Raw genomic sequence first — 209,835 nt, forward strand, 5'->3', positions numbered from 1 at the left:
TAATCAAAACAATGGACCATATACCAGTGGCAAAGAAACAAAGGTAATATTGCAGGAGAGGGCATAAATACTTGCACTGCTTGCAGTGTCAGGGATCCCAAAAGGCTCTGAAGACTCAGAGCCGTGACTTTAAAGGCTAGATTTGTTGTTGAGCTGCTATGGGCCGAGCTGAAAAGATAGAATGGTTTCATTTGGGTCAGGTCATTCGTGCAGTTTGAGCCCTAGAGTACGTTAGCAAAGGCTGAAATAACGCTCGTAGACAGGGCAAGGAGCTGAGTTGAGTGCCATTGTTGCCCTGCAGTGCTTTTATCATGCCCTGTGGATCCTTTGGGTTCATTAAGCAGTTTGGGGTTTGTGTCAGCAGCCTCTCCACAACCTGCTATGACATGGGGAAAATGCCCTTGACTGGGAAAAAAAAAGCAAGCGCTACAGGTAATGCCAGTGGGGCAGCCTCAAAGGCACTTTCTCTAAAAGCCATTTCCAGAGTGAAAAGGTAGCAATCTGAGGGTAGAGGATGAAGAGCTCATACACGGTATGTGACTTCCATGTCAAAATTATATACATATATATGGTATTTTATAATTGTAGCAATTAGTAAAACTTTTTGTAAAATAAAAACTAAATAATGTGAAGCTCAAGTACGATCAAACTTATATTTCATCTTCAAGTGATCTTACACACATCTTAAATAGTGGATATTCTGGTTTGGAACAAATTCTTCATATTTTAAAATCCCAGACTGTTGCTTTTGAGGGCCTGTCTGTGCCAGTGATCAGAGAGAATGTGATTTAAGTTGATGATATGCAGAGGTGCCATCCTTGTCTGGCAGACGTCTGCTGGAGTGCGGTATGAAAGTGTTCCCTTCGGCAGGGAGCGTGCTTGCTAGCTGCCTCCAAATTAGAATTCACCAGAGATAGACAAGGTCCATTGGCACTTACGCCAGAACCTCACAGCTTCAGGTATTTATATTTGTTCAATTGCTGGTATATATACGGTAAGATCAAATGAAAGTTTTCTTGAAGTTTGAAGACAGTAAATGAGGATTGTAAATAGTAATAATATGCTCATTCATTGTATGCATTCTCCATTAAAAGATACCAATCTGCTTGAAGTTTATTTAGGTCAGATACTGAATTGCTGTTTCTTTCCTGATGATGGCTGGTGGATCAATAAATCCAAGACTTTATTGTTCTTCCACTGACAACTGTCTGATATGTTGCTACTATCATAGCTTTGAACGTTATCGATGAATGTTAAAACCCTAAAAGTATACAAATGAACACCACACTTGGGAAGGTTTGTTTTTCTTGAACTATTTGGAGACAATACGCAAATAGCACTGCAGACTGCATGTTTGCATGTTTGCAAGCATTACCATTCATGTAGAGAGAAGCAGTGAAATGTACCAGTCTCTCAATTCAATGCAAGACTAACTCAATTCTCTTTTTTGGATTATTTATTTAAACTATAAAAGAGGATCTCACTTAATAAACTAACTGCTCAGTTAGATGTCACACACCAGAAAGAACCAGGTTCCAAACCAAGGTTGCAGATAAAATGCCAAATTTGAATTAATCACAAAGCCGCAAAAGCACAAAGGCTACAATGATTTAAGTAGCAAAGCTTTAGGACAAGATACTGAACCTTCTTCAGAGGTTCTCATTGGCAACTCTCCTATCACATGAATATAAATGTAGATATGCAGTTCATAGTCCTTATCTCATCCTGTTTTTACTTTGGAGGTTTGTAAGGTCATAGATAAGTAGAGGAGTGTTAGTTCACTGTGTCTTATCTAACCGTGCCTCTTACATGGGGTCTGGGGATTTGTGGGAGAATATTACTGGTTGTGTTTTAAGCTGACGGGTTTTATGCCAATCTCTGTGCATCTCCTTGTTTTCAATAATACTATACAGTTTCACTTCTACTCTCTATCAGTTGGGATAAAATTGATTCTCGCTAAGTTGCTGAGCTGTATCCACAGTTATTCAACAGATAATTCATGACAGCTAGATGACCCAAAGTTAAAGTTATACAATAATCATGTAGTGACAAATTACTCCGGGGGGCACAGCCAATATTTTGGGGCTACCAGTGTAGACAGTGGATATCCAGGCCAAGACTCGTTCTTCTTTTTGTTGTACATTGTTTACAGTCCGACTGCAGTCTCTTATCAAACGAGTTGAAACGTTTCTCAACACCAATCCCAAACAGCAATGCTTATTGTGAGGGTTTTAGGCTAATCTCTATAAACAGCTGTCTGAATATGAATGGAGATAAATTAAACCGGAGATAACCGATGCATTTTGGTCAATGTGTTCTGTCTCCTCTGCTCTCCACACAGACTGTTTACCTGCGGGCAACCAAAGCCTGCTCAAACGTGATTGGTCAAACAAGAAGCAGCCTGAAAATCTTGTCCCTCGTGTACAGCTTCTGAAAATTCACATTGAGAATCTCATTATAGAGATTAGTAATACAGTAGCACGTGTCACTTTTCTGTGCAGAATTTGTTCCATATTTACATTTTACTGGAGCATCCAAAAATAATAGATGTAGCCACCATCGAAAGCACCTGGCTGAATTTAGGGATGTCCCAGTTAGATTTGTGATACAACCTGAAATCAATATTTAATGTTCATTTTCACCCTGTCTCCTCCTAAACTATATAGAAAATTGGTTGCGGGGTGCCAGACACAACCCAGCAGATGCTAGAGTCAAATATATGACTGCCGGACAAGTAAAGTCGCAACTCATCACTTTGCACTTCTCTGGAAGAGACAGGTCATCTTGTGGTCCTGACACAAACATGAATCCTCCTAACCCAAATACAGCCATCCCAGAGCACATCACCTAGTCAGCAGGCAGGTGCTCTCCAACAGAAGCTCAGAGCCACGGAGGCCGTTTGTTTCCCTCTCCGACAAAAAGAGGTTACAGAAAAATATCTGCAGCTAAAACAAAACAACACTTCACAGAAAACACAGTTCATCACACACAGTAAAGCCAGTTAACTTTGCCTTTACACAGTCTTTATCTTTAAACATTACTTCGAACCATGCGTTTAAACAAATGATAGTGCAAGGGCAAAGGATGCCACACCTTGTTAAAGCCCTAAGAGACAAATTGTGATTTGTGAATATGGGCTATACAAATACAATTTTATTGATTTATAGTCATAGATATAAACAGAGTGTGAGGGGTCCGATAGTTTGATCCAGCCTTCAAGACTATTTATAAATACAAAAACAAAGAAACTCTGTTTTTAGGAAATAACATAATAGATGAACTTTCTTTCTGGTCAGATCAGCGTGAACACAGCACACAGGAAGCCATTACTGAGACTTTACCATTGAGAAAAAGTTGACATGGAATTTTCCACTTTCCAATAGAGATGGTCAAATGAGGATTTTTTTGTATGCCAGCTGAAATCTGTTTGGCCTCTTAATGCCCCTATCAAAATTTATGCAATGGTGTGTGGCTTGGACCAAAGCTATGAAGCAAACAGTGAAGACGGAATGGCTTAAATGCGTCCCTTACTGAATCAGGGATTTTTCACAGATGTTGGACACATATTCGGCCTCTCTGTATAAATTGTGGCCCCTTTATGGCCCCAGACCTAGAAAACCTGTAGATCCGCCCCTGCTCTCTGCGTCCCAGGTGGGGTCTTTTGCCACTTAAACAGAGGCTGTGATAATTAGTCTCTGTGAGCCCTGCCTTTTGTAATCAAATATATTTGCTCTGTGCGTACACATAGGAAACCTGAAGACTAATTAGAGTGCATTTATTGAGCAAATGCAGACGTCACTGTGCAGATGTCTGACAGAGACAATGTTGTGTAGGCAGGTTTAGCTAATCTGCTGAAGAAGTTGAACCCTCCTGGATTGCTGCTGTGATACTTTAACTTGGGGCCAGGTGTACAAACATTCAGATTGAGCGTTCATTAAATGAGGAGTAAAACAAACAAACGTATTTGCAAGGCTGTTTATTTTGAAACCAAGCGATGCACCTGAAGACTTTCCCAAGTATATGTTGTGTTCGTCCTGAGGAGACACGCACTTAGGACTCTTTGTCAAAGCACAAGGACTACGCTCCACTCAAGAAGGACTGACCTAAACCTGGAAATCCAGACATGAGTTGTATGGGTGTGAACCTCGAGGCACCTCTCGATTCAAAACCATTCAAAGGGCTACAGTTTAGTAATAAAATGATTATAGATGCATCAAAGAATTTTATTTCTATACATGATTGTTTTTTGTAATCACTGTGTGACTACTAGAGCTGTTTGTCTTCACTAGCCTCTCAATTTGTGGTTTAAAAAAGCAATTTTAAGCAAAGGTTTGACATTCATTCATTTTAGATCTCCCCCCCCCCCACCACCACCACCACCACCCCCCCGGAAGCATCAAGGTCAACAAGAGATTATCTTTTTTCTAATCTCTCACACTTAGAACTGATCTTTATAAAAACCTGCTGAATTCATATTTATTTTCCTGGATAAACTGTGTTGTGTGATAATCAGCAGGAAGCACTTCTTTCCTTTTCTGCAGCCTGTGTGTATGTGTGTGTCTGCCCGTCTCTGTCGCTCACAAAAACGGATAACCACATGTATTTGGTTACTAATCGATTGTGTCAGGTCATGAATCCGGATTGTTCCGGTCTTTAACCCTAATGTCCTGCCTGAGCAGGTCTCGTGCTGTGCGTAGCAGATGAACTATGCAGTACGGTGACCACATGTTTAAATACATGCCTCATAAACTCCAAAGTGAATCAACAAACACAAAGTTAACATCATTACTGTTCAGGTTCTAATAACTTGTGATTAGTGCTGGACTGCTGGTGTTTATTATTAAAGTGTAAAGTGAGCGCAGGTAAGAGGAGGATTGGAGGTAGGACACTCAAGCCCAATCTTATTCTGCGTCGAAGCTCCACTGTAGCATACGTGTAGCAGGTACCCTACGCCGAGCCCTAGGCCCTAGGTAGTTACATTTCCCAAAAATGTAACTACACGGTTGAGGCAACACAGACCTGTGATTGGTCAGCTTGGCACCATCGCATCTCCTGCAGACTCACTGCCATTTTTTAATTGAGTTTAAGGAACGAACAACGGACGATCTTCAATATCTATTAGCTCCAACTCCATCACAATCCGCTAGTAACACATTGTTCTGAAGTAAACAGAGACGCCAGAGAATTTGTTAATTTCACCAACATCGCATAAAAAATGTGTGTAGCAGAGAACATGATTGATTAAGTTCCGACAGCCTATCGATGCAGATTTGTTCACGTCTGAGTCGGGATGCATCAGAAAAAAATGTTAATTTGCATCATCTCCATCCCTTCCATGTGACCTCAGACGCCTCGACAAAGAGAACCAGCTCCAGACATCGCATTTTCAAAGCTAGTGTGATATATGTCTTTAATAATTCAGTATGTCCTTCAAAATAATTATATGAAAATGTAAATGCTCCTCGATAACTAAAAGATTTTCCCAACTCCTGGCCTATGTTTTACCCGTACACGTCTTCATGTTGGGACCTTGTGCTTTCTCTCCACACCCTGATACTGGAGTGCTCAACCGGGGGATGGGCTGCCCACACAGCGCCTTGCCTCTCAATTGATCAGGGCCTGACTCCAGCTTAGTGCACCCTCGCTCGAAATCTCAAATGAGGTGCAGCACAAATGCATTCATCTTCATCAGAAGAGCACGGGATAAAGTATCAGGGAGTTATTGTGCTGCAGAGATGGTTTCAGGAAAAGCACTGGAACCATGTTTTTTATTTTTGCCTCTATTTGTTGCCTCGAGTGTACCATCACTCCCTCATCATGTCTCTGCTGGGATATCTAATTATGTGGTGTCAGATCAGTCTTTGAGTTTACAATTGCATCTTTCAAAACCGTATGAAAAACTTTATGCTCAAAAAGGTTCAGGTCTGCTGTTTTGATGAATCACCGCTCTACCAGACACTCCAGTGACTGGGGTGAAAACAGAGTCTGCTTTGAGGCTCCGACTTGCAAGGAAAAGGGAGACGGTTTGTATTCAGTGTTCCAGTCAATACCGGAGACGAAAACAACCCACTGAGATGGAGAATCCTGGATTTATTCTGGCCAGAGTAATTCATTAAACTGTTGCTCATGCCCGTTTATCATAATCAATCAAAGGGCAGCTGGGCCAAAAGAGCAATTTAGAGCACTGCAGAGTTATGCAGTGGCTGAGTCTGTAATAAGTTTGAGGAAGATTATATAAGGCATTATTGGACCTTGGAGTACAGTTTGTGTCAGAATTGAATGAATCATTCATTAAGCTGCTTGATATCTCGCCTATAGGCTACAAATCCGTCCACAGGTTAACGCAGAGAATAGAGTAAAAAATGAAAGTGAATTAACTGTGAACATACAAATACTTTTAAAGTAACCGAGATGGAGTGGACCAGGTGGTGAGAGCATATGGAGGTTTAAGGCTGATTGTTTAGCAAGGGAAAACAAGGTTTTGTTTATTTTAAATTGCACAGAACCTTCTGTTGCAAGTTTTCGGTCCAGCTCAGACAAAACAGACATACTTTTATCATGAAGGAAACAATATTCTGCAGACCCTATATAATTGGCAACTGCTTGCTCTGGGCAGACTTTGGAACCCAACAGTATTGATTGTGAGTAACACCAGATGCCAGGGTTGGATGAGCAATGAGCAGTGAGAGGGATAGAACTGATGAGTGTGCCACGAGGGGGTTGTTTGTCTTTTGGCCAGGGAAATGTGTCAAGACTCGCAACCTTCAAAATCCATCAGGATCCAGCTGTCAAACACACTACATGTTCATTAATGTGCGTGAGGCATGTCCAGGAAAATCCCCCCGTATCCACTTTAAGAGTTTGCCTCGAGCAAAGGCGTCAAAACCTAGAAATCAACATCTCATCGATCGCTCGCCTATAGTAACTAATCACCTCTCACTAATTTCCTCCTATATGTTGATAACAGGATGCAATGTATTTCTTTAATGAACAGCATCGAGATGATGCATTATGTGAGAATACAGGAAGGATTTGTGAGATATTTGTTCGAAAGCATTACTTTGTAAATGGTGCGGAATAAAGCAATATAGCCGACAGATTATTCACTGTAACTGATGCCAAATGAGCAGCTCTGATCATTTTCAGCGTTTTCCCTCATCAGGTTCGCTGATACCACACGCGGTGAGTGAACGGCCCACAGTCCCAGCAGACACACGCTGCAGCTGCTGTGCTGCTGCCTCTTAGATCTTCAGGACTTGGGCTATGTTTTGCCCCACTTACATGCAGCAGCTTTGTGAATTAACAAGGCTGCACAATAAAGCCTGCTTGTGCTGCAGTGGTTACCAAAGCCTTCCTGTGGGTCTGAATTAGTGTTCTTGGACTTGTACCCAGAGTCCCTGCAGCCAAAGGAAGCTGACAAGAGAAAAAGGAAAAAAAAAAAAAAAAGAAGCTCTTTGCTGCCTAACACCAGCAGAGGGGGGTGTGCTCAAGTCAGGATGAGCCGGCTGAAGCATCCTATTGTTTCTTAGCAGCCACACCCTGAGAAAAAAAAATTCACTGACAAAGCTGAGTTGTTATCTTGTATTTGTTTGACGATACAATGATACACCCTGGCACACTTCACAGATCTGTTAATCAGAGTCACATTCAGGATTCAACATATTCAACTCTAAAGAAGACATGTATCCTTCACGGGTGTATGGAACACAAAAGAATACAATACAGTGAATAAAAAGACACAATACATCACCTAGGAGTAAAGATTCATATATAAAAAAATACTACATAGTAACAGGAGCCATCACATACATAAAATCAATAGATAAATAGATCAAGATAAAATACTATGCTTCTTTTAAATATAATAGAATGAAACAATGGCACTCAGATATTGAAAAGCTTTGACAGACTCCAATAGCTGATATTTATAACCAGTTAATAGAGTTGAGCACACCCGGCAGTTTGAGATATGAATTACTTACTCATCATTTCTGTACTATACTTTCCAAAGTGTTCTAAAAATAGGTTTTTAATTGTTCTGGCTGTTACTCAGGAAACAAACCTGAAAAACAAACAGTAGATTCAAGTTAACCGCATCTCTCCTGTGGGGTGCTAATAGTAAGAGTTTTTTGTTTTTTTAAACTGGGAGGAAAAAGGCAAAGAAAAAACTGGTTAAAGAAAGCCTTTCTGTGGGGCTTTGTGAAATAGTCTGAGATGAATTATGCACATCCACTGGCTTTTGATATCCACCCCAGAGGGCATTTTTTTCTCTTTTCATTAAAACTGTATTTTCTCCAACTATGCATCCTTTTGTAGAGAAAATGACGGCGCAAAATCCCTTAATTCAAATCAGTGCAAGATTCAATTTGTAGCTTAATGTGTGTGCTTTTTCTGCGGCCTATGGCTGGTCACTGGCTGAAGGCTGTAATGTTTTACATTAAAGCTTAATTTGATAAGGCGGACCTGTTGTAGTGGCAGTTTCATGCTATCACAATGAAACAGAATGAGAGTACCTGAAATCAATACAAGCACAATCGCACTGAAATCAGTTGTGCAGTGTGCACGTGTGGAGCAGTTGTCGGAGGTATTAAACATGAAGCAGGTACGCTCTCACATGTGGGCTGTAGCCTTGTCTGTCTGCTGCTGGAACAGTAGAAGCGGAAAGGTTGAACAAAATGCAATGTGACTTAAGGGACTCAACATGTTGTAAGCGGTATAACATTTTTTAAGCTAGGTATATATTTCAGATCATAAAACATTCATTCACACGTTTGTGGAGTTGGTGTTTTGGACACATTAAGCACTTCATGTCTCTTTAGTCCAACTTTAGACCAGAACTTCCAAATGAGCCAACTAAGCGGCTGCTTAGGGCCCCATTGCCACCAGGCCCCCCCCAAAAAGCATGCACTGTTTGCTGATGTATTTGGTGACGGTCTTGCTTTATAGCATGATGAGCAGGGGTCCTCGCATTTGTTTGATCCAATACTGGCAACAGTGGCACACAGACTTGATGCAGGCTGTGGCTTGGAGCCCCCCAGTGAGTGAACTACTTTTGATGTGGAATGTGAAAGTGTGAAAAAGAGTAAAAGTAAAAATAATTTCAGAAAAAAACCCAGAGAAAAGATCATGTGTACCTTATTGTATTAAGAATGTAATGTGTGATCTAATCACAATACTTAAGATTATCATTTGCACTAATAGACGTTAAATTAGCCTATATAAAATAACTGATTCTATAAATATTTCACTGTCTGTAACAGCAAGGCAGGACCATCTGATCATGCTGTAGGGCCAGCAGATGTACAGTCCAACTCTAAACCTAACCTAAACCTCGTTAAAGCACTTTGACCTTATTTTACTTTATGGTAAATCCATAAATTCCAGCTGTAGACTGGAAGTCGGTCTGATGAGGGCTTTGCAGAAACCCCTACTGGCGAGAAGCTGTAACTACAAAGTTAGACAAAATTATAAAAAATGCAATTGTTGTTCTTGTGTTTTTTATACAAAATTTGATTCCATTTTTTAAATCAGTGCATATGTGCAGCCTATCTGACCTTGAAATGTAGAACATATACTGGACGACCAAAACTCCTCCTGCTGACCGTCCACATCAGCTGCTGTGCTGTCTTCACACACAGCAGGTTGGTGTTCAGGTTTACAATCTGTTGTAAAATCCTCTAAAACCAGTATAAAAGGTTGTTGGCAATTTAAATGGAAACTAAAACAATGAGTGTTGCCTTTATGCACTGTGTTTAAAGCCTTGCCACTACATACACTTTCTCTCAGCACCCCCAATTCTGACTGACTTCCAGCATCTATACGTCCACAGACATCCCAACATGCACCGTGGCAGTGCTTTCTAAAACCAAAATTCATGTAACCAACAAAAACAATAAGAACTTTATAATGGATGACTTCATTGGCTGGATAGATGCATGTGTCTCTCATGTGTGATGGAGGGGGATGCATGTAGTTTAAACTCTGTGCCGGATCACACGCATAATGCACAGCGCATCGAATAGAGATGCGCATCGCAGGCAAAAAGAAACAACCCGGGTTGCGTTGAAGGGAAAGACACGGAGCTCATCCATATTAGAAGAGTCTTTAATGAACTCCGACCGCCAGAGACACTCCTCCTCCTCCTCCTGCTCCGCGCCCGTAGCCAGTGGATGCGCGGGATGAGCTCCACAGCTCCGTCCCTATCAGCAGCATCAGCAGCAGCAGCAGCAGAAGCGGATCCGCCTTGGAGACAAAGGGAAGCACCAGGAATCAAAGTGTGCGGGAGAAGCCAGCTTTTTTCCCCCCAGTGCAGCCGTGCTCGCCCGGAGGAGGCAGACAGACGCGCGCCCTGTCCCTGGAGACTCCTCTGGACTGCGCAAAGATGTGAGAGTAAAAGCGCAAGCGGCATCGTGATTGGCCACACTCTCTCTCTCCCTCTCTCTCTCTCTCTCTCTCTGAAAGCACCGGGCAACCGAGTCATGCTTCCTCCAGCCACAGCATCCTCCTGTGCGAGGCGGCATCAAACTTGAAGGAGCCGCGTTCGCAGTGTGCACGGTGGATGCGTACCACCACCGCGGCGACCGTAAACTTGCATCATTCATCCTCTCCTCCTCCTCCCTCCTCCTCTTCCTCAAAGAGGCGGCGGTGCTGACACGCAGGGACTTGGCTGATCAACTAGTGAAGAGGAAGGAAGACGCTCTCACTTCTCACCCCTGCTCCACAGCTCCATGGTATAGGAGAGCTCCACCTACAAGGTAAGTCCAGAACTGGAGGCACATGCATGCAAACTGCAGAGAAGCTGGTTTCCTCTCAGGTCTTTGAGGTTTTGTTGGCTGGCACATCCTCAGAAGCTTCTGTTGTGTTGCTGGTGTCAATGTTTCTCAGATGAGAGTGTAGCTGCACAAAGTATGCTACAAAGTGACAGCTGGATTAACTCACATGTAGGAAAGTATTGACCCACAGATCGCCTGTTGATTCCATTGATCATGCTCACCAGAAGTGTTTAATATTTCAATTTAGAGACATTTCAGCTGTTTTCTGCAAAACTTGCTCACTGAAGAAGACATTTCTTGGACCAACTTAATAAAATACATTATTTATCATAAGTAAAGTAAGCAAATTGAGTTACTATAACTTTTTAACTTCAAGTTGAACAAACAATTGATTGGTAGTTAAAGTAATTTCGTCAGGACGGTTCTTTTTTCAGTGCTTTGTTCCATGGAAGTTTGACCCTATTTTGTTAAATTCTGCTCAGAGGTTGCGGTACATGAATTGAGAGTTTATTTGATTGGAATCGAATAAACTGTTGAGTAATTTGTTAGTTTTTGCTGTGCTCTTTCATATTTTCACACATGGCAAGGTAGGACTTGTGTGTAACAGGTCTTCTTTTCATGCATTGTTGGAGCAACAATGAGGAAGTGATTCATCCCACAGTGCCCAATGAATTTTATTATTTCTTCTCTCGGGTCAAACCTGTGGAAGGAGCGGAATCAGAGTGTTGAGGAGATCAGGACAGAGCTTTGTGTTCGCTGTTTGTTTTGGTGTCGCATTGGATCTCTGTGTTTACTAGACTTTAAAAATAGCCACTGAGCGCTAACTGGCCCGGGGCTTGTGTTTTTTGGATTATGCCACTTTTGCGGCATTAAAATGATTTTGCTCCAGCATCTTGAACACAACTTTGAGCTTTGTGGTGACTGTAACACCGGAGATGCTCCGGGAGTGCAGTCCAAAGAAATCAGAATAAAAGCTGCCTGTACCAAATCTAGACAAAGAAAAACACAAACAAGCAAAACAACAACAACACAGGAAGCAACTAACACAACATTTCCCAGCTTGATTTCCTTTGGTTTCTTAAATTCATTATTCAGCGTCTGTGGTCAGTTAAGAAAGGCTAAAGTCTGAAAGATCTTAAACAGGCTTTGTAATTGAAAGTGCTGTGACTTGCTCGCTTTAATCAATTACTCCGTTGAGCTGAGAGGGAGCGTGGGAGTCATCAAAGCAGAACAAGCTCCTTTTGCGGTGTGAGACCTGTGGCTGGGTGACTGGAGTTGCATTTAATTTCAGTGCATGATAAGGCTATATGCACATTCATATCAGTCTATAGTATTGAGATATATTTGGTTTTTCAATCATTCATATAATTCACTTTGAACTGAGGTTTGCACAATGATGATTGCATTTTGTTTATAGTTAGGTATATAATACTTTGACCAGCAGAATACCAGAGTAAAAAAGCGTTGAGTCAGATGATCTAACATAGTATTAAACAGGTTCTGCTGCTTTGGTTCTACTGCTGTTTGAGAGATCGTTTCCACTTAGGTGTCGATTCACCACTTAAACCATGGACAGATGAGCATTTCTGCTTAGAGTCCGTGCCTGATTTAATTTGTCCTGCATGTCTTCATCAGAGGAAATAGGATTTTTCCTCCCTAATCCAACCACATGTCATAATTTAGGCTGTAGACAGGTGCTCTTTTTTTTTTTAGCCAGGAAATCTTGTTATGGTACTTGACCTTAGTGTCAGCTTTTAGATTCCCTCCTCATGTAAAGACAAACCCTCCGCGAGATCATAAACAGAGCTGTAATTGCTAGTGAGGTCGCTCGGCAGGCTTTAATCAATTACGGCGCCGTCCTCCATCCAGAGAGACGGGCGAGCGCAGGTGTCATCAAAGCAGAATGAGGCTCCTTTGAGGTGGGGAAATGTGAGCCTCAATGACTTCACTCAGCTGGGTCACTGGACACACAGCAGAGCTTTGACGCGTACAAATTGTGCTTGAAGATGCTGTGTTCATCCTGGGAGGCTCAGCGGCTGGCCGGGGACCAGCGGAGCGGGGACATTGCACTCCAGATGGCCCAGCGAGGCCAGAGGAAGAGAGCGGTCCAAGCCCAGCTGGGAGCGAGGGAAGCTGGACTGCCGGTGGTGTGTGTGTGTGTGTGTGTGAGTGTTAAGTGATTGTGGGAAGGAGACGGGATGAGAGAAACAGTAAAAGACTGAGAGAAAGAGGTACGTACGAGGGTGTGTGTGTGTGTGCTGAAGGAGTGATTGGGAGAGAAAGGGAGGGTGAGAGAGGAAATGAGAGGGAATGAAACAAGCGCCTCAGTGTGTGTTCGTGTGTGCGTGTGTATGTGCATGGAGGTAGTGATAGGAAAAGTGTGGGAGGAAGACGAAATAAAAGAGAAGATGAAGGAGCTTGTATGTCTGTGCGGCCGTGTATTTGTATGCGTGTGTTTGTGTGTGTGTGTGTGTTTATTGAAGGAGTGACAGGGATGCAGAAAGGGTTGGAGATGCAGAAAATGAAAGAGAGAAAGAAACAGGCGCATGAGTGTGTGTGTCTGTGTGTGGGAGGAGAGAGAAAATGAAACTAGGAAAAAGCGGGCATGTGTGTTAGTGTGCGATTGGAGAGAAAGCATTACTGGGAGAGAATCGAAAACTAAAAAAGAGGAAGAAAAAAAAAGGGAATGTGTGTCCCTGGGAAACAAAATGCATGAAAGAAAAATGAAAAATAAGAAACTGGTATGGAGAGATGCTTGTGTTTGTGTGTGTGCAGGGATGGGTGCATGTGTGGTCTTAATAATAAGAGGCTACCGGTGTTCTCTGATGATAGTTATTTACATTTACACATAGAAATCAAGTCCAACGTATTTCATGTCAGCTCTGACCTCTGACTCTGCAAGCTCCTTTATTCACATGCTCCTACAGGAGCCATGTGACGCAGAGCGCTCGTCATGTATGTGCTTTATGGCAAACGGCTGCAGGCGCCCACGACTTCCCGCTGTGAGCTCAGAATCTGATATCATCTCCTCGCTCTGATGAGAGGATTTGCTGCGTGTGGGAGGATATTTTTCCCCTCTAATTTAGAATCATCTTCAAAGGTTGGCACCCCTTCGAACATTAAGTCACATGAGAACCTGGGCAGTTGCACACGACAACAAAAGCACACGGCGGCAGCGCGGAGAGAACTTTGCCTCACTGTTTCCATTTGGAGGAGCCGCCAGAGAGCAGCCGGGAGAGAGTGCACGCTCTCTTCATTCCGCCACATCTGCTCTGTGATGGAACGAAGCATGATCTGCACTTTGATCACGATGAATTATTCCTATCCCTGACTATAAATACGGCCTCTCTCTATCTCGCCTTAAACTAGGAATCTGTGCTCGCGTCAGTGTGGCTTTCTCCCGAGTGTGTCACTGCGGTCCCACTGCTGCTCTGGTTTCCTTTCTCGCTCGCTGAAGGAGTCTGTCGTCATACCTCAGTGCAGAGCTATTCTGGACTTTTTTGTGTCTGGTCCAGAACATTTTACAGACTGAGTGCAAAACAGTAATAGCAGTATTTAAAAGTTAAACAAGAAGAGACCTACAAAGAGAATCAATAAATCTGTCCCAGAGGATGTTCACTCTCTGGCACCACTTTAAAGAATGTATTATTCTACATAGAGACTTTAACTACACAACATAACAACCTTGTTCAATATATGTTTGTCTCCATCAGAAATGTTTATTGCCATTCCATTTTGACTTACAGTTCAACGCTTCTTCTTATGTCCTTCATACACACGTTGTGTATTTGCCGCTGATCCAGTTACTCTCAGTTACAGTTTCACAAATACACAAAATGGATAAAGTGATTGATTTCTGCTAATTCAATCCCAGCAATAAAGCCATCCAAATCCTCCCTGTCTGTCCGTCCTTCGATTTTCTCCTCCACCGTTCATCAAATCACTTCCTTTGTCTTCCCGTTGTTACAGAAAAGCCTCTTGAGACTTAAGAGCATCTCTGCCGACAGTTTGAGCTGCTGTAACAAACTGTTTCCAATTAATACAACACTGAAGTGTCATAATAAATAACTGTTCTATGCTGCTGGAGGAAATAAGCAACTGTTCAGCTAATAGGTTCAACAGACAGTACACAAACAACAGCATATCTTTGAGAAGAAGACGTGTCTTTTTAAAATCATGGCATCAGGTTTCACGTTCACCAGATGCGATGACTGCTGCTGTTTTGTATAATCACTTAATATATTGTTACTTTAGTGGAATAGATTTTTTTCTGAATATTACAACATCAGCCTGATCTTTTCCCACTGACATTATGCTTTTGCATTTTCCTACATTGAATTGCCTGCTAGCTTGCTAAATTGTTAGCTTCTGTGGCTTCAGTAACATTAGCATTCTTGTTGCGGTTGCCTAGCAGCAGTATTCTGATGACTTCAACATTTGAACGCCAACACATGCCTACGCAATCTGTCTCGTCCTAACACACCATCAGTAATGAGTGATGCATGGACAACATGCAGGACTCCATTAGACCAAGTAGCTGGCCCAGCCCTTAAGTAGGGTTGTGCAAAATAACCTAAATCTCTTTCATTTTTCACTATTTCATATCCGGATACATATGGCTGGTTCCTTCTTCTCTTCTGTGTCGTGATCTTCTGCATGTTTGTGTTGACTGCATGCAAAGTCCCTGTCTTCACCTGAACACAAAGCACCATCCAAATAATGAAAAGAAAGATTGATTTAAAGAAGGATTTGTGGCTCAACAAATAAAATGATAAAGCGTGATAGGGTATATTATATTAAATTTAATATGAAATAGACGTTTCTATCCTCACACAACATGTCTTGTCATATTGCACAGTGCTACCATACCCAGGTTGTTTTAATCACTTTTCGCATGAAAGATGCATTGCACAGTCCCTCACCTACTTATGGCATCCTGTCGCTTTAAGCACATCCATCAATCAATCAATCTCCAAGGAAGAGCTGTCATGCGTGCTTTGAAATACAGTCAATCTTTATGTATACTCTGTCTCAGATGCCCAGTGCACAGCACAAGTTTTACATTTTGAATGTGCTATATACATTTGGTGATGTCCAGGGTTCTGTGATTCATTACCTCATTGAAATACAAGTCTCCGAAATAGACCATAATTCATTGGAACACAGGCAAACTGGACCTAGGCGGCTGAGCTGGGATTGACTTTGTGTTAATACATCATTCCTGATTCACGGAGCTGACTACAGGCTCTTGACTGGCATACTCAAAACCCCTCTGATGGATGAGGAACAAACTACAGTACGATTCATATGAGAATGGTTTCAGGCTGTGCTTTAGCAACAATCAACGGAGACTGCATCTACATCTTTGTATACCAATGAATCCCACAGGGACGTGCTGTGTCTTTTCTTAGCACCAATGCTTGAGCTTGAGAGTTTTAAATAGAGAAAATCCCTCATTCTTACAACACAACACCTTCACATTGTAAAACAGCCTCACCCACAAAGAATGGCACCGTCAACCTATCACCTCTAATGGGAACAAAAGGTCAGGCCTTAATTATTCATTCGGGATGTCAAACAATGCGTGCCCGCTGTTATTTAGGGTGGGGGAGACCCACTGAATAATTCACAGGGCGGATTCTATTTCCTTCAAGGGGCAGCTCGCTGGTTCCGATGTTTGTGAGAGTCTTATCTCCGCACAGGAGCCCTCTGTCATTCCTTGGCTGACCTTGGCTGTCACTGCCGTGGCAACATAGATGGCACAGAAGGTGGCAGAGACTTGTGTTCTTCCCCTATCTGCAGGCCTCCTCCACAGTGAGTGAGAACGAGTAGGAAGGACTACAGGGAGCTGGCTGTTCCTCGTCTAAGTTCCCTCAGTGTCTGTTTACAGTACACCATATGCCACGCTGTGCCGGATGGGTGCTAACGTACAAAAAAACAGCAGATTACTCTTTTACAATGAGTTATTCAGCTTTTCACCCACGGTTCATTTCTGTCTTGGTACACTAGCCATGTCAATTGCGCTTAAGCGGCTTTCTTAAGATGTGAGGGGTGTTTATTGCGGCTGAAGAGTCAAAAGCAGATATTAATGCTATTAAAGTGCATTTAACTGAAGAATGCTGTAATGTGAGTCACTTCCATGGCAGGATTAGAGGGAGGCGGCATGGGAAAGATATCTGAGTGAGGAGAGAAAATGAAAACGTTGATATGTGAGAGGCAGGAGGGAGAGACGAGGACAGATGAGACAGAGAGCGTGTGAGAAGAAGTGTGTCTGTGTGAGTGAGAGAAAGAGAGAGCGAGAGAGAGAATCCTTGTGTCAACGCTACCATCTCTGAACAATCAAATGCAGAGACACATACACAAATAGAGTATACATCTATCATGCAGCGGATGGAGAGCAGCCTAGAGGAAATCAAATGAGCAACTTCTTTGTCATTGTGAATGTAATCAGCAGAATGACCCCATCTTCCTGCGGCCACTATCTCACTGCTGTGTGTATTGAGGCACTCTGCGGCTGAAGGAGATCATAAGGACTGACTGCTCTGCCACTATGGATAAAATACAGTGATCAATAACTATGGATAGAGGCACTTAAGTTATCAGATTTGTTACAGGATACTGGATCTGAAGAGGGTTTGTGCAACTGTCATCAGAGCAAGGAGGTCTTTCTAAAGTCTGGTATTATTGGTTAGACAGACATTTGGACAGGCTGGTAGAATTACATTATGTTACTTTACACATGGTTATATATGTATTAGGAGTATATATGGTCGTTTCACTCTCTAGAATAATTCGGACAAATTTAGTATACTTTTGAGGGCGCTTTCACACGTACCTTGTTTGGTCGGGATCTTTGGACCGTTCAGTTTTATCCAAACCAAAATAACAGCTGTGAAAGGTGCCTTGGACCACAGTCTAAACCAATGGTCCAAACCAACAGACCAAAGTGTAGTCTCGGTCCAGCTCAAGCTTAACTTGAGGGCTAAAAACAGGAAATAAAGAAAGTATTAAACAATAGCAGATGGAAAAAGTGACTTGCAGGATTACGTTAAATCTTTGCCTCGGACAATATACATTTTGAACGATGAGGATGTTCACCGGGCGCATTCAAACTAGTGTCAAGTACTGCGCCTGAAATTAGTGTTGCTGGTAGTGAAATCATAATAATGTTATTAAGATCAAATATTAGACAACAAACCATTATCAGATGCACACCTGTCTACAAACAAATCAATGTCAACTATAGGTAGACGCAGTGCAAAATGGGTGACGACGACAATACTCACTAATGTCATTCAATATTCAGTTTTATTCAATTTCAATTACAATTCAATATAGCATGCTCCCTAACTTGCAATGTGAAACCAAAACTAGCCCGATTAATTTGAAACAATGCAACAAAGACATAAACCTTGGTTGTGAACTTGTGTTGGTTTGAAAACGCCATAAGAAACCAATGTCCACAGCATCTTTCTCTTTATCCCACTGTTACTGGCTTGGCACTTTGATATAAAGGTTCCCTCCCACTTGGCCCTGACCATATGTACTTGTCTGATGTGTTGCTTGATGCTCAGCATGCCTCTCTTCTTCCTCTGCTCTGGAACATCAGGGCTGTGCCTCCTCTTAAATCAAATTATTAAACTTGGAATTAAATAGAGTATATATTGTATCCAGGCTATATTGTCCACAAAATGTTCCAATCAAAGTTGCTTGGTCATGGTAGAGCTAGTATTTAAGATAACAAGTACCTTATATGCAGTTTCCCGGTTCAACAATTCCAATGATTTAAATTTTGAACGTCTGACTGAATAAACAGCTTTTATCTCTCACTGCAGAGAAAAATGCACTAAGACAACTGAGTGAAGTAAGTATAGACAACTGTAGCTTGACTCAATGAGTTCTGCTAGAGCTCCAGATTATGCAGTGGAAGGATATTCATTGTAGAATATAGAACGATTACAAACTATCCTCAAAGATTTCTTTAACCATTAGAAGTGTTTTACCTAAACAACATACTTCTCAGCACTGGAGCCCCTTATAGGTACTAATGAAACACAATGTTACCATTTCGACATTGGCATAATTAGAAATAAGAAGAGAATACAAGCTTATTTCACACTAAATTATTTATACATGATTTTGTTGCTTTTGCGTTTCTATAACACTGCTTCACATGCTGGTCGAATCTAGCTCTAAATTGTGCTCAGTTGAAGTGTCCTCCTGCAGCCAAAACAGCAAATATAAATAAATATGTGTTTATAAGAGTGCACAACGGCTACTGCTCAGCCTTGTGCATGTCCTTGGTTAGATCCTGGTGTAAAGATTAAATGAATAAAGAGTTATACCATTGCTTGGCTTGATAATAAGCAGCCACTGCGAACTTACACAGTATGTGTTTAAATTGACATACTACCAGTCGGTCCCTGACATTTACTGTGGTTGTTGGTGTAGTATTTTTGTATATGTGAATAGATATATACAGTGTTTGTGCCATGTGCCAAGTGCACACATTAAAAGTAGCCTAATAGTTAATGCTTTCCTGTCATCTTATGTTCTGCTCCGGATCTGATGAATTGGGGAATAAAAACTGAATTTTATTTAGAGACACTGATGCTCAGAGGTTGGTTTGTAATGGCAGTATTTCTTTCAGAGCTACTGACCTTATTGCCACCTTCACTGTGTGCAGAGCAGTGACAATGCTTGTTTATCCTGGAGCTGAAAAAAGGCCTGAAGAGAAGCAGGTTTTCCTCTGTGTCTTTTTAGAACTGGGGAGGATGTTGATTGCCCCAGAGAAGCTGCAGGCTGAGAAGCAGCCTTTTCTTCCAGGCTGACAAGGTGACTGGTTCAGATGCTGGGCCAGGTGCTCTCTAAGTTTGAAAACAGCAGGGTGCCTGGAAAACCAAAGACCAAGGACATGGACGTGCTCGCTGCCAACTTATGGCTGCACTGCAGGGCTCTTAAAACATTAACTCTCCTGGAACCACACATGCCCAGGTGCCAGGGTGATGCTGACCAAGTTAATTACACTAATTTATCTTGCCTACAGTAAGCTTGTCAGTAAAGCCTTGGCAACACTTTTCGGTCTTTTGGATGCAGCAGCAGAAAGGTCTGGAGGTGGGCCCAAATGCACTGATCTGTTCCTTGCAGAGCAGTCAGGGAGTAGCGCTGCACCTATCCATCATTTTTTATTGATCAGTTAATCTAATTTTTTTTAACATTTACTAGATTATTATGATAATGAATTTATCAAAAATAAAATGCTAAAACTTGTGTCATTTATATTTATTTATCTTCTCTTAAATACAAACATATATGACGAAGAAAAACTAAGTATGCACTGCAAGGCATTATTGCACAACATAAAATAGCCCAGTCTGAACTGCCAATCAGCCTTATACGATCCCTTACAGATTCTCTACAAAAGAAAATTTGTGCAAGAGCTTGTTCCATTCAAGTAAAATTACTCTATCAATTCGCATTAAACTGTCCATCAACAAAATAAATAAAAGTGGTCTCTGACTACAAACTCCCACACTTTAGATGAGGGGTATTCAATTAAAATTCAAAGAGGTTCAGTTTGAGAGAATTTCCTCAAGCAAAGGTGTGAAACATCATAATGTGAAACATGCGTCATGATTCAGTGACATATTTTGAAGTAGCCTATTAGTTGTATGAACGTCTGTATGAAGTAAAAAACTGAGAAAGTACAATTCAATAGTATTTAACAATGTATGTTATTTATTTTCACATTGAACTGGAGGGAAATCTAATAATAAAATAATAATAATATAAAAAAATGTGGAATATGGCCAAAATGGCCACTAAATGCAAAATAGCAGGCTTCCTGTTGTGTTTTTCCAATTGCACCAAGAGACTTTTATGTTTGTCTGGTCATGATACACCTGTATATCGATTTTTGTGAAGATAGGTCAATGGGAACACCTTCCGGGGGTCTCGGGCTGTCTCGGGGGGCACCGTTGAGCCATTTTGCGACGCCCATTGAAAATTCCTTCAGAATATGTAAATTTTCACCACTTTCTAACTTTCTGCAAATTTTGGTAAGAAGTTGAGCATGTTAAAGCCCTCAAAAAGCCAATTCATTTGCCTGAATAATAATAATAATAATAATAATAATAATGAAAATTCCTTCAGAATACGTACATTTTCACCACTTTCTAACTTTCTGCAAATTTTGGTAAGAAGTTGAGCATGTTAAAGCCCTCAAAAAGCCAATTCATTTGCCTGAATAATAATAATAATAACTAGGGCTACGTTGTAGCACTTGCGGGCCCGAGCACCTGCACGTTGAAGCCTGTTGCGGTCGGGGGAGAGAGCGGTCGATGACCAAGCGCACGTCTCCGCGTTGGATGCGTTTTCTTCTCTGTGGCAAGGATAAAAGCTTCACTTCCTGTAGCCACCAGGGGGCGCTGTGATTTAAAGTCATGATTTCTGTGTAGATGTCATCAGGCTGGGACTCTAGTCCAACATGTCTAGTTTGGACTCAATTGGACAATAAACGCTTCACTTCCTGTAGCCACCAGGGGGCGCTGTGATTTAAAGTCATGATTTCTGTGTAGATGTCATCAGGCAGGGACTCTAGTCTTACATGTCTAGTTTGGACTCAATTGGACAATAAATGCTTCACTTCCTGTAGCCACCAGGCGGCGCTGTGATTTAAAGCCATGATTTCTGTGTAGATGTCATCAGGCCGGGACTCTAGTCTTACATGTCTAGTTTGGACTCAATTGGACAATAAACGCTTCACTTCCTGTAGCCACCAGGGGGCGCTGTGATTTAAAGTCATTATTTCTGTGTAGATGTCATCAGGCTGGGACTCTAGTCTTACATGTCTAGTTTGGACTCAATTGGACAATAAACGCTTCACTTCCTGTATCCACCAGGGGGCGCTGTGATTTAAAGTCATGATTTCTGTGTAGATGTCATCAGGCCGGGACTCTAGTCTTACATGTGTAGTTTGGACTAGATTGGACAATATATGTCAGAGATACAGAACCTCGTGTTTTGATGGCGTGTAATCAAACTTCGACGCCACGGTCACACGGACTTGAAACCATATGAATATCTTCAGGGGGGGGGCTGTTGATACACACATGTAGTTTGAGTGAGATAGAACCATGAACACTGAAGTAACAACATTTCGTGTTTCACGGCGAGTTGATGAACTTTGACGCCACGCCACGGTCACACGGTGTGACGAAAAAACAATCCCTAAATCATTTTTTATCTCCATCTTGTTGTGATGACACTCATCTGAATTTAAAGTTGAACTGATAAAAGCCCTGGGACAAGTACATCAAAGTAAAAATGGTGAATATGGTCAAAATGGCCACTAAATTAAAAATGGCGGGCTTCCTGTTTGGTCTAACATATCGATCCAAGAGACTTATTTGTTTGTTATGAAAAGACACATGTCCCCATAGATTTTTGTACATGTCGGCCAATCGTAGTGCCGGGGCTGCCCTTTAGGGGGCGCTAGTCCGTTTTTTTGCCACGCCCATTTCTTAAAACCATATGAATATCTTCAGGGGGGGGATGTTAATACACACATGTAGTTTGAGTGAGATGGAACCATGAACACGGAAGTTACAGCAATTTTGTGTTTCACGGCGAGCTGATGAACTTTGATGCCACGCCATTAATACTGTGTTTGACGAAAAGTCACAGTAATCTTACATCTTCATTATCAATGTCTTGAGACCCATTTGATAGAGTTTGACATGGTCGAGGTCAGTGGATGAGGAGAAATACATCCAAGTGTAAGACATGCAAAAAAAAAGACATTTCCTGTTGCCACCAGGGGGCGCTGTGATATTAAGTCATGATTTCAGTGCAGATGTCATCAGGCCGGGTCTCTTGTCTTATGTGTCTAGTTTGGACTCGATTGGATCGTGTTTGTCCGAGATACAGAACCTCGTGTTTTGATGGCGTTTAATCAAACTTTGATGCCACGCCAAGGTCACACGGTGTGGAGAAAAGTTGATTTTTTAAGTCAACTTTTTTCTCCATCTTGTTGTGATGACACTCATCTGAATTTGAAGTTGATCTGATGAAAGCCCTGGGACAAGTACATTAAAGTAAAAATGGCCAAAATGGCCACTAAATCCAAAATGGCGGGCTTCCTGTTGCGTTTTTCATAATGCCCTTTGTGACTTTTTTTCATGATTTGTCACGATACACCTCTTGCCCGATTTTGGTGAAAATCGGTTATTTTTGAAACCTAGGGGCTGGGTTCCAGGGGGCGCTGTTGAGCCATTTTGCCACGCCCATTTCCAAATACACCAGAATACGTAAATTTTCACCACTCTCAAATTTTCTGCAAAGTTTGGTAAGAAGTTCAGCATGTTAAAGCCCTCAAAAAGCCAATTCACTTTAGTCACAATAATAATAATAATAATAATAACTAGGGCTACGTTGTAGCACTAACGGGCCCGAGCACACGCGCGTTCCAAGTCTGTTGCGGTCGGGGAAGAGAGAACGTTGGATGAGCAAGCGCTCGTCTCCGCGTTGCATGCGTTCGGCACTGCGGCAAGGATAAACGCTTCACTTCCTGTAGCCACCAGGGGGCGCTGTGATTTTAAGTCACGATTTCTGTGTAGATGTCTTCAGGTCGGGAATCTTGTCTTATGTGTCTAGTTTGGATTTGATCAGACCAAATATGTCTGAGATACAGAAACTCGTGTGTTGATGGCGTTTCATCAAACTTTGACGCCACGCCATGGTCAGAGGCTCTGACGAAAAAATAAAATTTTGATAAGTTTGAATCTCCATCTTGTTGTGATTAGACTCATATAAATTTTAAGTTGATCTGAGGAAACCTCTACGACAAGTATATCAAAGTAAATATGCAGAATATGGCCAAAATGGCCACCAAATCCAAAATGGCGGGCTTCCTGTTTACTCTAGCATATCTATCCAAGAGACTTATTTCTTTGTCATGATAAGACACATGTCCCCGTCGATTTTCGTAGCTGTAGGCCAATCACAGTGCCGGAACTGGCCTTTAGGGGGCGCTAGTCAGTTATTTTGCCACGCCCATTCCTTAAACCCTTCCGACAGATTTCAGGGGGGGGCTGTTGATACACACATGTAGTTTGAGGGAGATTGAACCTTGAACTCCGAAGTTATAGCAATTTCGTATGTCATGGCGAGTTGATGAACTTTGATGCCACGCCATTAATATGGCGTTTGACGAAAAGTTACAGTAATCTTATATCTTCATTATCAATGCCTTGAGACCCATTCGCCACAGTTTGACATGGTTGCTCAAAGTGGATGAGGAGAAATTCTTCCAAGTGTGAGACGTACCAAAAACAAGACATTTCCTGCTGCCACCAGGGGGCGCTGTAATTTTAGGTCACTATTTCTATGTTGTTGTATTCGGGTCGTGACTCTTGTCTTATGTGTTTAGTTTGGACTTGATTGGACCAAATATGTCCGAGATACAGACGCCCGTGTTTTGATGGCGTTTCATCAAACTTTGACGCAACGCCACGGTCACACGCTCTGACGAAAAGTTGATTTTTTTGATAACTTTAATACTCCATATTGTTGTGATGACACTCGTCTTAATTTTAAGGTGATCCGATGAAAGCCCTACGACAAGTACATCAAGGTAAAAACGTGGAATATGGTCAAAATGGCCACTAAATCCAAAATGGCGGACTTCCTGTTGCTTTTTTCATAATGCTCCTTGAGACTTTTTTGTATGATTAGTCACGATACACCTTTCCCCCGATTTTGGTGAAGATCGGCCATGGGGAAACCTAGGGGCTGCGTTCCAGGTGGCGCTGTTGAGCCATTGTGCCACGCCCATTTCCAAATACTCCAGAATACGTAAATTTCCACCATATTCTAATTTACTGCAAAGTTTTAAACATTTTTGAGCATGGGAAAGCCCTCAAAAAGCCCATTCATTTGGATGAATAAGAATAATAATAATAATCATTTCAATTTCAATAGGGCCTCCCACCGGAGGTGCTCGGGCCCTAATAAGAATAATCCTTACAATTTCAATAGGGCCTCTCACCATTCGGTGCTCGGGCCCTAATAATAATAAAAAGTAAAAATGTGGAATATGGCCAAAATGGCCACAAAATGCAAAATAGCAGGCTTCCTGTTGTGTTTTCCAATTGCACCTAAATACATTTTTTGTTTGTCTGGTCATGATACACCTGTGTGTCGAGTTTTGTGAAGATCGGTCAATGTGAACACGTTCCAGGGGTCTCGGGGGCACCGTTGAGCCATTTTGCGATGCCCATTGAAAATTCCTTCAGAATATGTAAATTTTCACTACTTTCTAACTTTCTGCAAATTTTGGTAAGAAGTTCAGCATGTTAAAGCCCTCAAAAAGCCAATTCATTTGCCTGAATAATAATAATAATAATAACTAAAATTTTTAGGGCTGCAAAGCATCACTGGGTGGGCCCGAGCACATCCATTTTGAAGCGTTGCATGCTTTTTGTCTGAAAAAACAAAAATAACCAGTTCTGAGAGAGAAAGAGACGTGACCTTTGCAAGACATAAAGTTTCCTTTGATCTAGGAAGACTGAAATCAAAGGATTCATGGTCCACGTATGTCCGCGTTACAGAACATCGTGTTTTAATGGCGTGTAATCAAATTTTGACGCCACGCCACGGTCACACCGTGTGATTAAAAAAAAATCCGTCAGTCAGTTTTTATCTCCATCTTGTTGTGATGACACTCATCTCAATTTGAAGTTGATCCGATGAAAACCCTGGTACAAGTGTATCAAAGAAAAAATGTGGAATATGGCCAAAATGGCCACTAAATACAAAATATCAGGCTTCCTGTTTTGTTTTTACAATTGCACCCAGATACTTTTTTGTTTGTTTGGTCATGATACACCTGTATATCGATTTTTGTGAAGATAGGTCAATGGGAACACCTTCCGGGGGTCTCGGGGGGTCTCGGGGGGCACCGTTGAGCCATTTTGCGACGCCCATTGAAAATTCCTTCAGAATACGTAAATTTTCACCACTTTCTGACTTTCTGCAAATTTTGGTAAGAAGTTGAGCATGTTAAAGCCCTCAAAAAGCCAATTCATTTGCCTGAATAATAATAATAATAATAATAATGTTAAAAAATGCATAAGTATAATAAATTGATATTTTAAAGTTACCTGTGCAAAAATAAATTCTGGAGGCATCAAGGTAACTTGAGGCAAATGTGAGTGAGGGGAAATTGGATTCGTTCTCTTGGGAACCAGGGAATGAGTATGCCATCATGTTTCGGACAACCGTTGAATTGGATGGTGTGCTTTCTACTCCTGTGCTCTAGTTTTTGCGCTGCCATTTTGATTATGTGCTCCATTTTCAACTTATCAATTCCATTATCGCAAAGTTAAAATTTGGAGCAAGGTGAAGAATAAAACATGTAGCTTTGTAAGGTCATGAAAGGACACCACTTATGAATTAAAACTTAAGAGAGAGAGGGAGACCAGTTTGCCATCACATATGACCTCTGGCAGACTGGTTGTTATAATGAAAGTAATAATAATAATAAATACACCTGTATATCGATTTTTGTGAAGATAGGTCAATGGGAACACCTTCCGGGGGTCTCGGGGGGTCTCGGGGGGTACCGTTGAGCCATTTTGCGACGCCCATTGAAAATTCCTTCAGAATACGTAAATTTTCACCACTTTCTAACTTTCTGCAAATTTTGGTAAGAAGTTGAGCATGTTAAAGCCCTCAAAAAGCCAATTCATTTGCCTGAATAATAATAATAATAATAATAATAATAATAACTAAAATTTTTAGGGCTGCAAAGCAGCACTGGGTGGGCCCGAGCACATCCATTTTGAAGCGTTGCATGCTTTTTGTCTGAAAAAACAAAAATAACCAGTTCTGAGAGAGAAAGAGACGTGACCTTTGCAAGACATAAAGTTTCCTTTGATCTAGGAAGACTGAAATCAAAGGATTCATGGTCCATGTATGTCCGCGTTACAGAACATCGTGTTTTAATGGCGTGTAATCAAATTTTGACGCCACGCCACGGTCACACCGTGTAATTAAAAAAAAATCCGTCAGTCAGTTTTTATCTCCATCTTGTTGTAATGACACTCATCTCAATTTGAAGTTGATTCGATGAAAACCCTGGTACAAGTGTATCAAAGAAAAAATGTGGAATATGGCCAAAATGGCCACTAAATACAAAATATCAGGCTTCCTGATTTGTTTTTACAATTGCACCCAGAGACTTTTTTGTTTGTTTGGTCATGATACACCTGTATATCGATTTTTGTGAAGATAGGTCAATGGGAACACCTTCCGGGGGTCTCGGGGGTCTCGGGGGGCACCGTTGAGCCATTTTGCGACGCCCATTGAAAATTCCTTCAGAATACGTACATTTTCACCACTTTCTAACTTTCTGCAAATTTTGGTAAGAAGTTGAGCATGTTAAAGCCCTCAAAAAGCCAATTCATTTGCCTGAATAATAATAATAATAATCCTTACAATTTCAATAGGGTCTCACCAGACACCTTTGATGTCTGTGCTCGGGCCCTAATAATAATTAAAGCCCTCAAAAAGCCAATTCATTTGCCTGAATAATAATAATAATAATAATAATAATAATTAAAGCCCTCAAAAAGCCAATTCATTTGCCTGAATAATAATAATAATAATGAAAATATAACATTTTTAGGGCTGCAAAGCAGCACTGGGTGGGCCCGAGCACATCCATTTTGAAGCGTTGCATGCTTTTTGTCTGAAAAAAACAAAAATAACCAGTTCTGAGAGAGAGAGAGACGTAACCTTTGCAAGACATAAAGTTTCCTTTGATCTAGAAAGACTGAAATCAAAGGATTCATGGTCCATGTATGTACGCGTTACAGAACATCATGTTTTAATGGCGTGTAATCAAACTTTGACGCCACGCCACGGTCACACTGTGTGATTAAAAAAAAATCCGTCAGTCAGTTTTTATCTCCATCTTGTCGTGATGACACTCATCTCAATTTGAAGTTGATCCGATGAAAACCCTGGTACAAGTGTATCAAAGAAAAAATGTGGAATATGGCCAAAATGGCCACTAAATGCAATATAGCAGGCTTCCTGTTGTGTTTTTCCAATTGCACCCAGAGACTTTTTTGTTTGTCTGGTCATGATACACCTGTATATCGATTTTTGTGAAGATAGGTCAATGGGAACACCTTCCGGGGGTCTCGGGATGTCTCGGGGGGCACCGTTGAGCCATTTTGCGACGCCCATTGAAAATTCCTTCAGAATACGTAAATTTTCACCACTTTCTAACTTTCTGCAAATTTTGGTAAGAAGTTGAGCATGTTAAAGCCCTCAAAAAGCCAATTCATTTGCCTGAATAATAATAATAATAATAATAATAATAATAATAATAATAATAATAATAATAATAAATAATAATAATAATGAAAATATAACATTTTTAGGGCTGCAAAGCAGCACTGGGTGGGCCCGAGCACATCCATTTTGAAGCGTTGCATGCTTTTTGTCTGAAAAAAACAAAAATAACCAGTTCTGAGAGAGAGAGGACGTAACCTTTGCAAGACATAAAGTTTTCTTTGATCTAGGAAGACTGAAATCAAAGGATTCATGGTCCATGTATGTACGCGTTACAGAACATCATGTTTTAATGGCGTGTAATCAAACTTTGACGCCACGCCACGGTCACACTGTGTGATTAAAAAAAAATCCGTCAGTCAGTTTTTATCTCCATCTTGTCGTGATGACACTCATCTCAATTTGAAGTTGATCCGATGAAAACCCTGGTACAAGTGTATCAAAGAAAAAATGTGGAATATGGCCAAAATGGCCACTAAATGCAATATAGCAGGCTTCCTGTTGTGTTTTTCCAATTGCACCCAGAGACTTTTTTGTTTGTCTGGTCATGATACACCTGTATATCGATTTTTGTGAAGATAGGTCAATGGGAACACCTTCCGGGGGTCTCGGGATGTCTCGGGGGGCACCGTTGAGCCATTTTGCGACGCCCATTGAAAATTCCTTCAGAATACGTAAATTTTCACCACTTTCTAACTTTCTGCAAATTTTGGTAAGAAGTTGAGCATGTTAAAGCCCTCAAAAAGCCAATTCATTTGCCTGAATAATAATAATAATAATAATAATAATAATAATCCTTACAATTTCAATAGGGTCTCACCAGACACCTTTGATGTCTGTGCTCGGGCCCTAATAATAATAATAATAATAATAATAATAATAATCCTTACAATTTCAATAGGGTCTCACCAGACACCTTTGATGTCTGTGCTCGGGCCCTAATAATAATAATCCTTACAATTTCAATAGGGTCTCACCAGACACCTTTGATGTCTGTGCTCGGGCCCTAATAATAATAATAATAATAATCCTTACAATTTCAATAGGGTCTCACCAGACACCTTTGAACAAACTTCCTGAATAACAAAGTTGCAAAGATCACCTTTAAATAATGATAATAATAAATGGGAAGAGATGTCTGATCACGTCAATGTTAATTATTTGTCAATACAATGTCAATCACAATAATTATTAACAATGATTTCCTCAACAATGATGGTAGTAAACAGATATATTAAAACATGCAACAATTATTTTTGTTAATCTGTTTCAACTTTGCTTAAATTCAACTTAATTTAAGTACTTTTGGTGACATTTATCACTACATTCCTCCATTAGTCTGTACTTTTTCAAAAATAGAGAAAAAGTCAATTAAATTATAATCACTTTGTTACAACAATGATAACGCTAAACCAAAAAGAACACATGCATGTGACTGGGGTGTAAAAGGGTTTTCTTAATTTGTTGGGTCTCATGCTGTCAGCTGCCCGAGTTTTCAGACCTAAAATACACACTAGTCTCTCCCCATGTCAGGGCCCGACTTGTTATGCCTCTGCGCCCAACCAGTGTAATAATCACTGGCATACAGTGAGATGGAGGTTTTACCTTTATTTTTATTTTTTATTTCAAATTTAAATTTTTTTTTTTTCCTTAATTTAAAAAAAAAAAAATTAGAGCATGCCTTGCATCCGGCGGGCCGAGCTGGACCCCCTGGCAGGCCGTATGTTTTACACCCCTGCTTCAGATAATAGTGGGCGATTATTTAGCTTTAGCTTGCTCTTCGGGTGATTCCAAGCTTTGAGGCAGCGCAGCCATCTTCCTTACGACACGCTGAGGCACGTTACACAAGTCGGTGTATATACAACTCGTTGCCCCAGCCCTATCAGGGACAAACACTAATTAGAGAATTTAGGTGTAAACGTTTTAAAGGGTCTGCCCAATTCAGTTTTGTGTTGAGTTTGAATTTAAAGCATATCTATATGAATTGTACATAAACAGATTTCTGCTGGTTTTCCAGAAAACATACAGTGAAAGTTTAAGGTTATGACAAGCCCTTTCGCTCCACAGAGGTTCACCTGGCCACCTAATGCAAGAGGCTGCAGTCAGAGAGGGCCAATATCGTAATGTCATACAGCATTACATCTGTGTGCTGTAGTTAGCATCCGCATAGGGATATTACTCCCGCTTACATTTGACCCCAAGATGGCTTTTCCCGATGTGTCCAAGTCAAGGAATTGTTGAAAAGTTTTTTGGTTGTGAGCGTGGCTTCCTTTGTAGAGAGCTTTATTGACGATCCTTAAGAGTCTTAGAGCAGTGCACAAATGGCTTTTGAGGATTGTTGAGCACTATGAAGTTGAGATTCCAGAAAAGGAGAGTGTGAAAAAATAGCTTGTCTGACACTGGAGTTTTGTGCAGGTACAGGGATGTTAACTCCGTGTCGCAGAAGGAGTTGCTGATGTTGCATATAAAGCAGTAACTTGTGAAAATGAGATAGAACTTGAAACAAGTTGTTGTCCCTGTTGACCTTTACAGTAACTAACCCAGGTGACATATGGAAATGTGATAAGTCATTGTTGGTGTCTGATCATATCAGCAACATTTCTTCTGGCCACACTCATAGCTAGATACCGTTCTCCTCACAAACACGTCTCCGACATGTCAACTCACTGGCAATTCTGATCAGGGTGGTTCTTTCTCTGGTGTTAATTCATGCAATTGAATGTCATCTAAATGTTTGTTTGACTCTGTTGTTCCCTTAGCATCTGCATATCCATGTTGCTCTATCAAAGCCAAGGCAGTTACCAGAGCATGGTCTCAGTTCATCTAAATATTTGGCCTCCCTAAACTACTACTGTCTGACAGAGGTTCAACTTCTCATCCCATCTGTTTGCTCAGGTGCTTTTACAGCATCACTTTGCAAATCAGTGGCAGACCATGCACCAAGTCAGGGCACACCTGGACACTCACCAAATGCAGAAAACATTGCTGCTTATTTACCTTTCTGAGCCGACAGGTCAGTGGGTGGAGGGGCTGTCGTTGAACTGCAAATACTTACAAAATAACCACAGACAGAAATAGCTTGCAAATGCTCACAACAAAACCAAATGCAGAAACGGGTGTGTTGTCAATTTGATGATGTTTTTCTTAATTTGTTTTCTATTTCCATGTGTTTCATTAAGTTGCAGTACGTTGCTTTCTCAAGGTCACTTTCGTCTTATGGATATAAATTGACTGCCTGTATGTTGTATAAAATATATCCCATTTATTCTCTGCATAGTCAAACAAACCAAGTTTAGTTCAGCGCACAATGTTTCAATGCCAATCATTTACATTGATGACTAGGGCTTGACAAATAAACTGAGAAATATATCTATGGTCTCTGTCAAGACCTTCAGATTTATCAGTCAGATAAAACCTTTTGAAAAATGACTTTTTTTCGTTCAATCCACCCCATCACAAGGTGAGAAAAGTCACGGATTTCTATTCGACACACAACAATTACATGTTAGGTTGTAAATAAGACAAACGTATGACATTGTGTTTTACACAAATTGGCTGTCACCTGTTGCTTTAATTAAAAACATTAGATGGCTTATTAGACACTTATTCCCTATTGAACAAATGCATTCACACATTCATTGTTCTTTGTCATTAATCACGTATGTATTTGATCACGATTTAATTTGCCTTTAAACCGTTGTTTCCTGTTTCCTCTTTAATTGAGTCAATACAATCACATCTACCTTGATTGTTATTTAATGTTGATTGAAATGTGATCAATTTGTGTGGCGCCATAATTACAACAACCCTCCTCGCCTCCCCCTGAAAGAAAATGAATCCCATTTTTTTCATCTGCTTCTCTGGAATTAAACAAGAATCAGAAGCAGTGGGTTGCTCATTCAATAAGCGTTTAATTTACCACATTTAATTACCCACAATATCTGCCCTCTTTGACCCGGCAGGAAGCCTCCTATGACTAATGAGAGCACTTACCTGATTTCCCTGTGTAAGAAATCACATCCGTGTCTTTTCTCCATGATGCGCTCACACGAAGGCAAGTGCGTACGGTGACTCAAGATTGAAGGATTTTTTTTGTTGGTGGGGGGGATGAGTATGTTTCGACCAGGGCAGAGGTTTCAAGTCCGTATTGAAAGCCCCTGTGATGAATCCAGCCGGCGACCTCACTCCAGCCTGACACTGGATTTGGAACTGGACTGGAATTGTTCACCTTACAGTGTGGACATGGTGTGTTGCAGTTTTGCGCCTTGGTTTCATCCTTAATAAGCCATTTTACAGACTGTCTGTATATTTTGGACCATATGATATTCTCCCTTGTTTGGATGGAAGATGCCATACTGCTGTCGTTTGTTACCGCTGGTTTACAGGCAAGTCACAGTTATAGATAAACTGCAAGTTTCTCAATTTTGCTTCATTGAATTTTTTTTAAATCCCACTCACTACTGGTGTGCAAAAGAGAGAGACAAGTAGAAGCCAACTTGCTGCTGCATTATTCTTACAAAAGAATAGAATGCAAACTGGATGCGGTGTAATGCAGGACAGGAGAGAATCGAAGGGGCCGTGCAGCAGTAAAGAAGGCAATTAACTCGGCCCCCAAGCTGAGAGGGGTCCCTGCTTATGTTTGTCCACAGCAATTATTATTAATAATTGTTATTATAAATTATTAATTAATAGATGGCTATGTACAGGAGAGTGCAAGGTCTCTGTGGTGGGAAACCCTCCAATGAGGCCCATGCAACTAACATTCTGCCACTTTCATGATTTCAAAGGTTTGATTGAAGACTAGAATGTTTCCATGTGTGTGTATGATGAACCTGGGACGGTGGTTGAGGTTTGACCTTTCTTTAGAATTTCACTTGAAACGCTGCTGATAATAGGTGTCAGTGAACCTCCCCACCCAGGAAACACCAATCTTTTTTTTTGAAAAATGTAAAAACTGCACAATGGTGACCTTGCATGATTTCAACAACAGGAGATGACACTACCAATTACATACAGTAGGTATAATGAACAAGGAGAATCATATCAGCCCAAAACTTAACCCATAGCTGTTAAATTGGACATAATTTGCATGTTCTTTCAAACCATTTAATTTGCTGTATGTGCAACACATTTTCAGATTAGGTGTGGGCTTTGTGTGAATACAGTCTGTAGTAGAAATGAGTCCCTTGAATGTCAAGATTGTAACCTAGAAGCTTTCATCAGCTGAATACTTTAAGTGCTTTAACAAAAAGCTTTAACTGAAGGACAAACACAGAGCTCATTAGCGTGACTGTCTGAAGAGTTGTAGCAATGTGGGTGAGAATGATTTAGATTTGTGAAGTGGTTTAAGGGAGTTGCTATAACAAACTGAACTGCAGGTTGTGCTCATTCCTGTAATTCATATTCAAATAATGACCACTTATTCGAGTCACGCAGATATAACCATATCACATTTTAAACCTTATGGTCTTGGAATGAACATCTGAAGAAATAATGTAAGACATACTACTAAATAAGTGTCTAATATAGGTGACTTGACAAAAGCTCATTGGACATTGTAGAAAAAAATGGGTCAACTGTAGACAAAATTTGCTGCAGCTGCACCCCCTAAATTTATAACATTAAATAAAGAAAGACAAAAAAAGAAGGATAGCGTTCCCTGGTTAAAGAGCTGTGCCTATCACTTTGGTAGAAAACTTAATTAAACTTTAATATGAGCCATTTGCTTTCAGCCGTGTTGGTTCTCAGAGAAGCCAGTGGAATTAATTTCTTGCATCTTGTTATGCTATACACCTGCTGTTAAGCAGTGGAGTATTATTTCCCCAATGTAAGTGCTGTGCATTCAATTTTAATGAAGGAAACCTATTAATATTTAAGATGAATTTAAGTATTAGTGTGTGAGCTCTGTTTTGATGTCTTAATCTGGTCTGTGGTGTTTGATAGGTATAATGATACATTTATGCAGCCATTAGAAATTTATATTGTATGAAGAATAGAATTATTTGTCACCTTACTTTTATATAGTAGGTTGGTCTCAGAACTTTACCTATTTATCATATGACCGGCGGATACGTCTTTGCTCATGTGAATTAGAATATATCATATGATGGGCGGTCAAGTCTTTATTCATATGAATAGAAAACAGAACTAGAGAGATCAAAGTCAAAAACTCAAGGAGGAAAATCTCCAAAGCAGCGTCAACAAGAAATAGTCCAACCAAAGAAGGATGAAAAGCATACATTTTTTGTATCAACTTCTTATATTAAGCTCTTTTATATCCTTATCATTATAGAAGTATCCAAGTACGATGGAAACTGAAAGTGTGTTTTCTTTTATTCTTATTCTTGTGTTCAGATAATATAAGAGTGCATGATCATTGCCTATCTAGATAAAGTATTAGCTAATTTATTAATCTGTCATTTAATCAGTTTTAATCAATCATTTATTACATTTAATCACTTAATCATTTAATTTATATCTTGAGTATGTCTGGCGATCTTATTTATCATTTTATTATGATTGTTTTGATTTTCATTTATTGATTGATTTATCAAAGTTGTTATGATTTAATTTATTCATTGGGATTGTGATATTGTTTATTGTTGTCAGAAGGGTGTCAAAGGGTCTCACTGAAAAGTCCCTCACAGAGATACTTAAGGCAAAAACCGTAAAAAGACTACGGCAGTCTGCCACAGACTGACACGGATGCCTTATTCGATATTCATTACCTCAGCTCTCGAGCCACGAGGACTTAGAAAAACATCACGCTCCTGCGACGCGCTCATGGGTTGTTGCTAACTATAAGCGATTCGCCATAAATAGATGGCTTCCCGCTTTAACGGCATCAAACCAGAGCACGGCAGTGAACGTGAGAGATAGAATCAGGAGACACTTGACACCCTTTGACTTTTGATGTAAACCTCTTTTTATTTTTTACGTGCTCAGTAGTTTTACATTTCATTTATTTTCGTAAATAGGAAAACCCCTGTAATCCGCTTCATAAGGTTTAATTAAAAGCGCCGTTTGATAGCATCATCTGTAGTTGAGTTTTTTGTGGCAAAATCCCGAGCACCAACACAGTTTTTTCTTCAAAGAGAGGACACCGCTACGTCTACATCTCAGGGTAGAACAGTGCTGTAGGGACCGCTCCCCAGGCCGAACCAGGTGGTTTGGGCCTGGTGAGTAAAAGCTTTTTTATAGCTGTTGAGAAGTTTTTTTTAGTCGAGGGTTTTTCTGTACAATCTTCTTCTAGTCGGAGATAACCAGTGACAGGCTGTGAGTCAGACGTCCGGACGTCCCTGCACCCGAGACAGCCCTGTGAAGTGTAGTCACGGTGGGACTCCTTAGGGGGGCTGAGTCGGCTTGCAGAGGCCTGTGGAAAGTATCACATAAGTGGGCCGTCTCCGCCCCTCTCCCCTTCCTGTGTCCGTACGCCTCATTGCACATACGTACGTCGCCTCAGGTCGAGGACGAGTCCAGTGGGCGAGGACGGGTGCACAGGGGTCCACGGTAGCAACCGGACAGGGCAGAGAAAAGTTTGCCCGGCCGAGAGGTAGACTTTCTCCTCTCCTCTAATAATAAACCATAGTCCAAGAAGTCCGTGAGTGCCGAAGGCGGCAGATTAATGAACGTGCCGTCGCCGGCGGGAAGGCCTCAGCTCTGAGGGCAGCCCGTCCTGTTAGATCCCTGAAGAGCGATACCACTCACGACAACATAAACATTGAATTACTGTCAATCATCTCAGTCTATTGTGCTTTGGCAAATTTAATCTTGGAATTAAAGCAGGTTTTACAAAGGGCAGGTTCACATGCAGGAAAGATACATTTTATTATGCACATTCAGAATTACTTCAAAGTCCACATTACCATTTCACCTTAAGTATATTATCAATAACATATTTCGATCCAAACCTCATCTCAGAGAAATACTGTGAAGCTGTGTTTGTACTCTTTAGTAACACGGTGACCGGAGACACAAGGTTCATATTGTGTGGTTAGGTTTTGGCAGCAAAAGCAGTTTTAGGTAGATTTAGTTAAAGGTCGATGAAGAAAATGTATTGTCTCATTTTAGACCACATCTTTTCCTAACCTTGACTGAGGGCTCTAATCATTCTTTAGCTGCATACATCTGCTAAGTGAAATACATCACCTCAGTAAATAAATATCAAGGACAGATAAATTAATTAGTAATTATTCATTGTTATGTTGATGAAAACTGTATTTGTAAAAAACTGTCATGATCTGCCTGCTGTGTGGCTCCCTGTTCCATCTCCTGTTTTATTTTTTAATAAATAAATAATTTTTTTCAGGTTTTTGACAACCTGTGGGTTAATGACATTCTTTTTTGTTATAAAGGTATATTCATTTTGCCTGCCTGCCTTTGTGTGTCTGAATATGGATTTGTTTTTGCATGTTTCTAGTATTCAAATGTAAACCCTAGGAGACAAGGTTGTGATATTGAATGAAGGCTTTGCTTTATAATACTTAGTTCAGGTATTCAGCACTGCACAATAGATATTCCTACGTGGGAGCGGGCTAGCCACTGGAGGCTTGTGAACAGCTTCTGAGGCTTAGACAGCATTGCTCATTCCCTTTCTCTGGCCAGACTTTTCCCAGCTGCTTCTGGAAATCAAGCCAGCACCTTCTTGTTCACAAACCTGTTTTTATTACCTGCCTGGTGGTTTCATATACTCTGTGATCCTAGTCGTGTTTGAACCTCTGACTTCATCAAATGCAGGTGTAGTTCGTACTAATGACCTTAGATGTTAAATTGTGTTTAATTGTTTCAGTTGTTGACAGAAATGCAAAAAACGCTCCTCTGAATAGCAGATATACTCTGGCATTCACTGTCTATGAGTTCATTCTAAGTTCAACTTCTGAGACTGAAAAGCTGCGTTTTGTTAACAGCCTTGATCTTGGTCACTCTTGGCAGGTTACTTCTTCTTGTCCGCTCTCTGATTTCCTATAATGTTGTGAGATGCAAATAGGTAGACCTAGGGTTAGGGTTAGAATATTAGAAAATTAGAATATTGTGATAAAGTTCTTTATTTTCTGTAATGCAATTAAAAAAACAAAAATGTCATGCATTCTGGATTCATTACAAATCAACTGAAATATTGCAAGCCTTTTATTCTTTTAATATTGCTGATTATGGCTTACAGCTTAAGAAAACTCAAATATCCTATCTCTAAATATTAGAATATCATGAAAAAGTATACTAGTAGGGTATTCAACTAATCACTTGAATCGTCTAATTAACTCGAAACACCTGCAAGGGTTTCCTGAGCCTTGAAAAACACTCAGCTTGGTTCAGTAAACTAAATCACAAGTATGGGGAAGACTGCTGATCTGACTGTTGTCCAGAGGACCATCATTGACACCCTCCATCAGGAGGGTAAGACACAAAAAGAAATTTCTCAAAGAGCAAGCTGTTCACAGAGTGCAGTTTCAAAGCACATCCACAAAAAGTCTGTTGGAAGGGGGAAATGTGGCAGGAAACGCTGCACAACCAAGAGAGATGACCGCAGCCTTAACCGCATTGTGGGTCGCTTCCAGAATTTGGGGGAGCTTCAAAGACAGTGGACTGAAGCTGGAGTCCAGGTATCAAAAGCCACTGTTCACAGACGTGTCCGGGAAATGGGCTACAATAGCCGTATTCCCATGGTCAAGCCACTTCTGAACTCAAGACAACGGAAGAAGCGTCTGACTTGGGCTATGGAAAAGAAGCACTGGGCAGTTGCAGAGTGGTCCAAAGTCCTCTTTTCAGACGAAAGCAAGTGTTGTATTTCATTTGGAAGTCAAGGCGCCAGAGTCTGGAGAAAGGCTGGAGAGGAGCAAAATCCAAGTTGCTTGAAATCCAGTGTGAAGTTCCCACAGTCAGTGATGGTTTGGGGAGCCATGTCAGCTGCTGGTGTTGGTCCACTGTGTTTCATCAAGTCCAGAGTAAATGCAGCTGTGTACCAAGAGATTTTAGAGCACTACATGCTTCCGTCTGCTGAAAAGCTCTATGGAGATGAGGATTTCATTTTCCAGCATGATCTGGCACCTGCCCACAGTGCCAAAACCACCAGTAACTGGTGTACTGACCATGGCATTACTGTCCTCGATTGGCCTGCCAATTCCCCTGACCTGAACCCCATAGAGAATTTGTGGGGTATTATGAAGAAGAAGCTGAAAGACACCAGACCCAACAATGCAAATGAGCTAAAGGCCGCTGTTGAAGCATCCTGGGCATCCATAAACCCTAAGCAATGCCACAGGCTGATTGCCTCCATGCCCCGCCGCATTGATGCAGTAATCCGTGCAAAAGGATTCCCAACCAAGTACTGAGTGCATTAATGGACATTTTCAAATGTTTGATTTTGTTTTGCTGTTATAAATCTTTTTTTTACTTGGTCTGAGGAAATATTCAAATTTTTTGAGATAGGATTTTTGAGTTTTCTTAAGCTGTAAGCCATAATCAGCAATATTAAAAGAATAAAAGGCTTGCTATATTTAAGTTGATTTGTAATGAATCCAGAATGCATGACATTTTTGTTTTTTTAATTGCATTACAGAAAATAAAGAACTTTATCACAATATTCTAATTTTCTGAGACAGTCCTGTATGTTTATATATATTTCCCCAATGGAAGGACAATATGTAATGATTTTAAAGACAGGTTTTTAGTTTGATGTAGAAATAGATCAGGGAATTTAAATATGTTATTTGTGGGATAGCGGGTCTGATGTTTAATTATCGCATCTTTAAAGTAGATGCTCATATCTGCAATAAACTGTAGTTACTGATACAATATACTGTTTTTTTCTAAAACAAAGCTGCTGTGTGTGTTATTTGCAAGAGATTAATTTCTGAGTAACACAAATATTCTACAACACTACAACATTTATTTGTGAAAATCCGATTTAAAAATGAAAAATAAAACAAAAACAGCAACACCTTCTACCATTAGTTCATTTTAAATACATGATGCAATTCAGGAAACAAAGGCAATGTACTACTGGATCATAACACTATATATTTATAGCTGCAGTCTCACAGAAGCAGCCGTGCTATCCTGTGAAGTCTCCCTCTGAAATCACATCCCCCATTTGTTATACTGTGCTTGCACAGTAAACAATCCATTCTTGTTTATTGATAAAAAAAAATCCTACTTTGATTTGAACACTAACATGAACACTGTGACGACAGAGCATTCATGTCCCCATGTAACAGAGACTGTGGAGAGGAAAAATATGCTTGCAGCAAGGCTAGTAAACGTTGGTCAATGTTAGGGTCACCACTTTGGTCCACGATGAAATATCTCAGCTACGACTGAATGTATTGTTATGACATTTTGCACAGACTTTCACTTTATCGAACTGACTGTGGTGATCTCCTGACTTGTTTTCTTGCACCACCATGATGTTGACATTTCACATTTTTCAGACACTGATACCCATGGTCACCAGAGGATGATCCTGATGATGGTTATCTTCAGATTTGTTATATGTACCAAGACTAATTGGTTGATATTTTCACGACACTTGATTTATAGATTGGCACATTCTATAAAAATCTTGTGGAATGTGAAATATTAAACTATTGGTTTAGTTTGCCATGATAATTCACGATATTGCATGAATTGTAACAACTTTGATGATCCCAATGATCTTTTCATCTATGGCCACCAACTACTCACGTTTTTATTTGTTTTATGACCAACTACCTGAAAAGTGAACAATTTAGGTTAGAATGCTAATATTTTAAACTGAAGTTGTGAATATTGTGAACACTAAACCTTCTTAGCACCAGCAACTTGGCCTTATCATTTTGAGTATATCAGAATTGTAATGTTGGTGTGTATCTCCAGCACTAAGCCCAACGAGAGCCTCCTAGAGCTTCTAACTTGACAGTACACTCTTAGTTGTGTTTAAACATACAGTGAACAAAGTCCCTCACCAGTGATTGAAGTTATCGATGCACACTGCTAAAAATTGGGGTGGTTTGCACGGTTTACTCACACCAAGAATGGTCTGGCTCAAGTCCCAGCTTTGGGTGTGTGTGAAGTTTGCCTGCTCTCACTGTGTTTTTATGCATTTTCTCCCAGTACTTCAGGGAATGTAAGCACTACATCAGGTGAATATACCAAGTATCTACTTTTGTAACAGTAATAGTTACAAGCACCTCAAGACATTCTAAAAGTCACTCAAGTCTGTAGCCTGGAGGCTTGTACATTTACAAAAATTACTTCCTGTATATGTCCCAGACTTTCTTTTGGCAAATTACGCAAATGAGCAGCCCTCTCTCTGTTGGAGCAACACTTAACCAATTTCTATTTCAAAACAACCCCATTGTGTAATTTACAGTATAATATGGGACCTGTTCACAGAGGTATAATCAGGCTGATTTATCTCTTTCCACTGAGCATATTAATGTTCATTAATCAAGCCAAACATAATCCCAGCTGGCTTAGAGTTCTTAATGTCAACTGGGTTCCTCTATTATAGCCTGTGGAGAAGTGGGGGAATTCTAATTATTCTTCAAGTTAACGGGCTCACCTTGAGGATTTCAATTTGGTCGGCGGAACCTCTTTTCGGATTGAGGTCAACTCTGAGCCTATTTCTTCTTTAACACTGGACGGCTGATTAAGTATTTCCAGGTTTAATCAATCTTTGTACAACTTCTTTTGTGAAAAGGTTTCAGTCATTTCCTGCAAAAACTACTTTTTTGCTGAGTCATGTTCAGTGTCAATGAGTGAATCATGTCTTGCAGCTTAGATCTAACATGGCAGGTTCTTTTCTGTGATCTTACAGCTGACTTTGCTGACTCTGGTCAGTGTTGTTCTGATTTGAACTTGACCATTAGCTCTTTGTCCTCCGTCAGTAGGAGTTGGTACAGTGAGTTGGACAGATGTCGGCAGGGTGTGTGATGCCCATGCCTTAGGCCTCCAGCTCCCTTCAAAACAGACTCTCTGGTTAAATGGAATTGTCAATGATGGCTTTCTCAGATGCATTTTGAGCCTTGATGTTTTTTAAGCTATAGCTCCATAGTTCAGGCAATGACCTTCTGCTCTATAGAGCCACCTTTGGTTCAGTTACTGGATTTACTTTGTATGAACATGAATAGTTCTCACAGGATGAATCATACTGACATTGAAAACCCTCTTGAAGGTATAGTTCACAGAAAAATGAAAGTTCACTCTTTATCTACTCACTTACCCCTGAACTCCATAAGTGTTTTGGGGACTCAAGTGTTGAGTAGATCTTGATTTTTCGGTGAACTATCCCCTTTGCATTACCAAAACCTTTGTGTTTTAGTAATTAGTAATTTTACTCCAGCCAGTATCCCAGTGCACCACCCTGCCCAGAGACTAAAGTTATACGTTGATTTCGATCTGTTCCAATTCAGAATGGTGATGATCAGATCACAGTAAATTAAATATGATTGCACGGTTAAAGACGTCAGGACAAAATACTGAGATATGTACACCTCGTTTCTCTGTGAATTCAGTGAGGTATCAGTTTGAAGTGCTGTAGTGAAGGCTAATTGAGATACATTAACCCAGTGTCAGGGTTGGGCAGTGTCAATTTATAAGCTTGTTAATGTTGAATAGACTGTATAGAAAGATGGACGGCATGACAGCTCCCCAAAAGTGAAGCCAAAGCACCTGGTGGCTGGCTGCAGTACAGGTTATAAATCCCGCCTCCTCTATATCAAAATGGCTAGGACATGGACTAAAAATAATCACAAACATTTATATCAAAGATGTTTTCTCTCTGGAGATGTTGTTTTTCTCTGGTTAGTTAGGTTTTTATTTTGTTATTTGATACTATAAATTTTTTTTAAAAGATCCTCGCTACCACGCCTCCATCCCCTGATCACTACTGCACACCCTCGGCTCCAACTGTTAGAGATGACGGTGTTCCTATATGGGATATTTTTGCCAAATTTTGTGGATAGTGGGGGGATGTGGAGACCACCACCACCATCTTTTCTGCCTTTTCTAAATCCCTGTACGTACCTAGTCTCATTCAGAACTGATTATGGCTTAGTGACATTTTTCGTTTAAGGCATCTACAGAGTGTGAGTCACTGTTACAGTATTAACACAGTGAGTATAGCTGTAATTTGGCAAAGGTAATTGTTTTTGACATTTCAAGACAGGCTTACAATGCAAGATTGACACTCAATATAGAGCAACACATCAGCAGGCCAGTATGACACAATGACACTGATTATACACACAGTACAAGGTAATTAATCGTTGCGGTGCGGCAGACATATAAAATGATATTTCTGTAGCAGTGTATTAGTCAGGGTCACGAGTACAAGCTGTTTCAACAGAGCAGAACCCGAGGAAGCTGCTGAGCATAGCGCAAAACAAAGTGACAAGACTGTGCTGGTGTCACAGATGTGCACTTGTACCTGCAATTGGGGGCTTTCAGCTTGTGGAAGCTAAAAATGGCGGCGTGTGTTTCGCTGTAACTGTGCTGTCGACGAGCTTGCTGGTGTCAAGTCTGACCTCTGAGCGCAGAGAGAGCAGAGGCCAGAGATTGCACTCGTCGCCCTGGCTGTCCAGTGCGAAGCTGGGCTCTCACTAATTTTTTTAGCTAATACCAAAGTGCTCGCTGTGTAGCCTGATAACCCAGCTCCAGCACCATCAAAGCAAACACCAGTTGCTGCCACCACTTTGTAGTGCTCAAGCCCACTTAATGAGGCCTGTCAGGAGAATTCTGTAACGGCAACGACCCATCAGCTGTTAGCTTGTTTTATGTCTTAAGTGGAGCAGTGAATCAGTGCTGGCTGCTCGGAGCAAGGAAGTAAACCCCAAAAGCCTGAATTGTTGCAACATTTCTAAATCCAAGATAGGATAATAGAAAATTGATTGATTTTCCCTCAGCGGTTTATTCAGCATTATTCAGCGTTTATTTCATTTCTACAGGGAACAGGTGTCAATACTGGAACTCCTATCAAATTCCATTGTTATCTTTATTTTGTCATCTCCTCGTATGGTTGTTATAATGTAACATATACTTTAAATCACACTTTCACTCTCTTGCTCCGTGGTGTCTTTAGATCTCAACTTTGGTTTTGCTACAGCACATTCAGATGGAAAGCCTGCAGAGCTCAGCAAATAACCTTAATCTTGTCAAACGTCTTTTCGTCACCACATCTTGAGATGTAATTAAAAAGGGTCCGGACTTTCCTGGGACAGATTGTCTTTGCTCAAAGGTTGCACAAAGACCAGCCTCTTGATTCAAACTGGGGAAATGAAAACTCAATTACAGCCGACTTCACAGCCACGGACCCACAGTGAGGAGCGTGGCAGTGGAAAACCAAAATCCAACAAACAGAAAGGTCCCTTGTTTGAGCAGCAACAGCTACTTTACATCCATCAACAGTCATGTGTTCTGTCAAAATGTCTTCTTCCTAACAGTGCACACTGAGTGCTAGATTAACATTACCAAACATCCATCGCATATCAGAACATGTTTTGGCACCAAGCCCCTGTTTATTGTCATATTTCGGCATATAAAAACACAGGAAGAGTTGACTGAGCACAACTGTGGACAAAGTTGCTTAGTTGCAGACACAAGCAGACTGAGACTAAGAACATTTAATAGTTATAAGCAAAGCCCATATGTGACAGTTTAGACCACTGTCCCTGTTTGGCTGCCTGTCGGCGGCGCGCATTGATTGATGGTGTGAGCGGCAAGGCCCTCAAGCATACATTCTCTTTGTTCAAACACTCACAAACAATCTTACCCGCTCACCACGGCTCTGTACTGCAGACTAAAAGAGTCAGGGTGGGACTGAGGGCCCTGATTGGACTGATTGGCCATGTTTGGGCCAAACCATTTTCCCTTGTGTCAAAGGGGGACACTGGACATTGACATTGGACATTAATGAGTGACAATTTTAAATGTACTAGTGAAAATCACTAATCTGCTAAATGAAAGTAACATTAACATGCATGCTGTATTTTTTGATGAGTGTATTCATGGTTGGTTGGCAAAATGCTCAGTATTATAATCCCCCTGTTGATTGGGCCTGTCTAGTGGGAGGGGCCATGGGGTATATAAGGGGTGAGCTGCTGTCCTTCTGACAGTCTGCTGCATGCTGTTGCCGGAGGAGGTTGTCGGTGTTGTGCAGGGTGCTCAGCTCTCCACGGAATATCTACTGAGGTGATTATTCTATTATGTTGTAATTGAGTTTAATTTGCATTTATTTTGCTAATGGATTATTTGATTTATTGACATTGATTATTTGAAGTACCGGTATTTGATTTGAATATGCTTTGATTTATTATAGAGAATATTTGATTATTGATTATTTGAATTGATTGAATTATTTGATTGTGGAATTGGTTTTGAATATGTTTTTATTTGACTATTTGCAGATGTTTGGGTTTTGGCCTCCTATGTATGTTGTGCACTTATTTTGACACGTTGGGAGTATAAATGTTGTTATAAACCAATTTGCAACTGTGTGCCTTGCCATCTTTGGGTTTGAAAGTCCAGTCTTTTTAAGGTTACATTACCTTCACCCGAGGCGGGGTGTGACACCATATTACATTCCTTGCTCTGTGTTACAGGCTGGTAAGTGGAAGCTGCTTCTACAACAGTGGCTTTGTAAGAATTCAGATCTGGCCATTTTTACACTGATGTCTCCATCACATGCAAGAACCTGACAACATGTTTTTAGTATTTTTTGCTAAATTATGAAAAAATGATAGGTTTAAATGATTTACTAAAAGAAAATGATTATGGATAAATTATTTGTCTGGCCCAATAGGGAAATGGTTTGCAACAATCTCAGGGCATTTACCACCCATCAATATAACAAAGAATATTGAACAGACATAACCAACACTTACACTCATACCTCTTTAACACAACAGGTTTTTAAATGTGAGTAAACCTGCTAAAAAAATGCCATTTGACTCTCAGTTTTTTTCCACAAATGCGTCAAGTTCAACGTCACAAACACTGGAACCTGAGGTGTTTCCTTACCTTACTGTCTTACCAAATTGGCACAATCCCCCAGGTTTCACATTTCCACCTTTATATTTGGCCTGAATTATCCCTCCCTGTTCTGTCCAGCTTCCCTGTCCCTTTCACGAACAACTCCCCGCCCCAACACACACACCTTATAACACAATGCTGATACTGCCATGTTTCCCGGTTACCGACGGTGTTAGCCAGGTTATGAAAAGAGCCTTTGTTTGCCACTCATTGCATTTGGAGTTCTGCCCAGAAATTGCTTTTTCCCTCATCAGACCAGACAATCTTTTCCTCATGCTCCCAGAGTCGTTTGAATACTGTTTGACAAACTCCGAGTGTGCTGTCATATGCCTTTAACTCAAAGTGACTTTCATCTAGCCACTCTACCATGAAGCCCTGATTGATGGAGTGCTGCTGAGATGGTCAGACTGGTTTCATAGCCTTGCCTTGATCTCTGCCTCGCCAAAGTTTTATTGCAGAGGTCCACTGACAGTTGCTTGGTTTGTTTTGGTCCGACATGCAGTCACAATTGCTCAAGCTTATGTACACAGGTGTGTGCCTTTCAAAATTATTTCAGTTTGTCAAAGCTCTGGACACATTTGTAGGACAGGATGCACCTGGGAGTAATGGAGTGAGTCAAAGCAACGGGTCAGAATACTACAGAGCCCTTGAGTCCCAAACGTGATATTTCATCTTGTGTGTGCAAGAGTGTTAGATAATTTACCCAAATCTTGTTTGGGTAAATAGGTAAATAGTCTTTTTACCCAAAAGACTGCAGAACTCAACTAACCAACTAAGCTTTATTTTCACCTTGAAATGTAATTTATTGAAATTGTTGTTGCTTTGAAAAGCTAGAACTTACCCTTGCATTCTTAAAAAAACACTAAAAAACATTTAATTTAAGTTTTAAACTTTTAACATATTCAGAAAGAAAAGTGAAAAATGTCTATTTCATGCATTTAAAATTCAATCTACATCACAGTTAAGTCCCCGACTGAAGCCACTGAATGACATGTGCTCTGCTCAGTGCTTTTAGACAGAATGTACAACGTTTTTTACCAGCCAGAGACCTATTCCACAATCTGACCTATCTGACAAATTAATCACAGAAAATAGTCTTCCATTTCAGTCTCGGCTAGAGAGGGGAACTCAGAGAAATGAGAATGTGTTTCCCAATGGCAATAAAATTGGCTACAGTCGAGTGATTTTTTTTTAAAATGCTGAGTTCCCCTTCCCTAAACCTTGGGCCCCTGTTCATCTGAATCAAATTTGATAGCAATTCTGAGTATACTCTATACTGTCAAATTTATTCATTTTACATTGGATTGTCTCCACCCTGGTGGGGATGAATATGAATATATGCTACAAAATGTGATTATTTTAGGATGGTTCCCATGGTTTTAATTTTTAATGCCTACCTAACCAAGAGGGATAGAGGAAATTGTTTATTTATTCATTTAAGTGGTTAAGGTTAGCGACAATATCTTAATGTATGCACATAATTCATATTTTCCTGGCATCTGTCCTCGCTTCAGCTGTGCATGCCTGTGGGAAAAGGGCGACTTGTTCCTGACCGAGAGAGCTTCTTATTCAAATTTCTGCAGTGTAGAAAACCACTGTCTGTTTCAATCCAGAGCTGTAATTGACATGCATCATCTTTGCTTATCAAATGCACTGTTGCAGTTACATAACATTTTATATAAGTCATCACAATTTAATAAAGTAGTGAAAGTTTTCAGTATATCAGTAAGACTTACAAGGTTAGATAACAATAAAGAGGTACATAATAGACCAAACATTTCTGTCTTAAAGATTGCGTTAGTGATTCTGAGGAACGACCGTTGTTACTTGAAAATTAATTCACCTACACTGATAAAATATTGCCTTTGTACTGGTGTGTGCGATTGGCTGCTGCCCGCTATGTGGACCTTACAAACTGGTGTGTGGTCTCCCTGGCTGGTATCCCAGTCTGGAAGCAACTCCAGGTGGTTTCTCCTCCATTGAAATGGTTTGCCGATGTGCGCAAGGATATTATTTCATTATCTCCTTGGGATTTGCTGTAGTTTGTGTTGCCTCAGCACTTTGTTAGCATTTCCAGTGGTATATGTTATCTGAGGCCAGGTTTTTCAGGTCGTCCTCCCATCCCTCGATAGTAGAGGGCTGAGGGATGATACATTATCTTGTTTCAGATGTAAGAGGTGATGTTTTTAAAAAAAGGTTAATTATTGACTGGAACAATGAGTTTTTCTTCTAGCGCAAACACAGAACCTACTGTTGGCTGACTGTAAGGAGATATGGGAAGAGTTACACAAAAGCTGCATAGAATTATTAGCGCTTACCACCTTACCAACTTTAAGCAAAACCACAATGTTAACATCTAATAAGAAGGTAATTGCAAAGTGGAACTGAGCTTCATCGAAGACAAAGAGGGAAGATGTTCTATTATGTCCCCTCGGTTCATTGGCTCAGGCGTGTGCAAAGTCATTGTTCCCTTTTCAGTGAAACATCAGCCTGGAACCTTTGTCGCATTCCTCTCCCATCTCTTCATCATCTTCCTCAATGTGAGCCTACGGATAAAAAAAAAAAGTTACATTAAATAATCTTTTGATGATGTTGCCCTGGGAACGACTCTTTAAAATCTGCTTTTAAACATCAGGCTCTGTATGTTATGAGGGGGTGACATAAACTTTCATGTGACAGAAATGTAATATGCTTGGATTTCAGATTCACCGTGCTATGCAAAATATTAACGTAGAAATGTGAAAGGATCAAATGCAGCCTGAAACTCTTTAATAAATCAAGCAGGACTTAACAAAAATAGTTCAATCAGAAGAGAGATTAATTGAAAAAATGAACAAAACTTATTGCGCAGCACAAAGTGATGTGATGTAAATGAGAGTCCAATTGGGGCTTAGACTCCTTGTGATGTCTTATGCAGTAAAGGAAAAAACCTGTGGTCTAGACACTGGTGGTGGTTGATGGGATCTAGAGAATCATAAGGATCTAAATGATGAGTGACTCAGCCGTACTGGACCAGGACACTGGATATGAAAACAGGAGAGTCGCAGCGAATCAGTTTGGCAGCAATTACGTAATTGTTTGATTGAGATTATGGTCAAATCGGATTGGATTACTGTAAACACCCAACACTCAGTGGGTTGGAAAAGGTGGGGAGAGTAAGAGAGAATTATGAACCCTAACCCATTGAGGAGGTCCTCCTGACTAAACTCCTGTTACGCTTCATTTCTACTTTAAAATGTTGATAGAATGAGTTACAATCAATCTGTGTTGCTTTTTTACATTTTGTCTTTTTCACTGCACATTTCCCACGTCATTGATATATTCATGTTAATCTTCAGAGGTGGAGGAGGTAGTTAAACATCTGACTTGAGTAAAAGTACAAATAAAAAGACCAAAATCTTCTAAAGCGAAAGGGCCACATTAACTTCTCTACTTAAGAAAAGGAAAGTAAATATTGGATTTGTAAATACATTTTAAGTATTAAAATAATAGTACTTGTCGAGTGTAGCAACAGTTTACTACATCATTATGGCAGTCTCAGCCTCCATGAATCCATGTCAGGGTGATTCTTCATCAATGATGCGGCTGGAGGAGGCGGGGTCTAATGTTACCTGCCCACTCTAATTGGATCAGTCGATTAATTCCCCTCTCGTTATTGACTACTTTTAGAAATATTAACTTAACATTAAATATGTTCCGCAGTTGAAGAACAGATATTTGCAGATATATGTTGCATAGTAAAAGTGAAAAGATAAGAAATCTACCTATGTAAAGAACAAATGCATACAAATTTAGAGGGATTTAAATTTTGTATGTTTTTTTTGTGGGATTTTTTACATCCCACTACCGCACAGTTTGTATAAGAAGACAAGTTTTTTGTGATATTTTGGGGTATATGCTCAGTGATGAGCCATACGCTCTGTTTGAAGGTAAAGGAATACCAGACCTTAGTAACCTATAAACACCAATATGGCAGTGAAAGTGTCCTGTGCATTTCTTGCCTGTTTGTAGTGTAGCTCATTAAATGATCAGTGTGTGAAACTCTGTTTGAAGCTTTGGTATTTAAGGCAGAAAACGGCATCTGCACACAGATTTGAGCATAGATACACGTAGGAGCTCGCTGTATCCTGGCAACAGTTTTTTAAGAGGCATCCTAAGACAAAAAATAATCACAACTAATAAGCATATCAGTAAGCAGCTAGCCAAGCTGCATTTTAGTTTGTTATTTCAATTTAGTTTTTAATTAAATCCCTGACAAAAGATGAAGTGCCCTGACAGAGGATCCATTGTAGGCGTCTTGGTTTTCTCAGCTGTATTTTTACGATTAAAAAAGATACTTATTCATTAAAACCTGTAGGGATTGACAGACAGTTTTTATAAGACTATTTTCTAACAGCAGTCATGTATATTTCACCATCCTTTATGTATGGAAGTGATGGATGTGGCAGCAAACATTAATCACGTCTCTTTTATAAGGGGTCCAGTGTTCACACATGGAGTCGGAATGACAGAAGAAGAAATGTAAAGGTTTCTTAGATCAAAAATACTGACATTTAGTATTGGGTGGCACGGTGGTGCAGTGGACAGCAATATCGATTCACAGCATGAAGGTTCCCAATTTGGATCCGAGATCAGCTGGGCATTTCAATGTGGAGTTTGCATGTTCTCCCCGTGTTTGCGTGGGTTCCCTACAGGTTCTCCTTCTTCCTCCCTCGGTCCAAAGACATGCAGATTAGAGTTCAGTTAAATGGAGATGGAAAGTGTAAGCATGAGAGTGAATGGTGCTTTGTCTCTGTATTTCAGCCCTGTGATATGCTGTCAAGGGATGAAGATAATGCATGGATGGACATTTAACACAGAGAAACAGACACAAATTTGAATCATCTCCAAATGGTTTGCAGTCACATTATTCACAGGAATTAAAGATAAAATGACCATCATGTATGCAAATGGAGATAAGGTTTTTTTTTTCCTCATTCCAAAGTTTACCGCAGTATTGATTACATTACATGTATGTCACTGGTGACACCGATAGACATGAATGCTCCGTGTACTGTCTGAGTAAATGTGAAGAAAGGTCACTGTCTGATTATCTACACTGGATGTCAGAAAGCTGGATGCATAGATCCAGGGGACATTTCAGTTTGAGTGCATTGCACATCTACATGAGAACGGCTGCATCATGTAAAGGATGTCATATCATATACATACAAATAAGTAACAATAAATAGATATAGATATATCTCCACTACAGAGAAGAATTCACATTTGAAACTATTAAATTGTGTTTTTCCTAGATACAACCATAGCTCAGATACAGGTCAATATCCATAATTGGTGAAATACGTTATGTTAAGTTTTTAGAGGCTCTCAGTGCTGCAGAGCGACACAGACACTCATCCTTTTTTTCTTCATTCTTGCATCTTTTATAACAACACATTCTCATTCTCAACTCGTCACATACACTCTCTTAGTCAATACCTCACTTTTGAATCCACTGAATATCCCCTTTTGTACCATTTTCATTGTTCAGAGGTAAAAAAAATAAATAAAAAAAGAAGGTCTACATTTCTTGACTACATTAGACTGATACCAGAATCGGAAATGCAGAAAATGCCAGGTTGGGCATCTGCAAGATTACAAATCAACGTACCGATGTGATACCATATCTTGTAAGTACAGTTGTGCTGTATTGGCACTTGGAGAGACATTTTTTTATCTTACCTTATATTAACTTATCTCATTGCTTTGTTACTCTGTATTGGCTGATTCGCAAAGTCCAGGTATCGGAATCTGGAAGGAAAAATTATATTTGAACCGAAAAATCCATTCCATCTTTTTTTTTTCACAACCTGTGTCCAGTGAAACATTGGATTGAAGAACATGGTCGCGCGAGGATAATACATTGCTTCATTCTTGCAGAGTGCCCGCTAAGCCCTGGCTCCCTCGGGACTTGAGCATGTGTGATGTGGTGTGCACTCTGAGTGATATTGACGTACATTGTCAACATACACCTTTCACATTGTGCAAAGGGCACAGAGCTTTTCTCAGCCTGTGGGTCTCGATAGGAAGCCGATCGTTCTCTGCTGGCACTGAAAGCAGGAGCCCATAAAACGTCCTAACAGCTATTTGAATTTCAGGAATTATGGGAGCAGTATTTTCACATTGGTTCCAATTTAGGTACAGCCATAATAAAATTACTCTATCAATGACTGGCATCCAACCAAGCCTAATCAACAACCTAAGTGCAATCATGAAGTATATTTATCTTGCATTTGTATCAGATGCAACTTTCATTTCATTCTGAAGCCATTAAACTCCATTAGATGAGACAGTAGTGCCTTTTAAATCTAATGTTAATATCACTGGGAAGATGACCAGTGTGGTCCTTTAAAACTTCAGTCTCAGAAACAATGTTCAGGTGTATTGTACAAAAAACTGGCCCCTTGTTGCACATTTTACAAAGAATACGTACAAAGAAAATTACAAAAAACAATAGTTAAAAACTGAACAAAACTCAATTCATAATAAAGCAAACAAAAGGAACATCACATGCACATGTCTAAACTCTGACATCCTTTGCCCCTTAAAGTCAACTGCAGGCCCTTCCATCAGCAGAGGCGGATGCAGACTACACCATCCTTACTAGATTGAGGATGATGAAACCCAATATATACCAAAGAAAAATGAGTTGTTCTCACCCACTTTGTCACAGTCTCAACAAAGTAGTTCCCATTACAACATCAGAAGAAAAGACTGGTGCAGTGGCCGTTGCTCCACTCCACTGTAACCACAGTACATTGATTGTCCAACCATCCCTAAGTCTATACAGAAGAACACCATGAATATAACATTTCAGTCGCAGGGGGATTAGTGGACATGTTCACTGAAAATAATGTAAATTTAATTTGCATCACAGAGAAAAACATGCTAGGTTACTAGTCACTGACCTCATGAATTATTGGTGAGAAGCATTTTAAAACCACTCTTAATGCACCTTTAAACCGGCCAACCCACTGTGGACCTCTGGGTTTCTGTCTGTCTCTGTAATGCTTATTGACTGGCGCTAAACCTCACGTGCCCTGCATAGGGCCCCTTTGCAAAGTCGTACCAGAAATATGCTGCTCTACTCAGTTTGATTGTGATATATTGTAGCTGTCAACTCTGATCACCAGGAAGATGTGTGCAGTGCAGGAGTTCTTGAAATGCACCATGCGTTATACAGTCATTTCACAGCAGGAGGAAATGCAATTTTTACAACCTGGCTTGTAACTGAAATCTATGGACTGTGGTTAACGCTTTTAATATCTTTGTCTTACTTGATCTGAATGAAAAATAAAAATTTGGAAAACGTCACATGTTGCATGCTAAATAAACTATCCAGTATCTTAATAGTAAATTGAACTGATCTTTTGCTGATAGAAAACATTAGCTGGTAAGTTATGTGTTAAGTAATCAAATCATCCAGGTGTTTTATCTTATGCAGGTCTCCTTAGAGTTAGGCCAAAAAGAGTGATTTTAAACAGAGGATAAAGTTTTATATTTTATCCTCTCAAATTCCTACCATCAAGTCAGCCCATATTCACAAATCACAATCTGCCTCATAGGGCGTTTAACAATCTATACAAGATGCATCATCCTCTGTCCTTAACCCTTAAATAGAGTGATGAAATACAAAAAACATACCTATTAACAGGGGACACCCCATAAACCTCGGAGTCAGAAGTGAGGAGTCCCTCACCCAGGACAGACAGAAGTGCAAAAGATGTCACGTGTAACAGAACTCATCAACATAAAAAACTTATTGTAAATATTAATGTGAAAAGACAGTGTCTAACATACGTTAAAAGGTATATCATTGTTTGAAGCATTTAAAGCATGTTATGGCTGAAATTTTGGAAAATAACACCATTTACTTGTTATACATGAAAAAGGTACTCTAAAACACTAATATTGGACACATATTAGATCAGGCAACAATCTACTGCCATGGAAGTGGTAAAATTCATTTAATTTAAAAGCAAACATTTAGTTTGGAATACAATGAAGAATTGGATTTTAATTATGCACTGATGACAAATTACAGAACAAAGTTGAGCCCAGCGCCTGAAACTTCTTTCTCTCTCGACACAGAATGCATGTGTGAGCTATTTTCATTATTTTGTCATGTTATTATTATAATTCTTGTTTTTTAAAATATTTTTCTTACTGAATTCTCATCAGTAATGCTTGCATGCCTCTTTTATTAATTTTGGAACATCTTGAGAGCCGGGCTTTTTGTGCCTAATTCAGCTCTAATAATTTGTTGTCACTGCTGGTCCAAACTCTTTGGACATTTAAGGGTTTCTGACAGAATTGTGTTATTTTCAGTTGCTTTCATTATCTCGGTGGAGCAGCCCACGCTCTACGGCAGTAATGTGTTGGATGCTGCTGTCATTTTTAAAGACGTGGAAATGTTGAACACGTTATTGTGTGCCCGAATTGGAGAGAAAAGTTGTGCAGAAGACTAAAAGAATAACAATTTATCGCTAAATTGGCCAGTGAGCTGGACTATTTTAAGAAAATAAACCCTCACATACAGTACCTGGCCGACTATTTGCCTCAAGCTAAGATAACCTCACCATGTTATGGAAATATGGTGAGGTTATCTTAGGTCATTTTTTAATTTCCACATATTGCATTACCAGTTTTGATTTTAGTTTTAGAGATCCACAGCAACGTTCTGGGAATAGTTTCAATCACAATTCAGTGTCTTTTTTAAATTTAGGTCAGTGCATCTCTCCAAACAAAACCCAAATACTTCATCTTATGCAACCACTAAAAAGACCAATTGTGTTACAACATCAACAGAGAAAAAAAGGTGTCTCAGAGGACTGTGGTTTTGGTCTTGCTTGTATATTAGTTATGGACGATGCCACCTACATGTTTAAACACAACACTAACTCTATTTGAACTCTCAAGGTCCCACTGTGCTCAAACCAATAGCAGCATGAAAATAACCGAAATGAGAGAATTTCCCTCTATACTTACATTTGTTACTGTTAATCACATGTTGCTTGGAAGCATCTGCGAGAGGAAAGGGTCTTTCAATTGTAATGTAATAAGCATGATTGTGTTCAGAGGTTCAGTCATTTCATGGAGAGCTGTGAGCCTGATTTCACTCAGGGCCAGAACCCAAGGGGGCAGAGCTTTGTAGATACCTCAGGATTAACAGGGTACAGTACATGGACTGAGTGCTCTTTCCCTAATAATGGTGGCGTTCTCTAATTACATTTCTTTTAATCGCTATTTTCCACAAACAGGATTTAGACACTTCATGTGTGATCCTGTCTCTCTGGCCAGACAAATGAATTCAGACTTTTTTAAAAAGGTAAATATGGGAATAGCTTTGCCTTCAAGAATCACAAGAGATCTAAGAATCCAATGATTTTACCATCAGATGTTCTTTTGTACTGCACTGAAATAAAAAGGGAGTCAAATAAAAATATAACAGCAAGGTTTCATATAGTTAACAAAGCAGAAAATCATCTACTACATGTGAAGAATATGGTCTGACCTCCCCCATGGCAATCCGCAGAACCCTTTGACAATTAAAAAATAGCTGAGAAAAAATGAGTGGGATCAGCACAGATTCAGCTCTATTGATTTGTACAGTCTGTGTGTTTACCCATGTGGAGGACTTGAGTGTGAACACGGTCAGAGCTCGAGGCATAAATCCTGAGCAGGTCAAGGTTGAGCTGATGCCTGAATGAGCCGAAGGAACTTTTTTCCAGAAGACAGAGGGTTCATGAGTTCTTCGGTGCATCCAGTGAACACGTTGGAGAAATTAGGCGACCATGACAAGAAAAGACTTTAAGGGAAATTTGAGGCCACATCACAATTCTATGGCCACATTTTATGCCTTCAATTGCAGATTAAGAATCAGTTTCATCAGCCAGCCTTACATTTCTGTAGGCATACAGCTAATGCGGCCAATCCACATTCCTAGATTAATATGATTTATTGCTGGGCCACTTTTACGCATTGAATCAATGCCAATGTCAGGGACTAAGCAGCAGGAAACAGGAGATTTGGTTGAAAAAATGTGTTTTTTTTTGTAATCATAAAATGAGAATAATTTTACTAAACAACAAAAGTATGTTAAAGCATAAAAGCTGCTTATCATCTCCCTTCTATATGTCCTTTTTTCAAAATGTAGGTGCATTTCATAGTAGAATTGAGCAGAGCATATTATAGATTTGGGTTTCTCAGGTGACCTTCCTCCACATTTAGCTTTTAATTAGAGCTGTGCGTTGCTGGTTAGATCCAGTGGACCATTATGAAAAAGTGCCCATTCTGTGTAATTATATGAGTTTAAAATGCTAATGAAAGCATACACAATACAGCCTCACTGTTTGCAAGATGAGCCATTTTTCTGATGTTTCGAGGTCAGGTATGTCCCTTGCAAATGAAATGAACTGCAGCTTTTTAGAGCCATAGGAACAGAAACTAAAATGCATAAATAAAAATCCCGTCTGGGGAACAGGTAGAAGCAGCTGGATTTGTTTTTACACCTGCCGTAGTGGGCGTATTACAATTGGTGGTGTCCATCTGTCTTACTGTCACAACCATAAATCAGGCAGTTTTCATCCAATTTAGATTAAACTTTGCCAGCTGATTGGGGAAGGGTCAGGGTTATATTATTATTAAACCTCACATATGACTGATTTGGTTCATAAAGATATCTGAATTATTTCTGGGAAAATGGGGAAAATATGAATAAAACAGGGGAAAAAACCCTTGACCTGCCCCCTGAAGCAAGTATATCTTCATAAATTTCTTGTCTGAGCAAATCATAACTCTTTTTTCCAATCTTCTTAAATCTTAGCTCATGTCTTCAGGAGTTGGGAATAGGACTATTAAAACATTTCCAGCCTAACCCAATAGGGGGCAACACAAATAAACAAAGTGCACGAACCCAACACTTAAAATTTCCCAAAGTTAGGTGGGTATGCTCTGGATGGAAGTATTAACCAAAATCTGAAGCGCCATATTGATTGGTGCAAGTGTTTGGTGCCTGTCACATCGTAATCATAAGCCAAGATGCCTTTGAGCAAGCGAGTTAGAACCTGTGTAAAGGTGCTTTGGGTTATAATATAACATGTTGTACTATAGCATTGATATCGCTAGCTGCTCACAAAATAAATTATAGATCAGATCTTCTGATCTCATTTTACTGTGGCATTATCAGTGTGTGTCAATTATGCTGGCCTGCGTCTCTTATAATTGTCGAGTTATAATTTCATCATTTTCTCAATCGATAACATTCAATTGTGATTTGAAGTCGCTGTTTGATATCTTAACCTGGTAATGATGTGGATTTTACACTTAATGCATTTCTAGTCCCACTGGGATTTTAAGGTTTGATTCTTTTTCTTGTTCCATCAAATAGACTTGCATGTAATGTATCTACTCTCTCCTCTGCTGGTCACTGCGCTGCTGAAAGGCCCTTCATATAAATAGAAACTAATCCGTAACCTCATCTGAGAGCTGCGGAGCGAAGCACAGCAGTGCCCTGTGGCAGGTATGGGCTGACATGAAATGGCGAGGATGTGTTGTAGTTGAGCATGTCTGATTGTGTTGGAGCTGTCATCACCTGCCCTGCTTAGCTGGTAGCTGTCCTGAGGCCAACGTGCCAGGTCACCGTCACACAGCTTTTTCATTTGAGAGCGAGTTAGGAGATGTTTTTTTTGGTGCGGCTGCACTTTTGCAGCCATCACTGTAGGTAGGTATGGTCCCATTTGATTTGTGGTTATTTATTCATTAGGTTTCTCTACTAACAGTATTGGGAATGGAGCCAAAGGACCAGATGTGGTTCGGTCAACCCCCCCTTCAGAAAAAAGAGGGATGCATCACCAACAAAGATTATAATTATTATGATAACATTTACAAACTGAAAACCAGATGCTGGATCAGGTTATCACTTTATCCCTCTGATTATTTCCAGATGAACATTTCAAATAAAAAGGTGTTATCAAAAGTAGGATTATGTTGATCTCTTCATGTGAAGGATACATTTTGTGCATAAATGCTGCACAGCTCTGTGGTTTGTTTCAACATTAATGCATTAATGATTCTGATGCAATCGTTTGGGTGTAGGTACTGGTGACTTTGTTTGTTGTCGCCTTGCATTTACATAAAGAATGGAGTCACCAGGGTATTGTTTGAATGTACATCATCTTCTCTTTTCTGGGGACCCTTTATATGTGATCGTAAGACCTTTTCTATCAGTACTCAGCAGTGTAATGAAACTGACAGGGTTGATGGCTGATATATATTAATTTCAAAGGCTTTTCACTGCAATGTGGTGAATTCATTTCTCCAAGAGATCACGTCTTGTCATAAATACAGACAATTAGCACAGCTTTTTGAACACGATCCTTCACCAGCTCCTATTCTACTCTGATCACATTCCCTTTCATATCATTTCATATTGCTTTTCGTTTGATTATTCAGGCAAATTGGATATGGTTGTGGCAAAGTGACTCAACAGCGACTGCAGCAAGTCCGTCTGGTTTAACCGATCTTTTACAAAAAATTCAGTACACACGTCTATCATGACCAGACGAAGAAATAAGTCCTGGCACCAATTTGATTGATGTGACAGGAAGTTGGCCACTTTGGATTTTGTGACCATTATGGCTGTTTAACACGTTGTGTATCTGAACAGACTCCTCTTAGAGCTTTCATCAGATAATCTTCAAATTCAATGAGTGTCATCTTAACAGGATGGAGATTAAAAATAACTCAAATTGTGAGTTTTCGTCACACGCTGTGAACTTGGCGTGACGTCATATTTTGATGGTTCACCATCAAAACACAAGGTTGTTGCATCTCGGACGTTCATGGTCCATTTGACTCCAAACTGGACATGTATGACAAGAGTCCCGGCCTGATGACATCTACACAGAAGTCAAAATCACAGCGCCTCCTTTGTATTTTACCCGGAGCTGTTTCATCAGCCCCTGACAGCCCTCCCCGCGGCTGCATCACTTATCAAGTTCACAAGTGCTCGGGCCCCGACAGTGCTGCTTCGCAGCCCTGCTTTATTTTGAATCAGTCAAAAATTTAGTGATTTGTTTTTTGCTAGCTTTAGTCGATGGAAAGCTATTTTGCATGTTGTCTAAACATGTTAAGGCTGCAGCCGTTGCCTTATTTGTTGTACACAGTTACCATGGTTACAGGTGTCCTCATCTGTTGTGAGGTTAGGGGAATACAATCTGTTGAATAGACGCACTTGAGTGTCCATGTCACCCCAGCCCTGCAGTAACATCACAGACTGAGTATTCAGATTGCTTTCTCCCCATCGTGACTGCTCATCTACAGCTGTGCTCTCCACTACAGAGCAGGGGACTATTCTAAGGCTGGCCTACCTCAGTTGTTCACTTATATAATGTTCAGTGTAGGGAGGAGAAGCTTAAATGTGATGTATCTGTAACAATTAGCAAAAAACTGTATATCTCGGGCAAACACTTAGATGTGGTTGAAAGGCTTTAACTTATTCATTCCCTCTGAATGCAACAACAATACAGCCGAGTGAAAGTAATGCCATTATGTTACATCAACACTGGCAACATCCCATAATGAGAAATTAACTTATAACACACTTTGATATGCTCCTATGCCGACAACAGCCAGTGGCCTGCACAGGCTTTATGTTTTCAGGTTGTCCATCCAACTCAAGGATGAGCCGTTAAGAAATGAAAGGTCAAAGGGCAATTTATTTCCCATTGAACACCTCAAGAGAACCCTTGAACATTTTTCACAAACAATAATTTAGACTCACAGATTAACTGAATAGATGTGGGTTGTCATTGGCCTCACAAAACATGTTTTTGACCTTGAATATGATGTATCAAATATATCAAAGTCTTTCAGGAATTTCTACAAATATGGACTAATTTGACTGTCACCATGACCCCATATTAGTGCAAAAAAAAGTATGTTGACTGGAACTGTAGCAGTTTGTGAGGGCATTCAACCCTATCTAGTATAATAATATACAATAATATCTAGTTAACCCTAACCCTAACCCTTTTTTTGGGGCAATCACCCAAATTAACTTGTGAACATGAGAGATTTTTGTTCTTTGAAGGAAATGGTTCAAATTAGTGTCTTATTCCAAAGATGCATGATGGCAGCTGAATGACTTTTACAACAGTAACTACTTTCAATGGCTGTCTTTTACATTTTCATTTAGTTTTCATATTTTCTTGTAATGTAATGCATTTCTTCATAGTTCTCACTTTCGAGTTCCACTTTCTTAGTTTTAGTTTTATTTTCTATAGTGAAAACTTGGGGATAAATTGATAATTTATTTTTCATTCCAACAATTTCATAATAGAAAAAACTGTATGTTTCAAATGGGCCAAACCATTTTTATTTGAGTGGTTTCATGTTTATTTATTGAAGTCAAAAATAACAATTCTTTGATGTTTATTATATATGAACATCAAAGCGAGAAGCTGTTTCGTTACACTGACACAGAAGAAATTTAATATAAATGGAAAAAATGTTGTGATTTCTTGGCACAAACATCTGTTTGGAAGTGAAGCACAAAGGCATTGCTTTAAAATGAAGTGTTGTTTGATCATAACAAGATGTTGGTGTCACATTGTGACAGTTGCAGAGATATATACGTATTTTAAGCCTTTTTATTAATTCAGATGTTACATTGTGGAAGTTTGAGCATTTTCAAGCTTTGCCCATTTGTCGTATGAAAACATATTAGTTACACGTCAAAATATCTTGAAAGTATGCACTGCATGGCTGAATGTTATAATCGTCAATATATTTAGATATATTTACACTTTTGAGGTTTGAAAATTCAAATTTATGATCTATTTTAGGCTTTGGATCACATCCTTTTTTAGAGAAACAGATTTATGTTTTAATATTTTCCATTTGCCCAATCGAAACAACCACATACGTCTTTCAATACAACCCCAGGAGACACACCAGCTCCAGGCATAGGCCTACAGCGTATTTGTTGTTATAGTAACCATAAAGGAATGGGCCAGTGGTGGGTGCACTGTACCGTCACTGTCATGGCAGCAATAATCAACACACAGACATTCTCAGTCTGTGCCTCACCTGACTCCCTCCTCCTGCTGCTGTCATTATAACTAATATTATGACTAATCGCTAACGAGCATGAATCAGGAAAAATAGCGAAATCCAAAACCAAGAAAAAACATCTCAGTTTCAATCATGTAGTACTGACTGACAGCTGACATTAAAGATTTCATGGTGCTTCTAAAAACTTTTTTTTTTCAATAAATCTTATAACCTGTTGAGTTGCTTTGTACAGTATCAAGAAATCCTGCACTAAATTGTCCGTAGGTTTTTGCTTTATTTCATATATTATACATTTCTATTCCATTCTTTTTCAACATTCTTAAATCCCGCTGTTTCATTCTCACCATACAATCCTGCTATGTAACCCAGGATACGGTAATAAGTATAATCAAATGCACTTAACTTGTGGTAATAGTGGGAAGAAACCAAGGGCAGGACTGTCCACAGATTTCTCACAGCGAGGAGGTTCGTGTGGCACAGTTTCAGGTTAACAATATAAAAGGAGCTGCTGAAACCAGCCACTTGCTTTAGGCTCAGAAAACAAGGACGCTCTTCTCAAATCACCAAAATCAACACTGACATGTATGCATGCTTTTCACACTTTGCTGACTAACCCTAACCCGTACACCATTGCCTTCCCTTGCACTGAACCCAAAGGGGTATAAATCCTAACATTATTTTATGCTTCCAAAACTATCTCTTATATCCAGAAACAACTCATTGACGTTTACCTGGACCCAATATCTTGTAAAACACTGAGGTGAAAAATGGAAATTGTCAAACCTGATCTAATTCTGTAAAGCAAAACAAAAGGATAATATCTGATATTTTTCAGCTGCCTCTCTTGCAAACAATCCTTTCATGACTCTGAATGTGCAGGATGGAAACTGAGCCAACTGCAAAGCACAAAATGGATTTCAGCACAGCAGCTGAAACATGATTTTCTTAGCATTCAGCATCCACTCAATACCTCTAATAAAGGATTTAATTGTTTATAGACAAACCAATGTAGTGCCATACTGAAGCAGGAGAAAACAGCAGAGGTGTCATACGTGTCTGGGATTAAGGAACAAGATGGTGATACCACAGGTACGGGCTTTGTACCAGCTCAACGGCCAAAGTCCCAGTAATCCCAGTAAAGAACACCCTCATGAGTCGTGTGGCTTTAATACAGTGGATAGTGGTCCATGTGTGCTGATTAACAATGGTTGTGAAGTTTACACATAGGAATAAAAATGGCATCCGGCGATGACAGCCACCTGGTTAGCACCTGAGTTGGCATGGCAACAGTGCAGGCGGCAAAAGAGGGGGATGTAATGGTAGATTAATAAAGTTGAATTGTAAGAGGGAGGTTTTTACATAATATCATGTAGAATTTCTTTTTCTTTTTCCATATTTCCTCCAATTTTTAGAGGAACAGCTCCTCACCCCGTATAAAACTCAGCGCTAAATCTGAACGCCTTCACATTCTCATGTAGCAACAGTGAGCATGTGAACAAGGATCACTTCCTCCATCAGATGGAAATGTTTTATCTATAACATATACATCAAGGGCTTGATCTACTAAGATCCCAAATAAAGAGTGCTAAATTGCATGTGCATTATAACAGATTGACAGTTTGGTGGGGGGCCGTTTTGTGGGTGATTTACTAAAAATAACTAAGTCAATAATAACAAGGTCAAACATGGTAGAGGCAGGAGTATTTAAATGAATGTTTTACGTGCGTTACTGGTTTCCACATGGAGCATAAAGGAGAGCAGAGAGATCGCAAGCGCAAAGCTCAATTTAATGCCCTGGGATTGGAGGTGTTAGTGGAAGAGGCAAACACACATGTTGTTGAGCTACAGCCAAGAAATATTAATTTGACTCAAAGAAACGGGATATGGGCGAGTATCTGCGAGAAGATAAATGCTGCTATAAAACCAAAAGAACAACTGATGAAATCAAGAGAAGATGGCAGGACATGAGAAGAAGAACAAAAGACAAAATAGCGCATAATAAAACCTTGGCAAATAAAACAGGTGGGGGGGCCGGTGGAAGAGATGCCTCTGACCAATATTGAGCAGCAGGTGCAGTTCACTTTCTGAAGAAACCCGTTCTCTCCTTGCTTCTTCTGCCGTCTCCTCCTCACCACAGTAACTGCAGCCATCTGTGCGTAACGCTGTCTCGATTAGCACCAACCTTTCAAAAGTACTGAATATAGACGCAGTCACAACCACCGCAATTATTTTCAGGCTTTTTCAATCACTTTGCGTGTGCCAAATTAAAGTATTTGCATCTACTCCTCTCAATGTGCACTCGGGTAGAAACGCCCGATATTGCGTCCGATATCGCCCAATAAGGCAACCATACTAAATGGACAGAGCGTTTTATAGTGCACGCGATCCTTCGGGCGCACCGTAAGTAAATCAGTGGCAAGTGCAATCAAGTTAGCCCATGTTTTAACATGCGCAATCCTTTAGCAGATCAGGCCCTATGTATATAATATGTATATATTAATCTTTGCTTTACTTTCATTCTGCAGAGGTTTTAATGAATATTATGATTGAAATCCTAAAATGGGCAGCACAGCAACCGACAGCATGAAACTAACTCATATTTATAAAACGGATAGTTCCAGCTCTGTAACGTGATTGGCTGAGACGAGTTGACTGCAGTTGCAGGCTATAAACACACACCTGTGACCACGCTACACAAGTATTACTGCATCAGTGACAGGACATTCCTCTTGTATCATTCTGATTGTAGTTTTTGTTGAATATGTCATCAGGGTATACGCATAATTCCTCCTCTTAATATCCAGTGCTTGTGGCTTTTAGAAGTTTGTATGTGTGGTACAGAATTTGGAGAGGGAATATAAATTGCACCTTGAGTTTTTTGTAGTCCTTAAAAAACTTGGAAATATTGCCGTCAAATGGGATTCAAGCACGAATGAGAAGCATTACCAGAGAAACGACACTCATTCATTTTGGTTTGCGAAAGCGCACACGATAGTATAGACTGAAATTCTTCTGCATATTAATTTGAAGGCAGATGCCACTTCTTCATTTTGTTGTATGAACAGAGCCTAGAATCGGTCTTCTGTCTAGTCGGTCCAACTGCTCTACTGTTTAAAGTGCTCTATCCTTAGAAACACAACCCAGATTTCTCTATTTGGAGGAATTAGGTAGTAGACAATCGTGTTTTTATGTTGGCATTCTGAACAGACTTCATGGGTTCAATGGATTTCCAGTATATACTGAGGTGTTTGGGTTTTGTAAATAATATATAGAGATGATTCTATTCTTTCAAGTGGTTATTTAAAAGATACTTGTCCAAGGATGTAGAAGAGGATTCAAATCTGTCTGCTGACTAGAGGCACACTGCCTACTGGCTATTACGTTTATGTTTAGTCAATATTTATCATTATTTAATGTATTATGTCTAAATCACACCAAATTGTGTACTGCACTTCCTCTGGAAATTTACAATACACACACCAAGTCTGAAGCTGATAAGACAAACAGATAGACAGACGTCTGTGGAATTAGATGTAGTTACGCAAAAGTAACAGTGTAATGTTGCATTTGAAAAAAAACTCAAATACCAGTAATTTGGATTTTTACTGAACTACGGTACTTTGTTACGTTGTTACATACCATCGTTACCATACAGCTTGAAATCTGCCTTGTGCAACATTGATACAGAAAGATGAAAACCTCTGAACACAGTCTGCCTCTTTTGCTCACTCTTCTTTTTCCATCTCTTTCTTCCCGCCCTCTCCCCATTTACAGCTCTCCTTGATTTTCTCCAGAACTTATTACATTAGCGTCCGACTGTGCCGCATCATGCTGTGGATGAAGTGGAAGATGGTGGTGGACTCCCTGCGTGGACGGAGAAGGAGACTGCCCTGTTTCCTCTGGTTCCTCCTGCTGTTCGCGGTTGGAGGTCTGGTTCTCTTCATCCACCAGCAGGATCTGTCGGACATGGTCCAGCAACAAGTCCCAGGTTAGTCTTAATGGTTCAATGGCTCTTTGATGGATGTTACAAATCGCACAAATGGTTTGCCAGGCTGTGAACCCTCTTGTTAACTTATACAATTTAATACATATAAAGAAAACACGCTCTAAAAAAGTGGGTTAACACTTAATTATTGTACAACTCAATATAATATGTAGAGGAAATGCTTAGCTGCAAAAGTTAAAAAGGGATATGCTTTCCTTTTTCTCCCAACCTTTGGACTTAGATAAATCTACAGCTATAGGGATGGGCTCTGATCGGCGGTTTCATTTTTGTTTTTGTTCCAATTTGTTAAAATACCTGGATTTGTTAAGAACCAACACATGAAAAGTCACTGAAACAACTGCAAACTGGAATATTTACAGGAGGAATTACAAGTTCTTGGTTCAAATGTCTACTCATACTCACAACATGTTTAAGTAAAAATGTATGGTATTTATAATTTGAAACAGGTGAGTGCTCTGCCTCAGCCTACCGCTGGTGTTATTCTGTGTCATGTGACTTGTTGCTCTCTGTGAGGGACAGTGCAACAATGAGTTTTACTTTAGTTACCATTTAGTGCATTGAAGGCAGTATCAATTTATTTAATTCATATTCACTAAATGATAAAGTAGAAATAATGTGATTTTCACTATGTTCTTACTTTCTTTTTTATGGAGTCTATGTGGTGGCACAGCACTATTGAGTATTTAGGCCATACTGAAAAAAAAAAACAGATTTCAAGAATAATGTTGTAATATAACAAGAAGAAAATCATAATTGAGGAGAAAGTCTTAATATTATAAGAATAAAGCTGTAAACATTTGTTATAAAGGTATTCTATTGTGCTTTAGAAGAGGCAGAAACACCTGATAACAATAAAATACACAACTGAAGACATGCCCCCAACATTCAATAACATCTACTGGTAGTTGTGCAGAAGACTTTCAAAGGTAAATGGGATATTCTACATATAATCTAGTTTTATTTTCGATAATGAAAAAGAACTCCTTAGTGTTTATGTTGTTTTTTCGACATAGACACTAAGGAGAACCCAAGCTCGCCATAATTTTATTCAAAGTCTTAAAAAAAACAATCTCACTGATTCTTGAAAAAGTACAGAAACCATTGACAGGATGATCTTCAGACATTGCAAATCTCAGATGATTGTTCTCCTTAAATTGCCCAAATACACAGTTTTAGCACAGCCCTGTAGTGATGAGCAGCAGGAGTAAAAATGAGTCCGGACGGTGTTAATTAATGTCACATGCAGGACAATGATAAAGTATGTGCTGAATGCCCAACATCCCTTCAGCACAGCAGCTTCAGTGGCTTTGGTTCAATAATCACACCGTTTGTGTCAGTCATGCTTATTCCATCATTCTTTACTACATTTCAATCAAAGTTAATATATTGTTTATATAGTGATTAGAGGAAGAATTAACGCGTTAACTTGAATATAACAAACCTAACCTAAAATACCCTTAAATGGTTCAATGGTTTATGACAGGACTTGTTCTTTCGTCCTCACAAGAAAGACAAGTCCCTTTAATATGACTGTGTAAACAGATTACCGTGTATGTGTTTGTGTTAATTCAGGTTTAACCAAAGAACATGGTGAAGATTTTAAACATTTTCCCAATTATACCCATTTCCATTCCAGCTCAGGGGCCCCGTGGTCAGAGTTTCCACTGTGAAAGTGAAAGGCCAGACATTCAATTTCCAAATGAGTCAAACCTTTGTCCTCATACAGCGACCTGGTGTGCCTCTGCTTGGCACACAGCATTAAGGAGATTGGGGTTTAAGCAGCCGTGATGGACGAGTGTCCTGAGCATGTCAAACAAGAGATCAGCTGCTTGCTTATGGGCCTCTTTGGCTTGAAATACATTTCCACCTAAATGAGTACAGCCTTATTTTCACGTCACTACAGTTGATGAAGCAGCCCCTGACTTTGACTTCTTTTTTATCGAGCCTTTTAAATAAACTCCTAACCATAATGCAGTGTTTGCAATATTTCGTGATTTTTTTACCTGTGACGAATCTGTGAGCGGAGAACCCAGTTGATGTGTCTGTGATGATCAAAGAATGAGCTGGTGAACTGGTCCGGCATGCTCTCTGGAGATAAAAACCCTCATCAGCAGAGTCAGAGAAGCTGCAATCCACTAAGTACCACCACCACAGTGTGTCAACAGCACCGTGAATCATTATGAATATCAGAGCAGTGTCACACTCCACCGCAGTAAGAGCCACTTAGTCAGAGTGGAATCCCTCCAACCCTCTAATATTCCCTTGATTGTCAGATGCTTTCAGGCCCGGTGTCGGCAACATTCTCAATGAGGCAACTTTGCAGGACACTCACAGAGGCGCATACACACATAATGAATAAATGTATAAAGTAGTTGGTTAATGCGTTCGAGAATGACATCAAATTGACAATTTCATCCGTATCATTTTCATGTGTGACAAAAACCAGATGCTGTGAAAGTCCTGTCTGCCACATGTACAGGGGGCACAGCAATTTTCAACAGCAGCACCGATCACTGTCAGCACGGCTAGGTGTGACATTTGAATTTGACTTGGAATCTGCTGTGTGTGTGTGTGTGTGTGTGTGTGTACCTCTGTTTTTGTGAACATTTTTAGATGTTCAGGAAGTAAGATCATTTTGGCGCCTGCTTTCATGACTTCAAAGAATGGACGTGAATGTAAACATGGTCTCAATATTAGGATTTAAATGTCTGGTATATTGCAAAAGTACTGATAGTGATATGATAACAAAGTAAAGAGAGAATGCTCAATAACTACTCTGTACACTGGTTCACTTTGCATGAGGTACTGCATTACCTACTGATTTTGTGCACCAACTGTATGATGCATCATTGATAGTGATAGTGAGTAATAATAATAAACTGTATTTGTGTGGCACCGTTCATGCAAGAAATGCAGCTCCAAGTGCTTTAAATACAATATAGATACAACTTGTTTAAATGTAATTCATATTAGAGAACAGATTTTAATTTTAATTTGACACTGCTTTGTGAATACACTAAGTTGGATGTATCATCTAATTTGGAGAACATAAATTAATGTTTAATTTCAGTAATGCATCAACCAACATGTTTTTTTTAATTGCCAATGGCATTGGTGATTTTTACAGTGCAGGGCAGCAAATATATAATTCTGATATCATGTTGGTGTCTTTATTTTTGCATCTGATGAAATACGAAACCATACAATGTTTGTTTGTAGTTGAATCTATGTTTTGTTGCATTTTATAAAAGTCATCATCATCAACAACAAAAACATCAACAACAAATTTAATTTCACAAAAGTGTTCTGTAAATTGGTTCACAATACAATTATTGCCACATAATTCATGAATTCATTATTAGAATCTTTGGAACAGTTCTCTTGTAACTCATCAGTCTACTCCATAGTCCTCGTGTTGGAGTCATTATCCATTCTCTTATTAAAAAACAAATCCACTGTCAGGTCGTCCTTGAGTCGTTCCACACTCAGTCCTTTGTTTCTGTCAGAGAGAAGATCTCCCTGTACTGCAGACTTGGGCCTTTTTAACTCAGCAGACATGCACAAAAAAAGCTGTGACACACTAAAGGAAAGAGTAAACACAAGAATCATAATATGGGCACTTTAAAATGATGATGAAATACTGAGGAAATATAATGTAGGTCTGGGGCCCAATGTGAAGTCCTTCTGCTTATTAAAACTGATGTTAGAGGAAAAACCCAACCAGCATTTATGCCCTGACGTATCATTATATCATAAACATTTTAGCAGCTGACTACGAATAATTTCACTTAGTGCTTTGATTTATTGTGGTTAACTGGACAAAGTGCATCATAAAAAAGAGATTTTGATCAACTTTACTATTGAGAAGCATGCAAAGTTGATTGGAGGTGTTACTTTTAGAGACAGGACACAACCAGTAGGACAAATCACCAAATGTGGGAGAAGTCCTCCTTATTAAAGTGGCATATGTGGGCTGTGAAATAAAGCAATCCCTTGTTCACGCCCTTTCAAGGTTATCACAAGAAGAAAGTTGGCTATAAATACATAACATATATAACATTGCAGAATATGTCCATTAGTTAAATGTTATATAAAAGCAGATGTCTAAGTGTAAACTGTAAGTGGAATACATATTATTTGTTACAAAAATTGAATGAACTAGAGCAGTGCCCGTTCTAAACTTGCCTGTTTGGAATGGGCTGTTTACTTGGCCTGTTTAATGCTGATTGCAGCTTTCTTACTGAAACTGTCAAAGTGAATTGCAGTGTAAAACGATCAGCTTCAGTATTCACCAGCGCTACACAAAGAGCTGCTCACCTGTTTGTTCAAAGAGACGTGAAACTGGACCCAGTGCGCAGAATCTCGTCCAAGTGTACACAGACCAAGTGTGAAGCTGATAAGATGAACAGAGATTGGTGGAATAAGTAGATAAACTAGTTTAGTGCCCATTTAAACCGGTTTGGAATTGTGTGTTCTCTTGTCCTGTTTTAAAGCTCCGTAGCTACTTCAGAATGTATCATTGTCCTCCTCAAACTGTCACTTTTTATTGTGTGTGTGGAGAGTTTTTTATAAACAGCCAATGGGGCAGATGAGCTAGAAAACTTTGTGATCATCCCACCTGGTTTTTCTGCAGTGAAGTCATTAGGTCCAAGTCGTACCAAATTCGACACTGCACTTCCTTCAGCCCTTAATAATTCACAAGTGTGAAGCCGCTAAGATGAAAGGTTCTCGAGATATGCGTTCCACACACAGACATCTGGACAGACAGAGATTTCTGGAATAAGTAGATAGATGGTGAAAAGGAACCGGACAGCAGCATTTTATAAATGGTGTATCTATTTTTTTGATTATGATGCACTTTTAATCATAAACATAGTGTATGTCTTAGTATAAACTCGGCAGTCTGAGCACATCTGTTTATTCCACTTTTAGAATTAGTGACTATTCTGGTTTAGTAAAACATCCATGAGTGACTGTGTGTTGTGTACAGAATCACAGTAGCTACACAGTTTTCATAGCCCCCCTTCTAAAGCACAATGAGCAAGCGGTATCTTTGCCGGAAGCCATGGTGCTTCACCCTAGCAAAAGCTCATATCTAATAGAACCGAGTTATAATACATTGGGTGTCAGCTTTTATCTGCCTCCCCCTCCTTCGCCACCTCTTTATTTGGCTTCTGTTGCGCTTGAGAGCTTTGTATCCCATGGTTTAGATGGCCTGCACAATGGTGGCTGAGAAAACTGCAGTTTAACTGGCCAGTCTCCCCCCCGAATCTCTCCCAAGTAATTGTTAAAGGACAATTGGAGAAACAGCAGCCAGTTTCTCAGGGAGAAGAGATACCTGAAGTGCTAGCAGTTGAGATAAATTGTCTGCACAAATTTACACCTCTGGGCATTTTTCAGATGAGTTTGGCAGTGAGGACCAACTGCTGTGGTGAATAGAAGGTCGCTGTGTGTCACCTCACAGGCCCCGGCACAGAGCAGTCCTTAAGTGGAGGAGAGGAGGTAAAATGTTTGCAGCGTTACAGTATAATGGTGGAAATTCATCATTCTAAAGTGAGATCAAGGTGAACAAGGGCTTGGTTTAAATGATAAAATCACACCATTGTTAAGTGTTTTCAACAGGAGTAGCCTATATTACCCTGTGTGCGTACAGTTTAGTATTACTGGCTTCAGCTGGCTGTGGCTGTGTGGGTGAAACTACACACAAACCGCACATGGGGGAGGTTAGCCTTCAAAGCTTTCTGCCAGAAAGCCTCTGCAGATGGATAATATTGTCAAAGGGTATGTTATAACCCAAACCACCATATTTTACCAAACTTAACCAAGTAGTTTTGTTGCCTAAACTTAACCAAACTACGAGTTAAAACCAAAGCATCTGTCAGTTCTCATAGAATCACACAGACAATACTATTTTTAAATTTTGTCTTAATCTTTTATTTTACTTTAAACTTAAATAGATGTTAAAATGGAAAGCAGCACTATCAGGGCTGTTACCTCACTGCAAGAAGGTTCTTGGTTCAAATCCCAGCTCTAAATTGACTGTAGGTGTGAATGTGAGCGTGCATGATTGTTTGTTTGTTTGTGTACGTTGGCCTTGTCATCCCCCAGCTCTCATTCAATGTCAGCTGGGATTGGCTTCAGCTTCCCTCACAACCCTTAAGAGGATAAGTGGTACAGATGGATGGATGGAACATGCAAATCAAATTCACAACTTGAAGTAAAATGATGTTGCAAGAAACTGATTTTCTGCTTCGCATGAGCTCTCTTTTGTCTTTAATTACTAATGCACGTTATACAATATTGGAATGAATATGCAATTAAGTAGCACAGCCTTGACAGCGGCAGCTTGACGAAAGATGTTAGTTTATGCTCTGATGTTTGATGACTGAGTTGAGATTTTAAAATAAATATGCCATTTGTAATTAAAGAAATTAGTTTTATATGCTTTTCCACTCAGCCTCCTGTGCTGATGAACCCATCAGGTTGCAGCTGCAGCTTGCAGGTGTCAGCAGCTGATTGTTGATCAGATATAAAGACACTGGCAAATACCACAGTGGCCTATTCATGCACTCACAATATTATTATGAATAGTGTGTGTGAAATTAAATGGATTTTCTGTAATTATTGATTAGGTTATTTTACATATTAACATGGGATCTTACAAAATGATATAACCGAACAGTTCCCACACCAAGCAAAATGGGAATAAACTGTTTGAAGAACCAGACAAAAAGTTATGATTGTTTAAAATATAGAGATCTGATGTTCCCTAACAGCAGCTAAAGATATACAATTTGAATAAATGAAAACCAAGGAGCAGCCTATGCGTCATGTAAGAGGGATCTATCTTATAATGAACCCACAGTGGATTATCAAGTGACTGCAGCGTGTTTGAACTTCTTTTGATTCACTGCTAGTTTTTCACATCCACTTGAATTTGTTGACTGTCATTGCCCCATAGCATTTGTTTGTGAAATAATCACGTTTCTTCCAGCAATATGAGCTTTAACAAAAATCCTCACAGTTTCAGAGACAGGTAGCCACTAGGTGATGAACAAATTGAAACATTTAGGAATGTTGGAGCCATACTATTTCCCAGGAGTTGGTGAAGACCAATAAATGTATCTAAAAAGAGAAAGACTTACATTTGTCAGCTGGACATGTAAATGGTTGTACATTGCTGTTATTGGTTTACTTCTTGTTTCCACTGCAAGAAAGGGATCATAAAGGCCTAAATAACAGTGTGTGTGCTTCCCCCAAATCACTTGCTGGTAAAGATGGATGATTCTATCTCCTGCTAGAGAAGATATAATCAATACCTTCATTTCTCTTCTCTCCTTAAGTGGCTGACATCTACTGTAAATGTAGAGGGAGGTGCATGCACAGTTAAAAACCAAAGTCTGAAGCAGTTAGTCCCGCCTGACTGAAGTAAAAATAAAACCGTCTTCTACTCTTGAAAATCCCATGATGCATTTAATCCTATGACATAGTCCAGTCAAGTCGACGTCTACTGCTGTTAGAAACACAAAGGAGAAATAAAGTCCATATTCATGTATGTCTCCCCCCCTCTCTATTTAGGCAGCATGCTGTTGAGTAAGCTGGAATCTACAGAGGAAATATAGTGTTCAATAAAACACTGAAGTGATGTGTCATCTAATGTTGCATGGCGTACCAATACCACAAAAGTATCACACTGCCCCGCTGTTAAAAAATTGTACAATTCCCCATTTCACTTTCATCGTTATTTTAGGAATGGCAGTGTTTTAATAACAGCCGTATTTCCTATGAGTTGTTTCGATGTGCAACAGCAGGGGAGTGTGTGTGCAACTCCCTGCAGGAACAGTGGATGTGCCGTTATTTTAGCTTCCATTTGACAATAATACGAGAAGTAAGGCTTCAGCTGCAAGTGCTCTCGCCACCCGGTTGTAAAAGATCTTTAAAGTCTATGCACAATAACGACAGAGACAGGTTAGTCGATGTGATAGATAACCATGCCCTCAAATGGCCTCAAAGTCAAGTGACCTATTTTGTGACAAGTGAACTATTTGTAAACTTCAGAGTTTGAATTGAATTGAAAAGGTTATTAATGGCAATAAAAACAGTTAAAATTATCACAATCTTTATAATTCACTTACCAATTTGGCCAACATTTTTAGATACACAAAGTCACACAGTTAACTTTAACTTTGACAAACTTGGAAGCTTCTAAAAATCCCACGCTCAGATTAATGCAGGTCATCCATAAAAGTAATAAATGATATAAACATGGCAAAACATTTGTACAATTCTATCACTAAAATGTGCTTGATGTATTGAGTCTTATTAAATCATTAATCTGGTTGAAACTGTAAAGTTAATTATCAAAGGAATCACATCAAACTAATACAAATAAATAAAAAAACAGATTAAAACAAAATAAAAACAGATTATTTGCACATGATGGAAAAGCTTTAATAGCACAATCATCAAATATAATTATGAAAGTTACAATTGTGCTAATCCATTGTCGAAAACATACCTGTATAAAAAACTTAACAAGGTCAAAAGTAAAAGACTCAACTTAACTTTACTACAATTTCATTAACCATGAAAATAATTAACTGTAAGCCTGTCACTTAATGGTGATGAAGCTCAAATTGAGGATTATTAGTCTGCACACTTGTAATAATACACTGAAGTAGACTGAAAACAAATGACTCAATAAACCCCCTTGGTGGAGCTCTGTACTCTGCTGAGAGCATTATCCGCTTTCTAATTTTGTCAAATTGGATTAAAAAATGTAAAAAAAAACCAGGTTCATGTTGTTTTTCAGCAGATAAAAAATTCATAATTTTGGAAGTGCCTCCAAGCAGTTTAAATGTAGTATGAGCTGTATATGTGCAGGTTTGACATGCACATATAGAAGAGGTCAACAGTTGAGAGATACTGACGAGTTGGCGGTAAAGTGATCAAGATTAACACGATACATGGAGGCTTGTAGGTTTGGCTGTAAACAGATCAAAATCATTCTAAAATCCATTTTCTTTCCGTTAAAATTTTTTTTTTAGACTAAATAAAATAAATAGAATTGAATGAATCATCTGTTGGACCATTGTTGGCACCATCCAATTCGTTATCGCTCTATCTCCACGCACATGGAGCCTGCCAGGAAATGGGCATATTGTTTCATGCTGGAAGGAAAAATTTGATCTCTCCGTCAGAGGTCCAATAATCCCTTAAGCCTTGTCTGTTTGCAAAGTCCAATTTAGCTGTCCCTTAATGTAATTAAATTGTGCTGATGACCCCCAGAGCAGTGGTGCGGCACCATATTTGAATGCAAATCCTCCCTTGGATGTTTGTGGAAAAAAGCCGAATGTTATTTTATCCTGACTTTCCATTTTTTTTCATCTGTGTGCGTAAAGCTCCTTTGACAAAGCCTGTTTGTGTTGTGTTGGCACGATCCCTTCTATTCCTTCCAGAGAAGGATGATCATTGGAAAGCAGAAGTTGGCAAAGCCAACTCCATCACAGTGTTTTTACACAGCCTTAAGTAGAATGTGCCCTAAGAAAACAGGAAGTATTCTGTCTCTGGAGCATAAGAATCTCAACACACCTTGACTAGATTCTTAACAATACAAGCTAAGCTTTGGCCTCCTGCTCAGTGTTGGGATCACATGGCATTTGGCATGGGACATGTATCCCAGCAACTATGATAGCAACTGCTGTTCCACATTCAGTGCCGCCTTCCCCATGTTCACCTCAGGGAGCAGAGGAAACCTTACCAGGGGCCCTTGGGATTCCTTGCCCAGAAGAAAACGAGAAGAAAAAAAAGAAAATGTTTTCATGCATGGGTATCAGGTGCCTGCATCACCGTCTCTTCAGTCTCCTCCAGACCTGGGCCATGTCTATTGGATTTAAAATAGAGCAGCTTAGAGGCAAGTGCAAGGTCATGTGGTTTTCCATTAACATTAATGCCCGGGGTTATGCCATGGGAGCCTTGCAACATAATCTGTTTTCCCTGCCATCTGATCGTTCTGGCCAATGGCCTTTACTGCATTTATCAATCTATACAAATAGATTTCCCCTCTTCACATCCCTGCTCCAGCACAGGTCAGAGTAAAGAAGACTCAAAGAAAGCCCTTGTATAAATATTGAAACGGTTGAAAGAATTTTGCAAGAAAGTAATGCATGAAAAACAAAACTCATTGTACATAGAGTAAAAGGCAAACAACAACCTTAAAATTTCTCTTTTTTAAATAGATAGCAAACAATTGGAACTTCTGTTTTTCAGAAAACTCATTTGTTTTGGGAAAGAAAGGCTGCTTTGTGTGGTTCAGTGGGATAAAGGTGAAGGCACAAATTACAAGAATGTCACTCTTGCCGTTTCCAGACATGAACTCCGAAACATTACAGCACAGAGTGGTCCGGGGTTTGCCTTTCAGATATACAGATTGTAACAAGAGATTCTCCAATCAGACATAGGATATAAAAATCATATATCTTATTGATATATTGTTTCTAAGTTCACATGTTTGTGTTAACAGCACATTAACCCTGTCCCCTATCAGCAAAAGCCCTCGAATATTTTTCTCTTTCATCTCAAGATATTTCTTGGTCGCAGTGAATCCCCTGTTGTATTCCAATTGGGCTCATTTGGACATTCGTTTTTATCAGGGGGTTGTCAGGAGTAACTCTGGATTATGTGTGCTTTCGCATCCACATTTGCGTTCTCACATTCAGCCCCTCTGGATAATATCAAGAGATTATCTGGAGTTCAGTGCATATCTGTAAGCAACCTCAGTAGAGCACATACTCTGCCAACAGTCACTTTAATTTAAGTCATGAATAATTTAGTCATATCACTCCTTTGAATATCCCTAAATTTATTTCCATCGATATCCAAGCATTATTCCCCAGGAAAGCTCTTAAAATCTTTAACGCTCTTATCCAATATGTAAAAGATCCCCTTTGTCTGGACCCACACCAAAAGTCAATGGGTTCTTTCTTGGCTCATGTCCTATCCTTAAACCAAGTTCCGTGCAAATCCGTTCAAAATTTTCTGCATAATTGTGCTGAATAACAAACAAACAAACAAATGGACAGGGTGGAAAAATAACCTCCTTTGCAGAGGTCATTAAGGCAGCGCTGTGCCATTGAGTTATTTCACTGAACTGGAAAACTTTAAAACAGCTGATCTTGTTCTATCCAGACAATTCTGAGATAAGAAACAACAAACAGTCAGTGTAAGATGAGGAATAATAGGAAGACCGGGAGAATGCTGACTGAAACAAAATAAGAAAAACACATGCAGTGATCTTTCTTTAAACTCAGCGGACTTAAAGATGCATCTTTTGAGCCGCTGACGAGCAGAAGTGGTTGTGACTTCTCCTGAGCAGAAGAGTGTGGCTCGGCCGTCCTGCTGGTGGAGGGGGTGGGGCTTTCACTTTGCCCTTTTCTTTTCTGCCCTGCTGGGTAACATTCAAAACTGCAAAGGACATAAAACAGACAGAGCTAAAGAGCACCAGGTGGATCCAACAGTGAGGCCGATTTGGAAAAAGTCTTTGAAGACCTTATTCAGTGATTCTGCCTCTGTGTGCTGTCAGTCTGTCCCAGGCTCTGTCACTGCAAGAACCACAGCTGAGGCTCCAAACAGCCTCTGTTGCTGTGAACAGGAATTTGTCTTTAGGGAGGCAATGTGATAAACAGGCAGTTGGAACATCATAGATCTACTGTAGCCACAGAACACGACCCGGTTCATGGTAGTACTCATGCTAAGAAATCCAATTTTCGACCCATATCTGATCGCTTTTGACGATTGACCACATCTCTATCAGGCAAAAGTCCAAATCCTATAGCAATACAAACTTAAATTTATTTCAAAAATACATCTGCTGAGAAGACTTCTGCTTTTGTGCTCTTTCTAACTCTCCTACTTCTACTGAATACATATCAGTTACAGTGTGTGCTTTCAATGCCAGACAGTGTAGAGGCACCAAAATGCCAGCTGAGACACAGTTGGCAGGACACTTCTCTCAAACAATGAATGTATTGTAACCACGTCTGTAATTATGAGGTTGGCCTGAGCAGTACACAGCTTTGCTGCCCTGATTAAACTCAGCACTTGGCTAACTCCTCACTAAGACATTGTCCTTTCTGCAGCAGTTCTGAGTCGCTCTGTGTTCTCTCCAATGCTGGATTTTCAAGCATCTCTGGGAACAAGAGCACTGCCCACTTGAGCACCGATCAATCAGGACTGGACTGGTAATCAAAAACGGTTTGATAACGGTAATCGTTGGTGCTGAATGTGGTGGAAATTCTTGGTGAGGGAAATAAGATAAAGACAAAACTGTCTTCTTTCATTTATTTAAGCAGGAAATACAACAGAGGACCAAAACAGAGTCTGTATTCAGCTGAATAGGACAGAGTTCTCAACTCCACAGCGTGGTTCACAAGTCGGAAATATTCTTCAGATATTTATGGTTCTCCAGCTTGTGGAGTCGTGATCAGATTGTGCTGTCGTCAGATCGTGGAAAACACCTAAAACACCTCGAACTCTGGTTTTAGAGCAATCAGCACTAGCTCAAATAAGCACTGAGGGTCGCACCTGATTATCACACTATAATGTTCTCATACTAGAGTGCTCCCTGCATAAAGTGAAGGGAAGTTCATGGAGTCGATGAACATTGAGTACAAAGTTTCACAGATAGTTAAATTAAGTGGGATTTCTGGGGATCTGGGGTAAACTGTATAGTAGTCATTCAGCTGTGATTAGAACAGAGAGGTTGATCGACAAAGATGGTAATAGCATATGTTAAACAAAGCCATAGTAGTTTATCTATATTCAACATCTTCACAGAAATGAGGTTGGTTTAACGAGACAAAAGAATGAAGTAACTGAATGACCAAGTAAGAAAAACGTCCTAATTTCCAGTCCCCAAACTCCAATGCTTAAGTCTAGGTCACACTAAAATATTGTCAGCCCTATTTGCCAGACGAGATTTCCAACCTGCTGGAAATCTAGTCGGTGACTAGTCAGTGACCAGATTTGGGCGAGTCTGTTTCAACTTTGACCAACGCCAGTCAATAAGAGTTCAGGACAGCGTTAAGAAGGTTCATGTCTGTAATTGGGGAAATCAAGCAATAGCCATGCGTGTGAGGGACTGAGTAATACAAAGTCAGTGCAGCTTACATCAACTGCATCAGACTCTGACAGGTTTGTTCAACTGTGATGTCCACTGAAGCGCCTCACCTCTCCTCCAGCTTGATGTGTCATTCTGAGCAGGATGACAGGAGTGCAGGAGGAAACACCATATCTGCTCTTGCGTATTTTTGAAGTCACAAAGATGGCAAGACTCATGACCACAAGAAGGCAAGTCGAACTGCACAGCTATCCGACAACTTTCAAAGTTTTTTAGTGTTAATGTTTCTATTGATGTCTTAACACAGCTGCCTGGGGTTTAATCCATCCACTTTACAGTTTGTCTATTATTCTACTTCCGCTTGCTGTCACCAAGGTATAAATGAAGGACATTGTGTAATATATCAGCTTTTTTGTTTGGTGCTGATTTTTTATATCAACACCCTGTCATTAATTCTACCTGAAGGTTGGAGGAGATACCATCTACTGCTATTTTTCATCCAGTGTGACATAAAGCAAATCATGTAGAATTGATTTCATTACAATGCTGTGTGGCCTAAGAATTATGATTTTTTTTATGAGTCACTCCATGTCAGATATGATGTTTCCTTCCAGACGCTTTGTCTTTACCACTGCAAAGACATTTGAAATCAGGAAGCCTCATCCTAAGTACTTTCAAATGGGAAAAGCTCATATGCTCTTTAGCTTTGTAGCCATCATCCAGTATAGGCTGGAGAGGCTGCGAAGGCCATGCAAAGACAGGAAGAGACGGACAAAGAGAGAGTGGGAGGAGAGAGGGACTTTATGTAACTGCAGTTCTCACCAAGGACACATCTTGTCTTCAAAAGCAAAGCAGTGAAAAAGTGATAATAAATGCTAATGTTCAAGGTTGCATACGTTATTATATGCTCAGCAAGGGAACGATTATGCAAGACTGGCTATTATTAGGCAAACAACTCTGTATATTTTATTATTCTGTTCTGTTAATATTATTATTCAGTCATTCCATGCTTGACATTACATGCCACTTAATATCTGCATTTGTGAGTGATGTACTGCTTCAAAAGTCTAGTGAGCTCTTTAGAACAGAATGATGAGGTTAATTTCCATGTGCCTGAATCTGTAATAGCACCGGAGAGTGTATCACCGCCGAGGCCAAACAATCCAACATGAAGTTGCTAGGTACACTAAAAAATGTATTCCACAATTTATTTGGTTCTTCCCAGGTGCAGTTACCATCCCTCCGACAAGTTTGGTGGAAATCAGTTCAGTGATTTTTGTAATTTAAAATAAAATATGAAACTAAAATGTGTATCTAGTGAACTTTAAATAGTCATCTGTAGGAGAGCTTGGACACAAGGCAGATGGATGACCACCTGCTTTATCAAGGTCAGAATGTAGCATAAGACTCATAGTATTTTCTTGGCATCTGGTACCTGCCGCCTCTGATAAAAATCTATTCTCCACTCTCAGTATAGTTTGTTACTGGAGCCTGATGTTTGTGCAGAAACGCTGAGAAAAAGGTTTCCTCTCATTGCTATCTATACGACTCCCATATCGTACAAGAACCATCCCTTTCTCCGCCCCTATTATGGTCGTGGATTTTATTCTGACAGGGATTTCACATGATTGTTCCCAAAGGACAAGCCCTGCCTTAGGAGCTGTGATCCGTCCCTCCAGACCGGAGCTGCATTCCCATTATCAAATCAGACTTGAACCCTTTCCCTGTCTGCTGCGGAGACAAGTTGAATGGATATCATTGTGCACTGCTGATACTTCCATCACTGTAATCCCTCTTCAAAGTGCAGGCACTCGAATAGGAAGATGAAAAGAGTGGAGGAGAGAGTAGACCATTCACCGTATGTGTCACCGCAGAGGGCGCGAGGAGGGAAGTCGGTGGCTCGAGCCGGCAACTCCTCAGCCCTCCCTCAGACAGAAAAGAACAAAAGATTAAGCCCTCCTGCTATCCAGAGTGATAACAAGCTGTCAACTCCTAAAATGTAATCTGCTGACTCCGGGAGGAAGTGGTGGTGTCAGTGGAGTGGGCCGCCAGCTGATGCTTATCTCCTGAATGGCGTGCCATTGATAGAGAGCCATGGCCCGGCATGGCACGCGTACAAAAGCCACCTCTGTCTGCCACCAAACAAAGAGGTCTGCACGGGCAAAGGAATCCATACTGAGGCAATTTCCGACATATTTATAAACATATTTACCCTCCAGACCTTTCTGATGTGAGTCACAAAGAAAAGGTGATGGGAATGATAAATGACATGAAAAGCAGGCAATAGACTGGGGGATAATAAGGCATTGCCCCCAACAATGCTGACAAGTGATGGGAGGCTCCTCTCTGTCAGCTGGTCTCTCGAGCTCTTCCATTCCGTCTGGGCCTCAGATTGTTAAATGTAAAAGCCAGATTGCTGCCTACAACAGGTCCTAATGCACGCTCCAGTGGGTAGTGAAGCTGGGATATGCGAGCTGTCACCAGGCTGCAGCCAGTAAATCAATCTAAGCATTACCCAGCCTTTTAACAAGGGGATGGCCATACAGCTAATTGCCCCTTCTTACTGTACATCTTTGTCTCTGATGTGCCTCATGCCCTGCACCCACACCAACTCTTTTTATTTCCCATGAATGTTACAACAAAAATCACTCAACAGAGCTGCCAGATGGCTAATAAAACATGCAGGGCCACATTTGACCATATTAGTCATTAATATTGACAAGCCAGATTTCCCCCCCTTTTTCCTGTTGTTTCTTTGTCAGATTAACATGGGTGTTGTGTCTCTAATAGGGTAAAGAAACTGATTTTATGGTCCATACAAAAGGCTCTTACCGTCTCAGTGGTTATGCGAGGGGGACGGAATTAGTCACACACGGAGCTATTTCAGGCGGTTTACAATCAGATTTTAGACCGGGGCCAGAGGATTTTTCCCTTGTGGACGTGAGGCTATTGATCCTGAGACACCAGTCATGTGGTATGAAATAGATATTCCTAGTTGTTTTCCGTGCGGCTGAGAGGAAGAGAAATGAATTTGACCTGTTGCTATTTTAGGTACCTTGGAGTCAGCCCGGTCTGATGGTGTCTGGTGCCCCAAAGTACTGATTGATAATGGTCCAATGACCAAGACAACAGAATGAAGTCGTGAGCCTTTTACCAAAAACCAGTTGATCTATGAGGAAATGCCTGAAGAGAGTACAGCTTATGTAAAACAGGTTGAGATGTGTATGAAAGAAATGAGTATTCTGTCTGTATACAGCCATGCTAGCATCAGTGAGACTATACTTTGACTGCTTTGAGCTGAATGTAAATGTTAATGTGCTGATGTGCTCAAAATGACAATGCTAGCATGCTTATGCTAACCAGGGCTACTGTAGAATAAGTGTGACAGCATGCTAACATTTTCTAAATAATGTTCCATAGAAAATGAGGTTGACTGGTTTTATAGGTATTTGGTCATAAAGCTCAGCCCACTACTGGTGGCAGTGGAAAAGTCCAGGGACCAAAGTCAGTGTAATTCAGCCTCTGCGCTACAGTTGTATTACTATCAATCCAATCATCAAGCTAAAGGTTAAAAATCTAAACAATGAACAACATTCTTAGTGGTGGAGGAAACACATGAACACACTTAAACAGAGTACAAATAAATACACAAAAATGTACTCAAGTAAAAGTACCACATTACTTTTCTACTTAAGTTTTGACTATACTTACAATATTAAAAGTAAACAAACATCTAAGTCAATCATATTCCCTATAATGCAACGGTCTACTCCATCATTATGGCCGATTCTCAGCCTCTTGCCTCGTGGTTTTATTGTAACCTGCCAGCTCTGATTGAGTCAGTGGACCGGTTTCCCTTCTAATTATTGATTACTTTTACTTTGTAGTCGTGGTCAGGGGCTTCTAGTTTTATTAAATGTAAAGAGTTATAGATAACTCTTATCTTCAGGTTTAATGCAGAAAACATGTTGGCTGATGAAAATACGACAGAGGTCTCTGAACCAAGGGGGTTCAGCTTTGGACCAAAAAGTCAATTTCCTGGCTTACGGCTGGATTGCTGGTCTGGTAATGATTGTGTCTGTTTCACTGGCTGATGTAAGTGAAACCAGTGGGTCAAAGAGAGGAAATGATTTAGACTGAAGATCCTTCCTGAGGTAATTTGTCTTGTTTAATTATTTTTAAAGTCCTGTATCCTGGAGTAAATTGACAGTGCCGCAGCTTTAATTAGATTTTCTGAATAAAAGAGAAAAGATTCTGATATCAGTACTGTGTAAACTTAAAAAAGAGGGAAACATAGGTAACGATATCCTCTCCCTTAACAAGCACTGCTGATTCGCCCTTATGCTCGACACTTAAAACGCAAGCTCTCCAGAATGTATTTGTACTGGACAGATGTTAGTGGGATCGTTTGGCTCATCATAACAATTATTAGTCAGTGTATGCTAGGTAGAAAGAGAAGGGAAATATATGGGATATCATACAGATTCATCTTCAGACTTGTGTTGACAGGGCCTTTGAGACAATAGCATCAAAGTTGAGAATTGGCCTACATCCCTTATGTTTGCTGTTTCGGTGGATTAGTTTAAAAAACAGTTAAAAAAACATACCTGTCTAAACAGGTATTCAGGTGATTTATGTCTCTCGATGCACCTTACCTGAAATGTATACTTTTAGTGTGTTTGTATATATATATATATTCTATTTTTCTATTCGTAAATTTGTTTGACCATGCAAAGCACTTTGTGACTCTTGTCTAAAAGGTTATTTTCAAAGAATCTAAACTTCTTTTGTCTCTGTGCGGTATTTTGCTGCCTAAGATTCTTACGTGTTATTTTTAAACGGACTTGTACTCTAATGTAAAATTTAATTAACAAAGGGTCTTGCCACAACTGCGGCACTAGATTTATCAGGATGTTTCAATCATTCTTTATATAGCTGCTGCAGAGTACATTACATTAGTGTAAACCACTCTGGTCGTCAATGAGACCGGAACTGCTGAATTCAAGATATACACAGTGACCATATAAATACTGTTTATCTAACTTACGAATATACACAGAGGCAACTTGTGCAGAGTTTTACTTCAAATTCAAGCCATTACACAACAGAGTACATCTTACTTCAGCTGCAAAGCTTTGTCCCTTTCAGCTAATGGCCTTCAACGACTGAATTAGAGGCCATTAATGTCTGTTATGAGGATGCAGCAAAACAATCTAAACCTCATTTGAGACTTTATTACCACGGTTAGACGATGACCACGTCTATGATGATGAGTCTTATGAAATTAAAAATGAGTGCTCATTTTCCCACTGACAGCCTGTATTATTGAAGACATGCAGTAATGACACATAAATCTACCTTGTAATTCTAATTTCAAATTAAAGGAAAATAAATTGAGATGATGCTACAATCTTTTTTTTTCTTTCTGTAAAAATCGATTATACTAATGTGTATTGTATCTGAGCTAAAGTGAAATAGAAAAAAATGTCCCTACATTTATTTCCTTTTTCCTTTTTCACTTTTTATTATTTTCCGTCCTTTACTGAAATGCTCGGGCCTTTTAAAAAAGCTTTCACAGAAATTTGAAAAGCTTTCAGGCAGCTGCCTCGCAGTTTGAAGCATTTTTGCTTATTGTGTTTTACTCCATTATACTGAGCCAATAACAGGTATTGCCCATTAAATTACATCAAGACAAATAGAGCTGTTCACCACCCTTTTCCAATTTTGGTTTTTCTGAGGTTGGCCTGAAAGGGAATTAGACATAGATCCTCTTATATTTATTCTTTGATTTAGAAGAAAATCTTTGAGGAATTTTGTCATCTTGTGCCATAAAACAGCACTTCCATTTTACGAGAACTGACTTTGGTGAAGCAAAGGCCAAAGGACTTAACCTCCATATAAACAGTAAGTCTGTCTTCCTTTTCCAATTGCTGCTGTTTCATGGAGGGGGATTTAGCGCACCTCCACTGGAATTGATACACTGTACCAATGGTGACGCACTGACTATTTTCAGACAGTCACGGCACAGAACTCAGGACCCCACCTTTCACGCCCCTGTCTATTGATTATAAATCAGGCTATATTTCATGACAGAACATTTCTTCAGCCTTTTTGCCAACTTCATTGTGGGTGTTTATGTGGAAAGAGGATTCCGGAGGATCCATACAAAACGGTAGGAGCGCTGTTAAGAAATAAGCCCACTTCAATGGAGGGATTTGCGGTGCCCACTCAGAGGTAGGAGGGAGCCTTTCAAAGCCGCCCTTTTTCCAAGGCTGTTTACTGCGCTGTTCTCCGCTCAGTGACTGGCATCACTCAGCGTGTTTCCCTCAGCGTGCGGCCAGCAGAACCAACACCACAGGGAAAAACTTATAGTTCCACCAAAGACCTGTCAAAGCCTGCTGTGTGTTTCTATTGTTGCTCATTACTTAAAAGGCAGAACAATAAAAGCTAAAGGCTTCCTTTCTAAAATGACTTTATTAAATAATTTCCTGAATAATTTCCAAAGGCCAATACGGCCTCTGTACGCAGTGTGAGATATTTACCTTCACTTCAGTTTCTCGTGCTGTTTCTCATGAATATAGTGTTTTCTTAGCTTAAGAACGTGAAATTACAAATTCTGCTTAAAGATCAATGTAGGCTTAAGTCTGACAAATACATGCCCAGAGCTGTCTGCCCCGACGTGGTGTGACTGACCCCTAAATGGCAATTCTATCAATTCAGTGTCAATCCCCCTCCTAGCAGAGGCACAGAGGGAAGTGAGGCAGCATTAATTATGAGTCTTCAAGCTCCAAGGGACAGTTAATCTTTGTCATTTTGCTCCTGGAGACATTTGGATTTGCCACCAAGATTGGAGCCAGGTCACAGCTCCTGACCATTAACTAAGAATAAGAATTCCAATCACGTGTATGGGAGAAACCTATTCTCTACTTTGTCTTTTTTCCCCCCACACACATCCCCTCCAGGCTGCTTGAGTTCGGGCAGTAATGTCGTCTCTGACTGAGAAGTTTCCGTGATTTAGAGGAAGGAAGTTAGAGATAAGTTGATGACCTTTTGAACAGATTCTTTATCTAAATAGTTTGAACTCACTCAAACTAGACTGAGCTGTAGCTGAAATAAATCAGTAGCTACATTGATGACTACATCACAAAAAAAGCCTTAAGGATCAGGATGCTTTTATAGCATTTGCTACAAATATTTTAGTTTAATTTAGAGAGAGAATAGCAGATGTCATGACTTCAATCATCATCCCATTTTTTTGGGATGACTTTATGTTATTATTTTGAAAATGTTTGAAATTTTACCTTGTGAAAATTATTAGTTTTCAAAGGAGCGTTTACTTTTAACATCCCAATAATTATTTTTATTATTATTTTCCATTATTTGAATTATCAACCCCTATCTAAATATAACTGATAGCTATTAACAACTTTTAAAAATTCTTTCCTTCCTCTATAACAGCGGTCATTAGTGGGCGGACCACAGACCCAGACACTTTCCTTTCTACCTATAACTGATAAATCATTGAGACCTATTACATTTTTTGTGTTTATTTTACCACAGTAGCTTTTATAGCCTTTAAAGCCCTTGGTATACCAAGTAACTCAAGGACCAAGGACTAGTTTTCAGTTGTTGATTACAAACAAATGTTGATACATCTAATATTTCAATATATATAACACTGCAGACATTATGGTATTCTGGAGCTTTCACTAAAGACTTTTTCTTATCTGGACCTTTTTCAATTTATTTCAATACCCCTGCTCTTTAATGATGCAGTAACACACATAGACTCTAGTGGGGCCATCATAACTCAGGTGTAAAGAGCTGATTAATTCTTGCAGGCGAACCAGGCAACAAAGCACCTCAGAATGCAGCGGGAGGACTCAGTGAGCGAGCTGTTTGACAGAACTGGGGCATCGCCTCGATTACACTTTCTCAGTGCCCTTTTGTGTGTGTTTAATATCTTTAGAACAGAACAGGTTTCACTGCAATACAACTGATGAGGATAATAAATATAAGCTTTATTTTCTTCACAGCTCATGTGAAGTCCAGTGATTCGCATGAGGCCGGCTCTCACGGGTGCATAGATTTGTTGTTTCTGTGCTGACAGCGGGCTGAGGACACACACTCTCCGCTCACAGCCTAAGCTGCACTGCAGTATGCAGGGTCACGGGCACAGGTGTTGGATATATAAAGAGGGAATTTCAGAGCTGCCTAAGCTGTTAATTCTATAAATGCCTTCACACAGGTTATATTCAAATGCAGGCCCCTGTTTGCCTTTCATCTGCTCCCCACCACGTGCTCAGTCTTTTTCCGTGACAACTTGCTGCATCTCAAAGATGTTGAATAGCGTCCTCAAGAGAATATACCACCCTGGCAGACAGGCAGAGAGAAGAAGGAAACTCTGAGTCGAGCTGCTATCACGATTAATGAGGCCTCTGTTGTCAGTGTCAGTTTTAGGCCGTCACTGCATGGAGACAAGCGTGGGATGTAGGAGGAAAGAAACCTGCCGTGCAGTGTCTCCCGGTTTGAGCGGTCCTTCTCATCTTGAAAACAGGAAGATGTGGTGGGTGAGGCAGGCAGATTCTGATGTGTGTGTGTGTGTGTGTGTGTGTGTGTGTGTGTGTGTGTGTGTGTGTGTGTGTGTGTGTGTGTGTGTGTGTGTGTGTGTGTGTGTGTGTGTGTGTGTGTGTGTGTGTGTGTGTGTGTGTGTGTGTGTGTGTGTGTGTGTGTGTGTGTGTGTGTGTGTGTGTGTGTGTGTGTGTGTGTGTGTGTGTGTGTGTGTGTGTGTGTGTGTGTGTGTGTGTGTGTGTGTGTGTGTGTGTGTGTGTGTGTGTGTGTGTGTGTGTGTGTGTGTGTGTGTGTGTGTGTGTGTGTGTGTGTGTGTGTGTGTGTGTGTGAACAAGGAGGATGTTGTGTTGGCTGTTTAAAGTTCAAAGACATCACCAGCTCCGTTTGTGGCATCAGAACTTCTCTGCTCATGTAAACCCCAACAGCTGCTCCATCTGGACACATAGCCTCTATCCACTATCATCTCCACGGTAACGGCCCAGGAGAAGCATAGTATGCATAATATGCTGATAAATGTGAATGACACTTGATGCATGGTTGCATAGAGGGATTCAAAACCAAAACATCCTTTCTGCTTGTTGGTCACAGTGACCCATTGTCCACTTAATGTCAGTATGATAACTATATCTTTGTATTGCATGGATTTATTGAGAGGATATTTGGCTGCTTTCTTATCAATGTATTTATGCAGTTGTAACCTCAACCAAGTAGGTTATGTGTTCACCCCTGTCCATTTGTCTTTTGCTTTTTTGTATGTAGCAAGATTACACAAAAACAACTGAAAGGATTTCCACAATATTTGCTGGAAGGATGTGTTATGGGAAGGATGTGTTATGGGTCAGGGAAGAAGCTATTAAATTGAAAATTCTGGTGCAGGTACAGAACACTTTCTTTAACACTGCAAGATAGGGTGTTTTCCAACATTTTCACTATTTTAAGGCATTTACACAGTGTCAGCTGCTTTATACAAATGTGTTAAGGAAGTAACCACATACTAAACAATTAATGGTAAGAATAAATATTACTGCTTTCCCAGATTTACTGATGCTAACAGTTCTTGCCTTTATTCATTATTTGCAGAATGCATCGTGTTTTCACCATCTGCTGGTTTCGACATTGACCGAAAGACAAACACCCCAATCATCCAATAAATATGTTTGATGAAATAACAGAAAACTTGTCCATACACGTGAGCAGAAATCGACAGTGTCTTTTTTAATATGCAGCTACCAACTGCTAAACATACAGAACAGTACAAAACAGGTATCACAACATATGAGAAGCTGCCTGAGATATAACGTTCGATGCCGCAGTCCCAGCAGATTGAACCACCATGTCAGTCCAGGGCCATCACAGTAGGATTTCTTAGAAAGGTGACGCAACAACACAGCAATGACAGCACATCACAAACATGTCTTCAATCACAAGTTTGCATATAAAGCTGTAACTGGATGGACTATTCATTTTTAGGAGAAATAGTTTGAGCATTGTGGAGGAAACCGTGCATTGCTTTCCTCTGTGTTGTTAGCACAGCGGTGTCAGTGCATTTTTTCCTTTCTGACTCACAACGGATGGAATCATATTCACACTTTGTTATTCATGAATTTTATTTTTTTGCAACTTAAATTATTCTCACTACTACACTGGGAATAAGATCTAGGCAGATACACACACGCACACAGATATAAAATGATACACATTGTTTTTTTTGAATATGCTAATGGCTCAGTGCATTTGAGATGAATGGCTCTGCAGAAAATATGAGGCTGCCAGGTGCTATTATAGATTCTCCGATTTGTATGCTCTATTATTTGAAGAAGCTGTGTCAATAAAGAGAAGAGCTGTTCCTGGGCCGCAGTAAATTAGGAGTGGGTTCGAAAGAGGTTTTATCTGGCTCCGTTTCAGTGCAGCACCTGTCACGTTTGGAGTGACTCTGTGCCAATCACCTCATCAGAGAGATGATTACCACGTCCAAATTTGAACAGCCGATCATGCAGGTTTCCCTGTTTACCCTCTCTTAAACAGGGAGGGCTTGGCTGTTCTGTAATCAAAGGGATAGCCATGGGATGTATGCAAAAACACCAGACCTCTCAGACTAATCACCCCGAGGAGGTAAATTGCTGTAAGTAATGGACCCATTATTTGCAAAAGTTATTCTAAAGGTAAATCCACTGACGCTGCGCCAGTTTACAAAATAAATGGTGTGTGAGAGATTTACTTTTGCAATATACTACATCATGCATTTCCTCAAAGTAAGACCATAGGTCCTATTTATAAAAATAAAGAAAATACAAATTACCAATTCCTTGTGGTACCCTATAATTGCTGTGTTCTCAAAAGTCACTTGATGAATGTGGTGCTAGAAAGAATAGCTCAGAATTAATCAAGGCCAAACGTATGAAATATATTTCATCACCTCACTCGGCTGCCTGTGAACAATACACCACTTTATATTATTGAACCTTACCTCGGATCATTTGTCACTGTCCACGGGGAGACAAAGTTATCTGCAACAGAGGATTAATCTATTGGTTGTCGGGCTTCTCTGTTTCACTATGAGACGCCAGAGCCCTGAATACCTTGAGAAACATCTTTCACTTGCTCCTGTCGAAATCTTTTTTTGCCCCTGAGATGATGCTGCGTTCGATAAGTCCCTGCCTGCGGAGCGCACTCAGCTGATAACACATTAGAACATTGTTATTTTTCCCCAGTAACAAGCGGTTCAGCAAATTTTGGTTTAATTTTCAGTGATTGTATCAATTACCGTGTGAAACTCATGATGTGTTAATTTGGAATAACGTAATTAAACATTCAATAAAAGCTCATAATGTGATAACCTGCATGTAATTCAGTTTACTCCCACCTTGAATGTTGTATACATAATGTGCAGTGTAGCTTAAATGTCATTAATGAACAATGTCATAAAAGAACAATGCCCCTCACTGCATTAACATAGTAGCTGCATTAGAATGCAATTAAATATTTATTTCAGTAGATTATAGCTAACATGCCACTAAATATACTGTGTAGTTTAAATTGCTAAACTACATCTGTCTACTAATCAGTTGCATGTGCTGAGCTTCATCATGGCCACAACCTCCATAGCATCACATCCTCTTTAAGAATTTGTCTACTGAGTAAAAGCACAATGTTTGAATTTTTGGTTCAATGCATCTTATTGAACTGAACTACAGAGCTATTATTTTGTAAAATTGTATTGATAGTTTAGAATGACATAAAAGCAGCTGGGTAAACTTGTTGAACTTATAAGCCACGCACATAAACAGTTTTAATGATAATACAGTTTCATATACAAAAAATTGACTTTGATCGTCTCAATTAAAGATAAACCAGGTAGGCTGAACACAAAGTTTCCTAACTTCATTCTGCACCATGGACTGTTGATAAAACACAAACACAAACAATAAAAACGTGACAGTATATTGTAGAGCTGTTTGAGGAGGACTCACTGATGAGTAAGTCTGAAGTAGCTCCAGAGCTTTAACACAGGACAATAGAAGAACCCATTACAAACAGGCACTTTATTAGAATGGTCAATTATTCAATTATTAAGAAAGCAACATTTATACGTCCCTGTTTTATGACTCATTCACTTCATAGTTAGTCATCACACTTGCACTGACATGGGAACTCAGACTCACACATTAACCTGGTTTACATACTGTGAGTCTGAGCTCTGACAGAGTTCCTCCCTGGCAGGGGATGCAGCACTTCTCTGGTTTTTGTAGATGGCACCGGCCAAAGTCCCACGTCTCTGCCCCGCCTCATGTTTCCGCTCGTCTCTTCTCTCCTCTTCTCTCGTGTTACTGCTTTCTCTTGGCACTCAGCCGTCGCAGTAACGGATCCCTCTTTGACCGAGAGTGCCAGCCCTCCAGTTTGTACAAGGATCAAATCGTACCCACACTCCCATTGTGTTTTTGTATTAGTTAGATCAAAAACTGCTTCCTAAAAAAAACCCAAAACATAATTGTCTCATTCTTTGCGGGTCAGTGAGAGAGGTAAGGCCGAGCGAGCATGAAGGACAGGTGAGGCGCCGCTGTGTGGACGAGCTCAACTGATGAGCCATCTTAGCGTAATTGGGCCTCACGGTCCATCTCTCCCTGGTCCCCATGCTCAACAGGGCCAGAGGGGTCAGCGGGCTCGATAGCCCCCTCTTTAATTACTCACCTCATTAACACACAGCACCTCTCACTCAATGGACACTCACCCGGCAACTGCAACAAGCCTCTCATAACACGGCCTGATCGATTGGACTTGCTCTTGTTACGGCTGTTAACATTACTGGCACGATCAAAACAGATGACTGGGATGGAAGCTCAGGATATGTCAAGATAGGGACGAGAGCATTTCTTACTAATAGGCTGATGCTATGATACCTGCTTCTAATTTTGGACAGGTTTTATATCCACACCAAGAAAGGATGTGTCGTGACAGATTCCAGATTTATCTGTTCTGAAATAAAAACCCTAAAATGGATGGTGAAAATAATTCATGTTTTCACTGGCGTCTCCGGCTCGCTCCTGTGACACATTTGCAATGAAACAGTGAAAAACAAAGTGGAAAGCAGAGAGCACATTTTGCAGTAAGCCTTTGGAGAAGGGCTGAAGCCGCCCCCCTCGTAATCCTGATGTGGCAGATTAAAAAAAAGTTTTGAATAATGCATAAATGCAAACCTCTTTCAGGGATCAGCAGCCTCTGTGCTGACCAATGATAAATCACGCCTGCATTGTCAGTCCTGCAAAAGTTAAGAGGACAATAAGTAAGGTGGCACAGAGACAATGATGAATACTCATCCTTTCCACAGCAGATTGGGAGGGGGGGGTTGGATCCACTTTTCTCTTGTCTTGACATTCGTACTATTGATTCTCATTCTTTTGCCCACCTTTGGCTGAGGTTTCTAATTGGATCCTATCTTCACCTGATTTGTACCGAATAGCTGGTTTGTGTAGCATATCAATGAAGGCTTTTTATCCTGTGGTGGAATATTTTTGCAATTTATATGAGAAGAACTGTGAATTGAATTCACTTTAATCTCATCAGGATTATTATTGTACTTTCCTTTTAAAAGTATTTCTGTGTATGTCTAATCTTTGTTGAGAAAGCAAACTCTGCGATACACACACAACCCAATGGTACATGAACTTAAATGAATGAAGTGCAGCTGTTTAGACAGGGATATGGCACAGAGGCATCTAATGTAGTGACATATTACTTCTAGCCAGTTTGCTCCATTTTTGACTGCTCTCTCTGGGAAGAAGCTTTTGTGTTTGAGCCTGGAGTTATTGCAGCCATTTGTTTGCCGGAGAGAGGGTTCATCGAAGAGCAGCTCCAGACTGTGTTTTCTGAATACGACAGGCAGCTTCAATTCTCTCCTCCAAGCCGTCGAAGGCTTGATATGATTAATATTGTCATGGACGTATTAATGAAAGTCTATTTTTAAACCCTGGAGAAAAGAAGAGCTTTTGCTCGTGCAAAAATAAATCGAGAGCTTCAGCTTTGTGGGATCAAATAAGACAAGGGGAGTTTGCGTGATTATTTTGTGACTTTTGCTCTAATTCCTCAACACGTTGTTATTGTGTGTCTATTTTTAAAACCTGCAGGCGTGAGATATTATGTTCAGCCTGTGCCTGTTTTTCGCTGACTCTCTGTTGTTTATGTTTTGCATATATACTGATCCATCATATCTGTCAACAATGACCTTAAATGCCTGTACCTATGTTGTTGAAATATTTGTAAGCGTCACAAAAAAAAACGTTTATTACTTGGAACGTTAAATGTGTAATTGTGTTTTTGATTCATGCTTTCTGCTCTTCACTGCAGTGTCTTCTAAACCTTAATACACAGACACTTATTAATTACTATCCTGCTGTTTCAGCTCCCTTCAGTTGTTGTTGTAAAATGGAAATTTGTGTGTGTGTGTGTGTGTGTGTGTGTGTGTGTGTGTGTGTGCATGTGTGTCTGGTTTTAAGAGCTAAATAACCAAGCCAGCACACAGTTTCTGCAATTTAAATATAGGAAATATAAAGTAAAAGTCATTTTCCACCATCAGCAGCTTTAAAATTCACAGTAAGGAAACTATAGAAATCCGTTATTGACATCCACAGTTTTATAGCATGGCATTTATTTCACAATGTGAACTCCTGCAAAGTTTTGTCTATAACAAACAAACAAAGCAGAGAACAGACGATTTACAACATGCAATATGTGTACTATTATTGTTTTTAACAACTCTCTGAGAACTACAACCGCTGGGTTTATGAGCAATATCTTCCTCGCTCTGTGCAGCATTGCACATTTACCTTATTGTTATTTCAATTTTTTTTACCCCATTGCAGGCTGGAGGAAAACAGAGAAAACCCTGTCTTTTCTGGTGCTTTTTTTATTTTAAAAGGATTATATTCAAACAACCTTGCAAATGACATGTAAGGGCATGGATTCTGTAAGGAAATACATTTAAAAAATAATTTGTATATATTTATATGAACAGTTTTATGCAATGTGTTACACCTAAAACAGCTGAAATACATGTCATGTATTCTAATTACAGCTACTCAAACAGAATTACTTATATACTTGTGTAGACTTATTTGAACTTTGAATTTTAACATATATATGTTTAAAAGATAGTGATTGTGATGTGTATCTTATATTTCAATAATATTTTTCTGCCATTAGTTTTTTTTGTAAAAAGTGCCATACAAAATAATTTTCATAATCATTATTATTATGTTTGGAGGTGACATAGAAGTGACACCAGTTTTACAGTGTAAAAGAAGCTGGACACATTATTCAACTTGACACAACATAAACAGCCCGTTTATCAACTCCTTTATCCAGAGTCGTGCGATGGGCCCATCAGTGTGATGGCTGTCACTCAACTTTACACATCATCACATTCATCACTGTCATCGCTTGACATGATGGCCATGCTATCCACGACAGTCTGACAGGAAACATTTGTAGAAGCTAGCTGGCATCTTTTCATTTTGACACAGAGAGTTTGTAGTGGGGGGAGCAGCGTGAGATGGAACTGTGGGAAACTGTTCTGCGATTGGCCAGTGAGCCCATTTGCAGAAGACACATGCCGCACGCTCTCATACACACAGGTGCACAGAGAGGGATGGCAAGGAAACTGACAGGGCCAGGAATAACTATGGATTTTTTGACGGCCGACCAGGATATATCCCAGTGGTCCCGATGGCTGGTCCCATTATACACACAGCCATGTCTATACGAGTCAGTGGAGGCCCTCCTCTGACTTGTGATGGCAGCATGCATGGTGTACTATGCAGCCACTCATTCATGTGTGTTCTTATATGCCCTGTTTACTGGAAGTGCTTATTCAAAATAACCACTCCATTACCACAATGCATTTTCTAAACCGTCAGACAGGGACAAGTAGTTTAAATTCATTATCCACTGAGACTCAGCAGGCTGCAGCACTTTAGGGTGTCTACATGTCAAATGGGAAAACATTTGGAGAAAGACTGAAATGTATAAAAGTAACAGATTGTGCAGTTTATAAATTACAGGGCTTCGAAATATAAGTTGTCACTGTCTGCACCAAAATGAGAGACAGAAAACAAACTGAACAAAACCACAGGACTTTTACACGAGGGACAGTTTGTGTCCCATGTGAAAGTCATTGTTGTCATCGTCTTATATCCATGAGCAAGTATTTATCAACCATGACAACAGAGATGTTTTAACCATAAAGAGAAATCACAATTATTGCCTAACCTAATTTTTGTTTTTATACCTTAAAAAACTGTGCCCATCCCACAATGTTGAACGTGCGTTTATTACTGTTACCATGGCGACCTATGTTTTCTGCTAGCACGTCACAAATACTCTTCTAACAGTTTCCCTGGTGTTGGCGTTCATAAAACTACCCAGCAACGACTTGATTAAATCCTTCAATCATCACATTATCTCTGGGAGCCTGAGCTGCTCCTTGAGTTGTGATCATTCCCTCCTCAAAACGAATCCCTGTCTGATATTGTGCTGAGACAGACAGATGAGTCTATGAGCAGTTCATAATCTCTAAGGTCACGCCTTCTCAATGAATATCACTCACCTATGGAGAGTAATATATCTGGGCGATGCGAGGGCGAAACAGCTATTTTAAAAATCACATTTGGTTAATGAGCCCTGCGTTTTGACAGCAGCAACAGGGAGCATATTGGAATAAATGAATATCCGCACACTTGAAGTGCTCCTATTCTGTGGGAAAGTTTCCTGGTTGAGGCCCGTGGCACCTCCTGTTATGGAGGTCTTGGAGGGGGCACAGAGAAGGAAGAGGGAGATAGTCATTAGGAGGAATCTTCCTCAGCAGCAGGGTGGGTCAGCGGTGTAGATTAGCTTTTTAATAAGAGCAGCAGTGGGAACGCACAGCAGGATGACCTGTCAGGTGACACCGGGTGTATGTAAATGATTAATTACAGTATCTAGAATGCAGGGGGATCTTTCGGCTTGTTAAGTGAATGAAGTGCATTACAAAATGCAATTCCAGTATTGATACCGGCTCCCTATATCAGGGCTTTCTCCCAGTCCTCCAACAAGTGGCATGTGCTGATAATTAAAGGGGAATTAATGAGATTTCTCAAGGTAATATTTAACAACATTGTCCAGTGAAAATTGCAATTAAAGCACACTGCAGAGCGATGAGCTCTTGTTTGGCTTGAAGACAGATTTGCAATGTTTTATCGCTTTTTAATGAATACTCGAATGTGACTTGGCAACATCCTCTCATCAGCTCTGTTTTGCAAAAAACCTCAAAATACCATATTCGTAAAGCCTGTGAAATTAAACAGACCTTTACAGAGAGCAAGTCAAATATACATTACATACCCACAAAAATGACTCAGTGTCTCATTCATGTACAACACTAAAGCAAATGTGACGTGACAGCAGAGTTTAGATATGTGGGCCATGAGCATGATGAATATTACCCAGCTTTGGCTTTTAATATACCATTTAATTACATCCATTTGAAAATTAGTGCCGCGGTACGATTAACCCTTTCCCTTGTTGATCCACATTTGCATAAAAAATTGTCTAAGCAGTATATTTCTCTGCAGAGGGAAGGGGTCATCATTTGAATCCTTCATAAATCATATGAAAGGAGTAAGCGACAGAAGAGCGCAGGTTAGAAGAAGGGAACCATACTTCCTGTTTCTGACTCCGTGGAACTAAAAGTGCAACAGGATTCTTTAGCGTGGATGTGAAAACTAATTTGTGTGAAAGTGTAGACATGCACTATGTGAAATTGCCCGAGCAGACCTTGTGCTCAGCCACTGACCTTTGAACCCTCTTTCCTCAAAGCCTTTTAAAACAGTATCTCTGAGACTATTTGTAATATTTAATGTGCACCACAATTCGTGTTAACTCTGTGAAAGCTGTGCTTCAAATTTGATGCGTGTCACAGGTCTCACTCGCCGAGCCGAGGTAAGCCACTTTAATTGACAGTGAGGGGATGGACGGCTCCATATGTGATTTTAGGTTCCCCCACTCGGAGATGATCTATGGGAGAGTGCTGTGCAGGATGGGCTGGGCAGAATTTAAATGAATTTATAATAGTGGTGCAGAGGTCTGGAAAACACATCTTATCAGCATCACGCCAGGTCTGCTCACCATGGTGCACACCTGATAGATTGTGTGGCCCAGTGGAGAAGGCCGTGGCTGGGATGGAAATGCGGACTTACCTTCCACAAGCTGTGATTTGAAACTATTTATTGTGGGACAGGTGTAGAGTCAGACTGGCAGGGAGTATAGTATCAGCTCTGTTTTGCAAAAAAAACTCAACATGACATATTCGTAAAGCCTGTGAAATGAAATAGACCTTTGCAGAGAGCAAGTTAAAACATACATTACATACTCACAGAAATGTCTCATTCATGTACAACAGCAAAGCAAATGTGACGTGACAGCAGAGTTTAAATATGTGGGCCATGAGCATGATGAATATTACCCAGCTTTGGCTTTTAATATACCATTTAATTACATCCATTTGAAAATTAGTGCCGCGGTACGATTAACCCTTTCCCTTGTTGATCCAGATTTGCATAAAAATGTGTCTAAGCAGTATATTTCTCTGCAGAGGGAAGAGGTCATCATTTGAATCCTTCATAGATCATATGAAATGAGTAACCATCTGAAACAGGCGAGCGCAAGTTAGAAGAAGTGACCCATACTTCCTGTTTCTGACTCTGGCCTGTTTCACGGACATAACCATGCAGTAAGGTCATTTTGATGCAATCTATAGCATTTGGCAAAATGTGAAACTGTGAAAATGTCGCAGTCGACACAAGGATGTCTTCTTTCACCTTTTATGTTGAAAGATAAAAACATTTATATAAATATATATTTTTCTCATTTGCAGCTCAAACCCCCTTCTTATCAGAAGTAAACAAAGGCTTAATTTATACTATTCAATTTTCACTTGAAAGTCCACACTACTCTAAACTAGGTTTGGAAATGCTGCTGTCCCGGTTGGAGTCTGGATAGGTGGAAAGAGAGATGTTGGAAAACAATGTCAGAATGTAGCCTTTGCTTATTCGTGAGCATTCTATTGTGAACCCCTTCCAGAAGAAAACAAACAACATTAGCCTCTGCAACCAGGAATAATCAATTATAAGCGTATCTGTACCTGTTGTCTTTGCTAACAGCTCTTGTACACTTAAATGGTTACTGCTACACGGGGGGGGGGGCACTAGATTCTGGGCCTTACACACAAGCAGTCTCTGTGGGCCCCCTTCCTCTCCCGATTCATGATGTCCCTCATGCATATTTAAAAAGAAATTTCTGCAAATAACAGAGTCAGCTGTACAAATTAATCTTTAGTGTTTGTAAGGGTAGTCAGTAATGAACAACACATACCAAATTTAGTACAAGTAAATACGAAATCTAGCCGCATTTCAATTCTCCTTTCTCAGAGTTTTCCCCACTGTTACTTTACTATAGTTAAATGACTTTTGTTTGGAGGATGGTGCTTATCCTCCTTCATATGGTACAGTACCGTATGGTGCTGGTATTTATTTGATTGTTGAGGAATACTTTCATAGATGGAAATACAGTGGTCACATCAGAAACATCAGAAAGTCTGTAGTTATACATATCCACCGAGTGTGAAAGCAAGTACGCTATTTTATTTGGTTGCCTCATTGTGAAAGGTTGGTCAGTGAATTTTTGTTTTCCTGTAATCACAAGCAGTGGATTTGGATGGAACTTTTATTGTGGCGGGTTAGTTGATTTTGAGCGGGATTTGACTAGATGCGGCAAAATAGACGGATATGCCCGGGTTCAAGTCTGCATTCATACTTTACTATGAGCTCTCAGTAAAACCGTAAATTAAACCTCTGCGACAACATCAGACAACTGAGAAATTGCGACACACAAACGCAGGGCAGCCAGCGTGACCCGGTCATAATAAACTTTGTCATTACTAATTGGGCTCCCTCACCTTTCTGTGAAAAGAAATATGTTCAGAGTTGTCTGCCATCCATTCTTTTCAGACTCCCCGACTTAACTTGCACTTTTCTGACCGACATTTAAAAAACACTTCTCCAGCAGTCACTCAGTCACTTCGATCCTTTGCATAGACTATATATAGATCGCGTGCTGCAAAGACTCAACCATTTGTTTGTAGGGGTGAGAGAGGTGACCTCAGGAAACCTATTTGGATACAATCTTCCGTCAATCAATCGATTTATTCAGCCAGTTTCATCCATTTCAATATATCTGAAAATGTCATTAATAAAATTAATAAAAGTAATTATAAATAAAAACAATAAAAAAACATTCAGGCTTTTTAAGGGCCCCCCTCCCCTTTGGGGCCCTTGGAAGTCAGTTCCACTTCTCCCTTGCTGCCACACCAGCAAGCACACGCCTAGTGTACATGAGAAGTCACACGACTGGTGTGTTGGTATGGACACTTGTGTTTTCAGTTTGAAAACTAATTTTCAAGGGAAAATACAACAACAATACACAAGAAACAGATGTATATTGTTGTACCTCCACACTCGTTAGCCTCTGTTGTCCCTGCATTCGAAGCACGCAGCATTTGCAGGAGTGGATTTTGATTATATACCGAGGTGCTACTGCGACATTATGAGCAAATCACAGATTGAGATCATGTTTTTGTTTCTGCAGCCAATTACATCCCTCCATTATTCAAGGCCAGTGTAGCAAAACCCTTGCACAAATCTTATGCACATGTAATTACCACCCAGAGACTGTGCTTAGTGGTTCATGGCATCTAAAACACTGCCTGCCCTGTGCTTTCTTAATTACTCTAATTATACTGCTGAGTCTTTTTGGTGCTTTACTTCCGATTACTCAGAAGCCAGTGGGAAACAAACTAACATAAGCACCCACACACACAGGCACGCACGCACATACTCATACACACACACACACACAGAAACACACACACACACACAAGACTTCAGCAAAGCTTTGAAGACAAAACCCTGAAAAACTCTAATTGTAACCTTTGTGCCAATACAGATGAAGACTTAAACCATACCCCTGCTGTATACTGATGCCTTGTGCTGATTTGCACTTTTGTGCTTTTGGTGCTTGACTGCAATAATATAAAGTTCCTTCATGAAACATTAGTCACGTGTTGATTGATGGGCTGATCGTATGCTCAAGCCAATAACAAGTTGCTTGGTTTGGGCATTTTTTATTTGTCAAATCTCAGGTACTGCCTTCACAGTGTTTGTCCGTCAGAGAAGGTGCTGAGCAAGGTGAGGTGTCTCACATGTCACAGCTGATTTACTCAGGGTTAGTCTGTTTTTATTACCTCAAATAAAGGAGGAAAAACCTTCGTACTTTTTAGTCCTTGTAACCTCAAGAGTTTCCAACCACATGTGCAGCAGTGCTGCGTTGTTAGTCGTACGAGTCGTAACATCAGCATTACCTTCATGATGCACATGAATAAGGGATGAGACAATTAATATTCTAAGTCACCATGGGCTTTATTTCAATAACATACAACAAACCACGTTTCATTTATTCCATGATCGCCCCCCCCACCTCCTCACTGTGCCGGAATTCATTTGCAGTCCGAGCCCCACTGCAGAGGCGGATGTACCGGTAGTTCATGACAGTATTGACACCGATGTTGAATGCATTTCACCACCAACAAATGCAGGTGTAAAACTTCCATTTATATAATGGATCATGTGGTGTGCATATATCTGTACAATACTGACCTGGGGCTAAATAAAGTGAGTACATTACCGACTTCAGTGGCCCTACCCTGTGGTTGACCCCCAGCTCTGGCTTCGTTGGCAATCAATACATAATTAACATATATAGATGCAGATTTTGACATTACTCTAACTTTTTATAATTTGGAGGAAAGTTAGATGACAGATGACCTGAAGGTCAGAATATCCCCTTTGCATTTTCACACAATAATAAATTTCAAGCTCGAGATAACAGGACATCTGGCAAACTGGGGAATTATTTTGTGCATCACTGTAACAAGAGCGCCCATTGCTCACTAGGGAAAGAAGACGTGTGGGTGCCAAATCATCTAATTAATTTAGAGATTCCATCATGCCATGAAAGTGCTCTGTGGATAAGCAGATTTGACCACAAACAACAAAACTGGTGTCTGTTTTAATGAAAGTGCACGCCGTGGTCATATTTCACTTAAAGGCTGATTTCAACAGATGTTTGTTATGGGCTCGGGCTGGCTCCTTTATTTTCTCTGGCTTTGTTTCATGTTCAGCTCTCTGAGCTACACAAATCCCCTGATAAGTAGCAATGGAAGCGGCTTCGTTCCTCAGCAGAGATTTATTTACTAAGTCATTTGGAAAATTAAGCAAAAGGGAAAAAAGCCCGTTTTTGTTTGTTATGGAGCTGAAGACTTTCTATGGAGAGAGGATTTCTGTGCCGCAGATAATAGTTTCCTCCTTGGAGACAACACACAGCATTATGCCGAAGCCAGCTCAGTAAATGAAAGGTTTCATACAGTGAGTGAAGTGTTATCCCTCTGTAATAGCAACAGAACCACTCTACCAGCCAATAATGAATGAAAAAGATAATAATAAAACCAACTACATTATTCAAATTATCCCTGAGCAGTCTGAGCTGGGTGTAATAATGCTCTCTATTTGACAGTCTATGAAACTGCAGGCCGTCATTCTCAACACGCACAGAATCCAAAAGTACATGACGGAATTAGACATGCTTCTCATGTAACTGAGGGGGAACAAGGCCATGCTTTCTGAATGGCTCATAAAAATATGGCATTTTCTCTTAGAAATCCGCATCTAGAATCTGAATCACTCCAGTCACCATCTATCGTGACTACACAAATTTCTCAAGGTGGTGCCAGTGCAGACTATGATTCATGCAGAGATGAGACTTAAGAGAAAAATGTCAAAAACGATTATATGGACAACTCTAATGATAGTGCTATTTAAAAGTTGTGATAGCTACTAAGTGGAAAACATGTTGCCCCAGGTGATCGCACTGCTCATACAGTTGGCCCTGTTCAGACCTGGTATTGACATCCCACCCGATAAATCCGATCACAAGTGGACGGCGCTATCTTCGTCTGTTCACACCTGGCGTTAAAATGCATCCTGAATGTATCTCCTGTAGCCACTTGTGATTGGATATCACCTCTCTGCTCTATATGCAAATAAACACTTGTGCCATTTGTGGTCGTGATGACCAAATAATGTTGTTTTTTACCAAGTCTGAGTTTACAGGTGTTTCTGATGACAATGTGTGTGTCTCGGCATTATTGACACAAAGAGAGTGAGAGAAGTAAGGAGGGACTAAATTCATGAATGTGCAGCTATAAGAAAAGCAATAATCTCTGTGTGTGACCACGAGTAAATCAACTGACGAGCGAATACATATCTGTTCAATCCATTGTGAAACTGCAGCGGCCTTGTTCACACAGAGAAAAGATTGTGGACTCAGGATTTATGGAGAAAGTATTTGGGGAACGTTCACAACTGTACACTGGCCCTTCATGATCGGATCACTCAGGACGGATGTTGATACCCAGTCTGAAGGGTTTTTTTCCGATAGATTTTACTTGTGTTTATTTTGTAAGTGTTTAACCAGATGGAAAGAGAGGTCATCCCATAACCTGATAAGTCAAAGGGCCAAAGCCAGTGTCTTTCAGCTGGATTGAAGGTACCAGCCACTTCTCCTTTCTTCCTGTTGAAATCTGCACCGATTGGCTGTACAGTGCATTACATCATGTGAGTGGCAGATAAGGGATCATTTCCTAATAACGAGTGTGAAGTGCTCTAATTAAAAGGATCCTACCTGTGGCCGTGAGGGATCCATGTTGCTGATACCATAGCTCTAGTGAGTGGGCTGTTAAATGGCAAGACGGATGACACAGCAGAATCCAGTCTGCAGCTCACATCCTGACTGCATTATCCAGTCTGCCCTCCCACACACGGGGAAGAGTGAGGAAACCAGCAGGGCAGATGGGACCAGAATCTGACTCATTTTAATAGGCCTTGGATTTGCCAGTTGGCGTTTAGCCTGTGAAGTGAGGCAGAAAATAACACCTTCTAAATAATGAAATAAGCCTTCATTTAATGAAAGATTCAGGCTCCATGTCCGTTTACAAAATCTGAAGGCCTCGGATGAGGATTATGTTACTATGGCAGAGGTTTGCCACATGGCAGAGAGTGCTGTTGTCTAGTATGAATATAACTCTCTCTTTCTCTCTCACCCTCTGTCTTTCCCTTTAGTCATACGTCTCTGACTCTTGTCCTCCAGCACAAGCAGATTGTTTTAATTTGCTGCATAAATAGGAAACTATTTATTGCTGACACATTAGAAGGCAGCTAACTATGGAGGATTAGCAATGTACATGTAAGACACAATGTAACAGGCCCTCACATATGTAACAGATGGAACATATTGTGTTGTGGCAGATTAAACATCCTGTAGGCAAGACAAGTATAGATTCAAAGCCAAAGATGGGCATTCATCTGGAGATGACTGGTAAATAAGATTTACACTGTGAGCACTGTGGGGGTTGAAAACCCATCAAACCATAACTTATCATGTTCCTCTAATTAGCCTTTTCTGCAGTGCATATACCAGTGTCTTCACCAGCAGTCGAAAATTAAACCTCATTAATATTCCGCCATTACATGAACCACTTGCATAATTTTTCATAGGAATAATGTGACTTAACAACAATAGACATCAATTCGCAGCAGTGCAGCCTGCGAGGGTTTAATGTGATTACTAATAAACATTCCCCTAAATAACCTTTCACAGGCATAATGGGATATAACAATCAAAGACACTGCTCTACAGCCGCAGAGCCTCAACGGCTCCACGTCAAAGCGTTGAGAACTCTGAGCTGCTACTTTGAAGTAGCACCTCAGGCAGAGGTAACTACTTATAGCTACTGGAGAGTGTAACCCCGTATGAAGGAGTCCGGTGTTGTCTGTCCTAAAATGATTGTACTAGATTGTACTTGTAGTATCTGTCGTGTGTGGGAGTACACAGTGGCTTAGCGTACCTTTCTCCATAAATGTATGTATCTACCAACGTATTCCACAAATGTGTGTCTTCTTTCTGTCTGTCTGGTTAACGCATCTCCCAAAGCACGAATCTTATCAGCTTCACACTTAATGTGTATTTTTAATGGTCCAAGGAAGTGCATTTTTGTGTTTTGTTTAATTTTGACTAGCACTCTGTAGCAGTGGCAGTGATAATGGCGATCATTGCATTACAACAGTGCATTCACAGCAACGGGCGAATTCAAATCAACGGATGTTCGTAGGTTCTGAGCACCAAGTCGATCTTCACTGAACTTTGAATAAACAGTTGAACAGCTCTTTGTGCAGCAGCTGTGGTGCAGCTTCAGGGTTCTGAGTCCAGGGTCCAGCAGTCGGTATCTATTTGCCTCGGATTAATTCCTGCGGGTCACTTTCACGCTTTCAGAAAATAAAGAACAAACAGCATGACGGACCAGGTAACCAGCCTATTCAGAACAGAGAAGGGCTACTGCACTAGTTTATTCAATTGGTTAATTAGTAAATTTCATTATTGCACTTTTGCCAGGCTCTCCAGCATTGTACACTATACCCTGACAATCCGGTTTCAAGAGGAACTACATCATATTGTGAAGGTTAGGTTTTGTTTCAGGAGACTTCTGAGGTCTAATGCCCTCTTCCTCCAGACTCAGTGTCTGGAGGAAGTTACGTTGCGTTTGATTACATGTAAAGGTATTTTAAAAAGTCTGTGCTTTTCTTTTGAAATGTTGCCATTTGAAAAAAGGGTGAGACTTGGTGCTCTTGGAAGTAGAAGGGCTGTCGGAGCAGTGAAGGAGGACAGGCCACACAGCTCCTCTGTCGACAGGTTAGATGATTGGTCTCACAGCAGAGGACTGTGGAAGACAAGCAAGCCAAACAAAGTAGACAGCTGCTGGCTAGTCTGTCAAGGGAGCCAAACTCCTTTTCAAGGCAGTGGGCTCCATGAGATTAAATCTCAGAGCCTCAAGTTGTTACATGATGCAATACGGACAGCACTGTGTCCAGCCGTGATATTACTGCTAATAGTGATAGCTCTGGACTTGGACATGGACTTCCTGCTACTGACCTTGTAAAAGGGTTTGAATGAGTGGACGATGGTAATTTGATCCCCTTGATCATCTTGTGCCCTTTTGCTCGCCACTTGTGTGTGTGTGTGTGTGTGTGTGTGTGTGTGTGTGTGTGTGTGTGTGTGTGTGTGTGTGTGTGTGTGTGTGTGTGTGTGTGTGTGTGTGTGTGTGTGTGTGTGTGTGTGTGTGTGTGTGTGTGTGTGTGTGTGTGTGTGTGTGTGTGTGTGTGTGTGTGTGTGTGTGTGTGTGTGTGTGTGTGTGTGTGTGTGTGTGTGTGTGTGTGTGTGTGTGTGTGTGTGTGTGTGTGTGTGTGTGTGTGTGTGTGTGTGTGTGTGTGTGTGTGTGTGTGTGTGTGTGTGGTCATACTTTCAATTTTACTTTTTGCATGGACTAGGGTAAGCTATTTTTCTGCTGAGCATTAGTCTTTAATTTTAGTCTCTTTGGACTGAGTGAAGGACTCGTTATGTTAATTTGCTGAATGTGGGAAAATGAATTGACATCTAGATAATTAACAGTTTCTGTATTTTAATGCTATTGTAGTCCTTGAACTATTTTTCTGCTGTTATTCTTGCCCTGGTTAACAAAGCCGTCCATTCCATTGTAGAGTTTCACTTACTTAAATATGGCCAAATCAGCTGTAGCCAATCACAGCTGACATTGAGGCAGCTTTCACTCTACCAACATATTGTAGCGTCAATATACAGGAACAAACATTCACACATTCACACATACAGCCAATTTAAGAGTTTCCAATGTCTTTAATGTCAATAATTGATTGGTCCTAAAACACCTATAAAAACAATATATTTATAGAATGATATCAAGGATATTTCTAATCACTACAGATGAATCAATACAAAAGCAGTATAATTGTAAAACTATGCTGTTTTGTTTCTTATTTTGATAAAATCAACATTCACCACATGCAGATGCAAACACACAGCTTGCACTCATTCTCCTCCAGATATTTATTTAATATTATCAAAGGCCCCTCTTTCAATGAATACTTAATGATAGCATCCTGATGTCTCACATATACTGTTGACAAAATAACAACGTATTAGGTTGACGCACAGCTGAAATGAGGATTTCGAACAAAGCAGGGAAATTATTATCTGAAATAAGAGGCTCTTTGACAAGATCCCGTCCTCCATTGAGGTCAGATGTCTCGAGTCTGAGGCGCTCCTCTCTGATTGGATTATTCTGCTATTCAAGCAGAAGTACTGCTTGGTACACAGATGTAAAGTGAGAAAATTCAATGTGTAAGCCCAGATGAGATGCTAATAGGAAAGAAGAATTGCCCACAGAAAAATAAATATTCAGAAGGGGAGGGATTCGTATTGAAGACATTTTGAAACTGACACTCAGGCTGATGCCTAATGCCATCTCGGCTCTGCTGCGGTTAGAGCAGGATGAGATTCTGAGTGAGATAATCACACATTACAATCAGCTTTTATGTAGGCAATCATAACAGTAATCATCGCTTCTTAGTAAAACAATTCCAGTGTTGGCATGCTTGTAGCTCGCCAGCATGGCTGCCCTGAACCACGTCCAACTAGTGCACGTCCAGCTCCTTTGGAGAGCCTCCCTCTCTTTTGTCTCACTACCACAATAACAGAAACCGATCAAAACTGTTCCTTCTGCACCAACCATGGATCCAGTCTCCTCCCTAGCACCCCGCAGTGGCCACCTTTAATTACCCCACGTTAGCAAAGCTCTATTCACTGGGAGAAAAGCTGTTCCTCTCACTAAATTAACCTGTCACTCACAACATTTCCCTCTGCTGCTGATTAATGGCGAGAAGTGAGTTTGTCAATGTGCCACACGTGGAATGCAATTCATTGCCCTGATCTCCAGGATTCAGCAAAAAGCATGTCCTGCCTCAATATTTGTGACTGTCCGCACGCAGAGGAGCATGCACACAGTAATGGAGCTTGTTAGTATGCTAATGAAAATATCAGTTTCACACCCGCCTACTATATCCAAGCAACACGTGCTGAGACAAGCAAGTATCCCCGCTAGGTTGACATGCATCATGGGAGAGGCATACCAGGAAGGTAGGTCATTAATCAAGTCATCCACAACTAACAAGAAAGAGTTATTTTTCTTTCTCAATTATCACATATGAGGCTGGGGATTCACAGCTGGTTACATATGCAGCAGCCCTGAGGTGGAGTCATACAATGCTGCTATGAATACATTGATCAGGCTGCACTTATTCAGGCTTTGAAATACTTTCACACTGATGATTTATGATGCAGCGCCTGTAATATTTATTGTATGCATTTATCTTTTAATCATCGGAATAGAGGAGTTTCTCAGTAGGTAAGCTGTCAAAGGTTTAGCCTTTATTTTCAAATACATTTCTACAAATTGGAAAACATGCATTTACAAATTGTGTTTATGATTTATTTAATCACATATCAGTCCTTCTACCATTAATTTAGTGAAGAAATCATTTTCTCAATCACTTAATCAAGTGCCGCACAAATGGATGGATTTGCAGATTTATAACTTGAGGAGAAAGGTTTTTCCATATGATCTTGAGCTGTCGGAACGGCTGTTTTGATTATGCTCCATTTACTTCAATGGAAGTTATATTATCCTGGGCAGCCCTGTACTTTGCACAAGTTGCACTGACACCACAGTGCCCTTGCACTGTATCATCCAGTGTTGTTGTAAGCAACAACACTTTATCTAGTGAACCAAGGTTTCAGATACTCTTGGAGACAGGCTTTAAATAGCTTGTGCTGCCTTTTATCCTTGTGTTTCTAACTTTATCTTCACAGCTGTATGATGTTGTTTGAGTGAGAGCTCACAAGTGATGACTTGAAAAAAAAATGAGCAGAGAAATGCTCCATGGTAAACTGCTGCAAGAAGCCCCCAGGAGAAATCTTGTGTTATATAGAGGGGGAGTAGAGAGTCAGTCTTATAGGGTGCTGGGAAATCCTTGACCATTTGTAGCTCATATGCTTTAGCTAGAATCTGGTTTCCCTGCACAATGGACCACAAGATGTAATCTTGACTTGATAAACATTCGCTCAGCTTTAGGAATAAATCATGTTATATGTCCCTTTATACATCTATACATGCCATATATGGTCTGTTTATGGCAAGGGCTGTGGCTGAGGGGTAGAGTGGTCGTCCTCCAACCTGAAGGTCGGCGGTTCGATCCCCAGTCTGAACCATCTGCATTCCGAAGTGTCCTTGGGCAAGATGCTGAACCCTCAATAGCCCCCCATAGAATAACAAAGTGCTGCAAGTAGATGCACTGTATGAATGTGTGTGAATGGGTGAATGTGAAACTGTACTGTAAAGCGCTTTGAGTGGTCATCATCAGACTAGAAAAGCGCTATATAAATACAAATCCATTTACCATTTACCATTTACATTGGCCAGGTATCAGATCTAATGCTGACATGTCTGAGATATTCATCCATTAAAATCGTCACGATAGTATTCAGTGTTGAAATGGTGAAAATATTTGAATACATGTCTAATATCTTTCTAAGAAATATCTTTTGTTTGTATTTTTTTCAACTAAGTAACTAAAGAGCGGTGATATTATTAAAAGGGACGTTCATGAGGGGATCCCCAGAATATTTGCTATCTTCTAGATCTAGAGGGTCTCAGGTTGAACCTCAGTGTCCTCATCTGTCCCTCAGATACATCTAGTCCCCTTTGCTGTTTGTCGAGATTTTAATTTTCTTTTCTTGTTGTCAAGGTGGAATCGAATGTAACGGATTTTGTCGACAAATATTATTTGTCATTATTATTACAGTTTGTCTGCTACAGTCCTGATTTACTACTCACACTGTGAGAAAAGACAAGTGTTCTGAATTGTAATAACCACATGCTTTAGAAAGAAATTTTTTTTGTTTCATTACTCCATGAATCATTCATTGCTAATATGCTGTGCAAACATCCGCCCGTAGCCCTCTGAGCTCCGAATGTCTCCTCTGCAAGCCCGTCAGCAGAGAGGGAGTTTCTATGGTGACAGGGACTCTCCTATGTTCACATGTCCACCTGGAGCAGCGCACAATAGACAGGGCTTTTGCAAAATTGAGATTTGTATACAAACTGTCACTGCACATTTGGGTAATACGTTTCAGATGTACTTGTGTATTGCAGAGACAGGCTGGGAAACTCCACATGTCTTAAACATTCTCATCTTTAATATTGTGGTGTAGTTGTGGTCCAGTTCCAGACTCGTCTCATTTATGCATGGGGCATTTCTTTCATAACTCACACAACCTTATTTTTGCTTCAAGGAGACATATCACTCTCATATTCAGGTTTATCATGTTATATTTCTTTATTACTGAAAAAGGTTTACATGCTCTAATATTCAGCAGCGTCACTTTCCTAATACTATCCATTGCTGCAGCTCCTGAGCCCCCCCTCTCGGTAAAGCTCAGCTCGCTCTGATTGACCAGCTTGGCATGTGTTGGGTCAACCGCTTCCACACTTGTAGGAAATGTCAGCCACCTCCACCTCTTTGGGGCTGGGTCTCAATAAAGGAGCCCCATCCTCCGTTAGCTGCATTCGTAGACTTCTCCAAATGTGCCCTTCCACCCCAGAGCAGCGGAGGCTCCACCGGGTGGATCCTTCCCGACCCAAGATGTCCCATGATTTATTGCACTTCAGTGACAAACTGTTTTTCAAAGACCTGATGGCACAACAGTGATGTAGTACTCAACCAAACAGCTCATGGTACACATCTTCAAAAATATTTTGTAAAAGGAGAACATTAACGTCCATAGCCTTGCTGCTACTTTGTTAGGGGGCGTGCCAGACTATACTCTAGGTGTGTACTATGCAAATGTGGGACATTGCTCTGTCACATCACATCATGTGTGGGTTGAAGTATCTCCAGAGCTGTGTTTTCAGTGGGTGAGAGGAGGCTCTCTTTGCCGCACCTTTTAACTTTTCAGACATTATACATATCAAAAAACTCTTAACACACCAGAGAAAAGAAAATCTCTGAAAAAGCCTAGTATAATGATAAATGATTGACACAACTGTACGTAGATGATTGAAATGTTGTAATGCAAAAAATATAGTCTGGCAACTGTTGGAAATCATGTATTTATGCCTGTTTTTATGCATAATGCAAACACTGAGAAACGTCAAAACAGGGTGTGTTGTGCAGGCTTCATCTTAAATTCGCACAGAAAGAAAAGGGGTAAGTGTTTGTAGTGGAATAAAAGTGACTCATTATTAACGGAAATGTGTAAATGTCGGGTAAACATGCAAAATGAAATAGATCTGTTTTGTTGCTAGGGTATGACACCCTGGAGTTATGGATCCGAACTGACAGTGAATGTTTTGAACACCAAAGACAGGAAAGACATTTTGGGCATGGTTAGATTACTGTGATTCATTTTCTGCGGTAGTTCATAATTCACAGGCGTATCATTTGTGAATATATGAATATTTTCAATTTGGTACGTCTGCACAGGTTTGCATGTTGACCTGATGCGTTTGGTATCAGGCTGAGTCTTACCATTAATGTAAGATGCACAAAGTATCAACATGATTTCCTGAATCTCTCTTTAGAGTCCAGAACTGCTTGTTCAACATAACCCAGTTTCAGGCAAATGTCCTTATGGCCTGCTGGACCTTATTGTGCCTCTTGACACTTACAACACGTCTCAATGCTGCTGACTGAATACATACTGGTTTGTAAATACATCTGTTCTGGATCTGTTTTCAAATTGAAATCCTTTGTATCACTGCCAGTGCAAGATTTTCAGCATCGGATTCAATTTGGTGATCATGATCAAAATGATGAGGATGTACCAAAATGTACCAAAATCCTCCAAATGCATCAACACATGGAAGCTACAAGACACATTTACTGATACTATGAGATTTTCTTGATGCAGTTTTATAAACTTTGACCATGATATTTTGCAGATCAACAACTGCAGCCGAATACAGAACATGCAGCCATGCCACCGCACACAGAACCCATATCAGTGGATCCGATTTATTTTCTTCTGTGAGAGATGCAAGTGGGAGGACCATGAGGGAAATCACATCAAATTATAGTTTCATCTCCAGACTAATAGCAGTGTATGTTCAGATATTGGTTCTATTACCAACATGGAATTGCAGATTGTGATCTCTTGTGAATTAAGTGTCAGCAGCTATTACTTCTTATTTAATTTGCATGTCGAATAACTCAGGAGCTGCCCCAGCCCATCCCTCCACCCCACCCTCTCTCATTACTGTAACATCTTTTGAGTGGATTGTGGATTGACATCCCTCTCCAGTCCACATGGCTGCGTTCGCTCTGTCCCACTGTAATGCAGCGGTGTCTTGATGAAAGATTCTGAATAAGCAGAAATGAGGAGCCTTTTGTACTGTAACAAAGTCTTTTATGAGCAAGAACAGTGATGCACCGAAAAAAAGAATGATTTCATGGCATTCCTGTGATGAACCAGCCGTCAGTGCTGGAAGATGTAATCTGTGGATGAGAAAATGAAGGGAGCCCTTGCTTTTTACATTCTGTGGGAAACGTGCAGTAGGGAGCGTCCATGTTTGTGCGTGTTTTGGTGTATATTTTTATCAATGAGTTGTGGGTCATGTTTGAAGGTATGTGCAATCAAAAAAAAGAAAAGACTGTCCATGTTCTCTGTAAACCTGCAAACCGATTCCCTGCTGCTTCTACGATGATAAAATGCGGCCTCTGAAAGGAGCAGTGCGAGAACATGACGGTGATAAATTTATTATCAAACAGGGTTTAGCACTGGGTGGAATAAACATGAAGCACATTACCTCATGATGAAGATGCTGGAGCGACTGTCCATGAATACTGAAGGCCTTTTTTCTTTCCTGAACAGGGGCTTTGAGCGCTGGCCTGCGATTAAGTTGTAAATCGCGAGGAGGCAGCATGTGTGCAACTGCCTCAAGCATAATAACCTGTTGTTTCGGGGGTCAGGGAAAACTAATTACACAAACTCCTTTCCTGTATCGCTACCCACTCTTTTTCAATTCTGCTCAGGAGTAACAAAATTACTTTTTTCTTATTTGTTAACTTCCAAAATGTTGGGCTGGGTGCCATCTGGAGAGAAATTACGCGGGGATGAGTGTCAAGTGTAATTCATCGCAGCATGTCGGTGGGTGTGAGAGGAGTGCTGGGAGAGGGAGTTGATTCATCAAACTCCAAACGATGGGCCTTTTTCTTCAGAGCAAAATGCCAGAACAGTTTTGTAATGTGCCTCATTCCAGCCGCCCTTGGGACGTTTGAAGGTTTTCTGAAAATCATGTCATAGTTTCCGCCAGAGTTCAATCCACCAGCCTCACAGGTGGAAATACCGCATGTATACATGTAAGCCATGATACGCACCATTGATTCAGTGCCACCACAGCAGCAATGATGCCAGGACGTTTGTCTCACTGCCACAAGTAGTAGACCTCAACGTCATTATCCACCTTCACAATTTAAAAAGTCCCCTGAGTTGGGACTCTATGCTACCCAGATAGCCCCCATGCCACAGAGCTTATATAAGGATTGAATCAACCAGGAGATACACATGAATGGGGCCTGCAGAGTCAACAAAGGTTTTTACAACCACTGCTTGGAGCCCCATTAAAATAACCCTGTGAACTGGGCTATAACTCACACTCCTGGAACATCTCTGCATTGACCCATGGCTGCTTTGATTGGGCATTTGTGTCAGAAAGGCCCGCCGTCAACGTGAAGGAGGTTTATGAGCCGCAGCCAGGAGCAGTGTTTATTTTACGACGGGCATTTCAAACAAGAAAATAAAAAAAAGAGGAAAACACAAGCAATGTCATTAATTCCACCACATGGCTGTGAAATCTAGTCTTGTTTGTCCGCTGTAGTCATATTTCTGCTGAATCTCTCTTTGTGGTCCAGCACTGCTTGTTTAATATAACTCAATTAATTCCGCCAAACATCCTCATGGTCTGCTGGACCTTATTGCACCTCTGGACACTTACAACACGCCAACATTTAATTATGCTGCCTGATTTGCTGCGTAAAAAGTAAATACATCTTTTCCGGCTCTGTTTTGAAAGTTGAATCTTATTTACTACTGCCAACTCATAGGTATCAAGTCTGTTTTGTATCTGTTTATCTCATTATTTCTCCATACTGCCTCTTGTGAAGTGCACCCTGCCAGACTGTTGGAAATTCTTTCTTAGATGTTGCTCTAAAAATTCAAGCCAGGAAGATAAACTACCTTCCTGGCCCAAACTGAAAGCACAGATTATATGTTGAATGCTCACTAGAATAGATTTTCTTTATTCCTTCCTTTATAGTTACTTTCACTTTTACATGCTTATTTTGTCTGCTGCAAAAGCTGTCAGAGCGTCTGACGTGATGCTTTATTAATGAGTACATTCATGCAGTGTGTCCCGAGACAAAACTGAATAATATTCTCTGTGAGCTATGTCAAAGATTATCTCCAGCTGCAAATCTCCACATGACCTGCATTATACTGGTTTTATTTCCAATAAAAACTGATTATATTGAATCAGAATAGGTGTGTTGTCCAAACAATAGACGTCAGACCCACAGCGCACCATGGTGACAGGGTCTTGTAGATAAACTAGTGGCTTAATTAGGATCTATGTAAAGTGCAGTGACGCACAGAAAGAGCTGGTAGATCAGTCATCCTGAGGTGATGCTGTCTTATTCCCTCGTATCAACAAAGGGTTGATTCAGGGCCAGAATAGATCTCAAGGTTTCACTGGGTGTCACCGCTGTGACGACAGAGCAAATACCAACCTTGGATGTGCGAAAGACTAATCTTTATCTGTGGAAGGCTACAGACCATGGATTATTTATTTATTTTATTTGTCTGTAGTGTTTTTCCTCTGCTAAAAAACATGCATATGCCGGTATAACTCCCTTTGCAGAGTAAGATTACAATCCTGACAGAGTCCCTTGATTTTCAGTGCTGGCAGCTGCCCAGTAAAAGCCACAGGTATTATTAACCATTGTGTGTAAAGATGGGCAACATGACATCTCTTAAAAAGGTGAAGCTGAACATTTGTTATCGCCCCCTGGTGGCTAGCTTCAATATAGGTCACAGTCTCATAACCCCATGTTAGTAGGTGGCAAATGTTTAGGTGGCTCTTATCCTACGTTCAACTTGTACGTATGATCAACCAGTAAGATTGGCTTTGATTTGATGCTATAAATATGAGACTGACGTGCGATTGGTCAAGTGTGTGTCGACAAGTTCTGAATCCAACCACTGTCCACCGAATAATTACTGCGGAGGCCCTTTCTCCAAACGACATCAAGCGCAAAATGGTGACACCCATACCCACGATATATCAGCTTCATTGTTTTACAGGGAAGGGAAGTGGGAGCACATCATCCATCTGTATTTACAGTCTATAACCTTTGCCCTTTATTTATTTGTGTATTCAGAATTTACCGAGCATTACATGAAAATCTCATTCAATCAATTTGCATCATAGACATCCACCAACAATTGTGTTAGATCTGCCAATTTAAATTAATTGTTTATGTCTATTGTGCCCAAATTCAGCGGATGTCATCTGCTGATCTAATCACTTTCCGGCTCTGTGACACCTTGCCTTACCGAGGTGTCAATACGTGCCTTATCCAGACAGAAAATCTAGATTGGATTTTCATGTTAATGTAGTGTCATAACAGTGTATGTCTATTTTAAGTTTGCCTTCTTAACATGTGTTAACAGTGCATACATTTAAATTAATTGTGAATTATTCAGAATAGATCGACTATCTCCCAGTAATTGCAATAGAACACAATGATTTTTCCATTTTTTTTATAATGAAGCCATTTTATATTTAGGTTTTGCCAAGCCCTGTTCTTTACATGCTTCTAATGTATAATCACACACGTTTCTTACAGAGTAAAACTAAGACATTAGAGGCCTGACAGTTAAATTAAAGTACATTAGATAGATGTATTGTTCTCTATGAGAAGGCTTATTTGAAGCAAACATCCATTTTACATTTCCAATGAGTCATAGTCGATTAAATTCGATGTGTTGAAGATGGAAGTGAGAATTATTAAGCTGAGCGCGTATGTGAATTAATTAAAGTCCTACTTTTTTAATTCAATATAAATGTCAAGCTCTGTGTGTGGCAGGATATTGAAATCAATCAGACTTTAATATAACGGGATCCTCCTCCTGTGACAAGGATCAACACTTTGGCATCACGTGTTCGCTGCTCGTGCCCGCGTAGGAGGATCAGAGGCTCAGACTGTCTGTCCTCTGATCTTTAGCTGCGTTTCCATGTGTTCAACACCAGAGCAGAAACACAGTATTTAAAATCATTCTTTATCATTCCTATGAACAGCGAATCACCACTGGAAAACTGGATTTGTTGTGGTTGCTTAACAGTGCTGATAGCAATATATTCCCTTTAGCATCCTGACACATCCGACAGACATTCACTGGTGTGAAAGTGACAGCTAATCCCTGGTTTTATATGTCCCTTCGAGGAAGCTTTATGGCCTCTATAGCACAGAGAGGGCTTCACTAAGGAAAAGAAACTCGTGAATTCACCACCAAACCTTGTGTTTCATGTTTTTCTTTTGTGAACATAACTTTAAATAACAGTCTTGTCATTCTGCAGCAGTATAATATATTGCATTGCAGAGGAGGAAGTCCTTTGAAGTTTTAACAGCATTAAAAAAAAATGCAGTGCAGCATCAAATATGACAACATCACAAAGCAATTCGTGGGCTAATGAGCTAAATGTAGAGTTTATCACACAGCCTACTGCTTAAAAGTGCAACCATGTGTTGAATTCAAACGGCAAGACTGTGATTATGTGAGCACTGATGAGCGTCGGTATTTACAGATAAGGCTGCCTGCAATAACAGGACACAGAGAAGAAAAATATAACGTTATGTTTTTTCTTAAGCTTATAGAAATGAGCTGGGACTGGCTGCTTTAAGTTGTAGCTAAATATTTAATCTGGCCCTGGTGTTTCTGCAGGCATATTTATTAAAGATACATGATTCGCTCTCGGCCATAATTTGGCTCCCCCTACAGGGCGGATGTGTAATTTTTAACTGGTAAATACAAATTGCGGCCTGAGCCTCAACATGCACACAGCAGTACACACAAGCATTTGTTGGCGGACAAGACACAGGAAACCTCAGCAGCCAAAGAACCATGCGTGTTTTTTCAGGCTGTAAACGTTTGTATATTCACTGCACTCAAGTCAGGAGTAGAACAGCTAGCAAGCTAACTCAGCAAGTAGCCGACGCAGTTATCGAAGTCCGAGAATGAAATGCATCAAATCACATTGAATTGTTCGGCTAACTTGCTAAACCTCATCTGGCTTCTTATGATGAACTAGTTATGATGTAATAGTCGAATAATCAATGGGTCTGCATCTGTCCCTCAACCTTTAGCCGTTTTTAGCTCTCAGGTGAAATACGCTCAGATTTTCAATCTTGTTCGTAGTTCGTACTTGGGACCTCTCTGTTATATTTTCACACATTGGCTTACGTGCCTAAAGGAACAGGCTGTTATTTTAAGGTGCAAAACCCGTCTAGATGCTTTAAACAGCTTCAATCAAGATTAGGAGAGAGATGTTTGATTTTGTTTATGATTTGATTATGCACAGAGTAAGTACAACTATAAATACATTAAAAACGAAAGTCTTACATTCAGAGTGCTGTATCAGCAGTAGCAGTGACAGTGTGACTGTAATGTTTACATGCTGAGGACAAACTACGCTGCCGTTTCATCTTCTCTGCCTCGGGCCGAATCATTATCAGATGGACCAGTTGCAAAGTTTCAAGGTAGTAATCATAAACCAATTTATATTTTAATGAGCATGACATTAGATGGAAGCGTTGAAAAGGTCATGTTCAGAGGCAGGAAGGAGAGTTTTGAGTCCTGGTAAAGGAGGTTTGAAAACCAACTGACTATGATTTGAGGTAATTGGCAAGGCGTCCTGCTCGAGTGCACGTGGTCCGTTAAATCACCGTGCAGCTTCGATTCTAAAAGCAGCAAAAGAATAAAAAAACATGGTTATTACTTTTGCTTGCAGAAAGTGAGTGCAATCGTCTTCAACTGGATGGGATTAGTCTCTCACAAGATATGACACGCGGTAATATAACACCTAATTATTTTCGCTGACTGATCTCGAGCCTGGCAACAATCACATAATGAGCTGCACTTCCACCCTTCCCAGCTGAATTGTTAGGCTTCTCCCCCGTTACAGTATACAGTAAGGGATGTGATTCACTGACCAAAAATGTGCAGCACTGGAAACAATATTACCAGAAGCTACAGTGTGAACTTGAGAATGTGCCATGTAGCCGTACCAGCTTGAGTGTAGGAGGACAGGGTGTCACACAGCATCATTAATAAAGTAAAAAGGGCATAAAACTACTTTCGACTACTTGATATAAAAACAAATAATACACATTACTTACCAAACTAAAAAGTTAGAGTACACTTTCTTGAAGATGGTTTCTGTCATTTTAGGTAGTTCTAATCCCGATTCCCTCTGATGTATGTGGAAGCCTTGCTTCGTCCCCGATCTCTATTTACTGCGCAGACTCCACATGCATCAGAGTGCAGTGCTCATATCCAGGAGATTTTAGACCCATAGTCTATCTTCATACAGTCTATGATTGACCCAGTTAATACACAGTATTTTAAACTTGTGGTGAACAGAGCCACTGCAGCACTGTGTGGTTTGAGACCAACAGTTTTATGAATACTAGACCATTCTAGTTGCCCCACAAAGTAAAATTCTGAACATTTAAATGGGCAAAATATGAACACTTACACTACTTTACATAAATAATATATATATTAAGGTAATGGCCTAGATATTTACCTTATTACGTAGATCAGGAATAAACTATGCACGTTAAATAGTCTTTTTCCAGCTCTAAGTTACACTCTTTAAGTCGCAGCTGGCCACGTATGTAATTTTAGTACTTTTGAATGATGTGGTGGCATTTAGCAGTGAGGCTGAAGATCCAACTGATACCAGTCACCTCCCCCTCTCCTTACAGAGAAGGAGAAGCTCTGGTGGCCTTCAGGTACTATAAAAACTTTAAAGATCCTCTTTAGAGCCAGTGTTTGTATTGTTTGTTCTCGGCTGCGGGAAAACCATGGCATTGCATGAAGGCTCCTTAGGAGAAGTTGTTCCCATTGTAGCTGTGAAAGGCAAATTCTAAGTTTACAAAAACACAATCATTCTTATGTTCACATGATTACACACTAATTAAGAAATATAAGTAACAGGATTAGTTGATTTCCATGTTGTGGTCCTCAAACCTGGCAAACTGTCATAGTGAGACACAAAGCAAATGGCTGTTTCCCAGGAACTGAATTCCAAAACTTGGCTAATTTGTTGTCTTTGAATGCAACTCATGATCTAATGGATGATGTTGTGTTTGAATGGTTAAGTAATTAGAACAACGTTGCTGGGCATAAATAAAGAAATATTGAAATACCAAAAGAAAATCTTTCTATGACTAAAATTTAAATATATTATCAGAAAGGTGCGTAATCATGAATACCGCAATTATGCAGTCAACAAAGTCTTATTGTTTGTCTGTGTGTATCAAGGACCACGACTTCATCACATTTTAAAGTTCATTACATGAACCCTTTATGCTCCCTCAGCCAATTTCACTGTACCTGACTAATTGTGTTGAGGATAAACTGCAACTGAGTTTGCCTGGTTTAATTAACTTTGCACCGTCTCCAGTGCCTGAGAGACATAACAGAATAAGTTCAAATGAGTTAGTAGTGATACACTGATGTGTGTGTGTGTGTGTGTGTGTGTGTGTGTGTGTGTGTGTGTGTGTGTGTGTGTGTGTGTGTGTGTGTGTGTGTGTGTGTGTGTGTGTGTGTGTGTGTGTGTGTGTGTGTGTGTGTGTGTGTGTGTGTGTGTGTGTGTGTGTGTGTGTGTGTGTGTGTGTGTGTGTGTGTGTGTGTGTGTGTGTGTGTGTGTGTGTGTGTGTGTGTGTGTGTGTCCCTTTTAAACAATGGGAATAGGAACGGGTTAAATTGTCTGTGCTCAGATTGGTGGGGTTGATCTTTTTTTTTCTTTAGCAACACTAGAAGCAGCAATTTGATTGTCAGTCAATATTTTGTGAAAGAGTAATTGTGTCAGAGGACGATCAATGGCAGCTTCAGCCTGACTGCCCTTACCTTGTTAAACCCGGATATCCCATCACTATTCAACGTAAAAAACATGTGGATTTTCGGATCTCGGTAATTTTAGAGCATGATCAGTCTGTTACGACTAAATATATTACTCCAGGCTACGATTCTAATTTCCAGCGTCTACAGGTGGGAATCTGCTGTGCACCATAGCATTTGCAATTTGATCATCACTTTTATTCAAATGCCTCTGAATAAGATTACTGGATACTATTCTGCCATATAGGTTCCATTTCAATTTAGTCCCCTGCTCTGTGATCGACAGCTTATCTGACACCATCAGAATTGCCATTCCCATATCTGCTGCCTCCCCCCTCCAGTTCAGAGCAATCATTAATAAGTATTTGCAAATCATATTTGAGCCAGCTCTGATCTGTTTATATAACACAGGAAATCCATTACTACAATTCATTTATCTGTAAAATCAAATATTCACGACAAACCCCATTAATTGGGTGTAATTATAAAAGATAGATGGTCTGCTTTACCTCATTACCAATTAAATAGATGATAATATCTGCCAGCAATTGCTGCCATACCATTATTTACAGTGGAATAGCCTGGTGAGTCAATGTCAGTTATTCTCTTGCAATTTCCATAAAAAATAAAATCCCTAAAAAACAGTTTGATGGAGTTTGAATGGAGTTGTGGAAAGCAAAGCAAACATAATATAAAAAACATTTCAATATTTGTTTGTATAACATGTTTGTTTTCGATCATTTCTCAGTTTTGTGTGATCACTACTGCCCCGAATCACATGCAGAAAAAGTAGTGACACACTACCAGTAGGTTGTGATACACTTTTTTTCTGACATTGACATTTGACCTTAGGATAACAGAATTTACACATGATGCTTATAAACACATACAGCAGGTTGTTAAAGGCAGCTAATGAGCCCTAATGAGAAACAGCACCCAAGGTTCTCTGGCACTGTTATTTTAATATAACATGACGGTGTTTTTGCCTGCAAACATTCATAATATAGTGTTTACCCTTCGGCTGTTCTTGTGTTGCTGAGAGCTTACCCGGAATACCCTCTCCGAAACTTTGTGATAGTTCTAATTCAAAGATAAGAATAGAAGAAATGAATTATTGAAACATCTATAGTCATCTGCATATTTTCAGGGACAGATATGTATGTGTAAGAGGTTACTGCAGCCACCACTAATGATTTTAATAATTTAAACAGGCCAGGCCATATTAAATGTAGATTAATTGCCAAGGTGGAAACTTAATTCAATAAAATATCCTTTCCCTAATGTTTTATTTAATACCGCTGTATAATTAATTAAATCAGCAGCAATTTATTATGAAGTAGCAATACAGACTGTTGAGACTAAATGGGATAATGACATTAAAACTTTGCTAAAACAATGGCAGGCGCAAATTTGTTTGTTATTGAACTGATTGTATTCAGTCTACTCTTTGTTTTCATCACCTGCAAGGACTAGAATCGACAATTGGACAAATTAAATCGAATCTTCAACTATTTTGTCTCACCTCATTTAACAATTCAACTCCTCCTCACTGTTCTCACATTGATTTAGGTCCAGTTGTACACTCAGGGTTGAGGCAACCTGGGGCCAAGGGACAAGGGGCAGTCCTCTTTGAGGCCCTGTGGCTGATTGCTGTGAGGAAGGGCAGAAAGACGGAGGCTGATAGAAGTCGTTAGGGCATGGGTGGTGCCTTAATTAAAAAGTTGTGAAGAAATAGAAAGAAAAGGAGTCTGCAGGGATTGTCCTGAATGGTACCTTGAGATTTTTCTGTTTTATAGTTAGCAAGTTTACATTGGTCCTCTGCGTCGTCCAGCTGCCTGACACGGAGAGCACTGTGGAGTGTATTTCCTGTTCACTGTTTCCTCAATGCATTTTTCTTGTTCTTCTGAAAGTTTTCTGTCTCGAGTCGCACATAGAGATCTAGTCACACTAGCACACACACAAAGAGGGACCATGCACAAACATGAAACGTGTGGACAGGAAAATGAAATACAGCATAAACTGATGCACTCCACAGCATTCCACAGTGTGCTATTGGTGATATTAAGGTATAAAATGTAGGAGTACAACAGCCTACCTCTTATTTGCATCAAAACAATTATCCTCATGTTGTTTTTTTCCATTAAAAAGTCTTCAATATATTGAAATATTACATACTAGGTCTTGAATACTTTTAGGAAGGTCTGAATTATGTGAACATTAATTTAATGCCTCTTCTGTTACACTTAAAATATATATATTTTATTTCAAGAGAAATGCTTTGACGTCGTACTTGATGCATAGTTTGTAATGTCTTTGTTTGGTAGATCTTTATACTTGATACTCTCTTTGAGGGTCATTTCCTTTCCAGGCTATTTCAACTTTTTAGTAAGACTCTAATATTCCCTCATATCTGTGGAACTAGACATTGGTCTTAAATTTCTATTGTTTTGGTCTTTAAAAATGATATTAGAAGTTTTTAATTGAAAGCTGCAAAAACCAAAGCCAGAATGTGAACATAATAAACCAAATTAAAGTAATTACATACTTAATACTTAGTAAATATTTCAAATTGTTGAAGTTTGGTTACAAGACAATTTAAATGTATTTGTTAGGAAAATAATTTACAATCAACAAATGAACACAAGCCCCACAAACCTAATCTTAGCATAAAGGCTCTGTTAAGCTCACTAAATAACACCAGAGGCACTGCAAAGTAGACTTTGACATTTTCTGACAGAGTCGAAGTTGCCGTTTCCCCATTTACAGTCTTTGTGCAAAACTGAGCAATAACGTCTGCTGGCTCCAGCTACAGACATGAGAATTATGGAAATTATTCTCATTAAATTCTGAGCAAGAAAACAAATCAGCTTGTTTCCCAATCTGCCTTTCTCGAAAAATATCTCTTTAAATGCCTTGACCTCCACTGTTATCCACTTTACATATCTCTCTTATAAACAAATTATATGTAAGCATCTGCTGCTAATATTCTCTACAAGTGTTTACCAGGTCAGTATGTGTAATGCATAACGTGCTTATATCTGATATGCAAAGTGATGAGTGGATTATGTGACTAACTTTGATTTCCTCTTTGTTCCCCTTCCCTGTCTCTCTTTCCATGCTGCCATTCACTCATCTGTTTACGCTGAATTCTGACAGGTAAGAGCAACCTCTATTCCTACTCTCGCTTTCAACTCAACATAATAGAGATAAGCAGTATTCTGTAACAAGGTAGCTACGGAAGCATTTAAAAAGGCTCACGTTATGAGCATGGCACCTAATTAGACCAGGCAGCAACAAGGGCATCACTTGAAAGCAATGAAGGAACTAAGTGTGCATTACCCAAGTCCTTAAAATGTCCTTATCGTTTCTTTCCTGGGTTAAGTAATTCAAGTGACGCTCTCTCTTCGCTTGAGAACCCTATGATTTGGGATCCTAGGCAGTTGTCAATTGCAGACGTAAAACCGGCATCAAACTGAATACTGATTTCAAAAGAAATATAAAGCAGATTTCGGATGAGTTCCACAAGGTTGCTTGTTCACAGAGAAAGCGCATAATAGATATGCAAAGTACATCCCTATGCACAGTGCAGCATGGCAGAAAACATTTCAGCGGCGCTTGCATACTTGCATTTGTTTGAAGATATCAAGGCTATTGTTTCTCCCCTGGAGGAATTTGGCTTGCTGGATGAGGACATTTTCGTGAATTGTTTTCTGTTTTGAAGTGGTTGCACAAGACGTGTAATGAATCTGTTTATGAGCAGCTACTTGCTACATAAAAGTAATCTCAGAAAATGGATATTGTTGATAGGATTTTAAAGAATACTTAGAAACTGTAAGCTGAAGGCTTTTTATGTGAGGTAAATCTTTCAGTCCTGTAGAATCAAACCACAGGAACGTGAGACCAAATGCTTTGCAGGGTTTATTTGTCTGGAGCAGCTGAGTGTTCAGGTCTTTGGTAGAGTCTGACACAATGAGAGTCAGTTGTTGTTTTTTTTCTCTATTGATTGTAGTAAGTTAAATTTGCTGAGTATGATCGGATCCACTTTGCGTACAAACAACAACAAGTCTGCAGCCGTTACCACCTGGAATCCCTTGTCTTTTCAAGCTAAGCCTAACAAACTGAAGGAATCTTCGGTCAGGGTGCGACAAGGAAGGAAGGCCAGATATTGATGAGCTTGACCACACCCTCGGAGGGTTTGAACCGAGAGGGAGGTCCCTGAACTCAGCTTTGAAAAAACTGTTTGCTCTCTGCATTGAATATCTGGTCACATTCAATGTGTGAAAACTATATTTCTTCTCTTGGACCCAGACCTAAGGCAATTGCTTAATACGATTAATGACATATGTCGTGGTGTTAATGATGATATAACCAGTCCTCGTGCCACTTTAACATCTAGGTAAGAAGCTGGCTTGGATAGTAGAGCAAAGGGGGAGGAGGAGGAGGAGTGAAAATCACTGGGGAGATAAACTGAACTCCTCCTCCATCACCGATGTTTAATTAATTAAGACACACTGTTCCTCCAGGGGGCGAATTTCTGGAGTCAGCATTGCCTAACACACCCACACCCATCAACACTCCCCTGTATTATACCTGCACTGCCCTGTACACCTGGCTCACATCATTACACCCAATAACATCTTGCTTTACCAGCAGACTTGTCAGCAGCGGGCTCTTCCAGCTGCAGATGATTTTCTCACTGTGCTGGAAAACTAAACTATATTGACATACGAATGCTAAGAAGTGTAACAACCCTTTATTTTGCAAAAAAACCAAAACAGTCTGTGATATGCCGTAGAAAATGTATCTGTAACATGAATTATCCTGCGTATATCAGCTGCAACGGTGATTCCGTGGGTGGTGGTGTACTTTGTACTTCCTACACCATCCCACGGTGGAGGATGAAAACAGCAGTGTTTAGATCAGAAGATAATCAAACTCCACAGGGACAGGCCCTCCTCCTATCTGTGTCCAGTCACAGTGACGTTCCTTTTGAATTCCCCCTCAGCCCGCTTCTTCTCACCCCCCACTCACGGCTTGTTTATTGCATTCACAGCACTGTCTTTGATTTTCACAAGGCAGCGACATGCCACATCAGCTGCCAGTGTATCGTCGAGAGAACTCTGTCACATGAGAGGCGTCTGGCTTGTTTGTTGCCCCTGATCTGCCGAGACAGGCGGCCTCGTGGTCCGCCTGCTTGGCTCCCATCTCATACTCCCAACTACAGCAGTCCTCCCACATAAATTGAGCCCCATACCATGAGCTACTCACTACACCACGCTGCCTCACAGTCTGTGGAGATTTAGCAGGGTCAGCCTCCCACGGCTCAGAGCCACACAGTCAGACCTGAATATAATCCCACTCCTACACGCCCCAGCTCATTGATGAACCAAGCTTGGTGATTCAGACCTGCTGATAGGTGTGTGTGTGTGTGTGTGTTGTCCTGGGCATGCACACACACAAACACACACATGAACATACCATTCTTGTTCTGATGTGTTTATGAGGACACTTCTTACCAATGCATTTACTAGCTTCTTACCTTTACATCTCTCCCAAAATGTCCTCTGGTTATACTAGTCCTCACAAAGATAGAAGTACAAGTGCACACACACACAAAAACACACGTAAGCACACACAAACAGTGAATGAGGACAATTATTGGCTAAATGTATTTCCTCGCCCCATACCCTAACCTCAACCACCACAAATAAATTCTAACCTAAACCATATACTAACCTTAACCCTATAAGCAAGTCTTAACCTTCTAAACAGTAAATACCAGCCCAAATCTCTGCAATTTTCCTAATGTCCTCACTTTATAAGACCTATGCTCAAAATGGTCGTCACATGGATGCACAAGGCCGTGTGTGAGTGTGTGTGTGTTTGCACATGTACTTACATCCATTTGTGGACATGAATGGGGCAGAATACAGACCCCTGATATGGAACTGAATGGAAGTAGAGTGTCTCTTTGTGCTGAAGGATCGATGGCTCGTGACAGAGTGTCTTCATAAGGTTTTTAATGAAAGACAATCTTTTGAATGGATTTACTGTATGTGCCTTTAGGAGAGGTTCTGATGGAAGGATTTGATGAGGACAGACAATAAGATATAGCATTAAACTTTAATGTGCTACAGTATCCTTTTTTGTGTGAACAAGCTGGATTTTGTGTCATTGTTCGGGTGGAGGGCTGTTTTTTTAAGTTGTAGCACTGTCTGTACAGAGTATAAAAGAGGCAAGCTTCAGCAGACCCTCAGGATGATTAACCCAAGCTCACTGATTGATTCTCATTGATTCGCAGGTCAATATAACCCTAACCCTAACCCAATAAAGGAAAAACTGAAATGACCCACTGATGAAAAAATGATGGATAGAACCATTGTCTGGTTTTGCTCTCATTTTATAACCAATTATCAGCACAGTGATCAACATAGTGATTTTTCTGTGGTTGCTTCATAATAAAAGCATCCCAGTGTTTCATCAGCTGAAGGGTCTGAAATGTGTTGTACAGAGTGGTTTTGCCTATGGTCTTGATATTTGGACAAAGATGCCTCCTTATTTTGCTTTTTGTCTCATTCCATATGCTGTCAGGATTCACTCATAAATGTTTCCTCGCCTGGACATACTCTATGATGTATGTGCAGTCATCCTTGTGATCAGTTAATTGCCAAACTTTTGAACTCATGTCTTCCTGCTTCTCAACTAAAAAGTTGATTTGTTTTCCATTGCGTATCCGGCCTTTGGCAGACCCTTTCACAAATCTCAGAAATTCAGATGTTTCTCCATCCTTGTAATTATTTGTTTACAGCCTTGTGGCATTGATTATTCCTCCTGCTCTGCCTCTGCACTGTCTTCCTACATTGATCAGATAGCTCGAGGATAGACAACCACACAGGCCTTGCTCACCAGCCCACTGGCCCATCGTTTTTATCCACAAAGCAGCCTGATTACCACCTGACCGTGGGCTGCCTCCTCACAATATGGATGGCTCTGATGGAACTGTTGGCATTTGAAGTCACTGAAAATCCCATGCTGTATCATATACCCAATTCTTATTTGCTTTAATTTTTTCTTCCTTTTTCTTTCTTTACTACATCCTCCCTCCATCAAATAATTGTGTTCTTGGGTATAGCTTTTAAGTTATTATTTCCAGACCTTTATTCTCATTAAAAAGGAGTCAAGTTTTTTCCATTAAGGAATGGTATCTTGTTGCAGCCAGACCCTTAAAAGTGACTTAATGCTTAAGCTCATTAAAAAAAGAAGGAAAAAAATCAATTAATGAGCTGTTTTTTCCTGACAGCTTCAGTTACACTGATAATGGTATTAGTTTTTCCAGAATGAGGGTTGTGGGCTTTGATTTGCGTACTGAGCAGGCTGCTGTTACAGGTCCAGTGGAGGACTGAGACCTTTACGACCTGCAGTATCTGAGGGTCTCTGTTCTTTCTTACACCTGATGACTGACTCTTACGGTCACTGTGTTATATCAAAGGCTGACAACTCAGTGGAGAGAAATCCAATTCTTCAAGATCACTGTACCAGAAGAGCAGCAGGAGACAGAGAGCTACTTGTCACTGTCTGGTTTTAAAAGACATACCTCTGTGTGCTGGTAGAAAACTGAGAAACACAAGACTGTCGGTCTGCAGAGATAACCTCCTCAGGTTTGATGTTTGCTCATATATCATGCATTATGAACATAGAGATCCTGCATAGAAGACTGTCGGGGAGCAATCAGTTTAATGACTTTAACAAGCTAGGGCTTTGAATGACAACTATAACCTATGAAAGTCAGCACAATGCAGTTTATTGGCTGCGTTATCTGAAGCCATTGTCAGCAACTAAGCAGCTGGATGAGACCAAATGGAGTGGGTTTCTTGATGGCAGCTGTTTTGATGTCAAGATAGCATTATCCATGTAGAATCCAGAACACACAGTGCTTGTTTTCTTTCGTTTCAATGGTCGTTGCCTTTCTCCTGAATGCAAGTGGCGCTGAGCTACCAGGCAGTTGATAGTAGCACACAGTGGTAAACAGAAAACACAAGCTGTGGATGTTGGTTTCTTTGTCTTTGTCTGTTACCGTTAGTTATGTCTGAGAAGCTTTTTTCCCTTCGACATTTTTCTCTTTTCAAAAGACCACACATCCTTTGTGAAGCAAACCTTTCAAAAATTGCTATCAATATTTCACCACCACAGACATTTACCCTCAAATCCTGTAAAGTATTTTTCTGGCACACAGTGTTCCTTCATCTTCAGTCAGACATTCAGTCTGTCAGGATAGTTGATATTTTGAGATTTGTAAAACAGCAGTCAGAGGGATTGGAAAATGGGAAAATGTTACCAACCCTAATATATTTTTGATATATCCTCAAAAGCTTGATTTGGACTGATGTTAAATCTTCAATAGTGATGAGTTTGTTATACTTAAAACACATGTTGTTTTCATAAATCATTAATAGGCGTATGACAGCGTGAAATCACTGCTCTGCTCTATGACAAAACGAAAATGCTAATCAGCAGAAGGTGTGCCAAATGTTGTATTTTATAATATAGTATCACTTTCATATTTTATAAAGGCAGCATAAGTAAACAAACCATTTGAAACCACAGCCAACATCACTTCACAAAACTGTGCTAAAGCTTTAGCGGGGACAAGGGAGTAGTTCTAAGGTGGAATTGGCTCATCACAGCAACTGGCAGGCCAAGGTCACATCCTTTCTGGAGGTTTCCTGTATCGAATGTGTTTTGACAAGAGAAAAACATGCCTGCCCTGTACAGGCACTTAAAAGAGTAACCATTCCAGGGTTTAGTAGGCCACTGCTTCTTTGTGATGATGCAACGCTTAGTAAATAATTTTGCACCCCACAAAACTTGTTCCTTCCACCGGAACATTTCTCTGACCTGCTTTTGGGCACATGCTCTGTCTTTTTGCACGTGGGTGAGACCGGTCATCGGCAGCAGCAGGACAAATCCTGAAGGACCGTTGGAGCGTCAAAATCAATCCATAATGTTTTCACTGACCCCGTCAAACTCTTCACACCCGACCCTGATTCCTCCAAATAAAGCAAGTCAAGTCCCAACAAATTATGCAAATGTAAAACCTTTAACACCTCAACTGTAAGGTTTTATCCTCAAATGCTCGACAATAGATCAGTGGAGGGATTGTATTTGTATGGGAGACACAGCCACTGACATTTCCAGGTGCCTTCACTGATGAAGGACAGATGCTGAAGCGGAAGGATTTAAAAACGTATCAAAATCTGTTTTATTTATATGCAAATTACAGCTTTAAATTGCCCCAAAAACGCTCACAGGTTTTGCTTATACATTCTTCAGATGTAGTTTTTACCCCTAGATGCATTCTCAGGACAATGATGGTTTATCTTTTGACTTAGTCTTGAATTGTCTCCTACTATACTGCCTTTCCTGTATTAGCTTCAGAGAGTTATCTCCAAACCACTCAGGTGCCAGAGAGGTGTAATGGGTGACTTTTTGCAACATTAACTATTTATTGGAATTCTGTGCTGCACATTCAAAATCGCCCCCATGCCATCCATTATCCTTGAGGAGGAACAATGCATGGATGTGAACACAAATTCCAGGAGAGGATGAATTTGAGTCCATTTTTCTACCCTGGCAATTCATTTGTCATCCTTGCTGCCTTAGGAGCGACTGCTACCTCCCAGGTCTCTGATTAAACAGGAGAGAATTAATAACAGGTGTCTGAGGAAGGGGAAGCTCTGACTATTGAGAAAAAGAAAGGTTCCTTGTGAAAGAAATGCCAAGCATTAAGCCACATTCTGCAATTAGAGCAAAAGAGCAGCGGGTAGCTTGTGTATTTGCTGTCACGTCAAACCCACCCACTGGCTTAGAGGTCTGGGAGTTGTAAATAAAGATAGTATGGTTAGAATGTCCGTCTTTCCATTATCTATACTGATTATCCTTTGAGGGTAATGGGGGGGGGGGGGGGGGCTGGAGCCAATCCAAGCTGACATTGGGGGACCATTCACAGTCGCATGTACTGATTGGAATGTACCATATTGAATTGTTAAAAGAGGTTGGTATTCATGAAGATGTTTCTTGATTCTGTCGCAGGAAGTTGCCACAAAGCAAAGACACTGGAATCAGATAGATGCCTCTCATGATCAATTTTTTTAAATACATGATTTATGCCTGTACATAATGTGCCCTTTAAATGCATCTGAGATGGGGGAAAAATTATGCACTCAAGGTGCCTGCTGGAAGCCAAGGTAACAAATTCAGGAGAATCTTTGATTACCTCTAATGTGGTTATAGGTAATGGTGACCTGTCTCCGAGGAGCCAAGCCAGAGCTAAATTATATTTCAAATCCATTAAACCTTTTCTCAGATCCATGATTTGCTCCCAGCAAGCAGCTTCCCAGGGCAGCAGGTAATTGAATTTCAAACCTGGGCCAGGAAACAGATAGGCCCCAGAGCGAAGTCCACGTCATCGGGTGGAATACTGTCATGCATAGTGCCATGATTTATTTGGACCTGTCAAATCTTGATACTGGCTGTTCTCTGTCATTGAGATGAATAAGCCAATTTGTTGAAACAACACAAAAATTAGATCCCGACCAAAAGACATATCCAGATATTAAATCTAAGCATTTAAACTGAGTCCAGCTGCAGTAGAAACTTTGAGAAGATAGAGGTACATGTTTAAACGCAAAAATACAACAAGTTGAAGACCTTTATTCTTTGAAAGATCTGAATTATGTGCACTTTCTGCTACATTGGTTAGAATCATCACACCCTGAGGCTGTATGCTCGATACATTTTTGGAGAAATCTATTCTTGCTAGGGGATTGTACACTTTAAGAAACATCCAGATCAGTTATTGGATAACATTATGGATCGGAAATAAAGGTAACAAAAATAATTGAATAAACATTTACGATGCAGTTGAGTGGGCACTGAAATAGAAACCATTGTTTATAAGCAGGCTTTAATTCAGCCTGGTGACATCCAGACTGAGCCATAACCTTGATGTCTAATTGCCTACAGTGGGCTGAACTGTCAGGCAGACTCTGGGCTGTTAATAGGAGGATCATGCACTCAGGGGAAAGTATTGGCTCCGCTTTCTCATTGCTGTCACCCCTGCTATTTCAAGACATCCCTCAGACATCCCCACGGAGTCAAGACAGACAACACCAGGCTCAATAGCAAATCAATCATTGGACCAATTTACCAATTAGGCTCATTGTACTCTATAAATAAACACTTCACCCCCCCTCCCATGCTCGCCATCATGAGGGAACCGGCTCAAAATGTAGTCTGGCAATCAGGACATTCAGGCAAACACATCACATTGATCGGGGACCAGTGTTATACTGTTGTCATGATGCAGCCTTAATATATCTTAGCATTACCTCTGCTTCATTGTCTGTGGTTGACGTGCAGAAACAACTATTCATAGCATGCAGGAATCATACAAACAGCTACAAACGTACAGCTACATTAGTAAATGCACTTGTTTTTTATTACTGACTTTTACAGGCATAGTCTGTGGCTTATGAATGCATGAGTTTCCACCTATGCAAAGAATTATTCAAGCATACACCAGCATTAATAATGCAAGGAGTCCCTAGGGTTTCCTATTACTTTCATCTTTGCAAATTACAGAATAATACAAAACTATCCTTCCCCAAATGGATTTATGTCCACTACAGTGTGCGGGAGCTCACTCAGGTGACATCTAAAACGTTTGGAAACACCACAGTTAGGATTTCAAGACGTAATGTATAATTTATAGTGGAAAGAGAGGCTTTGTACTGATACAACAGCTCTTGGCATCACCACCTCCCCTGGCAGCCCGTCTCCTGCTCTCACCCTCAATGCTGGAGCTGCCACCACTGCTGCAGCTACTGCTGCTGCACAGCCTGCCACGGCTCCAGCATGCTCTACCCACCTGTCACCAGGAGGAGAAAAACATTTCATTCACACCGGAGATACATGCCACTATCTCTCACAGAGAACCACAAGCATTTACAATAACTGTCAAATCTCTGAGTTTTTACGGGGGGAAATATCGGCGTATTTTTCTGATGTGGATATTTGTCTTTCAACCCATGAGCATACAGTCACTGGGTGTCAGAGCTGGGATCACTTCATTTAGCAACTACAGCAACATTTACAGGAGAGGGATTGTCTTGTTGGCATGTAGGCACAGAGTCGTGTCATAAAACCAGACTAAACCCGATACATACTGATGGAGGTATAGGGATGATAGCAGCTCTCAGTACGGCGCATAACTCTATAAAGACCTTATCCTCCCTTTATGAAACCACATTAATATTCACTAGAGACCGATCTTTGTCTGATTTAGCCCTTTAAGAATTTTTCTCATCAAGATCCCTGTGTGTATAAATGTGTGAATTATTTAGAAAGGGAAAAGAACATCCTGGATCTGCCCACTGATCCAGACACTAACCATAATTAAGTTTGAACTTAACATAACTCATCCATCCACCAACAGTTGACTATTATTTTCTTGATACTGCTAACAAACTCACAAACTCAAATGAAAAGGGTGCATGTAGAGTTTATTCAGTGCTCTGAATGGACAGCATGCATTTAATCAATACTCTTTCCTTACAACATATTGTTTCAGAAGTTAACAACACACACACACTGCACCACAGAGCAGAAGAGCTCTTAGAGTTACTGAGTCTTCAACACCGGTGTTGCATCAGTGGTCAACCTCCCAGAAACTGAGTACATTCCCAGAATAGAAAAAGAACTGGTTATTGACTCCACAGTACGCCCAAGTGGGCTTTATGATTTAGTGCAGTGAGCCGTCAACTCTCAGAGCAATGTGCAGCAAACAAAAAACATTTTATCAATATTCCATCAGGCAGGAGCCCTCTCCCTGTTAATATAGTGCCCAGTCGCATCTTAGCACGCAGAGAAGATCGTGCACTCAGGCGGCAGCTGCCTGCGGCGCATGGGACAGTGTTGAATTAAATGAAACGCCACTGGCCATGTCACAATGTTGACAAGAATGTGATTTTTTTTTTGGTCCCTTTTTTTGGGGTCACATGTTGATGCACTATGTTTTTTCTTTTTTCTAAGAAGAGCCTGTCACTGGCGGTTAGCTTTTTGATATTGACGTGAAAGCTCCAGATAGATACGTAAAAGAAATTTGCAGAATGTATTGGGGAATGCAATCATGATCTCATTCCAACCTGTACACTGTTTATCCATCCAAATAATATAACCAAAATGTATCATTCAATATGCTAGTTAAATCTAAAGAAACAGATGTTAGTGTTTGGAGTTGCTACTCTGTTAAATTAGTCTGTGTGTCAGTCTTTGCCAAAAATAGCTTTTTCCATCACGCAAACAAGCGAAACTTTAAACCACAAGCCTGTAAAACATTTATTTCTTTCTGAAATGCTTAAAATTATGGGAATAAGAGGAGTCCATTTTAATGTTGTGAGTTACATATCCAAAACTGATGGTGATGTGTAGTTTGTCAGACCAGGTGGAGAGCCAGCTTTTCCTTCACTTTTTATTCCCTGCAGCATTAAGTTAGTCAGTTAAAACTAGGTAATAAGAAAAGATAAGTGTACAATTTATTCACTCTGTTAGATCAAATGTGTAAAAAAAAAGATGTGAATAACAATAATCCACTGTATATGTGCAATTATCTCTGCACAGAACATCAAAAGTTGTGGCTGTGAAACATTTGTTTAAAGCATCTCAGATATTTAGGTAGCAAGCTGGCTAATCTGCTGACAATACTAACAAGCTGATCTGAAGTTCGCTAACGAATCAGTAAAATAGCATGATAGGTATAAAAACAAGCATTTACTAAACAGCTACTTTTAAACAATCCCTATATGTAACCTATCGATCTTAACAATGTAAAATATTGTGATTACTACAGATTTGAATTGTAACTGAATACAATTACTCATATTTTTAACATGTATTCTATTGAACAACACCACTGTCAACATTCTCACCCAATATCAACTTAGATCGGCTGTAACTCCTTGACCCTCAAAAGGATAAGCGGTATAAAGATGGACGGGTGTCAACATATATGACTGCTGACATATTTGCATATATTTAAGAAGCAATGAGAATAATCAATCACTTCAGGCAGTTAGCCACAATGTGAATAATTACATTAGAATTGAAACATATCATATTGTTGCCCTTTTTCTATGTTATCTGATATAAGAGCTTTTCAAACTCGATGGTGAAGTGGTTAGAAGCCTGTTGAGCTCCTTACTTAACACAGCACATAACCTGAGGGCCATTAGGGGAGTAAGGGTGCTTACCGCTGTTAGGAAAAGCACTATATCCTATATGAAAAACTGTTCATACGCATTGTGTAGAAATCTAGTTGATTAGTTAATTCATTGCTTGAATGAATGAGGTTATATGCGGTGAATCCCTTGTGCTTCCCTCTCCGTTGTACTGACGAGAATTAAGGAGACTGTCATGCTTAAAAGTGCCTTTTCCCAGACGTGCTCCTGTTTTCGCTGGCACTGCTTCAGAATCATTCCTGCTGCATTATTCATATCAGCTATTTAGCTCTTGTCCAGAGTGACATAAAATAAGTGCAGCACTTGAGTGAGTTTAAATTCAAATCTTTTTTCTATCATTACAACATCCTAACAGTCAAAAGTGCAACGTTTAAAAAGAGGATCTTCAGGCAGAACATGGAAGTAAGTTGTCTGCTTCTTGTTAAGGTTGTAATAACTGGGATTGAGGAGGAATGGAGAGAAAAGCAGGATGTCGAGAAGAGGATTCTGTGACTGAAGAGGGAAACATACATTCCTTAATCTGCTGCTTACATTTTTCACAGCTGGCAAAGAGGCAGGAGGTAAATTAAACTAAAATAGTGCCCTGAGATTATTTTGATTCATATGTGACCATGGACCACTGAAGTCTAATCAGTTCATCCATGAGTCCATGTGAACATTTGCACCAAGTTTGGGGAAATTCCCCCAAGGTGTTCCTAAGATGTTGCACTCACAAGACCAGACCTATTTTGTGAGGTCACAGTGACCTTGACCTTTGACCTCTGTCCACCAAATCACTCTATCCATGAGTTCAAGTGAACATTTGTACCAAATTTGAAGAGACTCTTGCCACTGCCCGTCTCCAAAAATCTCCAAACCATAACTGAATCAAAGAACAGTCTCTATAGCTAGCGTGTTAGCACTTAACAGATAGAGTCATTACAATACGATTTAATGTAACTGTATAAAAAAAGCCCTTTAATGAACTGAGCTGAATTGAGGGTTGACAGGCTCAGTAACAACTACCAGCTTCACAAAAGTATGATTTATTGCAGGCCTATTGTATTGCATTGATTTATATTGCACAGGTAGTGATTTGAGTGTGTCCACCCCCTCTTCAGCCTAAAGTAACTGTTTCTTTGTGCCAGTGGACTGAAATGAGAAAATGTGAAATGCCACATCTTTCCATTGCTGCAGCCAGTTTGAAGTTAGCTGCAAATTACTTGCCTGTGCTTGTCACAGCTTGATGATCCTATTTATTGCACAGATAGTCCTAAATAATTAAAGCAGCAGACCACAGCAGACTACATTGCTCATAATGGATTGATTTCAGGGACCCTTTCCCTAAGCAGAATATAATGCATTTTTTAATATATTGCTCTTATATGAGGAAGGTGATCATTTGTTTATTTTATGCTTTAGATTTTTCTCTTACCCATTTTTCTGATAATTTGTGGAGCATGCTGAGATTGCTGAGCCCAGAGTGGGGTTGGATTCCTGGGATGAAATCTTTGAGGCAGCACTCTGTGAGGGGGACACATAATGTGGAGGGCAACTAGCGTTGTGAATCATAATATTCATCACATGGCTTTTTGCCATCTAACGATGCATGGTAATCCAAACAGCCCTCTGTGATAAGTAGATGGTGCCGCATGTGATTGTGGCCCTGAGGAGAAGCGAGCTGAACTGCTTAGCCAGAGCCCGGCCCCGGCACCTCCGCCAGCAGAGCAGAGGGCCACAGGCTCGCAGGCGGAGATGAGCACTCTTCACAGCCATCATAGAAATAGATGACTACTCAGCGTGGAAATCAGAGGATCCATGACTTTTGATCACAGTAATTTACCAACCTTCTAAATTACTACTATACTCTGACCGGGATCTTTTATGATTAATGCATGAATAGCCTTTGCTGCAGAGTTATAATCCATTGCATGACACTTGATTTACCTAATTCACATGATTTAATATAATGCAGTCGTATGTGTTTAACAATAATGATATATGATCAGTCCAGGCGTCTTGTGCAGACACTAACTGTGAAGCCAGTAAACACAGTTCAGTCTTTTGAAATACACAAGCAGTTTCAGATGTACCACAAGCTACATAAATCAAATGCTAATAATTTTAGCTATTATGTTGGAAATTGTTTGCTGAGATTGGAATGTTTTGAGCACGACTGAATATAAATCTGCCTGAAAAGCTGCCATCAGCGGAAATGGTTCCATCGGCAGAAATGTATTTGCATTAAAATGAAGACTGAGGTTAGATATTATGCGACCATATTTGATCATAACAGCAGTTCTTAGTTTGTCATTAATGCAAAAAAATGGATCGGAGCAAGTGGTTGGATTTGCAACCATGTTACAGATTTGAAAATGTTTACCTCTCTGCAATAGGTTATGTTTCAGTCCACGTTTGTTTATTTGTTACATAGCTGGACTATGCAAAAACTGCTCAACTGATTTCCATGCAATAGTGCAGAGGGATGGAGTATTACCCAAGGAAGAAACCATTACAATTGGGTGGTGATGGGGTGGATCACATTCGTTCTCATTGTGAGATTTATCAACATCTTCATTTATTTTTTCGAGAATTATTCATGGATCTTGAATACAAAAATCTGGCATGTTTAAGGGAGTGATTAGTCTCTGCAGATCCAAATAAAAATCTGCATGTAATTAAGGTAAATGTAGTTTCATAAGGGAACTGTTGGGCAGCGTATAGAAACTGATGAACGATTAAGACTCATTGCACTTAAATATCCGAATTCATAGAAACACTTGCTAAGGGTGCCCTTAAAAACCCTTTTGTTAAATGTAGGAGCCTAGAGCTTTTCATTTTAAGTGTCAGTTGAAAGTAAGGCCGTATAAGCCACATCCCGGCACTGAGGAGGCTTCACTGAAAGCCAGCTGCGAGCAGAGGTTGAATGCAGACTTTCCTTCGTACAGCGACCGCATCACAATTGTCTCCTGGCAAAGTGAAAGCATCCAAAGTGTGGATGGATGACCCCAGCAGAATGTGGAGAAAGCGGTAGGATGTGCGAAACTTGCCGACACAACACATTATATGGTCCTTCAGTCTTGGCACAGAGGCAAATGAGGGATTTTATAGGAAGCACTGGAGCAGTGGCTGGAGTGGCAGAATGCTCCTAAAGCCCCAGCTAGTTCTAATGAGGCAGCTTGATGTAGCAACCAGGTCCACTGGGCGCAGGGAGGACCAGATGTCGCTCGTACACTCACTCCTTCCTTCCAGTACAGCCTGCATTCACCTTTCAGCCCATCTGCTGCTTCCGAGCACAGTCAATATTTAGCCACTGGGAAAAGGACAGACACACACTGCACCTGGATCATTATTGTGCCTGTGGTAAATTGGCGATATATTTTCGTTCTCCTCTAAGCCTAACTAAGAAAAAGTAAACAACTCCAATTCAGCCCACTCTCTGTAACCCCTCAGACTTGACCTCCTGATGTTTCAGATTCTACTTTTCAGTTCCCTCAGCAGTGTATACTAATGAGGAGAAAATATGACACATTTCAGTGTTAGATCGCATCCTGGAACAGTTGAATAAGCCTCACAGCTCATGTTGCATGACTCAGCAGTGAATCACGGGTTGCCAAGGCGCCATAGAGCGAAAGTGACATGCAATATGCCAATTCTCCCCTGAAGACGAGACATTAACTAATTACTGGAGAGGAGGAAAATAAGAATTCCTCAGAGAAAATGGTTGGATATCTGTTTTCAGTTTTTTCCGTTGCACGCTGTGTGTGACAAGTGTCTGTTGTGTAATTTAGCTCGAGGCATGGTGATCTGTGTTAGCAGGGCTAATGGTGAAAGGTTCAGTTTGACGTGCTAGTGTTCGATGTAAAGATCAGACCAGAGCCCGTCTAACGAGAGAGACCTTATTTTAAATGATGACATTGAAATTACTTTATATTATTAAAACATTTTTTTTTAAATTGCTGTAGAACTCTTAAACAACTTCTCCTTAGTCTGACAAAATTCCACTGTGCAACATTATCACGTGCAATATTTATTTATCATAGTCATTATGTCACCTGAAAACACCATATTTAACAATCATATTCATCATACCTGCATATTGCAATATTTTGCTATATTTAAATTATTTAAGTAATTCATCATCCTGCTACTGTACTTATACTCTTTGCACCCTCATACCTTCGACTTGTGTTTGCATATTTTTATCAAGGAACTCTGTTTTATGTTTCTTAGACTTATATTTATAATTTTATTTACCTTTTTTTGGAGCCTATTTGTTATATTTCTGTATTTTCCACAAGACAACCTTCTGTTGGCACAAAGACAATGAAGTTCTTGAATCTTTAATCACCTAAACATTTGCCGTTGAAGATGATGCAGGAGCCTATTACAGCATGCACTGGTAACCACTGAGGATCTACATACCTTGTCTTAATGTCACCAGTTAACTTTATAGCGTCAAGGGCAACAGCGGGATGCCGACATCAGAGGACCCAGCTGTGGAGATTCATAATTGATCTCTGGTGAACTAAACGCTGGTGTTATTGTGCTATAGAAGTCTCGTGGGCTTTACAGTGCAACGGTGTGCTCATTCTGAGAGTGTGGAACATGATGAAATAGAGTCAAATTACTTTGCACTATTACCCCACAGTTACAGTTGAAAGATTCAAACACACAGCAGACTTCGCACAACCCTTCTCCGCGCTTGTCTCTGCAAAACCTGGCAAAAATCTTCTTCACCTCCATGTGTAGGAGTGTGCTCTCTGCAAGTTTGAGCATTGGTGCCATGTCTCTTCGCCTGCACTAGCTCTCAAATGTCTTACAGAGCAACAGCCTGTGAAAAGTATGGAAAGCATATATCCTATTAGTTTTTTACCCAGCATGCCGTGTGTCACGTTGAGCCGCTCCTGTGTGGTGGATTTATATTCAAATTTATAGGGCAACATGCTCTGCTGCTGCAACTCTGGTCTGCTTACACAACTAACTTAATAGGAAGTGTTAGTGTTGGCTTCCAGGCTAGAAAAGAGGGGTGCTGTTTCACCACAAATTCCTCACAGCTTATGAACTTGGCATCAACCTGTGTGGCTCAGATGAACTGAGGAACTCTGGAGTTCATTTGCATTCAATGGAGCTGTGACAATGCAGGAGTCATTATGAAAATGAAGGTTAATCTGAAGTCTTTGCTTCAAATGTCCTTTAAACTACAACGGATTTGTGCTTAAACTTTTAACACCCCTCTGTGGCTTTTCAAGTTTCATTGGTTTAGCTCTGCTGGAACAATAAATGCAACAGAGAATCATCACCTCTGATTCAAACCCTTTACTTTGGAGAATCAGATCAATTCACCTAAACACCACAGCCAGTGCCCCCAGTTAGAAAGGTGAAGAATGGTCCGAATGATGTGCTAAAGATAAAGGAACAGTCTGCAGCTTTAACTGGCCAGATTATAAACTGGATATAAAGATGGACAATGTGGCCGCTCCAAAAAGTGAAGCCAAAGCCTTTCAATCACCTCCTTGTGGCTGGCTGCAGCACAGGTCATAAATCCCGCTTCCTCCATGTCAGTGGATGGGATAAGTGTCAAAGAATACGTCAATTAAACTTTTCTTCAAAATGGTTTATGTCATTTCAGTTAGTTCTTATTACACATTAGTCATTTGATGCTACACATGGGATGTAATGTCATGATTGACAGCTGAGTCTGACTAGTGATTGGCTAAGCATGTTTAGAGGGATATTTGCTACGATGTAGACTCAAGATGGTGACGTTCATATCAGGGATATTTTGGCTTCATTTCTGGATAAAAGTGAAGATGGAGACATCGTCCATCTTTGGCTCAGATGAATAGCACTAATGAAGATATAGGTATCTAGTAGAACAGCGGGTTTCCTTTCACAGTAATTACACATTGATCACATTATATAAGACATAATAATTTTGCACTGCACCAAAATGTACTACATATACAATCATAACCTAAAAATACAACTGTATCGAAACAAAAACTCCATACAACATGTGATAAAATAATGATAGGAAGTTATTTTTTCAAATCTTCTTTAATTTTGTATTTTACTCCTTTCGGGTAAAAACATCAAAAGTATATTACACACGAACATCATTATGTATTTTCCAAACACGAGCAGTGTTTCTGAAATCTCTCTCCGCTCATCACCACTCAGCCACAGAATACGTGTTTGCATGTCTGCTTATGGCTTGTGGTTTCTAACTCTAAATGCACTATGAACACAGGACACATGTATTAGTGTGTTGTCACATCAGAGCATGTTACCCATGAGCTAACTGCCACATTTCCACGTCATTAGATACACATCTAATGGAGCTGTTATGAGGCCAATGTGCCTTGAGGGCCGAACTGCCCTTTTCAGTTTGCACCCCTGTAATTACATTAATATCAGACATATCAGACATAAGACGCAGGGGAAGCCTGTGGGTAGTCGCCAAGGAATCAGGGCACAGCTTCCCCAGCTCAACTCGTCTGTCTGAACAGCACAGCACATGCAAACATTCACTGTGTGAGCATGAGATAGTCATTTTTTATTTTCCTCCCAGTATTTTATTCAGGGAGAGAAAGACAGCCAGGAGGGACAAACAGCAGAGGAAACCAAGAAGAAAGACTTCAGCAAAAATTAATTCCAAGGTCGCCAAGATGTCTTCATGACTTAATTTCTGAACAGTATAATGAAATGGTGCTTTGAGTGGAAAAATCACCTCATCGGGGGAAAATGGCCTTGACTTGCCATGGTGGAATACTCATGGATGTTATTATTCTTTACTGGTGCCTCCTGGTCCATTGTTTGAGGGTAATTTGAGGCCCATGAGTAGGCTTGTGGTTTGTCTATCTGCTTTGTCAGTTCTGATGCCCTTCAATCGACTGCATACAAAATGAGTCCCTGTCTCCCTGTAAACACCGGATGATGAGGCAAGAAACCTCCATAATCTCCTCTGATCCCCATGCCTCACAGCTCTGCACATCACACACCTCTTGGAGGGCTCGTTTCCGTTTGGATTGGACGCCCAGGTTGACTGTGCTGTTTTCATGGTGTTTGCACGGCACACTGTTTGCTGTAATCATTCCAATACACTGTTTCTGAGAGAGCATTAAATGACAGAGTAAAACCACCTCTACCCCTAACCCTTCTATTAAGTTGGAGGGGTTGTAGGATGTTTTGAGAGAAGCAATACACTCAAACTGCTTTGAAAGACAAACACCTCACACCAGGGTTCAGTTACAGTACAGAGACGCCTGTCCTGGCTAGTGATATCATTCCTTACTTGTCTTGTCGTATGTGGCGTGGCAGCGGTAAACGATTCCTGGAGTGGTGATGGGACATGCTCCACTGTCGCTGGTTTTTACCGGTTGCTGGTTGCCACCTTATATTCACAAGTTGCTTGTGATTCCACCTTTTTTTTTTAACGAAGCGACAAAGTGAGGATACCCGACCCGAGCCCCAGTACACACGTCGGATCTGACAAAAAATTGCAGAAATGATATTTTCTGGTTCAGGTTGGGTTCTGTCACGTTTTTCTGGCCTATCTTCTTGATTTTGTTTACACAGCTTATGGCTGTAATCAGTGACAACAAGCAATAACTTTATCAGTAAAAAATGTGACCTGAGCTACACTCAATAACATATTAATGTAGCTTGCTCCGTGTTGGATGATTTAAAACCGATCTGACGCAGGTTTCCCTTTTAGGTTAATAGTTTCCTCCTCTGTGGCCGCCTCAGTGTCCTCTGGTTCCATCGCCTCATCTCTTTAAGCTTAAGAGGCTATTTTTGACCTCACCGTGCCATAACTGATCAGTTTTTACCACACACCCTACATAAAGTCAGCGGCTGACAGGCTGATGTAGACATTGTTTTACTTTTTATTTTGCTACAAGATTTATAAGAACAAGTTTTTGATCACAACTTTGCATTTGATGAAATTAGATGATGCATTTTTAATGATGATGTAACACAATCCATGTATTTGTTCACTATCACATCAGTACACCGGTCAGGACACCGGTGTACTGCCCATCCCTAAGTGATAACGAGCAGAAAATGGCCTGTTACTCATTTAGGCTAATTCGTTTTAGATGGATTATGTAGAAATAAACAGTCTGTGATGTAATGCATAAAAACACATTTACATATTTAAATTTTAATCAAACATATGCAGCAATCTCACATAATGCACATGCAAACTCTGGAGCCTCAGCCCCGATCAGTTTGAGGTGAACTATGAATCATCTGGCAGGAATCCTCTTCCCTCGTCTTTTCATCTTCTGCCTTCAATCTTCATCTCCTCCCTGCCTCTTAACCTAAAACCGCCTCTGAGCGATACCTCCTTTAAATGGCCCGTGACCTTTGGGTGATGCTGATGCTGAGCTGCCATCAGAGCTAATAATATCTCATTAGAATACAATAGCCAAGTGAAATGGAGCCTCCAAAGCTACAGCGTGCCAGGAGGATTTACCTCGTTCCCTCAGATACTGCCAAAAGCAGAAGAGGGAAGCTCTCTCTGTTTGCATTTCAGAAAAAAAGCCCCCACTCATACATACATTCATCATTTACCAATTTCGTTCACAAATTGTATTCTCTTTTCAATTATAATTCTTTATGCATATATCCTTGGAAGAAAAAGAGAGCCTCTGTTACACATTGTGTCTGCTGGCACTGTTCAGGTCGACAATTTGAGGATTTATGCGGTTTTAGTAGCAAAGTTTAAATCAAAGCATCTTGGTTTTATTTATTTATATTTCCATTTTACTGCTAGCTGCCGGCGGGTAGCTCTGGCTTGCATCCACTCATTCTGGAAACCAGTGGCCAAGTAGCCTCCCACCAACAGATGCTGACGCCTCGATCTGTGAGCAGAGTGAATTCAGGACAGGGGATAAAAGATACCTGCAAGAGAAGCGGCAGAGAAAAAAAGAGAAGCAGATGGTCCAATACAGTTAACATGCATCTATAGTGGAGTGGATTAAACCAAACAGAAAGAAGGACAAGGAAGAAACGATTTCAGAAGCAATGTTAAATAAATAGGGTTGTTGCTGTTAATACATCCACTAATTATTTCCATCAAACTCTTGTTTTATTACAGTTTTTGTTTCTTATAGTTGGACCAGAGTAAGTGCTGTAGCAACTGACAAAGAAATCTGAACATATAAGAGTGTCCACGAAAAACCCAACCTCAGCAGGCAGCAGCTGCAGCAATAGCAGAGAAAGGAACAAAATGTATCCTCTCCTTTGTGCCATAGCAAAGGACTGAAAGGGAACAACTCTGGGTTGTGGGACATGTAATTCTCCCTGGAAAGTTTGGCAGTCACTCGTGACAAGGAGAGGCGAATGAAAGAAACACGACAAAAAGCTCATCTCTGTACTCAATAGCGTAAAGAGCTTTTCTCTCAACCTGGAGAGAGACCCTAAGAAGATTGCATCAATCATTTTTCTTTCTGTTCTCAGATTACTTTGATATGTACGGCGCAGCCGATCCTATTTCACCCAGATACACAAAGGACCACTGAGTGCTCTGTGCTTTTTACTAGCTCAGCACTTTATATATATGTGGAGAATTATGATTCTGCATGATATCATCAAGGTCAGGTTGTTGGTGCCTCACCCCTTGCCCTTTGAAGGATGTTTTAAATGTGGTCACGCCTGGTCTTCGGCCTGCTGTCAGTTCACCCTTGAGAATGCCACTCCAGCGGAGCTATCCCCAGGCAGTTAGAGGCAAGTGCTGGTGGGCAGCCCAGGGAGAATATGTTTTTAGTGCAGAATAAATCAATCTCAAAGAGAGGCTTTAAATCTGGGAAGATTACATTGTTGTCCAATTTTCCTAGCTTCATCCACGCATCATTTTAAAGTCATCTTCATCTCTGAGCACAGAAATAGAAATTGTCCTGGCAAAGGCCTTTTTTATTCCCTGTAATTTCTAAAGATCGATAGAAGCCGTCAGTGACCCACAAAGCTCGAGGTTAGACCACAGGTCTATTTATAGCTGCTAGTGTGTTTTGCTCTGTGCTGATGCACAGTATGATTGAACCCTCGGTTGTATTACGAGTCCTGGCTTGCCCGAGAAACTAGTGCTAGAGTTAAAAGACTCAGCGATGAGATGGCGGCACTGGGTTTGGCATTATTGGTGCTCATTGTGGTGGTGAAAGTGTAAAACTTGACTAGGGTTGAGAGGAAATAAGGTCACGGCTGCTTCCAACAGTTTGTTTGTGAGTCACAGCTGTGAGTTAATGCAAAGTGAAAAGGGGTTTCACACAGTGCACTGATGAAAAACCCAAATTGTGATATTAAACTCACATGGTGTGGAAGAGCAAGTAATCAATTACAAGCAAAGTAAATTGGATGGCAAGAAAGGAAGGGACGGACAGCTGATGTCATATTTATCAAGGCACAATCACCGCTGAGGAATTTTCCAGCTCCGCTCGCACTGAGTGACAGATGGAAAGAGGCTCCCTGGGAGATAGGTTTTAAGGAAATTGGACCATGCAGTACATTTTTGCTATTTGGGGAGGAGACTTGTGCTTCAAAGCTGGAAGACACATAATAAACTATTCATCCTTTACCTGAAATAATAAAACGGAGGCGGCTGGATTACGCATCTGATCCCAACGCGTGCATTTCTAGCAAATATAGATTTAAAAATTGCAGAAAATAAAGCTGATGAATCCAGGACGACAATGAGCTGCTTCTCTGAGAGTGCACACCTTATGCCATTTTAATAAGCACAGAAGCCACACACAGAGAAAAACGTGGGAGATGTGATGTAGGGAGTCATATTGTTTTTGGCTTGCAGCTTTATCCGATGTTTCACGTTAGGATATTATCTTTCTCACTGACCAAACAATGCAGCTCCTTAGGCTGTTCCCACTCGCGAAGAAGCGATATCCTCGGAGAGAGCTGCCACCGTGAGACACATTTGCTTATCCGGCCCACAGTGCATGCTCCAAATGAATCATACAAATGTTTATTTAAAGAGATTAATTCCTCTTAAAGTGTATTATTCATCAGGTTTTTGAGGGCATCCTGGCTTATAATACGGCTTGTCATTTTCTCCAACTGACTGAAGCAAGGCTAAATTGTCCTGAATAATTCAGGGGGCTGGTAAATAAAACAGCAGATGGGGCTGGCGTTTGCCTGCATGGAACAGACTGAAAGGACTCTCAGTCTCCAGGTGAGGAGACTGCTCTCCTTTCAGAAACAGAGAGAAATGTGCATTATTTAGGCTCGGAAACACTGGGCCTCCGTCCAACAACGGAAGCTACAGTAGGAGTGGGAGGAGGCAGGGAGGAGCACAGGACGAACAGTTGGCAGCCCATAGTCGAGCTTGGAGTGGGAAACAAACAGTACCAGCGAACAGAAGGCAGGAGCTCAGAGGGGAGGAAGGCTGAGAGGGCTGGACAGCACAGCATCAGTGCAAATCAAACCTGTGAAGGTGTGTTGAAGACCTGGAGCACTGTTTTAAAAAAAGTCCTTTGACATGAACTGAGATTTCTTTTGGTTATTATCTAAAAAAATCTTATTAAAACCCTGATACCTGTTCTTGGGCTGAGGCCCATGCAATTGGCAGGAGACAGGAAATCTCCATGGATATGGAGCCAGGGCAAAGCTACACATTATTCTAATAACATTACTGATCATTATTCCTGTTAGTTGTTCTGTCCAAAATGTTAACAAGTTTCAGTTGATGGTGATTTCTCGAAAGAAGACAAGACATTAAAAAGAGGAAGAAGCATGAGCAGGGTAAAACCCTGCCCCCCGAGGGGGGCTCCGTGAAGTGTCTGGAGTGTTTAGGCTATTTTCTACGCCAGCTCCAAATACATTTTTAATCACCCTGAACATTTCTGTCCCTGTCTATGCTACCTTATATTAAAGTTTCATTTCAAATGATGTCATATTTCCATCCACTCGATTCAAATAGTTTGGATGAATTTGTAGTTTGTAGGTTTGTTTTGGATTTTCATTTTAAATCACCATTACTTTAGCCAAGTGTGTGTGTGTGTGTGTGTGTGTGTGTGTGTGTGTGTTTTAGATGATGAATATAATACATGTATTCTTTACAGTAGCTGAACTATATCCCCAGTACAGGGTCTCCCGGAGGCATTGTATTATGGAAATGATCAATGGTAACAGGGCATAGATCGAGATGAGTGTCGTTATGCACTAGATACATCAAGATAAAAGACATGGTAATCAAAACTAATGGAGCCATCTGAGTGTATTTCCTATCTACAACATGATAATATACGCTTGCTCTGGAGTGGTCAGACGTATCATGACAGGTCTCTCATTAGGTTGTCACTAAGAGTCTTTGGACTGTGCTGTTTGCTCTGTCCTTCACCCTCCATATCTCTGAGTACCAATCCGACTCACGCCGCATGCAAGCATTCTCGAAAGACACTGCAATCGTGGGTTGTATCATGAATGCAGATAGGAGGCTAATATTGTACAATTATTATTTGTGCGTGCATGTGGAGAGTTGTGTAACAGTATCTCAATTGATGTGGGTATGATCAGATTTGTTAATGTGTAAAATAATCCACAAATGCCTGCTGAGATGTTAAAATGTAGATTCGGAATCTGTGCGTAATCAAAGCTGTAATAGAAAAAAACAAAAATCTGCAAATATGGGAAGTGTATTGAAATTTGTTCATGTGCAGACAAATCAGCAAGTGCTTGTGGAGTAGATGCTCGTGAATGTGGTGGAGTGATGCTAAATTTGAAACTCTTAATTAGACCAAGCATTGCTAATCAAATGTACAGAAACCAGTAAATAGCCACCATTGTTGTTACTGATTCTGGCCCATGCTCTTTCCACCAAGCAGCAGTGGTCATGTGCAAAGTAAACTGAGTTTGTGAGCCGACAAGAGGCCTAATCACAAATACATGTGATAAATCTGCATTAGTGTGGACAGGACGTGAGGAGACTCTTTGGGGCCATTAGACTCTTTTACATCTCCATGCAGATATATTTACATATATATAAATACATGTTTTTAGATGTATCTCATCGTGGTCTTAACTCAAGTTTTATATATTCTTAGCTTCTCTGAATGCTTGTTTCACTATTTTTGTTGTTTTTCCTACTTTGTCATGTTCCCTTACTTCTTTTCTTTTTAACTGTCATAAAAGCTACTGGAATCCTACAGTTCTCTGAGGATCACTAAAGTATTTATCTATCTATTTATCTCCATCTTAGGAGAATAGAAGGACATAAAGGCTGGATATGGATAACTGATGCTATTCTGTTTACATGCTTTTATTTGAATTATATATATATATATATATATTTCTTATATATTTAAGTATTATTAATTCATCAAGGTTGCCAAAAATTGAGTTAAATTGTGTTGGAAAAGCCTGAGGGGATTTCTATTCACCACCTTATAATATATAAAAGAAGATAGTTTTGGCCCCTAGATCATCATTTAAACGTCTCCACTCACGGATCAAACAGAAATCCAACAATAAAAAAGTCAAAAATAAGATTAATCCCAAATATACTGTGGAAAGTAACTACAAATGTTTTTGCTCATGTTTAAGACATAAGGTGACTTTAGTTTCTCGGAATTTTCTGGGATTGTTTTTTTTATTTTTTATATTAAAGCCCTATAAAGCAATTTTATGGGTAATAACACTGCATCAAAATATTCTCTGCAATGTAGAAGTGTGTTCTGCTGAGACTCAGTCACAGAGAAGGCTATGTGAGGACAAACGCTTGTTCAGGTGGAAAAAAATAAGTTATTCACTGCGAAGGAGAATTAAGCAAAGAGTTCCAGGGCCGTGTAAATGGAGGTCTAATGAGCAGATGGAGAAACAGCTGTACAAGGAGGAGAAGGGTTAGTCGAGGTAATGAGCAGAGGTCTTAAACCCACCGAGGACACAGAGGAGTCAAATATGCACCAAAGATAAACACAGGTTTATTATGTGCTAAATAAATCGACAGAACTAAGGTCAAAGGAATCTTTAGAGAAATGTGCATTGTATCGTGATTGAATAGCATCTCATTCAAGTCCTGGTAGAATCATGTGGGCAAAGAATTTAATGAAATGTTCATATCTGTAGTCACCTATAGGAAACTACTTTATTAAAACATGACCATGGAAGTATACAAGTGAATAACAGTTGACACAAGGACCACTACAATATGGTTCCAACTTTACAGTTTATGAGAGTTAAAAATGCCTGTCGTGTTTGAGTCTGGTTATAAGATACAGTTACAATCAACCTTTCCTAAAAAAAAAAGGAACAAGTATTGATTATGTTTGGTTATTGTTCAATGTATTGATTCAGTCCTGAGCTTCTTCAATCTGATGTATCAATAGTCACCATGGTTTCTCTGGATCCTGATCTGAATCCCAGCCTGAAGCAGGTCTCTATCTTCCTCCCACAGTCCAAACACATAAAAACCAGGGTCAGCTCAACTGGAGACACTAAATTGTCCTGAAGTGTGAACGTGAGCTTGAATGCTTGTTTGTCTCCATTAGTCAGACCTGTGATACACCTGCGAGCTGTCCAGGGTGCTCGCTGGCTCTCGCCCAATGGCTGGTCGAAGGCGTGGTCAAACAATATTTAAATGAAGCAAATCTTCAATCATTTTAAATGTTGTTCTTTGCGAACAAGGGGTTGAGTACAATATTGAAGCAAAGTGAGTTCAACTTTGACTGGCAACATCAGAGCTTCAACCAATAGCAGCGGCATTCGTTTGGTTCACATCACTTACCTGTCATTGGCTGCAGTTTTTCTGGTGAGCCAGTACAGGAGACCATGCGATTGGTCGTGTCGAAATAACCAATACTTTATAATGTCGTACATAAAAATTATAAACGGCCACGCAAGAAGAGATAGTGGTCGTCTGGCAGAGTCGAAAGACACACAATCTATTTACTTATGTTCAAGGTCCATCAATAACGAACCACACAACTGTTGTTTGTGTGCGTCACATCCTGCCCTGTTCACATCCAGCAGGCTATTGTACGTAATTCAACTCCGCAGGCAATTATCTTTCTTCTGGGTACAGATAATGGATGGATGGTTCCCCTGGAGTTAAAGAGCATGGTGACCAAACACCCCCTCTTCAGTGATTTAGTGGCATTATGGCCACCTTGTGGTTGGAGTGGGGGTAGCAGAATAAATCCCCCTCAATCACATTTTACTGCAGCATCCACTTGATAAGCTCTTTATCTTCAGTTCAAAACTGAAACCATGAATTCCTGCTCCTCTGAGTTCTTCTTTCATCTGTCCTCATCCCTGTCCCATATTTATAACTATTTATTAGGGCCTGTCCTGAAAACCATTTTAAGGGGGGGGGGCTTCTAAGCTTCAGTGAGAATTATATTCTTACTGAATATTCGAAGATTGGACAGGGGTTTGGGGAGATAGACTGACTTTTTTTCTGAATCTGGAGTGAGTGTAAGCTCATATATAGCAGCTCTTCTTTCATTAGCAGCTGGGTCCTGTGCACATCCTCGGTATAATACAGGCTTTTCAGTCCCCATGAGAGTCCAGAGAGGCTGTGCCAAAAGTCAGGAAATGAAGAAATGAATTGCCATCTCTCGCTCTACCACCCCACCATCACCTTCGCGTGAGAGAGGGCGAGACTGCGGCTCCTCGTGTGAGAAAGTGCTCCCCATTGTGAACATGCAGCTACCACCGGATTAGGGTTTGTCAGCGTCCCCCACAGACGCCACCCCAACAAACCATCCAGAGCCTCCAGAGGCAGTCACTCACCATTAGCCAGCCTAATCACTGAACATGCTGCTGTCGCCCATTAATGGAGTGACACTGTTGGGCGGCATCTGGGATGTGAGTTGAGTGGCACACGACCTGCTTGAATGAGCACCTTATTGGCTCGTCAGCACGGAGGGCTGTTTAGTGTTGTGTTGTGTGATCCAACGAGATATGAGGGGAAGGGGCTGTTCCTATCCCCTGCTGGCAGAAGAAACAACAATAGCAACCTCTGGTTGGGCAGAGGCTGATGATATCGCTCTTTCTTCAGGCCTGTTATCTTTACAGACTAGAAAGAGACACTGCTGTGGCTTAATGTGCTCAAGCTCCAACAAAGATTTACCTGCGTTGGTTTGGTAGCTACAGACATGGCCAGAGTTTTATGACTTGAATTTAATGTATTTTCAGTGCACATTTTGGCTTGGCTAAAGAAGCTAAATGAAATCAAAGACAGGTATTTACAGAAAACATCAAGGGTAATGCTATGAATAAAAAGTGGATTAAAACAACAACAAACAATAAATCTGAGAGGAATGAAGAACATGTCTAATCAACATTTTAAGAATATATGTAATTACAAACCAGATCATTACAGTAGGTCTTCAGCTGTTTCTTACAACTATCAACAAGTTGCTACACTAATTTGTGGCGGAAGTATGTTGCCAATCTCTTTGGTGCATTGAAAAAAGAAAAAGATACCTCAATATATTTTTTATAGTTCATGTGAAAGTCATAAAATCAGCTTGTTTAGTTTATATCGTATGAGACTGCTCATGTACTGAACTATGTTTTGCACTACTCCCAGTCAGCCCGACTTTCATTTCTGCCGTTGATACGTATCTGCTGGTCCCTGCTTGTCAATAATTGAGACACACTCTCAAAAACATCTTTCCAAAAACGACACTTAATAAGACACCCTGCAGCAACGGTGTCGGAGGAAAAGCAGTGTCAAGATGTTTTCTGTCTCCCACCGTGCTCTGAAGTCCATATAGTTACAATGAAGAATCGGCTGCGGAACTTATTTTACCCCTGACCAAGAAATGAAGTTTCTAAGTGGAATCATACAGAGAAGTTTTTCTTTGTCAAAGAACTTGGAAAATAATTAGCAGGACCTTTTTGTAAGCTTTAAAGTTTGCTTTTTAGAAATCTCAAAAAAGGTTCCACAAAATATTGCTAATTGCTCTTCTGTGTTGATGAAATCTGAATTTACACTACCCACTAACATGCAACAACAAAAATATATTCCTTTTCAAGTCTGACTCTTATATTCGTTTTTTTTAATCTAGAGGTATTAATAAAAGTGCTTCCAATTTACGCATCTGTGTTTCACCAATAGCAGTATTCATCATTTAGCTTGTTTTGATCCAAAAAGGACAATTTATAAATAAATCACCAATAACAGATGGAATAAAACATCCTAAATATATTTATTAAAATCTATTAAAAGTCCTGATTTTAAAAGATACAAATACTGCAGAAAACTTTCCACAAAGCCTCAGCAAAAATAACACAGACATCTGGTCTTTCTGTGCATAGTTCTTACTAATACAAATTCCAATTGAAACTTCCCCAGTTGATAACCTTGATTAAGATGATTTTTTGAAATATAGGTTGTTTTTAGATTTTATGTATAAAAATGCACATATGTCATTATTTCATTGATAGATTTATATTTTGCCCACATTTACAGAACAGAAATCATGACATAGGATAATACCAGCTTGAAAGCATACTGTCACATTGTGTTTAAAAACAGTATTAGTGCCAAAGATTTTTACCAAGGGGATTTTTGATATCTCTTTTTATCACTACACAAATCAAAAAACAGCCATAAAAGCCCATTTTCCCATGTTTTTTAGGTATAAAATCTTCTAGAAATGAGGTTGTGACTTGTGTAGAAAGCCCTAAGCAAAAGCCTTCAAATAAAGTTATGAATAAAACTGTAAAGTAAAGTGTATGTGAGTGCTCCTGAGCTGGAGTGGGAGTTGGTATTTTAGTTAATATTTCTCCAATAAACAAACAGACAAAGTGCAGTAAAATAAACAGTTAAATGTGAATTTCGGATATTTTCTTTCTATGAGCCTGAAAGAAGAGATGATATGGAAGCTAGGTAGCCCAAATTCTCAAAATTGACCAGTGCATGGAAAAAGGCTTTTTTAGCCCATAGTGTCTCACCTTGAAAGTGAACATCCCCACAGTGCACACACACACACACACACACACACACACACACACACACACACACACACACACACACACACACACACACACACACACACACACACACACACACATGCATGCACATGCATACACCCTGGGGGTTGGGCCGTTGATCATCTTAGTCCATGAAGGTGAAAGCAATGAGGTGGATGAGAGAAAACAAGAGCAGAGAAAATCTGTGAAAGCCTTTGCAACTGCTCAATCACAGACGCTTCTCTGATCCAACTATTAAACCAAAATCTACAAAGTCTCCATCTTCACACACACACACACACATTCCCTCAACCTCTAGTTTACCCCGCCTGAATCCTAAACAGACGTAAGCATTAACATCTCAAATTTATAGCCCTAAGTTTGAGGCTGTACACTCGTGCTCCAGGCTCAACGCTCAAACAACACTTATTTAAAACAGTTTCCAGGCAAACTGGTGGTATATGTAAATAGGCCTGATGTAAACAGTCCTGGGTAGGAATTAAAATCCCATTAAGTCAAATGGGTTGTTGACCTTCTGTTGGTGAGGGGAAATTATGCAAGCGTGGAACTCTTAAAACTATTATGCAAAACTGCTTCTACCCCATGTAGGGTTCTGCAGAACAGACAGAATCAGCGGCAAATTTGACTCATTACCACGGTGGATGAAACAAGGCAAAAGGAAAAAAAAGAGATGTATCATTGCCATGAAATTATTATTCAGGAGTGTCACTTAATGCACTGCATCTGCATTTGCTGTCAGTGACTGTAAGATGCAGGGAGCAGCTTCAGACAGAGAGAGATAAAAATGAATCCTGCTGAGGATATTAAATTATAAGGATATTAAAACAGCTCTTCGGGGGATATGAGGTACTGTCTATGGACTAGAGGATTTTATTAACAATAAAATATTGCTTTGGATATTGGTAATAAAAACGGCATGATCTTTCCGGCTGCTTTCTTTATTTTGAGAATAATTTATTGGTTTATTGCACACTGAAGTTCAATGAAGTGACATTTTGAAACTGAGCTTGTCTTCCGCAGCCAGCGAGCCAATTTACATGCAGAGAATAACTCTTTTTAATGTGCGAGAGCTTGTCGATGTGAATCCCTGTGTACGCTGTGCTTCTTTGCGTGGTGCATTATATGTCTTCGGAATCTGCATGATTAGACAACAAACATCACCATAGAAACATTTATATCTAAAAATGATGACATAACTTTATCTTTCCCGACACCGATTCTCATACCAGGACTTTGTATCGACTGATGCCAGTGCCTAAAAAAACAATCTATGCAATTTTAACAGCTGTATACTACTAACCCTGAATGGAAGTGATGATTGCTATCATTGTTGTATGTCCTGGCTCAGGTTAAGCCCTTTGAAGAATAAATAATGCCTTGGAACCTCTTTTATTATCTAGTTGGACAGATCTGACCTTAACAAGAACACAAATAAATAAATCTAGGAATACACAACAACTACTTCCTTTAAGAACCCTGAAACTTCTGCATTTGGAGCACATCACCGTTTTATTCATGGAGCTTTCCAGTGTGAAATATTCCCAAATTGCTGACATTTCAGTTCTGTACCAAGGGGAATAGCTTGTTTTTTAGCGCTCTAGAAACAAAACTTACTTATAATGCATCTTAATCATTTTGTTCTCTCAGCAAAAGGTGTATCTTAAAACCAGACTCATGTTTCGCAGCAAAATAAAATGTGCCGAATGAAAAGCATTTCCGATGTTTAGAAAATCTCCCAGAAGAAATTTACAGTATATGCACAGAAACGTGACCAATATGAAGCAGATAAGGTTATTGTGCTATGGTATTTTCACCTGAACATACAGATCTAGAACATACACGTAGATTATATCATAAAATGGCATCAGAGCAGGACTTTACCTGCACACATGACACTTGACACAGACGATTCAATGTTTTATACATGAACTTCCCTGCTTGAATCCTTAATGCTGTCTCTTCTGGTGCTGCACTCATAACATGTAGCAGTAGCATAGAGTCCAGATATTTGAAATTACAGTACATATCAGTGGAAAAGATCTCTGTGTCTGTCTATCCCTCAACCCCTTGAGATCCCATATGGCCAAACCTCCAAACTTACTTGGATATTAACATGCTCACCTTTTGCTTTTGTTCCTCCTTCCCTGTTGTGTTTGTCTTGTCTGGCTGAGTGTTACATGTATCTGCTGTTTTGTTCATTGCATTTGTTTTTCAGATGTTAATTAGCTCCATGTGTGTTTTATTAGTGGCTTGTTGCACCAATCGGGAAGTGTAAAAAGCAGCCCAAGTATCTGACTACCGAGTGGAGACCGAACAGCTGATATCCGCTCTGTTTTCACACCAAAGGCAGTGCTAATTGTCAGGCAAAACTAAATTTCACGGTACATGCTGTGAGTTAGGAAAAGGTCACGTCAATCGAATTAAGTAAGTTTTAGCCTTGGGTTGCCGTGGCTACCAGAGACTGCAGCCGCTCCCTCATCAAATATCAAAAGATGGAGAGCACAGCAGAGTCAGAAGGTGAAGCTAACACTTCAGATGTCTTTCACAGGACTGCAGCTCTTCATATGGAATAAGTGCTATAAGAACACAGGATCTTGGAGTTTGTGACTGCTACTGTTTCTTTCAGCAAGTATACAGTTAATTGTACTATTTCCAATAGCAGAACACTAGTAATAATTCCAAGTGTATAGAGTGTAACAGTGACGGCCCACTTTTAGAACAGCTCTGGTTCAGGAAGTCGAATAGCTACGAGATTAATCCTGACCATAAACAATTGATTCAGAGCAAAACAACTGGAAAAGAGAACTTGACTGTGTACATGATTATTTTAAAAACAAAGGAACTACACATCCCATAAACCATAGATTTGACTGGACCCACTGAACATTACACTACCACCACCAGTCTGGACTGGTGACCCAAGATTTCACATGAGAAATATATATATTTATTTTATGTAACAAATAAAAAAAACCATTATCATATATATATATTATATGACAAATCCTTTTACAAAAAAGTCTGATATCAGAAATGTTCCTCCTGCAATCTCTTGAATGTGTGTGCGTGTGCGTGTGCGTGTGCGTGTGCGTGTGCGTGTGCGTGTGCGTGTGCGTGTGCGTGTGCGTGTGTGTGTGTGTGTGTGTGTGTGTGTGTGTGTGTGTGTGTGCCTAGTGTGGGCAGGGTACACTGACCTTTGTCTGATGGATTGTTTTCTCCCAAATGAAGACATAAAGGAACGTGGAGAGGGTGATCGGAAGACTGTGTGTGTGTGTGTGTGTGTGTGTGTGTGAGTGTGTGTGTGGTCATAGTATTACTCATGTAGTGGGGACCTACATCTGTTTACACACTTTGAGGATTTGTCTTCCAAATAGTGGCAAAAACCAAGTTCCCATTACACAAATCATTACATTTTAAGATGATAGTATGTTTTAAGGTTAGAGGAAGTCTCCAGAAAATGGATTTCTATCCATTTTCTCACAAGCTACAGAGACACGACGATGTGTGAGGGTGTTTGTGCGTGCGTGTGTGGGCGGTTGTGTTTTTGTCCTGTAGAGAAGCAGAGTTCTTTCTCGGAGTACCTCGAGATGAGCCATGTAATTATGTATCCTACCTTCCTCCACTCTCCTGTTCTCCAATACCTCCTTCCCTCACCTTTTTTTGTTTTTTTTTCTCGCTCTCATCCTGCAGCCGCTCCCAGCTGAGCCGCAGGTGGTGGCAATCTCTGTCTGTCCCACTGCTCACACGGTGTACACACAGAGCCGAGAGCGGCTGGTGCCCAATAACACCGGCTTTTCCTCTCAGACAGCACAACCACTCTGTGGGCGCGCCGCTTCAGGAAGAGTACAGACTCACAGAGAGAGACACATGAGCGTGCACATTAAAGCATGCATTGCACATGCTCCTTAAATACTTAGACATGTATGATCTGTATTTATACAGAGCTTTTCTAGACTTAAAGACCACTCAAAGGGCTCTACGCTGGGTAGTTTGCCATTCACTCATACACTCATTCATACAGTGCATCTATGTGCAGCACTTTCTCTATCACCCATCAGGGGCATGTTTTTTGTGGTTCAGTGTTTTTCTCAAGGACACTTTGGCACGGGCAATGAAAGAGCCGGGATTGAATTTTCTCTACTTAGTAGATGACCCGCTCTACACCCTAAGACGTTGGACATCGACCACAGTTAGCATGCTGGAGTCTTGATGTTTGTCCTGTGTAATATCAGATTTGTTTTCATTTAATAGTCCTACACTAACTCCCTATCCTCTTCATCTCAAAGCTCACCAGACCCTTAGAAACAATATTCGACAAAAGTTTAGTCAAATTTAATTCTGTTGACACAAGCCTTCTAACTGGATCAAATTAATAAGGTGAAGAAAATGAAAACCAAAATGCCGAATTCTTGAAAGAGATGAGATTTTCCGAGAACAATAAGGAACCACGTCAAAATATCACCAGCAAAACTTTAAGATTGCACGTGTTTTGCATTTTGAGAGATTATTAACAGGATGATACGAGCTGTTTAATCACATTGCCTCCATATTAATCAGTGACATTGACAATTTATTAATCTCTCACAGTTTGCATGAGGTTACATCACATCATCTTAAATTTACATTCAGTTTCCTCATCTCTGAATCTACCTCTTAGTTTGGTTACAGTCGTTTTTGTGTGCTTGCAAAATGGCAGTTTTGTTGTTTTTATGATAAATGGTTCAGGAAAGAAAGTGCTGATGAGTAAAAGTGTCTCTGCTCTATCAGGCTGTATATTAATCAAATCCTATATCTATGTCAAATCCAGAAGTGACAGGCTTTTTTACAATATTTAAATAACATTTTGTGCTTTTTCATCAGATCTATTTCAAACAGACAGTTTTTCTGCTTCAAGCCTGCAAACGCTCAAACACACCACACGCACTATGGCTTTTTTACCGCAGTCGTTTCTACCCTGAACATAGCACGGAGCATTTTGTTATGAGGATTTATTTTCCGTTCTTATGGGAACATGCAGTCATCAACTCCGTCTTTCTCTCTCTTTGTTCTTCCCTGTGCTCTCTCCAACACACGTGGCTCCCTCTGGAATTTGCTCTCTTTTTATGGGGGCTGGGCTCATTCTATATGACTGTGGCCTTTCCTTTTGCTAATGTAGGTGATTTTCTCCCCATGAAAGCACAGTAATCTATCTCCTGCTGGCAGCCACTAGCGATTTATTGTGCGCACTATAGCGTTAATGCACCACAACTAAGAACAGATGCAGTTCTTCAACAGATAACACGCCGGACAGATAAGATGAAGCATTCAGATTAGCTGTGGCGTCAAATAAATTGCATGCTATTGGTGTAACCTCGGAGTTCTGAAGCAGTCTCCTCTGTATCAGATGTGCCGTGGGTTTTGGCATGACTGAGGCTAAATGAAGCGTGGCTTTGCATGGGTTGCCTCCACACGGGAGCGTCAACATGCCTCCTGTTTGACAGTGCAGCCGTCACATGCAGGCACACACGCAGACACACAGGCGAGCTCACATGTTTCTGTCTCAGCCGCCTTCCTCTCTGTCTCTAATGACACGCTCCCTTCTCCTCTCGGTCTAATGCTAACATTTGCTCTCAGTAGTTTCATTGAAAAACCTACATGAGCAAAGAAGATCAGGAGAATTCATTTTTGAAAGAGCCAGATTCTCTTTGCCGGATCTTTTAACTTTATGGCCTTTCATCAGGGTTTGACAGGCGTGTAACCCAGAGAGCGCGAGCATGTGGCGTTATACTTTTTTCTGTGAAATTCAATTCCGCTCTAATATCCTGGTGGTAATGTGTAATTTTCTGCACCATGACCATGTTCTCTAGAAAATTCCATTTTTGCCTCAGAATGAAAACATTTAGGTCTTTAATTATCTAAGCGGTAATTACAGATGCATGCCTGTAGCTGCATTAATGTTGTAATAATTTGCTTATGCGGGGAAAAAAGTGGCTTTAAAAGGAGATATCACCGACAGTGCTGCTTAGCTCAATGCTGCAGCTCTCTGGATTCTTTTATTTTGCAGCAACTTTTCCTGGGACGTGACAAATTTCCTGAACCTTGCTCGTGCTGCTTCATCCTCAATCACTGTCAGGTCAGCAGCTGACATCAAACAGCCAAGGAAGCATTTTATTTTGCTGACTTATGAAAGCTATTGATTGAGTGATGCTGGTCCAACTTCTGACTTTCTGCTTTATTCACTTAATCAGATTTCTCTTAATCAGCCAAGTTCACATTGAAGACAGCGTCAGAGCAAAAACAGAGCGTCAGAGAATGGACCTTGACAATCACTTTCCCCATAATTGAAGCGGAGGATTTACTCCTGATCTTCCTGGGAGAGGTGGCATCGTCCTAAACAACCACTCTGGCTCCACTGGCAGCCTTTCAGTCCCATGGCCGCTAGAGCTCTTAGTGTTGTGGTGAGGGAAGGACTGCAGATTTTCTTTAACGATGGGAATCTTTATGAATATTTGAAAACCCTTTCAACATGGCCTGGGAGGAAAGGGGGAAACAGTGGCCTATGTGGGTGGCATTTATCCTGCACCAGTACAATATGCTCCCCTTCTTAAAAAGCCCTTTAGAACAGGAGAGTGAGCGGCGGTGTGAATCCTTTTCTGTGGCAAAATGTCAGCATCACCCAAAGGCTCATCTGCCACACCCACTTATCCTGGTGTAATTCACATCACCCCCCTTTTGATTTTCCCTCCATCTATTTAATATGAATGGTTTATTTTGCAACAAATCAGACAAAGATAGCCAAAGTGGGAGGACATGAATCCAGAGTTATCCCTCCATTGATTCTTCCTGCAGCAGACGGCCTCCTCTTTTGTGTGTGTCTGTGTGTGTGTGTGTCTGTGTGGATGTGTGTGTCTGTGCATTTGTGTGCATATTAAACGGCGCAAACACAGAGATGGAAGAAGAGGAGACCGGAGATAGAGAGAGGCGCCCACACACTTGGGGTTGCTGCTAGGTCAGGGCGTTTTGCCCTTCCACCAGCTTTCTCTAAACCAGTTGTTTTGGAGCCAATCCAGTTCCAGCCGCCTCCGGTGAAAACAGAGATGACCTTTTACCAGCACTCAGGTCTGCATAATACAGACTCTGAAAGGGCTTTGCTCCTCATCTTGGCACCATTCTCGCTGATTTTATTGCTTTCTCTGGTTGTAGAGCGATTCAATCATGATAGTACACAAGGTGGTCTTTGAAATTTGAGTCCTCATACTTTTTCTGATCCAAATGTGCATGTTAGCATTTCACCAGAGGGGTCGGAGCACAGGGGGAAGCCTCCTGTATCATCTATCAGACAGGTTCAATTTTGTATTCGCTTCAACTTCAACAGGGAAAGATTCAAAGAGCAGCAGCATGCCCTGCCATCACCCTCCACCAGCTCACCCGTGTCACTCCTCCTACACGTCTCCCTTTGGCTGATTCTATCAAATTCTGCACTCTGGCGTTGGCAGACTAAGATTTGGAGCTTGTTTTATGGCTGCACTCACTCCATAGGTTGCACAGGAACAGCCTGTCAGCCAAATGACTCCAATGAAAATGTAACACCTGAACATCAGGATGGTTTCTCCAGCCCTCACTGCTGTACCCTAAAATGATAAAGTGATTCAGTTTGTTTTTCAACCGGCTAATATCATAAGATGTCCATCAATTTGGAGTCAGCTTGTCATTGCCAATATCATCCCTTCATCCATCTCACATTTCATCAGAGAGAGCAAAGAGAAAAGAAAGTAAAAAGGCATCAGTGTGTCCACTTTCTTTTGATCGTGACACAGTGTGACCCACTCTGCTCTGCAGTTTATATGATATTTAAAAAGTGAGGTGGATTTTAACTTTTTCTGTGCGGTTTGCGGGCAAATGGAAAAGACACCTGGAATACACATATTTAAACAGACACAAGAGCACACTTTTTCCCACATCCTATTTTTTGTTGTTGTCTTCCCCATACAAAATCTTTGTATGAGTACACATACTTTACCATTAAAGCCAATTCTGCCAAAAAATGTCTTAATACCAAGTAATTTTACCTGAGGTAAAGAGGATTTCGTTTTTCAATTATCAAGTCACTCATATTTCCCCATTGCTTATCATAATTTCCCTCACATTTGTAGCAGAGCAAATTATGGAGATTTGGGCTTTTTTCACATCCTGACCTTATCCGTGAGTGGTGGGAAAAGACCATGTTTGGTGAGCCAGTCTCCCCTGTATTGGAGCTTTTAGGAGCAAAGGAAATAAGGGATAAGAACTAAGGTGAAAAGCTGACAAATCCCCCGAGCGTCTCCACACTGTGCTGTTTGGCTCAGGCTGAGAGATCTGTATTGAGCTCAAGTGTATATGCCACCGTAATAAATGATGCCTCCCAGGTTTCATATGCAATTAAGGTTAATCAGCAGATGTACAGTCGCCTTTTATGTTTGCCGGTCGTGGATTATTGGGCCTCGGTCTGACAGAAGGAAACCCTATGGACCCGCACTCAACACACATTGAAGGTGAGCTAATGGCAATACCAGTAATTAGCTTGCATTTGGTCTCTAGGTTGTTTAGTGAGGCCAAATGGCTCACGTCATTCAGTGCTGCAGATAGGTTCACATTAGTACCAATGGGAAATACTCTGGCTTGTTAAGGTGACGCTGAAACTCCCCCTGCTGCCCCTCTGGGTGTGACTTTACCACTGACACACATACACACACACACACACACACTCTCACACACTCACGCATGCACACACACACACACACACACACACACACACACACACACAGACACAGACACATTCTCAAAGAGTGTGAGGATGAGGACACAAGTGTTTTATGATCCCATTACAGCACAGCTGCTACAGCATCCTCTTATATCCCAACATTTTCTCACAGCTATTCTCCGACATTTCAACATATCTCATGTAAAAAACTAGTTGTGAACCATAACTTTTGTAAGGTGATGGCCCCTATTTATTTAACAAAATCATAACACTTTTGTTTTTATGCTATAACACCATCTTATTCCACTTTTACATCCCTTAGTAGACACTTTGTCACATTATATTTTATAAGACTTGCACTGCTTCTTTACCTTAATCTTTATCATCTGAGCATTGCAAATTATGCACTATTATCTATTTGCAATTTGTTGTTATACAATGATTAACCTTTGGTGACAGACTTGACTAAGCTTGACTAGGGCTGCTGTCAGCTTCAGCAGAATATGAATAGTTGTGAGTGGCGCACATATCCAACCAAAGACCTGATCCCCAAAATGCAAAATACTGTCAACACATTTTTTTATTTATTTCTAATCACTCTGAATATTTTTTTCAAAGCATCAATTCGACATATTTTAAGATACATTATGTAAAAGTCTTAAAATGATAAGACCTATGTTATATACTGTATCGTTTTTGTCGTGGCTCTGATTGAAAGACCCCTCGGGCCGTAGCTACATATGGTGCGTTTAACGCTAAATCATTTGTAGGATGTGGAAATTTGCACAAATGTGAACAGATGCTTGTATATGGTCTGTGAAGTACAAATTCTGCTAAATCAACAATCTCATATACATGTTTGACTCAACTGTATCCCATTACCATGAAAAGTAATGAAACTGAAAGCAGTTCAGTCCCGATTATGAGTCATGTTTTACAAAATTAATGAAGCACATCTGCTTTGTCTTTTAATTGTTACTGTGCTGCACACATTCCGGGACGCTGTTTTCATTCAACATGTTTGACGTGGTTCATATTTACACCAGAGAACAATCTTAAACATGGGCGTGACGTTCGATATTCAAATGAAGCAGCTCGAGTTACATCAAAGTGTCATAACCTTCAAAATGATGGAAACACTCAATAGGAGGCACTGTTCCATGCTGTCAGGTGGCACAATTACTGCACAGCACTGTGGGGGATGAAGGGAGCGACCTAGCAGAAATAACACCTCACACTTCCCCGTTTCCTCGCTGACTGCTGGTGCAGAGCTTTATTAAGATACTCTCCATGCAGCTGGGTTGGAGAGAGGAAGGGTTGCGAAGGGTTCAGTGATAGAAAACCTCAGCGGTGGGAGTCTGGGAACTTGAAGGCAAGTTGAAGGCGAGTTTATTTGGATTATTCCTCTCAACAGTGAGGCACTTCAGCTTTACATAAGACACAAAAGGCATTAAGCCGCATACGTTTCTCTCTCACAAGCTGCTGTTAAGGTGCTTTTGAGCAAGAAAAATAGAATCCAGCATATCAGCTTTTGGGCCAATATTATGTTAAGTAGGAAAAAGGTGCACACATTTTTCATAAAAACACAAAGCTCGCTCAGTTTTAGAGCATTAATATTTTCTTTTTTGTTTTAGTTTTTTCTCCCTCTATGGTGAAATATCTTTTTTAATACCTCTTTAATAGTCAATCCTCATGTTCACCGGCTAGTCTCTGGTTTTGTCTGTCTTTTGTGTAGGTGACATGGTGTAGGCTTATAATCTTACTTTGAAAAACCTGCCTGATGCTGAAGCGGTGACATTGAACCAAAATAGAAAGTTGCACGTAATAAAACTCCCACTTCAGGGGCCTCATGCTCCAACAGGTGGACCCTTCTCTGGCCAACATATCCCAGGATTCATTGTGTTTCTGTGACAATTTGTTCTTCAAAGAGGTAATGGAGCAGGCAAGCAAGAGGTCCAATGTATCAGGCTTCAACTCAGCTGCACTGGTAACCAAGGGGCATAAGAACTTTCTTGTTGTGTCCCAACTGCAGCTCTGTTGCTAGGCGACAGCAGTAAGGCAGGGACAAGCTGGTGAGGCTTTGAAGGCCAGGCTATCTCATTTCAGTTCAGCTTTCGGCCACATCCTTCAAATCAGGAGGCCCCTTTATTGGGACACAGCTTGTGAGCTGAAAGATACAAAACTCTGGGTCAAGCTGAGGGGAGCTACAGAATTTCATAATACATCTTTATCATAATGAATATACCCTGTCGTTTTAAAAGTAGTAATTTCACTATTGATAATATGAAAAAGACAAAACAAGCTTTGGAAAGGTTAGGACCAGCTCTGGCTCTGGCTGATCATCACTGCAGCTCACTGAATTGCTCGCCCATTTTCTGTGGAAGCATTTTGAAGATTAATGGCAGATATTAAGACGATAGCAATGTCATACTTCAGCTATTTAATTTCCTTTGAATATAAAAATTGGCCATGAGGAGTAACATAATCACATCGGCTCATAATCTCACCTATTCATTGCTGCTGTCTCACAGTCATTAACAGCTATTGTAACGCGGCTGCCATTGTTCTTCATGTGGAAAGTGTGATTGTGTGGCTGTGGACTGTGCTGATTTTCCACTTTTATAAACTCCCTCCTGTACTTTTTGGAATTAATATAGCGCAGAATCATTTTGGTGAAATGGATAAGTGTGTCATTTATTAATTACGTGGCCAGTCGCTGTCAGGCCGAACCTGCAAGTCATCTGGCGTTCCCACGAGCTGTAATAAGATTTTAAGTGTCTGTCATCAATAACGCCGCGCTGACATGACGCCAGGCTGAGCCTTCCTGGTTTGTGGTTTGTTGGCTGCTGTCATTAGGCAGGATGGCTGGTAAGGCACTTGACTTTCTCCTTCCTCTTCTGAACAATGCGCTGTTTCCTTTTTAGTGTTCAGCTGCTGTGAGTCCCACCCAATCTGTCAATCACCTGACTGACAGCTCATCTTCCCGGTAGAAGATGTCATACCCGCTCCGCTGTTCACTCACGGCCGCTACGGATGGCGTGCTATTTGACTGATGCACAGGAGAGATAAATGGCTTCCTTAGCGTGACAAGATGCCTCCCTGACGCTCAGGCACAAAGCTCGATCTGATGTTTAATCCCTGATTGGACACCACAACATTAAGTGAACCTTATTGGTATCAAAAAAATAACGACCAAATCAGTCAAAAACTTCATGTTGAATAGTAAGTTATAGGAGTATAGCATCCATCCAAACGTGTTTTTAATCAGTGTGAATGTATTTTTTGTGTCTGTATTATTATTATTATTATTTTTAGTAGTAGTAGTAGTAGTAGTAGTAGTAGTAGTAGTAGTAGTTGTATCATTTTGTCATATGTTGGTCATTAAAGACCCCACAGATCTGCCACCATTTTCAATTATTTTGTTATGAATTAGGTAAATATGTCAAATAAGTTAATCCTTCATTTCTGGGCATTAGTTCTCCTATTAAATGGTAACCTTCAAGACTGTCTGGATCTTAAAAGCTTCAGATTGCAAGGAAGCACCTCCATGATCCATAGGACGTTGCCTTGCATCTACTGAACTGATCAGTTGATGTCATTTCCTGTTGTGATGTGAGTTTGAAATGGAATATTAAAACTGTACTGGACAAATAGCAGAAAACAGCATGACAAACATCTCCAAATGGCACTCTCTTGTATACACATATCTTTTAGTGGGTTCTGTTCAGTAATAGCAGTTCCCTTGAGCCTTTTTATTATGTTCTCTCAGTAAACACATGACTCATGGAAGCTTTACTAATGCTAAGAGTATTATTTATAATAGGCTCAGACATATATGAGGCTGAATGTCTATGGGGGGGAGTATTTATCCAATGTTCAGTTTATTTGAAAGATGTAGAGTCTATGAATGCAGTTAAATTTGAGTTTTCCATTGGGGCATGACCATGCACTTTTTAAACCTGTAACCCTGTGTCCTAAACCATATTGCTCTATAGCTGAAGGCTGAAGGACGCGCAAAATTGTTGCACCACAAAGAGCTAATTGGGTAGTTCTCAAGGGCAAAGTGTTACACAGCGGTTAAGTGTTTGTGTCCTGTTGGTTTCAAGTGATTATTCTGTGAAATATTGAAAGGTAAAATATTCGAGTAAACATGTTGTCATGTGCAGTGGTCAGTAGTGTCACCTCACAGCAAGAAGGTTCTGGGTTTGAGTCCTGATTCGGCAGCGGTCTTTCTGTGTGGAGATTGGATGTTCTCTCCGTGTCTCTGTGGGTTTTTCCGGGTACTTCGGCTTTTTCCCACAGTCCTAAGACACGCAGACTGTAGACAGGTTAATTTGAAACTCATATTTACCTTTGGTGTGAATGTGAGAGTGAATTGTTGTTTGTTTGATATACTGCCGACCTATCTAGGATGTACTGGTCCAATGTCAGCTGAGATTGGCTCCAGCTCCTGCTGCAACCTAAGAATAAGCGGTACAGACATGGATAATATTTTGATCAAACTTTAGGACAAAAAGCATTAAGCAATATATTGTATTAGAAACTGTCCAAGACAATTGACCCTCCAAAGACCTATCCTGATACCCGATCAACATGTGGTTAACACGTGCTCTGTTTTCTGAATGAATGGCCTCGGCTCATGGTTTCTTACAGTGTGGCAGGTTGTGGAGAGCGTCCCATCTCCGCCCACTTCTCTTCATGGTTTATGTCATTGTTATTTTTCACATAGTGTGCTCTTGCACTCCGCTGATATTCTATTGCTGTTTATTGTGCTTCTTTGCGTTTTGTTTTTCTCTTTCTCCTATTATCTCTGTTTCTCACGCTCTGGCCCTTGGTGTCATCTTTTTTTCCTCGCTCTCGCTCTGCTCCCCATATCTTTCTGTCTCCTTGTCTCTTTTATTTTTTTTGGCCCACCCACACAACCCACCAGGGTTTCTGTCCTTGCTCCTGATGTTGCACAAACTGAAGAATTGGTACATTTGTTATAAGACCAATCTCTGCCACTGAGCAAGGCGCTGGGTTCAAAGTGAACCCTATTCAATAACAGAGAGCTCCCATAGAGCTGACGCTTTCGCAACGCACCGCCGGCCAATATCCCGCTCGTCCACAGCCCTCATCAGTCGAACCTGCTTTTCATGCAACATCAGAGCTGTCAGTCGATTCATCCACCGAGGGTAGAACCCGGCCAAGTTCAGCAGCAGCAGCACAGTCTCATAGCACACAACACTGCCAAACAAGACAAAAAGACCCGGCTATAAAGGCAAGCAGCCACAGCAGGGGCAAGAAACGGCTTCTACACTTTTCTATTGTGGAAAATGCATTTCACCAACGCTGTGAGTGCAATGGTAAAATAAGATTAAAGTTTTAGGTCAACGGCATCAAACAGAAAGCGGCACAATTGTGTTAGAGAAGCTATATAGTTTTAACCAGAGATGACTGGGCGTGGAGATGAACCTTCCGTAGCACACAGCAACACAAAGCTGCCCATCAGGTCCTCAGTCCCTCCACCGCTCACCCCTAAATGAGCTTCTCTAAAACTGGAGAGGAGAAGGCAAACTTTATCCTCAAAAAAGTCCAATATTTACTGTGTATTCATATTTTATGAACGTTATTATGTGATAATGCTTTTTCTTCTTTCTCGACAACTTGCCCCCTCAAGCTGCCTCAGGTTCCCCTTCATTTGCGGATTTTATTTTATTCCTATTTCTGCATCTTCCAGTCAGCTTCAGTTGCAGCAATAAGCTGTTGTTTTAGATCTGCACAGATGGACACTACACTGAGCTTTCTCCCTGTACGATTGGGCTGTAAAGTTGTCGCTTTTTTGAGTCTGAGCGACTTAAACTAAATTGTTTCACACAAAATAACAGGGCTAAAGGGTTCTCTCCGTACCAACTCATTTCATAGTACAATGAATATCCAATTTTGTGAACACCACTTTCAGTTAAACGGCCTCCCACTCCGAGTCTGACACCAGCTCTCTCTGGCTGGCTGCCATCGCCCTTCATGGCCCTATTCATTGTGTACATTAACACTTTGCACTGTAAGTGATTGCCAAAAGAAGAGCTTTATGTCTCCATTTTCATTCAAGTGTAGACAATCTGGACGCTGCAGTTACACTAAACTCTGGAAATACTGAAAGTGCTATTGTTCAGGGACAGCTCTAGGAAACGGAGAGGCTCTTAATGCTGATCTGATAACAGCCCTCACACACTGAGCCTGCAGCGTTTGGTGAGCTACACTGCTGCAGAGGTAGCTGACCGGAAGGCAACTACTTTTATATCTGGAAATAATATTTTAATCTTTCGCCCCTTTCGCTTCTGATTCTATGCAAAGTGTGGGTGGATTATTGTGGATTTAAAAACAAATGAATATTTGAAAACTAAAACAACAAAAGGATCACAGAGTATGACTTGAAAATGTCAACAATGTTAAAACTTTTGTCGGTTTTCCATTCCTGAGCCAAGATTTGAAAATGTATCAAGCTATACCTGATCTAAATTATGTATTTTTATGTTATTAGCAAGCACTTTAATTTAACTTCCATTACTGCTGCTGCTACATTAACAATATTGTGTTGGACTCGTATGCTGGTTTGATCCTCTTTAATACCAGTGTTTGCTTTACAGCAGTTTCTAAACTTGCTGTAATCAGTTAAAAAACCTGTCACTAAAGATAATGTCCGAAGTTCATTGGCTACTTATCCTTCCTGTTGTCCTGCACCTCCTGTAATAATCTTACCTAGACTCTACACTAAAAGCAAATGAATGAATTCAGCTCGGAGGACCTTTGAGATGCACAATTTTTGAACATAGAGTAATTTGGCAAGTCGACCCACTTTTCTCTCTTCCACTTGAAAGAGTTGGATAAGAAGTGCTGCTAGTTTTTCATTATTTAGATTTGTTCTTTATCTTTTCTTAATGAGGATCTACAATTTAAAAAAAAGCACTTAATTTTAATTTCCATAAATGAAAGAAACTCCATCAGAGCTGACACTAATGTTGGGCAATTTATGTGGATGACATTTTAATTTTATGTATGTTTGAATTCTCCGAACACAGAAAAATAAATAAGCATCACAGTTGTCACTTTACATTGTTTATATTATTGTATTTTATTTCTTTGACTTGTCACAGGTGGCTTTCAACACGTGAAAAGCTGCCGTACCCACTCACTGCACTGTGTATTTTGCAGTGAGTAGGCTTTATGGCCTTCAGCTTTATGGTTTCAGTTCAGTCTCACTGCTCTCAACGGCGTAGTCGCTCTTACAAACCAACTGTAGACAACTTGCCCCGAACCAAACAGTAGATGAAGTTAGAGCGTAGGTGGTGAACACTGTGGGTCATTTTGTAGTGAAACAGACAGAAATTGTCTTCAGGATTTGGGGGAGACAAACCCCGAGCTAGAAAAGCAAAGCTAATGCAGCTTACAATATGAGCTGGATGCCTAATAAGCAATTTAACAAAGAATGCAAATAATATACTGTGGCAGTGGGCCCTCTAATTGGACCTGGTGAACATGCTGGAGTCACATCTTTGTCCTAGTATTTGTTTTTGTCTGTTTCTTTAACATCTGTCCATCTACACATATCTGTTTTCTCCTCTCTCTTACCTTTGCTTTCTTCCTTTCTTTCGCTCACCTGATTTCACCGGGGCTTTTTTTCTCCCTGACAGGCCCTCCCACCCTCATTCACACATTCACACACACACACACACACACACACACACACACACACACACACACACACACACACACACACACACACACACACACACGCACTGATGCGCACATCTCCCACTTCTCCCCCTCTGTCCATCTTATCTGGATCTCTACCAGCCCGGCAGTTCTGGCCCGTTGCCTGCCCTCCTCAGGGAACACAGCTGAGCGGAGAGAAAAGAGGAGCAATGCCTAAGGCCCAGTCTCCTTAGCCTTATCCTACACACACACACACACAAACACACACACACACAGAGACACACACACACAGACAGTCATACAGAAATCTGGGTTTGTATATTAGCATTTGGGTGCTTGCTGTTTGACCAAATTGAAATTCTCAGGTGTGCATGTCCTGATGAGTAAGTTTTCAATGAACTGCAGGGTGAAATGAAATTGCATTTATTTAGTCTATTAGTGGAACTTTACACTGTACCGATCATAAACAACAGCATGGCAATGGTAAAAGAAAGCTTATTCAGTGTATCAGCTCTCCTGATAGTGGTGACAAACCTTTTAGGTGTCCTTTTTTTAAAGTAAATCATTGGCTGACCAAATCAGTAAGGCCTCTGCTTCTCCACCTGCAAATACAGACAAACTAACCGTATTTGTGAATGAAAGCAGCTTGACACTGGGCAATACCTGTAAAGTAGTAAAAGCTAAACTCGGGATGTGTCCAGACAGAAAGCGAGGTGAATTTTTGCCTGGTGTTGTTTGCACAAATCTGACCATTGGACTGCAAACAGCTCATATAGATTAGCAGAGGAACTCCAGGCCACTGTGTGATTTCCCTCCAGGTCTCTATCCACTTTCTTTCGTCTCTGGATGTTGGACCTTTGAACAAAAAGTCAGAAGTTAAAGAGAAAATATGGGAATTGATTTTGGACACAGTTTTACATTATATCAGGAAAAGCATGGTGTAACAATAATGGCAAGGTTTTGTGTTAGTAAAGAGCAGTAAACAGCCATGTCACAGATGTGATTTTCTTATTCTATAAATAATGTCAAAAGGTCAGAGAGGGTCCATTTAGCTCTCTAATTGACATTAGTTATTTTACCTACATTATGATCTTGCGTCTTTTAAATGGTTTTTCAAACCTTAAACAAACAAAAACAGGGGCCATAAAGGGGCCACAATTTACACAGATTCAGTCAAATGCACAATTTAGTAATTCCTTGTTTACTATTAGCTATATAGCTTTGACCAAAGCCACACATCATTGAGTATTTTTTGTATATATGGTGGTTCGCTATCAGTCAGGTGGCCTAATTATGATTTGACATTGGTAACTATATTATAGTTGTTTTTTTCATATTTATCTAACTTTTTTCTTACTTGAAATGATATCCGTGTTCCTCTTGCTCTTGTGGGAGTAAGACTGCATTGCAATCTTTTCTGAATATTTTTTTTGCTCTAATAACCAGGGGATTATTTTAGTCAGTGCACAGTGAGCTGAACATTCAAAAATCTAAAAATTGTCTACAGAAAAACACACAGTTGAAAAGGCATAATGAAGCTAATAAAGTATCCAATAGTCATTTCCAGTGAATGCATATTTGCTTGGGTTCCTTACCAATTTACCTAACAAATAGAACCCAATTATATTCTTCCTTTCAGAAAATGTCCAAGGAAATCATTAGGGAATAAAATATACCCATAAAACCCATAAAATACCCATAAAATTAAACATTACCATTTGGGGTTAAGAATGGTCTCGGAATTATAATATTGTTTTTATGGAAATGCAACATTGCTAAATGTAGAATTGCAATGAATCAGTTACTGACAATTAGGCATGAAAACACACACACACACACAAATACTGACATGCAGGGCCATCCTCTCAAAGCTTAGCCAGAGATCGAACTTTCCTGTGTGTGTGAATGGTCGTAATGGAGCCTTTGTTACTGCTCCTTAAACTCACCGTGCTTAACAAGGCATTACAGCAGCTACAACAATCAGCCAACTGCCCACCATCAGCCTGCAGGGCAAACTCTAAACTCAAGTATGTACACAGAGACTGTGCTGTGACCACACGCCACCACACGTACATACACAACATGCAGGTGCACATGATCATTACACACACACACACCAATGCACCTATACTCACACATGCCAGCAGCAGCAGTGGGCGGTCCCCGGCGAACCAGAGACGCACTAATGGATAATGACAGGGTTTGACAGCAGGAGAGTGAGCTGAGTCACTCTGGGCGCACAGGCAATGAATAAAAGAACGAGAGTGCTGTCTGAATATCCCTCACTGACTGGATTTCCTTTGATACCATACTATTCCTGCCAGTCTCCCTTGGTAATCCTGCTCATTACTCTGTGCTGTCCCTCTATTCTGCGGCTGGCAGCAGCGGCCAGTGTGACAGCAGAACAGGAGGGGACAGGAAGTCGTCCTGGCCGACTCACCAGCGCCGCCAAAGAGCCTGCAAACACAATAGTTGTATTTAATGCGTCTTGATCTCACCCCACCATTGGCTGGCTCACAACTTACTCGAGTTTTATGCTTCATCTCTTCAGCATGGCAGCCTCTGTTGTCCAAATAGTACACAACACAAGTGCAGCTGAGATCTATGTGATGTTTTTGGTGAAGAATGAGTTTAGTTTTTATACCCCCCCAAAAAAACACAGACTGTAGCTGTTTTGCCTGTGTGTCATCTGCTAATAGGAAGACTCACTCTTTCAACACTGGAAGCTGTGAGATGACATGCACTGTTCAGTAAATGGAACCAATTAAAAAAGTTCTGAGAAACCACTCAGTCATATCATCTTGATGCTTTTTGGATTTTTGGCTACTGCCACTGGACCGGTGCACTTTCAGACAAAAAATGACTTGTCGTTTCACTCTTTTCATCGGCTGATAACGGGGAGATCAGCTCTCTGAACACTCATCACTGTGTGAAGCCTGCCAGTCATATCATCCTGTTATCTCTGGATGCAATCTGCCCCACTGAGTTAGGTCCAATTTAAGACATCAGAAAGCCTGCAGCTCTTGCCAGCATTGGCTTGTTGTTCACAGGGCCCCACTTTTGCCAAAATCATCATTTGTATTGCTCCGGTCTGCTCTCCAGCAAAGCACCTCAGACACGAAGGGCTCTGACAAAAGGTCAGACGTCTAGTTTGTCTGATTAACCCACCACTGTTTTAGCCGGACAACTTGTGAAATCGAATCCAGGATGCTCCGACTTGCATTTACCCTCCACCATTCCAGGCACGTTAAATGTTGAGCTCTCTCCATCAGTGTCACAATGACACGTAAATGCTATTCCAATTATTCTGCATCGTCTCTGCTCGCTGTCAAATTACCAGCACTGGTAGTGGAGCATGGCTCTCACCGCACCTCTCTGGCATTTTCCCTGACAGTGAGAAGAAAGTAGCCTGAGAGAGCGGCGCGAGGAAGGGCTCGGGGCTTGATGAGCATTTTAAATGCTGAAGCAGGTTAACAGATGCAGGTTAGAAGGGTGGGATCGAAGATGTTATGCCACGGAGGGTTTTCAGCTGATTTTTCAAGCAAGTGCGTTGTTTATGAATACCTATCAGGTGTCGAAACAAACAGAATGAACTAAAAATAGCTTGTAAACTGAATTCATGCTCCTTTAGAGGTTTATTCTGCAAAGTTCTGCACTCAACTGTTTAATAAAACGTCTGCATCGGGACGTATATTGCTGCTACTGCACTCACTCAGACACACACACACACATATATATATATACACACGCAATGACACAAGGTGTGTGTGCTTGCACTCGTTTTTGTTACCTCTTCAGTAAAAGGTGGTTAAAGCCTAATGAGGCAAGATTAAGGTTAAGGGCTGATCATACTTTCCACGATCTGTGTCCACTGAAAGTTGCAACTGGCATTTTTACACCTAACCTCTTAGATCAAGAAATTAAGAGAAGATTAAGATTATAATATATGTTATAAAGAGGACGAGCAGAGTTACAATTCTACAGAAACATTTTCAATCGGTATCTTCCCCGGTGTCATTGCTGCTTTTCATTCAGCTGTTGGCTGTTTTGTTTTTGGTGGGGAGGGGGGGGGTTGTTTTCTCCATAACTGGCAGTCAGCAGCATGCACTGTTAGCCGCAGCAGGAACAAGCTGTGTTTCTTAAATGACACCTCTGCTCTGGGGACCATGGGGCAACAGCCACCTGACGTGTGTAAGTTATTTCAGGCATAGGGGAGTGTCAGTCAGTGCGACAGCCCTTTGCAGTATATACACATGCACACACACACACACACACACACCTCTCGTTAGCACAAAGCTGTAGAGAGGAATAGTTCAGATCTTCATACACACTCCAGCTCGGTGGGACAAGAGACCTCTGTTTATTTAAAAAAAGGCTTTAGGAACGACCAGTGTTACCACAGTTACTTTGAAAAAGTAACTTAGTTACTTTACAGATTACGTGATTTTAAAAGTAACTTAGTTACTTTACAGATTACTTGATTTTAAAAGTAACTAAGTTAGATTACAAGTTACTTTATTAGTTACATTCAGCAGCTGCCAAAAACACCCCCACCGCCTCAACATAAAAATGCAACCGGTTTTGCCAACACTCACTTTATTTGAAGTGCATATTTAACAGTAATGTACACAACAACAACGTATAATGTATAATGTATCTCCTGTCATTTTAAGTTGAACTTAAAAACTATTTCCTGAAAAAATACATTTTTTTATAAAAATAAAATAAAGACAGTCTTTCTTGACTTCACTTAACATAAATACTTGTTTTTATTAAAAATAAAAGAATGACAGTCTTTCTTGAATTCACTTAAAATAAATACTTGTTTTTTTTTTATATAAAAAAATTAAATAAAGACAGTCTTTCTTGACCTGACATATTTAACTGTTAACACTGTAGTGGAAAAACTTACTACTTATTATCCAATTGTTTATAAATGTAACTTTTCAACATGTTTTATGAACATTGTACCTGTTGTTCACAGCATTAGAGAAGCAAGGAGTGGTTTTACAAAAAGCTGTTCTGTGAGGCAGCCCGGCATTGACAGTAGTAGGGATCTTGTTTATTATGGCACGAAACGAGGGCGACTTAATTGTTGCATTGTTGCATAGGCTACATGACCTCACTCCCTGACGCAAGAAGAAAAATCAAATATATTTTAACGGACTGGGTTTATGCTTATGTTTGGATTTGACGTATGTTCAGTAAAACACTGTGTTGAAGGAGTGTTCCGATATCCTGAGGGTCAGCGAAGGGGTCGGGGTGGGACATGTGACTGTTTGGACCAATAAGATGGGGTTGTTGGGGATGTCAGGCCCTCATTGGCTGGTTGTGTTGGGGATCGGGGGGGCAAATGAGGAAGTGAAGGGCTGTTGATGTGTGCGAGTGACGGAGTAAGAGCGAGAAGTGCACATGTTCGTGTAGATGGTAATAAAAGTAACAAAAAGTAGACAAAATAGTAATGCACAGTGACTTGGAGGAGTAACTTTAATCTGATTACTGGTTTGGAAATAGTAACGCGTTAGATTACTCGTTACTGAAAAAAGGGGTCAGATTAGAGTAACGCGTTACTAAGTAGCGCGTTACCGGCATCACTGGGAACGACATTATTTCCCTGGTCATCATCACCCTGCAGTGTTGAGGACATAAAGAAACCCTGCCGTTTAGTCAGTGGAGATGTAATGGCACAAACTTTGTAGGTGTATTGTTCTGTTTATTGTTGGGTGCTTTGTTTTATTGTTTTGCTGGTTATGAATGCAGCTGGGGACCAATGCAGATGGCACAGCCAGGTGCAAAAGGAAATTACAGGTTGGAGACCTGAGGCCATAAGGTGATGCGCTGAAGAGGACCAGAGTGGAGGGGAGAGACGAGATAAGACACTCGGGAGGAGGTGGGGGTGTTGGAAATGAAGGACCCGCACCTGGAGCAGGAGAAAATCAAGTTGGAGGGGATGTGTAGGGAAACAGAGGCGAGACCAGAAGCGAGGAAGGAGGAACAGGGAAGTGCTGGAGGCGTTAAGAAGCTGCTATGAAGGCCTGGGCTGGTCCTGTTTGTGCTGTGGTCAGAGCTCAAAGGTGAACCAGCAGGCACGTTAAGAATGCATGGCTCCGAGGCAAAGAAATAAAGATGCTTGCAGGAGTGAACCCATGGTGCTTCCCCTCTACCTCCCAACTCGTAATGCATTTGCTAATGACATCTAATCAATCTGAGCCATTAACACCCCTGAGCCAATAAGGAAATATATTATCTTCACCAGGGACGGTTATATGACATTTGTATGAATCTGCGCATACAGGATTAAGGCATCTTGTTGTTTGACGAAGATTACTGACTGTTGACCAGATTGACAAGGTTATAATCTAATACCCATCTCGTATGTTGAGCCTCACTGAACAAGCAACGCGAATATAAAGCACAAGAAGTGAATCGCTCAAAATGAAAATCGCTAAAGCACGGGAGAGACTCTTCAGTTTGTTGAATCAACAATGTGGTGATGCCAAAAATATCACACCCGTCAATCACAGCCCCCACAATTCCTTTTTTCCCTTCTTTTTCTTCTGCTGCTTCGGAAAGTTCACTTTCTAAACTCACAAAAAGTGTCGACAGATAAATTTGAATAGTCTGTGCTGATTATATAAAATTCTATGACCGAAAGTAATCTAAATAGAGCATAAGTCTCGTTAGCAAGGAAGTGAGGCCCAGGTTGTGCAGCCATGGGTAAAATCTGCAAATCTTCCTCTTCTCAGTAAAAGTTTTGGTATATCATGTGTCAAAGTTTTAATGTTATCATGGTCAAATATCTTACTTTTATCACTTTATATATACAATAAGAATGCTCACATTTAATACTTTCTATGTAGAATTAACCTTCTTACATTACCTTTATTATATATATAACTAAAATTTCGACCTCTGCATTTACTTAAATAATTCAGAAATTATTTTGTATTGGCAGAAAACTATAAGCCTTAATTCTCTTTCTAGAACTCTGAGGAAATATAGGATATAGGCACTATTTCACTCTGGATTCAACTTTTGGGTAAGTCCATGTGAACTGCAGGCGAAGGGTTAATTCTGGAGCTGCTGATCAACCAGTGTGCCGAGGCCGGTCCCCTAACTATTCACTTAGCATTCCGCCACGCTCCCTGTGTTTTACTCACATGTCTGGACTCATCAGTCCCTGCTGTAATCAGTAGTGTCCTGACAGGAAAACAAGGGGTGTGTAAGAGAACGTGATGCTAACTCAAATGAGAGGACAGGGTAAACAGTGACAGGGCCAATTCCTGCTTCCAATCTCACTGCAAATAGAGGTGAACAGGGGAGCACGGCGGCTTAACGAAGACATAGCAGCATCGTAACACAGCACCTCACTGCGGCGCCAGTGTACCAAGGGTCATGATGAAAAGAATCTGGCATTGACTTTAATCTAGAGGAAATTAAAAAACTGTGGGGGGAAAAAGATTTAAAAGAGGTCATCGCACAACTCATTTGTCATCAAAGCAGGTGCACCAAGCCTCAAATGTCAAGAACGGGAAAACAGAAGTTTCTCCACAAAAATTCAAGGAGAAGAACACTTCTATCTAATAATAAAACCGCCTCCTCCTTAATGAGATGCAAATGTTCTCTTTAGATGATACTGAAAACATGCCTGCATGGACCTGTCCATGATCCAGCAGAATAAGGAATGACCGACCCCAACCCTTTGTTGCTGCTGCGTTGAAACATGCTGAATAAGCAAGTTAATAGATCTTTTGGGAATTTCCATCTGCTGTGTATTTGTTCATTTCAAACCACAACATAAGTGAAAGAAAATGGATGTGGACGACAAAATGACTAGACTTATTTACTATAGTCGAGTTATGGACATATGAGTCGAGTCAAAATCTGGACAAATCAGTCACTGCTTGAAATGTGATACTTGTTAGTTTGAGTCATTAGGCCACAACAACTCAACAACTTTTCACTATCGGCAGCTAAGCAAAAATGCCCCAGAAATTAATTTAATTGTCACTCACTTCCGTTGTGGTTGTGTTTCATTCATGTTTCCTCGTAATGCACAAATGACACTTTTACAAAAAAATTAAATTAAATAACATTGAATTTTATGAAAAATTACCAAAAAATACACAACCTAATACTGAATGTAAGTATCTGTATTTGTATTTGTAAAAAATCTCTGCAGAATAACTAAGTATTTCACTGTGAATTGACTGTAACGTTTGCTGCCAGACTTTTCACCTTATATTTTTAGAATTTTCTACAGTGCATAGCAGGAAGATTGGTCGCTGGTTGTTTTGTGATGACTGGAATCTTTTGTTGACAGCACTCCTCAGTGTTGATGGCGCGCTGGTTGCAAATGAGGTCACCGTCTTAGGCGGTGGCAGGATATGGATGGTGGCTGAAATTGGTTTGTGTGAGGGCTGACAAGCATCTCCTTTGTCCGTGAGACCTTGAGGTGAAGGAAGGAAGGAATGGCGCAAAAGCCCATTATTGATTTGTTTTGACAGGCCACAACAAAGTTAATGAGGACTCCAAGGATGCCTATGTCATCTACATATGCAGACAAAAGGTGCGCTGTTACCTATGGACACATCCCTGTGTGCACTGGTGATGGTCACATGGGATCGGATCAGTGTGTTGTCAATCCTGAGGTCTGTTGCTTAATAAAGTATGGATCCAAGGGACAAGTGGATAAAGGGAGTTGGCATTGATGCCGTCCTAAATTCATCAGGTTTCATAGCATTTAATGTCGACCTGTTCCAGACACTGGCCTTGATGGTTGTGCATGTTACACAGCATATGACGAATTTCTAAGTTTTGACAATTCCATTTATCCTGATTGCTTCTATTCTTGGGTGGAAAATCAAAGGCCTATTCACCTGTAACATTTACTTCTTGAGTCATTCTCGAATCGTATTGGCATTGGTGCAGGCAGACTCTCTGACAGGGGAGGTTTTAGATTCGTAATGCGTTCCAGCAGAACTACCTGACTACCATCCACCAGCGGGCCAGTAAACCACGCCGTGGTCTGTCCAGTGTCCGCTCCAGCCACGCCAAGCTACGAGCCCGGCCAGCTCAGACGCTGTCGTATGGTTAGAGAGATAGTGAAAAAGTGTCCATGCTCTGTGTCACTCTTTGACTGGAGACCTGTCTTGTTTGGAGGTTTGTTGGGTTGCCACCTGCCGTCAGCTGCCTTTGCACCTCGGTCTCTCAAGTGAGTATCGCCACAGGGTGAGTGGAGTTGTCCAACATAAAGGGAGCTAACCCCAGCCCTGTGTCAAGTGTCAGCCTTTACCGACCACCTTGCTGCTCCACTCCAAACAAAGCTCCTAATGGGTCATAATAATAGTAAATTCATTCTTTTTATTTGGGATTTAAATCTTTATTGTAACAACTCAAGAAGTTTGCTGATACATGGCTTTAGATGTCCACAGCAGGAAGCCTATGATTATTTTTATCCTACATGCTGAGAGTTACTCTTACTAGCTCCCTGTGACTACTTTGTTCACACATCCATCTGTAAAGTTTGCTTCTCTTCACACTGGGTCTGTTGTCTCTTCCCCTTTGAATCGTTGACTCAGTGCTCGGGCTACAGCAACATCACAGCCCATCACTCCTCTCATGTCATCATCACCTCCGCCCATTCCTCCTCTTTATCCCGCCGTGCCTCAGCGAGCTCCAGGAGCGCACACAGCAGCTCCGCCTACACATTTGACTGCGTGAACTCACAAATTTCAGGCTTCGATGCAGAAAACTTGACTGAAACTCCACTCAGATTGTGGTCTTTTTTTGTATCGCATCAACTTCCCATTGTCTTTGGCAAGGGAGGGGTTTGCAGAGAGGAAGTGCTGCAGCGTGTACTCTTCGCCGAGGTCAAGAGCGCCGCAGCATCTCAGTGAGACATGTGCCAATTAAAACCTCCTGCACCTGGTCTCGGCTGAGATGATTCACTTAACCCCTCGCCGCTGACAGGTAGCATTTGTTTACAAATCCCTCCTCATGCGAGTCGCTGGGCCCCATTCCTCTGAGTGATACTAAAACAAGCCGCCTCCCACCACACCCGCTCTCCGACTCGCTCTGTTTCCATGGTAATCTGCCCCGGGAAGCCTTTGCATTTCCTAACCTTGAAATTACCCCAAGTAGGATCTACTCTGAGAGTATATTGTTGTCAAAATGAATTGTCATAAGAGTAATCAGTGCCACATTTGATGCCCCCTTTCAGCAGAGGTCTATCCGTGCAGTTCATTATTTTCTCTCCTGCTGTGTTCAGTGCCAAGTGCTTCCAGCATGAGGAAAAATATTCAAGATTTGAGGATTTTATTGGCCCTCAGAGGCAGTTTCACTTTACTATTCGTCCAATTTTGGGTCTATATGAAGAATTTTACAATATGTCTGTAGAGAGGAAACAATTAAAATTGCCTCGACTTCTTCATTTAGTTTTCTGATTTCTAAGAATCTTGTCTGTGGAAATGTGCCCCATAAGCATAAATCATTTTTTAAAGTGTTTTTTTCGAGAACATCTGTTTTGGGATCAACCCTTTTTTTTCTTCATTTGATTATATTTTGACAAACTAATCATATGGACTACTTTCTAATGTAGCTATGATGAAGCATACTTAACCCCTTCATGAGCTGATATAAGGGAGTGATCAGTAGTTATGCTCAGAGTGATGATGCATGGGCAGAGCAGCTGCACTGCCTCGGAGCAGGGAAGCAAAGTGCTCTGAAAATAGAGCAAAGGTGTTAATTCAGCACCATAGCTTCACATCATAAATAGTCCTCCACCGAGCTCCGTTTTTTTATCTCCCTGAATGTTGATGTCATCTTTGTATGCTCAGCCCGTGCTCTGCCACAGACTATTATGAGCCAAAGCATGTGTTATTTATGGTTGGTTCGCGGGATGTGTCCTCTTTTTCATTTGAATTTCAACTAATGAGAGAACACATTCCGGGCGAGTTATGAGTGTTTTTCCCCCAAACACTTAACCTTCCTGTGGGGTCAAATGTGAAAACGGAGCCTATACACGGCGTTGTGTGTACACCGTGTAATTCATGGACTTCACTAATAACTCCATCCTTGCCTCTTAGGGGCAGTAAAAAAGGAATGGAACTGAGGCCATCTGAGGACATTCAGGACAGGGTTTGCGAGGGCTGATCAACAGGCAGGTTAATACACACTGAAGCCACTGTTTATCACATTGTATTTAACCATCAAAATGACCACACATACAATATTATATTTTTTTTAAATCAATGATTCGATATGTACAGCTCTGATCTGTGACATTTACAGATGTAAACAAATAAAATAAAACACTTCACAAGCATAAGTCTATAGCCTGCAATCGCCCTGTAATATAATATAACAAGTGAAGGTCTCTGGGGTTTATGATGACAACCATGACCTGCAACCTTCAAGTTCTTGTATTTAACCATCAAAATGACCACACATACAATATTACATATTTTTTAAATCAATGATTCAGTTATGTACAGCTCTGATCTGTGACATTTACAGATGTAAACAAATAAAATAAAACACTTCACAAGCATAAGTCTATAGCCTGCAATCGCCCTGTGTTCAAAACAGACAGTAAACATTAATACACTGCAATTAGGACCCAGAGCCAGGCAGAGAAATGCCAGATGAATACAGAAGCTATCACCATGCAGACTGCAGTAATAATGAAACAGCTCTGTCATCTGACCTGAGAGGACGACGCCACAGCTCTGACACTTCACCTTTTCTAGGTGACGCGCCGTCTGATGCCAGTCGGCCGCTCGTGACACTTCATCTGTGAGTGGTTCAGTTTTCAGATGAGCACAGTGGGAATCTGAGACACACGTTTTAGAAAGTGGTTCAGTGGCCCCGATATCTCAGTAAGTGGAGAAGTAGTGTTTAGTTATTAACGACTGGACCAACTCTCCGGCAGATATATGGGGCTGTGCAGTGGAAAAAAGCTACAGAGCAGCATCTCTGCTACAATTGCACATGAAGATGTAGCTGACTGCCAAAATTTGACTGTCAGCCAACACAAGTGTTTGCAGTGGTGGACAAAGTGTTAAGGACAAGAGGTTTTAAGATTCGTGCCGTAACTTGTTTCCACTGCCCTCAAGTGGCCAAAGTTAAAAAGAGACTTTCATTGAAGGTTTAAAGTGTAAAAGTTCATCCAACAGTCCTCATTCTGCTGTTGAATGACATATTGTTTGGTTGTTATAATGATGATGAAACATTAACACACAAGAAGCAATATTGTGGTGGTTCGAGGTGGAGTAGTAAATAATACATATTAGGTGTCCTGTAAAATATTAATCAAACAAATAAGCAGTATATCTAGAATAGATAAACATGGTAGGATGAAAAAGTAAACCTAGATTATTTCCTTTTGTAATATAATATAACAAGTGAAGGTCTCTGGGGTTTACGATGACAACCATGACCTGCAACCTTCAAGTTCAATCAGAGAAAGTTGTTGCATCACTCTCTACCTCATCACAGGAAGTCATTTCTGTCTGTGGTCAACATACTTTATAATTCCGCCCTCAGAGTGTCAGTCGCTGAATTGATAGACCAGCCCTGGACTTTTTTCTCCCTGTCTGAACATTACATTACACCATCCCACCAAGTTATCTTATTTTGTATTGTATTACTGAATAAACTATAGTTCTTACATATTAATATTGGGCTTCACCTTTATATATTGTATAATGTTTTTGCAAACTTTATTTTTATACACTTAACTTTATTTCTGTTTTTGGCCAAAGGGACTGCAAAAAAAAACAATTTCCGTGTGGGATCAGGAAATGTTTTGAACTCTGAACCTTTGTTAGATTTTTTTTGTTATTAGCAGCATTACACAAAAAATACAAGAACAGCGCTTGTACTTTCCACCACTAACCATTGGACATCAGTTGTGAGGTGCAGAGTGAAAAGACAAGTATGTCGACTATTTATAACTTTGATTATTTAAATTAATCAACATTAATCAATCGAATTAAATACAGTGGCTGTTGCATTAATATCTTCTTATACTAAATCCTATATGATTGATTGAGTGTGGTTTTACGGCTCCATGGTTACGACTGAGCCAGTGGGATAACTCTGTTGCCTGGGTTCCTGCGTGTTCGTTTACAGTACATCTAATTGGTCGGATCTGAGCTGAATTCGGGATTCATTCTTGGTCAATACTGTGTTTTGAATAGCAAACACCTTAGAAAGTCTTAAAACCTTCCAAGCATTCTTTCATGAGCCAGTCTTTAGATCCTAGTAGACGTGGTCGGTCTGTGGAGAGCCTTTCCAAGCACAACTCCAAACCTGAATCATTGATTAGTAACCAGCTCCGCCTCCCCCCAGCAGCTCTCTATGGTCCGGTCCTTGTGGAATTCTGCACCAACAGAAGCTACTGTTTTATCTCTTACCACAACAAGTTAGAACATCAATGAACCAGAGCTTAAAGCCTAATACCTCGGTTCCTCAGCGTTTTTCCCCTCTGATAAACCACACCAGCGTGCCAGAGCCCTGTGTTTCCACAAAGAGTCAAGTGGAGGAGGAGCCTGCATGTGTGCAGAGTGCAGGTGTGGGTGGTTTGCTAAGGTAGGGGAGTGCAGCTGGTTCGGGTCACACTGGCTCAGTGTGCTGAATGACTAATGAAAGGTTGCTGGTGGCAGGGTGGTCTGAACAGTGGGTTGGAGGAGGACGTGTCTCGCGCGGCTTCCGGCGCCCCCCTGGCCCGACTCTGGTTAAAACTGAGCATTTAACAAGTTCTTTTTCGAGCACTGGGGCCACAATCCTTCACTTGACAAGCTCATTATTTCACATTGTTTTTGTGCTTTGCTCCTCCTCGGCAGCGGTGGCAGACAAAAGGATGTTTGATGTGTGTCTCTGTTAGAGACTTGAACAAGGGACTTTGAGAGGGAAGAATGTTAATGGATCCGCTAATGATGTAGCCCCTGCTTATGTGGATCCCTGCAGTAAGGCTGGGACGTCTGCATGAATATTCACAGGGCTCTGGCTCGCAAAGAGAGGTGGACGCTCAAGGTTACTGAGAGGGCAACTGAGGACAAAGCTCAAGTGTTTATTCTGCTTTTATAACAGCCTCCATCATCAGAAAAACTGAATAAAATACCTGACAAATACCTGATCAAAGTAAAACTTATCAGAGGAATTCTTTTGATCTGCGCTGTCAACATTTTGTATATGTTTAATGGAGGACGTCAGAGCTTCAAAATAACAGAATTTGACATTTAACGTCTGCAGATAAAAAACAACTCCAGCTTTATTGCTAGACTGTTTCTCCCCATTAGACTATTCCCCATTGGTGCATTTCTTCTTAATCTCTCCTCACCTGCTGCTGATAATTTTTTTTTTCTTTAATACAACCAATGTGTATTCAGCCCTTTCAACCAACTTCCAACTTGTATCCTGAATTGAACATTCAGTTTTACACATCTGTGGAAATAATCTGCATTGCTACTGTAGTTTCTACATTTGTGTGGAATTACCAGGATAAATTCCCTTCATCTCACTGGATAAAACATCAAGTCTTAACAAATTATCAGTGTTTCACTGCGCAGCAGTAAAAATCAATAGCGTAGTTATGCTGAACGGAATTGACTGAGTGTGAAATTGCAATCAAACGGCAACTATTACCCTCGATCAAATAGATACTAAAGAGATAAATGATGTTTACAAATCCCAGTGAAATTCAGTCTGCATTGTTATATTACTTGTTTCAGTTATACTCTATCATGGAAAAATGTTCCCCTCATTGAATGTAATTTTGTCTCGCTGCTTGAGAGAATATTGCCTTTTGAGAGCGAGAATTCAAACCGTGTTTGAGTGTAAGACGAGATTCATCTAATCAAATCGCAACATGTCACATTCATTCTCCCAAGAACCTTAACGAGAAACCTCTGTCAGAGCGCTGAGCAGCCCAAGTCAGATGCTGCATCCTCAATTCAATGCAATGGCTTCAGTCTAAATTAGCCATTTTGCATTTCTTCCTTCTGTTCCTCAAACATTTCTCTTTGCAGAACAATGGATATGAATAAAGTTCACATATTCAATGAACTAAATGCTCCAGTGCAGGGCCCATTGTAAACCTGCTTGTTTGGAATGGGTTGACTACTTAGCCTGTGGTATTTTATACACAGTCGATACAGTGCAGAGTGAGGTCAGAAAACTTTGTGTTCAACTGGCTTGTTTAGCTGCAATGACAATCAATGTTTTTCATAAAAATGAAATTGAATCTGCTTTATTACTGTTCACGCTTTATTTTTTTTAAATGAGTAAGTTAATCGCTGATATTTTGTCATAATTTGAATTTGTCGTCTGTTTCTGTTGAGCAATAGACACAACTTTTCAAAATAAAAGCTCTGCAAGTCTGCTCAGCATTAAGAATTGCAGCAACAAAACCAACGTTGTGCATTTACTTTGAAGACAAATTGCCAAACAGGAAGGGATTCTAGGAATGTTGTTGCCATGACGAAGCTCAGCACTGTGTCTGTGTCAGTCTGTATGCGGAAATACAAATGATCAAATGATCAAAAAGATCTGGCAGTGGTTTTGCCCTGATGTTTGACCCAGTTACTGATGATTTATAATAGATAACATGTTCAAAGACTCAAGGCACACAGACTGCTACAGAGTGCTGGGTGCTTGTTTATTTTTGTTCATATTGAATCTACCATATGTCCAAATCACACCCTCCCTCACTAACTTCCTTCGCTTCCGTGGACCATTTACAATAAACATGGCCAGTGTGAAAAAGGAGATGTTGAGCGGTTAGCGAGGTTTGTGTTCCACAGACAGACGTTTGTGGAATTAGGAGCCAGATAAATTGCTTCATTTGTTTCTATTATGACGTCTGTCAATGGTTCTGCAGCCCGGTTAAAGAGTTTTTGCTCCGCTGGAAGCTGCGACACAGAATGAGAAAGTGTGAGAATACAGACGTGAACAGCTGTGACAAACTTGTAACCAGACAAAACACCTCTTAGACTCAACCAATTAAACCTTTGGAGATTTCAATTACCGCCTTGATGGGGTTTTCAAGATCGATAACAGAGTGTGTATGTTGACATGATGGTCAGAGCTGCTGGTGCGACTCACACCCCCCTTATCCCTTCAGAGCAGGAGACACAGAGAGACCTTTTCCTATTGTTTGGTTTGGATTTGTTTCCCTGGCAGTGGCATCTGTCTGTGCTGTGATAAATATTCATGCGTCTCATATGTGCCAAAGTAAACAGATAGCCAAGATGCACATCCTATACACGAGCCATCATTAGGGTTAGGAGATCAAATAGCTGAGCGGCGCCCAGCAAGATTAGAAAATGTCACACCCCACCTCCTTAGCCCGGCCCTCGTCTTATTTCCTCCTCCTCCTCCTCCTCCTCCTCCTCCTCCTCCTCCTCCTCCTCCTCCTCCTCCTCCTCCTCCTCCTCCTCCTCCTCCTCCTCCTCCTCCTCCTCCTCCTCCTCCTCCTCCTCCTCCACCCGCTCTTCCTCCAGTGTCTCGTTCAGAAGAATGAAGACAAGATTCAACACACAGAGCCAGACAGCAACACGGGGCTCTCCAGCGCATACTAATCTAAGAACAACACAGCATCTGGGCAACGAGTTTTATTCCCTCCCCACTGAGGCGTGTTAAGTGTTGAGATAGGGCTCTACAGATCTCATCACTTAGGGAAGGTTGTGGCCTGCATCAGCCGCCCCCCCCCCCCCCCCCCCCCCTCCCTCCTCCGCCCGGCGTTCAGGTTCCTATCACTTCCACCCTCAGATTGGAAGTGACATGCCACTCAGGCAGTGGTGTCTTTGCTCCCCCCCATCAGCAGCCATGCAGCCCCACTCAGAGCTGTCAGCCTGATTACATATCAGCTGAATGGGGCGGGGGGGGGGGGGGGGAGAAGGAAAGGAGATGTCCAGCTGGAGACGGAGCACTAAACATGTCGTCTGTCCTCCTGCAGCACATCTGCCCGTACTCACAGCACCTGTCCACAAGGCTGCCACAAACCCCACCGCTCTGCTGCTGCGGTTGCTCTGGAAACTCAGCAACCTGCTCCGTCCTCCTCATCTGTCTCTGTTGCACATGCTGCATCTTTCCCTCTTTCTGTCTTTCTTTCTCCTTATCCGTCTTTCTTCTGCATGCTGCGTCCGTCTTTCTTCTGGTCTGCATCTTTCTGCCTTACTATATTTCATAATTTCTTTCTTTCTTTCTTTCTTTCTATTCAGCTGTCTCTCCTCATGGTCTGCATCTTTCTTTTGTTATTTCTTTCTTCATTCCTCTTCATCTGTCTCTCTTCTGGTCTCCATATTTTTTTCTCTTCTTCTGTCTTTCTTTTTGTCTGCATGCTGCATCTTTCTTTCTTTCCTCCTCTTCATCTGTCTGTCCTCTTTTTTGGTCTGCATCTTTCTGTCTTTCTTTCTTTCTTTTTTTCTTTCTTTCTTTCTTTCTTTCTTTCTTTCTTTCTTTCTTTTCTTTTTCTATCTTTCTCCTTATCCGTCTTTCTTCTGCATGCAGCATCCGTCTTTCTTCTGGTCTGCATCTTTCTTTCTTACTATATTTAATTATTTCTTCTTCTTCACCTGTTTGTCCTCTGGTCTACTTATTGAATCCTTCTTTTGTTCTTTCTTTCTTTCTTCCACTTCACCTATCTGCCCTCTTTGTTTTGGTCTGCTTGCTGCATCTTTCTGTCCTTTTTTCTTCATCCCTCTTCATCTGTCTCTCTTCTGGTCTCCATCTTTTTTTTCTCTTCTTCTGTCTTTTTTTTTGTCTGCATGCTGCATCTTTCTTTCTTTCTTCCTCTTCATCTGTCCGTCCTCTTTTTTGGTCTGCATCTTTCTTTCTTTCTTTCTTTCTTTCTTTCTTTCTTTCTTTCTTTCTTTCTTTCTTTCTTTCTTTCTTTCTTTCTTTCTTTCTTTCTTTCGTTCTTTCCTTGTCGCTCATTACATACAGGTACACAGAGCCACCTGCCTTCTGTCTGTGGACTAGTAAAGCATCAGGGGTTTGCCAGTGAATCAAAAGTTGACATGCTAAGTGAAAGGAAGCGTTCAATTACTGGAGCCTGTGATGCATCCGAGACGCCTGACTCTCCTCCACAAGGACACAAGTACATGTTGTTTACTTAAGTGCTGATTTTCTTGTCTCTTTTCTCTTGTCTCTCCCCAGGCATGATGCTTGGAAGCACTCCACGGCAGTCCAGAGAGGTACGTGTTTACTCTATTTTACTCCCAAACACTGATACACGCAGGCCGCTCCCGCTACTGTTATCTATTGCAAAAAGAAGTGATTGTCAGCCGTGTACCTCTCAGCATGTCTGATAGCATCTGTGTAGAGAGGCTGACCTCACGCAGTGAATTCAGCCAGACAGACTTCAGTGAGTAAACGCTCTCTGTTGAACCAGGCCTCGGTTCCCCGGGGTGTCATCACACTTAGAGTTGTTTTTCTTTAACCTTCCACTGTAGAAGGTTTTCCCCCACATTTTTCGGGGGGAATTTTCATTCATTATTAAATTTGATGTTAAAAGTGGCCTGCATTTCTAAAGAAAATCCACTCGGCTACTGGATAACATCTAACTGAGATCATCAGTTCCTGAAAATAATCAGGATAAACTGTTCTGTTATAGATACACGGTTATAATAAACAATAACATGAGGTAAAATGTGTCGATGTATCATTTTAAAGTCGTCTACTGGAGATTTGAATTATCTATAAACTAGGTTTCTATGTCAGACAGGCGTCACTTTTACTCCCGTATCTACTCTCGTCTGACCCCTGCCTGCTCCCGTCTGTTTCCATCATCAGCACCAATCAGAAGCTCACATCAGTGCGAGCCCTGAAGAACACAGTGTTTGGTGCACAGTTCACTGTCCCATGCTTGCCTTGCTCATTAAACACACTGGGCTGAACAACTCCCTCCTGTTTTTCCCTCCAGATGTCCCTGCAGATGAAAGAATATGGCCATTTAAGTTCATGATGGTCTCATCACCTTGTCCGTTGTAAAATTCAAATTATACATCCAGTCCATTGGCTTTATGATTCCATTACATTATTTAATTGAAATAAAATGTCAGAATGCACGATAGCCTTGGGTGTCATCTGACAATAATCAGACAGTGGATGTTTCCAATTTAGATTCCCTATTAAGTGTTTATGAGACATGTATATGATATCACAGCTCATTTTATTGATAGGTCATGAATGGCATTGTGCAGTTTGTGACATTTGAGATGAACGAAGTTAGGCTTCTACCGAAGGTGTAGGGAAATAGCACCATCATGTGGTCTGTTTGAGTACTGAAGAAACATGCAGGCTACATGTTTTTGCTGGTAATATAGCTCAGGTTCACCTTTATAAGGTCAAAAGCATTAATTTGATGTTCTTACACAAACTGTGAGTCCACATTAACTAATATATATATACATATGTCTACGTTCATTTCAAAATCTCAGTTTACATCCTCATGTCGTAAGAGGGGTATATTATGTTCATATCCTCTGTATTTAAATTTTTTAATCTATTGTATTTTTAATTGCCTATTTTAATATATTTTATATTTCTTTATGTATTCATATATTTTCTAATCTGATATCTCTCCTCTTATAGACTCTTTCTACTCAGGAGAGAGAGATAAGTAAATCTGACAACCATCCAGCAACAGAAGGCGTCTTGTCCAGCCTGGTTCCTCCAATGCAGTTCCCACACTTTGAGAGTAACCGACAGACAGCAACCCCTGGGTCTCCAGAACAGGACATAGACCCCCATCATGTCTCCAAAAGACAGCGCAAGCTGCTGAAAACAAGTCCCCAGATCAGTCACACCTCCAATAATGTTTCCTCATCCTTCAAATCTTCCACCTCAGGCTCTTTTTGCCATGAGAGCTGGATAAGGCTTGTCAAACAATTGGAGGATCGCAAGAAACTGATGAAGGAAATATGTGCTAAGTACAAAAGCAGCATCTCCAAGACCATCACACGGCATCATGTGAAATACCTCTTTGTGGTGGACAAGTACAAGTTGTTGTACTGCCAGGTGCCCAAGGCTGGCTGTTCCAACTGGAAGAGGACTCTGATGGTGCTTGCAGGCCAGGCCTACAACACTCAGAGTATTAAACATGATACAGTCCACTATGACCACCGCCTCAAGAAGCTCGACAGCTTTGACCAAAAGGGTATCATGCACCGACTGAAAACATATACCAAAGTCATGTTTGTCCGAGAACCGTTGGAGAGGATGGTGTCGGCTTATAGGGACAAGTTTGGAAATCCTAACAACTACTACCACTCACTCTTTGGGAAACCCATCATCTCCAAGTACAGGGCCAACGCGTCCTTGGAAGCACTAAGGACGGGCAATGGGGTCACATTCAAGGAGTTTGTCCAGTACCTTCTGGACGTCCACAGGCCCGTCGGAATGGACATCCACTGGGAGCAGGCCAACTCGCTTTGCAACCCTTGTCTCATAGACTACGACTTCATCGGAAAGTTTGAGACCATGTATGAGGAGTCCGACTTTTTCCTGCGATTGATCGGGGCACCACAGAACCTCACTCTGCCTAGTTTTAAAGACAGGAACCCAACTGAGACGAGGACCTCTACGCAGGTAGCACAAAATTACTTCTCAGAGGTCAGTATGATGGAGAGACAGCGAATCTATGACTTCTACTACATGGACTACTTGATGTTTAACTACTCAAAGCCTTTTAAAGATTTATATTGATTGACTTCCTATAAAGACTCTTGAATCACAGTTACATTCCACCATGTCTACATCTCTACCATCTAGCTCTACATGGAGGAATCTCTATCCGTCTTTCAATTTTTTCCACATCTGCTCGTCCAATCAACTTCAAACTTTGGGGTTGTGTTCCTTAGGATCTAAGGAAGGGCAGTGTGTGCTATGAAGAGTTTTTTGGATGAGTGGTGTTCGACCAAATTGACAAAGATTCCTCCTTTTCTTTCTCTTTTAAATCGAGACACAACCCTTTGATGATGTCAGGGATGACATCGCCAACGGTCACGTTTTAGCTTGACGGGCAGCGCACAATGATGGTATTTAAGTTCGATCACACAATGACATGGATCTTTGCACCTGACAAGGGAGATCAGAAAAAACAACCATGTGAAATCTGCTGTTTATCCTCATTTAAAAAGATTATATGACAAAGGTTCTGTTAATGTGACGTATTAAACACACAAAATTGTGCTGAAATACAAGGTATTTATTCACTAGGTGTGGTGAGATATCATTTGAAATTATAAATGTTATGTTTCTAAAAAAAAGTTTCTTGTTGTTTTGCAGGCTGTAAATTATGCCTCTCTGTGAGTCGAATAGAAATTGCAAATGAAATTTGATTTTATTTTATTTGTATAGCGCAACACTACATACATTATCTCAAGGCACTTTACATTGTAGGGGTCGAAACCTTACGAGGTTAGATCAATGTGTTTTAGGGTTTAATTCAACATGGCAACAGATGTTTTTCCATCAAATTCCTTAATTTACACATGATTACACATGATTTCATTATATAGTAGTTTTGGAGCCCCTATACCATAATAGAAACCACACCCCAACATGTTAGATTATGCTTTCATTAGTTTTTGATTGAGCTCAGATGAGGCTCATGTATTGATGGACTCCCCCAATCACCCTTAACCACAATGTACATGCAAACAGTTTTTCTTTTATTTGAAATATTTGCACTTACAATTTGACTTACAGTAAGTTGGCCATCAGCATACCTCTATGTATCGATACCTAATAATATAGATATTTCTTGTAAATGGTTTTACTAAACGTAAAGTGTAACAGAAATGAAAACACTTTAAAAGAGTAAAGAGTATAAATCTTGAAAAATGTGTACAGTGCTGCCCACTGGGAAGCTTTGTGCACTTATTGTAGCATTTTTGTACTTCTAACTTTGTCGGTTAGGTTTGTGCTTTAGTCTAACACATTCACTGCTGTAAGACCTCCCCAGCCCCATCACTACTAGTATTTACATGGGTTGTCATATGCAGGACAGCCAGGTACTCACAGGGTGCAACGTGTTGCTGCCAATCATCTCTTAATATCTGTTAGTACTACAGAACAATTACTTTCTGTTGACAGCATTGGCAACCAAAAATGAAAGAACGCAAAAAAAGGGTTTATATTTGGTGTGAAATATAAACTAGTGAAATAATAATAAAGAGAGTGGCCAAACTTCTCCATGGTTCATACCACACACTCTCCAGACAGCTCCGACTTACAGATCTCACACTCATTCCCTCTGTACGTATCACATCTCTTCTACTTCACTATAAAGGCTTTTTTCTGACACTACTGTGTACAATTGTATAATGGGCATTCAGATGACTGTATATTTTTCTATGTATTTCTAAAATATACATATATATATATGAATATATATTCAGTGCTTCTTGGTGAAGGTCTGTTTATTTCCTTTTTGATGTCACTGTTCTTTCAATAATACCACTATAGAGTGTTGTGTAACTGAAGAGTTTCTTTCCAAAATAAAATATCCACTACCTAAAAGCCTGCACATCCCAAAAAGATAAATGACTCAATACAATAAGTGGTACCATTAAAACTGCAGAAGATTATTAAATCTGATGGATTATAGTTACCAATGGTTGCTCTGGAGGTAGCCAACATTTTCTTTTTAATGAAAATGGATATATATAATTTTGGAAAGTAGCTCTTTTATTACTTATCCCTGAACTGTTTGGTATCTCAATAGAATAGAAGACCCTGTACAGATGAGCTGCATTCCACCTAGTTACTCATCCTGGCTAACGACATCGTTGCCAATAGCAACACCACTATGTGCGTCTGTGTGTTTGCGTGTGTGTGTGTGAGTATGTGCAATACTGAATACGCTGTTTAGATGCTTTACAATCTTTTTCCCACATCTTTTGGAAGCATACAGTATAAATATATATACACTTTGCAGGTATGGTATCCTGTGTCTAATGTTGCTAAACTGGTATATTCCCAACACACCACCCACCTGTGAACTACTTTCTCAAGCTCTGACTGTAGCAGGTCAGACCACACTGTGATCACACACAATGTGCACTGCAAACTGCAAAAAGACTGGCAATTATTATAGGTCCTAAGCCTTCAAACTAAAATATTGTTCAATTTGGCTTCTCTATACATCTCTTTATGTAGGGATGTATGTAAGATACTTTTACAGATGAAGATGATCATTTAATATGAAGAAAGAAGAATCAGAACTATTCAAAAGACTAAATATGTACTGTATAGTATAATATACTGATTGCAGACTTTAGCCTAGGTGTCTCCAAATAAAGGTTGAGTTTAAATCTTCTTGATTAAATACAATGCCAAAAGAATGAATTGTAATACCATGAATGCAAAAATAATAAGATAAAACAGCTACAATAAACTGGGTACAGATAATATAGATATTATTAAAATGTAAAGGTTACTTCAATCTGCTGTGATGCTGGGAAAACCCTACAGCATGGCTGGTCTCCAATAAAGCAGTCACTACACTTCACAACTCACTTAAAATGTGTTTTATGTAACAAAATACTTTAACGAGTGGTTTTGTTTGCCTACGAGTAAAGGGAAATTTATATCATTTAAATCTATAAATGCTATAATCAACTTTTGAAGACCTCTAAGAATTCTGGTGGTATAGCCCTTTTATGGTGATGGATATTGTATGAACTTTGTCAGTATAGTGCGTTGGCTTTTGCAATCCCAAAATAGTTTCGGTTGTGGTCAGTTTATAGCTAATATTACTGGCCAAAACAGCTCATGCATTATGATGAATATTGCTCCTGCAAACACGACGTAATTCGCTGCCCCTCAGCTAATAAAGCTTTCTTGGTATGTGGGTGTATGGACAGATTTATCAAAAGCATAATTACTGTAACAAGTGAATGTATAACTGTTTATCATTGGTGCAAAAGTGTATAAAACATGATCTTAAGCCCTTTGCCTTATTTTACACTGCCAATCAAATGGTGTATTTCAGGAAGACATTCTTCAGGTGGTTATTGTTTCTGGCTGATGAGTGTCTACTAATAAATTGTCTTTAGCATTTTCAGTGGGCGTCCTTTCTCTTTTCTTCTTTTCATGTGTTTAGCTTGCATATGTGTACATAGGACTCGTCAACTTTTGCTTATTGTAGCTAAGCACAGTAAACTATTGAACATGTATAGATTTTGACGTGATCATGGTGCTTTGTAAAATTTCAGGGAATCCCCAAAGTGGTAACTATCACCCTGACGGACACATGACTGTAAACAGCAGCCAGTGGCCAGAGGTTAGGGGTCGACCAATTATCGGCCTCGGCGATTATCAGGGCCTATATTTGCAGTTTTTTAGATTATCCGTATCTGTAATTTATTTATCTAATTGCCAATAATATTAATACATTCTAAACTTCGCTACCTTGGGTCAGGTACAGCCGCCTTTCTCTGTTTAGTCACCACCCTGTGGTCTCGAGCAATGTCCCGCCTATCAACACTGAAGGCCACTGAAGTGCTACACACCAACGTAGAGGAACGCATCTCAGAATGGAACGAGTTTGATGACGGAGCGGAGCTGTGTTTCAAAGGTAGCGCCGCTGTTCTGCTGCATGTCGCTGTTAACAAGCTGTTAACATGAAGCAGCTTTGTGGAAGAACAGGGGTAACAAACAAATACATAGTTTCTCTCTGGTCCACTGCTGCAAAATGATCAGAAGGTTGGTTTGTACCAGGCTGGAGTTTCCTGTGTCTTCCGCCAAACTCCTGCTGACCTCCTCTCACTTTAACTAATAAACAACAACACTCATCACAAGTTATTAGGACCTGATCACTACAGGAAGTTTACTAAGTGTTTGATTTGCTCCAGAGTTTAGCATTTTGTGCTAAGTACAACACGAGACGTGACACACACAGTCAACACTCCGTGTTAAAGTGACATGAGCGATCCAGATTCATGTGATAGCGAATGTCAACAAGTTAATTCGCTGATTTAAAATTCAGTCAGCTAACCAGCAAATAAGAATCTAAGGTTATAACGTTATATTTTGCACGTCACTTACTTACCAGGTGAGTGTTATTCAAAATGTTTGTATTAGTTTTAAATATCGGTTATCGGTCTCCTCGATTACTTATATTTTGCATCAGCCCTGAAAAAAACACGGTAACCATCAAACCATACGTATATATGACCTTACTAGAAGTTGGTGTTTAAAGGTCAAGATCACAGTTAACTCGCAACACCAATTTTTGAATCTTGAACACATAATCTTAAGAACGCATCGAGATAATTATTTTCAAATTGTTGTGTTCAGCTAGACTGAAAAATGTATAAACTATATAAAGGCATTTCTTTTTAAATTTGACCAGTTTCCAATTAGGCCTTAAAATTAACTGATTAGATTTCAGGTCAAAGTAAATACAATATTATTTTCTATTACATATTTCATAGTTGTATATTTTATTTCTGTCAATTTTGTTGGCAAAATTCAAACTGGCACTTTATTAAAAAAATTGGTAAATCCCACCAATTATCTTAAATCATTTATACATGCCACCTAAGAACAGATCTGTTCATAAGAGAGATTTTTGCATGAGGTCCATTGTCTGCTAATCCATCTCACAGATGTCGACATATTTCACAGAATAACAGCCAATGTGCCGTCTGACTGCACAGAACCGAAAATCATCTATTTGCATTGAAACAGTTGGTAACAGAGAGTGAAGAGGGACTTGAACATAGGTTTAATGAGCAATTTCCATGCATCATTAAAATTGAACTCAACATCAATTGCCAATATATTCAAACATTTAGATAAATTTACACAAGCTGCTCCGACAAAATTGGAAAGGGGAATAAGATTCATGCATGACACGTCGTGATCAGGTAGATGTTGTGATTAATTTAGACACACACACAGAATGGCAGCAGTTTACCTGGGCTGCTGTGACGGAACTGCAACGTGATGATGGTTGATCCAAGTGTAAGTGGTGTATTTGGTGGAACTTTGAAATATTAGGGTGATCATCGTAGGTTCATCCTGAGGGGAGCATGAACGCAGTGGTAGTCCAGTTAGGACCAAAGTGGTGGAGCATTGTCCATCGAGCTGTAAGCAAGGCTAATAACAAGACTACTGCTAGTGATGAGCTTAATGAACCACATGTGAGGAAACAATGGCCTCAACCCACTTCCCACCACTGTCCTACTTTCTTTTAGCCCTGTTCAACCAGCTTGAGCTATCAATTAGCTGTACCGAGTGGCTGAGAATTTTACGGACAAAGCTACACAGTGCAGGTTTATTTGCTGACAGCCCCAAATGGCAGCAATGGGTAACTCTAAAATGCCATCATAAAAAGATCACATAAAACATGGCATCATTAGTCAGTAGCAGTGACCTAAATACTCCACATTTATTCTCAGTAATCGGTCAATGGGCTTTTCTATCAATAGCTACAACAAGGATTATCGAGCACAATAACTAATGTTGGCAAGACGCGCTCCCAGTTATCTCACTGCCAAAAGAATGGTGTTTATTTTGCTTTCAAAGGGAGAAAGGATCTTGTCTTATGTTCTTTCACTCTTATGTGTCAGCATTCTGTCGTGTTCTGTATTTGCCAGCAATGATTTTGTGTAAATTGCATTTCTGGGGTGAAGGCAACCTTCAGTTCCTTCTGTCCATCTCACCTACTTGTATTTCATGCAGCATCCAACATTTCCCAGGATGGCTTTCTAAAAATCCCTTCTGTCATAGTTATATGCAGGAGAGAAGGGAGATATTACAATAGATTCACATCTTACAGTTATGCAGTTTCATTTTGAACTAGAATGGCACTCAGATATACTCAGATATACCTCTCCTAAGGCCGAACAATCCCCTTGTGAAAAATTCAAGTTCTGTCAATTTCATAAAGCCTTTTCACCTTTGAAAGCCTTGGACGTGCTCTACTGGCCAAGAATTACTCTCGGGGCTCATTACAACAACTACATTCATAGATCCCTAGGAACACTCAAGAAGCTCAGCGCACTTTCAGTCAGGAAGACTTAACCTGCTTATTGATCAGCTGATTGGTGGCGTTCCTAAATGGCCAATCAGTCTCTTTCAGCCAATCATTCAGCTGCTGTCGAACTTTAAATCCCTTCTCCTCTCTTCCTCTGTCAGCCGTCATTCAGTGCAAAACCCTCCTCCTCCCCAATTTCCTCCAGTCTTCATCATCACCTCATCCGAATCCCCAACCTCAACGGATCGTATGTATAATCCTGTATCGTGTTGGCGGCCGATCAGGGTCACGATGTTGGATCCCGATTGATGATTGAGCGATGGATTGTGGATTATGATGGCATCTGATCATGGTGGCAGCTCATCGTGGAGTAACTTCAACAAGAGTGCCTGACACTATATACCTATTACACGTGGCATCTATTGCACTTCTGTCCATCCTGGGAGAGGCAGTGCTCACATGTTGCCCTTCCTGAGGTTTCTACGTTTTTCCCCTGTTAATTGTTTTTTTTGTGTGTAGTTTTTCCTCACTCTTGTTGAGAATTAAGGGCAGAGGATGTTGCACCTTGTGAAGCCCTCTGGGACAAATGTTCATGAATAGGGGGGCCCTGCTTCACTTCACTTCTAATCCAAATGATTATCACACAGGGGTCTAAAATACCAAAGACTATTACATTCAAATTACATCTGTGCACTTGTTGTCAAATAAACATAGTTAAATCCTGAATCAAGTCTCTCCTGATTGAAATAGTGCCCCTGTGCACTGTCAACGCAGTAGTTTTTGTTTTTTCTACCCGTGTCCTTTTAAAAGGTCAAAGATTACTACAGCAGGTGCCTTTAAACATTTAGCTGCTGTCTCTAGTGTGTGGGATTCTGTGCGGGTTTCTTTCCTGGCTGGGTAACATCTAGCCAGTGTGCGAATTGTGCTGCCGTGAAAATTATGAAAACCGTGCAAGTGCTGGAAATGGACCAAAACCATTCAATAAATACTGACACAAAACATGCATGAAAAAAACTAACTTCAGAAAAATTGATTGTTCCAAGTCCCAGATTCAGCAGACAGACAGTTGTCCAGTCCATTAATTTGTCCAAACAGGATCGGACACAGACATTTATATGATTTAATTTACTTCCACTGGACAGAGATCAATTTAAAATGTAAAAAAAGTGTGCATGAAGCTGATTTCTATGATTCCACCAGTTCACCCTGATAGAGAGCAACTGCAAGCTTGTGACAATAAAAGGTTATACTAATTAAATTAATAGTATGTTAATGCCCGGTATTTTTCTCAAAATAAACTGATTCACAGTAGGTTTAGATTTCTGCCACTGACTCCTTTACTTTTGCTCTTCACCATTTTCCATTCCACAGATCAGATACATTTAACTTCTACTATCATGAGCATTCTTGTCACATGCACTTTTTTCAGGCAGCAGCTCAACGTGTCAAGAATCTTAATAAAACATGGAAACAATTAGTTACAGCCACTGAGTTTAACCGGTTAATTTGTCAAAACAAAGAGCCACGGAAAGAAAACAGCTCCACTGCAGGATCTGCAATTTCCTGGTTGAAAAACATTTCACCAACGAGAACTATTCATCAGACACAACTTTTAGCTGCTACAGTATCTTCAAGTTACACAGGTATAACAGGTATAACTAAATCTTTAACTGCACAAGAAGCAGGAGGTTCGCAGGGGGATCTGGAGGTGATCCCAGCGGATATTGGGTGAGATTCGGGTTACACCCTGGGAAGGGCAGCAGCGTATTGCAGGTACAACATATAGAGACAACCATTCACACTAACATTCATACAAACTCGGAAACACTGAGGGCGTCTGTGGCTCAAGGTCAGCGGGTTAATCCACAGTCTTCCCCATCTGCATGCCGAAGTGTCCTTGGGCAAAATACTGAACCCCTAAAGGGGCCCTCAAGGATGTTGAATGCACTAATTGTAAGTCGCTTTGGATAAACAGCGTCCTCCAAATGTAAAGTATATAAATATAAAGTAATGTAAAAAAACACCCCAGTCGAAGCAGCAAACATCTTGCTGCGAGGCGACAGTGCAAACTACCGTATCTAGACAGACGTATACTGGGTAAATAAGAAGAGGATTGGAAGTCAGATTAATGTAACTCAAGGTAAGTATCTTCACAACACATCACAAATGTTATACATTTGGAAAGAACTGTCAACTCTGACTAGAATAAAATCTCTTCATCTTGAGATCTAAGTGCTTTTCAATTTGTTCTTCCATCACACAACGTTGTGTGTTGTTCTGCTGTTCTCCAGGAAAGAATTGGCTTCATTTCCACTCAGTTGTTAGATAAGAGAAGCATGGTGCCCGATATATACAGGGATTTGCATTGTTTGTGTGTGTGTGTGAGGGGGGGGGGGGGGGGGGGGGTCTGCCACAGCAGCATTTCTGTTATACGAGCATTTTGCCTTTCAAAATGACATTGTTTTAATAAAAACAAATGGCAGTCTTGTTTCTTTTGTTGTGGTACTGGTATATACATTGTGTGTGTGTGTGTGTGTGTGTGTGTGTGTGTGTGTGTGTGTGTGTGTGTGTGTGTGTGTGTGTGTGTGTGTGTGTGTGTGTGTGTGTGTGTGTGTGTGTGTGTGTGTGTGTGTGTGTGTGTGTGTGTGTGCGTGCGTGCGTGTGTTCGTGTGTGTGTGTGTGCGCACATGCACTCCTGTGCGTTTGTGCGATTGAGAGGAAGATGAATATTGCAACACAAGTTGATCAGTCTGTAGAGTCAGAAATTTGATTAAATGCTCAAGGCTGATTTCCGCAACAGCTCTTGTATAAGTCATGAGAGCACTTTGGGGGAAGTTAAAACTGTGGAGAAAACAAAAGCCATCCATTTACCTCATTAGTGTGCGTGGAAAATCTTGACAGGCTTTGAAGAGAACGTGCTTGTGTAGCTAAGTCAGCTTAAGGGCCCAAAGCAGACGTACAAGGGAGGCAACCAAACATCCTCCCAAAGTGATAAACAACCTCGCTTTGGTTTGGAGGTCTGTAAAAAAAAAAAGAGTCTTTGCTCCATTTTTCAAGAATCATTATTATAAGTTCCACTGTTAATCCTCATGTTTGCCTTCCAGCCGGCTTTAACATGGCTGAGGACAGGTTTCTGCTGATTCTCTGACGAGAGAGCTCGTATATACACTTATGCATCCACACTGAGACATACGACACAGCTGCTTACATACAGTTCTTCAATTGCAATTATCAGTACCTTTGCAAATGTTCCTGTACCAGAATGGGGGTGAGTTCTCGGCTCAATCGAGACAAAGAAAACATTAAAAAAAACTAACATCTCAGATCCATGCCAAGTTAATTCCCACATGAAATCCTGTGTTTGTCTTGGCAGAGCATCGCAGCACGCGCCAGACACGAACATCATTAAAATCATCTGCCCTGGCTCTGTTATTAATCAAGCTAGGCAAAAAGGACGAGGGGGAAATAATGTTTTGGAGGGAATCTCAAAAGTCGAGTCCTGGTGAGGACACGTCCTTCCCAACATCTCATTTGATTAACTGGCCTGGCTCTTCCATATCGACACGTGCTACGCTCTGGAAGCAAGCACTGTTTTTTGGCAGGAAGGAGCCGGTGATAATACTATGGGAATGACTTTCTAGGAAATAAAATCTCAATCTGTCATGTTTGTTTTTTTTTGCTCTGTGTGCTCCAGCAGAAACTTTCAATGTCATGAATCTGTGTGTGTTAGTAAAAAAAACTGGACTCACTGCTGTTGTGTTCTCTTAAACTTCACCACATGATGGCAGTGCTGCATCTGACATATTACAACCCCCTGGTTTTTCTTGTCAGAGAAGGATGCCCTCTTTTTAACTGTTTTCATGCACCACATGGAGGTATGTGTCGTGTAGTAATGTACACTTTGGTTTCCAATTTGTGGCTGCCACCTGTCATATTTCTGTTTTGACACTAAAACACCCACGAAAGCCACTGCCAGTCGTCTAATTAAGCCATTCACTGGCATTGACATGAATTATGCAGCAGCCTTAATGAACACCAATCAATAAACACAGGATCTATAATGAAGCCAGTCACACAAACTGCTGTAGGCGCTTCTTTAACCTTGGGGCTGTATCTGTACCAGGCCGACATTACTGCCGGGAAACGGCTGCAACATTTGGGCTATAAAATGATTCTCCACTTCTGCTTTTCTCCTTTCATAACTCCACCACCCCCACAACTCTAATGACAGCATACTGTGGATGTATTTTTAATGTAAAAACCCATCGAGGGCTGAGGCAAACATCTGGGCGTCAGTGCTGATGGACAGGAGGAGGAAGGAGGTGTGCTGAGACGAGGGTGTTAAGAGCAGACGAAGAAATGCAAATATATACCATACATTCATGTAAAAGAATTGTTTTTTATTTTTTACAAATGAAATTTTCAAGCCTTGAGCTACAGTGGTCTGTGACAATAACACCTTATTATTATAGTTGTATTATTAGTATATATATTATTATATTAATAATAACAATAAAGATAATAGTAAATGGTCTATGTTTACACATGGTGTTAAAATAGCACTTTTTAGGACCTATTGATCTCTACTTTACTTGGTCAGTGGCGGCTGGTCAATATATGGTGTTGGGGTGCCGCCCCCTCCAACATCCTGAGACAAAAAAGTCTGTTTAAAATGTTAAAGATAGTTTTATTATATAATAATATCTTACTCATATAATGCTCCTGGTAGACCGTAAGCACCTGTGAGCATTCAGTGTAAGTTGTTTTCAAAATGTATTTGGTGAATTTGGCTCTGGCCCAGTGGATGTGAATGTGGGTCCTGAAACTTTTGTCCACCACAGGATTAAAGGCGGAGTTACGTCCGCTATGAGCTGACCGGTAAACATACGGTGACTTGAAATGGAACTGCAATAAATCTTTACAAAAACACCCCAACAAGACAAAAAGAGGATAGAGGGGCGCGGCCTGGACCGTCCTGAATTACAGATTCAGCAGCAAGTGATGAGGCCGAGCTGAGACCCGAGGCTCCTCCCACTCTTGTCCTGAGAAACAAAACACAGTTGACTAACTGGATGTGGTGTCAGTATTGTATTTTACTGCTTCACCTGTTTGCTGTTTTACGAGACCTAAAACATCTCTGAAGAAAATGCAAACGCCACTAAAGTTGCCAGAGTCACAAAGATGCTACATTTTCTAGGACTTGCATATTTGTTGCTGAGTCTGGCTTCAGTTTGTTTAAGCCTCCAGCCAAAACAAATCTGATAATGATAATGAGTGAACGGAGACGATACTAAGTGATACTTATCTTGTTTTCGGAAACACTACTTTTTTGGAAACAGTGCTGAATTTTGAGATTTCTTTAAACATCATTTGATTAATGATATGGACCTACGAGTCGGAAAAGCTGAACAAAATTAGAAGAAGAAGAAGAAGAATACAGATTTGTCATTTAAACTTTAAACTGTTCGTAGGTTTGAATGTGTGAGTGACTGGTTGTTTGTCTCCTTGTCCTGTGATACGCTGGCTACCCCCTGTGACCCTCAAGAAGATGAAGTGCTATTGATAATGGATGGATTTGTAATTTCTTTTGACTGATTGGTGTTGCAGGGTTGTTTCATTTCTCACCAACAGTTGCCTTCCAAGTGAGCACAGCGTTCCAATGTTGAAAACAGTGTCGCCAAGTCTCTTGGCTGTGAAGAAAAGTAAGCATGACATCACACACTCAACTTTGTAATCCAGTAGGTTCCATATGTCGAAGTGCGATGAATCTACTTGTGTGGAAGAGAAAATAATCAGCATGAACAATAATTTACTCCCCAAAATGGGAAACAGCCAAGTTTTAAAATGCTCCCTGGTCGTCGAAAAAACCCATTAGCTGTTACTGGCTGCTGCTGAGAACTGAAGTTGCCAAAAACTGTTAAAACATCCATTGACAGTGTCTTCTTTTGGCAAAAGAGTCTGGGAATTAATGGAGAAAATAACACATAGGAGGATTACAATAACAGGCAATGACTTTGGCTACTTAGTTGCATTTGATCTTTCCATCTATCATGAGAAACTCTACTCAAGTCTGAATGTGCATCTTTAAACTAAATTATTTCTTTGTGTGTAAAAACCCTGCAGGTTAACATACCTGTTGGGGTTTTACCAAGATTGACACAGAGAGGCCAATTACATGTATGTCATCCATACACAGCTCCAGTTTCAGTAAGATGCACATTTAAGTGATTACTTGTTTACTGTTAGCTCTATAGCTTTGAGCAAAGACACACACCATTTAATAGATATTGGAAATTGTTCCTTGCACAAGAACAATTGTCATATTTATTGTTTGTTAGTTCCTAGAGATCCGATTTAAACCTATCTTGAGCCACTTCACCTACAGAAATCCTCCTAATGTTCATGTTTTCTTCAACTAGAACAGAGATGCACAGCTACAGGCTCCTTCAACTTTCCCCGACGATGTGATGCTGCCTCTCACACGGAGGAGCAAACATGTCAGAGGAAAAACACTGGGATACCCTGCCAGTTCAAACCTGCCTGGCTTCTTTATCAATAAAGCTGCACCACACATCAGAGATACGTGTCAACCTCTCAGCTTTAAAGAGTTATTTATTCACTTTGGAGAAACTCGCACAATATTGAAAGCATTTTTTCCCAGTCTCCTCTCATTTCCTCGTGGCTGGCAGCTCTCACAAACAGCCAAATAAAAAGGCAGCCACTGCTTCTCTCTCCCCGCTCCTCTTTCAAGGAGAAAGGTGAGCTTTCAATGAATCACCCCTCTGCTCCCGTCGTGTTCTGAACTGTGTCTTCCCTTCGTCAAGCAGTGTGAGTGATGGAAGTGACAGAGGAGACACCTGCCCTGAACCGCCGCTGACAGAGAGGAAGAGAAAAGAGGGAGTGAGGCGGAGGGAGGAAAGTGCACTGCCTGATGGGAGAAACACACAGCGAGGCAACAAACTTGCAGAGACTATCACTTATAGTGACAGGCCAGGAGGTGCCGTGCTATTAGCAGGCCGTGGGGTAGGCCCTGAGCACGGCCCGTCCTACCTAGGATGGATGGGCCTCTCTCTCGGGACTAAATTAATACTGGGAGTCTAGTGAATTGCCATTGGAACAATGTCCTCCTAAGGAGCTAATCAGACAGGAGTTATCTAGGAGTGCCTGTAGGCTGGCTGGCGTGGCTGGAGCGCTGTGGCTGCCTGGCAGAGGCAGGTGCACCACGCCGACTCACAGCGGTTCATTCCCCAGCAGGACAGAGCGCCACGGATATTTATGAGACTCTTGTGATGATATTTTCCAGAGAGTTTCTGAGGAAAGAGTTTATGTGGAAGTATAGCATGTATGCATGTATATGTATACTGTATGAAAGAAACATGATTACACAAGGAAGTTTTTAACTGGGCTTGAAAAGCAAAGTAGCAATAGCAATAAAATGTAAAATTTTCAATAATTGTTTCAAGTTTTTCGGGAAAATAATATATTCTTCACATACATTTCTTAAACCTCTTTGTATTGATTTTTAGCAAATTGGGCCCAACAGATAAGTCAGATGAGTAAACACAATATTAACATATCCTCACTTGTGGGGTTGATTTGGTCAATATGTTGTAACAAAGCTCTAATTACATCCAGAGCAGTGTTAGCATTCTTCTGTACATGTGAATATTGAATGTTTTCATCTCTGCTCTCTCCCCATTCCCTCCTCAGGGATGTATCTGGCTCTTCAGCTGCTAACACTCTGTTAGCAACCCAACTTTCTAACTTGGGTTTTGCAGAATCCGAGGTAGAGCCTTCAGCTACCAGGCTCCTCTCCTGTGGAACCAGCTTCCACTCTGGGTTCAGGAGGCAGACACAATCTCTACGTTCAAGGTTAGAATTAAAATGTTCCCCTTTGATGAAGCTTTGGAGCTGGATCAGGTGAGTCCTGAACCATCTCTTAGTTATGCTGCTGTAGGCCTATAGCCTGCTGGGGGAACTCCCTTCATGCACTCTCTCTCTCTCTCTCTCTCTCTCTCTCTCTCTCTCTCTCTCTCTCTCTCTCTCTCTCTCTCTCTCTCTCTCTCTCTCTCTCTCTCTCTCTCTCTCCTCTCCCTCTACAAGTATCACACTCTTATTATTTTCTTTATAACAACCAGTCTGACAGAGCTTAAATATGAGGCTTACACAACTGTTCCTGGCCTCTACCCTTCGACACCCTCCCTCTCTCTTCTCTCCCCTCTTTTCCAACCACCTCTCCTCTCTTTCCCATTTTTCTACTCTCACCCCAACCAGTCGAGGTAGCTGGCCGCCCACATCGAGTCTGGTTCTGCTGAGTTTTCTTCCATTTAAGAGTGAGGCTTTACTCTCCACAGTCACTAAGTGTTTGTTCTTTGTGGGAACTGTCTCTATAATATTTCAAGGTCTCAACCGCACTACTCTCTTTCAAATATCAGTGCTAACTAGAACCATACAGAGTTCTTCTAATGAAAATAGTTATCCATAAAACCCCTAGTCTTACAAAGAACTTTTAATAATTATTTGTTCAAAAAAGGGGTTCTTCAGAAGTAAATGGTTCTGGATAGATAGACTTTTAGGAAGAACCCTTTGGAAGCTTTATTTCCTAGAGTTTAGGTAAATTGCCTTGAGATAATGTATGACACTATGCAAATGAAATTTAATTGAATTTAATATTTTTGAGGATATACTTTACTGCAGACTCATCGCTACATGTGACCCTCATGCATATTATACATTGTCATTTAATCCATTGTAAATATCAAAATATTTATTAGTACATCTATTAAATGATGTTTAATGAAGAAAACATATTATGTAGCATGTTTGGAATAAATGCTTTCATGCTTTCAACTGTATCATGGCTCACAGTGGCTGTACAGAAATAAAGTAATACTCCATATTAGAGGCATAAACTGAGAAGATGAGGTCAGAGCTGAAACAGAGGGGAAAGCAACACTGAGACCACACACACACACACACACAGACACACACACACACAGACACACACACACACACACACACACACACACACACACACACACACACACACACACACACACACACACACACACCACAAACCGAACCATAATGGTGTTGGAGAGAATAAACTCTCTGCTTGCATGCACCGTGGAAACCCAGTGTTACTTATGGCCACTTAACGCAAAGTGTTGGTGAAAGAAAGCAGCGTGTGTGTGTATGTGTGTGTGTGTGTGTGTGTGTGTGTGTGTGTGTTTGTGAGACGCTGGCTCCTCAGCTTGCATCAGCAGCCTCGAAGAGAGCGATGCCTGAGGCGAGCCCGGGCTCCGGCTCTGCCTCACCCTCTGGAGGACGGCAAACACATTCAGACTGTGATTCACTGCACAAAACAGATATATCATAGGTTAACAGGCCCGTAATACCATATCCAAAAACAACAAGATGTGGGCTTTGGTTGTTATGTGGGCTGATAAATACTACTTATAGGAATTGGTATGACATGTTGTCGGCCACAAGTATATGGTTACACTATTATTTAGTGTATAACCAGTGGTAAAAAATGGGCTCAAATATATTACTTCAAAATACTCGACAACGGGTAAAAACCTTGAATTGAAACAAAAAGGACAAGAGTATTATCAATAGAAACAAATCAAAATATCAAAATTTTAAGTTCTAGTCCTGTGGGAAATGGTGCCTGCTACAGTAATATTATGATAGACTGTATAGCTTATTTTTGATCATGTTGAACCGATACACACTCCATTGAACCCACACTGAAACGGCACATTGCACTTCAAACCTGTGGATATAATGCACATGCAAACATATTTAGAGAGATGTATGTGTGCGTAAATGCGTGTGTGTGTCTGTGTGTGTTTTCTATCATCATGTTACAGCTCCTACAAGGAGTTTTTAACTGATTATGAAACAGTCTCATTTCAATGTTGTTGCCTCTTTATGACCTAGAGCAGCAAATGAGACAATCGGTGAAAAATTAGTCTGTAAACAGTACCGCTTTTGTCCACAGAGATGCCAAAATCAACAAAAGGAGGACCTTTAACCTTTATTAATATTTTATTGCTTTTAATTCTTATTTTTGTGTTCAATCTCATTTTGTGTTAAATCTCATTTTACTGCTACAGCTGGTCTGGTACCAGTTACAAGTTCAATCGAGTCATGGGATATTCAAAGTTCTGCTACACACATTTATAACAATATCTCTTATCTTAACTCTTCATAGACTCTTTGATTATCTTTGTAATTTTTGTAAAATTCTTGAGTTTAAATTTCCCGAGAAGTTTGAAGGACAATCCTCTCTTTAGAGGACTGAATGACACTTAAGGGTACAAACTATGTAAGGGAGCTAAAACCAAAGATTTTGGATACCACTGTTGTTACACTATACAATGTTTTGTATTCAATAAACTTAGTTTCTGGTGTTTAATTCCTCTTCAGAAAAGGAACCAAGAGCTGTAATGAAGTTGAAAGTACATTGTTTCCATATGAAATCTGGTGGAGTTGAAGTATAATGTTGGATAAATTGGAAAATGTCTGTCAGCACAACACCTGATTGACTGTAGTCTCCATCACTGTGTTAACCACTTTTATCCATCAGAGAGCATTATATGCTCCGATTTACAACTAACTGTCCACAATTAAGTGCAATTAGACTAAACACTGTCATTTCAAGTTCTCGTTGTTGCAACATAAACACTACAACGTGACTTCTCCATATGGAAGGATTTTAGAAATGATTTTAACCACCCATTGTTGTGTTGCTTGTAAAAGAACTCAAACTCAAAGGACACGATGACGTGCAGAAAATTTGCGTCATTCTTTGTGTGTCTGTAACAAAAACAACAAAACGAAGGGACACCACCGTTCAGTGTACGAAAAACTGGATTTTCACCAACTAAAGTTGGTGGGATTGCATGTTGTGACCATAAAATGTCATCAGCCAGCAGCCTCAGTCCCTATCAGGCAGTCTGCTGCACAGAGCACTCTCCTCTAGCCCTGGGTGCTGGCCACACTAGCTGGCACCCTTCCCCCCCCCCCCCCTCCGCCGCCGCTCTCTCTCTTTCTCCCTTTTACCAGGCTGCGACGGCCCAACCTTCCCTCCCGCCCCAGCCGCACCCCTCCCCTCCCTGTCACCCCGAGGCGCTCAGCTTCCACAGTGTCAGTGCACAGGCCTCAGTGTTGACAAAGCAGCGGGCCTTCAGAAGACACATCAAACCCTGTCCCTCCTCTCTGCTGTTAGGGAGCTCAGTGCACAACAAAAGGACAGGGACTCCAGTTTCAGTCTCAGGCCATAACTAGTCCCACCAACATGGCCACGGACAGAAAAAGGCCCCCGGAGGATGCGAGCTCTAACCGTTCAAGATGAGATCCGTGTTCTCTGACTGTTGTGATGACAGCGCTGTGATGGATGATTGTAAATATAAAGCATAAGTCAAGGCTGTGGGTTGATGCCATCGTGACACATGCACTCTAATGAGGACTGTGGGTGCTCGGCGGTGCCAGGGACTTCCCCCCGAGGCACGTCGAGTGGGGGGGGGGGGGGAGGGAATGGTATGTGATGCATACCAGATGTGATTGGAGAAATCACACTGTTCACGTTGTTACTGCAAACCAAATAGTAGCTGCAACTCAAAAGCAAAAGATCATTTTTCCTCTGTTCACACATTCACGGCACAATGCTGGATGTGTGTAAGACTGGTTGGAGCTGGAAGCCAAATAACACATTTCAGAGGACTTTTTTTTGTAAAGAATTTAAGACCGTATTGCACTGAGAGAAAAAGAGTCTGGTGATGGATAGGACAAAGGACACCCAGCGAAGCAATGCTATCCCCCCCCCGCCCCCTCCACTGTGACATTACAGAGAAAATATACATCTTCTTGCCATTTTGTGAATTCATTCCCCACCTTTTCATCTCTTAACTCCTGTAACAACAACAAATAACAGAAAACACATTGGCTTACACTTCTGATTGTCCTCCTCCAGAAATATTGAGAAAGGCCTCTGTCACCTGGAGGCCGTCTTCACAGGTATGGAGCTCTAACAACTTGTACATATTCTGTGATTAGAGCCTCAGACCACATGATGGCAGCAAAACAGATTCTTATGTGGAAATCTCATAGACTTCCACAGATGTTGACGTTCTGTGAAACTAGACAAGTGATGCAATGATATGGTTGATATGGTTTCTGCTAACTTTGAGAAAGCAATCCATAGCAAGCATATATTGTTAGCTTATTATGTCTTAAAATTATATTGTAAAGTTACTGGGAAACACAGATGTTAAACGAGTAGAGCACATACCTCCACCAAAGCCCGACAGTCCTGTGCTGAAACCACATTTAACTTCTGTATTTTAATTTGGATCTATACCAGACTTTACACACTTATAAATATCTGTCCCCTAAACATGACTGATTTTTTTCATCAAGATTAAGGAATTATTCTCTGAGAAATCAGCAAGAAAAACACCCCTTGTCAAAATGTAATAGGTTCCTGGATTAGTCTCCTGAACCAGATCCACAACAAAATTGAATGTGTTCTTTTCTTATCCCAACCACATTCTTCGACCAATCAAACAAACAGAGATGAAAACAAAACGTCTTTGGCGGAGGTAACAATAGTAGTTAGACAAGTAAAAAAGTAGTTTTCCTTCTGGATTTTTGTAAAGGCCTCAAATTGTAGTTGAGTAAAATGTTACTTTCCAAGTCTGCACATCAGATCTACTGCTCTATTTAAAGGTTAAAGGTCATCTCTCAGCCTTTTGGCAGTTGATCATATTTACTGAATGTATGAAGCAGTCGGATTTGAATAATCACATGAGGACATGAAACAGATGACACCTGACAGCATCGGGGTCATTGCAGTTTTACCTGTAGAAGAGGGATTGACTCCTAACTGAGTCTCAGAAGTACACAGGAAGTACACACTGGCTTTGTGCTCAGCTTTTTTCACAAACTTAATTGCTGGCATTAGGCACTTGAGGGTATTCTTCGCTGTGCTTGTTAGGTGTTTGTGTGCAACACAACCCCACACGTTCTATTAATAAACTGACACCCTCTTACCCTCTCTCTCTCTCTCTCTCTCTCTCTCTCTCTCTCTCTCTCTCTCTCTCTCTCTGAAATAATGAACAATAAGAGTCGCTGCTGCACCTCAGACACACACCAACATCAAGCAGAATGTCAAATGGCTGGAAGAGCGCAGCGATTGACAGCAGCCGGGCTCCACGAGGCATGCAGATTACTAAAAGCAAGTTCTGAATGTTCCTCTCAAACTTTCTCCACACGCCGGAGGGGGAAGAAAGGGTGCTGATCTGATGAGAAATGCTTGAAAGGGATTCTTGCCAATGCTCACATTTAGGAGGCTGAATGTGACTGTATTGTAGCTGCGGTTTTCCCCTCAGTGCATGAGTACAGTGTGCAGGTGACCTGGGTCACGTGGAAGAATCCATTGGACAGATGGCCTCAGGCTCCAATGGAAACTCCTGGAATGGAAGAGTTAAAAAGAACATGAGGAATAGATATTTTTTTTAAGCAAATTGACGATTATAAGGTTAGAATAAAACTCCTCCTCTTGGCCTCATACTTTCTGGTAGTGGATGTTTTTGAAGCTTGTGAATTCAATTTCAAAAGGTTTTCTAACCTAACTGTTATGTGAAGTATGTATTTAGACTATAACTCTGTGTACGGTTATCCATCAGTGTGAAGGTTTATACACAGTGCTGCAGCCAACCAGCAGATGGTACTATGTTCAAACTTCCCTTCAGTCAAACTCCATTATGTATACATATGGATAGAGAGAGCAGAACATACTGACTCTTCAGGGTGGGACTCCTGACCCATAAAAATACTACCTGGGGTTGGGGTGAGAGGAGAGAAATGGAGGAGAGAGGAGAGGTGGGTGGAAAAGAGTTGACAGGGGAGAGATAGAGGCAGAGAAAGAGGAGAGAGGGAGCAGGAACAGGTGTGTAACCATCACATTTAAACTCAGTCAGACTGGTTGTTATAATACAAATAATAGTGACAAATGTAGATGTGATGTTATTAATGATAGCTACGCCAGTAGATGGTGGGGTCATTATAAGTTTAAAAACAAGTGCTGTATAACATAAATAGTTACTTATTAATAATGAAGAATACACTCTACAAAAACCTCTAAACTCTTATGAAGCATTAAATGTATAGTGAATGAATGAGGAAACATAATATTATAATGTGTGTATATATACCAAAGTTAAGGTAAATGTGCAGAAGGAATTATTTTGTTGATTTTCAATAGAATGTATCATATTTATTATCCTTAGAGAAAGTACAATGTCGATCTGTAGTGAAAGTGTATTTCAAGTACATGTCAGAAAAAACTTTGCAAATCACCCACTGGTGAAAGGACAAAGCTGTGGAAGAGAAAGACACAATATTGTCGTCCTCTGTTCCCCTTCAGGCCACACCACTGTTAGCCCCTGCCTTTGAACCTAAAGGCAAAATTATTATTCTCAAAGGGTCATACATGAATTCATACACCTCATTAACATGTGCTGTCTGAAGGAGTCTCTGACATTTTTTACCGAATCTTCAACAGCTTAACTCAGAATTAAACAAAAATTTAAATGAACTTGACCTGCCCAGTTTCAGAAAGGTAAACATTTGAACTTCATGGAGCAATCATGTAATGAGGTTGAGCACAGAGCTGTTATCTCTGTGAGCATGAGGGAGACCAGACATCAATAATCTCATTACTTGGGTCAAATATTACAATCAGATCTGCATTTTTTTCATCGCCTGAAGGAATCTGTTTTCAATGTTGTGTCTTTTTTTAGAGGTGGTCACAGAATTAGAAAAAATGTGTCGGTCCTTTCACCTGCTGGTCAGGGGTGCAGATGTTTTGAACGTGTTGTGAAATATCAAAGCTGCATGCAAATCCTCAAGATGACCTACTTCTTCCCTTCCACATAGACACTCCGCTAAAATCCATAAATTAAGGAAATTAACTGATGGGGCCCGGGGCCACTTTGTAAGCTATTTAAATCTTTAAATTTACAACATCCCTGCATACTTCATGTAATTGAACTAACTCCAGGCTTGTTTCCTTTAATGAGAAAAAAAAGCCCAGTTTCCCCTGCAGTTTGTACCTCTGGAAACAACAAATCTGTGCCAGGGGGGGAGATGGAGCGCTCTGAGGCGTACTGGAGTCTGTCTAATTACCATGACTTCTTTCTCACACTGATACCAGTCGGCTGTCAAATCACAAGCAAATGCATGTGGTATTTCATGTTGAAATAATTTTCATTTTATACTCACTTAAGTAAACGAAGAGGTCTGTGAAGATGCTTGAAGTAGGGATGAATGGATTGAATGGATGGGTGGATGGATGGCTGGATGGATAGGTGGATGGATGGGTGGATGGATAGGTGGATGGATGGGTGAGTGGAGAGTAAACAAAAGTCAAGATTCCTAAATAGTTCCCCTATATATATCCATGTATCTCCTGTGGACCAATAATACGTCCCTCCACTGGTTGGCGCCAAATATCAAGGAACCAGCACTGCGCCCCTCTCAGGGTGCTGGTACAGAGTAATTACTGGGCTCAGTGTTGCATCAATTATTCACAGATATTTACCCTCAAATAAACAAACACGCAAATAAATAAATAATCGTCTCCTTGGTGTGAGCACCTGCTCGACTCTCCTGTTTCCCCCTCTCTCTTCTCTCTCTGTGTGCAAAAGTAGCGCAACACTTTAGCGCCTCATCACTTGGATTGTGTCTTTTCTGTGTCGACATGTAACAAAAAGAAATAAAAAATGTGCCACAATCTTATTTTCCCCAAAAAGTCTGGAGGCTGTCTGCTTCCTTCGGAGAGTGAGGGGAGGTGTATGTCTGTCTGTGTGTGTGTGTGTGTGTGTGTGTGTGTGTGTGTGTGTGTGTGTGTGTGTGTGTGTGTGTGTGTGTTTTAGGGGGGGGGGGTGATCTGGGCAGATATCTCCATCTAAGCCCTGTGCTATAATTGAAATGGCGCATTTGGCTGCAGGCAGGTTGTGAGGGCGCTTTCTGCAGCAGCATGCATGCATGTCCATAGACGTCATTTGATTTTAATGGCCTGCAGGAAATTTGGCGTTACAACTCCAGACATTAAGGCAAGAGAGGGAGAGAAGAGAGGGAGAGAAAGAGAGGAGAGCAGGGACACGGGGGGGAGAGAGAGAGAGAGAGAGAGAGAGAGAGAAACGCACCGCATGAAACATATTGGTTCAAGGATATCTCTTAATTTTCAACATATTCTCTTTTTTTTCTACAGAGACTTTATCAACAAGTTCCTGCGCCTTGATATCCCGTTGCCTGAGTGAAGGACCATGGCAGCCCGCCTGGCTTTAAACTTTACATTCACGCTGCAGGAGCTGCTGGAGATGGAAATGTGTGCCTGCTAGCTGGAACTGCCCGCGGAGCTGTTACATCAGACCAAGTGACAATGAGAAATCTG

The 209,835-nt window shown here is 40.6% G+C and overlaps 1 protein-coding gene across 1 annotated transcript; it reads left to right on the forward strand.

The window, feature by feature from the left end:
- Window positions 1–64,082: 64,082 nt before the first annotated feature.
- On the forward strand, window positions 64,083–187,087 carry LOC132999074 (carbohydrate sulfotransferase 8-like). Its single transcript, XM_061068855.1, has 3 exons — window positions 64,083–64,242; window positions 184,538–184,575; window positions 185,975–187,087. Exons 1-3 carry the CDS (start codon window positions 64,083–64,085, stop codon window positions 187,085–187,087), a joined length of 1,311 nt encoding a protein of 436 aa, XP_060924838.1.
- The last annotated feature ends 22,748 nt before the right edge of the window (window positions 187,088–209,835 follow it).

Source organism: Limanda limanda, chromosome 3 (genome assembly GCF_963576545.1).
Source record: "Limanda limanda chromosome 3, fLimLim1.1, whole genome shotgun sequence".
Classification (NCBI taxonomy): Eukaryota; Metazoa; Chordata; class Actinopteri; order Pleuronectiformes; family Pleuronectidae; genus Limanda; species Limanda limanda.

Excerpts from the sequence above, each read along its gene's own strand:
- LOC132999074 (XM_061068855.1), top strand. The coding sequence starts at position 64,083 with ATGCTGTGGATGAAGTGGAAGATGGTGGTGGACTCCCTGCGTGGACGG. Across the intron at positions 64,243-184,537 it reads GGTCCAGCAACAAGTCCCAG|GCATGATGCTTGGAAGCACT; the intron begins GTTAGTCTTAAT and ends GTCTCTCCCCAG. Across the intron at positions 184,576-185,974 it reads CTCCACGGCAGTCCAGAGAG|ACTCTTTCTACTCAGGAGAG; the intron begins GTACGTGTTTAC and ends CTCCTCTTATAG.